General features: G+C 42.3%; 3 protein-coding genes and 1 pseudogene across 3 annotated transcripts; 2 read left to right on the forward strand and 2 right to left on the reverse strand.

The window, feature by feature from the left end:
- Window positions 1–20,069: 20,069 nt before the first annotated feature.
- LOC130706588 (NUT family member 2G-like) lies at window positions 20,070–26,395 on the reverse strand (the record flags this gene model as incomplete). Its single annotated transcript, XM_057539226.1, has 6 exons — window positions 26,311–26,395; window positions 23,641–24,355; window positions 22,559–22,687; window positions 21,383–21,512; window positions 20,590–20,835; window positions 20,070–20,192 (listed from the first exon to the last, which is right to left on the reverse strand). Coding segments are annotated over exons 2-6 (1,314 nt in total), but the record flags the coding sequence as incomplete, so codon positions are not given.
- Window positions 26,396–59,353: 32,958 nt separating this feature from the next.
- LOC130706589 (uncharacterized) lies at window positions 59,354–192,652 on the forward strand. Its single transcript, XM_057539228.1, has 8 exons — window positions 59,354–59,450; window positions 114,402–114,634; window positions 123,990–124,100; window positions 137,008–137,201; window positions 157,944–158,263; window positions 169,117–169,181; window positions 173,961–174,073; window positions 192,404–192,652. Exons 2-8 carry the CDS (start codon window positions 114,604–114,606, stop codon window positions 192,650–192,652), a joined length of 1,083 nt encoding a protein of 360 aa, XP_057395211.1. The 5' UTR covers window positions 59,354–59,450; window positions 114,402–114,603.
- Window positions 192,653–196,878: 4,226 nt separating this feature from the next.
- On the reverse strand, window positions 196,879–208,037 carry LOC130706590 (NUT family member 2G-like; the record flags this gene model as incomplete). The annotated part of the gene is made up of 8 exons (XM_057539229.1): window positions 207,714–208,037; window positions 205,257–205,291; window positions 201,075–201,851; window positions 199,993–200,121; window positions 198,826–198,946; window positions 198,025–198,357; window positions 197,517–197,633; window positions 196,879–196,995 (listed from the first exon to the last, which is right to left on the reverse strand). Coding segments are annotated over exons 1-8 (1,953 nt in total), but the record flags the coding sequence as incomplete, so codon positions are not given.
- A 2,160-nt stretch (window positions 208,038–210,197) lies between these two features.
- Window positions 210,198–211,536, forward strand: LOC130706591 (RNA transcription, translation and transport factor protein-like; annotated as a pseudogene).
- Window positions 211,537–227,653: the final 16,117 nt, after the last annotated feature.

Here is a 227,653-nt window from a genome sequence, read left to right on the forward strand (position 1 = left end):
CCCAAAACAATTAAGAAAATGGGAATAGGAACATACATATCGATAATCACCTTAAATGTAAATGGATTAAATGCTCCCACCAAAAGACACAGACTGGCTGAATGGATACAAAAACAAAACCCGTATATATGCTGTCTACAAGAGACCCACTTCAGACCTAGGGACACATACGGACTGAAAGTCAGGGGATGCAAAAAGATACTCCATGCAAATGGAAATCAGAAGAAAGCTGGAGTAGCAATACTCATATCAGACAAAATAAACGTTAAAATAAAGATTATTACAAGAGACAAAGAAGGACACTACATAATGATCAAGGGATTGATCCAAGAAGAAGATATAATAATTGTAAATATTTATGCACCCAACATAGGAGCACCTCAATACATAAGGCAAATACTAACAGCCATAAAAGGGGAAATCGACAGTAACAAAATCATAGTAGGGGACTTTAACACCCCACTTTCACCAATGGAAAGGTCATCCAAAATGAAAATAAATAAGGAAACACAAGCTTTAAATGATACATTAAACAAGATGGACTTAATTGATATTTATAGGACATTCCATCCAAAAACAACAAAATACACATTTTTCTCAAGTGCTCATGGAACATTCTCCAGGATAGATCATATCTTGGGTCACAAATCAAGCCTTGGTAAATTTAAGAAAATTGAAATCGTATCAAGTATCTTTTCTGACCACAACGCTATGAGACTAGATATCAATTACAGGAAAAGATATGTAAAAAATACAAACAAATGGAGGATAAACAATACACTACTTAATAACGAAGTGATCACTGAAGAAATCAAAAAATACCTAGAAACAAATGACAATGGAGACACGACGACCCAAAACCTATGGGATGCAGCAAAAGCAGTTCTAATGGGAAGTTGACAGCAATACAATCCTACCTTAAGAAACAGGAAACATCTCAAATGAACAACCTAACCTTGCACCTAAAGCAATTAGAGAAAGAAGAACAAAAAAAAAAACCCCAAGTTAGCAGAAGGAAAGAAATCATAAAGATCAGATCAGAAATAAATGAAAAAGAAATGAAGGAAACGATAGCAAAGATCAATAAAACAAAAAGCTGGTTCTTTGAGAAGATAAACAAAATTGATAAACCATTAGCCAGACGCATCAGAGAAAAAGGGAGAAGACTCAAATCAATAGAATTAGAAATGAAAAAGGAGAAGTAACAACTGACACTGCAAAAATACAAAGGATCATGAGAGATTACTACAAGCAACTCTATGCCAATAAAATGGACAACCTGGAAGAAATGGACAAATTCTTAGAAATGCACAACCTGCCGAGACCGAACCAGGAAGAAATAGAAAATATGAACAGACCAATCACAGGCACTGAAATTGAAACTGTGATTAAAAATCTTCCAACAAACAAAAGCCCAGGACCAGGTGGCTTCACAGGCAAATTTTATCAAACATTTAGAGAAGAGTTAACGCCTATCCTTCTCAAATTCTTCCAAAATATAGCATAGGGAGGAACACTCCCAAACTCATTCTACGAGGCCACCATCACCCTGATACCAAAACCAGACAAAGATGTCACAAAGAAAGAAAACTACAGGTCAATATCAGTGATGAACATAGATGCAAAATCCTCAGCAAAATACTAGCAAACAGAACCCAACAGCACATTAAAAGGATCATACACCATGATCAAGTGGGGTTTATTTCAGGAATGCAAGGATTCCTCAATATATGCAAATCAATCGACGTGATACACCATACTAACAAATTGAAGGAGAAAAACCATATGATCATCTCAATAGATGCAGAGAAAGCTTTTGACAAAATTCAACACCCATTTACGATAAAAACCCTGCAGAAAGTAGCCATAGAGGGAACTTTTTTCAACATAATAAAGGCCATATATGACAAACCCACAGCCAACATCGTCCTCAATGGTGAAAAACTGAAACCATTTCCACTAAGATCAGGAACAAGACAAGTTTGCCCACTCTCACCACTATTATTCAACATAGCTTTGGAAGTTTTAGCCACAGCAATCAGAGAAGAAAAAGAAATCCAAATCAGAAAAGAAGAAGTAAACCTGTCACTGATTGCAGATGACATGATACTATACAGAGAGAATCCTAAAGATGCTCCCAGAAAACTACAAGAGCTAATCAATGAATTTGGTAAAGTAGCAGGATACAAAATTAATGCACAGAAATCTGTGGCATTCTTATACACTAGTGATGAAAAATCTGAAAGTGAAATTAAGAAAACACTCCCATTTACCATTGCAACAAAAAGAATAAAGTATCTAGGAATAAACCTACCTAAGGAGACAAAAGACCTGTATGCAGAAAATTACAAGACACTGCTGAAAGAAATTAAAGATGATACAAATAGATGGAGAGATATACCATGTTCTTGGATTGGAAGAATCAACATTGTGAAAATGACTCTACTACCCAAAGCAATCTACAGATTCAATGCAATCCCTATCAAACTACCACTGGCACTTTTCACAGAACTAGAAGAAAAAATTTCACAATTTGTATGGAAACACAAAAGACCCCGAATAGCCAAAGCAATCTTGAGAACGAAAAATGGAGCTGGAGGATTCAGGCTCCCTAACTTCAGACTATACTACAAAGCTACAGTAATCAAGACAGTATGGTACTGGCACAAAAACAGAAACATAGATCAATGGAACAGGATAGAAAGCCCAGAGATAAACCCACGCACATATGGTCACCTTATCTTTGATAAAGGAGGCAAGCATATACAGTGGAGAAAAGACAGCCTCTTCAATAAGTGGTGCTGGGAAAACTGGACAGGTACATGTAAAAGTATGAAATGCCAACACTCCCTAGCACCATACACAAAAATAAACTCAAAATGGATTAAAGACCTAAATGTAAGGCCAGACACTATCAAACTCTTAGAGGAAAACATAGGCAGAACACTCTATGACATAAACGACAACAAGATCCTTTTTGACCCAGCCCCTAGAGAAGTGGAAATAAAAACACAAATAAACAAACGGGACCTAATGAAAGTTAAAAGCTTTTGCACAGCAAAGGAAACCATAAACAAGACCCAAAGACAACCCTCAGAATGGGAGAAAATATTTGCAAATGAAGCAACTGACAAAGGATTAATCTCCAAAATTTACAAGCAGCTCATGCAGCTCAATAACAAAAAAACAAACAACCCAATCCAAAAATGGGCAGAAAACCTAAATAGACATTTCTCCAAAGAAGATATACAGATTGCCAACAGACACATGAAAGAATGCTCAACATCATTAATCATTAGAGAAATGCATATCAAAACTACAATGAGATATCATTTCACACCAGTCAGAATGGCCATCATCAAAAAATCTAGAAACAATAAATGCTGGAGGGGGTGTGGAGAAAAGGGAACCCTCTTGCACTGTTGGTGGGAATATAAATTGATACAGCCACTATGGAGAACAGTATGGAGGTTCCTTAAAAAACTACAAATAGAACTACCATACGACCCAGCAATCCCACTACTGGGCATATACCTTGAGAAAACCACAATTCAAAAAGGGTCATGTACCAAAATGTTCATTGCAGCTCTATTTACAATAGCCAGGACATGGAAGCAACCTAAGTGTCCATCAACAGATGAATGGATAAAGAAGATGTGGCACATATACACAATGGAATATTACTCAGCCATAAAAAGAAACAAAATTGAGTTATTTGTGGTGAGGTGGATAGACCTAGAGTCTGTCATACAGAGTGAAGTAAGTCAGAAAGAGAAAAACAAATACTGTATGCTAACATATATATATGGAATCTAAGGGAAAAAAAAAAAAAGGTCATGAAGAACCTAGGAGTAAGACGGGAATAAAGACACAGACCTACTAGAGCATGGACATAAGGATATGGGGAGGGGGAAGGGTAAGCTGTGACAAAGTGAGAGAGTGGCATGGACATATATACACTACCAAACGTAAAATAGATAGCTAGTGGGAAGTAGCTGCATAGCACAGGGAGATCAGCTAGGTGGTTTGTGACCATCTAGAGGGGCGGGATAGGGAGGGTGGGAGGGAGGGAAATGCAAGAGGGAAGAGATATGGGAACATATGTTTATGTATAACTGATTCACTTTGTTATAAAGCAGAAACTAACACACCATTGTAAAGCAATTATACGCCGATAAAGATGTTAAAAAAAAACAAAACTAAAAATAGAACTACCATACGACTCAGCAATCCCACTGCTGGGCATATACCCTGAGAAAACCATAATTCAAAAAGATTCATGTACCACAGTGTTCACTGAAGCTCTATTTACAATAGCCAGGACATGGAAGCATCCTAAGTGTCCATCGACAGATGAATGGACAAAGAAGATGTGGCACATATATACAATGGAATATTACTCAGCCATAAAAAGAAATGAAATTGAGTTATTTATAGTGAGGTGTATGGACCTAGAGTCTGTCATACAGAGTGAAGTAAGTCAGAAGGAGAAAAACAAATACCGTATGCTAACACATATATATGGAATCTAATTTAAAAAAAATGGTTCTGAACAACCTAGGAGCAGGACAGGAATAAAGACGCAGATGTAGAGAATGGACTTGAGGACACGGGGAGTGGGAAGGGTAAGCTGGGACGAAGTGAGAGAGTGGCATGGACTTATATACACTACGAAACGTAAAATAGATAGCTAGTGGGAAGCAGCTGCATAGCACAGGGAGATCAGCTCCGTGCTTTGTGACCACATAGAGGGGTGGGATAGGAAGGGTGGGAAGGAGACACAAGAGGGAGGATATATGGGGATATATGTATAAGTATAGCTGATTCATTTTGTTATACAACAGCAACTAACACAACAGTGAAAACAATTATACTCCAATAAAGATGTTTAAAAACAAAACAAAACAAAAAAACCCAAAAGATTGGCTTAATAAGGCTATTGAGTTATTGAGATGTTAACTAGACATGGAACATAATTCAGTTCTAAGCTACTTTTGGATAGTAGACAAGAACTTTCTTTCTCAGTCTACTCATGTTGACTTCTGAATAATAGAAACAAAATGTAATAAAGAGGTAGTACACGAAAAATAATATACCTATCCCAATGCAAAAACGTTTTCTATTATAGTTCCCAGTAAGAATGTTAAATCAAAGGGTTATTGTGACTAGGAAGAGGGATTCAGGTTAAAAAGTTATTTGTAAGATTGTAGGATGAACTTCAAACATTAAATGAGACAGAAAGAGAAGATGAATCTCTCCTGAGACAAAGAGAGAAGGAAAGATATCTTTTGCTCTGGTTTTCTTCAGCATACACTTATGGTGCTTACTATGGGCTGGGCAAGGTTCTAAGTACTTTGCAAATATTACTTTGTTTAGTCTGCATTAACAATCTTTGGGGTCTAGGCATTATGTTACTCATGCTCACTTGAGGAAATAGATGCACACAGACATTAGGTATTATTTTCTGAAGTCACAGAGCTGGCCCAGGGCAGTATCAGGCTTCCAACCCAGGCTCATAGTCACTATGCTGTCCAGCCTGTTTTCCTTTCTAGAACCACATGCAATCTGCCAATGTCAAATGCATTGAACATACTTTCCCTTCAAGAAGAAACATATCCATGAAATTCTCTCCCTGTACTTGCATGGAGCACTCAGTTCTCTGCAGCCCCTGAGCCCTTCTGCCTATCTGCATATCCAGGTAGACCAAAGAAAGCCTTAGAGATAGACTACATATATAGATATATATCATATATATGTATTGTACACTAAACACACCTAAATCTCCATTTCCCTAAATCACACGTATACGCATACATTCTTGGTCTCTATGAAGGCTAAGCCATTGTGTAGTGGCTTTGGGTTGGCTACTGAACCTTCTAAGTCTGTTTCTGTACCTATAAACTAAGAATAAATGCACTATCTACCTCACTGGCTGAACAGAACTTATATTTTCCTCCTACACACTTACATCTTGGTGCTTCTCATTCCTTAGAAAATTCAGCTGTCACTAACACAGTCCCTATTCTTAACATGAAACACTTCTCCCTCTACTCCAGACACAGATGACTTGATCAGGGCACATGTATTCAGAGGAAGTGTGACCTTATTTAGGCTGAACACATTACAGACACCAAAATCAAGAACCAGAGATACCAGGACCGAGATGGTCAGAACCAGAAGGTTAGGGGACTCCTGGAGTGAAGGCTGCATTTTAGGGACTGTCCTGCTGGGGTCATGAGCAAGTAAAGGGAACACGTGGAACCAGGAGGATGTGACAGCTGCTCTGAGAAGTAGAGATGGTGCTTCAGGCAGCTCTGAAGGTACAGAGAGGGTACCTTTAGGTCTGAGACATCATTCTGCTACTCCAAGCATGGGGAGGCGATCTCTGTCACTTTGTCTCCTAGGAAACCCCTCTGCTTTTGGCTTCAGATAGTGTGCATGAGATTGTGGTCACTTGTAATCAAGTGATTTCTAAACTTGTGGGCTTATTGTAAAGATTAAATGAAATTAGACAAGGAAGCACCCCCCAAGAGAGTTGTAGGGCAACCAAAAGCACCATCCTCTGACATCTGATGCAAATTAAAACAAAAGGAGCAGAGAGCAGGCCACCCTAGGTTCCTGGAGCATGGGCCCATGTGTGGTGTGGTGAGTCCAAAGGGACAGGGGGTGGGGCCAGACCTGATGGGCAGCACAAAAGGTCTGCAGACTTCTCTAGAGATGAGCAGAGGGAGTGAGTCTGTGTTTGGGGAATGGAGAGGAATTGAAGTCATATGCTAAATTCACCAAAACTATTAAAAGATAGTTTGCTCCAGCAGAACCCAGCAGAGGTGGAACCCAGTGGAGGCAGAACCCAGCAGAAAATAATGACCTTTTAGGTTTGGAGTGTCCTTATTCACAAAAGAACCACAAAGGTGGGATCTTTGTTCACGAGCCGGGGGTCAGGCCAAAGCTCCTGCAGTGGGAGCTCTGAGTCCAAACCACTGGACTAACAGAGAAGCTCAGACCCCGTGGAATATTCATCAGAGTGCGGTCTCACAGAGGTCCTCATCTCAGCACCAAGACCCAGCTCTACCCAACAGTTTACAAACTCCAGTGTTGGAAGCCTCAGGCCAAACAATCAATAACAGAGGAACAAAATCCCACTCATTAAAAAAAAAAAAAGTGACAGCAACAAAATATGTCACAGAAGAAGGAGCAAGGTAAAAACTTACAAGACCAAATAAATGAAGAGGAAATAGGCAATCTACCTGAAAAAGAATTCAGAGTAATGATAGTAAAGATGATCCAGAATCGTGGAAATAGACTAGAGGTATGGATTGAGAAGATACAAGAAATGTTTAACAAAGATCTAGAAGAACTAAAGAACAAACAAACAGAGATGAACAACACAATAACTGAAATGAAAAATACACTAGAAGGAATCAGTAACAGAATAACTGAGGCAGAAGAACGAATAAGTGATCTGGAAGACAAAATGGTGGAAATAACTCCTGAGGAGCAGAATAAAGAAAAAAGGATGAAAAGAATTGAAGACAATCTCAGAGACATCTGGGACAACACTAAACGTACCAACATTCTAATTATACTGGTCCCAGAAGAAGAAGAGAAAAGGAAAGGGTCTGAGAAAATATTGCAGAGATTATAGTTGAAAACTTCCCTAACATGGGAAAGGAAAAGGCCCTGGGTGGGGGGGGGGGGGGGGGGGGGCGGTGTGCTGGGCCTAGGCTCAGTGCGACCAGAAGGGGCCTTGTCGTGTGGAGCATCAGGCCTGGGATCTGCAGGCTCCCCGAGGCCCACTGGGTGGGGGGAAATGCAGGCCGCATTTCCTTCTGGTCCTCCAATCCCCTGAGGGTCTCTCCCTGTCCCTGTTGTTCCCCTCGTTGTGAATGGGCCCCTCTGTGCATGGGAATCCCTCCCCTCCTCCAGCTGCCCCTCAGGGGCGCCAGTCCCATCTGGCCTCCACTTCTCCTTCCCCTTCCCTCCCCCCATGTCCTACTGGGTCACTCAGGGGTTCCTCCAGTCCTCTTAGGTGTCCGAGGTCCCCCACCAACACCTGGTAGGTGTCCTAGTTGTGAGGAGACGCCAACTCTGCATCCTCCTACTCTGCCACCTTGACTCCAGCCCCCCAGCTTTTTTTCTGATGGAGATTTCCTTGAAGTCTAGGAGCTGAAATAATAAATAAAAACATGTAAAAAGAGGGAACAGAAACCACCAATTACGGCAAATTGGCTCTGTGCTGGGGTCCTTGTTCACCACTTAGCTAGGCTTGCTCTGAGCCTAGGGATTAGCCTGAGGTGAAAGCTTGAGGTCTTCTCAGGACTTTTCTGAGCATGTCATGCCTGGCCCTGCATGTGGCTTTCTACATTCCCCTGCATACAGGCTGCTTTGAAAGTCCTAATTTCCCAAATAGTCTCACTTCCAGCTTCTACCTTGGGCTTTAAATGGTCTATTATATTTCTCCACCCAGAATCTCTTGACCCAGGCATCTGTTCATTTACAGTTGCCTTGTAGCTTTACAAGTAGCACCTGCCATTTTTCTGTGTTCTGTGTTATGCAAAACAGACAAGAGCATCTTGCTTCAGGCTTTCAGGCTTTCAGTTTTCCCCCTGACAGGTTGGAATAGTGGTACACAATAATTTGTAAATAAGGTCTACTCTGCTCCAACCAGTTGGAATTGGAGAACTGGAAACCAGGCTGCTGCTGGCTCAAGACTAAGACCACTGTTATGTTGGGAGGAGTGGAACAAGAGTAGGTAAATGGCCACAAAACTTTCCTATCTCTTTGGCGATGATTTTCTCCAATTGGGCATTTGCTTGGTTGTGGAAACCTTTGATGATTTTCCAGAGCTCTTACAGAGTTGGTTTAGAAGCTTCTGATCGGTTTTTGTTTTGAATGTTTCTGTAGGGAAACGAGAGTTTGAAACTTCCTAGACCATCATTTTGCTGCCATCTTTCTTCCTTTAACTTTTGATATAAGTTTTAGAATAAGCTTGTCTATTGTGACCAAAAAAAACCTGTTGGGAGTTGATAGGAATTGCATTTAAACCTACAGATCAATTTGGGAAGAATTAATATTTTACCATATTGAGTCTTCCAATCCATGAAAATAATATGCCTCTGTACTTTTCTTTTTACCACTTGTTTAATTGTTTTCATCAGAGTTTTGTAGGTTTCATTATACAGATCTACATTTTTTAAACATTTATATTAAACATCTCATTTTGAAGGCAGTTATTGTATACATTTATTTATTTATATTTACTTGTAGCACTTTTTATTTTTCTGAAACTGAGGTATAACTGACATACAACATTATATTAGTTTCAAGTGGACAACATAATGATTCAATATTTCTATATGTTGCAAAATTACGACCACAATAAGTCTAGTTAACATCCACCATCATATATTGTTACAATTTTTTTCTTGTGATAAGAACTTTTAAGATCTATTCTCTTAGAAACTTTCAAATATGCAGTACAGTATTTTTAACTAGAGTTGCCGTGTTTTACATTACATCCACATGATTTATAATATTTATTTTATAACTGGAAGTTTGTATGTTTTGACTACCTTCAGCCTTTTTGCCCACCTTCCTCACGCCCCACTTCCAGCAACCACCAAACTGTTCCCTGTATCTGTGAGTCTGTTTTGTTTGTTTTTCATTATTCCATATATGTGAGATCATACAGTATTTGTTTTTCTGTGTGTGACTTATTTTGCTTAGCATAACACCCTCAAGGTCTATCCATGCTGTCACAAGTGGCAAGATTTTATTCTTCTTTATGACTGAATAATATTCCATTATATATATATATATATATATATATATATATATATATATATACACACACACACACACACATATACACACACACACACACACACACACACACACATATATATATATATATATATATATATATCTCACATTTTCTTTATCCATTTATTCATCACTGGACATTTTGGTTGTTTCCATAGTTCGACTATTGTAAATAATGCTGCAATGAACATAGGGTTGCATATATCTTTTCAAGTTAGCGTTTTTATTTTCTTTGGCTAAATATCCAGAAGTGGAATTGCTGAATTATATGGTAGTTCTATTTTTAATTTTTGAGGAAACTCCATGCTGTTTTCCATAATGGCTACACAAATTTACATTCCCACAAGCAGTGCACAAAGTTTCCCTTTTCTCCCTATCCTTGCTAACACTTATTATTTCTTTGCTTTTGATAATAGCCATTCTAACAGGTATAAGGTGATACCTCATTGTGGTTTTGATTTGCAATTTCTTGATGACTAATGATGTTGAGCATCTTTTTGTGTACCTGTTAGCCAATTGTATATCGTCTCTGGACAATGTCTTTTCAGATCCTCTGCCTATTTTTTAATTGGAATTTTTTTGTTTGTTTTTGAGTTGTATGAATTCTTTACATGCTTTGGATATTAACCCCTTATTGGATAGATGATTTGCAAATATTTTCTCCTATTCACTAGGTTGCCTTTTCACTCTATTGATGGTTTCCTTTGCTGTGCAGAAGCTATTTAGTTTGATGTACTTCCACTTGTTTATTTTTGCTTTAGTTGCCTTTGCTTTTGGTGTCAAATCCCAGAAAGAAAAAAAAAAAAAATCATTGACAAGATTGATGTTAAGGAGCTTACTGCCTATGTTTTTTTTTTTTTTAATTTTTATTTATTTATGGCTGTGTTGGGTCTTCGTTTCTGTGCGAGGGCTTTCTCTAGTTGTGGCAAGCGGGGGCCACTCTTCATCACAGTGCGCAGGCCTCTCACTATTGCGGCCTCTCTTGTTGTGGAGCACAGGTTCCAGACGCGCAGGCTCAGTAATTGTGGCTCACGGGCCCAGCCGCTCTGCGGCATGTGGGATCTTCCCAGACCAGGGCTCGAACCCGTGTCCTCTGCATTGGCAGGAGGGTTCTCAACCACTGCGCCACCAGGGAAGCCCCTGCCTATGTTTTATTCTAGGAGTTTTTATGGTTTCAGGTCTTACATTCAAGTCTTTAATCCATTTTGAGTTGAATTTGTGTATGGTGTAAGATACTGGCCCAGTTTCATTTTTTGTATGAGGCTGTCCAGTTTTCCTAACACCATTTATTGAAGAGACTGTCCTTTATCTATTGTATACTCTTGGCTCCTTTGTTGTAAATTCATTGACCATATATGAATGGGTTTATTTCTGGGCTCTCTATCTTTTTCATTGATATGTGTCTCCCTTTATACCAATACTATACTGTTTTGATTACTATAGCTTTGTAATATAGTTTGAAATCAGGGGGCATGCATTTTCCAGCTTTCTTCTTCTTTCTCAAGATTTTCAGGGCCTTTTGTAGTTCCATACAAATTTAAGAATTGTTTGTTCTGTTTCTGTGAAAAATGTCACTGGAATTTTGATTGAGTTTTATTGAATCTGTAGATTGTTTGGGGAGTATGGACATTTTAATAATATCAATTCTTCCAATACATGAGCATGGGGTATCTTTGCGTCTTCTTCAATTTATTTCATCAATGTCTTATAGTTTCAGTGTACAGGTCTTTCACTTCCTTGGTTAAATTTATTCTTATTTTATTCTTTATGATACAATTGTAAATGGGATTGTTTTCTTAACTTCTCTTTTGGTTAGTTTGTTATTAGTGTGTAGAAATGTGACATACTTCTGTATAATGATTTTATATCCTGCAAATTTACTAAATTCATTTATTAGTTCTGACAGTTTTTCGATGGAGTCTTTAGGGTTTTCTATATATTGTGTCATGTCATCTGCAAATAGTAACAGTTTTACTTCTTTCTTCCCAGTTTGGATGCCTTTGATTTCTTTTCCTTGCATAATTGCCCTGGCTAGGACTTTAGTGGTCGTCTTTGTCTTGTTTCTGATCTTAGAGGAAAAGCTTTCAGCTTTTCACTGTTGAATATGATGTTATTTGTGGGCTTGTCATATATGGTCTTTATTATGTTGAGGTATGCTCCCTCTATACCCACTTCATTGAGAGTTTTTATAATAAATTGATGTTGAGTTTTCTCAAAAGTCTTTCTGCATCTATTGAGAGGAGCATATGATTTTCATTCTTCAAGTTGTTAATGTGGCATATCACATTGATTGATTTGCAGATACTGAACCATCCTTGCATCCTAGGAATAAATCTCACTGGATCATGTTATATGACCATTTTACTGTATTGTGGAATTTGTTGTTTACTCTCCACATGTTTGTGAATTTTCCAGTTTTCTTTTTGTAATCAATTTCTAGTTTCATACCATTGTAGTCAGAAAAGGAGCTTGATATAATTTAAATCTTCTTCAATTTGTTAAGATTTGGTTTTAGCTTTACATATGATCTATCCTGGAGAATGTTCCATGTGTACTTGAGAAGAATGTATATTCTGTTGCTTTTGGATGGAATGTTATATATATATGTTAAATCCATCTGATCTAACATGTCATTTAAAGCCAATCTTTCTTTATTGATTTTCTGTGTGGATGATATATCTGTTGATGTAAGTACGATACTCAAGTCCCGTACTATTATGGTATTGCTATTTTTCCTTTGAGGCCTATTCATATTTGCTTTATTTATTTAGGTGCTCCTATGTTGGATGCATAAATATTTACAAATGTTATATACTCTTATTGGATTGACCCTTTTATCCATATGTAATGTCCTTCTTTGTCTCTTGTTACAGTCTTTGTTTTAAAGTCTATTTTTTCTGATATAATTATAGATAGCTACCCCAGCTTTCTTTTGGTTTCCATTTGCATGGAATATCTTTTTCCATCCCTTCAATTTCAGTCTGTGTGTGTCTTTAGCTCTGAAGTGAGTTTCTTATAGGCCACATATAGATGGGTCTTCTTTTTGAATCCATTCAGCCACCCTATGTCTTTTGATTGAAGCCTTTAGTCCATTTACATTTAAAATAATTATTGATAAGTATGTATTTATTGCCATCTTGTTAATTGTTTCCTGGCTATTTTGTGATTTCTCTGTTCCTTTCTTCTCTTGCTCTCTTCCTTAGCGGCTTAATGACTTTCTTTAGTTGTATGTTTAGATTCCTTTCTTGTTATCTTTTGTGCATCTACTCTAGGTTTTTGCTTGGTGGTTACCATGAAGCTCACATATAACAACTTATATTTTTAACAGTCTATATTAAGTTGATAACAACTTAAGTTTGAATGCATTCTATAGGTCAAAGATTTTACTCCTCCCTCCTCACATTTTATGTTTTTGATGACATATTTTACATGTTTTTATGTTGTATATCCCTTAACTAATTATTTTAATTCTAAGGCTTTTTACGAGTTTTGTCTTTTAACCTTCATACAGCTTTATAATTCATTAATCCACTACCTTTACTATACACACTTACCTTTACTGGTGAGATTTATACTTTCATGTGTTTTCTTGTTACTAATTAGCGCCCTTTCTTTTCAGCTTAAAGAAGTTCTTTTAACAATTCTTGTAAGGCTGAGTTAGTGGTGATGAACTCCTTTAACGTTTAGTCATCTGGAAAACTCTTTTCTCTCTCCTTCAGTTCTGAATATAACTGGGTGAAGTATTTGCTGGGTGAAGTATTCTTGGTTGGAAAGATTTTTCTTTCAGCACTTTGAATATATTGTGCCACTCCCTTCTGAGTTGTAACATATCTGCTAAAAAATCTGATGATAGTCTTATGGAAGTTCTTTTGTATGTAACAAGTTGTATTTCTCTTGGTGATTTTAAGATTCCCTTGTTATCATTAACTTTGACATTTTAATTTTAATATTTCTTGGTATGGATCTCTTTAGGTTGATCTGCTTTGGAGCTCTCTGGGCTTCCTGTATCTGGATGTCTGTTTCTTTCCCCAGGTTAGGAAAAGTTTTCAGATATTATTTCTACCAATGTTTTCTGCCCCTTTTTCTCGTCTCCTTCTGGAGTTCCTATAAGGCGCATGTTATTCCATTGGATGTGCCATCAATCCCTGAAGCTATATTAATTATTTTCATTCTTTTTTCTTCCTTATTCTCTGATTGGATGAGTTCCTCTGACCTGTCTTTGAGTTCACCTATTCTTTCTTGTGCTTCATCTACTGTATTTCTAAGTTCAATTATTGCGTTCTCCAGTTCTGTGACTTCTATTGGGAACTTTCTTATATCTTCTATTTCTTTGTTGAAGTTCTCACTGTTTTCATCCATTTTCCTTCTGAGTTCAGTGAGCACTTTTATGACCATAACTTTGAACTCTTTATCAAGTAAATTACTTATGTTCATTTCATTAAGATTTTTTCCTGAGGTTTTATCTTGTTCTTTTTTTGGAGTATAGTCCTCTCTTTCTTCATTTTGCTTGACTCTCTGTGTTGGTTTCTACGCATTAAGTGAAATAGTCACATCTCCCAGTCTTGAAGAGCTGTATGACAGATGAACCTTGTCATTTAACGCCGTCTACTCTTGGTTGCCTCTCAAACCTTTGTGATTGTCTAAGCAGTTTATTTTTAATAGACTTGGCACACCCTCCCAGCAGTTGAGGGTGTGCCAAGACCAGTGAGCATCCCAAACTGGAGGATCTCAGTCAGCACCTAGATTCAGGTTGATAGGAAGCCAGACAATTTGGTAACAGCTTTTAAAGAATGCAAATATATTCAGTCCTGTGAGATTGCAAGTGTAAGCCTTGCTGGGCCCCAGAAGCAAGCAATCTGAAGATATTCCCTGGGGAGCAGTCACAAGAAAACAGGGCTTCAGATAAGTGTACAAGCTCCATTCTGGGAGATACCAGTGAACTGTAGTACGGCAGAGTGAGGGTGGAAAGATGGTACCCCCAGCCTACCTTCCTTGAGAGCACATCCGTAGCCTCTAGATGTGTGCTGAACCTGAAGCCTGCTCTTAAGTCTTGTCCCTACTAGCAAATAGGCCTTTTTCATGTAAAGGCTGGGACTGTGTCTCAGTCTGATGTGTAGTGGTACATCCTGGGGGTGGTATCCTGCCAAGAACTGTCTCTCCAATTGTTACAGTTCCATGGGATGCAGAAAAGAGATCCCTCCTGGCCTCCAGAGCCAGGTGATCAAGGAGCATCCCCTGAGTGGAGGCCACAAAAGTGGGATCTCCCGTCTTGGAGATTCTGGCTCTCTGGAGCACATCAGAAGGAAAGTGTGAAGATGATGCTTACTGGCTGGAGTGAGGCGGTGGGAAGAGTGCAAAGATGACACCATCTGAATAAAGGGGAAAAGGGAAAAGAAAAAAAGAAAAAGAAGAAGAAGAAAAAAAATATATATATATATATATAGCAAGACAGAGGAAGAGCAGGGAAGAAGGAGCCAGCTGGCTGGAGCACAAAGTTGTCACCTGCAGGAAAGGAAAAAGGGGGGGAAAGATGGCACCTTTCAGCTTTATCAAGGCAGAGAGAGAGCACCCGCCAGCCTCTGTCCCTGGGGAGTATTGCAGCAGGCCCCTGTTCCTCAGATTAATGCTTTAAAATTGGGAAGTGAGTCTCTTTCACAAAAAGTCAGAGTGCTTTTCAAAGGGCTGCTTCTGCACTTGGCCCTGGGGCAGGTGAGTCTGTGCACAGGCCCTTTAAGAGCTGTTCCTCAGTCCACCACAGCCCTGTGGGTCTCATGGGATGTGCCTTGTTGGTCTTCAAAGTCAGATGTTCTGGGGGTCTATCTCTCAGGTGCCAGCCTTGAAAGTTGGAGTGCCCAAAGTGGGGTCCAAACCCTTCACCTCTCAGGGAGAAGCTCCAGGTTTTGAGCTCCTTCCTGATTGTGTGTCTCCACACCAGGGATGGGATTTATGGAAAAATTGTGTCTCAGCCTTTCCTACCTGTTTTGATGTGGTTTCCCTCTGGTTTTCCTGATGTGAAGGGGTTGCTCCACCATCTTTTAGTTTTTTTCAGAGGAAAGTTTTCCATATGTAGCTGTAGATTTGGTGCGTTTGTGGGAGGAGGTGGGTTCAGGATCTTCCTATGTTGCCACCTTGAACTGGAACCTATTTACTATGTTTTAAATTTTGGTTTTCAATTGTTCAGTTTGTTACTAGTATATGGAAATATGATCAATGTTGTGTATTAATGTTTACGTATAGATCTTATATTCTGAGATCCTGCTACAGCAATTTATGATAATTTATTATGAGTTTTCTTATACATTCCTTGGAATTTTCTATGTAGACAATTATGTCATCTGTAAATAATGACAATTATATTTCTTCTTTTCTAATATGTATGCCTCTTTTTTCCTTTTCTTGCTGTACTACACTAACTAGAATCTAAAGTACTACATTGAAAACTAAGAGATGAGAGTGGACATTCTAATCTTGTTTTTGAACTCAGGGAAAAACATTCATTCTTTCACCATTTCATGTGATGTTAGAAGTAGGTTTTTTGTAGATGTTCTTTATTAGGTTGAGGTAGTGACCTTCTATTCCTAGTTTTCTGAGCATTTTTAATATGAATGGGTGTTGAATTTCGTTAAATGCCTTTTCTGTATTAATTGGTGTGACAGTATGTGTTCCTTTAGACTCAATATGGTAGATTACATTGATGGTTTTTACCATTGAACCAGGCTTGCATCCCTGGAATAAATTCCACTTGGTCATAGTCTGTTATTCATGTGGATTCTGATGGTAAGTATTCTTGTGGATTTCTTCTAATAGGGTAAATTACGGTTCCCCAAAAAGGTCCGTGTTTAACCCCTCCTATGACAATATGTGAATGTCACCTTGTATGGAAAAAAGGACTTTGCAGCTGTGACCAAGTAAAAAATCTTGAGATGAAGAGATTATCATAAATGTTCTGGGTGGGCTATATATAAACACAAAGATTTGTATAGGAGGGACACAGGAAGAGTCAGAGTTGGAGAGACCATGTGATGAGGGAAGCAGAGATTAAAGTGATGCACTTTGAAGATGGAAGAAAGGACTAATTCCAAGGAATGCAGGCAGACTCTAGAAGACAGAAAGGGAAAGGAAACAGATTCTCCTGTAGGGCTTCAAAAGGAACAAGCCCGGAGACACCTTGACTAATAGACTACTGAGCTGCAAAAACTTTCTTTTACAAAGGGTCAAGGAGGGCTGGGAGCACATATGTGCTGCCCACCTGGACAGAGGAGGACCTGTGAGGCTGACCTACAGATTAGTGGAGGTGGAGAGACATGAGCCCCTTTCTTCTCCAAGCTCTTTGCAGGGTCCAGCAGAGAGCCATGCCACCTGCGGAAGCCTGCGGCCCCAGTTTTGCATGCTGATGGTGTAGGGGTCATGTTCAGGGAGTCCCTGTTGTCCTAACCCCTGCCTGGGTCCTGGGGAAGGAATCAGAACTCAGAACCGGGAGAAGAGCCTTTGGCCAGCAGGGAAGGGGGGGTGAGGCCCAGGACAGGTCTACAAAAGATCAGAGCATCTGAGTGCTTTAGGAGGAAGGGGCTTCAGAGGTGGGCCAGCACAGGCTGTGACGGAAGCTAAGCAGACTGGGAGGGGGGGCAGTTCGGGGAGATAGCAGGGGTCTGCTCCCTACCCTCATTGGTTGCTCGTCTCACCCTTATGAGCGGGTCATTTCCCCTGCTCTGATGATTCGAAGTCTCTGCCGGCACCCACAGGACGGTGACTGAGGCCTCTACACTCCTCAGCATGGATCCCAGCTCCCACCCAGATCTGGGGCCGCAGACACCTCTCCCCCACCCCTGCTGCCCCTGTGAGTAAGCTGTTCTTGTGAAACACGGTCATCGTTTGTCAGGATGAACTGTTTTCTATGGGAATACAAATCAGTGTTGATACCAATACACACACATGTCCAGCCATGGGTGGAAAGGGAAGGGACAGTAGTTCTGGGGTGTCTTTGCACACCCCTAGGCCCCTAAGGCCAGTCCCCACAGCCACAGCCAGATGGGTCCTCCTCCCTCAGTTGAAAGAGATGCTGCTGCACAGAAATCCCACAAGTTCCACAAAGGGGCCCAACTGTCGTTTCCCTTAGACACACCTGTAACAGGTGCCCCATGAATTTCCCCGCGCCCATTCCCCTTGTTGCATCCTCACTGGGATTAAGAGGTAGCTGCCTCAACCACTCTCCACATTGCAATAATCCCAGTGGGACTAGAGAACGCTCCCGCTATGACGAGGCAGACAGTCCTGTCCCCATGGCCAAGACTTTTCCTGTCTGGTCAGGCCACCCACACAGGAAACCCTGGATGAGCGGAGGGTCACCCCAGCGCCATCGCCTGGCCACTTCAGGGAAGCAGAGAGAAGCTCCATAAAGACAAGGGCCGTCTCCAGGCTCCGTCCTAGAAACTGGTTAGTGTCCAGAGGGCTGAGAGGCACAAAAGCAGCTCTCCCTCCCCAGACGGTTCAGGGATGCAGAAGATGCTACAGATGCCCCAGAAGGCCCCTAGCCAAGCAGGCTTTAGAGAAGGGGATGATGAGGGGGTCCCTGGGGAAAGTGAGAGCTGTGCGTTCCCAGGGGCAGCCTGAGGAGTCCTTGTCTATGTGGAGGAAAGGTTTGGCCACCTGTAGATCCATAGCTCCTGTGACCTCCCTCACCCTTCCTTCCTCTCAGGATCGCTCTCTGTGGAGCAGCTCCACACGAAGAAGATGACAGTGGCCTGAGAGCATTTCCCACCAAAACTATCTTTATTCACAATTTTCATACATCACTCCAAAGGTCCTGCCCACACCCACCTCCCCCACCTCCCTAATCCCCCACAATCCCAGGATCAGCTCTGGGGTGAGGAGGAGCCCCTAGGCTCCCCTGGGGGCCGCCCTGGGGGGCTCGCCCTGGAGGGCCGGCCCGGCTGTTCCCTACTGGCTGCAGTGCTTCCTCTGCTTCTTCCTCCTCTTCCCTGTGACAAACGGGTCACGCTTTCTCTTTCTCGGCTGTGAGGGGCGAACCAGCCCCAGAGCAAAGGCTGGCCTCGCAGAGACCCCGTGGCCAGCCCCGGGGATGGGCAGCTTCTCAGCAGCGGCTGGGCGCCCACACAGAGCCCGCTTCCTCGACTTGGGAGCGGCTGGTGGAGCTGGGCTGGGGCCTCTTCTCTGAGGGGAGGGGGCCTGGGGAGCACTCCTGGCCCCCCAACCTCCAGGGGAGGCCAGGCCTGAGGCAGGGGCAGGACTCTGGGACAGCCGGCAAGGCGGCAGGCTCTGCGGAGAGGCCAAGAGGGAGGCCAGGCTGTGGAGCGCCTCCTCGTGCTCACTGGACGCGTCCCTGGGCCCTCGGGCCTCCGGAACAGGAGACGCCTCTCTGAGAAGAGACGCATCCCTGGGTCCCAGTAGAGGGCCAGTGCGCCTTTGACCCTGGGGAGGGGAGGGCCGTCCGGCCCGGAATGGAGAGACCTCCTGACGTCCTCGAGAGGGAACAAAGACTTTGGGCCCGAATGGGCCAGTGTCTGCTCGGATGGGCCTATGAAGAGCCTCAAAATCAATCTCTGGTGGGCAGGCTTCATCACTGACCCCTCGATGGCGGTCTTGGTCGTGCCTCTGGGCACCTTGGCCGGCGTGGGACTCAGATGGACTTGAGCCCATTCCGCGTGCACTGTGGCTCGGGGCTGCCGGCCCACCTTCCTCCTCTTTCAAGTCCAGGAGTTGTTTCTGCACCAGCTGGTAGGAGGGAGGAGGACAGTGACGGCTCCACGCGCACGTGTGAGAGGAGGAGCACTGGGCAGTGGGACAATGGCCCTGGGGGGGAGGAGGGGACGGGTGACCCCAGGACTAGACTCCAAATACAGACACGGTGGCATTCCTGCCATCCTCCTGCACCTTATTCCCAGCTGTGTGTCCTTCCCTCCGCTCCCGGCTCCCCATCCTCTCCTTCCTATCACCCTGCGCTGCACCCACCCCAGAGAGGGCCCTTCCCCATGCCAGGCCTCCGAGGCAGGGAAGGGACGGACAGAGCCATGTGGGCCTCCTGCTCTGGGGCCCTACCTCTCCCCTGCTCACTGGGGTCCCTCCGTGCCCTGGTCTTCCTGGGTGTCCCTTGTCTCCCTTGTTCTACCTGCGATCCCTCCCTCCTCTGGCTCCCCGGGGCCACCTGGTTTCCCCTGTCCCCTGGATCACCTGGGGTCCCCCCTCCCCTGGAGTCCCCTGGCTCCCTAAGTGTCCCTCTCCCTCCCCTGGCTCACTTCTTCAGGGGTGAGTCCTTCCTCCTGCTTCAGCTCCTCAGCAAGGGCCAAGACATCCAGCTGTGGGTCTGGGGAAAACAATTCTGCCAGGAATCGAGGGTGAATGACTGCCTCCACCTCGGACAGAAAGAAGAGGCTGTGAGCATCCTTGGCCAGGAGTGGCCTGTGACACAAGAAGACCAGGAGGGAAAGTGAAAAGCAGAGACCCACCCCCACTCTCCTCCACAAGGCGGGGATGGTCAGCACACACACACACACACACACACACAAACATGCACATACACAGTCACACACAAAAGAGCACATATACAGATGCACATACACAGACACACAAAGGCATACACACAGACACAGACATATACACACATACACCTGCGTAAACCTCCCCTAACACCAGGCTCAGGAACAAGGAGCTGAGCTTAAATCCCATCGGCCTGAGCAGAACCCAGATCTTGGGTGCTGAGAGTTCCATGCCCTGGCATCTTGTAGACCCCAGGCTCCAGGCCCAGCCTACCTTGGTGACAGAGTGTTCCCGGGAACGCAGCTCGTCAGTGTAGCTCAAGAGACACGGGTCCAAGTAGGTGTCGTCCTCTTCCTGCTTCAGCTCATTTCCGTCCTTTCCACATTCTGCATGTGACTTGCCGCTGGCTGAGTGGACGGGTCCCACCAGCGCCTCCATCCTCTCCACATCCTCCCTCACAGCCTCAGGGGGAATCTCCTTCGGCGCCTTGGGCTCCGGGTTCCCCTGGGATCTGTGTGGCTTCGGGTGCGAGGGCTGGGCCCTGGGGCCGGACATCCTGGGAGCACAGGCTGAGGCAGAGCAGGAGGAAGGGAAGGAAGGTGAGGGACTCCCGGTCCACCTCCTGACCACCGAGCGCACGTTGGTGAGAGCATTGTTTGGGGGACGTTGATGTGGGTGTGGGAGGGGTCAGGACCATCTGAAGCCTCATGCACAGTTGGAGAGGGGAGGTTAGGGGGTCATCTAAGAGAGTCACAAGTAAGGAAGTGGGGAACCTCCAATTTTCTAGGGGTCTCCCCATCAAGCCCACTTCTCAGGCAGACTTCGTGTGGGGTCCTTTGACAGGGAGGTGTGAGAGGAGTTACAAAACTGACCAAGTCAATACCCCGTAGTGACAAAGGGCAGCTGAGACCCCACCCCCCCCACCCCCCGCCTCGGTGGCTCTTTTCGTTGAAAGACCAATGCCCCTGTTTTGAAAGAAAAGGATCCACATGGGGACGTTGGCCAACCCAAGGCCCCTGTTACCTGTGCCTTCAGCTCCAGTGGGAACCTGGGTGCCTGGCTGAAGGCCCACTTTCGGGGTTGGGGGCCCCCGAGGATCCAGCTTCGGTGGGGCTGGAGGAGGCAGATCCTGCGCGCACTGCATCCACTGCAAATGCTGAATGTGCATCTCCTCCTCGGCCGCAAATTCCATGAACCTGGGGGGTGACGGAGGCACAGGCCACCCTGAGAAAAAGGCCTGGGTTCTGGAGCCCAACAAAGGCAGCCAAGACTGAGGCAGTGGGAGAGGACGTGCCTTGGGGCCGTCAAGGCCCTGTGAGGTGCTGTCCGCAGCAGAGAGCTGCTCCTGGAAGCGATAACAAGATCTGGGACCCTTCCTGCCTCACCAGCACTGGAGGGCATTCAACAGCACAGACCCAGGTCGCTGAATTGAACCAGGTCAACGGGACACATGGCTGACCCAGGGGGCACCCTCCTCATGCCCCCGTCTCCATCCAGAACCACATGAAGGGCTGACAGCCAGAGGCTGGAACAGGCATGTGTTCCCCACAGGGGTCCTTGCCCGAATCCAGGACCCTGGGCTAGGACTGAGACTCCTGGAACATAGACCTGGAGACAGGGCCCAGGAGAGGCTGGACGATGTGGATGCTGAGCTTAGAGGAGAGGCCTTCCCTTCCTCTGAGAGGCGCTCGTTTGTTTGCTTTTGTTTCTTAAACCAAGGGGATTACCATGGAGCAAACACTGGAAGGGCCGGAGACCCTTGGGCCGACGACAGCTGGCTTCCCCAGCCTCTTCAGGGATGCCAGGGTACCCACTCAGGGCACTTTTCATGAGAAGAGGTGGTCCTAAATCTATGTTAGTGGCCGCCAGCCACCCACCACTAAGGAAGCAGCAGGCTGGCGGGTGGAGCTCTTTCCCCGGCCCAGCCCATATGGCCGGAGTTGGACCCCTACTGGACTCACAGCTTCACCCTGCCCCGTCCTGAGACCTTCATGTCAAGGCAAGGGTAGGTCAAAATCAGGGGAGGGCAGAGCTCCTGGTGGAGGAAGGACAGAAGTCTCAAACTCTCAAGGTGAGGGATGGGTTTCTGGGGGAGAGTAGGGCCCCTGGGCTGCGGGGACCCTGTGCTGGGTGACAGCCCTTCTCCTCTGTCCTCTCTGATGAGCACCCCCACGGCCAGACCCTGCCCTCACCCACTGGCCTCACCCTCCACGCAGCCCCTGGGCCCAGGACGCTGACTCACTTTTCCGCCCTCTCGTAGTAGATCATCCGGTCAAGGTTGCTCAAGCGCCGCCATTCCTGCACGGCCCTCCACAGTCCCTCCTCCAGCGGCATGTTGGGATTCAGGCGGGCCAGGGATCGAAGCACTGGGCTGTAAGCCCTCGGGGTCAGTCTCCGGGCCCAGCCCAGCCCCCACCTGCCTGACCCCACCCGCCCATGTGGACCACACATCACTCAACCCAGAATGACTGAGCAACAGGAGGGTGAGAGGCGGGCGTCTGGGAGGGCAAAGACAAGCCTTCCCGGCCACTGCTGTCACCGCCTCACACTCACTCAAGGATGACCATCCACTCCCAGGCTAGAGCTGGGACATTGTGCCTTGGGGAGCTCTTTTCCTCCTCAAGGCTGCATTTTCATAATAAAAATCACCATCATCAATGAGGCGTGGCATGTGCAAAGCAATCTGGTAACACTTCATAGATTAGCCCAAGGCGTCTTCTGCACAGTTCTCTGAGTGAAGTGTAATTGTCCCCTTTTTACGAGGGACCGGAGGTTTAGGATGGAAATGCCTGCCAGGCTCACAACTCTAGTGGGAGAGAGCCCACGGCCTTAGGAGAGCTCTCCCATCACCCTGTTCCTAGTGGAATTCTCCACAACGAAGTGGAGGCATGCATAAAGCGCTCTCCTGGGCCCCGCGCTCCTCCCCCTCCTCTGAAGTGGCCTCCCCTGGCCATGTGCGCTCACGTCCTGTATGAAGGACACGGCACCACAGGAGAGGGCGGCCTCCACTCCTTGGCTCCTCACCTTACACCACGACCCTCTCTGACTGCAAGTCTGCAGTCCGTATTACCATGAGAATCATGGAAGAGCAAGCTGGCCAGGCTCACAGGGTGGTGGGGCCAGTTGAGATGGGGCACATTTCAGTCCTGATGTCACGGACTGGCAGGCCCACCCATGTGACCGACAATGTGCCTTCTCATAGCATGGACATCGCCCTCACACCTTCCTTCCAGTAGCCCTAGAAACCTAACGTGCGAGTCCATCCCCAGTTCCTCTTTATCTAAAAGCTCCCATAAGCTCAGGACCCGCTGAGCGTTCACTCACATGAGAAAGCAGGAAAAAGCTTCTGCATCAGGACTCAGGTGAAAGTGTCTCCGGGCCAGGGGCTTGATGTGCTGCCAACGTCGGAAGTTACTGTACTCTCTCTGGGGGTTAGAGGAGCCATCCTGCGAGGCGTTGGACTGGTTGGTGGCCAGGCGGCCCTCCCTGGAAGTGTCATGTGGCCATGGCCCAGAGTTCACTGGGCGAATGATAGGGGCCAGCTGGGCAGCTGGTGGTGGAGCTTGAGGAGGAAAGCCTGGGGTCCAGCCTCCCTTGCCAGCCTGCCTAACTCCAACAGCTGAAGCAGTCACAACGGTCCCCATCACAGGGGTTGCTATGAATTCGGGTGCAGGACATGCAGCACTCCTGCTGAGGGCCCCTGGAGCGCTCCAGTTGAGGGGGGCCTGAGTAACGACAGAGGTCTGAGTCTGGGGGGCCTCCACTGTCCTCCCTTGTGACCTGACTTGGACAGTGAGGTTGCAAGCCCCAGGGGCACTGGGGCCAAGGCCACCATTAGCCACCATAGGCGTCCTGGGGAAAGCTGGCAGCAGCAGGCTGCTGCCAGGAGGGAATGCTGGGGTGATGGGACGTGGCAGGTGCTGCTGCCAGGGTGGCCGGTGCTGGGCGCCAGGAATGGGTGGAGGGAAGGGCACTGCCGTGAAAGTAGACAAGGAGGCACCAGGGTTCATGGTCACATCCGTTCCCAGCACTGGACATGCTGTTGAGGCAAAGGAAAGGAGTGAATGGAGGAGGAGAATGGGCAAGTGGGACTGAGGCTTTCTGTGGCATCAGAGTGTAAATCTCCACAGGTGAGGGACACTTGGACAAGGGAAACTGTGCAGCGTGCAAATGTCTTCAAGTGATTTTCATGCCCTGACCTCCACTTGAGAATTATTCCACTGGTGACCCCGCACCCATCCACCAAGGTCCCTGACCCCTGTCTGCCGAGAAGAAATCGCCTCAGCAAGCACTGACTTGGAGAGCCTCCCTAAGGCACCCCCTGGCACCTAAGCCTCACAGGCTGTCTCCCAAGATCTGGAACTGTGTGGACATCCGCTCTGTGAGAAATGCCCCTCAGCCGGCGTACTAGCAGCTAGGGACCTTCTCCAAGGTAAGTTCTAGGCACCCAAAAGCCCTTTGTGGACAGGTATTGTGTAAAATATTAGGGCCCCACCTCCTCCTCAGTCCTCCTTTTCCTGATGCTCAGTAGAAATCCCCTCTTTCTTTCCTAGCCTCACAAAACGAAACAAAATGCTGGAAAATATCTCTCTAATGGAATCCTGATACAAACCCATAACACTGGCCCAGAATGCACCTGCATCTCAGAACAACCCACAGCAGACACGTAACATGGGCCAGGTCCTGCCACCCCCTCCCCAGTGCCCAGAGTCGCTGTCATCACTCAGGAGTTCTGTTCCTAGGAGGCGGGGGTGGGGGGAGTGGTGTGTGAGAAGTAGGCGCGTGTCCCTTAGATTCTGTCATTTCACAGCCAGTGATGGCTGCAGAGGATTAAACAAGGGCCAGGGAATTGTCATGTTACATTGGTCATGGGAGTACAGACCGCCTGTGGTCCTTCCCCCTCCAGCTCCCAATAACGGAAAGTCAATCTGAGAAGCATGCAGAAGCCAGTTGCCATGGCGATCAAGTTGTCTGGATCACATCCCTGTTCAGGAGAACAAGGTACACACCACGGTGCACCTAATTAACCAGAACAGGTGTCATAGGACGTTTAATAATAACACAGAAGATCGTCTTCCTGCCCCTGGGCTACACTCCTTCCCCCTTTAAAAGAGGAAGCAGCCTTCACTGACATTCCACCCGAAACAACCCCACTCCACATCTGTCTCCTGTCCATGAAGGAGTGACAGGAAATATGAACAAACTCTTCCTCTCAAGGCAGCCTGAGGGTCCGCCATGAGATACTGGACGAGATGAAGTAGGTCTGAAGTACTGCGATTCCACAAAAGGAAGAACAATTCAGAGCAACTCAGGAACCTGAGCCCTCTCTTGGCTGAAGTTACACGGTTGCCCATCCCCTGTTGAATCCAAAGCAACAGTTGCCTGAACTGAGAAGTGAGCTCTGGGCTGGGAGGAGTGGACGGGGTGTGGGCTGCGGCAGTTAGAGTAACCTCCTGCCTAGCTCTCGGAGAGGACACTTCACTGCAGGTGTGGCCACACACAGCCCCACTGAATAGTTTTCTCACCAAGACCATCTCTCCCCACGGCCCCCTTAGATACAGTATGCTCCTGTTCCAATCCCTTAGAAAGATATGGTGAGGCAAGCTTCAGGTGCCTCAGGAACACAAGACACGTCTAGGCTTTCCTCATGACCCTCCCTGTGTCACCACCAGGACATCACACACATCCTTACACACACGTTTCAAAGTGGCTTGTCTCCCTTCTAGAAAGAATCAACCTGCCTGCTGCCATCCTTTCTCCATAGCCAGGGCAATTCCTCTTGATCCACCTCTAATGACCCCTCCTCCCCAGTGCAGTCTCAGGTTTCTTCAGGCTCCCCAGTCTCCCCAGGTGAAATGTCCTCGTGTGTCCAGTGCTCTCTTCTCCCTCTACTTCAGTCCAACTGTGTGCCCACCGTGAAGTGTCACGTGTGAACCCGAAGGATGTGAGGGATGGCAGGGTCTCTGAGAACACACCCCCAGCCTATAGGCTTACCTCCTTCTGAAGCCGTCCTGCAGGCTTGGGCACGGACTACTGCTGCCTGGTAGCCTCAATGAGAAAAGTCAAGACCAGGACCCAGAGAGTGACCTGCTTCAACAGACGCTCAGGGTCCAACTGAAGGAGGGGCCGGTTTGAGTCATAACAGTAGAATGTGGCTGAAACGTTCTGCAGTGCGGGAGGGGCAGAGGGCACGTGGGTCTGGGTAGGGTGGGGGTGGGGAGACATTCCACGAGGGCTCTGGCAGGTAGGCAAGAACCGGAAGTTCCTTCCACCTCACACAGTGGCAACACAATTGGCGTGTGCCTCTTTACGCAGTTTATAGACTGTTTTTTTGATTCACGGCACCGAGGTTGGACTTGACGGTCCCTTCCTTTCACTTCTTTTTCCATCAACCTAGTTTTGTGTCCCTCAACACACTCTGCTTCCTACCTGGCTCTTGACTTACTTCAACAGAGACTAGACTTTCTGAACAAAATTCAGAACGGTTAGTCTGATAAACACTTGGGTATTTATGGCCACATGGAACTGAGTATTTGAAATTAGGATTGTCTCAGCAGATCCAGTGTCTTTGACTGCTGTATGTACATCACTCCTAAGGGAGTGGTCCTTGTGCTCCAACCAACATCCAGCAGGACCAGCCTTACTAATGATCCTTTGTGCTGGAAAGCCCCCGTCCATCAAAAAACCGTCATGCAGCCCCCATGTCCAAGACCAGAATTCACTAAATGTCTTTCTCATAGTATTCCATGGTTGTAAAAGATTTAGTTTTTTACCTTTTAAATGATTTTAGTATAATATTTTAAGCGAGCAACACCTTCTCATGGTTCAAAATTAAATTGTGCAAAATGGAATATGCAGTGGCGAGTCCTCCTCCCACCTCTTTCCCCTGTCAACCCAATCCTCTTTCCCGGAGGAAACCAGTGTTATCTCTTTCACTAAAATCTTCCCAGAGATACGTCATGCAACTAAAAACGAAGGCAATCTGTTTTCAGTTTTTAAAATGCCTTCATTTTTTTTCTAGATGACAATTCATATATGTTCCAATATATCTGAGGAGATTTTCAATGATTGTCTTTGTACGGGTATCGTGGCTCCTCTGTTTCTGCACTAGATTCCTAGAACAACAATTTCTAGTCTCTTAAATTTCAAAGCACCTGAAAGAATAGGGTGGCTCGATCTAGTAAAGAAAAGTAATAAATGCCTAACTGAATTTGACTTTTGAATTTCACATAAACGAGGAATTCATTTTTAGTACAACTTTGTCCCATGCAACATTTTGGACATAGTTTTACTGCAAATTCTTTCCCTGTTTATCTGAAATTTACATTTAACTTGAAATCTGTATTTTATCTTGCAACACTACCAAAAAATCAGAACATAGTAAGCTATTATCAGTTACTCATCCTTATGAGAAAGAGACCTTGGAGTGACGAGACTCAAGTGTGCACCTTGGCTCCAACAGAAAACACAACTGTAAACATACACAAAATCTGCAGGCTCTTTGGATGAAATGGATTTGGAAGAGCCATCATATAGCACTGAACATCTTGGCTTAGTAGGGGTAAGGACAGAAGTAAGGAAGAAGAAGGCAGAAAATCTTCTTCTCTTTCCTTATGTTAAAGGGACTAAACATCCTAGAGCCCTGGTTTTTCTAGGTGTTAAAAGTCCACTACCCATGAGATGGATGTGCACCTTAACACAATGCCAAGAATTTATCCACCAGTGTCCAATCCCCATTCAGACAAGCCCACTTCCATCTAAATCCTAGCCTGCAAGCCCTGCTTACAAGTTTGTTAATTTCCTGTCTGCATTACATACACTTGCTCTTTACAATCTAGGCTCATCGTTGCATATGGCCCCATCTGCATGGGAATCATGGTAGCATTCCTTTTACAAAACTTGTTTGATTATTATTTTCATATTGAGAATCCATGTCAGTCAGTTAACCACTATCAAAATGATATGAAAGAGTATTCGTGTTTTGTGTTGTGAGAAGAGAGGACTGTTAGGAAACTTGTCAAGGGAGATGAAGGCTGAAAACCTCAGAGGATGGCAACCAAATCTCTTGCGAGACGAGATTCTCTCACTGCTGTAGCTGCAGTAGAACTCCAACTGATTGTGGGGTGTTGGGGAAGGAAACAGAGGTTTAGAAGGACTGTTCCACAGTGTGAAAAAGACTCCTGTTGGTGCTTAAGAAGTTCCTTGCCTCTTGTCAGGAAAAACTGACTCAGAAGAAGATGAGAAGATAAGGTGAGAATATTTCAAGCAACAGCATGGTGAAACTTTATGTCTAAAGAAACTTTAGACATAAAGTTTCTAAATGAACTTTATATCTAAAGAAACTCCTGTCGGGGACTGAAAAAAATAAACAGTTTGGGAATATCGCTCAGTACTGGAGCTTTTACAATGAAGGAAAACTCATATGATTTTCAACCAATAACTTCATACTAGAGGGATGGTGAGGCAAAATATTGTACCCAGGCACTCGAGAAAGGCAGGCTTCCTTGTTGCTTCCTCCCTTTGTTCAGTCATTCAACCAGTTATTTACAAGATTCTCACTCATAATTCTGATACAGTATTTGAAGGACTCTTCTCAAGGCCACTGATACAAAAATTGCAATGTGCAAAAATTAGCCAGTCCTAATTCTGCAATCACTTTTGTAATACTTCAAAATCCTACACCCCAGGGACAGAGATAATCAAATTAGCCCAAGTGTAATTTGGGAAGACCAGTCACAGAAGGGAGTATCTAAAAGTCCTTTGGATCATGATCTCTGACTATTCCTGCACAGAGGCTGCGGGCAGGCATTGACTACTGAGAAAAAACAACTCTGGACATGCATCACAAGCCTCAGAAGACAGTTCATCTTCCACTCAATCACGAAACGTTAAGGAAACGAAGAGATACCATGTTTGTGTCTTGTGGAGTTTTCAAGTCTGTGCACTTGGAGGCGCTTAGTGCTGTTAGACGTGAGGGGTCTTCAGAGGCATCCTGTTGAGTGAGAAATGCTCTAATCTTGCAATTGACCAGAAAGAGGATCTGATGATTGAAGTTTCTTTGGGAAGTATTACAAAGTCAGGTCAGTAAGTTGATCCCGCTACTATTTTTGTTGTTGTTGTTATTTTTAATGCCAACTGAAAGTCTGCAAGATATTACAAAAAAGGAGGGAGGGAAAGTAAAATTGTTCCCATACTACCTGCTGTGTTGAAATTGGCCCAGATTGGCCACTCTCTCTCAAAGTTATTTAAAAAAAAAAAAAAAAAAAAACGTACAAAGGAAACACCTGTGAATCAACATTTATTGAAAAACCTCCATGTATTAAATACACTGAGAAAAAATATTCTAGTAGAGTAAATGCGTTTGGGAAAACTCTAGGAACGGAGTCAGGAGACAGTATCTTAAGAGTGTTTCCCAGGTCTGAATTCTTTGCTAGAATTGTTCTTTAGCGGAAACTTCAGGCTTGCTAGGAAAAAGGACCTACTGTTTTTTGAAAGGCATAAACAAGAACCAAGGAACTGCAGTCCAAAGGGCATGAAAGCACTTGCCCCAATTTGAGGCTACTGTGCTTAGAGCGGAGCTCTCCAGAACTCTTTGTAGCTAAGTGCATGGGTTTCACGTGTGCAATAGAAAAATCACGAGTGCACATCTCACAAGAGCTGGTTTTAAGAAGAGACCAGCACAAAAGTTCCCGGCGAGGAGCGTCGCCAGAGACGCTCCGCAGCGTGCCCGACACTCCACCTCTCTCCTCTCTGACAGAGAGCTGCAGGACCAGATGCCCGCGTGCCCCGCGCCTGCACGCCTGCGCACGCCCACTGGGGCGGGGCTCTCAGGCACGCGGACCGCCATCCTCCCACGGCTCCTGGCGTCTGTTGGGGCAGTTGGTTCGGCTCCGGAGGACAGGAGCGCATGCGCGAGCGCGGAGGTTGGGGCCCCAACGGCTGTCCGGCGGGGGCGGGGCCTGTCATGGCGGCCTCGAGAGTCAATTCCAGGAACCCTGAGGTAAGGGGTACGGGGACTTTTCACCCCTCAGGTGTCACCGCTCTGCGCTGTTGTTCACCCTGTGGGTTGTTTGTGCCCTTGTCCGTGTAAGGAGACTCCCCACAATGTGGATTCACGCCCCCATAGAGCTCGATTCCCTTGAGGGGTTTACCCCAGGGTTATTGGCACCACTGGGGAGCCGGCTGCATGAAGGGTTCAGTGATTGCGGGGCCTACAGTGGGGGGTAAATAGTGTGTGTGAGCTATTAAACAGGTGCCCAGGTGCCGTTCTAGGCTGCGCGTTCTGAAGAGTACAGAAGCTAGAGGGACGTTCTTGCGAGTTGAAAACCCTCATCTGGTTCCAAAGGTGTAGCTCAGGTGATTGGAAAATGAGTGAAGATCGAAGGAACACACTCATGGTTTCACTAGTGTCTTCCTTCTTATCATAAAAACATCAATCAGCACTTATGTTCAAACTGCATTCTTTTGTCAGTGATGGGAGCAACTTTGCTGAATGTGGTAATAAACATGTATTTGTAGTCTGATGTCAAATCATGATTGATTTGCAAGCATAGATGGGGTCTGTACATATTTAATTTGTTGGTGGGAATCTGATATGTAGTCAAATGTGTGGGTTGGTTTTGTCTGTGGATGTTTGTGTCTGAAGGGAGGTCAGCCTGTGTTTTTGTGAGAGTGTGTAAGAGTGAGTGTTGTACTTGGAGGGTGTTGAGATGTGACGCAGGCATACTCAAGGAGTTGGTGGTTAGGTGTTTGTAATTAGGTGTTTGGGGAATATGTTTACATGTGTTTTTTTCACCCATGAATTTGGGGATTTATGTGTGTCTAATGGTGGATTTGGAAGGATTATCTGCATATGCATAAGGGCAATGTCAGGAAAAGTAGTGGTGTATATTACTTTGGGTGTCCAGTCTGTTTATTTTGTATATTTGGGGAATGTAGGATGATCAGTTGTGTATTCAGGGCATGTTGTATGGTTATGGGGTGTTTGTGTGTGTGCATTTTCAGGAGCTGTCTATGTATATTTGGCTGTGTAGAGGGCAAGTCTGTGACTATTTTATGGGACTGGTGGATGTTGTATATGTAGGTATGTTGTGTTTGTATGATTCTGTATTCTGCAAGATGGCAGAGTTAATTCTGTGTGAGAGGTTGGGAATGTGGGGTTATGTATATGCCAGTAGTGTGGTACTGTATGTGTATTTGGAACAAAGGGCATATAGGATGATATTATTGCATATTTGTAGTGTTCTGGGTAATTGTGGTTGCATTTGGGACTTGTGGAGAGTTATGTGTTAAATGAGTTTGTGTGTGTATTCAAGGGGCATGGCCACTTGGAAGAATATTTGCTGAGGCTGTGCATTTGTAATTTTCAGTAGGAGCCTCTGAAGCTTATGTATTTTGGGAAGTGAGTATATGTGTATCTGATAAAGAGGTGGGGTTCTATGTTTCTACAGGGAAGTTGGACAATTGCATTTCTATGTATTAGAAATACGTGATATGGGTATTTGTTAGTACTTGCATATGTGTGAGCTGGCTCCTAATAGCTAAGGATAATTTGATATATGGAAGTTGTTTCATAAATGGTTTGCTGGAGACACTTCCATGTGTCTTACTTGTGTATTCTAATCTGTGTGTGTGTCCATCATCAGGTTCATGCATTATCAAAGTTTGTTCATAAGGTATGGAGTTGTTAGGAGTATTCAAAGTGTATTTCTTTGGAGAATGCTAGGGTGTTTATACATGTGTTTGGTAGGAGTAAGAGGTGGTCTGTCTATATATTCAGGGCGAGGGTAGAAATATATATATATATATATAAACACCCCCCCACACATATACAGTTTATATGTTGGGGTAGTGATGGGGAGCTTGTATTCTGGAGAGGTAGCATAATGTATAGTGTTTGGGAGGGGATCTGTATGTTCAGGGCTTGGGAATATTTGCACGTGTGTGTCCATAGGTGTGTGAGAATTGTGTATGTATATTAGTAAGACTGCAGAGGTTGTTGGTGTTTTTCTGTTTTGAGTGTGTCTGAGCATTTGGGGTGTATACTCATGAGTAGTTTGTGGGTGTGTGTATTTGTGATTTGTGAGTATATCAGGAGGCTTAGAGTCCTCTATGTGTCTATTTCCAAATGTAATGCCTGAAGAATTTAGCGGTGTTGCTTGTATGTGTGTTCTCAGTATTAGTGAGGTGGACTTATATGTACAGTTGACCCTTGAACAACACACGTTTGAACCACACGGGTCCACTTCTAGTGGATTTTTTTTCCAGTAAATACTACAGGACTACTACACGATCCATGGATGCAGAACCACTGCATGGAGGGTTGGCGCCCTAACCCCCAAGTTGTTCAAGGGTCAGCTGTATTTGATAAGAATAGGTTATTTGTGGCTGTGTGTGTTTTTGAGTTCCTGGGGCTTCTGGGGTATGTATTCTGGGGGATGTGAGAGTTTAGTTTGTGTGTTTGGAAACCAGTAGACGGTGTAGGTTATGTGTGTGTGCAGGAATCCTGGATTATATGTATTTTAGGGCTGTGGGATTGCATATGGGTCTTTTTTGGGTTGCCCATGAGACAGTTGTGTACTTGGTGAGCCTGTGTGTTTAGGTACTCAGTGTGTACATCTGGATGGCATATTGGTTGCACGTGTTTGTTTTCAGGCCCATGTTGTGTGTGTATATATAGTTGTGAGAGTGGAATGTGAATATTCAGGGTGAGTAAGGTTTTGTCTGTAAAAATTTAGGTAGTAAGAGGTAGTCTGTTTGTGTATTTATTCAGGGTGAGGGTAGAAATGTACGTGTGTGTTCAGGATATATATATATATATATATATATATATATATATATATATATGTATATGTACAAACACATATGTGTATGTGGTATCCTTTTGGTTATATATCTGTGATGGGAGTTGAAGGTTCTACTTGGGGTGTAAGTGGATTGTGTGCACAAATTCATAGGAAAAGGTATGGGATGTGCTGGAACTGGTTCATACTATCCTGGGATAGTCAATGGTGCATATCTCTTCCCAGCTCTGTGTTCAGTGATGTCAGGTGGGTAGCTTGAAATTGGTCATGCTGGGAATATTTGTACCACGTAGATAGCATAGGTGAAGTCTTTCCCACCTTTCTCGGAGAGTTTTTTAGCACTTACCAGCACACCACTGATGTGCGTGTTTGGATGTATGTATGTATGAAGCAAGAATATTTGGGCATCGGTGGGTACGTATGGGACACCCATGTGAATTGTGAGTGGGGCATCTGGGGCTATGGGCCCCTGTATATGTGCATTGACCCTGGTAATTGTGAATCATTGCATTGCTCCTATCAGGTTGGTCTGTTCTTTAGGGCCAAAGAATCCCCATAAATGTTGTTGATTCCCAGTAGAAATCATGCAGATGGATACAGGGGTGTCTGTACCTTAGGCAGGTGGACACTCCTTCAGCATTTGTGTGGTCCTAGCATCTGGGTCCCTAGAAGGGGGGGCCTGGTGGACAGATGGCCATGCAGAGCAGAACCTTCACAGGTGTGTTGTTGGCGTGACAGGTAGCAGTCAGAAAGTCACGGGGCTTCCTGGATAGGCGGTCAGATGACCAAGGGCTCTCCCAGGAAAATACCCTGAGAATCAGTTGGACAGCTACAGGCGTTACTGGCTCTTCTGGGGCACAGCTGACGTGCAAGGACACCCTCCACATGGGGTCCAGAGCCACGTGTCCCTGAGCCCAACTGCCCCAGGGTGGTGGGAACTGTTGCATATCAGGCTGGTCAACTGTATCACTAGGTCTCAACCAACCTGTCTCCATGGAAACCTAAGTCCTCAGGGATAGGCAGGACCTCTAGGGATCAGTGAGCTCACAAGGACAGAGGCGAGGAGGCTTTGTCCCTGAGGGAGAGTTGGGGACTGAGACCTGGAGAGCCTGGGGAGTCCCACTCTGAGGAGATATGGCTCTGATGTTCCCAAACCCTTTAGACATGTTCTCTGTTCTTTTCTGAAGGCTCATGATGCTTCTAGCAGTGGGAAGCTTATCTCAGTTTCATGTTTCTCTGATAGGATGAACTGACCCTTTTATTCACTATTCCACATCGAGCTGCAAACCCATCAGATGGAACCATGTGATCATTGTGGCCAGCAGCTGACCCCACAGCCACCTTGTGCCTCCCTTGGACCCACCCAGGAATTTCTGAGCCTTCTTTATGGTGAGTCTTGTGGCCTTTTCTCCCTCATTGTGAATCCTCCTGCCAATAAAACATGCTGTGAATGTTAATAAAAGGAAACCTCAACTAGAATTGGAGTCTGGAAGGCCCGTAGAGGGAGCTCTCATGCCGTGTCACTCATCATCAATTACCCCAAGAGGAAGAGGTCATTCACTGACCCCAAACAGGAAGTGCAACCACTTTACTACCCCAGCTGGAGGAGTGAAGACTTCCTTCCTGGCCAGCAACAAGAAATAGAAAATAGAAATAGCTAATAGAAAATTCCGCAGTTTAGCCAATGAGAAGCCATTGTCACCTGAAGTTTCACTTTCCTCCAGTGAACTTTCATTTTTTCCCTTGATGATGACTTTCTTTCCTTGTCCCAGCCTCTTTACTTTAAAAGCCTTCTGGGACTTTCCTGGTGGTCCAGGGGCTAAGACTCTGCTCTTCCAATGCACGGGGCATGGGTTCGATCCCTGGTCGGGGAACTAAGATTTCCACATGCCATGTGGCGTGGCCAAAAAACAAAAAGCCTTCCATGTTGTGTAACCCGTTGGAGTATCTCCCTTTCTATCAGATGAGATGCTGCCTGATTCATGAATCGTTTAATAAAGACAATTTATTCAAACTTCAAAGTAAATCTTCAAATTTACTCAGTTAAATTTTGTTTTTTAATACATTGGTGGCATTCAGAGGTGGCCACTAACAGTTGAATATGTATCCCTCCAGAAATGTTCTGTATAAAAATATGTATGTGCACTTTTCTAAGATCCACTCTTATGATTCCTCTTGCTAACAGGATGATTTTATGATTAAATGCTTATCTTTTTAAAAAGAAAAAGATAAATATATTGGTGGCAGTGATGGGATCTGAAGCAAATTTCTGATAACATTTGGGACAAGGAGAAACAGGTGTGGTGCCCACAACTGCTTTGAGTTCACTGTCTTTCTTGCCATTCCTGAAGGTTGTTGGTAAGCTCCTCTTGGTTTGAGCTCCATTCTCTTTGATTGAGTTTGTGCTGGCAATCTAATTGGCTTTCCTTTACAGGGCAGGTCAGTTTGGCTGGTAGAGGATTCTCCCTGAGGCCAAACCCCTAGCCTTTCAGATGGAAATTCCCAGGACACAGTAACATCTCTTGGTTATTGCCAGTATATTTTTGAGTGGTAAACCCTAGCCCCTAATTTTGGTCCCTGGATTCCACATTGGGCACTGCTGACAGTGTAGTCTGCACTTCCCCATCTGTTTGGCATCAGCCCTCAGTTTCCATGCTTGGAACTGTTGGTGGCGGCTATAGTTCTCCATTTGGTTAGGCATCAGTTTGCAGTCTCCATTCCTTGGGATTTGCTGGTTGGATCTTTTTCCTCAGTCCAAGGATCCCTGGGAATTGGTGGTGGTGCATACCAGGCCTTCTTTTGGCCAGGACATAGTAACATCTCTTTGTTACTGCTGATATATTAAGGCGCAGTTCTTTTGTGTGTTCTTTTGGGTTGACAAAGGCTAGCTAAGGAAATGAGATCCTTTATCACCAAAGAGTTGAGAATGCCAGCTTCTGGCACACCTGCTTATTTTATATTTGAGAACTATGGTCCTGGAGGCTGTAGATATTTAGAAAGATGGCAAAATTATACTAATATTGATCTAGAATTACAATGGTCATTGTGGGGAATGTTCCAGTTAGACAAGATTGTTCATTTGAGGAAAACACTGGAGAGCAAGGGTTCCCAAATTGGACAGGGAGAATGAGATGCCTGCTTTAATTGGTATGTAAAAGTTTACAGAAGGTTTCAAGATTCCAACATAGCTTCGTTTAGAGACTTAGAACAGAAAGCTAATGAAAAATTAAAGAGACAAAAGGTACCTGAAACAAAAGACCATAGGACGGATGTGACTGCAGATTTAACTCCTACTGTCCCCCCCTTTCCTTTTTCACCTGAGTACTCTTGTTTTACTCATTTTCTGTCTGAAATACTTTTCTATTCCCAAGAGAATATTTAACAATTGCCATTTAAAGTAAAACTAGCTGAGGTTGCAGGTGTGCCCCCTCAGGTGTCCTTTACCTCTTGGTCAAAGACTGAACTGAGAGCTATAGTCAAAGAATTCTCTAAACCTAGGGAGGAACTCCCAACATTTTTTGAAGAATTTAGAGTCACTGTCACGGCCTATGTCCCCAAACTGCTAGATCTTTATCCGCTTGTACACATGTTGGTAGGACTGGGGGAAGCCCCAGAATGGACGCGGGAAGCAAAATGACATAATCCCTAGGATGATATTCAAGATCCTCAACCTAAAAAGGCTTGCAGAATAACAACTAACCTTTTATAAGCTATTCCTAAAATCTTCCCTGCTCACACTTGGTCTATTATTAATTGACCTAATAATGATTGGCCTGTTATTCACTCATACAAACAAAAGAGGGGTGAATCTGTGGAAGACTTTAGAGCCAGTTTGTAGGCTCTCTTTTTACAGCATTTGGGGTTGCAAGCAATAAAAAGGCCACTCAGCCTACTTTAACTGCCCTCTTTGTAAATGGATTATCTTCTGAGATTAGTGGATTGATAAAAGGGCAGAAAATAGGCTGGGAGGCTGTAGGCCTGACTGAACTCCTGACTGTAGCTGAGCATTTTGAAAGGACCTTGGAGCAAGATCACAAACAGAAATCCACCAAGCTCATAGCCTTACAGTTACAACAGCTCTAAGGCAAGAGACACAAAATAACACCTAGGCCTCCCCCCATTACAACCTCCTAGGGGTCCATGATCAATTCGATGACCCAAAGTTGATGTTTCATTTGTAATTAGTGAGGACACTAGAAAAAAAGGTGTCCTCAAAGGTCCTATGCAAACTCTTCACAAATGCTCTCATATCTGTCTTAAAGGGAGGGCCCCCCCCATGACCCTCTCCCCTAGTTGGCAGAACTCCAGAGGTTCTCTGGTAAACTATTACCAGCAATTACCTTAAACAGCCCAGAGGAAAATAGAAAGAAAATTGATGAAAAACTGCCAAATTTTAGTTGATACTGGAGCTATGCTTTCTACTTTAAACCCCACTCTCATATTTTACTTTGAAATCTGCATTAAACCCTAACCCTAACTGTAAACATAATTTTCTAACCCTTTAACACCCTATCCCTAGCCTGAACCAGAGCTGTGCTTTCTACTCTAAATCCCACCCTCAAAGAACAACAGGTCCCTCTGAGTCAAGAGGATGTTTCCATAGTGGGAGTACCTAATAAAGTTCAGAGAGAATTTTTGTCTCAACCAAGATTCCTTTTTGCTATGCAATATAGCCCCAGTTAATCTATTCGGTAGAGATCTCTTTTCTAACTTAAAAGGGCCAGTACATTTTGCCTCCAGTGGAGGTCTCACCTTAAAATTTCCTGATCAACCTGAACCTGATTATTTATGTTCCTTACAATCTGTCCTGGACATAAAAGAGGAAGTTCAGCAAAAGTTCTCTAATTTGGTGGAGATGCCTGCAAATTTGGGGGCTACTTCTGACAGTGTTAACATCAGAAGAATAAAAAAAATGCAAACCTATAAAGATTCAGATAGATGTAGCTAAACCTCTCCCTAGGTTTCCTCAACAACTATTAAAACCTGCGGTCATACAAGGTGTCACACCTATTGTAGAAAACTTAATTTCCCGGGAGGTAGTCATTCCTGTACTCGTCCCTGCAGCATGCCAATCTTGCCTGGTTGGAAACCTGGCAGGATGGCGATTTGTCCAGGACTTGGGAGCTGTTAATAAAAAGTTATTCCCTGTTTTCCTGTTGTTCCAAACCTAGCCACCCTTCTGTCACAAGTTTCAACTGACTTGGAATGGTGTACTGTTGGAGACCTTTGTTCACCTTTCTTCAGCATCCCGGAGACCCAACAGCCAATATCTATATGCCTTTACTTGGAACAATCAACAATATACCTGCACTTTTATGCCTCAAGGGTCCACTGGGACCCCTTCTTTTATCTCCCAAGTACCTCACCAAGATTTAAGTACCCTCTAGTTCCCTGAGAAATCAACCTTTTTACCATATGGAGATAACCTCCTGCTGTACTCAGCTACTGTAAAGATTCCATAAGGCATGCATAAAAGATTCCATTGATTTGCTGCAACAGTTAGCTGAGAAAGAACACAAAGGAAAAATTACAATTATCTCTAGACACTGTTCATTACCTAGGACATAATCTAAGCACTGAAGGAATTCAGCTATCTCCAGAGAGAATTAGGCTGATACAGGAACTTCCTAGACTCACAACTAAGTGCTAGCATTGTGGATTTCTAGGTTTAGCTGGTTATTGCAAGCTCTGGGTTCCAAATTTTTCTCTGTTACCTCTTCCACTCTATGAACTTATTAAAGATTTAGTTCCTGAATCCTTTGCTTGGGAAAATAAACATAAGCAGGCTTTTACAAGGCTAAAACAAGCACTGCAAGAGCTGCCTGCCTTAGGGTTACCCAAATGATCAGGTTCAGGTTGATCCGGAAACTTTAAGGTGAGATCTCCACTGGAGGCAAAATATATTAGCCCTTTTAAGTTAGCAAAGAGATCTCTACCTAATAGATTAACTTTAGGTTATTCAAAACCTTTTACTTGATTTGTGCATGAATGGCATAATCAGGCCCCGCGGAACTATGTGAGCATGGTAGTAAACATAGGCCTTTTGCCTCTTATAGCATGCAACTTGAGTCAGTTGCTTATGCCTATCTCAGTTGTCTTAAGGTTATAGCCACAACTGCAAATTTAGTGGAAGCCTTGGCAGATTTGACTCTAGAAAATGAAGTTTATTTGCAAACTCCACACATTGTCCACAGTCTTCTTAACTCTGAATTGACAACGTTTCACTGCAAGTGTCACTAGATTCACTTCCTGTGAAATCCTGCTTTCACCACCTAATCTTTATCTTAAACTTTACAACGTTCTCAATCCTGCTACACTACTACCTCTGTCTCACAAAGGTGAGGACCATGACTGCAAGGTAACAGTGTCCCATGGGAATTCCCTGGTAAGCCATTGCTTAGGACTCTGAGCTTCCACTGCAGGGAGTGCGGGTTCGATCTCTGGTCGAGGAACTAAGATCCCACAAGCCACGTGGTGCAGCCCAAAACAAAAACAAACACAAAACACAAAAACAAAACAAACAAACAGAAAACAATGTCCCATTTTGTGACACCGTGTCCTGAGTAAAGATGTTACCAAGTCCAAGCTTGCTATGCTTGCCGCACGACAGGCCAATAAGTCGGAGATGAGGTGTTGAGGCAAGGAATATGACTTTATTCGGAAAGCCAGCAGACCGAGAAGATGGCGGACTAAAGTCTCAAAATAACCATCTTATCGGGGTTTGGATGCCAGTTTGTTTTATAGCACAGAGATGGGGAGGAGATGAGGAGGTAAAGTAAAAGGGCCATAAGTTTTGCGAATATCCCCTGGAATGGCCAGCCTCAGGGAGGGGATGTGTTAATTTCTTCTTAATTGCAGCCATCCACAGGTGGACAGAGTCCGTATGTTTCCCTGAACAAAGGCACTTTGGTTTAACATTCAGGCAGAGGAACAGGGTTCCCCGAGGCAGGCCATTATGTACAGACAGTATCCTTTTAGTGAACAAAAGCAGCAGAAGGCAAAGGTTAAAGTCAAAGAAACAGATCCAACGTGTAGTCAGATTTGGCTCCTCCCTGTTCCAATTCCCTACTGTCAATGTCCATTCCACAGTCTTGTGGAAAAAGGGGTGACGGCCCTTCTAATTGCTTCGTCAGATGGAACTTTCCGGGAGTGTCCACCATCGGTGCCAGTGTTCCAAACGTTGTTTTTTTGTTGTTGTTGTTGTTCCTCTCTGGAAAGTGTCTCCTTTACACCTGTAGCCTTAAAAAAATATTCTCAGCCTAAAAGTTGAGAGTTATGATCTATTTGACGGGAATTTTGAGAGCTCCAAGCCTGGGAAGCAGCATCTCAAGTTAAGGAATTTGGCAGTTTTCTATGTATGGGAAGATGCAAGAGTCTGGGCTCACTGAAATCATTCATTGGATATGTACCTCAGCTACCCGGGGCCTGTATCCTATATTCTCATATCCTGAGTTTCGTCAGGGCTCACCGGCTCACGTTGGAGGGCTGCAATCGCTAATGACTGATGTGTCAGGCAATATTCCATTTCTCAGATCCTCTCCTCTTGGTCAGGATTTTGACCAATATTTGGGAGACATTTCAGGATCAAATTTTGTCCCACGGTGCTGGGAGGCTTATCCCAGGTCAGGGGAGAATTCTTGATATGCCACTCCAGGTGCTAGTTTTTGGACTAGGCCCTATTGATAATTAAAGATCCTCTGGATCCTCTATCTAATTATGACCCAGGAGACATTTTCCCTTGTTGCTTCCTCCCATACCTAGAATCACACTATTACAATTATTTTATGTTATAAATGTGATCCATTTCCTCAAGATGTTTAGCCATAGAAGTATTGTTGGATGCCTGGTTACATACTGGGTACTGTAAGAGACACCAATCTTATAAAATAGACAGGATATAAGTAATGCAGCTAGTAACGTTAACAAAGACACAGTGCAGCAGGGAGACACAAAGAGCAAACAATCTGGAAACAAAGAACAATGATCAGTATAACTACTTGTAATCCAATTGCAATAGCGAGCGACCAGAGGTACCATAACTGAGTTAGTGAGTCATCCGCTGTTTCAGTGTACCAGCAGTGCATACTTAGACATGCACGGCTTAATCGTTGAGACAGGCATACGCTACTGGCAGGATCAACCAGGTGGAGAGAAAAAGATAAATGTTTCAATTCTGCTTACAAGGGTATAATTTAACAAATTACTGTAAGTCATAATTAGTTTAAGGGGAGACTTTTGCTTACACCTGGAAAACACAGATTTAAAACAGCCATTTTTCAGATAGAAACCATACAAATTATAACCATAGTCACCAGTTTACCCAGTTATGTGCAACTAATCGTTTTTGTTAACAGCTTTATGAAGCCATCAGTTTTCCCATTAGAATTCTTCAAGATCTTACCCAGTTCACCTTTATGGTCTGAAAACCAGAAACTTGTATTTATCCGAAGGTCCCTTCTATAAATCTTCTTGAAGAGGAAGCATTTTTGCAAAGGCATCAGAGTGAAACCATAACTGTGTACAATGACGAAAGACTTAAGGAGGCACTTTTTTTTGGGGGGGGGTGTAATTCAGATTTTATTGCGTATTATGTCATTCCATACAACTTTAGGTAAACACGTTGAGAAAATATACTGGGAGTATTAAACAGATGATGGCAATATTGATGAAAATGTTCAAGTGTTTTACATAAGGTAGTTAAGCGGCACCGCTGCCACCATCATCCCCCCCCCGAAATTTGTACATTTCGTATAAAAAGAGTAAAAATAGTTCATTGGCATTTAACTAGCATTATTCCTTGTAATCTATGAACCACGATATGCCTGAATAATTTCAGAATCTTCAGAGCAAAACAAAGCATTTTCTTCCACTAGCAGACATAGCAGTTTCAGTTTCTTTAAAAAAACAAGCAAACAAATCAGCACAACAAAATCTATACACACAACCCCAAAACAAAAAAGTTGGCATATTCCAGTGGTCCGGAATTTTGACGTTTCTATCGCATTAATTCAAGAAATAAAATGTGATTCAGCATTTAAAAATGAGACAAGCTTCTTCACCATAGTTATACTTACTTTATAATTGAAACGATTTAACTGAAGCCAATGTTAACCCAGCAAAAACCATGGCTATAACTCAAACTGCTCTTTTGATAAAGAAACTTCTTTAAAAGTTAACTATTCTTTAAAAACTCAGACCCGAGCTGCACAGGTGTAATTGAGGAACCAACAACTGACTCTTCCAGAAACCACAGCAGCAGTTCGAAGTGTTTTTGAAGCTGGGGAGTATATACAGAATCACTGTAAACGGCACAGACACATCAGTAACTTCCTGCTAAAACAGCATTTGAAAGACTTCTATGTCTATTTTTACAAAGATGAGTGGGCTGAGACATACATTTGGCTACTTGAAAAGAAACAAAGAGAAGGCACGTTTAAATCTGATTACGATGCAATTGACAAAGTAACGTGGTTACTGCGGTGACATGCAACACTTTCCGATAATAAAGAGAATTCTGACTGGTAACATTTTACCAGGACATACCAAATTTTAGGAACTCCATATAATCTGTAGAATACCTGTATCATTTGGCATACAATGTAACCTAAGAAGATTTATTGCTTATTTGACAACACTTCCCGTGTAATTCAACATACCAAGTCAACCGAATTAGTTAATATCTCTCTTTGGGATGTTTCAGGGGCCCTTTGAAGCACCCCAAAGTTAGCTAGGGCTCAAAGGAACTTCATTATAATTTGATTTGGGAAGTTTTGTCCGAAAAATAAGAAAAGGGTTTAAAACAGTCAGATAGGATCACATGTCACTGTGAAACAATAGTTATTCAGTTAGCCAAAGTAACAATAAAGGATTTCAAAGGCAAGTACAGAACAGATCTCTTAAAAGGTAGAAAAACTTAAAATCTGGTATCAAAGGCAGTCCAAAATCTTAAGAAACCTTGTCTTCTTAACAGAGAGAAAAGTGAAATTCAAGTTTTGCACCAGCTTACTTTTAAAATTTATTTACTCAATTAAACTTATTTTAAACTTAGTCAATCCTGACCACGTACAGAACTCTTTTTTTCAGGGTCCACGTTCCATAAACCTTCTGTCACTTATTTTAGCACAATTCTGACTTTCAAGTGGTCAAATATCTGGAGAGACTAATTTTAGATAGACCTTCCTAAAAGATAAGTATTTTAAAAAGTTCACCTAAAGCTCTTATTTCATTTGCATTTTCTTTCCTTAAAAGTTTCTTCACATCAGGTTATTTCCTTGTTGACAAATTTGCAATAGATATAACAAGATTTTATTTAGCTTATATTAAACCTAGGCACAATAAAAGTATTATACTTAATGTTGATGACTCGGACAGCATGTCTATATTAATTAGATCAACAAACGAACGTTAGTACCAGGTCTAATTAATACTGACTATTTCCCAGTTCACATGAACCTGAAGCTCATTTAGCTCAATTTCTCTTGTATTTAGAATAGTTTGGTTTGTAAGTGCTCACTTTTCTTTAAGCCAATTAAATAGAGCTCATCCACAAATCAACCTCAGCAATGTTATCCAAAGACAAAGACACATACGAGGACACAAACATACAGAGACGTCATAGTTGTCATTTCCAAATTTCAGCAGGGAGTCAGGTACAGCCACGTGAAACCCCTCAGTTTACAAAAAGAGGTTGGATTCAAATTAGGTTTCTGACAGATGGAAAAAATCAAACTCACTTGTCTAGATGGCTGAATTTTTACAGAAAAGACACTTAGGTTTTTTATTTATCCTTGATAAGTCAATTTCTAAATTACTTTACCCTCTTTTAAAATGATGCATTTTAAAAAGATGGCAGAGATGAGGGTTCCGGAGAAGACCAGAAAGGACGTTTGCATCTCAAAGATACAGGCAAGTTTTTCCTAGGATGACTTTGTTTCCCCTTTGTTTAATATTTACAAGCCTCTTAAGATAAACAGGGAGGGTTTGAGGAGTGGTATCTATCGGAGAGTCAATCAACTCGTTCCCCACTGTCAAAGTTCCCTGGGGCTCCTGTGGGGAAATTAGAATCGACGCCTCAAGTCCAAGGGCGCCGCCTGGCCTCTTATAGGTTGTCAGCACAAGGGAAATTGCCCTGCTGTGGAAGGGGCTCCCGGTCCAAATTGGGTGGCCTGTGGAGTCTTAGATGGTGATACTAAATCCGGCTCCTGTGCTCTGGGGGTTAACACAGAAACTTCTATTTGATCCCCGTGGGTAGGGGAAACAGGAGGTGGTGAATATGATGGCGGCATGGGGGGAGGGTGGGCAGTTGGAACAACTGCCGGTGCAGCTTGCTGTTTTGCAAAACACTTGTAACTGCGAGATCCTATAAAAGTTGAGTGAGCCATTCAGGGGCTACCGCCCTTCTGATCCTATATTTTGGGTCCGCACCCTATTACAATAGTATATCATGTGTTTCTTAGTCATAGGCTCAGGGCTATGTTTCACCCATTTATCTAATATAGGCCCCAAAGGGCTCTCCTTCAGGGTAGATGGAGTATTTCCCATTGTGTACACCAAAACGCAAAAGACGCAAGCAAACTCTGGCATCAGTGCACACCAAACCAAGACCAAAACCAACGAACCAGTTCCCAAATCGGTTCTGAGGGGGTGTAGTGGTGTAGAGAGCAGCCGTCTGGTCCAGAAGCCCACAGGCAGCTAGGAGGAGCTGTGTTAGTGCAAAGGCTCCGGGACACATAGTCCACTCTCAGCCCAGAAGGAGCAGCCAGGGGGAACCAGTGGGACTAACTGACCTTTGTGCCTGCTATAAAGCTTATTGTTTAGCTCTTCGCCAGTAAAATATGGAGGGTTTGTACGTGGCTGCATAAATGGGTCTACGAATGATGGACAAGTGTGGTATTTGTTGCCTCCGGAGTGTGAAGAGACCTAAGTAAGACGAGTTGGGCTTGCTATAGTGTGTTGGGGGGCTGAATAGTTAACAGCTGAGGTTTAGCTGCAAGAGGAATTTCCTGGCTTTTAGAGGATCAGTTAATGCCCAGAAATGTAATAGTTGTGGAGAGCCCTTGAATTTTCTGTGGGGCAGTAGCCCACCTGGATGTTATAGATGGGTCACCAACCATGTTAGGGCCTCGTGCACCAATCTCCTGAGGGGCTCTGGATTAGAACATCAGTATAGTGCCAGACGGTGCAAGGGGACACCAGGTCTTGCCAGCAAAGACTGTGGGCAATAGCTGGGCTGTTAAGATAGCCAGTAGGCCGACAGGTTAGAACATACTGGGTGCCTTCTGCAGTAAAAGTAGGCTGCAGCTGGGACTCCTCAATAACTGGTACTGAATAGAACATAATAGCTAGATTGTCACAGCAAAGTAACTCCCTGGAGCCCTTTGGATATCCTTAATTAACTGGACAGTGTTGGAAATGGGAGCCTTAATAGTGGGGATCAGCATTGATATTTCCGTAGTTGCTTATAAGGCGCCACTCATTAATAGCAGGCTTTAATAGCAGCCAAATGGGGGAATTGAAAAGGAGAAATGGTGTGTTTAATGACTTCTTCTTGTCATAAATTTTGAATTTTGGGCTGCAATCCCACAGCCCCCTGTCATACATGTTATTGGGGGATATTTGCTGTCTTAGGTGGCAGTCTTATGGGCTCCCAATATTCAGCTTCCACCAGGAAGACCAGGGATTTGGGTTTGTTCCAAATGGCGTTGCGGTACATCAAGGCATCCATAGCTGTAACGGGAAAGGGTAGGGCCAAAGGGGCTACCACCACTACAAGATTTTTAATAAAGATTGTTTCAGTAGTGACATTCAATGGAAGCTGAATGCTTTCCACTCCCCTGACTATTATGCGTTGTAATCTAACGTGTGGCCCTTGCTTATAATTGAAGGGTTTCCCAGGAAGCACTGTAATTTGAGCTCCAGTTGTCAATGAGAGCCATAAGAAAAGTTGTTTATGTGTGTCCCAAGGATAATTAGAGAAGTATATGGGCAGTTGTCCCAGAGGAGGGCCACGCTCCAGGGATCTGCCAGGTCCCTAAGGCAGAGGCCTTGGCAGAGGTCAGGGTACAGGATTCGGAGAGGTGACAGCTGCCCATCACTCCAGTCTGCTGAAGAGTCTGTAACGCCTGAGCAAAAATTTCTACCTTGTGCTTGGGCTGTCCCAAGGTTACGTCATTAGGGACCCCGATCTCCAGAGCTGCCAATACAGGGAGGTCTGTTAGTCATCCCATGAAGGATGGAGCTGTGTGAAGCACCACCCCTTGGTGGAGACCAGTAAGGGTCCCAGAAATCCCTCTCTCCCTTAAGGGTCCTCTGTTGGGTTCCTGGCCGATGGGGCAGCGGGGCCCATGTGCCTTTACTGGCAAGCGAGATTTGGGGCTTCAGAAAAATTATCTTTCTCATATCTAGCTACAACATGGATGCAGTCCAATGCCTGTTGTACTGTATCTGACGTTTCTTTGAATTGTAACAGCATGGCTTTATAATTAGGGGGAACACAGTTCTCCCCCTTCCCTTGGAGAAATTTTTTCTGGAAAAATTTGCATTTCTATCATGGTATAGTTACATGTCTCTGTTTCTTGTTCATGCTGGTCATCCGATGTTTTGGTGCAGTGGATGGTGACAGGGAATACCTGGAAGGGAGTTTTCCTCTTCCCTGACTCATATGCTGCCACTTCCCGTTTAGGGTGTCCCAGTCAGCCTCGGTGGGGTCAAGGGATGATTTGCAACAGCAGCAAGAATTGCAGCAACATAGGAGGCACTTACCTCAGCGGCATTTGCCCGCTCGGGGTGCCATGATGCCCCTGGTAGAGCTGCCTCTGTCATGGGTTAGGGCTGTGTGGGGAACTCATGGATGTATGTTTGGGGTATAGGACGGTTTGGGGTAATAGTAAAGCTGTGTAGAGACTGTGTATGTGTGATCTGGGGAGAGATGAGGGGCCTGAGTGCCTTTATGAGTGTACGGTTGGTGTAGCACGGTGCGGCTGGGTGGTGGGGCTGGTTCTGGGTGTTTTGAGGCTCTGTGTGCAGGCATTTGAGAAGAGGTAAGGGTATGCTTTTTAATGTTTTGTGTGTTGGATCTGTGTGTATTCAGAGTATAGGGGTTATACATATGCTCATCCTGTAGGGTAAGAGTTTAGGGAGTGTATTTTTGGTGTGGAGGAATTTGCAGAGACTGGGGTTGTCAGTGTAAATTGGGGTTGCTAGCTGTGTGTGTATAATCAGGGGATGTGACAGAGGCTGTTTATAGTATCTCAAGAGGGAGATGGGTGTATGTTTGTATTGGGGGTGTGAGTTCATCATGTGTTGTGGGGGGAGTATTTAGGAGAAGGTTGGAAACATTGTGTCTCTCTGATGGTATTTTGTGTTTGTCTCAGCTTCTGAGGCATTTGTACATACGTGGATGTTCACAGCTGTGGGGGGACTGTATGTGTTATATTTGGATTTTGAGGGTTGTGTCTTATATTAAGAAGTATGTGAGTTTGGTTTGAATGTATTTGGCTATTGTTGAAGGGTTTGTGTGTTTGCATTGGGGGGTTATATGGGGTTGGGTGGATTTTTGTGGGATATGAGGATTTAGGTGTTTGATTATCGGGGGCCGTTGGGGGTGTGTTTTTGTATTCAAGACTGTGGCTGTGATTGTATTGGGGTTTGTAGTGCATGTATACTGGAGCAGGAGGGTTCTGGGCACACAGGCATCTGCTTATAGGTAGGGAGTGTGTGTGTTTGAGGATGTTTGGAGCTCTGTGGGGCTGTGTGATGGTGGCACAGGCGACTGTGGGCAGGTGGAGTGTGTGTTGGGCTGGAAGGGAAACCCGAGGGCATGTTGGTGACTGTGAGGCGCCCATGTGAACTCCCACGTGGACTGACCTTTGTTCCTTCTGATCTTCTATGGCTTGTACCCATCCTGATCTTCTGTGGCAGCTACTCCCCTGGAATGGTCAGCAATACTCTGCTCATTCTTAGCCAGATGAGTCAGGAAATGTCACTTCCTCTGGCAGCTGGATGTGTCTCTTGCAAGTGAGTGGTCCTGGAGTCCAGGGTGCAGGACTGGTGGACAGATGCAGAGTGAGGCTGATTCCCATTCCCCCATGAGCCCTCTCCTCAGTGAGGTGGCCAGGAGGTCAGGGCTGTATCTCCAGAGGGTCAGACATGACCAGTCCTCTCTAGAATGTGCTGGAGGGGCCAACTCATTGAACGGACCCTGCCAAGAGATAAACAGACCCCGAGGACAATTCCTAAGGGAGAAGTCTATACCTACCCATCTTCCACTTTCTCCTTTGGATGGCCTCTACCACAAGGTAAAAGCTAAGCCCCCTCACACGGCCCTTCTTGGCCTGGTCTTACTGACCGGCCAGTCTCTCCCCACATCCTGGCTCACTCTGGGCCCTCTGGTGATACCAGCATGAGACCCCCTGCATGTCAGTTCTCACCTCCTTGCCTTGGCCCATGCTGCCCTTGCTGTTTTTCCTGCTCTTCCTCCCCCAAGGCCGTGAGTCACCTTCTCCACGTGGGAAGGATCCACTGAAAATGCAAATTTGGGTAATTACTGCATCACCTGAGTCTCTAGCACGTGCCAGGCACTATGATGCTTGCCAAATCCATAAAAACCCCACAAAGCGGATGTGCTATTAGTTGCACTTTGCAGGTGATGAAGCTGAGGTTCAGAGGTGAGCAACCATGACCAAGTACCCTGTATGTACCAGAATATCAATCAGACTGGTCAACGTATCCAATAAAGCCAAACATTAGTCTGATCAGGACGCCTAGATGCCAGGCTGTAAAGGCGCAAAATATGTCCCAGCAAGAGAAGGAGCAGTGCCAAGTACCCCAGCAAAGAAGCAGAGTTCATATCCTGCTTTCTTAATCAAAATAGCTGCAGATCAACCCACAGTTTCCTACTCTGTTAATAGGAGGAAAATACCAATGTGTGTTGTCCTATAAAACTACCTTAAAATAATATGTATGATCCCGAGTGCTTTGGTAATGACCCCAAATCATCATCATGAAGTTGGGATACTTCTTAAAACACTGCAAGTCTTACACACTGGCATATAGAATCTGTAAAGTCAGTTCTTTGGGTAATGATGGTAGATAGAAGTGGCCCAGAAGGACAGAAGACAGAAAAGAGAGCAGAAACTATTTGTCCAGAGGTGACAATGGGTCATAGCCAAGGTTCAAGCATTACTAGGGAGGTGGTGAAAATAGTAATGGGCATAGAGTGTAATAAGTCAAGGATATCTAATGTAGTTTCCAATGAAAGTTTGTGAAAGACATATAACTAAAAAGATAATAGGCTGGGAGGTGAAATAGTACAAAACATTTGATATATTTTTTACAAGGATAAAAGAAGATAGAAATGAACATTAAAGAAGTAGGTCAAATAGAAAAACTGTAAGATGGTAATAACCTCACAATATGATGAGGCAACTTCGATTTATTTTGTTTAAATAAATTGGTAGCCTATATTTAGAGTAGTTTTAAGTTTAAAGAGAATTTGAGCAGAGTATAGAGTTCCCATACACCCCCTCACATCTATTCCCCAAACCAAAGTTTCCCCTATTATTAACGTCTTGCAATAGTGTGGGGCATTTTTTACAAGTGATGAGCCAAAGTTCATACATTCCTATTAACTAATATCCATAGTTTACATTACAGTTTACTCTGTTGCATATCCTATGGGTTTTGACGAATGTATGACAAGCATTGACCATTACAGTATCATACAGAATAGTTTAAGTGCCCTACCTTTTCCAGGATGTCATATAGCTGAAATCATACAGTATGTTTCCATTTCAGTTTGGCCTCTTTCATTTAGCAATATGTGTTTAGGGTTCCTCCATGTCTCTTCCATTTAGTACTCTTATAGCTCAAGCTGCCATAACATAATACTATAGGCTTGGTGACTTTAACAACTCACAGTTCTAGAGGCTTGGAAGTCTAAGATCACGGTGCTGGCCAATTCAGTGCCTGGTGAGGGCTCTCTTCCTGGCTTGCAGACAACTGTCTGTTCACTGTGTCCTCACATGGTGGAGAGAGACAGAAAAAACTCTCTGGTTTCCTCTTACAGGGGCACTAATAGAGCCTAATCCTCATGACATCATTTAATCTAATTACCTGCCCAAGGCCTCATCTCCAAATACCATCACTTTGTTAGAGCTTGAATATATGAATTTTGGGGGGACAGAATTCAGTTGATAGCCTCATTCTTCTAACAGTATAAAATATGACGAATAAAGAAAGCTCATCATTAAATTATCTCTTTTCTAGAGTTTCTGTCCCCATGTAGTTATCAACTCCTGGGTAAGATAGCCTAGGAAAGCAAAATTTTAAAAAACACATGAACAAGTTTTTTTGAATCTCAAAATGATTTGAAGGCAAGAAACAGTGTTTGAGAGAAAATTGGGGAACCTTACTTGCATAAGAAAAGGTGAGATTCCTGTTCAGAGTTGAATGCCATTTTGGAGCCAGTCAAGCCAGGCTGAGGAAGCACATTCTAAGCGGAAGCAATAAAAATTGTGTGCAAAGAGCCAGGCTTGTTCTAGAAGTTAAACAAGCCCCACTGTGAATGTGGAAGAGTGAATGAAGGGGTGAGAAGCAGGATAGGTGAATGGGTACTAGGTTACAGAGGCCTATGAGTACAGATGGGCATATGCATGTAAGAACACTACTCATGGTAGGGAAAGAACCACCTGGATGTATCAGAAGGAACAAGTTCTTAACACTCACAAAGGGAAAAAAAAAAAAAAGAAAGCCTGGTCTTCCCAGCTAGAATGGAAAACTGTTTAATACATGAGTATTCAGAATAGTTTTCAATCCTGAAATGTGGGGAAAAACTTAACATGGTCTAAACATTACTTGGGTTCCACCTAAAAAGCTTAAAAGCAAGACTCAGAAGGATAAAATTATTTTTAAGTAATTTAACTGCATCCCAGAACAAAGTTCAAGAATATGTACAGAGGGCTTCCCTGGTGGCGCAGTGGTTGAGAATCTGCCTGCCAATGCAGGGGACACGGGTTCGAGCCCTGGTCTGGGAAGATCCCACATGCCGCGGAGCAACTGGGCCCGTGAGCCACAATTACTGAGCCTGCGCGTCTGGAGCCTGTGCTCCGCAACAAGAGAGGCCGCGATAGTGAGAGTCCCGCGCACCGCGATGAAGAGTGGCCCCCGCTTGCCGCAACTGGAGAAAGCCCTCGCACAGAAACGAAGACCCAACACAGCCATAAATAAATAAAAATAAATAAATTTAAAAAAAAAAACAAAACAAAACACAGAGGCCCCCCATCACTGCTCATGAAACCATTGTTTAAAAAAAAAAAAAAAAAGAATATGTACAGAAACACTAAAATATTTAGCACCAGAAAAGGAAAATCTACAGTGACTGTCATCCAATAAAAAAATTACCAGATATATCAAGAAGCAGGAATATAGAACCACAATGAAGGGAAAAAAAAACCTAATTAAAACTGACCCAGAAAGAGAAAAATTAAAGCATTAGTAGACAACAAAACTAAAGTAGATATTATAATTATATTTCATATTTTCAAGAAGCTACAGGAGGGATTGGACATGTAAAGGAAGGTATTTTTAAAAAAGCAAATCAAAATTTTAGAGATTAAAACTAAAATAGCTGAGATTAAAAGTACATTGGATAGAATTAACAGTAGATTAGACATTGCAGAAAAGAATTGGTTAACTGAACAAAAAGCAATATACATTATTCAAAATAAACACACAAAGAAAAGAAAAAAAACTTTAAAAAGATATGAATATCAAGAGAATGGGAAGTCAAGTCATAGATGGGGAGAAAAAATTTGTAAAAGACAAATCAGATAAAGGATTGGTATGAAGATATACAAAGAACACTTACTGCTTACCACTAAAAAAAGAGGACAACCTGATTAAAAGTGGACAAAAAATCTAAACTGACACCTCAGTAAAGAAGATATAAAATATCAAATAGGCATATGAAAAGATGCTCAACACCTTATGTGTTTGGAGAACTGCAAATTAAAACAACAATGAGAAACCACTATGCAGCTATGAAGAGGACAAAAATTCAGAACACTGACAACACCAAATGCTGGTGAGGATGCAGAGCAATAGGAACTCTCATGATTGCTGTAGGGAATGCAAAATGGTACAGACTCTTTGGAAGACAGTTTGGCAGTTTAATAAGAGAGTAAATATACATTTACCATAAAATGCAGCAATCAAGCTCTTTGGTATATACCCCAAAGAGCTGAAAATTTACGTCCATACAAAAGCCTGCACATGAATGATTGTGGCAGCTTTGTTCATAATTGCCAAAAATTAGAGGCAACCAAGGTGCCCTTCCATAGATGGATGGATTAAAAACAAACAAACAAACAAACAAAAACCTGTTCCACATTCATACAATGGAATATTATTCAGCAATAAAAGGAAATAAACTACCCATGAAAAGACATGGAGGAACTTAAATGCATATTACTAGGTGAAATAAACCAATCTGAAAGGGCTACATACTGTATAATTCTTAACTATATGATATTTTAGAAGGCAAAGCTATGGAGACCGTAAAAAGATCAGTGGTTGTTGGGGGTTTGGGAGGAGGAAGGGAAGAGTAGGTTGAATAGGTGGAACACAGGGGATTCTTAGGTCAGTAAAAGTATTCTGTGTGATATTACAGTGGTGGATACATGTTGTATTAGTCAGAATTCTCCAAAGAAGCAGAACCTATGGAATACATGCATGTGTTTGTAACAGGGAATTAGCTCTTATGATAATGGAAGCTGAGAAATCCCACAGTCTGCCATCTGTAAGCTGGAGACCCCAGAAAGCTAGTGATATAATTCAATCCTAGTCCAATGGCCTGAGAACCAGGGGAGGTGGTGATATAAATTCCAGTCTGAGGTCAGGAGAAGATGAAATATCTCACCTCACACCATGAGGCAGGAAAAAGGGGCAAATTCTTCCTTCCCCCAGCTCTTGTTCTATTCAAGCCCTCAACAGACTGGATGATGTCCACCCACATTGGGGGGGGGGGCAATCAACTTTACTGAGTCCACCAATTTCAATGCTAATTTCACCTGGAAATTCCCTCACAAAATATACCCAGAAATAATTGTTAATCTGGGTCCCCCATAGCCAGTTAAGTTGACACATGAAACTAATCATCACAAGTCGACCCTGTGTCAACATGACACCCATCTGCATCTCCTCAAATCTTACTTAATCCCCAAATAAGACAATAACAAGGTCTTAATTCCACTTAATATGATACAACAATTCTGAGTCCAATCAAAATACACTAACCCTATCCCCAGAAGAGGAGGTAAATCCTTGTGATATAACTTAAAGTACTATAATGTAAAATTAAGAGTACTTACATATTATGATATAAAATCAATACAACTCATGTTACATAATAAGGGAATATGAGAGAGAAAAAACAAATACACACTTAACACAAATATATTCATAGCAAAAAAAAATGGTGTACTCATGACAATTACAGTCCTCGTTTCTGTAAGTGGTCAGTTATAGCTGGTCTTTGTAACTACTTTCTTCTACCCATTCTGTATTCTTTCTATCTTCAGCAAGCACCTCAGCAGATCGTGGTTCTTCCCTGGTGGGTGACCAAATCCTTCCTTCTTGAATAGTCTGGGTCATTAGTAGCCCTGCCTAGACTGGGTGGTTGTAGTTTTCCACTGAGCTTAATCAAAGAACATGGTAATACTAAGGGATGCCTTAAGCGATCTACTATATCCAGATACACGTTTCCTTACTTCCGTGGGGAAGAGTAGTCCGCAAGTAGTATCCTTGTATCAACAAACACTTTACTTTCCTTCTTTGTCTGTTGATTCAGAGGCATGAGGAGCCCAAGGTAGCTGGGTGTTAGTCTTAACTCCCAGTTCTTTGGAATCATTGCTGTGTCTCCTGGTAGAAGCATTTTCCCCTTTGGAACTAAGACCAGCAGAGCATAAGGTCACAGGAACAAAAAGCAAAAATTTGATAGTGGGTCACTAGGGATAATACTGAAGAGTTGAAAATAACTATTCTCATTTTTGTCCCTTCAAATTCCTGGACCCGAGAATCCTGGCTATGGAAGAAAGAGGACCATATATTGGACTCCAATTCAGAGCATCTACAACCCTCTGGAGAACCTTGCCCTGGGACAAGCAGAGGTATTGTCACATAGCCAGCCCTGTAACTGAGTCTTCAGAAGGCCATTCCACCATTCTATCAAGCCTGCTGCTTCAGGTAAGACTAGTGAATTCCAAGGGCCCATTGCCTCACTTCATCTGCTGTGAAATGTATTCCTTGATCTTGAGCAATGCTTGTAGAATCCCATGACAATGATAAGTCATTCTGTAAGATCATGGATGGTAGTTACGCAGAAGTGACGTATGCAGGAAAGGCAAATCTGTACCCAGAGCAAATGTCTATTCCAATAAGAACAAAATACTGCCCCTTGCACAATGAAAGCTGTCCAGTGTCATCAGTCTGCCACTGACTAGCTGGCTGATCACCCGGGGAATAACACCATATTGAGGGCCCACTGTTGGTCTCTGCTGCTGGTTGATTCTTTTTGATTGGGAATTCAGTAGTGGCTGTAGCCAGGTCAGCCTTGATGAGTGGAAGTCGATATTGCTGAGCCCATGCGTAACCTGCGTCCCTGTCACCATGGCCACTTTGTTGATGAGCCCATTGGGCAATGACAGGGGTGGCTGGGGAAAGAGGCTGACTGGTCTCCACGGAACAGGTCATCCTATCTACTTGAGAATTAAAATCCTCCTCTGCTGAGATCACCCTTTGATGATGAGCATTCACATGAGACACAAATATCTTCATGTTTTTCAACTACTCAGAGAAATCTGTTCACATACCTCTTCCCCAATTTTCTTTATGACCAACTTTCCAGTCATGCTTTTTTCAATTCCTGACCACCCAGCGTGTCTGACCATTTCTCCTTCCAAGTGTTTCTCCCTCAGCCAAGTGCATGGCCTCAAGTTCTGCCCACTGGGAGGATTTCTCTTCACCACTGTCCTTCAGAGATGTCTCAGAGAGGGGCTGAGGGCAGTAGCTATCCACTTTTGGGTAGTGCCTGCATATTGTGCAGAACCATTTGTAAACCAGGCCTGCCTGAGTCTCCCTCCGTCAATTAATAGTAGGGAAGTCCCCTTGACGTCATAGGTGCAGGCTGGGAGAGAAAAGGTAGTGTAGCAGAAGTGAGGACTGTGGGCCTTTGAGCTACTTCTTCATGAAACTTACTTGTGCCTTCAAGACCTGCTCTGGCCTGATCACATATATACCATATCCATTTGACGATGCAGTGCTGCTGTGCATGTCCTCTGTTATGGCTTGGTGGTTAAGATACCACTTAGTTCATGATGGGCAGCTCAGGTCACATGGTAACTTGATGGCCCAAGGTTAAGTGTTCAGTCTCTACAAAGTTCAGTAGCAGACCTCTTGTTTCTCAAAAGGAGACTAGTTACCAAAATGATGGAAGGGCCTTGCTCCACAGTTCTTAAGGCCTGTGCTTTGACTCACCTATGAGGGCCTTCAAAAGGCTCCAGACAGCATCCTAATTTGCCACAGACATGTCAACACCATTGTGTCTTCTGGATCTTATGGCCCAAGTGGCAAAGCAGCTTGCACTGCAGCCTGGACCTGTTACACAGCCTTCTCTTGTTCTGGGTTCCATCCTAAACTAGCAGCTTTTGGAGTCACTTCATTAAAAAGTCTGGAGTAACACATCCAGATGAGGAATATGTTGCCTCCAAAACCCAAAGAAATCACTAAGAGCTGTGCCTGTGCTTTGGTTGTAGGAGGTGTCAGAGACGACAACTTATCCTTCACCTTAGAAGGGTTATCTTGACATGGCTCATACCACTGGGCCCCTAGAAATCTCACTGATGTAGGAGGCCATGGCATTTTGTCTTATCTATTTTCTGTCCTCTGACACATAAATACCTTACCAACAAATCTAGAGTAGTTGCTACTGCTTGTTCACTAGATCCAACCAGCATAGTGTCAGCAGTGTAATAGACCAGTGTGATATCTTATGGAAGGGAGAGTCAGGTGTATTTTCTAGCAAACTAAATAATGGCATCAGGCTGGAAAGTTGATATACTCATGAGGTAGGACAGTGAAGGTGTATTACTGGCCTTGCCAGCTGAAAGCAATCTGCTTCTGGTGGGCCTAATGGACAGGGATGGATAAAAAGGCATTTTCCAGGCCAAATCCATATACGTACATACCATTTACCAGGGTGAGTGTTAACTTTCTCAAGCAATGAAACCACATCTGCAACAACAGCTACAATTGGAGTCACCACCTGGTTAAGATTATGATAATCTACCGTCATTCTCAAGATCCATCTCTCTTCTGCACAGGCCAGGTAGGATGTTGTAGGAATCACCACCCCTGCCTCCTTCAAGTCCTTGATGCTGGCCGTAAACTCTGCAGTCCCTCCATGAATGTGGTATTAAATTTTATTTATTGTTTTCCTAGGTAGAGGCAGTTCTCCTGGCTTTTACTTCGTCTTTCCCATCATAATAACCCTCCCTCCACAGGTCAGGGAACAAATGTGGAGAATCTGCCAGCTGCTAAATATGTCTATACCAAGTATACATTCCAGAACTGGAGAAATAACCACATGATTGGTTTGGAGAACCATTGGGCCCATGGTGAGACAGAACTGAGCTAAAACTCCATTAGTCGCTTGACTTCCATAAGCTCTATGCTGACTTTTGGGCCCCTGCAATGTTTTAGGTCTCTTGGAATTAGTATCATTTCAAAGCCAGAGTCCGTTGTTCCCCAAAAGGTCTAATAATTTCCTTTTCCCCAATGCACAGTTACTCTGGTAAAATGCCAAACATCATTCTGGGGAAGGCTGGGGCAAGAATTGACAGTATAAACTTTCAGAGTGCACTGGGGTCCTTCCTCAATGGGGCCCAGCCTCTCCTTCATTCCAGGGGTTCGGGATCCATAAACTGGCTCATGTCTAGGAATGTATTGAAGGGATGTGACTCTCTGTTTTTATGATTTAGGTTCGACTTTTATTCACTTGACCTAGAACTTTTCTGCTTATACAGATAAGTACAAATTTAGTAGGCTTCCTATCTATTTCACTTCTAGGAACACCATGATCAATTAATCAACACCATAAGTCAGCATGAGTCAGACTATTCTGATTGCTGCTTTGACTCTGCTGTACATTAAGGTAACCATGTCCACTTTGCCTTCAGTGGTTGAATATTGTCACTTGGCCCCTACCACCTCAGGATTCAATTACCCTCTTTGCATTTAGGTTTCCCAATGCAGTGACTGCATTTCCCACTGTGAGGTCTGATCTACAGAGAAAGCAACCACAGAGTATTCAAGGTGTCAACTGAAAAAAAATGCGCAACTTAAAAGTTGAAAATTATGTTGCATTTGGAACATAACTGAGGACTTAAGCCTGGGATACAGCCTCTCAGATAGCTCTGGGGACAGTTCCAAAGAGAAACAGAATATATAGGAGTTTTGCCAAAAAAACCCCAAGTAATCAAACATCAAAACTTTCCTGCTAATTAAAGGAAAACCAGACATCTCAAGTTAACGATTTTAACACTTTTCTATGTATGGGAAGATGTAAGAATCTGGGCTTAATAAAATTATTCCTTTGATATGCACCTAAACTATCTAGGGCCAGTATCCTGTTTTTCTACATCTTAAATCCCCTCAGGGTGCACTATCAGGGGTGGCTGCAGTGGCTGGTGGCTTGGTGGCTGCAAGATCCTTTGTTTACTGGTATGGCAGGTGACATTCTTTGTCCACAAAGGATATTGGGGATCCTCTCATAGATTTATTCCTCACAGTATTGATGGAAGGTAAAACTTCTGGAACCCCCCAGTCAGGTGAGCAGGTTTTAAGTGACAAATCTACTCTAACATTCCTCTATCCCTAAGCCTCTGAAGTTCTTCTCTAGCTTAAACTGAGGCAAGTCCAGCATTTCCAGGGTACTCATGGGGGGCCACCTTTTGGCCTATGTTTCAGCCAACCAACCAACAAAACTGCTAGAGCCCTTTCTAATTCCTCAAGCTGCAACAGTAAATGCAGAAGCCCTATTTAGTGAGCCCATACATTCAGCCTCATTCAACCTTATAAGGAATTCCTTCTTCCATTTTCCCACCCCTTTAGTACTTATTCCCACACATTTCCCAAGATTTTGTCTGTGTAACTTAGAAAATGGAAGTCATTATTTTGGAATGTAATGCACTTCCTCATGAGTCACAGATTGTATCCCACCTTTAGGGACCTGCTGAGCTTGAGTCTAGTTAAAGGTCCAGAAGTAAGGTGGGGTGGTAGGGGTGGGTCCTGAGGAGACTAATAATTATGTTACATGACAATTGCGTCAGGGGAGGCTATGAGCCTTTCCTCAGGCAATGCAGGGTTAATCCTCTCAGAAGGAGATGGAAAGGCTGATACCCTGTATGTAGAGAGGCCGCTTCCACTGGGGTTGAGGAAGCCATCTCTGCTGGGGCTGGGGAGGCCAATACCACTGGTGATAAAGGATTCATCACAGTTTAGGGGCTCAATATCCCCAGCTTCATCAGGATCTTCCCACGGGTCCCCATCCCAACTTATAAGATCCAGTTCTTTCCCAATCAATGCCCTCACATTGATTCAACAGTAGATGCCCTTCAAAACTGGGAGTTCAACTTGCATTGTAATTCAACCAGTTGCACGATGAGGTTCTGTGCTTGATTTCCAGCCCTGTAGCTACAGGAGACAGTGGTCTCCTTCAGGGCACATGGTCATTTATGTGGCACTTGAGCTGGGAGTTCAAATCACCAAGTTCATCCTTTTCTTTCAGTGACATAAGAAGCAACAGAACAACATAATTATATACACTGGTTTTCCAAAAATGTTCAAAAGTATCATATACGTTCATCCCAGAGAAATTAAATTTTATGTCCATGCAAATATCTCTACATGATTGTTTCTAGCAGCTTTGTTTGTAATAGTCCCAAACTAGAAACAATAAAAATGTTCTAGGTCCCGGCTCGGGGAAGCGATCGCGGCCGCCGCCGCCGCCGCCGCCGCCGCCGGACCGGCCGGAGTCGGGCCGGAGCCGCGTCCCCGCGGAGCAGGCCGGTGGGAGTGGGCGGCCGGCCTCGGCGGCGCCCCCGCGGCCTGCCCCGCGCTCGCCTCCGGGCCGCCGCGCCGCCGCTGCGATGGGGGCCGCCCGGGGCCGCGCCCCCGCCCAGTCCCGCCTGCCGCGTCGCCGCTGAGCGCATGGGCCGCACCGCGCCGCGCCGCTCTGGGAGCCGGTCCCGGGGCCCCGCCGCCGCCGCCGCCGCTCGGGTGAGTAGTGCGGCCGGGCGCGCATTCCTGAGGGGCGCGGGCCTGTGCGGCGCCCATTGTAGGCCGCGTAGGCCGGGCCAGGCGCGGGACCCGGAAGAGGGGCTTGGAGGGTGTGCGGGCTCCGAGGCTGTGCGGGCTTGGAGCGTGTGAGGAAGGTGTGTGGGTCCACTCTTGGGAGGTCGGGTGTGTCTAGGAAGGGATGCTAGCAGGTGATGCAGAAGGCAAGGTCTGTTGACTCTGGAGCCTATGGATGGGGAAGAGTGGGATTTGGTTCAGAAGGGGCAGCCACTTGCTGTAGGTGAGCTGAAGGGGGTGAGGAATACTCAGGATTCTGAGAAGGAATGGGGGCTCCTCCTGGAAGAGACCGGGGTGTGCAGCTGATGTGTTTGATTGGATGGCGCCGGGTGCAGTGCTGTGGTCTGTGGGCCTGGGGCATGTTCGGCCAGAGTGGGTGGGGTGCAGAGGGATCCTGGAGATAAGCAGGACAGTGGAGTGTCCCTTCCCCTCCCCCAACAAAAAGTAGAAATGAGTGCGTATGAAACCCAGGGAGGGCACCCTCTGAGGCAGAGGTGCCTGAGTCTGGGTCTCTGCTGTGGTTTGGCTTGCTTGAGGGGCTTTACTCTTTCAGGTTGATGCCTCGCCCCCAAAACTCTCTCTTGGGTGTGTATCTTAGAATCTATCTCTGGCCTACATTTTGGAATTCAGTCGCTCATGAAACCAGAGCTGTATAGTCAGGACAGTGAAACTTCTAGCTCAGCCTCGAGGACAGAAGAGAAAAATACATTAGTACTCTGGGGATTTTTCTCAGCCCATCTCTAAGATAATTAATAAAGAGTTATTGTGCATCTCAGCCCCTCCTTTTTGCTTGTGCTTACGTTCTCTGCTGCTTCAGGAAGAATCTCAGATGTACTTGGACCAGGCCCTGTTTTGGAGAACATACACAGTCTAAACCTGACCTCCCAAGATAGCAGTATCTGGGTTTCAGTTTTAGGAACTTCTATTCAGGGACAAGGATGGGAAAGCATGCAAAATACAATGTTTCTGTTTGATTTTTCAGCAGGTATTGATGTTTCTTGGATTTATAGTTTCAGAAAAGCTAAGTGGATTTTTTGGGTTACATTAGTCATTGAGGATTTAGGTGGTGGGGGAACAGATTACATGTAAAACAGTAGTCCCAACCCTTCAAGACTTTAATTAATGGACAATTGGGAATGTGTCAGAATCACGCTCTATTGTTTCCACACTCCACATAAATCAAAAATTCAAAAGTTCTATTTGAGTAAAATAAATAAATATACACACACCTCTAGCACTGAGCTGGCTGCCATGGTACCCAGGGGGTGCGCCTAGGCAGTGACTGAAGGCGATTTTAAATGAGGTATCAGAGTTGTGCATTCTTTTTATGGAATCCCTTTATTGATGGTGGTTACAGGCTGTTGGCCAGATTCCGTGTTTGTGGGCGTTTGACTCTAACCTGAATTAATATAACTGCTTTATCTGTGGTATGTATGTGTGTGTACACTGAATGCTTGCTGTACTTCTCCGTGGGAACCCAGATATTTTGGTAATTGGAGCACATTTCAATAACAGCAGTAATTTGGAGAGATGTTTGTGTGCTTCCAGGGACACCAAAGGTCTTCTGTCATTTGACAGCCAAAAATAGATGTGAAGTTTAAGAAATGTTTCTTCTGGGCTATGAAAAAATCGTTTAAATGATTAGGGGGACGTGTTCACACACAAATGAAAAGTTAGTCTACCAAGACAGCACATTTTTATAATAAACGGCTAGATCTTGAATTTGCTGCTATTTCAGCACCTGTGAAGAGCTGACATTTGGCGTCTATGACAAGTGTTGTTTTCCTTAATGTTTATGAATTAGGTGTTTATTGGTGCCCATTAGTTGCAAGACCTTGTGTTAGATGCTGTGGGCCCTGCAGAAAATGTTTAAATCAGCCTGCTACAAATCATTTACATGGAAGAGATAAGCACTTTAAGAGATAAGTGACAGTGACTTGTCATTAGCCTCCTGTTAGAACGCAGTGACTTGGTTTTTTCTCAAGGCTAGTGAACTAGAATATCTCCATCCGTAAGGCTCAGAGCACCAGGTAAAGCAAAAGAATGAAAAAAAAAAAATGTTCTAGAATAAGTAAATGGTTAAACAAACCGTGGTACATTAATACTATGAAACACTACTTAACAGTAAAAAGGATTAACTACTGATACACGCAAGTACTTGGATGGATCTCAAAAAACATGCTGGGTGAAAAAAGCCAACATTTGAGGTTGGTGTTTGAAGGCCACATATTATATGAATACATTTATAGAGCATTCTCAAGATGACAAAGAAGGAGACAGACAAGTGGTTGCCAAGTTTTAGGGATGGTGCATGGGGGCCAGGGTGGGAGGAAGGTAAGTGTGACTATATATCAGGGTAACAGGAGGGAGGTCTTTGTGGTGATGGAACAGTTATGTATCTTGATCTTGGTGGTGGCAACACATGTGATAATGTGGCACACATATACCTTGTAGCAATGTCAATTTCCCAGCTTTGATAGTATCCTATTGTTACATAAAATGTAAGCAATTAGGAAAACCGGATGAAGATTACTTGGGGCTTTACTGTCCTATTTTTGCAACTTCCTGTCAGTTTATAATTATTTCAGAAGAAATCATTAAAAAAAGTAATATGTTCAAATAAGAAAAAGTCTATATAGAAGTGTTTTTTTGAGGGTGCTAAACTCTTCAAGACAACTTCAATTTTCAGGCAGTCATTTTATCATTTGTAACATAATAAGAGAAGCAAAAATTGTATTAGGGACTATATCTTGGGGAAAATTTAATGTAATTTTTGACACACTGTATTAGAAACATTCGTTTCTGCTGAATAATATTTGCTAACTTTTGAGATAGGTTAACCACAGGTAGATAAGTCTAGTAACCAATGAATAACATTAACAGAAAGGCAGTCTCTTAAGATACGTGATATCATGCTCTATGGAATTTTTCATTAATTTAGACAATTTTGTAGAGCTCCGATGTCAAGGTAAGTGACAAGTCCAAAGCTGCTGAAACCTAATGAGAATTACAAGAGGTTACATGGTAAATTGTGGCAAACCGATTCCAGCGGTCCCCAACTTTTTGGCACCAGGGACCAGTTTCGTGGAAGACAGTTTTTTCCACAGAAGCAGGGGGGATGGTTTAGGCAGTAATGTGAGCTACAGTGGCGGGCGTGATGGTAATGCAAGCAGTGTGGAGCAACGGATGAAGCTTCTCTCTCTCTCTCTCACCCACTGTTCACCTCCTGCTGTGCCCCCTGGTTCCTAACAGGCCTCGCACAGTGGGTTGGGGACCCCTGGATTAAGCGATGAAAATAAAGAATTACAGAGCTGGTATAGAATTGAAAGACTTCACAGTTTCATATTGTTTGAGAGACTCTAAAGTGATTTCGTGGTGTTTCCAAGTTTGCTGGGGACTGGGGACCAGGCCCAACCCAGACTATTTGGCCCCTGTACCGTGATCTTCCCTGAGAGCCAGGCTCTGTTGCTTTCCTGCACACTCCCTGCTCTTTCCTCACAAGTTGTCTTCGTAGCACTGTGCAGCTTTAGCCAGATTTCAGGGCACAGAGAGCCTGCCTTGAACTGAGAGCATCTCTCCCACACATGCGCTTGAGGGCAGCCTGGGCTCTGCTCAGCTCTGAAGAGTCAGTCTTCAATGAACCCTATTACAGTTAAGGAGCTTCTCTGTAGCTTAAAATACTTGAGAAAGAGGAAAGAAAACGATTTTAGAAAGTATCTAATTGGAGCTATCCCAATCATATTTTTCATCAATGACTTTTGTGATTCCAGGCTTTTATAAGCGCAATGATTCTGACACATTTTTAGGGAGAAAAGAGAGTGTTCTTTCCTACTTTAGTTATACTCTTTCAGTCACTGTAGTTTCATATTATTGAATGTACAAGACCAAAAACATCCACATATTCATATTCGCATTTGGAAAGATGTGCTTTAAAAATGTTTTTTAAATGCATTCTCACTATCAAAGTCACAAGAATACCTTCTGCAATAGGGAGGAAAAGGTGACTGTTATTTCTCTGTAAAATCAAATATGATACAGACCAAGTGGTAGGCATTCAATGAACGTGGCCCCCGAGACCATGTGTGGTGGTGATAAAGCCCTGGGATAGGAATGCTGGCCAGGTCCTTGGTCTCTGGGTGAGTTCTCTTCATCTGTTCCATTAGAGCACTGGTCCAGAGTCCTTTCAGCTTACGCATTCAATGATTCTGTCCCACTAGTTCTTAGGCAAAATAAAACAGAACAAAACAAAACAAAATCAATAAAAACCACTTAAAAAGTAAATGAGAAAACTCTGCCTGACCTAATGTGAAGGAGTCACTTACTGTTCCCTATTTTGAATGGTATCCTTGTAATACCTATAAGTGCTTATCTATCTGGGTATTAAAATGTTTTCATAAGGACCTGCTGTACAGCACAGGGAAAACACTCAATATTTTGTAATAACTTATATGGGAAAAAATCTGCAAAAGAACATATATATGTATATGTGCATATATATATATATGTATGTATAACTGAATCACTTTGCTGTACACCTAAAACTAACACAACATTGTAAATCAACTATACTTCAATAAAATAAATAAATAAATTTTAAAAATTGTGTTTTCATGAGTAGATGCTCCATGAGCGAGCTGCTGGCAGGGGAAAATGCAATGTGCTGCATCCGTATGCTTTTTCTGTGCCAAGTATTATTTGAGGAAGGAAAAACACCTGCAACAATTCTGCTTTTGCAACATGACTTGAATCACCAGAATGTCTAGAATTCCTGTGTTCTCAAGGTGCTATCTTTCAGTTAGCATGGAATTAAGGAGATGAGGGGAATGGAAGTCTAAAATTCAATCCTTAACTGTGAAATGCTTATTAATGGAGGTACATAAAGCTTAATATATTGGAAAGTGTGTGGACTCGGTCATTTAGTAAAAAATATTTGGGGCTTACTATGTGACAGGCACCGTGTGACTTGCGGTGGATGTGTAAGGCTTGGATGGTGTTCCCAGGAAGCTCAATATTTAGTGTGGCATCTTCACTCTAGTTCTGCCAAGAATTAACCATGTGAGCACTTTGGAGGCTGTTTCATCAACACTAAAAAGGAAAATGAGAGCACAGGGCCTGAGTCTCTCAGGGGTCCCTGTTTGCTTCTATGAACCTGCTGAGAGTAAGGAATGTATTCATGTGTCAATTGGAGGATAAACTGTTACGTTCTCTTCTTCTTTTGATGTATGTACATATGTATGTATGTGTTTATTATTTATTTATTTAACTGAAGCTTAGGATTCTTTTTTTAATTTGGTTCTTCAATTATACTCTAAATAGAGTTTGTTTACAATAGGCTGTTCCTTGACAGCTTTCCCAGAAGGGAAGACATGAAAATACAACAATTAGGTGTATCAACTCATTCAGAATGACAATGAATGAAGGGAGCAGATTCCCCTTCTTGGTGTCCCTGGCAGCCAGTGTGAGGGCCTGAACCTTGGGCTCGGCCACTGGGATCCTGCAACCCAAGACTGAGAGTCAGGAACAAGTGGGGAAAAGATTAAGAAGCAATCGGATTTTATTGTTGTGATTGCAGTTGTGGAGTTCTTGGGGGAGGGGGGCACCACAGCAGGCAGAAGCAAGGGCCTGTCCAGCTATATGGATGGGTCCAGGGCAGCTGAGCTAGAGCTCTTCAGTGGCAGAAGCAGTACTCTGGGTCACATCTTTCTTTTTTCTTTTTTTTGATTGGTATCATTTATTTTTGTTAATTAATTTTTATTGGAGTATAATTGATTTACAACGTTCTGTTACTTTCTGCTGTACAGCAAAGTGAATCAGTCATACATATACATGTATTCACTCTTTTTTAGATTCTATTCCCATACAGGTTATTACAGAGTATTGAGTAGAGTTCCCTGTGCTATACTGTAAGTTCTTATTGGTTATCTATTTTATATGTAGTAGTGTGTATATATACATCTTGACCATTTCTATGACACGTTGTTTTATAGGACCTGACTATTCTTCTGAACTAGTGACCACTTCCACTTTCACTTGTGAACCATTTAATGACCTGCTTACAAACCCTTTTCTTCCTGTCACTAAGTGGCGACTCAGATTACTTAGAGATGGTCTGACCCATAGGAGGGATGCGTCCACCAGCTGGCACAACAGTGGCTCCCTGAATTAAAGCTGATGCTGCCCCTGGCATCCTGGGCTCTGCTGATCACTAGGCAAGCTGGGAAAAAAGTGTTACGAGATGGGTGGGAGAAATCCTTTCTGATGATCAAAGGGATCTTGTGTCCTGCCTCCCTACATCTATATCTTATGAAAATTCAAGAGGCAACAACACCACATTGGCTGGGCTGTGAAGGTCTCAGTTCCTTCAGAAATGAAGGTCTGGATCATGTCACCAAGTGAAGACACCAATGAGCCTAGTGCTGGCTGAGAACAAGGTGACCATGGAGCAGAGTGGCTGAGGGACGTCACAGTATCACGAATGATGCAGAAGCACATGCCTACACATGTTTCCTTCCATGCTCCATAACTCATTTTCCTCCCCCATCCCTTTCCCTTGTCAGACCATTTTATATAGACCACTATAGTGATGGTTACATTCACCATTACTCTGTGGGTTTCTGATGATGTAGATGTGCCTGTGACCATCTGAGAGGAGGATTAGACAACATCCAGAGACCCTAGGATTGGGGCTGGATGCAGAGACTTGAGGTTTTCTGCCTTTGGTGAGTGGGTGGTACCCTTCCTTATCTGAAAGAGAATTGTGTTCAGCAAGACTTACAATTTCTGGAATTTGAAGTGTGTATGTTACTGACCAGGGTCCTTGGCCTCCTTAATCAATAGAAATTGATCAGAGACCAGACAAGTAATTCAGGCAAAGCTTTATTGGGACCCCTGCTGCAGCAGGGGGAGCGAGAACAAGCAACAGGTTCCCTTGCTCGCTTCCTGGGTGTGGGGGTGGGGGCAGCTGGTTCCTTATATGGGGGGAGGTAGTGGTGTGTCCCAGGGTTGGGCCGGAGGGGTGACTTAGGTGGTCTGCCCACCCCTTTGGTGGTGCTGAGTGCAGGGGGCATGCGCAGAACCCAGCCTTTGCTCCCGACCCCCGTTTTTGCTTCTAGCTCTTCAGAAGTGGCAGTTGGGCTTTTTTGGTCTTTCTGTATCTTTTGTCCAGAATTTGCCCCAACTGTGCATGCACGCAGTTATTTTTAGTCCCTTATAGTTTCTTTGCATTTTGTTGCTCTAAGAGACATTTGTCCAGGTGCAAGCACTGCAGCACTGCAGCAAAGGCTCCCAGGTCCCAGCCTGTTTCATGTACATGAATAGATGTAAATTTGGGAAACTGTGCTTGTTATTTTTCGACTGTCCAGCACCCACCCGCCCCTGACTCTGCGGAATTAACCCAGATGTGATTTCCTATTGAGAGGCAGTGTGTTTCCTGCTACTGTGGAAACCACTTCACCTGCAGATGAGAGTGGGGCTGTGACCTGCACTCTTGTGTTAAGCAGGTTGTTGTTCTTTTCTTCCACCCTTTTTCTTCTCCTTCTTCTTCTTATTATTTTGGGATAAGAACACAACGTAAGATCTATCCCCTTAGCAAAATTTTTTTTTTTTCCCTTAGCAAATTTTTAAGAGCACGTACAGTGTTACTAACCAGAGGCACTATTCTGTACAGAAGATCTCTAGGACTTATTCATCTTGCATAACTGGAACTTTGTTCCCTTTAACTAACACCTTCTCTTTTCCCCCTCCCCTCAGCCCCTGCCAACCACCATTCTACTCTGTGCTTCTGTGATTTGACGATTTTAGATTCCTCACGTAAGTGGTATCATGTAGTATTTGTCCTTCTGTGTCTGACTTATTTCACTTAGCATAATTTTTCCACATTCATTCATGTTGTCACAAATGGCAGGATTTCCTTCTTTTTTAACACTGAATAATAGTCCATTATATATATCTCACATATCTTTTATCCATTCGTCTGTTGATGGACATTTAGGTTGCTTCCACATCTTGGCTATTGTGAATAATATTGTTGCAGTGAATGTAGGAGTGCAGAAATCTTAATGAGATCCTGATTTCAATTCCATTAACTATATACCCAGAAGTAGGGGAGGTTCCTCAAAAAAAACTAAAAATAAGAGGATTGTTAGCTCTTGGTTGGTCCTGAACAGGCAAAAATAAAGGGGGCAGCAGGGTCCAACCGAAAGGCAAATATGGTCCTGCCCCCTCACCCACTCCCACCCTTGATCCAGGGGTATTTGGTTTCTACTTATTTCCCAAGCCCAGTCCTTCAGCCTCTTATTGATTCTGTGAGCCCATAAGATGCTTTAATCAATTCTCCGTTTCTTAAGAAAAATTGTCCAATAATGTTGCTCCCAACAAAGAATTATGCTACTCCTTACTGTCAAAAGGAATTTTAGCATTTATAATTCAGAGTTTACTGAATTGCAGTATAGTGCAGGCCTTGTAGTTTCATTACGAAGGAAATCCTGGTTTACTCCATTAAAAATCTGTGACCTAAAATAGAAGTTGAGTCAGATTTTTATTGACTCAAGCAACAACGAAGAGTTCTGTTCTTGTGGAGTTTTGATAAATGCCTTAAGAAACTTAAGGATATCAAAGTGATTTAGAGAATTTCAGTAACCTTCCCAAAACATGTTCGTACATGCTATCCTTATTCTAAATTGAGAAATGTGTAATGCAGTTGTATTATTTTGTGTGTTGATATTAATAATACATAGAGGTTTTTCTTTACTTTCTGATCATGAAACTCCACCCCTAGGGAATTCTGGCCTTTCCATGGAAACAAAATTCTCCATAAAAAGCTGTGGGATGGGGCCCTGGGGTCCCACTCCAGCAGATGCCTTTATTTGATTTGATTACTTGTGTTGTTCTTCATCCCATTAGTTCCTTGCAATAAAAATTTCAAATGTTGCTTGTGAGACTGAAATGCCAATTAGTTGAATCAGATGAGAATCTGGGTCGATGATAATGAGTCCTTATACCCTTCCCACCTCCTAGGGTGTGAAATAGGCTGTTATGCCACATGGTATTTCCATATAAACTCTATCAAAACATAAGCTTATAAGTAATGACAAAAACTGAGACAATGACTTACCTCTATAAAATATATTTTAAGATAGAAAGATATATGTGTAAGTCCAGATGTAAATTCAGGCTCAATTCTGAAAGATGATTATTATTCAGACCCTGAAAGAGTTTTTTGTTTTAATTTATTTTCTTGAAATATAGTTGACTTTACAATGTTGTGTTAATTTCTGCTATACAGCACAGTAATCCAGTTATATATATATATATATATATATATATATATATATATATACACACACACATATATATGTGTGTATATATATATATACACATATATATGCGTATATGTATATATATATACACACATATATATATATATATATATATATATATATATATATGCATTCTTTCTCATATTCTTTTCCATTACAATTTATCACAGGATACTGAATATAGTTAGTTCCCTGTGCTATATGGTAGCACTTTGTTGTTTATCCATCCTATATATACTAGTTTGCATCTGCTAATCCCAAACTCCCAGTACTTCCCCCCACCCCCCCACATGGCAACCACAAGTCTGTTCTCTACAGACCTTGAAAGTGTTTTGAATATTTTGGATTAGATAAACAGGAAAACAAACATTCCATATTCTATCAAGAAGGATGAGAAAAAGGAATCAGGTAGATGTGTTCCAAATTTTGAAATTTTAACTTCAACTAAATATGAATGCATATCCTGTGCTTCCCCTCAAACAGATTTACATTTAATTGAGAGTAGGAGGAAAAATTCTGTTCTGAAAGAGACAGAGACTGTTTATGGGAATCGAGACGATTACTTCTGAGGGTGGGAACAGTAATAATAATAGTTGAATCTATAAAGATCCTGCTATGGCCAGGCATTGTACCAAGTCTTTCACATGCGTTAATTCATTTAATCCTCACAGCACCTCTGTGAATCTGACATATTATTATGCCCATTTTACAGATGAGGAAACTGAAGCACAGACAGGTAAATGACTTGCCCAAGTTCCACAGCTTCTGTGAAAAGCTAATTTTCAAAGTAAACATTTTAGTGCTATTTGATTTTTTAAACTATGTGCCTCTATTAATTTTGTGACTAAAATTTAAAAATTCCAATTGAATAGAGATTTTTTGCTTCCATTATATTTTTTTCTGGAAAAAATATTATTAAGTTTGCCCCCAAATACCACTGAATTATAAAGTTGCTTTTTACAGTTATACATCCAGAACTTAATGCAAAATTGAGATCTAAAGATAATAGGCAATATTTTACATTGGTGTTTGTAATATCAGGGCACAAACTTTTAGAAGTGACTTTGTTAGCCAGCCCTCCTGTAACTAAATCTATTTGGAAATCTCAGCCTATTATCTTAAGGTGTCTTTAAAATGAATTATCAGAGTGGCTGGGTACATCTGTACTGAAAACACTATTTGTCTAATTGCTTCTACTTAAGTAAACATTACATATTACTAGAGATTTCAAATTGATTTTAAATTAAATAAGATCTAGTAAAACAAAGAGCAACATAAACTGTTTTAACTTGCCCCTTGCTTTTGTTGTTTTGTTTTGTTTTTTTCTTCTTTTCAAAGAGTTTCTTACTGATTTCTTCAAAGGAAATCAGGAAACTCTACATGTTTAGATAAAGTTCTATCTATATCATAAGACCCAGGACTTCAGATGAAAAAGGTTTTATAGATAATCCTCCTCCTCTTGAAATATTTATAATAATCCAGGACATACCTTCTGGTCAATCATATCATCTAGATAAATACTATTTTTAGTTTTTATTACTTATTCAGTACCTATGGAGTATTACATAATGCAGTGTAGTCCAATTTATATATGAAATACAAATTTAAATAACAGAATTTGGTGTATAGTGCACCTTTATTTCTTTTAAACATAGACATATTTTAAGAGGTGAACTTTGTCAACTTTACATGGACATATCTTTTTGGAAGTGGAGTATTAAGTTTGAATAGAATAAAGGTTTACAAATGGATATTGGCTAATATATGCATTTATATATATACATATGTTATAAAAATAATTTTGTTTTATTCTCTAAAACATCACATACATGTTTTCACCCTGGGAATCATTCCTATGTAAGTCAGTGCCTTAAAATATATATGCTAATAAACAATATTCAATGTGCTACAAAAATAATTTAGTTAAATTTTTAAATGAACTTACCTTCTAGTTACCTCATTTCAATATTTATAGATTATAGGAATGAAGTACAGGAAACTGAATTTTACCTTATAGGGAACTTGCATTCAGGAGCACCATCAATTTTAGCCTGCAATGATTGTGCAAATATGTCTAAGAAAAGAAGCATGCACTTAGATGCAGAAGTTCTTCCATCTTACAGCTTACAGTGTTTAAGAAGTTGATCTATATGCATATATAATAAGAAAGCTTTTAAAAATATGCCTTTGAAATTCAGTTGTTTATACAAATATTTTTAGGACAATAAGTTTGAAGAATATGACAAGAATTTAGAGCACCAAAGTGTTTGTTTTTTTTTTTTAATTGCCAGGTGGTTAAACATCTTTGTCATAAAGCTACAGTAAAGGCACTCATGTGAAATGTACATGTGTGAGGTGTAAGAAGGGATCTCCTCTCTTGGTTACACTATTGCCAATAGCTATTTCAGTCTCGTGAATTCAAACATAATTGGTGGATGCTCCAAGCTTAGAGTCCAAAATCATCCACGTGTTTTTGATTGAAATCTCCCAAGATCTTAGATAATACTAAAACAAGGGTGGGAAGATGTTATATGGAGAACAAATGGAGCACAAGTACAATGAAATGTGATTTTTCACTTGATGAAACAGAGGTGAATTAGAAACTATAGAAGAGAGTGTACAAAATACCCCAAATAACAGCGATCTAAAGTCCCTATTAAAAGCTAGCTTTTCATAGGATATTTTAAAAGAATCAAAAGAAATCATTTTTTTTGGTTTTAGTTCTTCAGCTTTTTTTTTTTTTTTTTTTTATTTGTTCCTCTGTATGTGTTGTGTCTTTTATTTTCTGGATATTTTAAAGATTTTCTCCTTATCTTTACTCATCAGTAATCTGAGTATGATGTGCCCAGGCTTGGTTTTCTTTGTATTGATATTTATCATGTTTGGGGTTTTCTTTTTTTTTTTTAATTAATTAATTAATTAATTAATTTTTGGCTGTGTTGGTTCTTCGTTTCTGTGCGAGGGCTTACTCGAGTTGCGGCGAGCCGGGGCCACTCTTCATCGCGGTGCGCGGGCCTCTCACCATCGCGGCCTCTCTTGTTGCGGAGCACAGGCTCCAGACGCGCAGGCTCAGTAATTGTGGCTCACGGGCCTAGTTGCTCCGCGGCATGTGGGATCTTCCCAGACCAGGGCTCGAACCCATGTTCCCTGCATTAGCAGGCAGAGTGTCAACCACTGTGCCAGCAGGGAAGCCCCCGAGTTCTTCAGCTTTTTTATGATAGCCTCAATTTAAAATAATTACACTAATTAGTTTCACTCAGTAAGAGAATGCGATTCTGTGCAATCAGTTTGTCAGACATATATCACAAAATAAAACAACCGAATAAAATAATTGAGCATCCCTTCTCCAAACCGTCTTCCTCTCTGTTGCGCTCATGTTCCCTCTTTCTAACACCTAATTTCTATTCGTGGCAAGCCCTCCACCTCGGGTGACGCTTACTGTGTGAGTCCCCATAAACCAGACGTCCATCTGTTCTTTCTTTCGATTACTTCCGATGATAAAGCCACTCCTCTGTTACTGAGGTGGTGGCAACAATGGAAATTTGTAGTGCGCTCCATCTTTTGTATGCCCTTCATTGAAGGCTGCTGAGTTGGTAGCTTCACGAAGGAGGATGCACTCTTCGGCATTTGTATGTGTGTGTTTGGGGAAGAGGGTTTTGTAATCGTTTTCATTCAAAAATAAATGCTGACAGCTTCACTCCAAATTAATAGTGTATACTTTTCCATGTCATCAATATTGACATTTGGAAATCTTATTCATTAGTCTGTGATCTGGAAGGAAACTATTTTAATGGTTCTTGGCCCTTGCATCTGTGATTCTCTTGTCATTGAAATCTGTAAAACATTGATATTAACTCTGAAATTTTATACTTTTAAACATTATTGACTTCCTGGGAAGAAGTCATATGTTAGAACCTTACAGCATACACTTCAGCTAACTATTAAGTGCTGTTTATTTAATTTAATAACACAGATCTAGGCCATTTAATTTTTTAGCCAGATTTATTAAGATATAATTCACATATGATTATAACTCATCCATTTAGAGTGTAAAATTCAGTCGTTTTTAGTATACTCACAGATATGTGCAGTGATCACGACGGTTAATTTTAAAACATTTTTGTCACCTCAAGAAGAAATCCCAGGGGCTTCCCTGGTGGCGCAGTGGTTGAGAATCTGCCTGCCAATGCAGGGCACGCGGGTTCGAGCCCTGGTCTGGGAAGATCCCACATGCCGCGGAGCAACTCGGCCCGTGAGCCACAACTACTGAGCCTGCGCGTCTGGAGCCTGTGCTCCGCAACAAGAGAGGCCGCGATAGTGAGAGGCCCGCGCACCGCGATGAAGAGTGGCCCCCGCTTGCCACAACTAAAGAAAGCCCTCGCACAGAAACCAAAAAAAAAAAGCCATACATACATACATACATACATACATAAAAAGAATGTAAGCAGACAAGAATAAAAAAAAAAAAAAAAAAAAAAAAAAAAGAAGAAATCCCATACCTATCACCCTACTATCCCCACAAGCCTCCTAGCCCTAAGCAATCACTTACTGCATTTTTGTTAAATCTCTAAAACCTTCATGAATCAGCACTTTGCTACAAAGCTACAACTCTCTCTGCCAGTATTTCTTTAATTAGAAACTTTTTTTTGAGCAGTGTTAGGTTTACAGAAATATTAAGCAGATATAGAGATTCCATTTATTCTATTCTCCTGCCAACGCCCCATTCCCTTTTCCCCAATTATTAACATCTTGCATTAGTGGTACAGTTTTACAATTGATGAACCAATACTGATATATTGTTGTTAATTAAGTTTTACATTAGAGTTCACTATTTGTGTTGTACGTTCTATAGGTTTGGATAAATGTATAATGACATGTATTGACCATTACAATCTCATACATAATAGTTTCACTGCCCTAAAAATTCTTGTAATCTACCTGTTCATCATTCCTCTCTTGTCCCGAATTCCTGGCAACCCCTAATCTTTTTAGTGTCTCCATAATTTTGCCTTTTCCAGAGTGCTGTAGAGTTGGAAGATTTTCTTCCATGCTATCTTCCAGAAGTTTTATAGCTTTGTGTTTTATATTTAGGTCTGTGCTCTATTTTCACTTAATGTTCGTGAAAGGTGTAAGGTTTGTTTCTAAATTCACTTTTTTTTTTTTTTTTTGCATGTGGATGTCTAGTTATTCCAACATTGTTTGTTGAAAAGACTATCTTTGTTCATAATATTGCCTCTGTTCTTTTCTCAAAATCAGTTGACTGTATTTGTCTTGGTCTATTTCTGGGCTTTCTATTCAGTTCCATTGATCTATTTGTCTATTCTTTTGCCCATACCACACTGTCTTGATTACTGTTAACTTTATAGTAAGTCTTGATTTTGGGTAATGTTAATCCTCCAACTTTGTTCTCTCCCTTCAATACTGTGTCAGCCATTCTGGGTTTTTACAAACTTTAGAATCAGTTTGTCAGTATCCACAAGATCACTTGGGATTTTGATTGGGATTAATTAAATCTGTAGATCAAGTTGGGAAGAACTGACATCTTAACAATTTTGATCATCCTATACATGAACATGTAGTATCTCTCCATTTATTTAAATTATTGGATTTCTTTCATCACAGGTTTGTAGTTTTTCCTCATATAGATATTACACATATTTTCTTCGACTTATACCTAAGTATTTCATTTTTGGGTGTTAATGTAAATGATATTGTGTTTTTTAATTTCAAAACCCAGTTGTACATTGCTGGTGTACAGGGAAGCAATTAATTTGTATATGTGAAAAATGTATCCTGCAACCTTGCTATAATTGCTTATTAGTTCTCAAAGTTTTTTGTTGATTCTGTGAGATTTCCTACATAGATGATCATGTCATCTCCAAAAACAGTTTTATTTCTTCCTTTCCAATTTATATACTTTTAATTTCCTTTTTTTGTCTAATTATATTAGCTGTGAATTCTAGGACAATGTTGAAAAAATGTGTTGAGGCGATATCCTTGCCTTGTTCTTTTTTATTTATTTATTTATTTATTTTTGGCTGTGTTGGGTCTTCGTTTCTGTGAGGGCTTTCTCTAGTTGCGGCAAGCGGGGGCCACTCTTCATCGCGGTGCGTGGGCCCCTCACTATCTTTGCCTCTCTTGTTGCGGAGCACAGGCTCCAGGCGCGCAGGCTCAGTAGTTGTGGCTCACGGGCCTAGCTGGTCCGTGGCATGTGGGATCTTCCCAGACCAGGGCTCGAACCCGTATCCCCTGCATTAGCAGGCAGATTCTCAACCACTGCGCCACCAGGGAAGCCCCCTTGCCTTGTTCTTAATCTTAGTGAGAAAGCATCTAGTTTCTCACTAATAAATATTATATTAGCTGTAGGTGTTTTGTAAATTCTCATTCTTAAGTTGCAATAGTTCCCTTCTATTTCTAGTTTACTGAACGTTTTTGTCATGAATGAATGCTGGATTTGTCAAATGCTTTTTCTGTATCTATTAATAGGACCATATAGTTTTTCTTCTTTAACCTGTTTATATGATGAATTACACTAGTTGGTTTTCTTATGTTGAACCAGCCTTGTATACCTGGAAGAAATCCCACTTGCCCATGGTGTATAATTCTGTTCGTACATAGTTGGATTTGATTGACTAATATTTTGTTCAGGATTTTTGCAACTATATTCATTTGTCTGAATTTTTCCTTTTTTTTGTAATGCTTTGTATGCTTTTGGTGTTAGGATAATGCTGGTTTCATAGAATGAGTTAGAAAGTACTCATTCTAGTTCTATTTTTAGAGAATAAGCATACATTTTTCCTAAAATATTTGTTAAAATTCACCAGTGAACCAATCTGGCCCTAGTGCTTTCTTTTTGGCAGGTTATTAATTATAGTTTCAAATCCTTTAATAGATATAGGCCTATTGAGATTGTCTGTTTCTCCGTGTGTAATTTTGGTGCTGGAACAACTGGACAGCTACATGCAAAAAAAAAAATGAATCTAGACAAAGACCTTACACTTTTCATATACATTAAATGGATCATAGAACTCAATATAAAATGCAACAGGACTTCATTAAAATAAAATAATAATAAAATAAAATGTAATGCCCCCGGTAAGCCTTTTTAGATTCTGAAATCCTGTTTCTCCCTAATTATGCCTTAATTTCACCTGGTTTATACCTCTGCAATATTTATAAAAGAAATCTTGCATGTTATATGTACATGCCTATCAACTCCATTGGACTGTGACCTCGTTGAGGGCTGGTAGGATGTGTCATTCATCTTTGGTGCCAGTTCAACATTTGTTCTGGTACAAAATAGTAAGTAGAACATATCCTTTGAATTGAACAATGCAGAGTTTTTGTTAATTTAAAATTCAGTTTCACAGGCCTACAATTACTAAATGGTATAGGGACACAAAACTCTTTATAACTAAAACATTCACGAGTCCATTTATGAAATCAGTGTCCTCTCAGCTCTCCTTTGCTCATCATAGTGGAATTGATCCCCACCCACCAGGTCAGGTGTTTGATTAGTTCTTTTTGATAGGGGAATGGTGCCAATAACCACTAATCAAAACAATTGCAGTGAAGTTGATTGCAAGGGAAATAGTCCCATCAAAGGAGTATGATTAGACTTGGTAAAAGAGGGGCAAAGGGAAGGGAGAAGGAAAAGCAGAAGTGTACAAGCAATCTCCCCAAGTAAGGGGGAAGACCAAAAAGAAGGAAGAGTGGGGCAGTGGTGGAGGTTCTCCCCAGGGTTCTCTCCAGGCAGACAGCGGGAACAAGCAGGGCAGGGAGGTGGTGGTGAGTAAGGACACCTCAGTGTTGTAGGTGTAAGGACACCTACAGTATGGAGCTGCAGGCTTAAACTTTCCAGAATAAATCTCAGCTTTGGATAGGAGCCTGTTATCAGACCCACCCTCAAATCACTAGGCACTAACTATCCTATGGAAAAGGGCAGAGTCCAAAATTTTGATTAAAAATAATATATGAGCTTAAAACAAATATAAGCCTACATATTTTTAACAGAGAAACTTAACATATCTACTAGATATTGGGAAATCTGAGCTCTTATGAACCCAAATAAAAGCAGGGAAAAGAGAGCAGAGATACTGTTTGAAAGTGACCGGTTTTTTGGTGTGTATGTCCATGCAGGTAGCCCTTACTTTGTGTGCCCATGGTTTGTTGACTGGTGCACATTGTGCTACTCACAATTGCTCCTTGTCAAAGTATCATTTTCATAAATTAAACTCATGACTCTCATGCAAATGTAAAATGAGTATATGGCACAGATTTAATGAACCCATTAATAAGAGAACTGGCATGATGGTAGTGCTGATTCAAAAGAACTAAATGGGGGCTTCCCTGGTGGCGCAGTGGTTGAGAATCTGCCTGCTAATGCAGGAGACACGGGTTCGAGCCCTGGTCTGGGAAGATCCCACATGCCACGGAGCAGCTGGGCCCGTGAGCCACAGCTGCTGAGCCTGCGCGTCTGGAGCCTGTGCCCCGCAACGGGAGGGGCCGCGATAGTGAAAGGCCCGCGCACCGCGATGAAGAGTGGCCCCCACTTGCCGCAACTAGAGAAAGCCCTCACACGAACCGAAGACCCAGCACAGCCAAAAATAAATAAATGAATAAATAAATAAATAAATAAATAAAATTTAAAAAAAAAAAAAAAAAAAAAAGAACTAAATGGGGTAGAAGCTTTTATAGTAGCTGGAAGAATTCTTAAATAGGATTACTGATTTTAGATAAAAAATAGCTAATGTTCTGTAGGGAAAATCAGCTAACATTCTGAATTTTGGAAATTGTATTTTCCATCAGAAAGGAATCATTTGCATCCCTACTGAACAGACGTTATTTGTATTGCTATCTGACAGAAATCAAGGTACCAATTAACATCAACCCCTTCAGAATTACACCATACCTTTACCAATAGTAAATAACAAGTTAAACAAAGATGCAAAGGTACATGCCTAGAGATTCAGATAATCCGCAGGCAGGCCTGATAATCAAACCCTAGCATAACTAAGAAAGAACAGGCAAAAGTCCCTTTAGTTTTTTTCAGGCTTTTGGATCCTTTTCCTTAGCACCATTTTACAAAGGTTTTTCTCTTCCGTATCTTACTGATGTCAAGGAGACTAGAATTACTGGGAAGGGTATTCTCAGATATATTATCAAGTTATCCCATTGTAAAAAATACCAAAAACCAAAAAACTAATCTCGAAGCTATCCACATGATTAAAGAAAAACTATACAATTTTGAGTGAGAGCAGAAACTGCTCTTAGAAAGCATAGTATTAGTGAGTTCTTACAGGCTCCCAGGTAGCTATATCATCAGAGAGAAGGAAGCACCAGAAGAGGTATTTTACCCATGTTTGGTCAATACGAGGGAGTGCAGAATTGCTTTTGACACAGTCTAGAGGCTGACATTGATACCATGCCAGAGACCCGTAAGCATGTTGTGCTTTCTCAAAGGTCTTCTCTGTGAGCTGAGCTGCCTTCGAACTTAGAACATGAATTGTATGGTTTTACCCTGAACAAGATTCTGGAAATAGTTTATAAAATAATATCTGCATATAGGCCTCACCTTGGAGAGAGCTCATTACATTCCTGGGCACTGCAGTGCTACCAGATATCATGAGAAATAGAGGCAGGACAAGAATGCCAAGGGAGGGTTGCTCAGCATATATGACTGATGTGACCATTGTGATGATTTGACCAACTCCAAAGTTCATTCCCATGTCACCACTAAAACATTTTTTCCCCTTCATTGCTAATGTCTGAGAGGAAATTTCTTTCCTCTACCCTCTTAGGTTTATTCGTAGGGGCCTGCAAAGTAAACTGACAAACGACAGAATAATGGAAGAAAAAACATCAATTATTTTAATGAATATTTTCTGTGTGAAAGAGTCCAACAGGAAGGAAGTGAAACTCAAAGAAGTAGTTAGACTTGGGGGCTTATATTCCATTTTTAAGAAAGGAAAGGGGGTTTGGAGGAAAGTGAGTAGGAAATGAATGGGGAAACTGATGGGAGATAAGCGCTATTTTCATAAGGTTTGTTTATGTAGACTCACCTCAGTGCCCATTCTCCACCTTTGGTGACAAGAGTCACTCTCTTCTTCCTGGTTCGGGAGAGGGGGCCCCGGTCTCAGGGAAAATTCATGCCCTGCTTTTAGGGAGAAAAGGGGAGGGAAGATTTCTTCCTGCATCTGCTGATTTTCAATTGCTTTCAGCTCAAAACCATATTTATGCCAAAGTGGCATTTTTTGAGGTGGCATTTTTTTTTTTTAATTTATTGATTTTTGGCTGTGTTGGGTCTTCGTTTCTGTGCGAGGGCTTTCTCCAGTTGCGGCAAGTGGGGGCCACTCTTCATCGCGGTGCGCAGGCCTCTTATTATCGTGGCCTCTCTTGTTGCGGAGCACAGGCTCCAGACGCGCAGGCTCAGTAGTTGTGGCTCACGGGCCCAGTTGCTCCGCGGCATGTGGGATCTTCCCAGACCAGGGCTCGAACCCATGTTCCCTGCATTGGCAGGCAGATTCTCAACCACTGCACCACCAGGGAAGCCTTCCCCAAAGATTTTTATTGTTCCTTTATAAACTTGCCCTCCCACCCCTCTTTGCTCTTCCCATCAACTGACCATTAGACATGATGCCATTAGACATCAGGTTAATTTGCATAGAGAATTTTATATAGAGTCGTACAGTATATATTGTCTTTTACCTGGTTTCTTCCACTGCATAATTATCATGTAATTAATCCACATTCTTGCACTTATCTATAATGTATTTATTTTTATTATCCACTATTCTACTATATGGATTTATCACAGTTTGTTTATCCTTTCCCTTACTGATAAATATTTGTGTTGTTTCCAGGTTAGGCATTATAAATAAAACATTTGCTGTCATTAATCTTTTTAATTTTAGCCATCTAATAGGTGTGTAGAAGAATACCATTGTGACTTTTGTTTGCATTTCCCTAATGACTATCCTATAGAATAGCTTTTTATGTGCTAAATTGTGTTACATATATCTTTGGTAAAGTGTCTATTCAAAATTTTTGGCCACTTTTTCAAAAGGTGGGTTTTTAAATTTGTATTATTATTTTAAAAAATTAAAGTATAATGACACACAACATTATATTAGTCTCAGGTGTACACCTAATGATTCAAAATTTGTATATATTGCAAAATGATCATTGCAATAATTCTAGTTAACACCCGTCACCATACATAGTTACAAAATTGTTTTTTCTTGTATTGACAACTTTTAAGATTTACACTCTTAGCAACTTTCAAATATGCTATACAGTATTAACTATAGTCTCAGTGCTGTAGTTTACATTCTAATGACTTATTTATTTTATAACTGCAAGTTTGTACCTTTTGATCCCCTTTACCTATTTCATGCATACCACCATCCCCCACCTCTGGCAACCACGAATTTGTTCTCTAAATCTATAACATTGTTTTGTTTATTTGTTTGTTTCTGTTTTCCTTAGATTCCACATATAGGTAAGATCATATGGTATTTGTCTTTCTCTATCTGACATATTTTTCTTAACATAATGCCCTCAAGGTCCATCCATGTTATCTCAAATGTCAAGATTTCTTTCTTTTTTTATGACTGAATAATATTTCATTGTGTATATATACTTTTTTTATATACATTCATTCATCAGTGGACACTTTGTTTCCATATCTTGGCTATAGTAAATAATGCTGCAATGAACATGGGGGTGCATATATCTTTTCAAGTTATTGTTTTTATTTTCTTTGTCTAAAAACCCAGAAGTGGAATTGCTGGATCCCATGAGAGTTCCAGTTTTAATTTTTTGAGTAACCTCATACTGCTTTTCACAATGGCTATACCAATTTACTTTCCCACCAAGAGTGCAGAGGGTTTCCCTTTATTCCACGTTCTTGCCAATGCTTATCTCTTCTGTTTTTGGTGATAGCCATACTAACAGGTGTAAAGTGATATCTCCTTGTGGTTTTGATTCCCATTTCCTAGTAATTAGTGATATTGAGCATCTTTTATGTGCTACCTGTTGGCCATTTGAATACCTTCTTTGGAAAAATGTCTTTTCAGATTCTTTGTTCATTTTTTAATTGGATTATTTGACTTTTCTGCTATTCAGTTGCATGAGTTCCTTACAAATTTTGGATATTAACTCCTAATCAAATATGTGGTTCACAAATAGTTTTTCCCATTCCATAGGTTGCCTTTTCATTTTGTTTATTATTTCCTTTGGTGCTCAGAAGCTTTTTAATTTGATATAGACTCACTTGTTTGTTTTTTATTTTGTTGCTTGTGCTTTAGGTGTCATATCCAAAAAAATCATTGCCAAGATCCTTGTGAAGGAGGATTTTTTTTATGTTTTCATCTGGGAGTTTTATGTAAACCTGGTTTCAGGGCTTCCATTCAAGTCTTTCATCTATTTTGTGTTAATTTCTGTGTATGGCGGAAGACACTGGTCTTGTTTTATTCTTTTACGTGTAGTTGTCCAGTTTCCCCAGCACCATTTATTAAAAAGACTGTCCTTTCCCCATTGTATATTCTTGGCTCCTTTGTTACAAATTAATTTACCATATACATGTGGGTTTATTCCTGGTCTCTCTATTTTGTTCCATTAATCAATGTATCTTTTTTTTATACCAATGTATATCATAGTTTTGATTACTATAGCTTTATAATATAATTTGAAATCAAGGAGCATGATGCCTCCAGCTTTGTTCGTCTATCTCAAGACTGGTTTGGCTATTTGGGGTCTTTTGTGATTCCATACAAATTTTAGAATGTTTTGTTCATTTTGTTAATGCAGTGTGTCACATTGATTGATTTGTGGATATTGAACAATCCTTGCATCCCTAGAATAAATCCCAGTTGCTCAGGTATGTGATTCTATTAATTACTGTAGAATCTTGTTTGCTAATGTCTTGTTGAGGATTTTTGCATCTATATTTACTGTTCATCAGGGATTAAATCTTTGGGAAAGAAATAGGTGATCCAAAATGATTAGGTTATAAAACATGTTCTTATTAGATTCTTGTATTTATTTTTATTAGTCATTCTATGAGCCATTTATTGATTTTATTTTTTTGGCGTCCTTTTCTGGTTTTGGTATCAGGGTAATGCTGGCCTCCTCAACTGAGTTTCAAAGTGTTTCCACTTCATTTTTTGGAAAATTTTGAAAAGGATTGGTATTAATTCTTCTTTGAATGTTTGGTAGAATTTACCAGTGAAGTCATCTGGTTCTGGACTCTTTTGTTGGGATATTTTTGATCACTAATTCAATCTCTTCTTGGTTTGTTCAAATCTTATTATTGGGTTTTAAGAGTTCTTTATATGTTCTTTATAGATACAAGTTCTTTATCAAATATGTTACTTACAAGTATTTTCTCCAGTCCATGGCTCCTATTTCGATTTTCTTCACTGTGAATGCTTTTTTCAAAGAGCAGACATTTTTATCATGATGAAGTCCAGTTGATTGAGTTTTTTCTTTTATGTATTGTGATTTTAGTGTCATATCAAAGAAATATTTGCCTAACCCAAGGTCACAAAGATTTTCTCCTATGTTTTCTTGTAAAAGTTGTATAATTTTAGGTTTTACAATTAGGTCTACAATCCATTTTGAGCTAACTTTTGTATAAAGTGTGAGATATGAATGAAAATTGATTTTTTGTTTACACAAGGATCAAATTGCTCCAGGACTATTTGTTGCACAGACGATCTTTTCTCTACTGAGTTGCCTTTGTAGCACAAAAGCAAAACTATTATGTCATGAGTTTTGCTCAAACCCAGTCAGATTCCCATCTTGAAAATCCACCTTAAACCATTGGAGTTCAGACCCCTAATCTTGTCAATATGTTCCCACAACTCCTGCTTCTGATAACTGCTAAGATTCTGCCAAGGTGGTGTTCTCACTCGCTGATGGAGGTTTAAAAAACTTAGCGGTGCTTCATGGAGAGAGAACCAACTGACAAATTCCAACCCAATCTGATAATTTCTTTATTTTAAATTGAAATCATTATTTAAGAATGTGTTTAGATAGGAGATATTATACTTTATTAGGGTTCATTTTGTCAGGTGTGATTTCACAAGGAATTTTTTGATCATAACTTAAGACTTACTGTTGTGAAAAATATTTGACAGTAGTTTTGAAAAGCACAATTAGTCAAATTTGCACTTAAAATTATAATTCTTTTATTTTTAAATTAGAACTGTTTATCCTTTAATATTTAATAAGGGCTTCATAGGAATGCTTCTCACTTTTATTTGTTTATTCATACAAAAATTACTTTTGGGAAACATTAGTTTGTAACACTGCAACAAGAAACTACAGGAACTATAGGACTAAAAACAGTAACATTTGGTCACAGCAACTCGTGGCAAATATAATATAAACTACGGCTTAGAGACCACGATGGTATAGATTAAATCTTTGGGATAGAAATGAGTGATCCAAAATGCATTAGGTTATAAAACATATTCTTATTAGATTCTTGTATTTATTTCTGTTAGTAATTATAAATATAAGCCATTTATTGAAGTCTCATGATATTTCTAGCCGTGACCATTTTCTAGGAAGTGTTTTTATAAAATACACGTGATTTTATTCTCATATTAAAACTGTGGATACTGAGGGCTTCCCTGGTGGCGCAGTGGTTAAGAATCCGCTTGCCAATGCAGGGGACACGGGTTCGAGCCCTGGTCTGGGAAGATCTCACATGCTGCGGAGCAGCTAAGCCTGCAAGCTACAACTACTGAAGGCCCCGCCTAGATCCCGTGCTCTGCAACAAGAGAAGCCACCGCAATGAGAAGCCTGCGCACCGCAAGAAAGGGTAGCTCCCGCTTGCCGCAGCTAGAGAAAGCCCACGAGCCCAAGGCAACCAAAAATAAAACAAATAAACATAAATAAATTTTTTTTAAAATGTGGATACTGAGATTTAGAGAGCTCTGGTGAGGAGCAGAGCTCCAACGCCTTCCTTGTCTCCTATCCTGTTGGGGCTCTGTACCCTCTCCTTCCCTAGGTCCACAGAGCCTCAAGTCTATTGAAACTGATTTGGTCCTCTCTCCTCAATGTCAACCTGCCTGTTTTCTTTGTTACTTCTTTGCTCTAATACACTACCCAGATCGTGGCTTGGAGGATTTGTATGCAGGGTTATTTACCATACACAATTAGGAAACCCCTCCCCGTGTGTTCTTCGGTCTCTGGCCATGGCGTTGGCAGTAGTCTGGGCTCACTCTCACTTATCACTGAGCCTCTGATTGGAGTCCTGGCGGCCGAGGCACTGTCACTCATGACAGCACAGCCTTTCTCCTTCGATACTTTCATAATCTGAAAATGAAATGCACATCTTTCACTGGTAGATTAGTAATAGAATTTTCTTCTCTACTTTTCGTTTGCAGACTAGGTTTTAAAGCCTCAAGTGACTGTGTGAACTTGTATCTTGTCTCTGCCAGCTGTCTGCATCAGCAGCATGGGGTGACTTTGGTTGCCAGACCTTTCTCATGCTATCCACCCATCAAATGGCTTCCACCCAGGGTCCCAGGAGTGTGTTGGTTTCCTGAGGAACAAAATCCTATCTTCCAGTAGAACGCTTACTTCCAGCTACTCACTGGCACATACAGAGTCATACAGAGTTTGTAAACCTAGCTTTTCTTCTTACCACTTGGAGGTTAATCCTATAATGCCCTCATTCTTCCAGAACAATAGTTCTCCACCTGAGAATTAAACAATTGCTTCTTTAAGCCACATTGAGCCACATCTGGCAGGAAATGTTGTACTGAAAATTGGAAGATCTAACTGGTGGCTGGATTTGACATCGCTGAGTCTTTTGTAATATTCTCCGCTTCATTTTGCTGAGAAATGAAAGTTTGCATTAGGTGGTCTGGAGTTGTGAAACACAAATGTGGACATATGGAAAAAATTCTCAAAGCTCTTTTTATTTTTCTTGAAGTGACAATATTGCCTTATGTTTAAATCCATTGAGTAGAATAATATTACTTATTTAAAAGCCTACATATTTTCAGCTTTATAATATCAGGCATGCCTATGGAAAGAAGCCTTTCCTCAGAGAGGGGAAATAGTGAGTATTTAGAATGACAATTGTAATTTTAGCAGTTTAACTGGGACTTTTTGTTTTTTATTATTTGGTTAAAGGGCCAGATCGTAAATATTTAGGCTCTGTGGGCCTGGAACTACTGAACGCTGCCACTGCAGAGTGAAAGCAGCCCTGGACTGTACTTAATGAATGGGTGTGGCAGTGTTTCAATGAAACATTGTTTAGACAGGAACAAAGCAGATTTGGACCTCATGCCAATTTGTTGACCCTTACCCTAGAAAAAACTCTGAGTTTCACATTCTTTTCTTATATCCCCATGACCCTCCTTTTTAAAATCATCTGCCATCTATCTATACGGTGCAGTGCAATGTTAGGTTGCCAGATTTATGTTTGTTGATTGTATGTCTCCCAAACTATATATTTATATGAAATTCAAATTTATCTGGGCATGGTGTATTTTACCTGGCAACCCTATCCCAGTGACCTTTTTCCCACATAGTCCACCTTAATTTGGAGCTTGATGTCCTTCCCTAGATCAAAATCTTCTTTGGAAAATGTCTGAAGTTCTTAAAGATCCGCTGAGGGGGAATTTAGGGCCACACTGCCTTTCCTACGATTGCCTTTGTTGCATGTTAGGAACAATAATGAAGGAAAAGGAACAAAGTTTTTGTCTCAGGCTAAATACAAGCACATCTGTACTTGTGCAAGAGAGGTTTGGTGGAGCCGTAATTTCCTTTCCATTCCCTGAACATCTGCCCTGGTCACAGGTTACCTATTGTTTCTAGGTAAGTGAATCCTGATGGAGTCAACATGGAGGACGATATTCAGAGAGGAGGGGTCTTAAAGGGATATGATACAGAAGAGAACCTACCTAGTACAGAGTAAATGCTTCAGTGCATACATGTTCATTATCATTCCCTAGTCCTTTAACATCCCAATTATTTCAATTCATTCAATATAAAATATTCAAAGAATAATTCTGCCCATATACTCTGTACTTGCTTAATAAATAAGCATCATTAAAGTTAAAATTTAGAAGAATGAGACTATACAAGTCACAAGATCAAGGTATGATTTCAGTCATTCTAAATGATGTTGGTATTTGAGTTCAAATTACATTGCACGCTGGCTCTGAAAGGGGCAGAATTATTTTTCAGAAAATGTTGGCAAAGATCTGCTAGGCTGTGAGAAGTTGGTTCTCATGTACTCTGGGCTGTGAGAGAACACTGTGTCTTTTCCCATAAACAGGAGGGAAGGTGAACGGGCTCTGGGGACTTCTGATGGGGAAGATAATGAAAGGTGCCTTCATACCTCAGCTGTTCAGCACCATTAACCTTCCCAGTAATTGAAACACACAAAAGGGGGTGGTAAGTGAGAGGCCTCCCTCTCGTCAATTACCTGGCAGGTACAATTACTTAAGCCTTCAAACAAAGAAACGACTTTAGGTTCCTTTTAAACCATTCTTTACAAACAAATCAACCAAAGCTTTTTGTTTTTTAACTCTAATGGTATAATCATTTCTTTCTTTTGATTTGTGCCTGTGGATTAAAGCATACCCAGCTCAATAAGGTGGGCATTTGTTATTTAATTAATGTAACTAATAAAGTCCACCATGTAGAAAAGGTTACAGCAACAAAAAAAAGAGGTCTTAAAGGTTTACCATGGGAGACCAATTTACGATTCAAAGTGGTTTTAGACTGACAGGCAAAAAAAAGATTTCATTTTCCACATGGAAATGAAAAATACAAATGCAAAATTTTAATCTAGTTCCAGCTGAGGAATAACATCATATTGCAATGACAATACAAGGAAAATGAACCTAATCCTATCAATGTGTGTATGGACATGAAGGAAACTAGTTTTCATCAGTTATGTCAATGACATAACAATAGAGCAATGGAAGTGTGTGTGTGTGGGTGGGTTCAGGTTCATTTGCAAGTGCAGATGCTTGCAGCGGGTGGGGGTGGGGGTGGGGGTGTGGCTGCAGGTTGGGGCTCCCGCCCCGCCGGCTGCGCGGGTTCGCCGAGCCCGGAGGAGGGAGCGCTAGCTACCCCGAGCGGGAGGGAGCTTGCAGACTCCGGCTCAGAGCAGCTGTCTGGACACCTTGGGTTTTGGGGTGGGGAGCGCCGGCGACTGTGAACACGGACTCCGCCGCGGGAGCCTGTCTCAGGATGCTCTTTCTTTTGTCTGCCCAGCCCTGGAGTACATTAGCAGCAGGGAATACTTGTGAGTACAGCAAATCTTTTAAAACTTATACTGTCAACTGAGAATTCGTGTTTTTGAAAAAAACTAATTGAATTTTACAAATGGAATCACTGGTCTGCTTCTGAAAATGAGGCATTTAAAAACCATCGCAAAGTCCCCACGCTTGGATAGGATGGTTTACAATGGTTTTTCCACTTGTCAAGTCTGTAATACACAAAGCCTGTTTTGACTTGTCTGTGAGCTGAATTTTGTCTGTGTGCTGTTGTTTTGAATATTCATTGAGAAAGCTCAAGTTCTAGTAAAACCTAAAATTAGCATGAGAATATTGAGGCGGAGAGAGACCAGAGATAGAGGATAGCAGGAGATGAGGAGAGAAGAGCATGCCAATATGTCATTTCTTTCTTTTTACTATGACTACATTTTGGAGGATTTATGTCAGAAAGGAAATCGTTGGCCGACCTGGCCGGGTCCTGCATTAGCGTAGATGTTTGCAGCTGGCGCCCTGCGGAATCGGGTACCAAGAACTCGGGCGCTGCAGCGGCGGGCAGGCTCCGCAGCAGAGCCCAGGCGGCAAACCTGGTTAGTCCCCAGAATTACGAGAAGGATAGACCCCTCAGAATTAGAAGGCTTTTGCTTAAAGGGAAAACATAACCTGCCATTCAGGTTCATTTGCAAGTGCACATGCTTGTATACTGTGATGTGCTGTGTTTCTCATTTTGTTGGTTCAGTGAAGATGTATTAACCTCTCAGTTCTGGACTGGCAATGCGAGTCTGATCTAAAGATGCTAGCCAAATTGATTCAGCCGACCTCAAGGCATTTTAATCTGGAAATCGGAAAAAGTTTTCAAAGTGTTATTCAGATTGAAATCTCCATCATAGGGCTTTTCTTTCCTTGAGGGATTGGAAGAAAGCCCCCTTAGTCCTACATCCACACCCCATCCCCCTCAAGAATTTTTTTAAAATCAGGTGGTAGGGAGTAAGGCAAGCTATTATGCATTTCAAGAAAGTGCTAGTAGGCATGTTAGAAACCGACCTTGCTGCTGGGTATCCAGTTTTATCTGGGGGTGCGGTGGGCTGGGGAACTCCGCCCTTACCAGGAAGTTTGTGCTAAAGTGAAAAGCATTTTGTACAAATAGTTACCCTTCCAGCATTCATCCATATATGCCCCGAGGCTGTGATAAGTTTGTGTTGTCATCATTTAGTATCAGCTCATTTAATGCCATATTATATGAGCCACTCCTGAAAACGAGCCTTAGTCTCCTTTAAGAAAATACTGCCCCGTGTTTCAGACAGAATTTTAATTTAGCTTTGGGCACAATTTCCATGAATTAATGACAATGGGGGCATTTACATGAAATCCTTAGGTCGTGCAGTAAAGCATTTATCACTTTGCTAAGAAATTAAAAATGTAGTACTAAATGATTTGCTAGTATACAAGAATTGTAGAATAATTTAACATAGTACACTGAGGTGCAATTAAAAAGTCACCAGAGGTCACTCTTACTTAAAGGAAACATGGCTTCAAAAATCCTTCCCTTAGAAGAGAAGCAGAGTGCTGTGCTGCCTTTCTTGTCTCCTTAGTTGTGATTACAGGATATTGCAAGATCAGTTATTTTGATATTTCTTTATTTTCTGTTTGTATTTTATTCCCTGAAATCCCCAGAGGTATCATGTTCTTCATACTGAGCATCTTTATTAAGAGTCACATGCTCTGAGGTGCTCCATGTCTGAATATCCAGGCAGATAGCCCTTTCTGAATTGAATATATCTCTAAGCTCAGTTCGTCTGGGTCTCTGGCTGACTCTTCAAATGTCAATGCTAGTTTTCACTTTTCAGCCTCTGTTTTATTTAGATGTGTTTAGTACTCTGATTAAAAGTTCAGTAAGTTAAGAGTACCTATGTAAATTTGCATGGCTAAGAACACTTTAGATACTATAGAGTCCTTGATCACCGCAAAGATGGCTACTATAGTTGTTCAAGTGTCAAGTATGTATTTAAAGGTCTTTGCAGACTTAAAGATTCATAGAGGGTACACAAACTGTGTTTGATAATTGCTTGCTAATCTCATTTGACAGTATCCTTTGGAGCAGTAGAAGTAATGGTGAATGAATCTTATTATAGTCTAGATTAGGTAATTTGACCAATTGGATTTTTCCTTAACTCTCGAATATTTGGGAGGTGTTTGTTTGTATGTGTAGATGTATATACAAGGAAGGTATTTCAAACCCATATTTGAAATTTGTTACTACATAAATCAAGGTAGAGGGTTCTTTTCGTCCTGTCCCATCATTTGAGAAATTCTAAAGAGGAGTTTGCCAGCAGGATGGGATTTAGGCTACCAACAAGAAATCACGAACACCAGCATTTGCTCAAGTCTTTTGATCGCTAACCTTTTATTCCTAAGAAGTGTTTTAAGAACTCAAGTAATCTTTTCAGACAAGACTTTAAAACTAACAAAAATGAAATATTCTTAAGCCCTGATAAAATAATGAGAACTGTATGTAAATTTTTAAAAAGGTAAAGATCTTCTCCCCAAAAGGATACAGTGACATTTTTCCTCTATTTACAACTGGTTCTCAGTAGTAAATTAGTCAGACCGCGGTGGGGGTGGGGGGTCAACCTGGGTGAGGTTCTGGCATAAGACATACTCTCATACAGGACTTGGTTGAAACATTTGACATCTCAGAAATTATCCATGTTTTGACATGAATCTTTATAATTAATGGGAAATTTTAAGTCAGGAGGAGTCTACACAGGGCGAGAGTAATGTTTCTAAATAGCCAAAAACATGGGCTTTTTTTTTTTTTTTCTCTCTTATTCTCTGTCTTTTTGCAGATAAAACAACTTGAATGGACAGCATCCTCTAGGACCTGATATTTAAAAATTGTGCATCTCTACTTGGTCTGCCTTCTAGAACTCTTTGTATTTAGTCAAGATGAAAGTGTTATTCTAATGGAGTTATCCTCTTAAATGGAATGCAAGAGGAAAGTTAGAATATAGATTCCAAGTTAGAGCCCTGTTTTCCAGAAGTTGCTGTGCAGACAGTGGTTGGTTTGCTCACTTCCTACCATGAGCCGCAAGTGGAAGAGGGCAGTAGCTCTCTGTTTTAGGATTATCCCTGTGCATCTACTATTTGTTTATGAACTTTCAGATCTTTGGGGGGGCGGGGAGGAAGAAGAGATATAATCTGAATAAGAAAATGTCAGTATTTTGATTGCATATTTAGTATTGTAAATCTGTCTCCTGGATCGCATGTCACTTTGAGGAGTAATGTTCACTCTTTCCCGACTAAGGAACAACACAATTGGAAGTTAATTTACAGCTGAATTATTTTCCCCATATAAGTAAAGTACCAGCTATAGCTAGTAGCTGCTGTCCTCCCTAACTCTACTCCCCAGTGAAAAGAAAAAGGACTGAAGTCTCTGAAAAGGACTGAAGCCAGTGTTAGACATTTCAGCCGCTGTTGATGGTGATTATTTGACGTAAATGATGATATTTGTAGACCCAGGGGTTCAATTTAGTGAGTGTTACACACTCATCCGCACCTTGTTAAATCTCAGTACTTGTAATTTTCTCTAGAAGTCTTCTTTTGTTTCCTTCCCCTGTCAAAAGTGCCCTTCTTGTTGTGAGAATGAAAGATGTATTTCTGGCCCACTACAGGTGGGGCACACAACTTGAATCACTGTTCTAGGCGTGGTAATCAGGATTTGTTCTTATCCAACAATGTCTCCTCCCTGTTATGTCCTGCATATGTATGAGAGGTCTCTGCCCTTGGTTGGGGGAGCAGATCAAGCCCATTTTGTTGGCCAGCATGGGAGACAAACATGTGCTCTTCATGTAATAATACCTAGTGCTTGATCTAGGCAAATATATTAGCACCTCAATTTGAAGATTTGTATCAGATTTGAATCCTTTCTTCACTGGAGCAGTGGCTCCTTATGTGCTAAAGTGTTACTGTATCATCTTTCATGAAAGTTTATTAATATGATCCTCTAATAGATATTATCACACAATATTATTCTTTTAAAAGAAAAATAACATAACACAGTATAATAGTGAGACACTTGTATAAATTATCCTAACCCAATAACATGATTAACCTTAAGAATTTGGTATAAAAATACATGAATTGCAGACTGGAGGAACTGAAGATAATGCTACAACTGCTAAGAAGTATAAAATCGTGAGAATTGATTTAAGTGAATGTCTAATAGTGTGTTTATCAAATGTCTCTTCTCAAGGGTATTGTTTGTCAGAACTCCTGTCATTTCAGTGGGCACAGATTCTTTGTAATTATTTGCTAAGTGTCATCAACATATTCTATTGCTATGTGAGCACAGTCAGTCTCAAGTAATGCCATGTGTGCTAAGACAATACAGTCCATAAAGAAGTTTTCACCTTGGGTAATATGGACTAAAATCCTGCTACTGTTTTAATTGGTGCAGGCTTCTTTTTGTCTCAATAGTGTGCTTAGTGGTTTTCTAGAGTGAGTCGAATCCCCCAAGTTAATCAGGATTATCCCTGTGAATCTACTGTTTCTTTATGAATTTTCAGATCTTTGGGGAGGAAGAAGAGAGATAATCTGAATAAGAAAATGTCAGTATTTTGGTTGATATTTAGATTGAATTACTTACGTCTACCTATTTCTGAAAGGCATGAGACCATATGTACTATGTTCCTTGGTGTAGGGAGGGAGCCTATCAGGAGATGTGCCCCGGGAGCAGGTGAGTGGGGAATCCATTCGTGAGTCGGTGAAACATGTTGGGGAAAATGAGCATAGACTGTGGAGGGAGGTATTTAGTCAGCACTGGAGCTTGGACTTGTTGGAAAGAGTCTTCAACAAACTGGTAAACGGACCGTTTTTTTTTTTTTTAAATCATATTTGAATAAACTTCCCAGAAATACTGAGGTCAGAATATTTTTGAAAACTTCGGGAAAACAACAACATTTTTTTCTCCAAAAAAACTTACAAAGTCCATGTGACTATCAACACAGAGTGACAGGCAAAGCTAGAGCTGTGAGGGTCCTGAAGCTTATGCAACTGGGGGAGACTCTTTAAGCAAACAAACAAACAAAACGACCCTAAAGACACATTATCAGTGACCCTCCCATGCCTGAAAGCCTGTTCTGGGGAGAAGACTGGAGCTCAAGAATGTCTGCTCCTTTGAGTTGATTTGGAAAAAAAACCCCAAATCATTCAAGAGTACTAAATAAAGGACATATTCACTGACAAAAATCTCAATTAACTGAGCAAATTTGAATTTGAATTTTTCCCTTTAAATCAAAATCAGAATTTGAATATAAAAGTATACTTATAAAAGTATAAAAGAGTTCAAACAATTTGGAATGACTAGATCCAGGGTTTACCTGCAATTCTAATTCTAATCCTGAAAAACAAATAGGAAATTAACCTCTGGATCTTCTCCCCACTTAACTTTTCAGAGCCTTTAAAGGCTTGGCTTCAACATACAAAGTTCTTCAGAGAAACTTCCAAAGTGTCCCCACTCAATCTGCCTACCTGGGGCCCGTTGCGGTGCTGATTGCTAGAGGCTCTGTTGCATCATATTGAATAACTTTAAAAAACTGAATTATTTATGTCTACCTATTTCTGAGAGGCAGGAAACCATATGTAATACGTTCCTTCAAAATATCATACTTGTTTTGTCCAGTTTGAGTTCTATGGCATAAGGTTAAAATCTGTGTGCTAGTTAAAGTTATACACAACTTGTAAATACTGTAAAAACTAACACAACATTGTAAATCAACTAGACTCCAATGTAAAATAAAAAGTTAAAAAAAGAGAGGGTATGATAGAGTGACCTTTTGACATTATGCAGGAACATTGTTTAATAGGCCCACATGATTGTTTAATTACCTAGAAGAATGCACCCACGTCTGACTTGGTCATTTACCATTTGACTGGCGTTTAGACGCTGAAATTGATGATTTCTTTTTTTCTTTTTTTTTTTCAGGTACATATGGTAACTACAAAGGTTGTATTGCCCTGTAGGACACTGATCAGTTTTTTTGTAACCTAGCAATCTCATTCTAATGTTCTTCTGTAAATGCCTGTAAATTCCTAGTTTCTCAAAATGCTCTTTTACTGGATTAGTCATTAATGAGTTTATGATTCTTTGGCATGCATTTGTTCTGTATTTGTACGTGTTGTGTTTTTAACTTTTTGAAAATAATGCTTTGACATAGAGATTGCACATGTCTGGTAGGTGTACACATAACCTTGTGTGATAATACATGTGCTTAGTTTGAGTGTTGCTTTACAATAAATTTCCTTTCTGGTTCATTAGAAACTTTACTTTTCAGTAATAATATAGGGAGTCTGGCTCGCCATAAAAAATAAAAATATTCTCCTTAGTTTCCAGGTAATGGGTATTTTCAGTGTACTGATTTGAAATAGAATTGAAACATAAAGTACTTGAAATTTTGAGTAGCTTAAAGTTGGAAACTGTATAGTTTTTATTTAAATATATGCCCGTTTAATGGACCAGTTTAAAAAAAACCCTCCCTCCAAGGCTGTTAATCACAAATGAAAAAATGATATATTTTATCTAGGCTATGGCTTTTATTAAGTTTTTACTCGGTAGTACATCAGGAAAAGATACTCATGGAGGATGTGCTAGTTATAGCTAACTCATGGAGAGAAACTTGAAAAAAGTTTGTTTTTTAAACTGGCAAATATGATCCTTTCGGATGAGTCATTTTAGGGCTATGGTAAATGGTGTATCAGATATTTAAATTGATGTGTTCCTAAGTTGTATCACCTGTGGTTCCACCTCTGGCCTTAGTGGCTGTCACCTGTGGAGAAGGAATTTGTATGCCACGTGTTCCCTGGACCACTGTGGGAGGAAGGGGCTGGTGAACCTTGTTTGGAATCAGTGGCAGTTTCGATAACCTCAGAAGCCACTTAACGCTGTGGCGTAGACCTAGGGTCCCCACATGCTCGTTTCAGTAGCATCTCATTACTTGGGGTGTTCGAGACCCAACAGAGGGTTTCTCTGGAGCTTAGGAGCAAGCAGTGACATTGCTGCTTGGATGATGCAGGAGCGACCTGCTGCCTTGAGACATAAGACCAGGTGCCACCTGCAGTTGTCAAGGTTGTAATTAGTTTTTATTTTAACATTTATAAATCCTCAGGCAGCCAAAGAGCTTGCTAAAGTGAAGCTAAATACACTCTTCCTCGGAGTGGTGAATTGGTGGGAGAAGTGGCAGAATGAACCATGTGTGTGTACGTATGTTTGTGTGTCTTAAGGGAGGCTGGTTGGGTAGAGAGACCTGCCGAAGGAATTAAAAACCACTGTCAATAGTTGTAAGAGAGGCACAGATTGGATTAGGTGACGATCCAGTTACGTGGGATTGAGCTATTTCTTACTTGTTACCATGCAGAACGGATATTCTCCACTTTGGATTTCTGAGCATGTGAGCAATCAGGAAATACAAAGCCATCTGCCCTGACCCAGTTGAACCCCAGTTGAACCCCAGTTGAAACGATTGCCTTCACGGGTCGGAGGTGTTTTGTGTTCTAGGATATTGCTGTGCAGCCACCGTTAGAACCAGCAGCACTTCACCTGCCTCTGAGGCCTTGCCAGGTCCTGGTTCCTGTTAATACAGTTCTAAGGAATGGCTGGTAGGATTTTGATTTAAAGGCGAGTAGAGATAATAAAGGGAATCTGATTAGCATGCGAAAATAATTCAGTAATTTGATTCAGGTCAAAGAAAGTAATTTTAATATAAACTTCTATTATGGAAGAAAATATTTTAAGAACTGTTAAGTATTTTAATGTCTCAGATTTGGCTGATGTAAGAACAATAATATGTTTCTATAGACATCTGTTCAAATGTTTGGAGATGATCAAAATTAAGGATTTGTCATATAGCTTTACGTTTGCTGTGTCTTTGATGATTAGAAACTTGAGAATAAGGACATTGCTATACACTAAAAGTATAATAATACAACATAAAAAAAAAGAAAAATATGGCTGTGTAATGTCATCAAGCTGGCTAGCTGCTGTGTGTCTGGGATTCTTAGGCTTCTCTGCAACGTTGTGTTAACTCATGGAAGTTTTCTTTTTTTAATTAATTAATTTTTGGCTGTGTTGGGTCTTCATTGCGGCACTGAGGCTACGGGCTTTCTCTAGTTGCGACCAGCGTGGGTTACTCTTTGTTGTGGTGCGCGGACTTCTCATTGAGGTGCCTTCTCTTGTTTCGGAGCATGGGCTCTAGGCGCAAGGGCTTCAGTAGCTGCGGTGCGTGGGCTTAGTTGCTCCGCGGCATGTGGGATCTTCCTGGACTAGGGATCGAACCCGTGTTCCCTGTATTGGCAGGCGGACTCTTAACCACAACTCCACCAGGGAAGTCTCGATTCACGGAAGTTCTGATAAGAAAACCTGTGAGCCTTGACATTTCAGAGCACATCCTTTTCTATGGTGTGAACCATGCTGTCATTGCGAGGGGTTAAAAAAATTGGGGGACTGAAAGAGGATATGTTGACTAGAGTTTAGTTAAGGTATGTATAAGAGAGTTTAAGGGAGCAAACGCCAAATTACTCTTTGCTTTCTTAAAGTGACAAGGAACATTTCTGAAAAATATTTTTTCTGGCGTAGAACACAGTAGAATTGACAGATCTCAGAGTCAATTACCTATTAGAGGTAAGTCAAATGACCTATTTTGAACTATGGTACAAGGTTAACAAACATAATATTGATTTTCCAGTTTAGAAGAATAAATTTTGGATCATAATTATTTACTATTCTTTTGTCATGATGAACTACTGATCTATTTTAAGAAACCTGACAACCTGATCTTTGGGAGACTTGCATCGCTGTGGACTGATTTCACTTGTTCTTCTTCTAAGTGATAGGATTCATTTGTTGGAAGATAGGCTGCATGTTTGCCTAGGGAAAGTTCCTTTTCCTCATGAATATTGCTGCAAGGTGAAGCAGGAGTGGGGAGATACATCCTGCAGGCTATTGCGCATTTGAGCATGAAAAGGACATATGCTGTATCTTAATCACCATCCCAATTCCCTAGGGATGAGACTGGCTTCCCCAGCCTCCCAAGGCCTCCTTCCCAACCCCCAGCATCAGCATGCCCAGAGCCTTCATGAGCATCTTCTTCCATTTTCTTAGATGGAGGTGATGCCGAATGACTTCCTGGGTTGACTTGCGTGGATTTGGCCAGCCAAAGAGGTGTCCTTCCTCCTTCACTACTTCCTGTGGGATCCATCCCCCTGAGGTCTTCCACTGTTATTCCATTTCCCAGGTGTAAGAGGGACTGAAGTGGGAGGATGGCAGTGAGAATGAAAAAGTGACACTGCACACAAAGAACACTTTCAGGACTCAATGGTTGTTTGATTCTATGTGGAGTAATAAGAAATGGGAGTGTGAAGGACTGGGGTATTGGCAAGTGACTTCAACACAACGGGGAATTCTTGGTTCACATCATTGCATTTCAGGCGAGGTTAGATCCAGATGAGGCTGTGCCATCAGGATCAGCCTCTCTTCATGTTTCCGCTCTGTCTTCCCAGTGTCAGCCTGATGCTCAGGCAGGAATCTGCTTGGTAGCTCCATGTCCAAGGTCGACCTTCCTAATCACAGTGGTAGAGAGAATGCTTTCCTCTATTTGGACTTTGGTCCTTATTACCCTGAAGCACTAAGCATGTATTTATTTGTTTATTCCCTCAACTCAAGCTCCAAGAAAGCAGAGACTTCCTCTTTCTTTTTTGTTGTTATTCCTACTTCCTAATCCCCAGAGCCCAGGGATGGTCCTGGAAGACAGTGGGTTCTCAATACATATTTGTTGGATAAGTAAAAAGGTGAATGATTCTCTTTCCCCAAACCACCAGCAAGATCCCCAGATCTGACTTCCACTGTTTTGTCTGTGTTGTGACTGCTCTTATCCAGCTACTGTGACAGGAAAAGGTTGGCCCTCATGACCAGTGGTGGAGCCAGGAAGTGATTGCAACTTGATCCTTGACCAGGTGCTTTGACTGCATCACTTTGACAAGAAAGCAAAATGCACAATCCACATTTAGGTAATTAGTTTAACATCTATTATGAAAAGCACTAGCTTTCAGGCTCTTACTGGCTTCATAGAACAGATGCTTGGTTACACGTCTCCCTCCTTCATCAGATTTTAAACTTCCTGAAAACAGAATCACGCTTCTTTGTTCCTGCAGTGCTTTGCTGATGGTACTCAGTAAGTACCAAAGAAATGGAGAAATGAATATATTTTAAATATGCTACCTTGAAAGTATATAGACTATCTGCAGAATCCCCCTGTGTATTTTATCATCATTTTTTAGGTGGCCTAATGAAAATGAATTTTTATGTGACTATCCCTGAGCTCTCTACTAGCCAACTGATTTGTTCATGGAAGGATCCATTGGCTGATTTTGAGTGTTTTGTTTTCTTCCAGTAGGAAAATGCCTGACATAACTTCTGACCCAAGGCTTTGATAAAAAGCATGGTGCCTGTTCTAAAAGTTGCTGGGAAGCCCTGAGGGAGAGCTTGAAAAGGCCAGGTGTCAGGGGAACTACCAAAGACCAACAAGCAGCAAAGAGGAGGCCTTCTGGCAGGTATTATTAGGCAAGATGACTGTTATCTAGGGAGATCTTGATCAAGTCTGATCTCAGCAAGGCTCCATATTCAGGAGGAGCCTGAAACAGAGGTGCCTGGGGGCAGTGTGTAATTGGCCTTCTCCACAAGCCTGCTTCACAGTGTCTACCTGATACTGGAAGCAGCATCTAATCCAGGTGGGAAAGGCTCACTGCACATCAGGGCAGAGGGCCTGCAGGTGCACAGGTGGCCATTGCACTTCAGTGTAGGTGCCCAGGTGTCTCCTTGACACCCATGAGGCTAAATTCATTTGGGTCACAGCTGCCTCTGGGAGTGAGAACCATGGACTCTGTGTCCAGTAACCTGCAACATCAAGTGCACCTGCTCCCATTGTGCTTGCAGACTTGACCCCCTGGTCTAGGGTGAGGAATTTCTGAGTCTGTTTATGGCTGGCCATTATTGTCAACAAAACCTGTTACTATCTTTGAGAAGTTTTATGACTAGCTAGCTCAAAGGCATGACAAAATGCACATGCTATCACTTCAAGACTACCTCTATTTTCAAACAAAGATCGTTCGTATTTTCAGAATTACATAGAAGGGCCCAGTGGAGGTGTAGAAATGAAGATGATTCCAGCAGCACTCCTTCAAACAGCATAAAACTATAAAATTCAACAAGATGTACTAACCTAATGAGTCACACTTTCAGATAGGCAGTGGAGTGGAGTGGTTATGAAAGGAATGTTTGGATTAGGCTTCTGCTTCCACTGATGAATGCCAGCTGTGTGACCCTGGGTCATTTGCTTATCCTTTCTGTGTCTCAGCTTCCTTGTCTCCAAAAATAGAAGTAATAATTATAACCCATCTCATAGACTTGTTATGAAGATTAAATTAATTAATATATATAAAGAATGCCTGGAACATAGTAAGTCCTCAGTGAATTTTAGCCATTACTATTGCTCCTGTTGATCTCAAGTGTAAAATCAGAAATGTGACTTTGGTCCATGACTTTGGGTAGAATAATCAGATAAGGAATTTTAGGGAAAGGCATTTATACTGGGTATTTCCATTATTCAAAGTATTATCACTAATACTGCAAGATTAAGACAATATTAACAAAAGAAGAATATTTAAAAATAAGTTTATGTCATAGAATTAGAAACTCTAACAGTACATTGATATGTTTCAGCTTTCCGTAATATTATATCTCTCTAAGCAATAAAGCTTTTCAGATTAAGCTATTTGGATTAAATTGTCACTAGCAACTTTGACTTCTTTCGGTTTTATATATTTTTCCACTAGCTGAAAAGGACTCCCCAGATCAAGACAATATGCTCCTGAAACATACACTGCTTGTTATCTGGCTGTTTTTTATGAAGTCTTCTAAGACATATAGTATCTGACCATCAGTATGGGTTGTTTGACATTTATGATAGTGAAATGAGTGTTAGTGTCCAAGTCAAACATGTTTTGTATGCTTTGGAATGTCATCTCACTTAGAATGGGTATGAAAACTTTGGTGTGGATCCTTGGAAAGAGAGCATTACTGTTTGACTGTGAAAGGTTAGGTTTAGCCCCATCTCTTGAATTTTCTCATGTCCCCTTTTCTTCAGTCATCCCATCACTGACTTATTCAAACCCTCTAAATCTCTGGCATTTACTATTGTTGTCTTCATGATTTTCCTGTCTCTACCTCACCTCCTTCTGATCCATTTGCTATCCTGCTGCCAGAATAATCTTTCTAAAGACCACTTACCTGATGATCTTGCTTTTCTGGGTAAAGATTTTCGAATCTTCCCTCACATCACACACACACACACACACACACACGCATACATTTATTCCTTGAAAGGTCCCTTCCCTTCACTTACTGTTCCTAGTCCCTCCTTTAACTGACCCTAAACTACAACCACCACCTAGCTACGCTGGCATTCTTCCATCAGGACTTTCAGTTACCCCTCCCTCTACTTCTGGCACTTTCTCTACGTGTCTTGTCTTCCTGTTGAATATAGTCATCTAGGCTCTTACAGATCCATTTCCAGGAAACATATGCTCACAATAAAAATAAAAACATAAAATGCAAGAGGAAGAATCATCAGAAATAATAAACTACAGAATTAGACCAAAATAAATGTATATATTGAAAGAGATTTAGGATATAAAATTTGTTTTATATGTATAAAGAAATAAAAGAGTAGAAGAATGGAAAGAATAAGAGACTATCAAAATGATCAAGTAGAATTGAAAAAGAGTAGTATTGAGAAATGAAAAATGTAATCACTGAAATAAAGAATTTAGTGAATGCTGAAACAGCAGATTAGACACAGGTGAAGAGAGGCTCAACAAATTAGAAGACACATTTGAAATAAATAAGCAGCATGCACCACAGAGAGATGAAGATATGGAAAATATGAAAGCCAGGTTAGGGGACAGGGTAAAGCGATTGATTTTTGTATCTGATCTGAGTTCTAGAAGGAAGAGCATGTGGGAAAAAGAAATACTTAAGAGATAATCTATGGGAATTGCCCAGAATTGAAGAGAGTCACCAATATTTAGATTCATGAAACCTCTCAAATCCCTAGTGATACAAAGGAAAATAAATTCCCACCCAAAACAACACTTTATATTGGAACTGTAGAACACCGGAATCAAGAGGTGTTAAAAGCAGATAAAAGATAAGTATAACAAATAAACAAACAAAATCAGAGACAAGAACTGTTAAAGTTCTGAGAGGGAATAAGTACCAACCAAGAATTGTAGACTCATTGACTTTTTCTTTCTCTTTGAAGAATGAAGGTAAGATAAAACCATTCACAGATATATAAAATCAAAGAGCATTTAAGGCCAATTAACCTTCACTAAAGAAGTGTTAATGGATATATTTAGCAAGAAAGAAAATTATTACAGAGGGCAGTTATGAGTACTTATAATCTAGTAGCTAGAAACAAATGGCAGGTCCTCAGGTAGAATCACATATTTGAACAGTAATAAAGCTGTTTGTACAACAACATCTTTATGAAGCTGATGGAATTCAAAGGAAGAAGACAAGATAAATCTAAGTGAACAATTGAAAATATAGTTGGAAAAGGCTTACCAGACTTAAAGCATTCTAAGGTCCCTGCATTATTTTGTTTAATTTTAGGCTTTGTTAAATTGTTAAGCACAATGCAGTGTAAAATTTTAAGGATGACCACTTAAAGAAGAGTAATAAGACATATACATTTCAAACCAGTAGGAAAAATGGAATGGGATGGGGGTAGATTTCAGTCTGTTCAACAGAAAGCAAGAAGAGAGGGGAGGAGAAAGTAACTGAGAAAAAGAGACAAATAAGCATAAAATAGAATAAAATGAAGTGATAAGGATATAGAGATTTGAATAAATTATTTCCAACTTTGATTTTAAGGATATATATATAACAGTTAGAAAATATTATGCAGGCTTTTCAATTACATGTGGAATATTTACATTTTTACTTAACCATAAAACCAGTTTCAATACATTTAAAAGAATTAGTAACATAAAAATAAAATTTCTTAAAACTGAAAAGCAATAATGTATCTCACTTATAAAAGCTCATATTGTGCTGAGTTAGATGAATGGAAAACAATAATTAAAAAAAAATACCTAGAAACATGGTCACATTTTAAACCACCAAAAATAATGATATAAACTTATTTGCTATAATGGAATGAGAGCTAGTTTAACTTCAGCAGAGCTGTAATACAAGAAGCAAAAAGAAATATAGAAACAAGTATAAGTTCTGAAGGAAAGTAACTTTTTTACTAGAAACTATTATTTAAACCATCGTAAAACATGAGTGGAGAGGATGAAGAGGGAGACTAAAATCTTGCTAATGTTCTTTGAGACATAAGTAGAATTTAACCATGGACATTGTTTAAAAATTGAGATAAAGTATTGCGTTATAAATAGAAGGATAATCAGTAGAAAATAAATTAAATGTGATATTTTGTGTGCTTTTCAAAATCATGAAACTGATTTTCCTCCTCAGAAAAAGTCCTGTTTTCTGTTTCATGTTTTAATATGATTGCATGTTTTTTCATTCATTGTTCTTTCATCTGATAGTGAGAATATTCTTGGTTAAACAGTGAAAGTTTGTTTGTACTTTAGAATAGGTGTATGAGGCTGTTTAAGCATGTGGATTTTTTTACCCAATCTATTTTTTTTATAGACTACTGTTGGCTTGCGGAAGCAGCCCTGTGAAAACTGTTAAGCATGATGAGTAGCAGCACTAGGTGGATTTGGGTGACACAATATAATTCATGTCCTTAACATCTTACTATTATTATACATAGAAACTTTCACCAATTATTGTTGCTGATAAATAACTGAAACATTTTCCTGTAAGTGATTAAAATATTTGTCGATTTCTCAGATTTTTAAATAGAATGAAATTGGATCTTATCATGAATTTTCTATAAAAATCTGGAGTTCCTTTTAGGTTAACAGATTTGTATCTTTTCTAAACTAATTTTAAGTTCTATAATCTTATATAATGCTTATATGTAGTCTTATGTATAATATACATATAGTCAGGTTTACGAAAGAGAAGGCCATTTCCATACCTGGTATAATTCAACAAATTCTGTGAATTTTTAATTTCCACTTGCTGCGGAATTAAAATGTTTCACCTTCTATTTGACATGAGTGCTGTACACCAGCACAGTTTGGAAGTTTTGTACAGAAAGAGAAAAAAACACCCTCTTCAGAAAAATTTTTAAAGAAATGTTTAGTTGTACCTTGTGAAAATAATACCAAATAGCTATTTTATCTTTTTTTTTTTTTTTTGCAAATATGGACATTTTTTTAATCATCTTTTTTGGAGTATAATTGCTTTACAATGGTGTCTTACCTTCTGCTTTATAACAAAGTGAATCAGCTATACGTATACATATATCCCCATATCCCCCATATCTCTTCCCTCTTGCGTCTCCCTCCCTCCCACCCTCCCTATCCTACTCCTCTAGGTGGTCACAAAGCACTGAGCTGATCTCCCTGTGCTATGCGGCTGCTTCCCACCAGCTATCGGTTTTACATTTGGTAGTGTATATATGTCCACACCACTCTCTCACATTGTCCCAGCTTACCCTTCCCCCTCTCCGTATCCTCAAGTCCATTCTCTAGTAGGTCTGCGTCTTTTTTCCCATCTTGCCCCTAGGTTCTTCATGACCATTCTTTTTTTTTTTTTTTAGATTCCATATAAATGTGTTAGCAAACGGTATTTGTTTTTCTTTTTCTGACTTACTTCACTCTGTATGACAGATTCTAGGTCCATCCACCTCACTACAAATACCTCAATTTCATTTCTTTTTTAGGCTGAATAATATTCCATTGTATATATGTGCCACATCTTCTTTATCCATTCATCTGTCGATGGACACTTTGGTTGCTTCCATGTCCTGGCTATTGTAAATAGAGCTGCAATGAACATTGTGGTACATGACTCTTTTTGAATTATGGTTTTCTCAGGGTATATGTCCAGTAGTGGGATTGCTGGGTCATATGGTAGATCTGTTTTTCGTTTTTTTTTTTTTTAATTTATTTATTTATTTATTTATTTATTTATGGCTGTGTTGGGTCTTAGTTTCTGTGTGAGGGCTTTCTCTGGTTGCGGCAAGTGGGGGCCACTCTTCATCGCGGTGCGCGGGCCTCTCACTATCGTGGCCTCTCCCGTTGCGGAGCACAGGCTCCAGACGCGCAGGCTCAGCAATTGTGGCTCACGGGCTTAGTCGCTCCGCAGCATGTGGGCTCTTCCCAGACCAGGGCTCGAACCCGTGTCCCCTGCATTGGCAGGCAGATTCTCAACCACTGCGCCACCAGGGAAGCCCTGTTTTTCGTTTTTTAAGGAACCTCCATACTGTTCTCCATAGTGGCTGTATCAATTTACATTGCAAGAGTGTTCCCTTTTCTCCACACCCTCTCCAGAATTTGTTTGTAGATTTTTTTATGATGGCCATTCTGACTGGTGTGAGATGATATCTCATTGTAGTTTTGATTTGCATTTCTCTAATGATTAATGATGTTGAGCATTCTTTCATGTGTTTGTTGGCCATCTGTATATCTTCTTTGGAGAAATGTCTGTTTAGGTCTTCTGCCGATTTTTGGATTGGGTTGTTTGTTTTTTTGATATTGAGCTGCATGAGCTGCTTGTAAATTGTGGAGATTAATCCTTTGTCAGTTGCTTCATTTGCAAATACTTTCTCCGATTCTGAGGGTTGTCTTTTCGTCTTGCTTATGGTTTCCTTTGCTGTGCAAAAACTTTTATGTTTCATTAGGTCCCACTTGTTTATTTTTGTTTTATTTCCATTTTTCTAGGAGGTGGGTCAAAAAGGATCTTGCTGTGATTTATGTCATAGAGTGTTTTGCCTATGTTTTCCTCTAAGAGTTTGAAAGTGTCTGGCCTTACATTTAGGTCTTTAATCCATTTTGAGTTTATTTTTGTGTATGGTGTTAGGGAGTGTTCTAATTTCATTCTTTTCCACGTAGCTGTCCAGTTTTCCCGGCACCACTTATTGAAGAGGCTGTCTTTTCTCCATTGTATATTCTTGCCACCTTTATCAAAAATAAGGTGACCGTATGTGCTTGGGTTTATCTCTAGGCTTTCTATCCTGTTCCATTGATCTATATTTCTGTTTTTGTGCCAGTACCATACTGTCTTGATTACTGTAGCTTTGTAGTACAGTCTGAAGTCAGGGAGCCTGATTCCTCCACCTCCGTTTTTCTTTCTCAAGATTGCTTTGGCTATTTGGGGTCTTTTGTGTTTCCATACAAATTGTGAAATTTTTTGTTCTACATCTGTGAAAAATGCCAGTGGTAGTTTGATAGGGATTGCATTGAATCTGTAGACTGCTTTGGGTAGTATAGTCATTTTCACAATGTTGATTCTTCCAATCCAAGAACATAGTATATCTCTTCAACTATTTGTATCATCTTTAATTTCTTTCAACAGTGTCTTATAGTTTTCTGCATATAGGTCTTTTGTCTCCCTAGGTAGGTTTATTGCTATGTATTTTATTCTTTTTGTTGCAATGGTAAATGGGAGTGTTTCCTTAATTTCTCTTTCACATTTTTCCTCATTAGTGTATAGGAATGCCAGAGATTTCTGTGCATTAATTTTGTATTGTGCTACTTTACCAAATTCATTGAATAGCTCTAGTAGTTTTCTGGGAGCATCTTTAGGATCCTCTACGTATAGTATCATGTGACCTGCAAACAGGGACAGCTTTACTTATTCTTTTCCGATTCGGATTCGTTTTATTTCTTTTTCTTCTCTGATTGCTGTGGCTATAACTTCCAAAGCTATGTTGAATAATAGTGGTGAGAGTGGGCACCCTTGTCTTGTTCCTTATCTTAGAGGGAATGGTTTCAGTTTTTCATCATTGAGAAAGATGTTGGCTGTGGGTTTGTCATATATGACCTTTATTATGTTGAGGTAGGTTCCCTCTATGCCTACTTTCTGGAGGGTTTTTATCATAAATGGGTGTTGAATTTTGTTGAAAGCTTTTTCTGCATCTATTGAGATGATTATACGGTTTTTATCCTTCAATTTGTTAGTATGGTGTATCACATTGTTTGATTTGCGTATATTGAAGAATCCTTTCATTCCTGGGATTAACTCCACTTGATCGTGGTTTATGATCCTTTTAATGTGCTGTTGGATTCTGTTTGCTAGTATTTTGTTGAGGATTTTTGCATCTATGTTCATCAGTGATATTGGCCTGTAGTTTTCTTTCTTTATGACATCTTTGTCTGGTTTTGGTATCAGGATGATGGTGGCCTCGTAGAATGAGTTTGGGAGTGTTCCTCCCTCTGCTATATTTTGGAAGAGTTTTAGAAGGATAGGTGTTAGCTCTTCTCTAAATGTTTGATGGAATTCCCCTGTGAAGCCATCTGGTCCTGGGCTTTTGTTTGTTGGAAGATTTTTAATCACAGTGTCAATTTCAATGCTTGTGTTTGGTTTGTTTATATTTTCTATTTCTTCCTGGTTCAGCCTTGGAAGGTTGTGCTTTAATAAGAGTTTGTCCATTTCTTCCAGGTTGTCCATTTTATTGGCATAGAGTTGCTTGCAGTAATCTCTCATGATCCTTTGTATTTCTGCCTTGTCAGTTGTTACTTCTCCTTTTTCATTTCTAATTCTGTTGGTTTGAGTCTTCTCCCTTTTTTTCTTGATGAGTCTGTCTAATGGTTTATCAATTTTGTTTATCTTCTCAAAGAGCCAGCTTTTAGTTTTATTGATCTTTGCTATTGTTTCCTTCCTTTCTTTTTCATTTATTTCTGATCTGATCTTTATGATTTCTTTCCTTCTGCTAACTTTGGGGTTTTTTTTGTTTTTCTTTCTGTAATTGCTTTAGGTGTAAGGTTAGGTTTTTTATTTGAGATGTTTCTTGTTTCTTGAGGTAGCATTGTATTTGCTATAAACTTCCCTCTAGGACTGCTTTTGCTGCATCCCATAGGTTTTTGGTGATCGTGTTTTCATTGTCATTTGTTTCTAGGTATTTGTTGATTTCTTCCTTGATTTCTTCAGTGATCTCTTGGTTATTAAGTAGTGTATTGTTTAGCTTCCATGTGTTTGTATTTCTTACAGATTTTTTCCTGTAATTGATATCTAGTCTCATAGCGTTGTGGTTGGAAAAGATACTTGATATGATTTCAATTTTCTCTAAATTTACCGAGGCTTGATTTGTGACCCAAGATATGATCTATCCTGGAGAATGTTCCATGAGCACTTGAGAAGAAAGTGTATTTTGTTGTTTTTGGATGGAATGTCCTATAAATATCAATTAAGTCCATCTTGTTTAGTGTATCATTTAAAGCTTGTGTTTCCTTATTTATTTTCATTTTGGATGGTCTGTCCGTTGGTGAAAGAGGGGTGTTAAAGTCCCCTACTATGATTGTGTTACTGTTGATTTTCCCTTTTATGGCTGTTAACATTTGCCTTATGTATTGAGGTGCTCCTATGTTGGGTGCATAAATATTTACAATTTTTATATCTTCTTCTTGGATTGATTCCTTGATCATTATGTAGTGTCCTTCTTTGTCTCTTGTAATAGTCTTTGTTTTCACGTCCAAATAGTTATTTTATCTTTATATATGTATCTAATGAGATACCTGAGAATGCACTGCTTTATTCAATAGTAATCTAATTTTTTATTTACTTGTTAAATATGTGCGTGCATGCATGCATGTGCATGCGCACACACACACACACACACACACACACTTCCTAAAATGATTGGGTTTTCTACTCTTGTAACAGCAGTGGCCTGTATTTTTGAATAAACATGAACAATTAAACATAATGATTGTTTTATGGAAACTTTTTGATCAGAGACCCAAGTTTTCAGTGAACTGTTGCTATTAATAATTAAATAATTTTTAGGTAAACATTACATTAAACAGCAATGCTATATTATAATAGTGTACCTCAGTAGATTAAACCTGAAAATATTTACCAGGAATTAATTGTTTTAAAACTTTAGCTGTCATTTGGATCCAAATTCTAAAATATAAAATTTTCCTTTTTCCCCTATATATTTTGTGTATATTCTTGGAACTCTACAAAGAAGTTACTGTCTTGTTTTTTTTCCCCTCCGGCAAAATGAGAAAAGCGGTATTTTATGGAGGGATCATTAACAGGTACTTGTGCTTTGAATGGATTGATTGTACTTGCTGCCTTTAGCTATGAACATCTTTTTGACAACTGTCCCCTGTTGAATATCTTGGAGAAAAGAAGGAAGAGAGGAAAGGAGGAAGACAAGGAAGAAGGAGAGGGTGGGAGGAGGAGAGATGGATGGACAAAAGGAAAGTATTTCCAAATTGCAAGACAGCGTATGAATGGAGTTTTATCCTAGTTAAAGCACCAAATACACATTTCTTTGCAATGATGTGTATTCTCTTTTCTCATTCTACCACAAAGCAGTGAATCTTTATCTTTGGAATATGTTGGTTATTTTATTTTAAATGTTTTCCAATGAAAATGCCCAAATCACCAAACATAGTGTAAAAATTTCTTGTGTAACTTAAATCTTGTCCTAAAATTTTAACAATTGTTATAGTATTTATGGATCAAATATTATAGTATAGGTGTTATTTTTTGTTAAATTTTGTAAGTTTTTAAAGTTACCTGGACTTTTAGAAGAAGCACTCCTGTAAATATAAAGGAACATCTAACCCTTTCATGTTCATCACAGGTTTTTAAAAAATTTGTGCAGCAGTTTTTAACTCTTCTACAATCATATAATACAGAAAGAAATACATAATTTTGTCTCCAATTTTCAGTGGAGAAAATTGAGTAATTGAAGGATAAAAAAAACTCTAAAGTTTCAAAATAAATTATTCACTCAAAAAATATTTATTAGGGGGCTTCCCTGGTGGCGCAGTGGTTGAGAATCTGCCTGCCAATGCAGGGGACACGGGTTCGAGCCCTGTTCTGGGAGGATCCCACATGCCGCGGAGCAACAAAGCCCGTCAGCCACAACTACTGAGTCTGCGCGTCTGGAGCCTGTGCTCCGCAACAAGAGAGGCCGCGATAGTGAGAGGCCCGTGCACCACGATGAAGAGTGGCCCCCGCTTGCTGCAACTAGAGAAAGCCCTCGCACAGAAACGAAGACCCAACACAGCCAAAAATAAATAAATAAATAAAATAGAAATTAAAAAAAAATTTATTAGGTCCTTGCTCCATGAAGCAACTTATATAGCAGCAACATTTGTAGAAGGAAATTATGTGATTTTGGCAATTACAGTAATTTGGTAATTCACATGAACAATGTATGAACAGAAAAATATAAAATTGCACACTTTTTTATTGAGTAAATTTGACTTGTAACATTGCATATGTTTAAGGTATACAGTATGTTACTTTGATACATTTATATATTGTTAATGTGATTGCTGAAGTAATATCACATTATATAATTATAATACACATGATCACATTATATAATTATAGTACAGTATTACTGTCTATTTATTATACTGTTCATTAGATCTTCATGGCTCATTTACCAATTCTTACAAGTTTGTACCCTTAAAGACCATCCCTCTTGTCCCTGTCCCTGGTAACCACCATTTTATTCTGTTTTTCACAGGTTTAACTTTTAGATTTCACATGTAAGTGACATAATACAGTACTTGTCTTTCTCTATCTGACTTACTCTCTTAGCATAATGTTGTAGCAAATGGGAGGATCTCTTCCTTTCTCATGGCTGAATAACATTCCACGGTGTATGTATACCACATATTTTTTTACCCATTCATCCACTGATGGTCTTTTGGGTTGTTTCCGTATCTTGGCTATTGTGAGTAATGCTGTGATAAACATGGGAGTGCGTATATCTTGTCAAAATCCTATTTTCATTTTCTTTGGTTGTATACCCAGAAGTGGAATACCTGGAGTATATGATAGATCTACTTTTAATTTTTTGAGGAGCTTCCATCTTGCTTTCTATAGTTGTTAGACTAATTTACATTCCCACATCCTCACCAGCATCTGTTGGTCCTTGTCTTCTTGATGATAACCATTCTCACAGGTGTGAGGTAATGTTTCACTGTGATTTTGATTTGCAGTCCCCTTATGATTAGTGATGTTGAGCATCTTTTCATGTGTCTCTTGGCCATTTTGATGTCCTTTTCAGAGAAATGACTATTTACTTCTTCTTCCCATCTTTTAACCAGATTGTTTGTTTTCTGTTATTGAGTTGACTGAGTTCCTTGTATATTTTGGATATTAATCACTTATTCGATAAATGGTTTGCAAAATTTTTCTCCCATTCTGTAGGGTGTCTTTTCATTTTGTTAATTAATTTATTCTTTTGATGTGCAGAAGCTCTTGAGTTTGATGTAGTCCCATGTTTTGATTATTTTCTTTTATTGTTTGTTATTTTGGCATCACGCCCACCAAATTATTGCCAAGACCAATATCAATAAACGTCTCCCCTAACATTTTCTTTTAGGATTCTTATGGCATCAGGTCTTATGTTTAAGTCTTTGACCCATTTTGAGTTAATTATTGTGAGTGGTGTGAGATAGGGGTCTACTTTCAGTGTTCTGCATATGTTTCTCCAATTTTTCCAGCACCATTTGTTGAAGAGGCTATCCTTTCTCCACCGGGTATTCTTGGCTTCCTTGTTGAATACTAGTTGACCGTATATGCCAGGGTTTAATTCTGGGCTCTCTATTCTGTTCCGTTGGTCAATTTGTCTTTTTCCCCCCCAAGTACAATACTGTTTTTCCACTATGGTTTTGTGGTATAGCTTGAAATCCAGAAGTGTGGTATCTCTGGCTTTGCTCTTTTCTCTCCAGATTGCTTTGGCTGTTTGAGGTCTTTTGTGGTTCCACACACATTTTAGGATTGTTTCTTCTATTTCTGTGAAGAATGCCTTTGGTATTTTGGTGAGGACTATGTTCAGTTTGTTGCTGGCTTTAGAACTATTGATATTTTAACAATATTAACTCTTTGGATCCATGAACATTTGTTTGTGTCTTCAATTTCTTTGATTTTGTTTGTGTCTTTCCATTTGTTGGTGTCCTTGATTTCTTTCAGCAGTTTTGCAGTTCTAATTGTACAGATCTTCCACTTCCTTGGTTAAATTTATTCCTAAGTATTTTATTGTTTTTGATGCTATTGTGAAAGGGATGGTTTTCTTTATTTCTTTCTCAGATGCTTTATCATTAGTGTAGAGGAATGAAACTGAGTTCTGTACGTTGACTTTGTATCCTGCCAATTTACTGAAATTGTTGATTAATTTCAATAGTTTTTTGGCTGATTCTTTGGGATTTTCTATATATTCAATCATATCATCAGCAAATAATGACAGTTTTACTTTTTCATTTCTGATTTGGATATATTTTATTTCTTTGTCTTGCATAATTGCTCTAGCTAGGACTTCCAGTACTCTATTGAATAAGAATAGTGAGACTGGGCATCCTTGCCTTGTTCCTGGTCTCAGAGGAAACACTTCCCATTTCTCTCCATCAGGTATAATGTTACCCTGGTGTTTGTTATACATGGCCTTTATGTTGAAGTATGTTCCTTCTATACCCAGTCTGTTAAGGGTTTTTATTATGAAAGGATGTTGTTTTATGTCAAATGCTTTTTCTTTCTCTATTGAAAAGATCATGTGATTTTTATTTTTTCTTTTATTGATGTGATGTGTTGGATTTATTGATTTGCATATGTTGACCCATCCTTTCATCCTAGGCATAAATTCCGCTTGGTCATCGTATATACTTCTATTAATGTGTTCTTGAATTTGGTTTGCTAATATTTTGTTGAGAAATTTTGCACCTATGTTCATCAGGGATATTGGTCTATAGTTTGCTTTTCTTGTGGTATCTTTATCTGGCTTTGGTACCAAGGTAATGCTGGCCTCATAGAACAAGTTTGGAAGTGTTTTCTCCCCCTCAATATTTTGAAAGAGTTTGAGGAGGATTGGTATTACTTCTTTCAATGTTTGATAGAATTATCCAGGGGAGTTTTCTGGTCCTGGAGTTTTCTGTGTTGGGAATTTTTAAATTACTGATACAGTGTCTTTACTCATTATTGGTCTGTTCCTACTTTCTATTTCTTCCTGATTCAGTCATGGTAGGTTGTGTGTTTCTAGAAATGTATCCATTTCTTTTAGGTTGTATAATCCATTGGCATATAATTGTTCAGAGTAGTCTCTTATGATTCTATGTATTTCTGTAGTATCAGTTGTAATGTCTTCTCTTTTCATTTCTAATTTTATTTATTTGACTCTTCTTTTTTTTCCTGAGTCTAACTAAAGGTTTGTCAATGTTGTTTATCTTTTTGAAGAAACATTTTGTAGTTTCCTTGATCCTTTCTATTGTTTTTCTGGTTTCTATTTCATTTATTTGCATTCTGATACTTACTATTTCCTTAGTTCTGCTAACTTTGGGCTTAATTTTTTCTTCTTTTTCTAGTTCCTTGAGGTATAAAGTTAGGTTGTTTACTTGAGATTTTTCTAACATCTTAATGTATTTATTGCTATAAACTTTCCACCCAGATCTGCTTTTGCTGCATGCCATGATATTTGATATGTTGTGTTTTCATTTTCATTTGTTTTGAGATATTTTTTATTTCCTTTTTGATTTCTTCTTTGACACAATGGTTGTTTAGACGTGGGTTTACTTTCCACATGTTTGTAGATCTTCTCATCTTCCTCTTGTTGTGGACTTCTAGTTTCATACCAATTGTGGTCACAGAAGATAGCTGATATGATTTCAGTCTTCTTAAGTTTGCTAAGATTTGTTTTGTGACCTATATCATATGATCCAGCCTGAATGTTCTATGTGCACTTGAGAAGAATGTGTGTTCTGCTACTGTTGGATGGAATATTCTATATGTGTCTATTAAATCCATTTGTTCTAAGGTGTGGTTCAAGTCCAACGTTTCTTTGTTGATTTTCTGTCAAGACAATCTATCCATTGCTGATAGTGGGGTATTGAAATTCCTGCAATTACTGCATTGTTGTCTATTTGTTCCTTAATATCTATTATTACATACTTGTATATTTCAGTGATCAGGTTTTGGGAACGTACATATTTATTATTGTTATATCTTCTTGATGTAGTGACCCCTTTACTGACCTTCTTTGTCTCTTCTTACCTTTTTTGGCTTGAAGTGTGTTTTGTCTGATACAAGGATGGCTATACCCACCTTCTTTTCATTTCTATTTGCTTGGAATATCATCTTCCATCCTTTCACTTTGAGCCTATGTGCCTTTAGAGCTGAAATGAGTCTTCTGTAGAGAGCATAGAGTTGGACCTTGTTTTTTCAGCCATCCACCCACTATGTGCCTTTTGATCGGTGAGTTCAATCTGCTTACATTTAGGGGTGATTATTGATATGTAAGAATTTACTATTGCCATTTTATCTTTTGCCTTCTGCTTATTTTGTCTCTCTGTTGTTCCTTTTTTCTTCTCTTTCTGTCTGCCCTTATAAGTTGGTGGTTTTCCATGGTGATTTGCTCACTCTCCCCTTTTTTATGTTTATGTTTCTGCTCTAGATTTTTGCTTGTGGTTACCATGAAGTTTACATGAAACATCCTACAGGTAAAATAGCCCCTTTCCTGCTGATGCCAGTTTATCTTCATTCACCTATAAAGGTTTCATCTGCTTACTCTTCCCCTTTTATATTTTTAATGTTAGCAATGATCTCTATGCTGTGATTTCATTACCAAGTTGTAGTATCTATAGCTATTTTTAATGCTCTTTTCCTTTAACCATTATATTATAGTTAAGAATTTAATATACTGTTCTAGAAAAGATTTACAGTATTCTAATTATGAGTATTTATCATCTTAATCAGAGTTTTGTGTACTTTTGTCTTTTTGTTTCAGCTTGAAGAGCTCCTTTCAACATTTCTCATAAGGCAGGTCTAGTGGTGGTAAACTCCCTCAGCTTTAGTTTGTCTGGGAAAGGCTTTAATTCTCCTTTATATCTGAAGGATAACTGCCACATATTCTTAGATGGAAATTTTTATCTTTCAATATTTTGAATATGTCATTCCACTATCTATCTCCTGACCTTCAAAGTTTCTGCTGAGAAATCTACTGTAGCCTAATGCGGGTACCTCTGTAGGTTGCTGTCTTTTTTTTTTTTTTTTCCCCCTGGCTGCCTTTAAAATTGCTTCTTTATGATTGAATTTTGACAGCTTCATTAAAATGTGTTTTGGAGGTCTTTCTGTGATGAGATAACAAGATATTCTGTTAGCTTCGTGGATCTGTATATTCATCCCTTCCCCAGATTTGGGAATTTCTCAGCTATTATTTCTTTAAATAAACTCTGTCCCCTTCCCACTCTCTTCTCCTTCTGGGATGCCCATTATTCTTACGTTTCCCTTTCCAATAGAATCAGATATTTCTCATAGGCTTCACTTTTTAAAAATCTTAGCTCTCTCTTTTCTTCCACCTGAATTATTTCTATATTTCTATCCTTGAGCTTGCTAATTCCTCTTCTACCTGATTTGCTCTATTTCCAGTGCATTGTAATGCATTCTTTATCTCATTTATTGAGTTCTTCGGCTCCAGAAATCTGTCTGATTCTTTTTTAGAATTTTAATCTCTTTGGTAAAGTATTCCTTCTGCTTGTTATTTTCATTCCTAATATCATTGCATTGCCTTCATGAGTTTTCTATTGAATTTCTTCATAACAGCTATTTAAAACTCTTTATCAGTTAGATCACAATATTCCATACCTTTGGGTTTGGCTACTGGAAAATTGTCTTGCTTTTTTTTGCGATACCCTATTACCATGATTCTCTAAATAAAAAATGGAACACCATTTTTATTTAGGTAAGACTTTGTTTACTTTGCTCCTAAGAATGCAACAGGTTGGTAGTTAGGAGCCTTCCTTTCCAGAAGGTGGCGCTATGGCACAAGTTTTTGGTTTCTCTTACCAGCGTTAACTAGCGGCTTCTAAGATTGGGAACCCACACAGTTAAAACAAAACAAAACAAAACAACAACAACAAAAACAATGCGTGGTGGCAGAATGTGGGCGCAGGGGGGAGGTGTGTGTACTTAGCACTTGGGGCTTTGTGGGTGTCCATGGCCTGGTAGAGGTATCCTCAAGTTGGGATGGGGGCGGTGTCCCAGGGGTCCTTGGGTGGTCGGTCCCCTTGCCTCCAGGGGCAGACAGCAGGAGACATTTTACTTCAGTTCTCTTTGTCTGTCTACTTACCTTTCCTTTCCCTCTGCCCATTCACTGCAGTCTCTCCTCAGAGAGAGCAACTGGTCCCGCCAGCTGTAACACACGTGGCTGGGCAGACTTCCAGTCACTGCCTTCATCCTCCAGCTCCTCTGCCAGAAAGGTGGTGCTGGCTCGCTGCCAGAACAGCAGCCGCCTTCTGTGCTGTCACAGCCTCCTGCCACCAGCTCTGCAGCCACTTACCTCAATCCCTGCTACCTACTCCATGGTCCAATCCACCCACTTTGGATGCACAGGTGGGTGGATCTCTTGGATGTCGTTGTATGCTGTGGATAGGTGCTTTTTTTTTTCTTTCTGGTTATGGACGTCCTAATAGTTGTAAATCAAAGGAGAGAGAGAAAAAAGGAACGATTCACACTATCATGATACTGACGTCACCCCAAAACTGCATATTTCATTGCTCTGTGACTATTTCAACAATTTGAGTAAGTTGTGTGGAATATTAGACTTTGCCCCTTAAATGGATATTTCAGATTTATATACAAGCAAGGAAGTTTTTCAGTTAATGAGCTATGGATAGTGAAAGTCTTTTTAAACTAAATATCTAAAGTAATATCAATACTAATATGAGTCAACAGCTGAGTTTCCCAAGTGCATCTTTCTGGGCACTAGCGTGATAGGGCTTCAGATTTTTGAAAGTATGTCTTTTACACTGCCCAACTCTCCAATTCTGGTTTAATAACCACAGAACATAATACAGATACCAGGGCTACTCATATGAAAACTGCAATTTAGTGCACACTCCTGGTGGCCACGTTGAGGGTCTCTCCTGGCACAGTTGAGGTTTTCATCCACTGCAGAGATCTCTCAGCTCCTGTCCCGAGTGTTGTACATTTCCTTCTCTGAAGAACAGAATGTGTCTGCCTTAAGTACACAAATAAATCCTCTCACTAAATCAGAATTTCAGGGGCGGGGATGGGGAATTGCCCCTTGGGTATCAGTGTCTGAAAAACTGCTGTGTCTATTTCTCCCCTGAATTTCATTGCACAAAATTATACAATCTTGATAAATCTAGAGATGTTACTTCTAACACAGACATGTTCTCATCTTTCCATTTGTGAATTATTTTTGAAAAATATCTGAGTGTGTTGGATTGCTGAATTTTACTGACATGCCCTGTTTAAGCAGGAATGAGAATGCCTTCTGAAATGAATACTTCATTGGCAGTCCCTTCCTATTAGTGAGAACCCCTCTTCTCTATCTATATTTTCCTGGGTCCCACTATCACATACCTACCCCACACCCAGCCTGGAAATTAAGACCGCATGATTTTTCTGTTAGGATGAACTTGGCTGTTTCAATGTTTTAAGCTCAATATATGTCAGGGTTGAAATACAACTTAGATATGGAGATTTAAGAAAGTTGCTCTCGGACTTGTGATCAATTTAATTCAGCAAACATTTATCAAATGCTTACCATGTGCCAGGCACTGTGATAGAAGCTGAAGAAATAAAGATAAATAGTGGTTCTTTAAAAAAAAAAAAAAGTGCTGTTTCTGTATGAGAAGCAGTATGATTCATTAAACTGGCACAAGTTATAATTTTAGAAACACTCCCACCACTGGGAATCTGTTCCTTTTGTCGAATATAATTTTTCAGCAGTCATGAGTGAATACTAATTGGGATAATTAAAACTGACCTTTAAAACAGATCTAATCCTTGTCTGCTTAGGGTGCTGAAGCAGGGCAATCCATGAAAAACTACAACCATTCTCCCTCCAGATATTTGATTCCTCTGAAGGCTGGTAGAGTCACACACCCTTGCACAATTTTAAAACCATGAAGGGATAGAACTAAGTTTTATAAATGGGCTCCAGGATGTATAACTGGAGAAAAAAAAAACCCCTGAAACTTTCTCTTCTTTCTCAGTAAGTTATTTAAATCATAGCACTTCTTTTTAAGTGAATACTCAGGGTAGTTGATAAAGAGAAAGCCCCCCTACCCTTTTTTAAAAATAAACTTTATTTTTTGAGCAGTTTTAGGTTTATGTAAAATTGAGCAGAAAGTACAGAGATTTCCCATATACCCCCTTCCCTCACACATGCTTAGCCTCTGCCATTACCAGCATCCTTCTGCAGAGTGGTGTTGATACTTTTTTTAGTTTACAATTAGTGAATCTGTGCTGACACATGATAGTCACCCCAAGTCCATAGTTGATGTTTCACTCTCGGTGTTGTACATTCTGTGGGTTTGGACAAATGTATAATGACATGTATCCAGCATTATATTATTGTACAGAATAGTTTCACTGCTCTTAAAATCCCTGTGTTCCTCTTATTCATTCCTCTCTCCCATCTAAACACTGGCAACCACTGATCATTTTACTGGCTTCACACTTCTGTTTTTTCCAGAATATCATATAGCTAGAATCGTATGGTATGTAGCCTTTAAAGACTGGCTTCTTTCACTTAGTAATATGCATTTGGGTTTCTTCTGTGTCTTTTCATGGCTTGATGGATCATTTCTTTTTATTACTAATGTTCCACTATATGGATGTACCACAGTTTGTTTATCCATTCCCTACTAAAGGTGTCTTGGTTGCTTCCAAGTGTTGGAGTTTAATGACTAAAGCTGCTATAAACATTTTTGTGCCTGTTTTTGTGTAGACATAAGTTTTCAACCCCTTTGGGTAAATACCAAGGAACAGATTTTGGATTGCATGTAGGAATGTGTTTAGTTTTGTAAGAACCGGCCAAACAGTCTTCCAAAAAGCCTGCACCATTTTGCATTCCCACCACCAATGAGAGTTCCTGTTGCTCTACATCCTTGCCAGCATTTGGTGTCATTAGTGTTCCAGATTTTGACCATTTTCATAGGAGTGTAGTGGTATCTCATTGTTGTTTTAATGTGCATTTCTCTAAAGACAGATGATGTGGAGCATCTTTTCATATGCTTTTTTCTCATCTGTATATCTTCTTCGGTGAAGTGTCTGTTAAAGTCAGCTTAGGACCATTTTTTAATTGGAGTTGTTTGTTTTCTTATTGGTAAGTTTGAGTTCTTTGCATATTTTGGATAAAAGTCATTTGTTCGATGTGTATTTTGCAAATATTTTCTCCCATCCTGTGGCTTGTGTTTTCATTCTCTTGACTGTCTTTTGCAGGGCAGAAATTTTTAATTTTAATAAAGTCCATCTTATCAGTTCTTTTCTTCATGGATCGTGGCTTTGTATCTACAAAGTCTTTGCAGAACACAAGTTCATCTAGATTTTCTCCTATGTTATCTTCGAGGAGTTTTATAGTTTTGTGCTTTACAGTTAGATCTGTGAACCATTTTGAATTAATTTTTGTGAAGGGTAAAAAGTCTGTGTCTAGATTCATGTTTTTGCTTATGGAAGTCCAGTTGTTCCATTACCACTTACTGAAAAGACTATCTTTGCTCTATTGTATTGCCTTTGCTACTTTGTCAAAGGTCAATTGATTATATTTGTGTAGGTCTACTTCAGGGCTCTCTGTTCTGTTTCACTGATCTATTTGTCAGTTCTTTTGCCAATACACTGTCTTAATTACTGTACCTTTATGGTAAGTCTTGAAATCAGGTAGTGTCATTCCTACCACTCTGTTCTTCTTCAATATTGTTTTGGCTATTCTGGGTCTTTTGCTTCACCGCACAAACTTTAGAATCAGTTTGTTGATATCCACAAAATAACTTGCTTGAATTTTGATTGAGATTGCCTTGAATCTATACATCAAATTGGGAAAAACTGAAATCTTGACAATATTGAGTATTGTCCATGAACATGGAGTATCTCTCCATTTATTTAGTTCTTCCTCGATTAATTGCTCAGAGTTTTGTAGTTTTCCTCATATAGATCTCATGCATATTTTGTTAGATTTATACCTAAGTATTTTATATTTTTTAGGTGCTAATGTAAATAGCATAGTGTTTCAGATTCCTAATTCCACTTGATCATTGCTGGTATATAGAGAAACAATTGACTTTTGTATTTTAACCTTGTATCCTGTGACCTTGCTATAACCACTTATTAGTTCCAGGAGTTTTTGCATAGATGATCTTGTCATCCATAACAAAGACATTTCTTTCCTAATCTGTATCCCTTCTATTTCCTTTTCTTGTCTAATTGCATTAACTAAGACTTCTAGTAGGATGTGGAAAAGGAGTGGTGAGAGGGAAAATCTTTGCCTAGTCTTGATCTTAGTGGGGAAAGTTTCCAGTTTCTCACCATTAAGTGTGGTGTTAGCTGTAAGTTTTCGGTAGATATTCTTTATCAATTTGTGAAAGTTCAACTCTATTCCTAGTTTACCAGGAGTTTTTACCATGGATGGGTGTTGGATTTTGTCAGATGCTTTTCTTCATCTATCGATAGCACCATGTGATTTTTCTTTGTTAGCCTGTGGATGTGATGGATTACGTAAACTGATTTTTGAATGTTGAACCAGCCCTGAATACCTGGGACAAATTCTACTTGTTTCAGTATGTAATTCTTCTTCTATTTTTTAAAAATCTGTTAAAATTTTTATTTTATTTTATTTTTATTTTATTTTATTTTACTTTATTATTTTGTTTTTGGCCACACCGTGTGGCTTGTGGGATCCTAGTTCCCTCACCAGGGATTGAACCCGGGCCCCCTGCAGTGGAAGCATGGAGTCCTAACCACTGGACTGCCAGGGAATTCCCTGTAATTCTTCTTATACATTGTTGGATTTGATTGCTGATATATTGTTGAGGATTTTGCATCTGTGTTCGTGAGAAATATTGGTCTGTAGGTTTCTTTTCTTGTAATATCTGTGATTGGTTTTGGTATTATGGTACTATTAGCCTCATAGAATAAGTTAAAAAGTATTCCTCTGTTTCTATCTTCTAAAAGGGATTATGGAGACATGGCATGATTTCTTCCTTAAATGTTTGGCAGAATTCACCAGGGAAGCCCTCTGGACTTTGTGCTTTCTGTTTTGGAAGGTTATGATTATATTATTAAAATAATTATTTGAATTATTGTTTCAAATTTTTTAATAGATATTTGTCTTTCTCTGTATGACTTATTTCACTTAGTATGATAATCTCCAGGTCCATCCATGTTGCTGCAAATGGCATTATTTCATTCTTTTTAATGGCTGAGTAATATCCCATTGTATATATGTAGCACATCTTCTTTATCCATTCATCTGTCCTCAACAAAATACTAGCAATCCAAATCCAACAATACATTAAAAGGATCATACACTGTGATCAAGTGGGATTTATCCTAGGGATGCAAGGATTTTTCAGTATCTGCAAATCAATGGCTGTGATACACCACCACAAGTTAAAGAATAAAAACCATATGATCATCTCAATAGATGCAGAAAAGGCTTTTGACAAAATTCAACACCTATTTATGATTAAAGGCTCTCCAGAAAGGGTCCTAGAGGGAACATATTTCAAAATAATATAGACCATATACAACTAACCTACAGCTAACATCATACTCAACAGTGAAAATCTAAAAGCATGTCTTCTAAGATCAGGAGCAAGACAAGGATGTCCACTCTCACCACTTTTATTCAACATAGTTTTGGAAGTCCTAGCTGTGGCAAACAGAGAAGAAAAAGAAAAGGAATCTAAATTGGAAAAGAAAGAAGTAAAACTGTCACTGTTTGCAGATGATATGATATTAGACATAGAAAATCCTAAAGGTGCTACCAGATAACTACTAGAGCTCATCAATGAATTCAGTAAAGTGACATTTTCTTTGCTGAGGAATTTTTAGTCTACTTTAGAACATAATGCATATTGAAAAGATGCCATTTATATACAGTTGTGTATAAACTGGATTTGAAAGTTCTGAAGAAACTAAGAGCATGCATCACCAAGGAGCTGTAGTAATCCAGAGGTTTGTCTGGGACTGTTTTTTATTTATGGAGGGGGTAGATTTAAGTAGTTTTAGGAGGAGGTCAAGGGTCTGGAAAACACTCAGATAGTGTCACTTAGATTGAGAGGATTAAGGCACTTATGTTTTCCCCAGCTATGGGAAGTTCCAAATTTCTAAGATTTTACCTGGAGAAAAGAATATATATAATTTTTAAAAACAGAAGCTGAATTATTGTTTAATAATTTCAGTATAAAGCTGTTCTGTTGGCAGGACAAACAATAGGCTATTGATTAAAATGATGTTACAATAGGTACAACTACTGAGACAATGTTTGCTCATTTAATACATAAGAACTTATTATAGAAGCATGCACACAAGGATGTTCCGAGCACTCTGATCTGAATCATACATAAATCATGAACAATTACGGTGTGTTTGTATTTTCTATAAGACACGTTACAATGGATCATCAGTTTCCCTTTAGAGTTCCTAAGCTTTTCTGAGAACATTTGAGCTTCTGAGAACATTTGAGCTTCTGAGTACATTTGAACTTTTGAAGGAATAAGTGTATTTCAAAACTGAGATTATTTCATAGAATAATTTCTTATTAATATGAGTGTTATTATGAAGAGAAATAAACTTGCTTTAGCCTATTTAACTGTAATATTATCTGTCTATTTTCATTTGTTAATTCTTACAAGATTATTACTTGTACTCACCTCATTTTCCCCCTAAGTGGTAAATAGTTGTACTTTTCAGTTGTTTTGCCATCTCGTTTGTTAAAAACAATTATTTATGAATAATTGTTGTAGCTTTGAAGCATTTCAGGATTCATCTTTTTTTTTTTTTTTGGATAGAAATAGTATGTATCAGACTATTGATAAGAATAATATTCAGTGGAAATCAAATATTTTTTAATGATTCCAGAAAAAGAAAATTAAATTGTGTCTTAACAATTTTGGCTCCAGGAATCGTAGTATAAAATATAGACATTTCAGATTGAAAACAATGGTTAAGGAGATTTTTGGGTGGCATCTGAGACTTCACCTTACTTGAATGTAATTTAATTAAAAACACAGTGAATGTACAGAAAACACTGTCCAAACACAGAGCTGCTCTTTTCCAAGTACCTTATTGGACATGGTCACATTTTTTGATCACGTGCATTCTCAAATTTGACTGTGTGGAAGTGAATTGGAGCAACCAATTAGGGTTGTAAAGAAAATGATCACTTTTAAAATTGTTTCTCAAAGGCAAAGATGACTTCATAAGAGCGAGTACATCTTACTCTTTTTTTTTTTTTTTAAAGACTAAGATTCATATGCCTTCTTTTTTTTTTTTTTTTTTCTTTTCCATATGCCTTCTTTTGAGGACAGAATAAAAAAATGAGAATATGGCTTGGAACGTTGAATGCTGCCTTCTATATCTCTCTATAGGGAAAACGTCCTTATAGAATATTTTGAAGAAGCTTATGTGATGACTTGTCTTACCATACTGAAAATAATAAAAGCAAACACTATTAATCCTCATAGAAATCCTATGAATTGTGTGATTCCCCTTTGTCCAGTTGTGTGATTCAGTTGTGTGACATCCGCATTGTACAGATGAGGTAACTGAGGCTTAGGGAGGGCCAGTGACTTCCCAAGAGTAGGCAGCTTGGTAAATGTCATGCCCACACCCTGTCTGGCTCCAGAATCTACACTTGGTCCTCACTGTTTCCAACCCAGAAAGGAGAGACCCCAATACGGTGAGATGAGAAAGATGTGAGCAGAGGGGACTGAGTGGGGAGCGTCTGGGGAGACTCAGAAAGGAAGCCGTGCTGTGGGGGGTGGGGGAGGCTGGGAAAGGAGCAGGCTTCCCAAGCTAAACAGTTGATGGAGATAATCTTCACTTACCCTCAACCAGCTCTGTGACTTTGAGCAGGTTACTTAGATCCCTGGGACCCCTTTACCTAAAGGGGGAATGATGCAGGCCTGGTCTGCTCAACAGGCAGAGAAATTGTCCCCTGAGAAATTGTCACGTTAACATTCGAGTTAGCACAGCTGACTGTGGATTGTGGATAATCCCAATCTTCTGGAATTTTCTGAATGGCTAATAATGCCCCAGTAATGTCTCAACAGCTTTGTACTTGCAGTGCACACACTCACAACGGGAGCTTCTTTGCTCTTCCTTGTGCCAAGGACCCTTCGGGCACTTTGCTGAAGCCTGACCCCTTCTCACAGCAATGCTTGTAAATGCATGAAATGTATACATAGGGTTACAAAGTAAATAGTTATATTGAAATGCTGATATCAATGTACTAGGAATTGTAACATAGTGTCTTCTTAGTTATTAGCGCATTCAAAAACAAGATCTAGTGGTGACTTTAATAAATACTGTTATTTTGAAGTAAAGGGGACCATAAACAATATTTCTAGATGTCTGTGACAACGATTGCTATTAAAATATCTGTAACTTCTGTTGGTAACATATGCACGGGCACTGGTGAATATAGTCTGGTTTGTCTACATTTGTGACTGAAGAATATGCTAAATTTTAGCTAGAGGTTAGTGAAAATAAAGATGTAATTTTTTTCTATTCATCTCAACAGACCCCCTATATCATATTTGTACCACATGTTAAGAACCCCTGAGCTTTGTGGTTCACTGCTTCAAGTTCCGTGAAAAACCCTCCTGAGCTTTGATTGAACTTCTAATGAATCTTTAGATCAAGCTAGGGAAAACCAGTACCTTAAAAGTAGTCTTCCTATTTGCAATCATTGTAGTCTGAATTTATGTAGTTTTTCTTTAATGTCTTTCAATACAATTTTTATAATAATCTCCATAAATGTCCTGCAAATTCTGTAAGATTCATTCTTAGATACTTTATATGTTTTGTTAGTATTTGCTATTCTATTTAATTTAATTTCTAACTATGGATAAGTTTAGAAATACTATCAGCTTTTGTATAATGAATTGTTAAGCTAGCCAATGACTTTCAGAATTTCTACCTCCATATCATATCATCTGGAAACGATAACGGTTGCTCTTTTTTATCCAATTTTGTGCTTTTAATTTTTAAATTTTCTCTTACGTGCTGATAGGACTTTCAGTGCAATGTTCAATAGAAACAGTGGTGTCTGTGAAAGTGTTCTTTCTGATTTTCCAGGAAATACTTTTAATATTTTCCCATTTAGGAGTGACGTGCTGGAACCAATTTTTAGCAGCTAGCAAGAGCCAATCATTAACTTTTCATGAATTTTGCATGAAAATACAATCATTATTAAAAATTAAATTATATAAACATAATTAATTAAATCATATTAAAACAAAAGTAATACATTCTGAAAACGCACCACTTGCTACTTTATTTTATGTCATCTTGCTGTTATCAGTGCTCTTGAGGTTATTTACATACCTTGTGTCTGCGTGGTGAAAATACTATATAATGATTATTTTTCCAACTTCCTGGTCAGTGACATCACGCTGCTAGCTTTGAATTGGCCATGGTACGAGTATTTACACCATGGAAAGTGGCAAATGCTACCAATCAGGGTTTTTAATTTTCCTTAAGAGCCTGTTGTTCAACGTTTACTAACACACCTCTGATCAAGACTGATGTTTGCGACAGGCTCTAGCATTTTCCTAGCCTGTTAACTAAAAAGAAAGGAAATTAAGGAAGAAGAGAAGGGAGGGTGGCAGGGAAATAGGAAAGAAAGGAAAGTAAAAGGGAAGGAAGAAGAGAGGAAGAGAGGACAGGAAAGCTTTAATCAGTGTACTAACCCGCACGTGGTGTTTCCCCCCAGATAGCTGTGAAGCTCCTCTGGCGTCTGCCCTGCCCCGGGCTTCCTTCAGCAGCTCCTCAGAGCGGTCCAGCAGCCACGGCCCTGGCTTTGCAAGCCTTAATCGCAGAGACGGTGAGTCTGCAGCTGTCTTCTTGTCAATCCACCCTGATTCTTTCCCAGAGAGAATTATTTTCATTTTTAGTTCATATTCCTTCTTATAGGTCGAAACTTAATTATATTGAGTTTAATGAAACTGAAGAAAGCAGCAGGTTTATCATATCTGCTAGTATTCCTCTGCTAGCTTTCTTCTTGCTTATGATCCATTTTTTGGTTTGTTTTGATATCTTCCTTCCCTATTGATGGCCAGCAAATGATCATCAATAAGATTTATGAGAAGGGAATTATTGGAGTCTAGATTTTTTCCAGGGTTATCATCCCTTTTTAGTTTTAGGACCGGCGACAGAAGGGTGACTAGTCAAGTGCTCTGGTCATGAATAACTACAACAACACAAGAAGGAGCCAGTGCTGCAGCCACTGGGGAAGCCTGATGTTTGCAAGATGTGAAGCTGCCAAAGGATGTCATGGGAAAATGACTCCATTCCCAGGACTTGGCCTGGGAGGAGACCGGGTGAAGGCTGCTACTGAAAATAAAGATTCCCTTCCTATTAGTGGGAAGGGAGTTAATGACTTACTTTTTGGAAAGGTCCATTTTTGCTACTTGAATGTTGTCGAGTGAATTACCTCTTCTATTGCACAAATACTAATTCAGTGGATTAAATAAGTGAATACATACACTTCAAATTCAAATGCTTTGCTATTTTTTTTGATTAACTTTTATTGGAGTATGGTTGCTTGACAATGTTGTGTTAGCCTCCACTGCACAACAAAATGAATCAGCCATACCCATACAGATATCCCCTCCCTTTTGGACTTCCCTCCCACTTAGGTCACCACAGTGCATTAGGTAGAGCTTCCTGTGCTATACAGTATGTTCCCATCAGTTGTCTATTTTATACATAGTATCAATAATGTATATATGTCAATCCCAGTCTCCTAATTCCTCCCACCCCACCCCTTTCCCCCTTGGTATCCATACATTTGTTCTCTACGTCTGTGTCTCTATTTCTGCTTTTGTTTTGCTACTGTTTTAAGGGATAGATTTTTTAAATGAAAGATGAATTCAGAAAGTAAAAGTTAAAATTAACTGTGTCCCATGTAAACGCACTGCTGTAAATTCTGGAGATACTACTAAGGAATTGAGTGTTCTCCTCCCTTTCTTTGACATTTGTAAGATCAGAGTTAAAGTCTAGCTTGAACTTTACTGTGTCCTTAAGGATCAAATTTGGGAACCTAGTAAGTGATCAAATAGATTGGCAGGGAAGAGTAAGAACACAGGTGAAGAAATTCAATGAGCTCAGGATGGGAAGGCATGTCCATTAATTGTCTACCTTCATGGTCTTTTCCCAGGAAAAAGCATTTTGTGGCCAGATATTTACTCCTCAAAGCATCATTCATAATCATTTTTAGCACCCCAGTAAAAATATATTCTCATTGAAACCAGATTTCAATGAGATCAGTTATCAAATTACCCATTCTTGGTCTGGTGGTTATTCTAATATCAGCTTAACATCTAAACTTTCCAGTGGTTTCCCTAACATTGTAAAAACTAAATAAGCCATATTTAATTAGTTTAAAGAGGCCAGAGGGGCTTGTGTGTTGTGTTTCTAATTTGCATGTGTAGAGTATCTTTATGATTCAGGCCTCCAGTGCTATCAATATGGTGGCACTGGGAAGTTTATAAACATTAGAAGAGAAAATCCTGAAGCTTAAGATGAACTTATTTCCATTATATTTAATTAAAAAACTAATAACTCAGAATATTATAAGCCATCATTATAAAATGGTAAGTACAAAGCTTATCTTTTATATTTAAACTATTCTCTTTGCAAATTTAAATTAATTATTTTAAGAGTGGCAATCAACTGATGAGGGTTTCTTTTTAATGGTTGTTGCTACTCTGATTGCATATAGTGTACATTTCACTAAATATCCCTAGATATTACCACCTGATTTCAGACCCATTTCTAAAGCATGCTTTAGACAGCACAATTTATCAATATTCCTTCTGAAGGATTATCTATATGTGTTTTCTGTTAAAAGCCAGCATCCCAGAGTCTTTATTGACATTTCCTTTGCCTTGGTAAATGCTGGAGAACATATTAGTTCACTTTAGTTTAGATGATTATGATGTAAAATGTGGATAGTATGAAATGTGGATGAATATAATGAGGGCGATGATTCTTCATATATAGTAGTTTTAGCTTTTTGGAATATTTTGTGTAGGATCTAGTGAGGAAAATCATGTTAGACTCCCTGATTGTATGGTTAAAATTTCCTTGGTCTGTGTTGTGGTATTTGGAAGTTTTAAAGAGGGTGGTCTGTCTTACACCCCTAGTTTCTTATTTTGCCCATAAGTCATTGCGCTTCTAGAATGTTCATTAAGAATTAGAAATGTCTCAAATATCACAGCTTCCACCAAGAACTTTATACACAGCAGCTGATCAATTCATCTACCTGATACATAAAGGTAGTAAGAGAATAGTCTATACATAATTTTTGATTGTATGTGTGTGCATATATATAAATTTGACCCACTGTATAACCCCCCAAAGCCAAATAATTCAAACTTTAAGGCATTTTATGATTTTAAAGTACTTCACTGATTCAACACATAACAAATGTTAATTAATTGACTAGAACTTATTGCACATTTCATGTTTTCTCTTTTACATATTTTTTACTTATGCAGTTTATGTATTTATTTTGTTTTCTATTAATTTATGAAAAGTAGTAAAATATTTCTTAGAAAAGACTTTGCAATAAATAGAAGAAAGAAGTCTATGAAGGATATGAAGAGGAATGAGCAGAGAAGTTAGGAGGGATCCAGGCGTTTCTAGGGACAGGTGGGCCAAAGCAGAGAGATGCAGACCTTGCATCTTTGAAAACCATGATTCCTGAGCATGTTACCACCTGTTTGCCAGTGTTTTCTGTGAGCTCCCTAATGGAAGTGTTGGTTATTGTAGAGATAGTAATGGGCTAGTATCATCACTCAACATTGGACTAAGTGCTCCTGGAGTTTACTTTTGAAATTTCTAGTCTGGTTCCTGTAGCATTCCCATTTTGAAGTCTGGGATTGGGTTCCAGATAATACATTTAACAAAGTATCCCCTCTGAGGTCATACACCTTACCTTTTTATACAGAGAAACACAAATGACTGGAAATGCCTGAATGTATAATTTTTCAGAACTGATGGATTTTTTTTAAGGGGTAAACCACAGACACGTACATGTATTCATATACCTATTCAAGAAAATTGATGCCATTAGATAAAAATGTAAAGTTCTTGAAGCTTTACATCTTTACAGTCAAATTGGGTTTGACTATTCATATTAGCTGAATTTGTTTCCATCAATATTAAATTGATATTTCCTAGAATTACAAGTGACCTAATATTTCTCATATAAAATCAAGATTGCTGAAATCTGTGTATTCTAAATAAGAACATGCTATAATATTGACTTCATTTTTTTCTTCTCAAAAATCTCCTAAAGGAACTTTATGCAGTTTATCCAAGTTTATTCAAAACAAAAGTTAAAAAACCAAAACCAAAAGTAAAAAAACTACCTTAGAGTAAACCACGCTGGACTTTCATTCTAGATCTTGCATGTGAAAATAACCTTTTGTTTTTACAATTATTGTTACTGTAGGTGACCCTTCATGAAACTGGCTTTAGCATTTCAGATGCTGCTTTCCAACTCCGGATAACATGTTCTTTTTAGCCACGTGACGTGTCCTCTTTAGTCACCGCAGGCCTGGTGGTGAGATGAGTGGTCTGGCCAGAGCTGATTGAGATTGATTAGGAGGAAGTGTACACACATTTTGTTCTCCTTTTTTGTTCCCCCAAAGTGCTTGCATAAACAATCATCCCCAGAAAGAGGGACAACTCCATTCATGGCCCAGATGCTGAAAATCACGCCCTCTAATGCGGCAAGCCACTCATCACTGACAGCGCAAATGAGACTGCTTTAAATTTAACTTGATCAAAAATGGCATATCAGATTACTATATTGTGTATTGCAAACAGAAAGTAGATGGAGACAAGCTGAACTGACTGGATGTTTTCTTTTCTCTTTGTAATTCTTCACCTTTCCCGTACCGAGACATTGATCATATTTCCTCACAACAGACTTATGTGTTGGTGGAGCCAGGAAAGATTTTGTCTAATGCTCCCAATACAATTGATGGCTGAGCATATTAGCAACAATTCTCAGCGTTAAGATATTTATTTCTCACTTTAGGAAGTACATTTACTAGTACAAGTTAATACTCCAGGTTTTAGCAGGAAATAAATACACATGATTCGATTAGCAGAAAATGCTTAGGCCTGGGCATCAGACACTAAATATTTTCTTATAACCTGGAACGTCTGATTATTTGGGCTCTGCAATATCCCAAATAAGCTGTGATGTAAAATTCACTGTTTTTTACAAAGAAATGTTAGAAAATGGAAAGAGTGAATAATAATTTAAAATATCTAGACGTATATCAACTCCTGATATACATCAGAATATTACTGAATACATCAAAAATGTTTGATGCAAATCTTATAATAATAAACTTGTCCCTCATATTTTTTTCATAAAATCGTAGTTCTCCAGTATTTCTATCTTTTATTCACAGGCTAGGTGCCTGGTAGAACTGGTCAGTATTCCCAAATACTAGTCTGAGCAATTCAGATGGCAATAAAAGGGCTTGCAAACCAGATTTTTATAAAGGCATATGAATGTACTGGGGACTTTTTGCCTCTGGATGTCAGATTTTTCATTCTGTTTATCTGTGCTTCCTAAAAGTTTTTAGACCTATTAGGGCCAAGACACATTCTTTTTCCGATTTTTCTTAACAAATGATCCTGCAGATGCAACTGTGGGTATTGAGTGCAGTGGACAGGCCAAATGTAATAGCATCCATGTAAAATACACCCATGTACTACAGCACAGAGCACTGTCTTGGTGACGATGCAACTTTATTAAATCACGGCATGATGGTAGCATGTGAGAGGAGAAGCCCCCAAATCCCAGGGTTCGTGCAGACCCTGCCGTACAGTTGTCACACAGAACTCATCTGCTCAGGTTTTCCCATGGTCCTTTTCAAGGTCTGGAGTCTCCAGGTTACCTCCATAGAACCTAAGATGCTAGATGAGACAAACCAGAACAAACCAAACGTGTTTTTCAGCGTTGTCAACAACCTTCAGGGAGGCAATGTTGTCATTTCTCTCTACCAAGTAGCCCAAATTATAGCACTACCCCCAGAATAAGGCAATCCTCAGTCTCTTTTGAATTCAGTGGACTCCTTTGAATGGGTGAGCATCTTCCAGGGATGCTCAGATTTCTTTGTTCCTGCTTCTTTCCAAGACAGTGTTTGGGTTTACAGAAGGGCTGGTGCCCTCATGGAGCTGGATGGTGGGGCTTCTCACGTTGGGACTCAGCTCCTTGCTGTCTGCTGAAGGGAGTTTGTCTGCTTTTAACGCTGAGGGTTACTTGGCACCTGCTCCTGAAGCCTGTGGCGGATTTACCTCTTGGTAAGACCGTGTTCCCAGGGAACAGGTCATTGTTCCTTCCGGGATCTTTGCGATGTCACTTCTTGCCTCCCTGAAGCCTGACCATGAGTCTCATTTGGTTTCCAGCCTGAGCAGCCTTGGTTACAGGTTTAATTTGCCTTTGCCAAGTTGACCTTCTGTTCAGATCCAGTCAGACTCTCATCTCATTTCTGTGCCCCCTTTTGATGGCCTGTGGGCAGTCTGGTTCACCATGCCAAGGGGAAAAAGTTCGTCAAATGGTTTTGTCCTGGCAGTTTAGTCCAGAAGTAACCTATCAATTCCACTCAGAGCTTGTTGGCCAGAGCTGGTCACATAGCCCCACCCAACCACCAGGGGGCGTGGAAATCGCAATCCTCCAAGTGCCTGGAAGGTAGAAGAAGGGAAATAGTTGGCAACCATTAGTGATGACTGCACAGCCCCCTACAAGGTGATCTCCCAAAATTCCAAATGGAAGCCAAGACAAAGCCCTTCCACAGCTTGCTTATTCCTCTCACTTTTCTGATCCCCCTGGGACTTCGTTCCTGAGCAAGGTGTCTGAATCACCCTCCCACCACCTTTTACCCTTCCTCCATTTCCTCTCTTTCCCACGATCGTCTGGGTTCCCATCTCTTCTTCCTGCCAAAGAGGGAGACATCACACGTCCTGTTTCCTATTTTCTTAGTTGGTCTTTGCCCTCCCTGGCTTCTCTAGGGCTTCATGGGATAATGATCACTGGCTAACAGGATTTACCGGAGAGGAATGAAAAACACAACAGTTTATCCTTGCAAAATTATGTCTGTGTTTATAATCTGCCCAGTAAGTATCTTATGGTGGCCACAATTTTGCCATAGTATTTTTCCAAGAGTAAGTACTGCCTATGACGTACTTGGCAACTTCCCAAAAGGTATGTGGAAGCCCTTCTAAGCACTATCCAAATTCAAAAATAGTTGTCTAGCAAATTCTACTCTGTTCTTTTCCAAAGTAATTCACTTTTATATCATGTATAATATACAGAAATGTTCATGAAAGTTATTTATTTAACAGTATGTATCCTTGACATACACCATGATGTCTTTGTTTACTCCACTTTTAACAAATATTATTGGCATCCCTATGGAGATATATTTTGTCCCATCACATATTGCTTTACTCATCCAATGCAATTGCATTACCTCTTGTAGGGATATTCCCTTTTTTTTGTTTGGAGTCACTGATGAAAGATGTACCAAGTGAGGTGACCTTCAATCCTGCCAAAGGGGTGAGGTTCAATTAGCAACCTTTCATGAGGCATCTGGGATCACTGATGATACATGGATCCTATGTTAAATCAAAGCACACAGGAGTCTTGAAATTCTGGTTTAACTTGTGGCACAGAGACTGGTCCAGGAAGACCACAGCCAGTGACAAAGGCTAATGGAATATCTCAGGGGACCCTGTGGTCAGCTACTCCCACCTTTGCTCTGAACATTAATGAGGAGCTTCTGGACTAGGGGCTGACTGGAAGATGGTATTTCAGGGGTTCCCTGTTCTCTCTGTCCTGTGATCCTTGCAGTAGACTCTTCCCTTGTTGCCACGTTTCCTCCAAGGAAATCCAGTGGAGCAGGCTTTTCTCCGACACAAAATAATGCCATACTTTGCTGGGGATGAATGCCTACACCCCAAAAAAATGCACCTTTGTCAGTAGTATTTACATTTTGTGATGCTTAGACCTCATCCTTTTTGCATTCTCATTTTACTACTCTATTTTGTATAGCAGCTCGTCTGTACATATCTCTTTTTATCCAAGGCTTCCACAGTGTGCTTACAAATTGTAATGAATTCAGCTACATAACATCACTAAAGAAAATGTAAGTTTTACCATCAATGGACTTTTTTTCCAAAGGCTTCTGGCTAACTGAGCAGTCAAGTATGGATGGATAGTTTAGTACTCATGGTTTTATTTCTAAGCATCTCACCCTTGCATTTCCTGACATGATCCTACACTGAATTTAATTAAAAAGAAAAAGGAGCTCTTGCCTTAAGAAGAGTAACGGTGTGTCCCTAGGAAGTGGTGGGGGCCTTGGAGCAGAACGCCTGGCCTCCTGCCCTTCTGGGCATCCTGGATTCCCCACTGTTCTCTACATATCAGAGGGAGATGCAGCTATTCTGAGTGGCCTCAAGAATGATCTGGAATCATATCTGTTCTGAATAACTCAGGGGGCCTCTGAAAGATGCACAATGATGCTTTTATAGAATTAGACCAGATCTCAGAGCTGCATCTCTCATAAACATGAAGATTTCACGGGAGATGCATGAATAAACTTGGTCATACATTTTATTCAGTCATGCATGAGGTATTTAGTGCATGTTCGGATGGTTTATAGGCTTGCTGGGCAATTCGTATTTTATTTCTAAGGTGAGAAATTAGCAAAATCATCTTATAATCTTGTCAATACAGAACTTCAAACACATAAGAACTGCAAAGCCTGAGGTCAGTTCAGATCTGAATGCCTCTCTACTGTGTGTTTCTTTAATACTTGGTCAGGAGTGTCTATGAGAGAAGCAAAACAAAACACACAGTAGCAATGGATTTTTGTTTATTTTATGCAGAAAGAGCTGCAGTGATGAATGTTAATTGCCAAGGGCATTGAAAGTTGTCCCTCGGGACACTGCACACAGAACTTAAGGGAGTCACATGTGAACAGTCACACTGTGCTTTTTTTCTTTAATATCACTGGCATTTAATTTGAATCACAAATTAACAAGTATACACTTATTTTTTATTTAATTTTAAATTGTCTGTTTACAAAACCATTATAGGGTATGTCTGCATTTAGTACAGGAATCTGTTTTACAATTAGGCAGCTCTGTGTGATTTTTTTCATTATGGATGCACTTTTTGGAAAACTACCTGTTGTCTCCTGCTCAGGCTGCTAGCAGACTGCAGGAAGCACAGCAGAAAAGGAATCAGAGGTTACCTAGACAGGTCCAGAGGGAGGATTTCTGCATTTTTTTACATCCTGATAGCCAGAAATGGTATATGTAGATAGTTGGAATTGCTCCTTAAGAAATCAGAGCTGGAGCAAATGCTTAAATTTCCCTCAGCAATGTAGGCAGGGTTGTGACAAAAACACCAATATATAAATCCCAGAGATCTCTGAGTGGGATGGTCAGGGAGCATCCCCAGGGCCTGCCGCCCTATGGCCCCTTTTTCCTGGGAACATCTGTTACTCCTGCTTATCTCACCCTCTCCCCACTCACCCAGCCCCGCCTGGAATCTGGAATGAGTTTTCTGTGAATTAAGATGCATTTAAGTGAGGAAAGAAATACACAGAGCTTGATGAGCTCCCATTTGAGACAATGTAATGAAGATCTTGGAGGGAAACTTCCCTTGGTTACAATTTCAATTTAGCCATTTACTTGCTTGACATTTAGATGCCCTGGAGATAGGTTAGTCTGTTCACTTCAGATGATCCCACTTGACTTTGCTCCCTTCGGTATCTTTCTGCTCTGGACCTTGTTCCAACTTGAAGAAGGCATGAGCTATTCTCCTTTTCACCTCTGGGTAATTTCCCCCTCTGCACAAAGCTGACACTCATTATGACAGTGCATGCCCCGTGGCCACCAGGGGCAGGGGTCATTTTCATCTTGATCAGTGACCAGAATAAATAAGGCCCTCGCTGAGAGTTTCCTGTTCAGCCTTTCCTCTCCCCAAAGACACAAGTCACTGCCTGTGTCTGAGCCAACGAAAGGTGGGGGAAACAATCACACAGGGATAACTAGAGACAGAAACCTTCCAATATATCTGCCAGTATATCAATATAAAAGACAAGTCTGGTATTGATAAGCAAACAATACTGAATAACTGACAAATCACAGGGATATGTTCTTAGAAGGGGTAGAGAATGAAAAGGGAGCTAAGCTTTAATAAAATACCCTCACCCGAACCTAAAATGATTGTTTTTTGCTTGTCTGCAAAGCAGAGACTGTAACACCCGTCCCACTTGCCGGGTGCATGGAGGAGTTGTGAGGTAGCACTTAGAGCATCTGGGAGGGTCCTGAACACATCACATGCTTGTGACAAGTTTTGGCTTTCCTCATTTTCTCTCCTTTATCTAGTATAAAGTGGCAGGTAACGGGCCATTCAGTAATGAAAAGACTGCAATGCCCCACACTCTGGATGTCACCCCTCTTTCACCATGACTGTCTCCCGTCTTGCGATCGTGTATGGGAGAGAAAGTATTGTGCTAGATGCTCTAACACAGCTTCTTGTTGAATTCTCATTGCAGCCCTAAAGCATACCTATCACACTTTGCTGGGAGGGATGTTTTGTGTTCAGTGTCCTAAGCTGTGGAACCTTGTTCTGTGCAAGTCAGACCCTCTGGACATGTTTTCCTTTGTATGAATTGTGACACTTTATTCAACTAAGGGGCTGAGGCAGGAGACAGGACGGTGACAATGGAAAAAGACAGTCTGTGGTGTGGTCAGGGGAAGAGCTGGGTGGGAGGGCAAGTGCCTTTCTTGTGGGTTCAGCACTGGTGACTCCAAAACAGTAATTGCAAATCCCTGGGCTCTGTTTCAGGGGGTGTTGGTTCCCAGGGGGAATTTACTGAAGATTTGCAACATTGAATAATGCAGGCTGATCAGTTTCAGAACCACCGCTCTGCAGCTAAGAGCTGGTGGGGCGGCTGTGCTCAAGCGTACCCACTTTAATGTTGTTTCAGTGTATTTTGTTTTGTTTTCCATTACAGAACAGTATCTCCCTTACCCGTCAGTAAAACTGTTCGGGGCTCCCTAACAGTCCTCAGGTTACATTTGTGCATTTCCCACTTTTTCCAGTCATTAGAAAAAAGGGCATCTACCCCAGTGGACTGCGTGCATGGGCGAATGCACAGTAATTCAGCATCATCACCCTACAGGGGTCTGGGGATTACACCGTGGCTGTGTTACCCAGCTGAAATGAATTGCTTTGCAGCACAGGGAATTCTGCAGTTTCATTACTTTATCAGAGTACCTACTTAATCAGATAGCTTAATTTGCATACCAGTAGCACCTTCTCACCACAGGTAAGGAATGTGAAATGTTCAAGGTTGATTACCTGCAGATGGTGAAGAGTGGTTGACAGAGACGTGGCTGCATCTGTGGGAGAGGCTGGTCCCAGGGCAGATGCTGGAAGCATGCTGACGCTTTTTACTCTGTTGCATTTCTGTACATGTGGTACCCGTGTTGATGATACTTCCCGCTTCAAGAGAGATTAAAGATGACAGAGAAAGATTGTGAAATGCAAAAAGAAGAAGTATCTTCAGTACATTCTTTACAACCTTGATACTAAGAATACAGGACATGTAGCAGTTTCTCAGAGATTGAAACTGATTCATATAAAACTTCAAATGTAGAACCTTTAAGTTAAAGTGTTCAGCTAAATGCCAACACCTAATTTCTGACTTCTTTTGGCAATTATTATAAAATTACAGGCAGTTGCAGAGTAATGTTACTTGGGACTGTTAGTTAACCCTCAGCTAGAACCCAGAAGGACTTATCATTCATCAAACGTTAGATGGGACCTTTGCACAAATCAGTAGAAGTAGCAGGTAGGTGTTGGGTGGTGATCAATCTTGTTATTAAAGACAAACAAAGACTGAAAACTATCACAGGTTGGAAGACACTAAGGAGACAAGGTGACTAAATGCAATGTGGGGTTCTGGAACAGAAAAAGGGAGTTAGTTAGTGGAAAAACTAGAGACATCAAAATAAAGTTTGTCGTTTTGTTGCCATTGTACCAGTGTGAATAGCTTAGTTTTGATCAAAATACTATGGTGATGTCAGATATTAACATTAGGACACATTGAGTAAAAAGTAGACAGGAACTCCCTATCCCATCTTTGCAACTCGTTTGTAAATCTGAAATTATTTCAAAATAAAAAGTTTAATAATGCATTACAGAACAGCCAGAGTTGTGGCATGTTTAAGATGTGGATCAAAGGAAAAGACATTGTGCTTGTGGTTGAGAGGACATTTTGGAATTTTGGAATAAAGATTGCAGGAAATGAGGAAATCTTAGAAAGAATTTGAGTTTTAAAGAATTTGTAAGCTTTAAATTTTGCTAAGGGTTATACACGTAGTGCCGTTAGCGGAGGACATAGTGAAGCAACAGATGTGCTCACTTGCTAGTTTCACCTCCACACCCTGAGGTAAGCGCTCCACTTCCATTTTCCTTTGAGCTCTCTTGTAACCATGTCACACACCTCCTGACGTGTACTTGGTCGTAACAGCTTTTGTAAACAGGACATGGATGTTAATAATAGCCCCTAATAAAAAAGATAATAAATGTTGTCTAAAGTGTCAGACCTTATTATGAGAGCCTCAAATTAGATGTCAGGACGATGGGGAAAATTTTTTTTAAAGCTAGTTTTTTTGTGTTAAGGACTGTTTACATGACACTGTGTTTTCTAGACATGGATAATTAGCAAAATATCAGTTCCAGAATGCATTTCAAACCTGTTTCCCAATTTTTATATTGCATAATAATTTAAATTCAGAAAATTTAATATGACATCTAAATCCAAATTCAAAACTCATGTTTCTGTTAAACTAGAAGAACAAAATATATCAATAATACTTTCACAGGTATCCCTAATTCTTCGGTGTCTCACAGGCACTGGAGAAAACAAAGCACAGTAATTTCCACTCTGCGTCTATTGTCTTGAATACCTGAGAAACTCCTCCCCATTCACTTCCTCTGGGTTCTCGCTCACCCTCCTTGCTGCCTTTTTAGAACTCTCCCTCCCTGCACAGAAATCACTTTCACCTCCACCCCTCCCATATTGCATTTCAAATTGTTCTTTGAAATGTCTGCTTCTCCTATGAGTCTGTAAGCACCATGAATGTAGGGCTATGCCATAGCCATCTTTGTTATCCCAACATTCAACATTGTACTTCCTCATGCTGGGAATCCACAATTAAGGTTTTCTAGCTTTATTTTCCAACAAAGGAAAGTTTGTTATTTTCCAACAAAGGAAAGTTTGCCCTTTGTTTATGTCCAACAAAGGGCAAGTCATGCATTGAAGCCAATAAAGACACTAGTTCCAAGCACTGATGTAATGGCATGGTGTTTAGTTGTCCACCTATTACATTAAGCAATTTCACTTAGCGGGACACCCCAATACCAGAGAGTCAGGGGTTATGAACTAAGAAACGAAACAATTAATATAGGCTTCATCCATTTACATTTAACTTGTATTTTTATTTTGTGTTTGTGTGTGTGTATGTGAGTGTGTTTGTATAATTCTGAGGCATTACATAATGCAGAATTTGAAACTATGATTTTCATAAATCTTATTTGTGACCCCATTCTTACAGGTTAATATAGATTTCAAAGATTTCTCTGTCTTTACTGATTTTCTTCTTTTTATTCCCACAAAAAGGAGCTGGTGGCTGGTCTCCCCTTGTGTCAAATAAATACCAGTGGCTGCAGATTGACCTTGGAGAAAGAATGGAGGTCACAGCTGTGGCCACCCAGGGAGGATACGGGAGCTCCGACTGGGTGACCAGCTACCTCCTGATGTTCAGCGATGGCGGAAGGAACTGGAAGCAATATCGACGAGAGGAAAGCATCTGGGTATGTGCTTTATTGAAAAGCAGTCTGTCGGAGTATGAATTATGCCAGTTACTGCATGTTGCTGCCCATCTGTCAGATCAAGTATAGAAACAGAGCCTCCTAAGTTACTTGAAAATGTTTCCACTGAATGTAAGCCACATGTGACGTTCCAGAATACACCGTCCATGGCTAATTTATGAAATAAGTAAAACAATTTTATAATGTAGGGAAATATTGAAAATGTCTTCCCATTATTCCTTTAAATAGTGTGAAGTCTAAGGAATAAATAAGTCACATACAACTGATTTTATTTTTGTTTTATAACAAACACAATAGTTTATATTGCCTCAGCATTTTTAAATAAAGCGAATTCATTTTCTCTGTGCCCTCTGATAAACTGAAATTTCTGAAAGACCCTGAACATGTAAAAATAGATGTAATGGAGAGTCTCTCTGTGGAGGACTTGTTGAGGGATATGTTGAGTTCCTGCTCCAACAGGAACTTGGGCACCATGTGGCCCCTTGTAATTTATGGACAATAGATCCCTAGGATTCTTTGGAATCATAACTATTTTACATTAGTGACATAGTTCCTACTTCTGATTACATATCCATGCTTCTTTTAGAAGAATTAAATTTTGTTTGCTTAACTTTTTGAATATTAAAATTTATGTAATTTATTCTTTATTTAGCATTTCATATCTTTAAATCACAGTCTGCTCTGAATGAGAAGCTCTAAAAGTAGAGTGTTGTAAAGGTCTGCAGCAGGTTTGCAATTGGCTGATGGGGTGTGGCCTGAAGATTCATCAGGTGGAGAAGAAATTACTTTTTTCTTCTTATTAAAAATATAATTTAGATGGTTGCCAAGAGCCAGGGGAAGGGAGTAATGGACTGTAAGTGTTTTAATGGAGACAAAGTTTCAGTTTGAGAAGATGAAAAAGTTCTTGAGATGGAAGGTGGTGGTGTTTGCACAACAATGTGAATGTTAATGTCCAGAACTGTACACTTAAAAGTGGCTAAAATGCTAAACTTTTTGTTATGTATATCTTACCACAATAAAAAATACACAGTGTATCTTCCATTTAATTTAGGCTAAGAATGTTGTATAACTTAAAAAATTTTTTTTCTTAATTGTCAGAGTAAGAAGAAAATGGTCAGCTAAAAAGCCGTTATGTCTTAGCACATAGCTTATCTATAAAAGTAACAGGCAACAAAATGATACTATTCGTTGTGTAACAAACTGCCCTCATTTAATTTTCCTTAGAACTCTGTAACTTATTATAACTTAATAGATTGTGGTCTACTTAATTTCTTATCCCTGGAGCTTTTATTAGTTAGTCAATAAATGTTGATGCAAATTGAATCAAGAAAAACTAGTTAGTTGTCTAATACTAGATAAAAGAACAAAGTGGGAAGGGCTATGTGAGTGTTTTTAGGGCTGGCTGACCTAAGGTTTCCAAACAAGTAATTGCCATGTGTATGATCCGAAGCAGATATTAATGTTGTGCTTATTCTAAGAACACCAAGTCCAAAGCAGGGTTAAGGTCAATATTGCTTAAGTAAGTTAAAGCTTAATGAAACATCTACTTACATAGAGAACTTTTGTTCAAACTTAAATATTATTTTTCAAAATTAGTTAACTAATAGTTAATGCCTACTTATTCTTCATTGTATTAATTAAGGTTCATATTTTCGCCCCGCTCCAATCCCATTTGATTGAGCAACTCTAACAATTCTTGTTTTTAGTTAAGCAGGTTGGAGAGGAATCATATGTAAGCATCACCCTCTGCTGATTTCTTTAAAGGTCAGGCACCCTTGGGGAAGTAGGGTCAAGAATATAGTGGCATTATTAATCCTAGATCATGCAGGTGAGGACAGAAGTGGACCCCTCAATCCTATCCATCCTATCACACAATAAACATGGGTAAAGTGGCCTGCCTTACACTCCTGCTGAGCTTGCATCCCTCCCTGTGTCCCCAGCACTTCATGGTGCCTGGGGCCGAGCACGTTGGTAAATGTTTGCTGAATTAAAACGAATGAGTGGAATCTACGTTCTGGCAGGATGCCTTCCTTAGCTCCCTGCTCTGTGCTTCTCTGTAGCCCTTGGTCTCAACTTAGTGATCCTTGAAGCTCCAGTGGAGGTGTTTCTCCTCTCTTACATTTTGAGCTCCTTTAGGAAAAGGGCTCATCCTCACATCTTCTGCGTGCACCACCGTGGGTTAAGTGAATTCATCTCCTAATCTGGGCCCAACTATACACAACTGGCATTGACAGCAGTAAATCACACTAGTTGATGATTCTGACATTATACTCACAGTTTCTTTAAAAAGATTGGGCTGGTTTGGCTGCTTTCCAGACCCCTCACAAAATGTCAGCTGCTCTTAAAAATCAACCATACACCTTACCAGAGGTTCTACCCCTTCTTCACGTGGTTGTTTTAGATATGAATTGCTGATGTTAACTTGAGAATGAATTTAAGATTTTAAAAAATGTCCTTGAGATATTATACTCTTCATTAGTGACAGTAATATGTTTATTCGTGGTGCCATTTACTTAGTTTCCTATCGCTGCTGTAACACATTTTCATGGATTTAGTGACCTAATACAAGGCAGAGTTATTATGTCATAGTTCTGTAGGTCTAAAGTACAGTAGACCTGGCTGGGTTCTCTGCTTAAGGCATTTTTCCTGGAGGCTCTGGGGAAGACTTGTCCTTCAAGGTGTCTGGAGATTCCCAGAACCTTCCCCAGGTTCCATGATTTGCTGGGAGGATTCACAGGACCAGTGTGTAGTCATACAGCTATGATTTAGCACAGTGAAAGGACACAGAGCAAAATGAGCAAAGGAAGAGGGTGCTTGGGGTGAAGCCCAGAGGAAATCAGGCCCAGGTTTCTACAGTCCTCTCCCAGGGAAGTCATACGGGACTAGCTTAATCCCCCAGCAGTGAGTTATAGAAACCCACATGGAATATTACCAACCAGCTGAGCTCATGTACTGGGGGCTGGTCATATAGGCACCCTCTGCCTTGCATGTAACAAAATCCCAGACTCCCAGAAGGAAGGCAGGTATTGAGTATGAACCACAGTGTCTGAACAAACATTAGGCACAGTAAGCCACCTTTATCATTAGAGTCTTGGGAATGGGCCAGCCTTGCAAGCAGGCCTTTCCGAGGGCAGCAGTCAGGACTGCCCTCCTGATGCTTCTGCATACACACTCACGCACTTCCTTGTGGGTGTAGGACTGAGACACTGATCTCCTGTAGGTTGCCAGCTGGGGGCTGGTCTTTGCTCCTAGAGGTTTCCCACATCCCTTATGCTTTCTGTGTGGCCTGTTCTTGCAGCAGCGGGTCAAGTCCCTTTCATCTTTAAATTGCTCTTTGTTCTTGTTCTCCTTCTGCTTCACCTCTCTGATTTCCTCTTCTTCTAGCTGGAGAAAGTCCTCTACTTTAAGGGCACATGTGGTTAGACTGGATCGACTTGGGTAATCCAGGACAGTCTTCCTAACCATAATCCCATCTGCAGAGTCCCTTTTGCCATGCAAAGTAACATATTCACAGTTCCTTTCTTTAGGGCCTGGACATCTTTGAGGCCTTTCTGCCCACCCCACTGTATTTATACATCTCTGATTTTTTTTTCTTTCTGCATTTGGTATCCTTTCCTAGCAAACACATTTCTCATTGGATCTGAAGATGTTTTCCAGAGTCATATGAAGTCATGTTGCAGGGGTATCTGAGCACCTGCTCGCAGTTGGTGTGTCACAGGTGTCCCCCCTGAGAGGCTGCTGCCCCGCCATCACTAGTGTAGCTCTCACCCACAGCAGTGTCCCCAGCTTATGGTCTCGCTGATGCAACCTTGACCCCCAGCAAGAAAGACTGTGTATTGGCTTTCTTCTCAGGAAGCCTCCTTCTACTTTTATAAGAAAGTCCAAATCAAGCACTCCTTCTCTGGCCTTAAAAGTTTTGTGGATGTTCTCCCTGTCATAATTATTTTAAGTGACTTTTCTTGTTCTTCTGGGTCTATCTGCTGTCTGTGCTAACTTTGTCCACTAATACATGTTAAGTCTTTCCAAATTCCAAAAACTCTGAGAAAAAGGTCTATCCTAACTCCTTACTGAAAATGGACATGAGATGAGAATAAGACAAAAAGTCTTTACTTATGTTACTTTGGGCAAGTTGTCCATATGCTTTGCCACATGTCTGCCATGGAATATTAATTAATATGTGAAATGCAATGTATACCTCTCTAAATTCTCAAAATTATAAAATTGAGACATGGCTGGCCACAAAGTCTTTGACTAAAGGATTTGAGGACTGCAGGTCCAGTTACTGAAGGCTAGTTATCCAAATTGACTTTCTTAAAAAAAGAAATTATGTTCTTCACTGGTGATATGTTCCACTTTAATATTTTTTCTTAAGGAGTGACTGCTTCCATGGCTGAACTGGATTTCTATGTGAAAATAACCAAAAAAATTAAACAAATACTCAGATCTGTGAAATACATTCCAAAAGGGTTTTATTTAAATGGAAATATAGGCATGTGTCTTACATGACAGCAAAGGCATCACCAAGGGATGCAGTACATCTCAGGACATACAAACTCTTTTGATGTGCAGAGTAAATGTCCTCACTTGAAATGTAGTGGAAGAAGTATCACTGTTTGAACAAGTTTAGAAGGGGTGCATTTCCTATACGATGTGAACAATCATGGTTTATATCGGTCATTTAGTAAACCAGGTGGCTTGACCAAGCTTGGTGCTAAACGTCCATAGGACTTAGAAGATGAGTTTGCAACTTCAGCCCAACTAAATCAGGAAGTGGCCAGAGTCTTAGGACGCTGAGGATCATAGAACAGCATTGCAGTGAGCAGTGCAGCAGATCAGTGATCACTGACAGAGCTCACTAATGTTTATTTTCTACTGTTTCCCTGAGAATATGTCAGCCAGCACTTACATCAATCTACTGTGACTCTTAGATTCATTACAAGAATTTTGTGGGGCAGCCCTTGCGAACCAGGATTCTTACCTGCAAGCTAATGTGAGCTCTGAGCTCCCTGGGGGCCTCTGGACCAGGCTGGGGAGAGGTGTGGGCGCCAACCACTGTCCTGCTCTGAGTCTGGGTCTGTGAGCATCCCTGGTGGGCAGGAGAGGTCTGTGAGTGGGCAGCCTAGAGCGCTGGCAGTATTCTAGAGGGGTGTTGGGGCAGCTCCATCACCACCCTCCTGGGCACCTATTTGGTCTTCTTGGGACCCTCTAGCAAGCCTTGTCCTTCCCAGACCACCTGCCTGCCCTGGCTCTGTCTCTTCTCCCTCCCCGTTCCAGTTGTTTGGGAACAATGGGCTGACTCAATGAGAGCCAGGCCAATACCCACCTCTCCTCTCGGGAGACCGTGCCTAATGGTGTCCACTGCAATGGTGTCCTCTGTTGAGGCTTATCTGGCCCAGGGACCACTGGGTCCCTATTGGCCATGGGGACCTTTCCTCCTGCAATTCCTGGGTGTTTTTTCTTCTATTTTATCAATACTTTGTCTTCATTCTCATCTCCTTACTATTTCTCCCTCTTCTCCTCTATCCTTCTATTCTTTCCTTATGTATTTTTTCACCTTTCATTAAATACTTTTCTCCTTATTTCTCTCTTCTCTCTCCATTTTCCCCTATATCCCTCTTCTATCTGTATTGTTACAAATTCTAGAAAATCAACTTGAATCAGTCTAGGTAATTTGGGAAGCCGACCACACGGAGAAGGGGAGGATTTAGCTGGGTCTCTGGAATGGCTGTAACTAAGAGGCAGCCCTGCCCTGTGCCTTCTGTGGATTAGCTTCTGGCATTCATTTTCCTATATTGGTTCAAAAATCTGAGGAAATGCTCGGACTTACTTGGCTCTGGCTGAGGGGAGTCTCAGATCTCACCACCTGTGAAGAGCTGATCTGATCAGGACGGCTCCCAGGCCACCCTACACTTAGCACCGAAGCCCCTGGATTGGGGGGTGGGGCCAGGTAAAGACTTGATGTCCACCCTAATGGGGGCACTTAGAAAGGAGGGATGCTGGGAGGGCCATATTATCAAATTTCCTGTTCTTTGTCTCTCTCTCTCTCTCTCTTTCACTCTCTCTCCATGACCTTTTGCTTTCTTTTCTATTTCTCTGCTTTCCTCTTCTTATACATCTTATCTTTCTACTCCTCGCCTTCCTTTTTTCTCTATGAATTAAAGGACCTAGATTGCTTTGAGTCCTGCTACTCAACATGTAACCTACGGGCCAGCAGCATCACCCGGGATCTTGATACAAATATGGAATCTCAGCCCCCACCCCAACCTATTGAACAGAATCTGCATTTTAACAAGATGAGCAGGGGATTCCAGTACAAGCTAGATTGTGAGAAGCACTGACTGGGATGAACCAAGTCCCATCTGTGGGGGAAATTGTTTTGCCCCTTAACTATCCTCCAGCTGCCTGGATCAGAGGAGACTGTGCCGCCTGCTCTAGGATGCAGCTTATCCCACGCACGTGTTAGCCTGAACAGGTGATGCTCTCTGTAACAGGGCCTCAGGAAGCTTGCTCCAGTGCCCTCTGACTGCAAGACACCCTCTTTCTCCCTGATAGTCACCAACCTAGGGGGGCGGAGCCCAGGTATTAACAATCAAGTGGTTAAAGTTAGTCCTATCTTTGAGAACTATAATATTTCCTGAATCGCTATACTCTGCATTCATTAGGAGTTTATTCTTCATATTAAAAACTCATCAGAACTCTAATTCAGAAGTTATATCCTTTATGAATTTAAGATGGAAATTGTTATTCAAAATGCATTGAATTAAACTTAGAATTTAAGTGCATTTTTCTTCCTATGCAGGCCCTTTGTGTGAAAAAGGCATTCTTCTAGGAAAGGACTGGCAAAATATATTTGAGAAAAATAAGAAAAGAAATTACTTGAAATAAACATAAGTTCTAGTATAAATAATTCTATTTAATAGATTTCTTTCGCCTTGAAAAAATAGGTAGCAGTAGGTCCTTAAATGAATATAAAATAGACATAGCAAATCGTTTGAAGCTTTGTTCTTCTCTAGATCATTTCCAACCTAGAACACCAAGTAGACTAATTAATAAGGCTAATTAATATTGTATTGAAAGATTCACAACAATCTCACAGTGCTCTAAGAGAGCAACAAGGGTGACCCCAAATTTGCAGGGCAGAAAAAAGACACGGAAATACTGGAAGCATGGGGGTTGGGAAGGGGACTGTTTGTTATACCTGCACCACTTCATTTATTTAAGAGAAAGAGCTGATGCACATATGGCAAAATATTTACCTTGTTAAAATAAATCTAGATTATCAGTACATGCATATCTGTTTTGGGGGGATGTTTGAAATATTGCATAATCAAATTAATAAAGAATATTGGATTCAGGTTTAAAAGAATTACGTTTACTCGGTATAAATAGAAAGATCATATGACTGTGTAGTTTCAGAATAAAGAGGGATAAGAACAGTGTCAAATCATAATAAGAAAAACTGGACTCAGAGATAAGGAGGGTTTGTATGTAAGGAAGCAGACACTCTGCTAAGTGTGAAGCTCTATTGGTAGAAGGAGCAGAAATTCTCTTGACAGAGATTCCTGCTAATTCAGTCATTTAAATATATGTTGGTTTATTTCAGGTCTAGGTTAATACATTTATTGCTAATGAGTTGATGACTCAACAGAGCCAAGCCCCACATCAGGGAGGAGGTTGCAAAGAAGGGTCCATCCTACCACATCAGGTAAGAGGTTGCAAAGAAGGGTCTGCAGAGTGTGCCTTGGCTGTCTGAGGCTTGTGCCAGCTCCAGGCTTGCCGATTTCAAGTTTGGCTCTGAGACTGGGTGGTTTTGGGCAGAATAGGAGCAGCATTTCAATGATTCTGTATCGATCTCTTCCATGTACTTGGCCTTGTCAGGGACACGGCCCTCTCCTTCCTAACCATTCACCTCATTACGTCAAGCGCATTGATCCCCGAGGCAGTGACTGTGTACCATGGACAGTCTTGTTGATTGCACTTACCATTGTGGACCACAGTTGAATTTTCTGTACATGTCTCCCCCTCCTGGGCTCTGACAGCCATTAGGTCAGGGGTTAATCTCCTCAGAGGGCCAGGCCTATTACAGATTCTCAATAAGGAGTTGTTAGATTGAGTTAAGGAAAAGTTGCTGTTCTCAAACAGACCTCAACCCAGATGGTTAGTTAAGTTAAAACTTAGCCAACTGTGTGATGCTGCTTGTGTGATGGGAGGCTTTCGGTGCCAAGCCTGAGTGTAACAAGAGGCTTCACACTTCTTCCCCACAAAGTTGTACAAGGACGATGCCCTACTGGACCTGAGAGAGAGGTGGTTGCATTTGCCCTTCATCGCAGGTCTCAGTGACAATAGAGATAAAAGCTGGATTTGGTCTGTCGACAACTCTCAGAGCAGCTGAAAAGGTTGAGGCAGAGAAGTGAATGAGACACCTGAGCTGCTACCACAAAGTAGCCGATGGGTCCCTGGAAACCCAGGATCCAGTAACAACTGCCTCTTGCCAGGGCCAGCTGCATTCGGTGGGTGTGGAGCGCCCTTCCTTCCATTTGTCGATTACAATCCTTCCCAACTTGAAAACCTTCACTCAAATCCCTTTTACTCTGTACTAAAATTGTGTAGACACGCCCTTCTTTTTCTACTCCTAGGATTTTTCATTTTTATTTCTCAAGTATTACTTTTCTTTTGCCATATTTATTCACCTCGTGCTTATTTCACATCAATTCTGGCATCAGGGACTCCAGCTTGTTTATCCCGATATCCTTTGTACCTACTTTATTGCTTTGCAAAAGTAACGATTTTGCTCATTTGAATTGCCAGGTGTTATCAGGTTGGGAGGGAGGGGTGTGGTGGTGAGTAGAATTTTAAATATGCAGCAGGATAAATAGCAACTCCTGAGACATCTTACAAATGACAGTTTTACTTTTCCTGGAATGAAGTAGTTCCAGAAGTGGTGTTATTAGAGATATATGGAAATTAGGATATATTTTATGAAAAAGGTAAATCTTAAACAGTAATATGAACAGAGTATGGCAGAGTTGTGGGGGAAATAGCTTTAGAAGTAGACTTTTTTATTCATTTGGGAGATGGCAAAAGTATTGTTTTTGATCAAGAAAAGTAAATGATGGAAAAAGTGAATTTTTACCAAAAAAGGTGCTCCGGCAGCAGACTCATTGAAAGGAAGTGCTGCAGAGCCAAGTTTTGGGAAGGTGGAAGGCAGGACAGCCCAGGGAGCATCTCGCCAGGGTTTCATGGAAATTCTTCCTCGTGACTGCAGTTCTGGCAGCTTAGCTTCATAGGATGTTGTACTAATAGTGGGTCTCATAGGGAACGACAGGCAAAGTCTACAAATTCTACAATTTGCACACATAATGTCAATGTACAGAAGGCACAGATATGGTATGTACTTCAGGCTATTCATGGGTGATTTCCTGGGTCTGTTGTTTTGACATAAAAGACTCAAGTGGTTTGGTACCAAACTAATTGGGATCTTGAGAAAATGGCCCACAGCAGAGGTGGAGTGTTTAGAGCACTGCTGTGTTCACAGCCCTTGATAACTCCTATGGTTTCTGCACTCTGCAGTCCTATGCCACTTAACAGTTAGAACACTTTTCTGCCTTTGTTGCAGACCACATTTTATATATTTGTATAGACAAAAGCAATGATGAAATTTTAAAATTTTGCAAAACAGGAAGACAGGCTTTGAGTACTTCTTTTAATATTAATATCACAGTCTCAAAACTCTGAGATGTTGAGAATTTCTGATCAGCAAACCTCAAACTTTCAGAGTGGCTAAGATTAGGGCAGCAGTTGAGAAGCTGGATGCTGTTCAAGCATGTTTAAGGGTCTCAGACAGAGAGAAATATTGGTTTAGACCAGGGGCCAGCCAACTTTCTCTATAAAGGGACAGATAATAAATATTTTTGGTTTTGTAGACCATGCAGTCTCTGTTGTGACTGCTCAACTCTGCTGTTGTGTGAAAGTAGCCAGAAGCAATATGTAAATGAACGAGTGTGGCAGTGTTCCAATAAAACTTTATTTAAAAAGCCACACAGCCAGCTGGTTCTGGGTTTAGGTTGCTTACCCCTGGTCTAGTCCACTTTGTATCTATTTAAGGTATGATGTACGGATTCAGTATGAAGAAATGAAAATTACAACATCAGTGTGACACAATGTAACCTCTCCCACTTGAACTCCACAAAACCTTTGCTAATACTCTTGCTTAGGACAGTCCTTTTCAAACTGTGTCCTAGAAAAACTTTCTTTTCATTTTAAATGTATGCATGTAATTTGATGTCTTTCAGAATAAGATATCGATAGTATACATCTGATCTATGATATTATTACATAGCATTTAGCATAAAACTAAGGTTAAAAAGAGAATCAATTTAAAGAAAACTATTAAACCAATAAGAAGTGTTATACTGAGTACTTAGTGAGTGCCTGACACTGCTTCATGCGCTTTACACATATTTATTAAACACATCCTCACAACAGCCCTCTTATGCCCAGTTTACAGAAAAGGACACTGAGGCATGAAAAGTTCAAGTTCACTATCCTCAAATCACAGAACTAGTTAGTGATGGAACAAGGATTTGAACCCTAGCTGTCTGGCTGCAGGGCCCACACTCAAACCACCTTACCACAGTACAGAGGATTCATGTTGGAGGTGAATAAAGTGATGATACAGGATGGGGATCCTCTTCCTCAGGGCATGGGAAACAAGCACTCTCAGACAGTGCTGGTAGGAGCATAAAATGGCATAAGATGGGGATATGCCCAAAGCATATACCCAAAGCGGGATCTTGAAGAGATGTTTGTACACCCATGTTCATCACAGCATTATGCACGTCCTTGGAGGACAATTTCTATCAACTTAAGTGTTCAAAAGCACCCGCTATTTAGAGCGCTGAAGATGACAGCCCAAAAGGAGTAATGCTTTTAAGTCCTGTCAATATATCGTCTACACCAAGTAACAATTCCACTTCTAGGAGTTAGTCCAACAGGAACACTCAGAGGTGCACAGAAAGTGCCTGTAAGAAAACTAAGTGCATTGTTTACAGTCAAGATCCAGTTTTCTGTCAATAGGTGAACACAAAGAAATTACGATACTCCATTTTATGGAATAATATAGTATTATATGGAATTCATTCCTTTGAAAACAATGAGGTTATTTAATTAATTGATCTGTTTATTTATTCGAGGTAACGTTGGTTTAAAACATTATATAAGTTTCATGTGTACAAGATTATCAAATGCATTTATTCATAATGAGATTTAAGAAACATTTTTTTTTTTACAGCTAGGAAAAGGGATGTATTTATTGTGCTTCCATTAGAAATTTCCAAGATGAACATATACGTATATGGGCATGTAAATATATATAGACTATTTCTGGAAGCATACAAGATAAATTATTAATAGCATTTCTCATTCTGGGTAAAGATATGCCATGAGTACGCGATGAATGGTATTTTTAAACTACATGCGTATATTGCTGTTCAATTCAATACCAGGTTTTGAAAGGATTAGAGGAAAAAAAGCAAAGGAAATACAAAATAGTTTTTTAATTGTGGTAAAAAAACCCATAACATTAAATTTACCATCCTTACCATTTTTAAGTGTACGGTTCAGTGGTGTTAAGTATATTCACATTGTTGTGGAATAGATCTCTAGATCTTTCTCATCTTGTAAAGCAAACTTAAACCCACTAAACACAAATTTCCCTCCCCATCCCCTCAGCCCTTGGCAAGCATCTCTCTACTATCTGTTTCAATGATTTTGACTACCTTAGATACTTCATATTAGTGAAATCATACAGTATTTGTCCTTTCGTGATGGTTTATTTCAAGTAGCATAATGTCCTTGAGTATCCATATTATAGCACAGGACAGAATTTCCTTCTTTTTAGGGCTGCATAATATTCTATTGTATGTATATCCCAGATTTTGTTTATCAGTTGCTATGGTCTGAATGTTTGTATCCCACCAGAATTCATACGTTGAAATCCTAACCCCTTAAGGTGATAGTATTAGTAGGTAGGGGGTTTTGGGAAGTGACTAAGTCTTCCACTAAGAAAGGGCTTAGTGACTCATAAAGAGGCTCCAGAGAGATCCCTACCTGATTCCAACATGAGAGAATGCAACAAAAGTGTGAGACCCAGGGCTTCCCTGGTGGCGCAGTGGATGAGAGTCTGCCTGCCAATGCAGGAGACACGGATTCGAGCCCTGGTCTGGGAAGATCCCACATGCCGCGGAGCGACTAGGCTCGTGAGCCACACTTGCTGAGCCTGCGCGTCTGGAGCCTGTGCTCCACAACAAGAGAGGCCGCGATAGTGAGAGGCCCGCGCACCGTGATGAAGAGTGGCCCCAATTGCCGCAACTAGAGAAAGCCCTCGCACAAAAACGAAGACCCAACACGGCCATAAATAAATAAATAAACAAAATAAAGTTTAAAAAAAAAAAAGTCTGAGACCCAGAAGAGGGCCCTCACCCAAACTTACTGGCACCCTGACCTCAGACTGTCAGCCTCTAGAACTGTGAGCAATAAATTTCTATTGTTTGTAAACCACCCAGTCTGTGGTATTTTGTTATATCAACTTGAATGGACTAAGAGATCTATTCATCCATTTACGGGCAATTGGGTTGTTTGCACCTGTTGGCTATTGCGAATAATGCTGTGATAAACATGGGTATACAAATATCCCTTCAAGATCCAGATTTCAGTTGTTTTGGACATATACCCGGCAGAGGAATTGCTGGAGCTTATTATGCTAATTCTATTTTTACTTTTTTTGAGGAACCTTCATATTGTTTTTTATAGTGGCTGCACCATTTTGCATTTCCACAAGGGTTCCAATTTCTCTGCATCCTCCCCTAAATAGTGTTTTTATTTGGTTCCCTTACCCACTGAAATAGCCTCAAGATATGTGGGGAGGTGCAATCCACATGGACCCTGAGTGCTTGTGTGCTCTTTCTAGATAGGCTAAGAGTGAAGGCTCTAGCTGCATTTTATCCAGGCCATTCTCAGGGTGTGCTAGAGAAACAGCAGTCCTGAGAGATGAGAGGCCAGCCTCCCCCAGGCAAGGAGCAGGTCTGCATCTTCTCATTACAAGAGCAGTGAATCCCCCGAGCGTGGTGCTTGATCCTCTAAGGCAGCCCACTGCCTGCAGCATCATCCGTCCTGGACCCTTTGCATTACCTGTAGCGCATAGGGAGGTTCATGGGAAACCCAGGCAGTGTTCACTAAGCCGTGTCTCTGCCACGTGAACAGCTTCCAAAATGGTGCCATTTCTCAGGTGTCTTTCTGGATGACCATGAACTCTACGACGCTCAGTCTCTCTGTGCTGGTGTTTGGAATGCTTTCAGTTATCGTCTTTTCTCTTTCATGGTGCTTTTGTGCTGATCTTGTTTCCCAGATTATACACTCGACCTAAATTATGTCAAATATAAGATCTGTGTACTAACTGTTAGAAGTCAAACCATTTATATGGCCTTTTTATTAAACATAAAAAATATAAAAATATGCTCATTACTTACTTGAGATTTTCAGCTCACATTGGGATTTAGACTTAAGTTTCCTTCATGTAAGTAGATTCTAAGTCATTTCCACAGTGAATATATTCCTAATACAGGCTTTTAGATGATATAGATAAGAGTAAGTACTATTTCAACTTAAGAAAAACCTTTTTGGGTGACTTTCTTCTTTTTTAAAAATTAATTTTATTGAAATAGAGTTGATTTACAATGTTGTGTTCATTTCTGCCATGCAGCAAAGTGATTCAGTTATGTATATATACACATTCTTTTTCATATTCTTTTCCATTATGTTTTATCACAGGATATTGAATATAGTTCCCTGTGCTATACAGTAGGACCTTGTTGTCTATCCATTCTATATATAACAGTTTGCATCTGCTAATCCCAAACTCCCAATCCATCTCTCCCCCAGCCCTCCTCACTCTTGGCAACTTCAAGTCTGTTCTCTATGTCTGTGAGTCTGTTTCTGTTTCCTAGATAAATTCATTTGTGTTGTATTTTAGACTCCACATAGAAGTGATAGCATCTGATATTTCTTTTTCTCTATCTGACTTACTTCACTTAATATGATAATCTCTAGGTCCATCTGTGTTGCTGCAAATGGCATTATTTCATGCTTTTTATGGCTGAGTAGTATTCCATTGCATATGTGTACCACGTCTTCTTTATCCATTCATCTGTCGATAGACATTTAGGTTGTTTCCATGTCTTGACTATTGTAAATAGTGCTGTAATGAAATTGGGGTGCATGTATCTTTTCTAATTATAGTTTTCTCTTGACATATGCCCAGGAGGGGGATTGCAGGATCATATGGCAACTCTATTTTTAGTTTTTTGAGGAACCTCCATACTGTTTTCCAGAGTGGCTGCACCAGTTTACATTCCCAGCAACAGCGTAGGAGGGTTCCCTGTTCTCCATACCCTCTCCAGAATTTGTTATTTGTCGACTTTTTAATGATGGCCATTCTGACTGGTGTGAGGTGGTACCTCATTGTAGTTTTGATTTGCATTTCTCTAACAATTAGCAGTGTTGAACATCTTTTCATGTGCATGTTGGCCATTTGTTTGTCTTCTTTGGAGAAATGTCTATTTAGGTTTTCTGCCCATTTTTCAATTGGGTTTTGTTGTTGTTGTTGTTATTGAGTTGTATGAGCTGTTTGTATATTTTGGAAATCAAGCCCTTGTTGGTGGCATCATTTGCAAATATTTTGTCCCAGTCCGTATGTTGTCTTTTCATTTTGTTTACAGTTTCCTTTACTGTACAAAAGCTTGTGTGTTTGATTAGGTCCCATTTGTTTATTTTTGCTTTTATTTCTATTGCCTTGGGACACTGACCTAAGAAAACATTGGTACTATTTACGTCAGAGAAAGTTTTGCCTATGTTCTCTTCTAAGAGTTTTATGGTGAGGTGGCTTTCTTCTGGCATATATAAGTGTAAGCTAGGGCTTCCCTGGTGGCGCAGTGGTTGAGAATCTGCCTGCCAATGCAGGGGACACGGGTTCGAGCCCTGGTCTGGGAGGATCCCACATGCTGCGGAGCAACTGGGCCCGTGAGCCACAACTACTGAGCCTGTGCGTCTGGAGCCTGTGCTCCGCGATGGTGAGAGGCCCACGCACCGCGATGAAGAGTGGCCCCAGCTCACTGCAACTGGAGAGAGCCCTCGCATAGAAACGAAGACCCAACACAGCCAAAAATAAATAAATAAATTTATTTTTTAAAAAAAGGATAAAATCAATCAGTTCAATTTAAAAAAAATAAAAAAATAATAAAAGGATAAGCTGTCTCTGAGATTATATTACATTGGTTTGGATGCATGGACAGGAGTGCATCTGTCTGCCATGCACCCTAAATACCTATAGGGTGAGCTCCGGACCTGAAGCACATGACTCATCTTCCAGTCATTTTCCCAATTACCCTGTGGTATGCTTGAAAACCTCTGCTTATTTTATTGGCATACTCTACCTTTCACTTTGTCCTTGAGGAGGGATCAGTTAAGAGCTAAGGAAGAGCAGTTTTGAAGAAGAGTCGAAGGTCAGGGCATTTTTCTAGAAGGAGCTGTGCATAAGAAAGAAGAAGGGCAGGTGGTGGAAATACCAGAACTTAGCCTCACACTACAGCTATGGCCAAGGGAGAGAAGTTCAAAATAAATAATGTTTGATGTGCATTAGACAAATAAAGTTTATTTGGATTTGAACTCCTGTCTTCTCTTTTGTGTTTTTTAATGTTCTTAATCATTCAACCTGAATGGCTTATCTTCCTCTCAGAGCTTTGAACATTTTAATGATTCAGTATCCTTCTTTTTTAGAAGAGAGAGAAGAGAAAAATCACTTGAGCAGTGGAAAGAGATCCCTGGGGAGCTCTTGTGTATGCTGCAGCAAATGCTTTATTAGCTAAAGTTCCCACTGATGGAAAATTCAGACATAGGAAAAGCTCCTACATATTGGAAGAAAATTTGAGAGTTACCAAAAAATATCGTCAGAATGGAATGCAAAATGACTGTGGCAACACTTTTTCATCCATATATACCCAAGTAATAATAAGTGAAATGGTCAGTGAATTACATCGCCAATAAGTTTTCTATCCTTAGATTAAATAAATAATAAATACATGAGTCACTTATTACAGGAACCTGACTGTGATATCCAGGGTCTTTTGAAAACCCTCCCCTGTCAAACAGTACAGGGCACCTTTAAACTGAAAGGAATTAAATCTCTCCCTGTATTAGTTTCCTAGGGCTGCTGTAACAAAGTACTGGAAATTGAGGGGCTTAAAACAACAGAAATTTATTCTCTCATAATTCTGGAGGCTGGAAGTCCAAAATCAGTGTCTTGGCAGGGCATGGGCAGGGCAAGGGTCTCGGGAGAATCTCTTCCAGGTCATTCTCTTAGTTTATGATGTTGTCAGTAATTCTTGGAGTTCTTTGGCTTGTAGATCATCACTCCAATCTCTGCCTCCACTGTCATGGGGTGTTCTCCCTCTGTGTCTTTATTTCATCTTCCCTCTGTGCATGTCTCTTCTCTTCTTGTAAGGACCCAGGTCATATTGGATTAGGGTCCACTGTCATGACCTCATCTTAACTTGATGACTTCTGCAAAGACCAGATTTCCAAATAAGTTCACATTCACAGGTTCCGGAGTAAGAACTCCAATATATCTCAACGTGAACATGACAGTGGCCTGGAAGGACAGAGGTGGCTATAGTCAAACGATGCTTATCGTAAAGGAAAAGAGGCACTTTCTCATTTTGTTTGTTGTGCCCACTTTTTGTAAGGGAAGAAGAAGATTAATGTGGAATTGATGAGAAATTGATAAGAAATGCTCTGGACACCATGGCAAATGGAATGTGAGAAAATGAGCAAACAACACCCCTGAGTACTACAAGGAGTGGCATCTAGAAAGGGAGGCTGGAGTTTGTGTCAAGATGAAGAACCGTGGTTGGTGTCTGACATTTACTGAGTGTTTATTGTGAGCCAGGCATGGTTTTAAGCATTTCAGGTGCATCATATCATTTAATCTTTCTCCATGAGTGTCTTCATTTTACAGACGAAGAAACTGAGGCTCAGAGTTACACAATGGTCAATTTCTGTGTTACTCTGGAATATTCTATGGTATGATTGAAGTAGCCCTTTATTTTCCTGTTTATTATTATTATTATTAATTACGTGCAGTGAGATAGATTCCCAGAGCACACAGAAGAAAGAGAGGATGAGAGGGAGGAAGACTTTACAACGCAATCGTGTTCTTGGTGGGGCAGAGGCAAGTCTGGGTCACCTTAGGGCTGGGTTTAGGAGGTGAGGGTGCACCCAAGGGCAGTGGTCAGAAAAGACCTGGAGAACTGCTGACCTCAGGATCCTGAATGGACACCTATGTGCTGTGGTTTTGCTGTTGTCCCAGCCCAGGCTGTGGCTCTGTTCTTAGGGATCTGCCATCTTTGCTCAAGGTTCCACATAGAAACAAAGATGCTGGATTGTTTGGTGCCTTTGTGAATTCTGTCTCCCTACTGGGAGTGAGATGTAGAATAGACACAGATGTTCCTGCCAGGTTTGGAAGCCAGCGATGAGGAGTTCAGCGTTGGACAAAACGCATTCCCTGCTTCATAAAGGGGTGTGGACTTGCTCAGCTCAGGACCTGGGGCGTCTTGGTTCAGGGAAATGAGAGGCAGAGCAGTTCCAGGCCAGGCTTTGCTTTTCTGCCCTCTTATCTGGACACAACCTCTCTGAGCATCAGTTTTTCCTGAGTCTTTGTCCTTTACTGGTCCTTTCCTCAGTCATAGGAAGCCCTCAAGATGCATCAAGATGTATATTATTCCCTAAATCGATCTGAACCCAATGCCTGGTCCTCAAGAACTACCTTAGGCCAAGAATCAACCAGGGAAGGGGAGAAAGGATGAAAGGAGGATGCAGGGGAGAGGTGCACAGGTAAGGGTCCTAGCTCAGCTGTCACCTGCAGAACAGAAGCAAGTGGCCTTGATTGTTCACACCTCACTTTACCTGCCTCCAGGTTGGAGCCTGAAGAGCTTGACTGGATTCACTTCTCTCTATTAGAAAGTTGTTAGGTCATTTTCAAATTTCATTTTAATGTGTTTTCTCATTTACACTTACTTTGGTTTTGCTTTCTGCTTTTTTCTCCTGATTTTGGCTTTATTACTTTCAAGTAACACTTTTCTTTCAATCACCATTTTCTTCTTCTTAATGCCAGTTTACGTTATTTGCTAAGGGCTGATTTTGTCACCTTCACTCCTGTTTTGTCTATTTGACAGCCCCCTGAGATGATCTGTTTACTGCACTGTGTTCCCCAAGAAACAGTGGGGAAGCTGCCTAACAGACAATCTCCTGGGAGACTTTCCGCTACCCGTTTTCAGTGGGAAGCAGTTTCAGTCAGAACTGGCTCGCTCATCATAGCTGGGTAATATAAGCATCCAAATCACAGGGGGTGGGAGCACGTGGCCTCTCGGCGTTTATCTTGATTGAATCATGGGTGTGTAACTTTCCGTCGTTCAGCTCTAGATTTGTATTAATGATTCAGAGTTCATTACCTTAAGATAAGAAAGGTGTTCCCGCTGGCAAGAGCTAGATAAGATTGTGGGCAATTTGAGACTCTCACTGTGTGAAGTTGATGATGACTATATTCCCTGGTAAGAACTGAGAAATTCTGTCCTGTCCTGCCACCGCGTGACACCAAACAAGGTACAGTCGCAATGGGCTTTGTGTCACTGACATGAAATTGAGGGTGGGCGTGGTGGCACCCACCCAGAGTGCCCAGGAAATCTGCAGCAGTGGCTGGGACGAGTAGAGTTTCCCATTACCACAGGGAGTTCATAGGCAGGAAACTTTCTGTTTCTCATTGTATCAGTCTGGGTCTCATTGCTAACATTTCACCTAAATGAAAATGCACTTTTACTTTGTTTAAATTTTTCTTGTGGTAAAATATGCATAACATATAATTTACCCGTTTAAGTATTTTAAGTGGCATTAAGTACACTCACATTGTTGTGTCACTATCACCCCACTATTCATCTTCAGAATTTTTCTGAGAGGTAAAACAACTAATATTTACTGTGTATATTTTTTATACAATTGTTAAAGGTTACACTCCATTTTCAGTGATTACAAAATATTGGCTATATTCTTCGTGTCGTACAATGCATCCTTGCAGCCTCTCTTACACCCAATAGCTTGTACCTCCCACTCCCCCCCCCCCTTTTTTTGCCCCCCTCCCCCCGGTAACCACTAGTTTGTTCTCTATATCTGTGAGTCTGCTTCTTTTTTGTTATATTCACTAGTTTGTTATAGGTTTTCGATTCCACGTGTAAGTAATATCATACAGTGTTTGTCTTTCTCTGTCTGACTTCTTTCATTCAGCACAATGCCCTCCAAGTGCATCCATCAGAACTTCTTTCATCGTCCCAAACTGAAACTTGCTACCCATTAAAAACTAACTCCCCATTTCCTTTCTTTCTCCAGGCGCTGGCAATCACCATTTTACTGGCTTTATAAATTTGAATAGATACCTCATATAAGTGGAATCATATAATTTTTGTTCTTTTGTAACTAGCTTATTTCACTTAATGTTTTCAAGGGTCATCCATTCTGTGGCATGTGTCAGAATTTCCTTCATTTTAAGGCTGAATAATATTCCACTGTATGTATATCCCAGATTTTTTTAATCCATTCATCTGTTGGTAGATATTTGGATTGTTTCCACCTTTTGGCTATGGTGGATAATGTTGCTGTGAACATGAGTGTACAGATATCTCCTTGAGACCCTTCTTTCAACTTTTTTTTTTTTTTTTTAATGGTCTCTTTTTTTTATTTTTTATTTTTTTAATTTTTTTTTTTAGAAATTCACGGTCTTTTATTTATTTATTTATGACTGTGTTGAGTCTTCGTTTCTATGCGAGGGCTTTCTCTAGTTGCGGCAAGTGGGGACCACTCTTCATCGCGGTGCGTGGGCCTCTCACCATCGCAGCCTCTCTTGTTGCGGAGCACAGGCTCCAGACGCGCAGGCTCAGCAATTGTGGCTCACGGGCCCAGTTGCTCCGTGGCATGTGGGATCTTCCCAGACCAGGGCTCGAACCCGTGTCCCCTGCATTGGCAGGCAGATTCTCAACCACTGCGCCACCAGGGAAGCCCCCTTCTTTCAACTTTTTTGGATATATACCCAGAAGTGAAATTGCTGGATCATATGGTAATTCTATTTTTAATTTTTTGAAGACCTGCCATAACGGTCTTGCAAGTGGCTGCACTGTTTTACATTCCTACCAGCAGTGCACGAAGTTTCCTATATATCCTTGCCGACACATCTTATTTTCCATTAAAAAAAAAAAATAGCCAATCTAAAGGGAGTGAAGTAGTATCTTACTATGGTTTTGATTTGTATTTCCCTAACAAACATCTTTTTCTGTGCTTATTGGGCATTTGTGTATCTTCTTTAGATAAATGTTTATTGCAGTACTTTGTGCATTTTAAAATCAGATTGATTTTTTTGTTGTTGAGATGTACAAAGTTCTTTATATATTCTGGATATGAACCCCTTATCATATATATGATTTGCAAATATTTTCTGTTGTTCCATTGGTTGCCTTTTTCACTCTGTTGATAATGTTCTTTGATGTATCCAAGTTTTAAATTCTGTTGTTATGTTTTGATATTTCTTCTTTTTTTTTTTTTTTTTAATTTTTTTTTTTTTTTTTTTTATAGCTACTTTATTTATTTATTTTTGGCTGTGTTGGGTCCCCGGTTCGTGCGAGGGCCTTCTCCAGCTGCGGCAAGCGGGGGCCACTCTTCATCGCGGTGCGGGGACCGCTCTTCATCGCGGTGCGCGGGCCTCTCACTATCGCGGCCCCTCCCGCCGCGGGGCACAGGCTCCAGACGCGCAGGCTCAGCAGCCGTGGCTCACGGGCCCAGCCGCTCCGCGGCATGCGGGATCCCCCCAGACCAGGGCTCAAACCCGCGTCCCCTGCATCAGCAGGCAGACTCTCAACCACTGCGCCACCAGGGAAGCCCTCTTCTTTTTCAATGTAAGCATTTATAGCTATATGTTATGTTGTTATCTATTTTGGCTTATGTTGTCTGTACTTTTGGTTTCATATCCAAGAAATCATTGCCAAATCCAATGTGATGAAATTTTTTTTTTTAATGTAACAATTTAGCTTAATCTTTTATTTATTTATTTTTGGCTGTGTTGGGTCTTCGTTTCTGTGCGAGGGCTTTTGTTTCTGTGCGAGGGCTTTCTCCAGTTGTGGCAAGCGGGGGCCACTCCCCATCGCGGTGCGCGGGCCTCTCACTATCGCGGCCTCTCTTGTTGCAGAGCACAGGCTCCAGATGCGCAGGCTCAGTAGTTGTGGCTCACGGGCCCAGTTGCTCCGCAGCATGTGGGATCTTCCCAGACCAGGGCTCGAACCCGTGTCCGCTGCATTGGCAGGCGGATTCTCAACCACTAGCGCCACCAGGGAAGCCCTCGTGATGAAATTTTTATACTATGTTTTCTTCTAAGTGTTTTATAGTTTTAGGTCTTATGTTTAGGACTTTGATCCATTTTGAGTTCATTTTTGTATATGGTGTAAGGTAAGGGTCCAATTTTATTCCTTTACATGTGAATATCCAATTTTCCCAGCACCAATTGTTGAAAAGACTGTCCTTTCTGAATACATGGTACCCTTGTTGAAAATGATTTGTAGATCACTTTGTGAAACATTGACATCTTAAAAATATTAAGTTTTCTAATCCATGAACACAGAATGGTTTTCCATTTATTTGTGTCTTTAATTTCTTTTAGCAATGTTTTGTAGTTTTCAGAGTACAAGTCTTTTGCCTCCTTGACTAAGCTTATTCCAAAGTATTTTATTCTTTTTGATAATGTTGTAAATGGAATTGCTTTCTTAATTTTATTTTTGGATTGTTCCTTACTAGTGTATTGAATTGCAACTGATTTTTGTGTATTGATTTTGTATCCCGAAACATTGTTCCCTGATTAGTTCTAACAATTTTGGGGGGGGGGTGGATCTTTAGGGTTTTCTACATATAAAATCATGTTGTCTGCAGAGATAATTTTACTTCTTACTTTACAATTTGTATGTCTTTCATGCCTAATTTCTCTGGCTAGGACTTCCAGTATTATGTTGAACAGAAGTGACAAAATCTAGCATCCTTGTCTTGTTCCTGATCTTAGAGGAAAAGCTTTCAACCTTCACCAAAAATTATCATGTTCAGCGTGGGTTTTTCATATATGGCTTTTTATTATGTGGAGGTAGTTTCTTCTATTCTTAGTCTCTTGAGTGCTTTTATCATGTAAGTGTGCTGACTTTTGTCAAGTGCTCTTTCTGTATCAGTTGAGATGATCCTGTGCTTTTCCTCTTCATTTCATGAATACTGTATATGACATGGCTGGTTTTCTATATATTGAACCACCCTTGCATTCCAGAAATAAATCCCACTTGGTCATGGTGCATAATCCTTTTAATATGCTGCTAAATTTGATTTACCAGTATTTTGTTGAGGATTTTTGCATCATTGTTTATAAGGCATGTTGGTCTACAGTTGTCTTTTCTTGTAGTGTCTATGTGGCTTTGGTATCAGAGAAATGCTGGCCTCAGAATGAGTTAGAGAGTGTTCCTTCTCCTTTAAGTTTTGTAAGAGTTTGAGAGGATTGGTGTTGGTTCTTCTTAGTTCTTCTAAATATTTGGTAGAATTCATCCATGAAGTCATCTGGTCCAAGGCTTTTCTTTGCCAGGAAACTTTTGGTTACCAATTAAACCTCCTTACTAGGTCTATTCAGATTTTCTGTTTCTTTTTTATTTAGTTTTGGTAAGTTATGTGTTTCTAGGAATTCATCCATTTCACCTGGATTATCCAGTTTTTTAGTGTACAGTTCATAGTAATCTCTTATAATCCTTTTATTTCTGTTAAATATGTAGCCATGTCTTTGTCTTTATTTCTGATTTCAATTATTTGGGTCTTCTTTTTTTTATTTTCCTTAGTCAATCTAGCTAAAGATTTGTCAATTTTGTTGATTTTCAGAGAACCGACTCTTGGTTTCATGGATTTTTTCTATTGTTTTTCTAGTCTCTCTTTGTTTATCTCTGCTCTAATCTTTATTATTTCCTTCCTTCTTTGAGCTTTCAATTTAATTTGTTCTTCTTTTTCTAGTCCCTTAAGGTGTAAGGGTAGGTGGCTGATGGTGATATGTTTCTTCTTTTTCAATGTAAGCTTTTACATTACATTTTCCTCTAAGTACTGCTTTCCCTGCATCCCATGAGTTTTGGTAAGTTGTGCTTTCATTTTCATTTTCATTTCATTGTTTTCTTGATTTCCTTTAGTTCTTTGTTGGTGTATTCCTTTAACGTTTTGAGCATACATGAGATAGTTGTTCTAAAATCTTTTTCCAGTAAGTCCAAAACCTGTTTCTTGAGGTATGGTGTCTGGATATTTATTTTGTTCCTTTGAATGAGCCTAGTTTTACTGTTTCTTTGTATGCCTGGTGATCTTTTGTTGAAAACTGGGCATTTTAAAAAACAGCCACCTCTCCCAGTCTTCTTATACTTGCTCTACACAGGGGAAGACCTTTGTAATCAGCCTAATGTGATGTCTTAGGGTCTTTTCAGACCTGTGTTGTCTCTGGACCAGTGCGTGTGTTTTTTTCCCCCAGTTCTCCTATTTATACATCTGCTTTTAAATGTCTTGCTTTTCTAAGAGTCTCACTCTTGCTTACTCTTGGGGCCTTAGCTGTCCTATTGTACTCCTCAATCAGTAATCTCTTGTCCTTGGTGTCTGTGGGTCTATAGTTACCTTTGCAACCGTTTTTACAAATCATACCCGCTGCTTCCCATGGCTCCCTTATTCTGAGATCTGAGCCATTTTTGTTTGTCTGAACTCTGAGTTAGGTGTCAAAAGACCAATCCTTAGGCAGCCCACAGACAGGTTAGAACATTGCAGATCAGTCTGCTCTCTCTCAGGTTTGCAAAAGGGGGCTGGGGATCTGGCTGCCACTTTCCTCAAGCTGCACTAAAAAGTGACTAAAAAATGCCACAGGTTTCCTACCCTTTTAAATGTGACATTTTTTTGATGGTGCGTTTGCTTGGTTGTTGTAGATCTTTGACTCATTTCTATAGTTTCTATAATGCCTTTTTAGTCTGTTTCTGGTTATGTACTTAAATCAAAACAGGAACATATTCTCGTCACTGCTGGAAGAAAAGAGTCTTTACTCTGCCAACCTGTCACGTGTGATGGATAAAAGGGCCCTTAGGACTGCACGTGGACACTGTCACTTTTTACAGAGAACCAATTGACCTTGTATAACTGGAGATGCTTCCCCTCAAACACAGCTCTGCTCCCTCTGCTGAGGGTGGTGTCAGTCTCTCCCAATGCTGCTGGAAATGGAACACTGCATGCCTGGACACCCCACAAAAATAAAGGGTACTGACGTGCTCCCAGGCCAATACTTGTTCAGGAAGTGAGAGAAGTACTGTAGATATAAAAACATGCCACTTTCTAAGGCAGCCTTCACTCCACATAGGAAGTACATGGCCAGGATTTGATTTGATAAAAAATTAGTATCACAGTTAGAAACCAGACCTGACCCTGAGCTCCTTTAATGACTTCATCTAATGTCTCCCTGTTGACCCACCCAGGCCTTATCTTATCCTGTGTCTGGCTATCATTGGCTCTGCCATCCCCTAAGCCCTTCCCTGCCCCAGGATCTCCTCTCTCTAGGTGCATTTCAGGTGACCTACACTTACCAATTTCTATCAGATGTTTCCTGAGGGCCATCTGGATGTGATCCTAACAACCCGGGCTGAGTGATGCCACTTTGTGGATTCACTAAATGACACATTTCTGTGGGTCACGTCCTCCCAGCCCAGCGGCCCTAACAAGCAGCAGCACGGAAGCTGCTGGCAAACGCTGGGAGGAGCCCTTAGTACTGCAGGGAGCTGCCGGGGGCAGCCTCTCAGGGCCCCACACCCAGGGCTCATCCCAGGAGACACTCCTGAGGAGGGGAAGGCAGGGCTGTGCCCTTGAGGAAGGAGGGACCGCTCACCTCTCTGACCTCGGGCTGGAGAAGGACGAGGGCTCGGGACCGCGGAAGACGGCAGGGAGCTCGCCCTCCTCCCTGAGAGCTCGGTGAGCTGCATCCAGGCGAGGAGGTGAGACCCTGCTCACTGCCCCTCCCTCCGGAATGCAGTCACTGCTACTGAGAACTCTACCCCAGCCCTGATTTCATTGCGGCTGGTTAGAAAAAAGGGAAAACAAACAAAACTAAAACCAAAACCTGACTCTGCACCAGAAGATAAATGAACTTCCATGTGTATGTAGCACCTTTTAAGGATTTGTCTAATTCCAAATGAAATGATCTCTATTTTAACTCCTTACTGATTCCTAATTTTCTTCATTTCAGATACAGTCTATAACAATAGATTCCCGTCTGTGTTCTGAAGCAAATCCCCCAGCCTCGCCTCCCACCCCTGTGGGGCCTGGGGAGGAGGGAGGCATCTTCCCCCAGAGAAGGTGGGCATATTCCCCCCTCTCCCCCGTGCCTCCCTGGGCACCCCCTTGCCTGGGGACTGCGGTCTCCCTTCCTTACTCTCACACTCAGGGCCCCTCACAGAATGGCCCTGACCTGACTCCCCAGACTCTTCTCACCATCCTGTTTCCTAAACTTCAGCCAAGTTCCGCCCAGCATCCTGCTTGTCCGGAGAGTGTACCGCCTTCTTCCAAGTCCAGGCCTCTGCATGGAGGTTTGCTCTACCAGAAATGCCCCTCCTCTTGTGGCAACAGTTTAAATTCCTCGTTATTAAATTACAAATCTGCAGCCTCCTCCTCCTTGAGCGTTGCCTGATTTCCCAGCAAACGTATCTGCTGCAATTCCCTGCAGAATCACGTCAGGTCAGGGGCCACTTGGTGCTAGTTTCGGTTCCTGCATGCCAGCCCGTGCATCCCTGAGCGCACAGCTCCGTCTCATTTGTCTCTGCCTTGGGTGTTTCCTCATCAGTTAGTCTCTGTAAACGTTGTGAGTGAAGTATTTTCTACATTTCCAGGTATAAGCAGCTGCCATCTCATAAGATAACTTTCTTAAAAGAAGTGATTCACGGTGTATAGAGCATATTGTAGTTTAACCAGTGGTGGGGGGCAGGGTTGATACAAGTTTCTTCTCATTATTCCTAATACCAGCTCACCAGAGTGATGCTTAAAGGCAAGGACAGTTATGCTAATTTTTGCAGAATAATTTTTAATTCACAAAAACCATTAATTCTAAGACTGAAAAGTTGTATGTGAGATAAGCGTATGGTTACTACATCCACAAGCAAATTTTTACAGCCCTGGGACATTATGATGCCCTTAAATCCTCTTGGAACAGGGTGAAAGTTAAGCTGCATTGAGGATTTCTGAATTGCTGATACTCTGATATACCATAGTTCTTTTTTTTTTTTTAATTTTATTATTTATTTATTTATTTATTTATTTATTTATTTATGGCTGTGTTGGGTTTTCATTTCTGTGCAAGGGCTTTCTCTAGTTGCGGCAAGCGGGGGCCACTCTTCATCACGGTGCATGGGCCTTTCACTATCACGGCCTCTCTTGTTGCGGAGCACAGGCTCCATACGCGCAGGCTCAGTAGTTGTGGCTCACGGGCCCAGTTGCTCCACGGCATGTGGGATCTTCCCGGACCAGGGCTCGAACCCGTGTCCCCTGCATTGGCAGGCAGATTCTCAACCACTGCGCCACCAGGGAAGCCCCCATAGTTCTATAGTTCATCTAAATTAATAAAATGAGATTTAAAAATCACATTCAAAATTGAGCAAAAGCCAAACTAACTCTTTTCGTATTAATTAAATGATAATAATGAGAAGTATGATTGTCCCTTTCATAAAACATACCAAAATTATATGTTAGATTACATTCACTTAGCACAAAATGTCTTTCAAAAATAAATTGTAAGCACTAAACAATCTGAGGGCTACACCTGCACAGTTTTAGTTGCATATCTGCGTGTACATGACTGACATCCCTGACAGCTTGTAATTCATGTTTTAAAAAATGATTCAGTATTTTAAAAGAATATAGCAGAAGGATAGCTTCTTATGCCTAAATCACCTGTTGTGCAAGGTCCTCACTCTAGTGCATTTTACACAATAGGGTTTTATTAGTCATAAACCATGGCTGACACTCATAAGCGCCAGTGTAAATGGGGAGAATGAAAATAAAGATGGGGCCTGAGAAACTGAGCTATTGTGAGCCAAGGTCCAGGAAGCAGACTCTCTAATAGCTTATTGGGTGTCTAGGAGCCAACAGAACCTTCTAGATAGTCTGTATAGGAAATCATCTAGCTTTCCCAAACTACATACATTTGGAATTAAAATTCCATTTGCTGCCAGTATCATTGTAAATGGGGGAGTAAGTCCCCCTTGTAGGGTCTTTAAGGGCCACTGCAATATTTCTGCAGAAGAACTTACAGGGTTTATTATACTCACAGGTCCTAGAGGAGAAGACAGGGCGCACCTCACCATTCAGCAGCCACCTAGCAGGTGGGGAGTCGAGAGAGAGTGAGGACCTTGGGCAAGTCTGGGTGGAGCAGAAACAAGGCTTGAGGAGATTTCATTGTTTCTTGGAATGTCTAAGTCACAGTCGGGGAGGGCAAAAAGGGAATGTTGCGGCAGGAACCAGCCTGGGCACACCCACGCACCTGGTCCCCTGGGTGTTGAGGCAGCAGGAAAATAGGAAATTTAAAAAAAACTTTACAATCCAATCATCTTCACTCTTTATTCTCATTTTCAACCTTATTTTCCAAAATATACAATCCTTAGTTCTCCGAAAGTTAGGGAGAGGAAACTGGCTTCCTATTAGTTAACGGTGATGCAACACTGAAACACTGGACATCCTGCTGAGGTTTCCATGGTGTCCGCTGGGCTCTGCAGCACCCAGCTCCTGGAACTTTTCAGACTCCTCAGTGAATTCATTATTGTTTAAAAGAAAAGAACACCCCGTCTTTCTGTTTTTGTTCCTTCTGTCACTGTTTTTATTCTGCCTTGCCTCATTCTACAAACCATCGGCCATGGAACTCCTGTATAGTTTTTCATTGTACGTAAAACACCAATACATCTTCCATCGTGGAGGTAGTCAGGGCAATCACTGTTACCTCTCTTTTGCACAGAAAAATGGAGGTTCATGGAGATTAAGAGATGTATACAAAGTTGGAATCACAACAGGTCAGGAACTCTAATTTAGTTCTTTGGACTTAAAAAAGTATTGTTTTCTCCACAAATTCATCACTGCCTCACTAAGTTTATATGTGCAGCAAACATGGACAGAAGGCTCTTAGGTCTGGGCATTCATCACTACCTCCAGGGAGGGAGCCCAGGGGCAGCGGTGCTGAGAGCTCTCACTGCCCTCAATCTCCCCCTTTGCTGCCCTGAGCTCAGGTAGGACCCTGCGGGCAACTCATGTGGTCCCCCAGGGCTCTCCTAATGGGTCCAACATTGAAGCCAGGACACAGACCCCATAGGGCCTGTAAACTGCCTGCCCATCTGCACGAGGATGACAGGCAGACTCAGTGATGGGACAGGCAGAGCCCACACAGAAACAGTAAGGAAGTCACCTGCTCCTCTGTGCTTCATTGAACCTTTGAGAGACAGGCACGGAACCGAAAATGCCATCCTTGTATCAGGACACCTACCACACTTATGTCACTTTCAAACACAAAGTCAAAGAGACTTTATGTCACTCAAAAACACAAAGCAAAAGCTTCTTCAAGACAGGAGGTGAACAGGAGAATTCTATCTTTGAATATTCCTACAATATTTGTAGTGAGTATTTAACATGAAAAAAGTAGTCAAAGTATTTTTCTTAAAATCACCTCCTATGCAGCTATAAAATTCTTTAAGAAAAATAGTCCAGGATAGAAATATAATAGAGACTGCACACATTCATGAATTTATCTGCCTCCTAACAAGTCCAACTTGTGAAGTGTAGAGCATTTTATATGCTAGAGGCATAATTATAAATCGCTAAAATACCCGCTTGATCACACTGCAGTACATTTTCATTGCTTTACTTGAATGCTCACCTAAGATTTTTCTCTGAAATGTACTCAGAGCAGAGACAGTTATACAATGAAAGTGAGAAATTGTAAGAGCATAACAGTGTCTTAGAAATAGTCCATGTAGAAACCACTTACCCCAGCACTATCTTGCCACATGTTTTATGTTCTGTCCACAGAGCCAGCCCATGGCAGCTCATAGCAAGGCGGTCAAAGAGAGTGTTCTGTCCTTTCTCTCTTACCTACTCAGATATCAACATTTTCTCCTGCTCTTTCTGTGTCAGCTGCTCTCAGGTGAGAATAAAGGAGGTGAAAATGTGAGCTTTCCTAGGAAAGCTCTGCCTCTGTCTCCCATCCTCTTCAGAGCCTTACAGGGCGCCTGCTGGCAATTGTGGTTCAAGTAATATTGTTGGATGAATAAACGGATGAGAGACCCTGACTTAAAAGAGTCACTTTGTTGTACAACAGAAACTAACACAGTATTGTGAAGCAATTATACTCCAATAAAGATCTATTTTAAAAAATAATTAACTAATTAATTTTTTAAAAAAAAGAATGCCACAAAGGGTAGTTCCATTTCAGAAAGACACTTCTTAAGATTGAAAAGTGTTTGAGATTCACAGTAAATCAATATTTCAATGCCATTGTGGCCCCTTAGACACTATGGGGAAGACTAGAAGGGATATTTTGAAAGACACTGACCATTTCTAGTGTATTTCAAATCGTACCTCATGGTTTGCCCAGTGATTATAAATTTGATGCTGTTCATCATATAGTCCTTCTTTATAGTGAGGCGAGCGGGGGCTACTGTTCGTTGCAGTGCGCGGGCTTCTCATTGCGGTGGCTTTCTCATGTTGCAGAGCTCGCGGGCTCTAGAGCACAGGCTCAGTAGTTGTGGCGCACGGGCTTAGTTGCTCTGCAGCACATGGGATCTTCGTGGATCAGGGCTCAAACCCGTGTCCCCTGCATTGGCAGGCGGACTCCTAACCACTGCCCCACCAGGGAAGTCCCTATAGTTTGTCTTCTATAGACCTTTATTCATCTGTACTAGCCTGTAGTAGTCAGGTGTTAAGTTTAAAGCATTAATTCTGCTATCTTGCTTTTTTAGCATTTTTGTGAATGAGATAAATCTTTGCTTTTACTTATTTATAAAGAGTATATTATATTATATTATATATTTGCATTTCTGAAATTTTTATAGCTAAGACATGATAAAAACATGGGAAGATCTGCTAAACTAAAATGGGGAATTTTCTTCTGAAACTTCGATCTAATGTCTGTGAAATAATCCAGAAGAGAAGTAATAACAAGCAGTTTTCTTTATAAACCAGGGAACATCAGTGAACTCTTCCTTGCATTTCAACCAGTCAGACTGATTGAATTCATATTTAGGTGAGAGTGATTACGCTGTCGAGACAATTAAGTGAGGTGATCTAAGCCAAGTGCTTGGCTCAGGGCGTCATTTATGGGAAGCTCTCCACAAACACACAACATCATTATCATTATTATTTCATGAATAATTTGATAATATATTTGCTCCTGGCTTGGATTCTTCTCTCTTGGATACTTTTGCTAGCACAAATTTTTTTTTCAATTATTGTAAATTTCACTAAATTTTGGAAACTGATGATCTTTTGTTGCCTAATGGTAAAATACCATCGGATTCTGATTTGAAATGGTACATAGAAAAACTCCTCTCTCATGCAGTTAAGAAGTGATTAGTTAGCAGTGTGCAAAACATTCAGGTAGAAATAGTGCCTCCAGGAGTCTCTATTTCAGAATTCCCCAGATAAGGGTCAACTCCCTACTCCCTCATGTAAACCGACATGTTCATGTTACTGTAGCATGGTTTGTCATCCCGTTGGTTTGGAAGGAAACTAGGATGGTAGAAAGAAATATGCAGAAAGATGCAGTCCAACTTAAGTAGAACCTGTTTTTAAAAAGTGACCCTGTGATACTAGCCCATTAAAAGCTCCCTTAGAAACCTCTGACATCCCCAGGGTCAAACGTGCCTCATTCAGTGGCTGTTTCATTATCTCAGTCCAGTGGGTGTCATCCTAGGCACAAGCTCCACCATCACCTTTATTTTTGTTCTTCACTCTGCCCAGATCAGAAGCTGCAAGTTGTTAGGGAACCAAAAGTGCAGCCCCACTAGAAATGGGTAAAAAAAAAACCCAAATGTTTGTTTAGATGATACTATCTATCAGAGCTGGAGAGACACGAAGCCGATCATGAGAGAAGAGTCTCTGCTGTATATTAATGTGAACTTTTCTGGAACAACATGCTCTCTTTAGCTTTTCCACATGTCTAATCACTAAGAGCTTGTCTAGCTACATGAGAATAACAAAACCAAAAGCCCCACAACTGCCTAGAAGCTTATCAGTATCAGAAGGGTACATCATTTTAAGTCCATTCAGTATAACACCATGCAGCTGTTAAAAAAGAATGAGCAACACTGAGATGTTCTGACATGGAAAGATCTATAAGACTTGAGTGGTTTAAATGGAAACAGGAGGTTGGAGAATAATTTGCAAAATATGATTCCATTTCTGTTAAAATGCATGAAGACAGCTCATGAGTGCACAGATTAAAAATATGTATGACTATGATGGTAAAGGACTAGAAACACATCCACTGATGGTGACCCCTGGGAAGACGGTGGGCAGGTGGGTAAGAGATGATTTACATGTTTTACTCTGTACACTTAGTCTTGGAATATTTTATAAGAATGTGTTGATGTCTATAAAGTAAATAATAAGAGCAGATACTTAGCACTTACTATGTGCCTGGCACTGTTCCTCAAAGCATGCTTCTGAAGTGAATACTGTAATCATTTTACAGATGGAAAAACCGGGACACAAATGGGCTGAGAAAATTGTCCAAGACCCTCCATTTAGTGATTGACGGTGAGGTAAACAAATTTATGCAATAGCATAAAGAGGGTTGGATCACATGAGCTCTAAGATCTCTCTTATTTTTTTTAAACGTTTGTTGTTGTTGTTCTATTTTATTTTTGGCTGTGTTGGGTCTTTGTTGCCACTCATGGGCTTTCTTTAGTTGCACCCAGCGGGGACTACTCCTCGTTGCAATGCACGGGCTTCTCATTGCAGTGGCTTCTCTTGTTGCGGAGCACGGGCTCTAGGCATGTGGGCTTCAGTAGTTGTGGCCCACAGGCTCAGTAGCTGTGGCCCACGGGCTTAGTTGCTCTGCGGCATGTGGGATCTTCCCGGACCAGGGCTCGAACCCGTGTCCCCTGCCTTGACAGGTGGATTCTTAACCACTGCACCACCAGGGAAGCCCTCTAAGATCTCTTGAGTGATCATGTCTCAAAGGGCTAAGAGGCTGGGCTATGGATTCAGATGTCCCTTGTTATAATCCAGCTCTGAAACTGGCTAGTTGTTCACCGGGGGCAGGTAACTGAGTCCTTCTGAGCCAGTTTCCTTATCTGTAAAAGGTAGAGTAGGCACTGCCTCACAGCATTACAGGTGAGGACATATAGGGAGGAATGCCTAGAGACCTAGTTGGACCCTCAGAGTTGGTTTGGAGATTATTTTAAGCTCAAAACATTTGGGAATCAACAGATGCAGAAAGAGCTTTCCTTATTTGGCTAAAAGCAGACATTTCTGAGAAATGAGGCTTCTATGATTCCCTCTTCAAGACAGGTCTACTCCCAGGAGAGAAATCAAGAGTAAACCTACCACAAATCCCCTCTCTGGGGAGATTCGCATAGAAGAAGGAAAGACCCCTTGAACGTGCAGACACAAAATAATCACAAAATTACTTATCTTTCATTTATTCTTCTAAAAGAATCGAAGTCCTTTCTTCCACTTTCCTTTTCTCTGCTAAGTTAGATATATAAACCTCTAACTTTAAACATTTAGTGAGATAGTTACTTCTCTTGTTAGCTCCCATATATATGAATAAACTTCTTCTCCTGTTAAACTATCTTTTGTCATTTTAATTTGCAGGCCCCTAATTACTAAACCTAATAGGGCAGAAGAAAAGTCTGCTTCCTGACACTAGCAATTGGTTGGTGAATGATACCATCATTGCCTGTGACTCTGAAATCACAAGATCATAGATTAATCTGCATATCTAAAGAGTCCAACCTGTACTCTGAGGTTAAAAATGAGATCATCAAAGCATACTGAAGTATGGATATAAACATTTCGAAATGATAAAGATCTGGCTGTACACATAACATGTTTCTTCAATTCTGTAAAATTTTATGTAGGTGGAAATTTTACTGCAGAAACAAACTCAAAGACTGAAATTACATGAATAGAATATGGTGTAGCAAAATTTAGAGCTGAGCAAATGTGACATATAGTTAACGAGATGCATGCTTTTTATTATGTCACATTTTAATTAAAAATGAATGGTAATCAGTTCACAATAGTGACTTCAGTTGATCCTGCTTCTAAATGGTTAAAGCAAAAATAAGCTCCTGATCTGCTCTTCAGAAGATGAACTATGGCCATGGTAGATCTTTTTCTCTTTCCCTTTTGGAAGAGAAAAGGGGAGGGTGTCCCCAGGTGACAGGGACTGGAGTCTTGTGGGCCCAGCACACTTCCCTGTTGGGAAGAGGAAGGAGGAAGTATTTGCTTACATTTCCCCCAGTGCCTGGAACCTAAGCTGCAGCTTCCCTAGAACATTGTTAATGATGAGAAGGATCTCATGGCAGAGGGATGGTGGCCGCCATGCCTAAACCAGGAACCTGATGCCTTCCCTGTCTTAGATTGTGGAGTTTCCTACCAGAAAATCTGAAAAGAAAGGATTTATGGGAAGCAGTAAATGCAGAAGTAAAAGACAATTTTTTTTTAAGCAGATATTCATTTTTAATTAATTAATTATTTATTTATTTTTGGCTGTGTTGGGTCTTCGTTTCTGTGCGAGGGCTTTCTCCAGTTGCGGCGAGCTGGGGCCACTCTTCATCGCGGTGCGCGGGCCTCTCACTATCGCGGCCTCTCTTGTTGCGGAGCACAGGCTCCAGACGCTCAGGCTCAGTAGTTGTGGCTCACAGGCCTAGTTGCTCCGCGGCATGTGGGATCTTCCCAGACCAGGGCTGGAACCCGTGTCCCTTGCATCGGCAGGCAGACTCTCAACCACTGCGCCACCAGGGAAGCCCAGACAATTTTAATAAACCATAAAAATGGTTAAGTTGGTGCTGGGGGAAAGAGTGGCTTCTGTGTTCTTTAAAGTTTTCTGTACTATTTGAATTTTCTAGCCAAGTGTGCCTATGTCTATTATTTATTTTTTATGTCACCAGGGATTTTCTGACTAGTGAGACCACAGACTACATTTTTTTTATTGTTATTTTCTATCAAAAAACAATGCAATACATACCATTTTTAAAAAGGAAACAAAGAAGAATTTCTAATCATGCATCAGTAAAAAACAAAAGAGCACAAACATACATATATATTTTAACATATTGAGCAGATCAATATGTTAAAATATATAAATATTTGCATAGTGACCTGAAATAAATAGATTATTTAGTCATAGACCTTTTCATATGCATTCTATAATAAGTCTTCTGAGAGATGAACTGTAATCTTTCCATGCAGAACTTTGGAGTATCTGAGATTTTGCCCTATTTGCAACAAGTTAAGCTGCCGTTTTCCATGGATGCAGGTAGAAGACAGAAGACTTATGGGTCAGAAACAAAGGACTCTATTACTTACTTGGTTACTCATAAACCACTGCAGCCAGCATGGGCATCCGAATATTTGCCTTGGTTCTCCTTGACCCTGAGTCACACAGGGGCTGTGTGGACAGGCCCAGATGGATGCCTGCACGCACAGTGGGTTATAAGACAAGAGTTCAGGGAACCAGAATCTTTTGGGAGGTAAGCATGCTTGCCCTTACCTCTGGAAGAAGACATTATCTTACAAGGCTGTTTTCTATCTAAACATCCTTGGCAAGATAGCTGAGAATAAAGGGCTGTCGGTGCTTCTGTTTGTAAGATGTGCAGAAATGTGAGAAACCCATGGAGAATTGTCTTACCTCTGCTCTGACTAACACACAGCCTTTTACTTTTCTTAGGAAATGGCAATTATATGTTGCAAAGGACTTATTTCACATTTACTTAAACTTAGTTTTCAAGTATATATTTCTTTGTCCTATTCTAAGATTAACCTCTCTTGTGTAAGAGTTAATTTTGAAATTACAGTGTGAACCGTATGACCCTAATCATTTTGGTTTAACAGTATTGCTAACTCAAATTTAAAATGCTGAGAAAAAAGCATCTCTATTTTGTCACTAAAACTACCAAAACAGCTTTAAATACACAATTAGTTTAAAAACAGCTGTTTGATCTTGACATATTTTTTTTAAAGAGCTTTTTGATGTGGACCATTTTTAAAGTCTTTATTGAACTTGTTACAATATTGCTTCTGTTTTATGTTTTGCTTTTCTGTCCCTGAGGCATGTGGGATCTTAGCTCCCTGACCAGGGATTGAACCTGCACCCCCTTTTGGAAGGCAAAGTCTTAATCACTGGACCACCGGGGAAGTCCCGATCTTGACATATTTTTAAACATATTTGGCTAAATCCTATTTAAGTTAACACTTCCTCTGAACTCGGAATTGTGACAAACACTGTAAGAGAGCTACTATTTTTTGCATAAATGAGAGCAAAATCTTGTGGTAGTAAGTATGTTTCCCTTACAAACATAGTGTAGGATAAATCTAAATATTGTGATTTGAGAAGAAAATTTTGAATGGAGGAATTTTTCATTCCACTGTTGCAGGATTGTCTACTTTTCCCTAATATTAAAATGGACAGTTAGCCTCTTGAAAGAGGTTAAAAATCCATACGGAATGTCTCAGAAGGGTTTAGTTGTTCAGTGGCTTTCACTCTTCCTCACAAATTATTTAAAAATGGAATTTTTGTTCAAGATGTCTACCATTAGCGTGAAATTTATTTTCCAGTTTTATTGAGACGTAATTGACACATGACATTGTGTAAGTTTAAAGTGTACAACATAATGATCTGATGTATGTATCTATTGTGAAAGGATTACCACAATAAGTTTAGTTAACAAACATCACATTGTTACACATTCTTTTTCTTGTGATGACAAGTGTGAAGTTTGATGCTTACCTGGTTCTCTTCTTTTGGACTTTGGCAAATCTAAGAATTAATCCTACCACACATAGCCTATACTAGTCTACCCAAATCTAACAGTTAGTAAAGACATTAACACATTTATCTGTTTGTATGTTTTATTGAGCACAAGATAATAATCTCATTCTCAGAAGCAATGAAATCACCGAAAGAGCCAAATCTTGAGAAAGCCTCGTAGAGTTGCCCTGTTACTAGATAAAGCGCTTGGAATAGATAAGTATGTTGTGTCACGCGTCTTCCTGTGACCTGTGATTGTTACTTGAAAGTGTGGAAATGCAGAACAGATCTGCTGTTATTATGAAAGGCCCATCTGTGACAGGTGGAAAGGAGGACGCTATGTTAAGAGCTTGTTCTGTGCAGTTCTCATGGAGGTGACTTGTGTCCTATGGGGAATGTCTCCAGGCTGCATTCCACTCTGGGTTCTTTGCCTCTGGCAGTTCTCCGTGATCACTCCTGTATTGGGGTCCCCCACGCCACTCCCAGGCTCCATGATTCACTGGAAGGACTCATAGGAATCAGCCTAGGGTTATATTCACAGCTGTGATTTCTTACAGCAGCAGGACACAAAGTACAGTCAACAAAGGAAAAGGCAAGTGGACCAAAGTCTGGAGGGAACCAGAGGCAAGCTCCCTCGAGTCCTGTGCCAGTGGAACCACACAGGACACGCGTAAGTCCTCCAGCCATGAGGACAACATGTGTGAAATGTTGCCAACCAGGGGAGCTTAGCCTCAGCCTAGGAGCCCAGGCTTTTATGGGGGATGGTCATGTAGGCACCCTCTCCCTGGTACATATCAAAATCCCAGATTCCAGAAGGAAAGCAAGTGTTCAGCACCAACCACATTGTTTGCATAAACATCTTAGGCAGCAGTGAGCCACTCTTCTCAGTTCTGGGAGTGGTGAAAGCCCTCCCAAAATTCAGGTGCCTAGACACCAGCAAGCCTTTCTCAGGATGGTGACTCAGGCCTGCGATGTTATCACTGTTATCTCTTTTGGTTCTGATTTTTTTTCTTCCTTTCCTTCAGTCTTTCTTACCTTCCATCTTATATTCTATTATTTTAATAAGATGATCTGATTTAACACCCTTAGTTTCTTACATGAAAATACCAGCATGGTCCTGCGCTAAGGTGGACAGAACACACCAAGTCCTTCTGAAGCTCTGGAGGCTCTGCTCCTGAGGAGGGCACGACCAAGGCCCTTCATTCATTACCTAAGAAATGGTCATTCCCTAGTAAGGCGCTTAATCTGTCACATTTCAAAAATAAGTGATGCCACATTTCAAAAATAAGGACTCAGGGTAATTTCCCTGAGTCCTTAAGAGAGAGTGATGACTCATAGAGGACGCCTCTGAACTGGCCCTCTCTATAGGAGAAAACAAGGAGCCTGCACTAGAAAGAATGGAAAGGCCTAGAAATGACCAATTGGCCCTGAAAATTGAGTCAGTGAACAAGTGTCTGTTAGGCACGGACGGTGTGGAATGTGGTTAAGGATGGTCTGAGTTAGCCAGGAGGTACCATCGTGGTCCTTCTCAGACACATAGTCTTCCGGGAATTCAACTGGCAGACACAATTAAACTTGAAAACTTCCTGAATTTCAACAATGCCACCGAGTGCCTTCTGCTTGCCAGAAGTAGACTGGTCAGTGATGGTCTGAGGAGAAACTTAAACTACTTTGGAAATAAGGCAGACTTAGAGAGTGGTAGCGAACACGGCACCCACCCAGCATACAAACCTTGTGAGACCCTGAGGGTCATGAGTATAACGGATTGTGGCTGAGCCGTAAGGGACTCACCGATCCAAGTCACTCAGCAAGGCCACCACAGGCCAATCCAGAAGCTAAGAGTATTATTTTCCTCGGGCTGCAGTAACAAAGTGCCACATTCAGATGGTTAAACAACAGAAATTTATTTTCTCACAGTTCTGGTAGCTAGAAGTCCCAGATCGAGGTGTTGGCAGGGTTGGTTTCTTCTGAGGCCTCTCTCCCTGGCTGACAAATGACTGTCTTCTTGCTGTGTCCTCACATGGTCTTTCCTCCGTGTGCACACTTCCCTGGTGCTTCTCTGTGTCCAGATGTCCTCTTCTAGTAAGGACACCAGTCAGATTGGATTAGGACCCACCCTAATGGCCTCCTTTTACCTTAATCACTTCTTTAAAGACCCTTTCTCCAAATACAGTCACATTCTGAGGTACTGGGGGTTAGGGCTTCAACATAACAGTAGGTTAAAGGAATTCCCTACCATTTGAAGTAGTTTAATGTTGAACTAAACACATATTGGTATCACTTTAAGTCAATGGAACTTCTTAATGAGAAATCTTCCTAAATTTTGTACAAATGACCCAATTTGCATATTACTATTTTCAACATATACAGGAGGCCACTGGGTTAGTGCTATTCTCCCAGTAGTCCTAAAACAGTCTAGACTCACAGTTAAATACTTTAATTCCTTTAATTTCATTACTTTATTTAATTCCTTGAAGCTGCTAATAGAATATGCCCACTACCCAGCACTCCTTTGAGGCATTCCTTAATAACATTAACCATACTTCATTTTCTTCTTTTGTGTTACTCTTGAAGTTTAGAAGCCAATTCATTTGTCAGAACTTTTATTTGCAGTGTTCTAGTATTGTTTTCAACAGCCATATATTGATTTTGAGACAGGCTGGGACCTGGGACCCTTTGCTGGGACCTGGGGCCCTTTGCTGCAGTGTTGCAGTGCTTGCACCTCGACACACCTCTCCTCGAGCAACAAAATAACAAACTGTATGGGACTAAAAATAACGACGTGCACGCCCAGTTGGGGCAAATTCTGGACAAAAGATACAAAGAGACCAAAAAACCCAACTGCCACTTTTGAAGATCCCAGAGCAAAAGCAGGGTACTGCACGTGCCCCCTGCACACAACACCACCTAAGCGGTGGGCAAACCACCTAAGCCACCCTTCTGGCCCGACCCCTGGACACACCCCTGCCCTCACGCCATATAACAGGGGTCCCCAACCCCCAGGCCGCAGCCTGGTAGGAATCAGGCTGCACAGCAGGAGGTGAGTGGCAGGGGAGCGAGTAAAGCTTCATCTCCTGCTCCCCATCGCTCACATTACTGCCTGAAACATCCCCCCACCCCACCCCCTGCCGGTCCGTGGAAAAATGGTCTTCCATGAAACCGGTCCCTGGTGCCAAAAAGGTTTGGGGACCACTGCCATATAAGCAGCAAGCTCGCCCCCGCTTAGGGAGCACGCAAGCAAAGGAGCCTGTTGTTTGTTCTCGCTCCCCCTTGCTGCAGCAGGGGCCCCAATAAAGCCTTGCCTGAATTTCTTGTCTGGCCTTTGATCAATTTTTATTGTTTAAGGACGCCAAGAACCCTGGTCGGTAACAATTTCAAAATACGGTCTTGATGTCATTGGAAGTAATTTTTTTCTGACTTTTTCTCTGTTTTCAACATCTTTGCCAGCAAAAGACATGTTCCCAGATGTCTTCTAAAATGTTTTCTTCCTGATCTTTTAGAAAGATTGGGAAAGAAAGAGTATTGAGAAACTTGAGCTGTACCTTTGCTGCACAGGAAGGGTGAGCTGTGTTCCATCCTAGATTAATATTTCAAGCAGGAGGGAAAAAAAAAAGTAAAAGCCTATAACTTTAGCAATGTGTTTGAAAAATACTTGATTTCAATAATGTTTCTATCATGCTTACGTTGCAGCTGTCTAAACAATACAGATAACAAAAGCATGTCAATTAAAAGCAGCATTTAGGACCCAGTTTCACAGATCTGCATTGGCCCTGGGTTTCGGTTTATTTCAGGGCCAGGCGCTGTGAGTTCCTGTGTGGTGTAGTTGTGCTCAGCCATGGGGCAGGTGGGTTCCCTCTTGCTGTAGGAGAAGGTGGTGGGACACACGGAGATGGTTATCTCTTTCTGCTTTTGACTCTCCTGACTTGCTTCCACCAAGAGGCCATAAACCCAAACTGGAAATACTGATTAAGTGCATACTTTTTCCAACACATTGACCACAACTTGAGATTTTCATGGCGGAATATATTACATAAATGTCTGGAAAGCCAATATTTTAAGTGCACTTTAGGTAGATGTTTGCTTACTTTAATCAAGCAGAAGAATAGATTATTCTTTTACCTTCAGGAACGTGTTGAGGTAAATTTATCTACAGAAGGGAAAACTTTAGAGTTCACCTGGTACAAAGCACCCGCATCCGGATAAACTAAGGTTGTTACCGAGTCCAAGCTTGCTGTGCTTGCTGCACGACAGGCCAATAAATCAGAGATGACGCATTGAGGGAAAGAATACGACTTTATTCGGAAAGCCAGCAGACCGAGAAGATGGCAGACTAAAGTCTCAAAATAACCATCTTATCGGGGTTTGGATGCCAGTTTCTTTTATAGCACAGAGATGGGGAGGAGATGAGGAGATAAAGTAAAAGGGCCATTAGTTTTGCGAATATCCCCTGGAATGGCCAGCCTCAGGGAGGGGATGTGTTAATTTCTTTTTAATTGCAGCCATCCACAGGTGGACAGAGTCCGTATGTTTCCCTGAACAAAGGCACTTTGGTTTAACATTCAGGCAGAGGAACAGGGTTCCCCCGAGGCAGGCCATTATGTACAGACAGTATCCTTTTAGTGAACAAAAGCAGCGGAAGGCAAAGGTTAAAGTAAAAGAAACAGATCCAACGTGTAGTCAGATTTGGTTCTTCCCTGTAACAAGGTCTCAAAGAGTGACTCCCTCCAGGTCACATATAATAATAATATATATAATAATAAAAATTATTCTGGTAGAGAAAAGAATGCAGAACTCTAGCCACTCTAACTCCTTAGTTAAAAAATGAGATTTATTTGCAGGATAAGAATGATGCTGCTATTAAAAATAATAATAGCAATAGCAAGTTTGAAAACTTTCACGTGGACCTATTCAGGTGCTTCATTGGCATTTAAGGCCTTCTAAGTATCTGTGCTAGCCTCCTTCAGGTCAGCCTGTGTTGCTGGGAAACTGCTTTTCTCACTACTCTCTGGACAAAACTCTGGGTCTAGTTTCCATTATTCCGTGGAGTGTTTTTAGATCCCACCCGTTGTTAAACACACACACACACACACGCACGCACGCAGGCGCCCAACGTCTTGCCTGCGGGCTTTCTCCCTTTTCTCTGATTCCCAGGGGTACTTACTGTCTAGACCCTCATTTCCACATTTGGTCACATCCAGTCCTGGGAGACCTGACTGCTTTGTGTTTCTTTTTTATACTTCATGCTCACAGTGCTAGACCCATAACAATAAATTTTGAATAACGCTGATAAGTTGGAAGTACTTGGCCTTTATTCATCTAATCTCAATTTTTTGTAAGGTCCTTACGAAAACCGCACTGTCTATGAGACTTTGGACATTGGCTGGCAACTGCTCCGAATCTTCCCCAAAGAAATGCTGAAGAGAATCCCTTAGAGCACCTTGAGCGAATTCTACCCTCGAGACTCTGCAAAGCATTAGCTGCTACTTATCGCTGGCTCGATGCTCTTGTGAAATACTGGTTCTGTTTTCTTTATTCCTTTTGCACTCCCCCATCCCCACCTTTGTGTTGGAGTTTACTGTGTCACCCTGTAATTAAAAACAAAGAATAGGTAACATATTGTGCCAGTGTTGCAATGTTTTAAACTGCTAACAGACTTTAAAATATCCCCTGTTCCGAAAACCTGGAACTACAGTGCTTTGTTTAAAGTAGCTGAGGGTTGGAGGTGAAGTTTTCTTACTGATGTGTGTATTCGTACGTAGTGGTGTAGTTAGCTGCCTAGTGTCCTCATTATTTGGGTCTCTCAGACCTTCCCTGTCCACCCCCTCCAGAGTATCACTATCTGAAGTTACAATGCTTTGATCTCCAAACTAGGGACAAGATAGGGTCTGAAAGACGCTTCCTCTCCGAGCCGAGACGCTTTCCTGAGCGCTTGTTTTTAGATTTTGGTGTGCCTCTGGGTCTGCTCTAAGCAGATGGCTTTTCCTGTCCACCTGCTGTTTCCTATTGAATGAATAGGTTAGAAAAGGAGTTTCCTTTTCCTCTTTGGTGCGGATCAGTTTCAACTCCTGTGTCTTACTGTTCTCCCTCCCTCTGAGTAACACAGAATCATGCAGCTTTTGCCCAACTGGCATTGATCTGATAGTAGTGAGATGCCCTGTCTTGATGATCCCTTACTGGGTTTCCATGCAGAGGAATCATAATGAAAATAATTAATAGAATTGTTGGTTGGCAAGAGTTGGGATACAATTTTTGAAGAAAGAAAAAACCTATATCGGTTCTACATTCGGACATGCTAACAGTGGTTTTAAGTTTCTAAAGTGTTGACCGGATGCTAAAGGCAAGGTGGGGAAGAGAAAGCTCTTCTGTGTATGGAATCTTTTATATATATATAAATCTATGGATATTTTAAACTCTGTTAGATAGCAGCCTTTGGAAAATCCCCTATTTGGTCCTGCTTTCTGACCTATCTGCCTTTTCAGGGTAATCTTGTGGCACAAGTGATAGCATTTAAAAGCTTTAGTCTTTTAATTCCTCCTCCTTCCTGCTGCGAGCCCTGAGCTGTCTTCTGTGCAGTTCTGACATGTCTACTGTTTGGTCTCTCTGTGTTCTTTGTTACTTGGGTGCAGTAGCAACTTCTCTGTGCATTCCATCTTTCTTTCAAGTTGTGTAAAGTTCTTCACTTTTTTTCTCTGAGGGTATAGGGAGTGGGGGGAGTCAGCATGATTATATTTTAATGTAGAAAATGTGACCTGGATATAAAATGAAAATAAATATTAAATTAAATGGAAGTTACCTAAAGTGACTCAAGCAATAGCAACAAGCAAATATATAATAATGCACCTCTCTTTGAGTGACAGTTTTGAACATCATAACCAGTATTGTGAACCAGCCCCTTGATTCACAATATTATGAACCATGTCCCCTTTACAGGGCCATGGCCCATGTTCTGTACCCTCTGCCTTTTAGGCTGCCCTTTCAAGCTCTTTTCAGTAATACCTCTTCCAACATATTGTAGTTTGATCCAAGGTTGAGAGTTGCTAGGGTGTGGGGTTGTTTGTTTGTTTATTTGTTTGTTTTGCGGATCGTTAGTGGCTGTAAGTTCTCTGAAACTTGAAGTTTTGATTCAGGGTCCACTTAGCATTTTCGAGAGTTACTAAGGTGTTTTATAGCATTCTTTGTTTCAGACATTCTCAGGACCTCTAGAGCCTGTCTGCCATGAATGAAAGAGGGTAATAAATAGAAAATGAAATACATACTGAAGCAAGCCAAAACTTGCTTCAAATAAAATCTGAACTAGATGGTCCAGTATATAAAGGAAACATACTGGTTAAAGCACAGGGATGTGGCATCACGGTGGCCTCCCATTTCTTTCCCCTCTTCAACTCAGAGTGACATTTAGGAGATGGAGAGGAAGAGGCTCAGTCATAGCAAGAGTAGGTAGACCTGTGTTCTGATTCTGCTGCTGCCACTAACTGTATGGTCTTGCTTAGTCATTTAAGAGATTTGTGTTCCTTTTCGGGTTATTATAAGGACTAGAGATTTTGCTTTTTATATCGCTTTTTAACTTATGTAAAAAAAAACAGTTTGTTGTATTGGCATGTGTCTATTTCTGTATTCTCTATCCTATTCATTGAACTATGTATCTATCCTTCCACCAATACCACACTGTCTTACTTATAGCTTTACAGTAGGTCTTAATATCCTCTAACTATATTCTGCTTTCTCAAAATTGTTTTACTTATTCTGGTTCCTTTGCCTTTACCTTTTGTTCATACATTTTATTTTTTTTTATTTTTTATTTTTTTAAACATCTTTATTGAAGTATAATTGCCTTACAATGGTGTGTTAGCTTCTGCTTTATAACAAAGTGAATCAGTTATACATATACAGTATGTTCCCATTTCTCTTCCCTCTTGCATCTTCCTCCCTCCCACCCTCCCCATCCCACCCCTCTAGGTGGTCACAAAGCACCGAGCTGATCTACCTGTGCTATGCGGCTGCTTCCCACTAGTTATCTATTTTACATTTGGTAGTGTATATATGTCCATGACACTCTCTTACCCTGTCACATCTCACCCCACCCCCTCCACATATCCTCAAGTCCATTCTCTAGTAGGTCTGTGTCTTTATTCCCGTCTTGCCACTAGGTTCTTCATTGCCTTTTTTTTTTTTTTTCCCTTAGATTCCGTATATATGTGTTAGCATACTGTATTGTTTTTCTCTTTCTGACTTACTTCACTCTGTATGACAGACTCTAACTCCATCCACCTCATTACAAATACCTCCATTTCATTTCTTTTTATGGCTAAGTAATATTCCATTGTATATATGTGCCACATCTTCTTTATCCATTCATCTGTCGATGGACATTTAGGTTGCTTCCATGTCCTGGCTATTGTAAATAGAGCTGCAATGAACATTTTGGTACATGACTCTTTTTGACCTATGGTTTTCTCAGGGTATATGCCCAGTAGTGGGATTGCTGGGTCGTATGATAGTTCTATTTGTAGTTTTTTAAGGAACCTCCATACTGTTCTCCATAGTGGCTGTATCAATTTACATTCCCACCAACAGTGCGAGAGTGTTCCCTTTCCTCCACACCCTCTCCAGCATTTATTGTTTCTAGATTTTTTGATGATGGCCATTCTGACCGGTGTGAGATGATATCTCATTGTAGTTTTGATTTGCATTTCTCTAATGATTAATGATGTTGAGCATTCTTTCATGTGTCTGTAGGCCATCTGTACATCTTCTTTGGAGAAATGTCTATTTAGATCTTCTGCCCATTTTTGGATTGGGTTGTTCGTTTTTTTGTTATTGAGCTGCATGAGCTGCTTGTAAATCTTGGAGATTAATCCTTTGTCAGTTGCTTCATTTGCAAATATTTTCTCCCATTCTGAGGGTTGTCTTTTGGTCTTGTTTATGGTTTCCTTTGCTGTGCAAAAGCTTTTAAGTTTCATTAGGTCCCATTTGTTTATTTGTGTTCTTATTTCCATTTCTCTGGGAGCTGGGTCAAAAAGAATCTTGCTGTGATGTATGTCATAGAGTGTTGTGCCTATGTTTTCCTCTAAGAGTTTGATAGTGTCTGCCCTTACACTTAGGTCTTTAATCCATTTTGAGTTTATTTTTGTGCATGGTGTCAGGGAGTGTTCTAATTTCATACTTTTACATGTTCCTGTCCAATTTTCCCAGCACCACTTATTGAAGAGGCTGTCTTTTCTCCACTGTATATGCTTGCCTCCTTTATCAAAGATAAGTTGACCATATGTGTGTGGGTTTATCTCTGGGCTTTCTATCCTGTTCCATTGATCTATATTTCTGTTTTTGTGCCAGTACCAAACTGTCTTGATTACTGAAGCTTTGTAATATAGTCTGAAGTCAGGGAGCCTGATTCCCCCAGCTCCATTTTTCGTTCTCAAGATTGCTTTGGCTATTCGGGGTCTTTTGTGTTTCCATACAAATTGTGAAATTTTTTGTTCTAGTTCTGTGAAAAATGCCAGTGGTAGTTTGATAGGGATTGCATTGAATCTGTAGATTGCTTTGGGTAGTAGAGTCATTTTCACAATGTTGATTCTTCCAATCCAGGAACATGGTATATCTCTCCATCTATTTGTATCATCTTTAATTTCTTTCATCAGTGTCTTATAATTTTCTGCATACAGGTCTTTTGTCTCCTTAGGTAGGTTTATTCCTAGATATTTTATTCTTTTTGTTGCAATGGTAAATGGGAGTGTTTTCTTAATTTCACTTTCAGATTTTTCGTCATTAGTGTATAGAAATGCAAGAGATTTCTGTGCATTAATTTTGTATCCTGCTACTTTACCAAATTCATTGATTAGCTCTAGGAGTTTTCTGGTAGCATCTTTAGGATTCTCTATGTATAGTATCATGTCATCTGCAAATAGTGACAGCTTTACTTCTTCTTTTCCGATTTGTATTCCTTTTATTTCTTTGTCTTCTCTGATTGCTGTGGCTAACACTTCCAAAACTATGTTGAATAATAGTGGTGAGAGTGGGCAACCTTGTCTTGTTCCTGATCTTAGTGGAAATGGTTTCAGTTTTTCACCATTGAGGACAATGTTGGCTGTGGGTTTGTCATATATGGCCTTTATTATGTTGAGGAAAGTTCCCTCTATGCCTACTTTCTGCAGGGCTTTTATCATAAATGGGTGTTGAATTTTGTCGAAAGCTTTCTCTGCATCTATTGAGATGATCATATGATTTTTCTCCTTCAATTTGTTAATATGGTGTATCACATTGATTGATTTGCGTATATTGAAGAATCCTTGCATTCCTGGGATAAACCCCACTTGATCATGGTGTATGATCCTTTTAATGTGCTGTTGGATTCTGTTTGCTAGTATTTTGTTGAGGATTTTTGCATCTATGTTCATCAGTGATATTGGCCTGTAGTTTTCTTTCTTTGTGACATCTTTGTCTGGTTTTGGTATCAGGGTGATGGTGGCCTCGTAGAATGAGTTTGGGAGTGTTCCTCCCTCTGCAATATTTTGGAAGAGTTTGAGAAGGATAGGTGTTAGCTCTTCTCTAAATGTTTGATAGAATTCCCCTGTGAAGCCATCTGGTCCTGGGCTTTTGTTTGTTGGAAGGTTTTTAATCACAGTTTCAATTTCAGTGCTTGTGATTGGTCTGTTCATATTTTCTATTTCTTCCTGGTTCAGTCTCGGCAGTTTGTGCATTTCTAAGAATCTGTCCATTTCTTCCAGGTTGTCCATTTTATTGGCATAGAGTTGCTTGTAGTAATCTCTCATGATCTTTTGTATTTCTGCAGTGTCAGTGGTTACTTCTCCTTTTTCATTTCTAATTCTATTGATCTGAGTCTTCTCTCTTTTTCTCTTGATGAGTCTGGCTAATGGTTTATCAATTTTGTTTATCTTCTCAAAGAACCAGCTTTTAGTTTCATTGATTTTTGCTATTGTTTCCTTCATTTCTTTTTCATTTATTTCTGACCTGATCTTTATAATTTCTTTCCTTCTGCTGGCTTTGGGGTTTTTTTGTTCTTCTTTCTCTAATTGCTTTAGGTGCAAGGTTAGGTTGTTTATTCGAGATGTTTCCTGTTTCTTGAGGTAGGCTTGTATTGCTATAAACTTCCCACTTAGCACTGCTTTTGCTGCGTCCCATAGGTTTTGGGTCGTCGTGTCTCCATTGTCATTTGTTTCTAGGTATTTTTTGATTTCCCCTTTGATTTCTTCAGTAATCACTTCGTTATTAAGTAATGTATTGTGTAGCCTCCATGTGTTTGTATTTTTTACAGATCTTTTCCTGTAATTGATATCTAGTCTCATAGCGTTGTGGTCGGAAAAGATACTTGATATGATTTCAATTTTCTTAAATTTACCAAGGCTTGATTTGTGACCCAAGATATGATCTATCCTGGAGAATGTTCCATGAGCACTTGAGAAAAATGTGTATTCTGTTGTTTTGGGGTGGAATGTCCTATAAATATCAATTAAGTCCATCTTGTTTAATGTATCATTTAAAGCTTGTGTTTCCTTATTTATTTTCATTTTGGATGATCTGTCCATTGGTGAAAGTGGGGTGTTAAAGTCCCCTACTATGGGAAAGGATGCTGTGTGGAGTTTGTAGCAAGCCCTAGCAAGGAAATCACAAAGGAGGGCCCCTGGGGTTCTAGAGCAAGGCCATGCTGAGGCAGGAGATAGATGGGCCCCAGGCTGGGCAGCTGGAGTTTTTCCAATGTGGACAGATACTCCAAGATGAAGATAATAGCAGGAGAATAATAGGAGGGGCTGAGCCCTCCCCAGATAAAAGATAAAGAGACTACATATTCCTAATTCTCGAAGTCAAGGAGACCTCCCTGACTACTCATGCACAGAAAGGTTCCTTGGAGGTCAAAAAGGGAGGGGGCACCACCCCATAGTAAGCAATGTCAACTTACCCATAGGCCTCTTTGCTAGAATCCATCTTGGCTAAGAGATGAGCACGCACACAGGGGAGGACACTGAGATATACCAAAAAAAGACTCACAGTCAGGCAAAGCAAGATGATTGGCCAAAGGAAATCTGGAAGAAATGCCCCATATAAGTGATTTAAACTACCACGAGCGCGACTCTCTCGCTGAGCCTGCCCTTGTGAGTCTATTCACACGTACTCTTTTTCCTCCTATTAAACACTTTACCTGTTTCACCATTAAAAAAAAAAAAAAAAAAAAAAAAAAAAGTCCCCTACTATGATTGTGTTGCTGTCGATTTCCCCTTTTCATACATTTTAGAATAAGCTTGTCCATGTTGACAAAAAAATTCTGTTGGAAGTTGACCTTTTATTATGTTGAGTCTTCCAATCCATGAATGCGATATGTCTCTCCATTGATTTAGGTCTTGTTTGGTTGTATCATACAGATCCTCTATTAAAATATTTATAATCAAATATTTCATGTTTTGGAAGCATTGTGTATGGCATTGTGTTGTTGTTGTTTTTTTAATTTTTCTTTTTTTCTTTTTGTCTGTGTTGGGTCTTCGTTTCTGTGTGAGGGCTTTCTCTAGTTGTGGCGAGTGGGGGCCACTCTTCATCGCGGTGCGCGGGCCTCTCACTGTCGCGGCCTCTCTTGTTGCAGAGCACAGGCTCCAGACGCACAGGCTCAGTAGTTGTGGCTCACGGGCCTAGTCGCTCCACGGCATGTGGGATCTTCCCAGACCAGGGCTCAAACCCGTGTCCCCTGCATTGGCAGGCAGATTCTCAACCACTGTCCCACCAGGGAAGCCCCGGCATTGTGTTTTTAGTTTTGGTTTCCAGTTGTTCATTGTTAATATTTGGAAATATGACTAATGTTTTTGTGTTGATCTTGTATCCTGAGACTTTGTTAAAGTAATTGCCACTTATTAATTGCTTCTTAGAAGTTTCTTGGGATTTTCTATGCAGACAGTCATGCTATCCATGAGTATGGACAGTAATATTTCTTCCTTTCTAATCTGTGTGTCTTTCTTTCTTTTTCTTGCCATGCTGCACTGGCTAGTACCTACAGTACTAAGTTGAAAAGGAGAGATGAAAGAGGACATTCTGGCCTTCTTTTGAATTTAGGAGGAAAACATTCATTCTCTCACCATTAAGTATGATGTTCACTGTCGGTTTTTTGTAGATATTCTTTACTGGGTTGAAGTAGAGCCCTTCTATTCCTGAGAGTTTCTGACATGAATGTGTGTTGAAGTTCATCAAATGCTTTTTCTTCATTAATTGATGTGGCCATGTAGAGTTTCTTCTTCAATCTATTAATATGGCAAATTACGCTGATGATTTTTGAATAGTAAACCAAGCTTGTGTTCCGAGAATAGACTCCAGTTGATCAGAGTGTATTGTTATTTGCTTCCTTCTTCATGTGTTGATTTTATTGTGCAATTTTTTTCCCGTTTCCGTGTGTGAAAGCTTAGATTATTGATCTGAGACCTTCCCTCTTTTCTATTAAAAGCATTTAGTGCCATTCGTTTCCCTCTTAATAATGTTTTATCTGGACCCTTCCACATTTTATGTGTTGTATTTTCATTTTCACTCAGTTCTATTTATCTTAAAAATTTTCCTTGAAATTCCTCTTTAACCATGGATTATTCAGAAGTGTGCATCTTAATTTCCAAATGTTTGGAGGCATTCTACTTCTCGTTCTCATTTTTATACAATTTAAAGCTTAGACTTTGGACACAGTGGAATAAAATGCGATTATGTTTGTTTCGTTATTTTATAGAGGTTCTTCAAATATCACTGGAGGGAAGTTTTCAAATATTAGTTTTACATAGTAGTTCTCAGTCTTTTGCACTTGTAACCATAAGAGAGTTCCCTAAAAATATGTAACCCTGGCTGCTGGAGCCATGTTTATCAGGGGCAGTTCACAGTCACAGGAATAGTGGGGAGTTTGTGGGTCCCCACTGCACACTTTGTTCTGGGCCAGCACACAGGGATCCAGTAGGGATCCAGGGTCCAGGAGAGGGACCCAAACTTTGGGCTCTGGTGTTTATATTGCAGAATCAGGGAAGCCCAGGTCCCGTGTGGGCAGGAACTAGGACCAGCACTGGGACACACAGGACCCAGGTCCAGTCCCTCTCCATGGAACGAGCAGTCAGGCTGAGGGAGGCCCAGCCTCTCTCCTGCTGGTCAGGGCTGAGCCAAGCTGCGGTTGCAGCTGTATTGCTCAGTAGGCCCATGGCTGAGTCACCAGCTATGACAGCCGTAAGCCCTGGCTATGGGTAGTGTCCATGAAGTCTTGAGGAAGGCCGGCCTTCCTCCTGCAGGGAGGCAGTCTTGAACAAGTTAGCCCTGCCCTGTCACTACTTCAACAACCAAAATTTTCATTACTCCCTCTTGCTCCCCAACCCCACTCAGATAAAAGCATAGCTTCTCATGGGGTGGCCAACCTTTTATTTTTCAAACATTATCAACATCATTTCATACAAGAAAGGACATTCGAACCCCAATTAACTAAGAAGCACATATTGCAGAATAAGCTCGTTTGCCCTAAAACAAGACCCTTAGCTATTTCCATGGACCATCCTTGATTTCTCCATTATGCTGCTGAGTAGTGCAAAGTTGGTGCTCAAGAACTCCTCGGATGATGGTGTGCTATCAACAGCTGCTGTGAACGCAAGCAGCTGGCACCCTCGGTGGCTATATGGGCAGAGGAGTTGCGGAGACAGTAGGTGATGGCTCTGTGCTGTCAGTGAGGGCTGTCCTCTGCCCGCACCCCTTTTAATCCCTTTGTATCCCTACCACCTGAGGAATGAAGGCAGTGATGAGTTATTGGCAGAATTGCCCTGTCTGATAAGAGGGTCACCTGCAAGCCAGAGGGCCCAAATCCTCCCTGGAACACATCACTCCCTACCCACCACTTAACAATTCCCTTCAAACAAAGGTGCAGATTTGTAATAGCTGTACCGTTAAGATATGCAGTCTGTGATACGGACAATTGTGACTCCTTGCCCTGTTCTTGGAGGAACATGACATTTTGTAGGGAGAACCCAGGCCAGGTGGCCAAAGTCTCTGTCAAGTCTGTTTCTTCAGCCAATACTTTGATTCAAGTTGAGGGTGGTGGAGATGAGTGGGCCTTCACCATGATAGCCTTTCCCTGGTATCACTGGCCAAGGTTCCCTTTGGTGAACATTACATACAAAAGCTTGCCCAGCACATGCCTCGCTCTCAGCCGAGCCGTGGCCATGCTGCTCCTGGGATCAGGCACCTCCTTTGCACACCCTGTGGATGGTGCTCAGTTCCTTGATTCTGTGAATGGGTCATTTGTTAAACTATTATTTCTTGAGGCCTGTAAACTATTATTTCTTGATGTCTGTGCAAGTTTCAATTCTGCAATTTCTATTTCCTTCTTCTTACGGATTGAAAAACACTAGTGAAATTCCTCATCTTACAATCTATGCTCCTTAACATTAACCGTAGTCTTCTTAAAGTCCTTGGTCTTGCTCTCTCAGAGGCTCCCTGGGGCTTGATTCCAGTGGGCTGGTGAGGTGGACACCACTGAGCTTGACAACATGCCATACTCCACCCAAGCCTGGAGATCTCCGGTGTCTGGGGGAAAAGGCAGGGGCCGTGAGACAGGAGACAAGAATGGAGGTAAATTCAGGGGTAAAGCCCAGGGAAGAGTCCATATGTCAATTGCAGGTCAGCTATGTGCCCTGTGTCCGAGAAGACGCCCCTCAGTGTGGGATGAGCAGCTGCTCTCAGAGAGAGCGAGGCTCCTGGGCCCGGCTTCTCATGTGATACTGGGGCAGATCCTCTGCACAGAGGCTGTGGCCTGCAGGGGGCGTGTATCAGCACCTCTGCAGGGTCGAGGGGCCAAAGGGGGCCATGGGCAGCCTCTCCCAGGAGAAGTCACCTGCCCTGGGGCTGGGGCATCAGTCCCTCAGCCCCACACCATCTACCTTTCTACCTGGGTTCCAAGCCCAGCAAGGCACAATCCTGACTTCCCCAGTGTAGGATTTCCCCAGTGTGTGACAAGCCAGGCTGTGGCCACCTACCCCGAGGGTATAGTTCAGCGGGGCAAAGCCCGTCACTGCCCCCTGGTGAGGCAACTACAACAGAAAGGTGAGCTTTTGAGAGCAAGGGTCAGGAGTCAGGGAGGAGAGGCAGAAACCCAAGAAAGGACCCATCGCCTGAGCCCACGTCCTTGTCCACCTCTGTGGGGTCAGTCAGCCTCCAGTGTCTGCTCTGAGATCACAAGACCCCACAGTACTGGCCATCACAACCACCTGCCTGAGAACAAAACAAGAGGGCACAAGAGCAGGAGGCCCATATGATAAGTGTGGTCCGTTGAGGAGGTGCTCCCTGGGCCACGTGACAAGACGTGGCTTCTCAGGGCACAGCTGCCCCCAGACTCAGCATAAATGTCTGGGCTGTGAGCCCATTGATTCTGGGAAGGGCACCAGCACAAGGTGAGCAGATGCTCCACACTTTGCGTCAGGCAAGCCAGGAGCCAAGCACTGACAAGCAGCCTGCGTTACACCCTCGTGTTTCACAGGGCAGGAGCCTCGGGGTGGGCGGATGGGGCCTGCCCTGAGGTCACAGCAGAGAAGGTTTGCTGCTGGAGGGCCACACACAGGACAGCTGTATAGAATGTGATCAAAGGCTCTCTGGTGCTTCATGCCATTCAAAACCAGCGGCTCTTAAACAGCTCGAGGGTAAGATACCGCCAAATCCTTGCTGAAATTTCTGAGCCCACCCTCAGATCCCAAATTTTGCCCAGATTGCCAAAAGTTTCATGGACTTCTGGTCAAGGACCCGATTCATCTGGACTGCTCAGTGCACAGCAAGATTGCCAGGACGGGGCCTAGGGATCTTGCCCACACAACCGTCCCTGACATTTGCTCCTGGAGAACCACCTGCCCAGCTACCGACATCTCCTCCTTCCCTCTCATCAGGCTAAATGCACCTGGGAGAAAGGCAACACAAAAGGAGGCAAATGTGGAAACATAAACCCGACAGTGCTGTCTCCCCCAGCCAAGACTAAGAGTCCATGAGTCTACCCACTGCACTCACCTGAAAGCCCCCACATATCACCAGGAGCACAGAGAGCACACAGGCCATCAGATACACCTGACCTCAATTTCCTCCTGAGAGAGCACTCAGGGGCCTCCCTGGGATTTGGAGGTGTCAACAATTCACTGCATTGTGGCTTATGCCACAGAGCAATTTTGAACAAGGATTATAGTACCGGTAAACTTTAAGCACTGCTTTAAGTCCAATCACTTTATGTTTAAAGAGAGAGGAATTGGGACTTCCCTGGTGGCGCAGTGGTTGGGAATCCGCCTGCCAATGCAGGGGACATGGGTTTGATCCCTGGTCTGGGAAGATCCCACATGCCGCCGAGCAACTAAGCCCGTGCTCCACAATTACTGAGCCTGCGCTCTAGAGCCCACGAACTACGACTACTGAGCCCGTGTGCCACGACTACTGACGCCCGCGCGCCTAGAGCCCGTGCTCCGCAACAAGAGAAGCCACCGCAATGAGAAGCCTGCTCACCACGACTAGAGAAAGCCTGCGCACAGCAACGAAGACCCAACGCAGCTAAAAACAAATAAATCAATTAATGAATTTGAAAAAAGAGAGAGAGGAATGGAATATTTTAAACAGAGACATAGGAGCCCTTTAAAGGGCAAAAACATGTTGCTTACAGCTTTTCACATGGAAAAGGAAACAAAAAGTGACTGGGTTTGCCGTTTTCCTTGAATTTGTCTAGTACTAGCACTAGATAATATTGACGATCTTCACGCTTGATCACAAACAACATGATGCTGTAATATTCAAACTGTTGGTGAAACTTTTTTAAGCTCATGATTTACTCTGGAACAATTGTGTTGACATAGGTACTGATGGTGCAAAAGCAAAGGTGGCAGAAGTGCTGGCACCTTAACCCAAATCAAGGAGTAGCACCAAACTGTACTAGTTGGGCTTGTATTCACTATCATACACTTGTATTAACAGTGCCAGTTCCAGTTAAGAATGTTCTGTCTTCAACAGTAAAAATGATTTATGTTAGTAAATCTTGACCATTGAAATTGAATATTTTATAGTGGATGATGAAATTCAACATACAAACATCACACATCTGTATATCAAAGGAAGTGGGAAAAAGTTAGATCAGATACTGATAAAGAGGAAGTGGATGACATGGATGATAGATGTGAAAAATTAGCTAAAATGTAGCACAGCAAAGAAACGGTCAGCAATTATGAATGAGAAATTTAGGGACCTAGAGTCTGCTGGTGGCTTGATTTTGGACTTTGCAGCCTCCAGAACTGTGAGAAATATACGTCTTTTGTTTAAGTCACCCAGTCTGTGGTAGTTTGTTATAGCCCTTTGAGCTAAGATATATTTTAGTACCAAGAAGTAGCAAATACCTAAATATGTGGAAGTGGCCTTGGAATTGGATAGTAGGTAAAGGCTGAAAGAGATTTGAAGTGCATGCTAAAAAAGAGCTGAAATCGCCATAAAGTCCTTTCAGCCTATACCTATTAAAAGTGATTCTGGTGATGGCTCAGAAAGCAAAGAGGCACACTGGAGAGAAAGTCTCCATCTTTGTAGAGAATACAGAAATAATCATGAACAGATAGAAATATGGACGTTAGATGCTATTCTGGTGAGGTCTCCAACAGAAATGAGGAGCACATTATTAGAAATTGGAGGAGAGGCAATTCTTATTATAAAGTGGCAAAGAACTTGACTGAACTGTGTTCTAGCGTTTTTAGGAAGGTAGACCTTGTAAGTGATGAAATTGAATATTCATCTGAGGAGATCTCTGGACAAAGTTTGGAAGAAGTAGCTTGGTTCCTCATCACCGCTCCTAGTAAAACACATCAGGAGAAAGATAAATTGAAGACCAAATTGTTAAGCAAAAAGAAATCAGAACTTAGAGATTTGGAAACTTCTCAGCCTATCCATATTTGAAAGTCAGAAAGCTTGTTCTGAAGAAACTCTAAGGGTGCAGCTGAGCAACCCTTTGAAGAAGAGATCATAGGTGTGATATTAATTTAATTAGTCATCTCAGCAGAGGCCAGGAGTAGAGAAGGGACACTGCCAGTTTGAACTAAAGGGGACAGAGAAAGCCAGGCAGAATGAGGAAGGCTGTCAGAATTCTTGGATTCTACAGAATGGGAGACTAGAGCAATTTGGCTGTGAATGTGTACTCCTCTTGACGAAAGGGAAGAAGGACCCCAAAGGTGATTCCGAGGTCATCGTGTCTGTCAATCCCATCACAGGCCCAGGGGGCCTCAGTTTCAAAGTGTGAGATTGTCGCCCTCACAGAGAGTCATGGTGTAGGTGGAGGCCCTACAGAGAGCTGCAGTGTGGGTGGCACCCCACCAAGCTGAAGGAGTGGGGCTGCCCCACCGAGCTGTGGGGATGATGTTGCCACCCCAGCGGGCCTGGAGGGCAAAGCATCAAACTAAAGAGGGTGATTCTCGTACCTTAAGATCTAATGGGATTGGCCTTGCTAGGCTTTGGACTAGCTTGGAAACTGTCACCCCTTCCTTCTTTCCTATTTCTTCCTTTTGGAGTAGGGATGTCTATTCTATGCCAGTCCCAAGATCGTATTTGGAAACACTTAACTTGTTTGGGTCACAGATTTACATCTACAGAGGAATTTTGCCTCAGGATGAATAGTACCTCCAGTCTCACCCATTATGTGATTTAGATGGTGTTTAGATCAGAGTTTGGACTTTAAATTTTACAGTTGATGTTGGAATGAGTTAAGGCTTTTGAGGCTGTTGGGATAGAATGAATGTATTTTGCATACAATAAGGACACGAATTTTGGGTACCAGGGGCAGAATGCTATGGACGTATATCCCCCCCACCAATTCTTATGTTGAAGCCCTACCCTTCAATGTATTTGGGGATAGGGCCTTTGGGAGGTAATTAGGGCATGGGAATGGAGCTTTCATAATGGGTTTAGTGCCCTTAAAAGAAAAGACACAAGAGAGATCCCTCTTTCTCTCTGCCACGTGAGGACGCGGTAAGAAGACAACCGTCTGAAAAGTAGGAAGAGAGCTCTCACCAGGAACTGAATATGGCACCTTGATCTTGGACTTCCAACCTTCAGAACTGTTAAGAAATTACCGTCTGTTTTTCAAGCCACCAGGTCTATGGCATTTTGTTATAGCCGTCCAAGCTGATGAAGACACAGAGAATATATAAGATGGTCTAATATACATATATCCAGGGTTCTAGAAGTAGAGACAGGAGAGAATGACTAGAAGTAACATATGAAAAAGATAATATTATGTTCTAGATGAGATGAAGAATGTGTATTATCAGTGAATGAAGCAAAATAGATCACATGGAGGATACATTTTTTTAACCTGAAACTAATCACACGTCAAGAAACTGGAGAACACAAAAGACAACAGACAGTTTTCCAAAAAACAATTAGCAAGGAAACTGATCACCCACCATGAAAGGGTGTATTGATGGCATAATTTGAAAAAAACAGTAACAAAAGCCATATTCGATGGAATAAATACTCAAAGTTCTGAAAGGAAAAAGTTTTCCTCTGGAACTGATTACCCTGTCACATTATAATTTATAAAAGTTCACCAACAAGGGAACTGATAAATTATTTTTAATGTATGCATACAATGCAAAATTATAAATAATTAAAAAATTAAAGAACATCTAATATATCCATTTTTCTTAAAGTAAGAATGTTGAAAGAAGAAGCCAAAGGCAATATGATTTACATGACACCATATATAACAAAAATATTGTTATTATACATAATTTTGATTAGCTACAGCTCTGCTAAAAGCATAAACATTTTTATAAGATGGACATATACCAAGTTCTTGATGGTGGCTATCTTTCTCATTGTTGGTGAGAGGTGTAAAATGGGACAACCCTTACGGAAAACAATATGAAGTTTCCTCAAAAAATTAAAAATATAACTACCATGTGATCCAGCAGTCCCACTTCTGGCTATGTATCCAAAAGAATTCAAAGTAGGATCTCAAAGAGATATTTGCACAACCACATTCGTCGTAGCATTATCCAAAATACCCAAGACGTGAAGAAACCCAAATGTCCATCAACAGATGAAGGGATAATGGGGTCTATAAACACAAGGAAATATTTCCTTCCTTGAAATAAAAGGAAACCATGTCTCATGCTACAACATGGATAAACCTCTAAGACATTATGCTAAGTGAAATAAGCCACTCATCAAAGGACATATCATAGCCACTCACATGAAGTATCTACAGTAGTTAAAATCATAGAAACATACAAAGGTGATTGTCAAGATCTCAGGGAGGAGGAGGGAGAATTAGGGAGTCTCTGCTGTCCCAACCCCCGCCTGGGTCCTGGGGAAGGAATCAGAACTCAGAACCGGGAGAAGAGGCTTTGGCCATCAGGGAAGGGGTGGTGAGGCCCAGGGCGGGTCCACAAAGGATCAGAGCATCTGAGTGCATTAGGAGGAAGGGGCTTCAGAGGTGGGCCAGCACAGGCCATGACGGGGGCTAAGCAGGCTGCGAGGGAGGGCAGTTCAGGGAGACAGCAGGCGTCTGCTCCCTGCCCCTCATTGTTTGCTCGTCTCACCCTTATGAGCGGGTCATTTCCCCTGCTCTGATGATTCAAAGTCTCTGCTGGCACCCACAGGACGGTGACTGAGGCCTCTACACTCCTCAGCATGGATCCCAGCTCCCACCCAGATCTGGGGCCGCAGACACCTCTCCCCCACCCCTGCTGCCCCTGTGAGCAAGCTGTTCTTGTGAAACACGGTCATAGTTTGTCAGGAGGAACTGTTTTCTATGGGAATACAAATCAGTGTTGATACCAATACACACACATGTCCAGCCATGGGTGGAAAGGGAAGGGACAGTAGTTCTGGGGTGTCTTTGCACACCCCTAGGCCCCTAAGGCCAGTCCCCACAGCCACAGCCAGATGGGTCCTCCTCCCTCAGTTGAAACAGATGCTGCTGCACAGAAATCCCACAAGTTCCACAAAGGGGCCCAACTGTCGTTTCCCTTAGACACACCTGTAACAGGTGCCCCATGAATTTCCCCGCGCCCATTCCCCTTGTTGCATCCTCACTGGGATTAAGAGGTAGCTGCCTCAACCACTCTCCACATTGCAATAATCCCAGTGGGACTAGAGAACGCTCCCGCTATGACGAGGCAGACAGTCCTGTCCCCATGGCCAAGACTTTTCCTGTCTGGTCAGGCCACCCACACAGGAAACCCTGGATGAGCGGAGGGTCACCCCAGCGCCATCGCCTGGCCACTTCAGGGAAGCAGAGAGCAGCTCCATAAAGACAAGGGCCGTCTCCAGGCTCCGTCCTAGAAACTGGTTAGTGTCCAGAGGGCTGAGAGGCACAAAAGCAGCTCTCCCTCCCCAGACGGTTCAGGGATGCAGAAGATGCTACAGATGCCCCAGAAGGCCCCTAGCCAAGCAGGCTTTAGAGAAGGGGATGATGAGGGGGTCCCTGGGGAAAGTGAGAGCTGTGCGTTCCCAGGGGCAGCCTGAGGAGTCCTTGTCTATGTGGAGGAAAGGTTTGGCCACCTGTAGATCCATAGCTCCTGTGACCTCCCTCACCCTTCCTTCCTCTCAGGATCGCTCTCTGTGGAGCAGCTCCACACGAAGAAGATGACAGTGGCCTGAGAGCATTTCCCACCAAAACTATCTTTATTCACAATTTTCATACATCACTCCAAAGGTCCTGCCCACACCCACCTCCCTAACCCCCCACAATCCCAGGATCAGCACTGGGGTGAGGAGGAGACCCTAGGCTCCCCTGGGGGCCGCCCTGGGGGGCTCGCCCTGGAGGGCCGGCCCGGCTGTTCCCTACTGGCTACAGTGCTTCCTCTGCTTCTTCCTCCTCTTCCCTGTGACAAACGGGTCACGCTTTCTCTTTCCCGGCTGTGAGGGGCGAGCCAGCCCCAGAGCCAAGGCTGGCCTCGCAGAGACCCTGTGGCCAGCCCCGGGGATGGGCAGCTTCTCAGCAGCGGCTGGGCGCCCACACAGAGCCCGCTTCCTTGACTTGGGAGCGGCTGGTGGAGCTGGGCTGGGGCCTCTTCTCTGAGGGGAGGGGGCCTGGGGAGCACTCTGAGACCCCCAACCTCCAGGGGAGGCCAGACCTGAGGCAGGGGCAGGACTCTGGGACAGCCAGCAAGGCGGCAGGCTCTGCGGAGAGGCCAAGAGGGGGGCCAGGCTGGGGAGCTCCTCCTCGTCCTCACTGGACGCGTCCCTGGGCCCTCGGGCCTCCGGAACAGGAGACGCCTCCCTGAGAACAGACGCATCCCTGGGTCCCAGTAGAGGGCCAGTGCGCCTTTGACCCTGGGGAGGGGAGGGCCGTCCGGCCCGGAATGGAGAGACCTCCTGACGTCCTCGAGAGGGAACAAAGACTTTGGGCCCGAACGGGCCAGTGTCTGCTCGGATGGGCCTATGAAGAGCCTCAAAATCAATCGCTGGTGGGCAGGCTTCATCACTGACCCCTCGATGGCGGTCTTGGTCGTGCCTCTGGGCACCTTGGCCGGCGTGGGACTCAGATGGACTTGAGCCCATTCCGGGTGCACTGTGGCTCGGGGCTGCAGGCCCACCTTCCTCCTCTTTCAAGGCCAGGACTCGTTTCTGCACCAGCTGGTAGGAGGGAGGAGGACAGTGACGGCTCCACGCGCACGTGTGAGAGGAGGAGCACTGGGCAGTGGGACAATGGCCCTGGGGGGGAGGAGGGGACGGGTGACCCCAGGACTAGACTCCAAATACAGACACGGTGGCATTCCTGCCATCCTCCTGCACCTTATTCCCAGCTGTGTGTCCTTCCCTCCGCTCCCGGCTCCCCATCCTCTCCTTCCTATCACCCTGCGCTGCACCCACCCCAGAGAGGGCCCTTCCCCATGCCAGGCCTCCGAGGCAGGGAAGGGACGGACAGAGCCATGTGGGCCTCCTGTTCTGGGGCCCTACCTCTCCCCTGTTCACTGGGGTCCCTCCGTGCCCTGGTCTTCCTGGGTGTCCCTTGTCGCCCCTGTTCTACCTGCGATCCCTCCCTCCTCTGGCTCCCCTGGGCCACCTGGTTTCCCCTGTCCCCTGGGTCACCTGGGGTCCCCCCTCCCCTGGAGTCCCCTGGCTCCCTAAGTGTCCCTCTCCCTCCCCTGGCTCACTTCTTCAGGGGTGAGTCCTTCCTCCTGCTTCAGCTCCTCAGCAAGGGCCAAGACATCCAGCTGTGGGTCTGGGGAAAACAATTCTGCCAGGAATCGAGGGTGAATGACTGCCTCCACCTCGGACAGAAAGAAGAGGCTGTGAGCATCCTTGGCCAGGAGTGGCCTGTGACACAAGAAGACCAGGAGGGAAAGTGAAAAGCAGAGACCCACCCCCACTCTCCTCCACAAGGCGGGGATGGTCAGCGCACACACACACACACACACACATGCACATACACAGTCACACACAAAAGAGCACATATACAGATGCACATACACAGACACACAAAGGCATACACACAGACACAAACATATACACACATACATCTGCGTAAACCTCCCCTAACACCAGGCTCAGGAACAAGGAGCTGAGCTTAAGTCCCATCGGCCTGAGCAGAACCCAGATCTTGGGTGCTGAGAATTCCACGCCCTGGCATCTTGTAGACCCCAGGCTCCAGGCCCAGCCTACCTTGGTGACAGAGTCTTCCCGGGAACGCAGCTCGTCAATGCAGCTCAAGAGACACGGGTCCAAGTAGGTGTCGTCCTCTTCCTGGTTCAGCTCATTTCCGTCCTTTCCACATTCTGCAGGTGACTTGCCTGTGGCTGAGTGGACGTGCCCCGCCAGCGCCTCCATCCTGTCCACATACTCCCTCACAGTCTCAGGGGGAATCACCTTGGGCGCCTTGGGCTCCGGGTTCCGCTGGGATCTGTGTGGCTTCGGGTGCGAGGGCTGGGCCCTGGGGCCGGACATCCTGGGAGCACAGGCTGAGGCAGAGCAGGAGGAAGGGAAGGAAGGTGAGGGACTCCCGGTCCACCTCCTGACCACCAAGCGCACGTTGGTGAGGGCATTGTTTGGGGGACGTTGATGTGGGTGTGGGAAGGGTCAGGACCATCTGAAGCCTCATGCACAGTTGGAGAGGGGAGGTTAGGGGGTCATCTAAGAGAGTCACAAGTAAGGAAGTGGGGAACCTCCAATTTTCTAGGGGTCTCCCCATCAAGCCCACTTCTCAGGCAGACTTCGTGTGGGGTCCTTTGACAGGGAGGTGTGAGAGGAGTTACAAAACTGACCAAGTCAATACCCCGTAGTGACAAAGGGCAGCTGAGACCCCACCTCCCCACCCCCCGCCTCGGTGGCTCTTTTGGTTGAAAGACCAATGCCCCTGTCTTGAAAGAAAAGGATCCACATGGGGACGGTGGCCAACCCTAGGCCCCTGTTACCTGTGCCTTCAGCTCCAGTGGGAAGCTGGGTGCCTGGCTGAAGGCCCACTTTCGGGGCTGGGGGCCCCCGAGGATCCAGCTTCGGTGGGGCTGGAGGAGGCAGGTCCTGCGCGCACTGCATGCACTGCAAATTCTGAATGTGCATCTCCTCCTCGGCTGCAAATTCCATGAACCTGGGGGGTGACGGAGGCACAGGCCACCCTGAGAAAAAGGCCTGGGTTCTGGAGCCCAACAAAGGCAGCCAAGACTGAGGCAGTGGGAGAGGACGTGCCTTGGGGCCGTCAAGGCCCTGTGAGGTGCTGTCCGCAGCAGAGAGCTGCTCCTGGAAGTGATAACAAGATCTGGGACCCTCCCTGCCTCACCAGCACTGGAGGGCATTCAACAGCATAGACCCAGGTCGCTGAATTGAACCAGGTCAACGGGACACATGGCTGACCCAGGGGGCACCCTCCTCATGCCCCCGTCCCCATCCAGAACCACATGAAGGGCTGACAGCCAGAGGCTGGAGCAGGCATGTGTTCCCCACAGGGGTCCTTGCCCGAATCCAGGACCCTGGGCTAGGACTGAGAGTCCTGGAACATAGACCTGGAGACAGGGCCCAGGAGAGGCTGGACGATGTGGATGCTGAGCTTAGAGGAGAGGCCTTCCCTTCCTCTGAGAGGCGCTCGTTTGTTTGCTTTTGTTTCTTAAACCAAGGGGATTACCATGGAGCAAACACTGGAAGGGCCGGAGACCCTTGGGCCGACGACAGCTGGCTTCCCCAGCCTCTTCAGGGATGCCAGGGTACCCACTCAGGGCACTTTTCATGAGGAGAGGTGGTCCCAAATCTATGTTAGTGGCCGCCAGCCACCCACCACTAAGGAAGCAGCAGGCTGGCGGGTGGAGCTCTTTCCCCGGCCCAGCCCATATGGCTGGAGTTGGACCCCTACTGGACTCACAGCTTCACCCTGCCCCGTCCTGAGACCTTCATGTCAAGGCAAGGGTAGGTCAAAATCAGGGGAGGGCAGAGCTCCTGGTGGAGGAAGGACAGAAGTCTCAAACTCTCAAGGTGAGGGAGGGGTTTCTGGGGGACAGTAGGGCCCCTGGGCTGCGGGGACCCTGTGCTGGGTGACAGCCCTTCTCCTCTGTCCTCTCTGATGAGCACCCCCACGGCCAGACCCTGCCCTCACCCACTGGCCTCACCCTCCACGCAGCCCCTGGGCCCAGGACGCTGACTCACTTTTCCGCCCTCTCGTAGTAGATCATCCGGTCAAGGTTGCTCAAGCGCCGCCATTCCTGCACGGCCCTCCACAGTCCCTCCTCCAGCGGCATGTTGGGATTCAGGCGGGCCACGGATCGAAGCACTGGGCTGTAAGCCCTCGGGGTCAGTCTCCGGGCCCAGCCCAGCCCCCACCTGCCTGACCCCACCCGCCCATGTGGACCACACATCACTCAACCCAGAATGACTGAGCAACAGGAGGGTGAGAGGCGGGCGTCTGGGAGGGCAAAGACAAGCCTTCCCGGCCACTGCTGTCACCGCCTCACACTCACTCAAGGATGACCATCCACTCCCAGGCTAAAGCTGGGACATTGTGCCGTGGGGAGCTCTTTTCCTCCTCAAGGCTGCATTTTCATAATAAAAATCACCATCATCAATGAGGCGTGGCATGTGTCAAGCAATCTGGTAACATTTCATAGATTAGCCCAAGGCGTCTTCTGCACAGTTCTCTGAGTGAAGTGTAACTGTCCCCTTTTTACGAGGGACCAGAGGTTTAGGATGGAAATGCCTGCCAGGCTCACAACTCTAGTGGGAGAGAGCCCACGGCCTTAGGAGAGCTCTCCCATCACCCTGTTCCTAGTGGAATTCTCCACAACGAAGTGGAGGCATGCATAAAGCGCTCTCCTGGGCCCCGCGCTCCTCCCCCTCCTCTGAAGTGGCCTCCCCTGGCCATGTGCGCTCACGTCCTGTATGAAGGACACGGCACCACAGGAGAGGGCGGCCTCCACTCCTTGGCTCCTCACCTTACACCACGACCCTCTCTGACTGCAAGTCTTCAGTCCGTATTACCATGAGAATCATGGAAGAGCAAGCTGGCCAGACTCACAGGGTGGTGGGGCCAGTTGAGATGGGGCACATTTCAGTCCTGATGTCACGGACTGGCAGGCCCACCCATGTGACCGACAGTGTGCCTTCTCATAGCATGGACATCGCCCTCACACCTTCCTTCCAGTAGCCCTAGAAACCTAACGTGCGAGTCCATCCCCAGTTCCTCTTTATCTAAAAGCTCCCATAAGCTCAGGACCCGCTGAGCGTTCACTCACATGAGAAAGCAGGAAAAAGCTTCTGCATCAGGACTCAGGTGAAAGTGTCTCCGGGCCAGGGGCTTGATGTGCTGCCAACGTCGGAAGTTACTGTACTCTCTCTGGGGGTTAGAGGAGCCATCCTGCGAGGCGTTGGACTGGTTGGTGGCCAGGCGGCCCTCCCTGGAAGTGTCATGGGGCCATGGCCCAGAGTTCACTGGGCGAATGATAGGGGCCAGCTGGGCAGCTGGTGGTGGAGCTTGAGGAGGAAAGCCTGGGGTCCAGCCTCCCTTGCCAGCCTGCCTAACTCCAACAGCTGAAGCAGTCACAACGGTCCCCATCACAGGGGTTGCTATGAATTCGGGTGCAGGACATGCAGCACTCCTGCTGAGGGCCCCTGGAGCGCTCCAGTTGAGGGGGGCCTGAGTAACGACAAAGGTCTGAGTCTGGGGGGCCTCCACTGTCCTCCCTTGTGACCTGACTTGGACAGTGAGGTTGCAAGCCCCAGGGGCACTGGGGCCACGGCCACCATTAGCCACCATAGGCGTCTTGGGGAAAGCTGGCAGCAGCAGGCTGCTGCCAGGAGGGAATGCTGGGGTGATGGGACGTGGCAGGTGCTGCTGCCAGGGTGGCCGGTGCTGGGCGCCAGGAATGGGTGGAGGGAAGGGCACTGCCGTGAAAGTAGACAAGGAGGCACCAGGGTTCATGGTCACATCCGTTCCCAGCACTGGACATGCTGTTGAGGCAAAGGAAAGGAGTGAATGGAGGAGGAGAATGGGCAAGTGGGACTGAGGCTTTCTGTGGCATCAGAGTGTAAATCTCCACAGGTGAGGGACACTTGGACAAGGGAAACTGTGCAGCGTGCAAATGTCTTCAAGTGATTTTCATGCCCTGACCTCCACTTGAGAATTATTCCACTGGTGACCCCGCGCCCATCCACCAAGGTCCCTGACCCCTGTCTGCCGAGAAGAAATCGCCTCAGCAAGCACTGACTTGGAGAGCCTCCCTAAGGCACCCCCTGGCACCTAAGCCTCACAGGCTGTCTCCCAAGATCTGGAACTGTGTGGACATCCGCTCTGTGAGAAATGCCCCTCAGCCGGCGTACTAGCAGCTAGGGACCTTCTCCAAGGTAAGTTCTAGGCACCCAAAAGCCCTTTGTGGACAGGTATTGTGTAAAATATTAGGGCCCCACCTCCTCCTCAGTCCTCCTTTTCCTGATGCTCAGTAGAAATCCCCTCTTTCTTTCCTAGCCTCACAAAACGAAACAAAATGCTGGAAAATATCTCTCTAATGGAATCCTGATACAAACCCATAACACTGGCCCAGAATGCACCTGCATCTCAGAACAACCCACAGCAGACACGTAACATGGGCCAGGTCCTGCCACCCCCTCCCCAGTGCCCAGAGTCGCTGTCATCACTCAGGAGTTCTGTTCCTAGGAGGCGGGGGTGGGGGGAGTGGTGTGTGAGAAGTAGGCGCGTGTCCCTTAGATTCTGTCATTTCACAGCCAGTGATGGCTGCAGAGGATTAAACAAGGGCCAGGGAATTGTCATGTTACATTGGTCATGGGAGTACAGACCGCCTGTGGTCCTTCCCCCTCCAGCTCCCAATAACGGAAAGTCAATCTGAGAAGCAGGCAGAAGCCAGTTGCCATGGCGATCAAGTTGTCTGGATCACATCCCTGTTCAGGAGAACAAGGTACACACCACGGTGCACCTAATTAACCAGAACAGGTGTCATAGGACGTTTAATAATAACACAGAAGATCGTCTTCCTGCCCCTGGGCTACACTCCTTCCCCCTTTAAAAGAGGAAGCAGCCTTCACTGACATTCCACCCGAAACAACCCCACTCCACATCTGTCTCCTGTCCATGAAGGAGTGACAGGAAATATGAACAAACTCTTCCTCTCAAGGCAGCCTGAGGGTCCGCCATGAGATACTGGACGAGATGAAGTAGGTCTGAAGTACTGCGATTCCACAAAAGGAAGAACAATTCAGAGCAACTCAGGAACCTGAGCCCTCTCTTGGCTGAAGTTACACGGTTGCCCATCCCCTGTTGAATCCAAAGCAACAGTTGCCTGAACTGAGAAGTGAGCTCTGGGCTGGGAGGAGTGGACGAGGTGTGGGCTGCGGCAGTTAGAGTAACCTCCTGCCTAGCTCTCGGAGAGGACACTTCACTGCAGGTGTGGCCACACACAGCCCCACTGAATAGTTTTCTCACCAAGACCATCTCTCCCCACGGCCCCCTTAGATACAGTATGCTCCTGTTCCAATCCCTTAGAAAGATATGGTGAGGCAAGCTTCAGGTGCCTCAGGAACACAAGACACGTCTAGGTTTTCCTCATGACCCTCCCTGTGTCACCACCAGGACATCACACACATCCTTACCCACACGTTTCAAAGTGGCTTGTCTCCCTTCTAGAAAGAATCAACCTGCCTGCTGCCATCCTTTCTCCATAGCCAGGGCAATTCCTCTTGATCCACCTCCAATGACCCCTCCTCCCCAGTGCAGTCTCAGGTTTCTTCAGGCTCCCCAGTCTCCCCAGGTGAAATGTCCTCGTGTGTCCAGTGCTCTCTTCTCCCTCTACTTCAGTCCAACTGTGTGCCCACCGTGAAGTGTCACGTGTGAACCCGAAGGATGTGAGGGATGGCAGGGTCTCTGAGAACACACCCCCAGCCTATAGGCTTACCTCCTTCTGAAGCCGTCCTGCAGGCTTGGGCACGGACTACTGCTGCCTGGTAGCCTCAATGAGAAAAGTCAAGACCAGGACCCAGAGAGTGACCTGCTTCAACAGACGCTCAGGGTCCAACTGAAGGAGGGGCCGGTTTGAGTCATAACAGTAGAATGTGGCTGAAACATTCTGCAGTGCGGGAGGGGCAGAGGGCACGTGGGTCTGGGTAGGGTGGGGGTGGGGAGACATTCCACGAGGGCTCTGGCAGGTAGGCAAGAACCGGAAGTTCCTTCCACCTCACACAGTGGCAACACAATTGGCGTGTGCCTCTTTACGCAGTTTATAGACTGTTTTTTTGATTCACGGCACCGAGGTTGGACTTGACGGTCCCTTCCTTTCACTTCTTTTTCCATCAACCTAGTTTTGTGTCCCTCAACACACTCTGCTTCCTACCTGGCTCTTGACTTACTTCAACAGAGACTAGACTTTCTGAACAAAATTCAGAACGGTTAGTCTGATAAACACTTGGGTATTTATGGCCACATGGAACTGAGTATTTGAAATTAGGATTGTCTCAGCAGATCCAGTGTCTTTGACTGCTGTATGTACATCACTCCTAAGGGAGTGGTCCTTGTGCTCCAACCAACATCCAGCAGGACCAGCCTTACTAATGATCCTTTGTGCTGGAAAGCCCCCGTCCATCAAAAAACCGTCATGCAGCCCCCATGTCCAAGACCAGAATTCACTAAATGTCTTTCTCATAGTATTCCATGGTTGTAAAAGATTTAGTTTTTTACCTTTTTTAAATGATTTTAGTATAATATTTTAAGCGAGCAACACCTTCTCATGGTTCAAAATTAAATTGTGCAGGGCTTCCCTGGTGGCGCAGTGGTTGAGAGTCTGCCTGCTAATGCAGGGGACACGGGTTCGAGCCCTGGTCTGGGAGGATCCCACATGCCACGGAGCAGCTGGGCCCGTGAGCCACAGTTGCTGAGCCTGCGCGTCTGGAGCCTGTGCCCCGCAATGGGAGGGGCCGCGATAGAGAAAGGCCCGCGCACCGCGATGAAGAGCGGTCCCCGCACCGCGGTGAAGAGTGGCCCCCGCTTGCCGCAACTGGAGAAAGCCCTCGCACGAACCGAAGACCCAATACAGACAAAAATAATAAAATAAATAAATAAATAAATAAATAAGAAAATCCTTTAAAAAAAAAAAAAAAAAATTAAATTGTGCAAAATGGAATATGCAGTGGCGAGTCCTCCTCCCACCTCTTTCCCCTGTCAACCCAATCCTCTTTCCCGGAGGAAACCAGTGTTATCTCTTTCACTAAAGTCTTCCCAGAGATACGTCATGCAACTAAAAACGAAGGCAATCTGTTTTCAGTTTTTAAAATGCCTTCATTTTTTTTCTAGATGAAAATTCATATATGTTCCAATATATCTGAGGAGATTTTCAATGATTGTCTTTGTACGGGTATCGTGGCTCCTCTGTTTCTGCACTAGATTCCTAGAACACGACTTTCTAGTCTCTTACATTTCAAAGCACCTGAAAGAATAGGGTGGCTCGATCTAGTAAAGAAAAGTAACAAATGCCTAAATGAATTTGACTTTTGAATTTCACATAAACAATGAATTCATTTTTAGTACAACTTTGTCCCATGCAACATTTTGGACATAGTTTTACTGCAAATTCTTTCCCTGTTTATCTGAAATTTATGTTTAACTCAAAATCTGTATTTTATCTGGCAACACTACCAAAAAATTAGAACATACTAAGCTATTATCAGTTACTCATCCTTATGAGAAAGAGAACTTGGAGTGACGAGACTCAAGTGTGCATCTTGGCTCCAACAGAAAACACAACTGTAAACATACAGAAAATCTGCAGGCTCTTTGGATGAAATGGATTTGGAAGAGCAATCATATAGCACTGAACATCTTGGCTTAGTAGGGGTAAGGACAGAAGTAAGGAACAAGAAGGCAGAAAATCTTCTTCTCTTTCCTTATGTTAAAGGGACTAAACATCCTAGAGCCCTGGTTTTTCTAGGTGTTAAAAGTCCACTACCCATGAGATGGATGTGCACCTTGACACAATGCCAAGAGTTTATCCACCAGTGTCCAATCCCCATTCAGACAAGCCCACTTCCATCTAAATCCTAGCCTGCAGCCCTGCTTACAAGTTTGTTAATTTCCTGTCTGCATTACATACACTTGCTCTTTACAATCTAGGCTCATCGTTGCATATGGCCCCATCTGCATGGGAATGATGGTAGCATTCCTTTTACAAAACTTGTCTGATTATTATTTTCATATTGAGAATCCATGTCAGTCAGTTTACCACTATCAAAAGGATATGAAAGAGTATTCGTGTTTTGTGTTGTGAGAAGAGAGGACTGTTAGGAAACTTGTCAAGGGAGATGAAGGCTGAAAACCTCAGAGGATGGCAACCAAATCTCTTGCGAGACGAGATTCTCTCACTGCTGTAGCTGCAGTAGAACTCCACCTGATTGTGGGGTGTTGGGGAAGGAAACAGAGGTTTAGAAGGACTGTTCCACAGTGTGAAAAAGACTCCTGTTGGTGCTTAAGAAGTTCCTTGCCTCTTGTCAGGAAAAACTGACTCAGAAGAAGATGAGAAGATAAGGTGAGAATATTTCAAGCAACAGCATGGTGAACTTTATATCTAAAGAAACTCCTGTCGGGGACTGAAAAAAATAAACAGTTTGGGAATATCGCTCAGTACTGGAGCTTTTACAATGAGGGAAAACTCATATGATTTTCAACCAATAACTTCATACTAGAGGGACGGTGAGGCAAAATATTGTACCCAGGCACTCGAGAAAGGCAGGCTTCCTTGTTGCTTCCTCCCTTTGTTCAGTCATTCAACCAATTATTTACAAGATTCTCACTCATAATTCTGATACAGTATTTGAAGGACTCTTCTCAAGGCCACTGATACAAAAATTGCACTGTGCAAAAATTAGCCAGTCCCAATTCTGCAATCACTTTTGTAATACTTCAAAATCCTACACCCCAGAGACAGAGATAATCAAATTAGCCCAAATGTAATTTGGGAAGACCAGTCACAGAAGGGAGTATCTAAAAGTCCTTTGGATCATGATCTCTGACTATTCCTGCACAGAGGCTGCGGGCAGGCATTGACTACTGAGAAAAAATAATTCTGGACATGCATCACAAGCCTCAGAAGACATTTCATCTTCCACTCAATCACGAAACGTTAAGGAAACGAAGAGATACCATGTTTGTGTCTTGTGGAGTTTTCAAGTCTGTGCACTTGGAGGCGCTTAGTGCTGTTAGACGTGAGGGGTCTTCAGAGGCATCCTGTTGAGTGAGAAATGCTCTAATCTTGCAATTGACCAGAAAGAGGATCTGATGATTGAAGTTTCTTTGGGAAGTATTACAAAGTCAGGTCAGTAAGTTGATCCTGCTACTATTTTTGTTGTTGTTGTTGTTTTTAATGCCAACTGAAAGTCTGCAAGATATTACAAAAAAGGAGGGAGGGAAAGGAAAATTGTTCCCATACTACCTGCTGTGTTGAAATTGGCCCAGATTGTCCACTCTCTTTCAAAGTTATTAAAAAAAAAAAAACCATACAAAGGAAACACCTGTGAAGCAACATTTATTGAAAAACCTCCATGTATTAAATACACTGAGAAAAAATATTCTAGTAGAGTAAATGCGTTTGGAAAGACTCTAGGAACGGAGTCAGGAGACAGTATCTTAAGAGTGTTTCCCAGGTCTGAATTCTTTGCTAGAATTGTTCTTTAGCGGAAACTTCAGGCTTGCTAGGAAAAAGGACCTACTGTTTTTTGAAAGGCATAAACAAGAACCAAGGAATTGCAGTCCAAAGGGCATGAAAGCACTTGCCCCAATTTGAGGCTACTGTGCTTAGAGCGGAGCTCTCCAGAACTCTTTGTAGCTAAGTGCATGGGTTTCACGTGTGCAATAGAAAAATCACGAGTGCACATCTCACAAGAGCTGGTTTTAAGAAGACACTGTCACGAAGGTTCCCGGCGAGGAGCGTCGCCAGAGATGCTGCGTAGCGTGCCCGACCCTGCATTTCTCTCCTCTCCTGCAGAGACCTCCTGGAACAGATCCCCGCGTGCCCCGCGCCTGCACGCCTGCGCACGCCTGCGCACGCCCACTGGGGCGGGGCTCTCAGGCACGCGGACCGCCGTCCTCCAACAGCTCCTGGCGTCTGTTGGGGCAGTTGGCTTGGCTCCGGAAGACAGGAGCGCATGCGCAAGCGCGGAGGTTGGGGCCCCAACGGCCGTCCGGCGGGGGTGGGGCCTGTCATGGCGGCCTCGAGAGTCAATTCCAGGAACCCTGAGGTAAGGGGTACGGGGACTTTTCACCCTTCCGGTGTCACCGCTCTGCGCTGTTGTTCACCCTGTGGGTTGTTTGTGCCCTTGTCCGTGTAAGGAGACTCCCCACAATGTGGATTCACGCCCCCATAGAGCTCGAGTCCCGTGAGGGGTTTACCCCAGGGTTATTGGCACCACTGGGGAGCCGGCTGCATGAAGGGTTCAGTGATTGCGGGGCCTGCAGTGGGGGGGGGAATAGTGTGTGTGAGCTATTAAACAGGTGCCCAGGTGCCGTTCTAGGCTGCGCGTTCTGAAGAGTACAAAAGCTAGAGGGACGTTCTTGCTAGTTGAAAACCCTCATCTGGTTCCAAAGGTGTAGCTCAGGTGATTGGAAAATGAGTGAAGATCTAGCGAACATCCTCATAGCTTCACTAGTAACTTTTTAACATAAAAATATCAAACAACATTTATGTTCAAACGGTACTCTTTTGTCAATGAGAGGAGTAAGTTTGCTGAATCTAACAATAAACATTTATTCGTAGTCTGATACTCTCCAATCATGACGGAATTGCAAGCATAGTTTGGCTGGTGATGCAAGAGTTCAGCAAAAATCAACGAAAGGATTAGGTAAGAATCAATTCGGTATATAGAATTTACAGTGAAGAATAGTGTACATTTTCAGTTATTTGTAAATTATGTGCACACATCCATTATATCTTTAAAATTAATTATATGGTATATATCTCCACACTTCTTTAGGGAGTGCTGATTCAGGTTATTAAGGCTTTGCTTGATGACACACCACTGCAGGTGCGTATGGGGCTTAAGGTAGTTTATGTTTGTATTCTGGGGTTGTGAAAGTACTGTGTGGGTGTGTTTGTAGTGTGAATTACATATATGTGCGTTTGTGGCTTGTTGGAGTTCAGTGTCTGTATTTAAGGATATTAAGAAGTTACATCCTTGTTTTTGGCAATTGGGGAGTTGTGGGTGTTTATGTGTATCTGGAAGTGTCATGTTGTATATGCGTATTTGTAGATCTTCCAGGGATTGTAGGACCTCATGGGCAGTGGGTGGTTTTATGTATATCATTATTTGGGAGTCTATTGGGAATGTGTTTCCATGAATTCCTGGCGTGAGGTTTATTTGTGTATTTATGGAGTTGGTGAGAATCTGAGTAGTGTATTTGTATTTGTGGGTTGGTGATGTCTGTGTGGATATTTGGGGTTAAGTGGAAGACATGAGTGTGTTGTTGTGAGAGTGGATGTATTTGAGTTTATGTAGAGGGTCTGAGATGTAATTCAGATGTAGTCAAGTTGTTTGGGTTATGTATTTGTAGTGTAAGACTTTGGGAATGTGCGTTTATTTGTGTGTTTTCTCCCAGCATGTTAGAAATGCGTGTCTGATGGTGGGTCCCTGCAGCCACAGGTGGAGGCAGCCAGGAGGCTCAGTGGTCTTGAGCGGGTGGTGGCACCCCTCTCCAGCCTCGGTTTCCCCGCTTGCAAGGTGAGGACAGGCAGATGAGTGAATGAATGTGGTAGTCTCTGCTCAAAGGATTAGAGGATGGAAAGAAGGGGAGGAGGGAGGGAGGGAGGGACACACAGAAGGAGGGAAGGGAGAAGGTGGAAGGAAGGAGGGAGGGAAGGGAGGAAAGATGAATAGGCAAAAAGACAGGATCACAATCTGTTAAGGCTAAACTAGGAAGTTGCCCCCGTATGGTCAGCTGTGAAACCCTGGACAGGTTCACTGACCTCTCGCAAACTTACTCCTCTCTCTGAGCTCTCCTTGTTGACCTGCAGGATGGAAACTATAATAATAGAGGGGAAGATAGCTTGTCCTGGATTCCCAACACCTGGAGCTCCCAGACCCGGCACTGTTCTGGCACTTTTCTTGGCTGTGCACTTTAAGAAGCACACCGTGGTGCTCAGTGCCCAGTCATGGTCAGCTCGTGATATACACCCCGCTGTGCTGGGCTCCTCAGGGTGGGGAGGTGCTGCCTCTATCTGACTTCACCCTAACCTCACTGCGGATCAGCAGTTCAGTCGCAGGGCCAATTATAAAACAGTGTTTATTTGTTATTTAGTTGAATAAATTAATCTACTCTGAGGTACTGTGGGTACCTCTGGAGATATTTTTTGAATGCATGCATGTTGTGCATGACAGAGAAAATCAACATCATCTGGTCCAGCCCCCAGCTGATACAGGAAGCCCCTCCCCAGGACCTGAGGGGTGACAGCCAGCCCTGCTGGCATCTCTCCAGGATGGGAGCACACGGCCTTCAAGATGCCCAGACTTACTGCACACCTGATGTTCCTGTGCTGTAACTGCCCTGGGACAGCCAAGCAGGGTCCCAGAAATAGTGAATATCCCCACCCCACCTACATAGCCGGGCCCCCGGCTGTGCTCCTGTCTGCCACATTGCAGTTTTCCATCACATCCCCCCACCTAGCCCCAGAGAAAGAATCACAGTGCGAAATGAATGAGGACATGAATCTGACAGAAAGCTGAAAATATGTGGAAACTGGGCAGAAATGTTTAAGAATGCCCTGGGTTGGGGGGCCAGAGTTGCAAGGACATGACCAACCCTCAGCCACCACATATCACACTGAGCAAGAAAGTCTTTTTTTAATTGAGACATCACTTGCATACCATAAAATTCCCCTTTTAAAGTGTACAATTCAGTGGTTGTTAGCACATCCACGGACTTATGCAACCATCACCACTAATCCAGAATGTTCTCATCACCCCCAAAGAATACCCCGCCCTCCCGACTGAAGCAGGGAGCACGATGGCCTTCAACTACTACCACCTACCTCTTCTACTGAAGAGATGAAACAAAATTTAGAAACGATGTTTGCATTGAAGACCAGAAAAGTAGACACTACAAGACTGAAGACAGAGGTAATCTAAGAAACATCCACAGCAGTGACCAGCCCAAGTTCTTTGAAAAGTATCTCAGAGATGTCAACTGTTCTTTCAAGATTCAAGATGGACAAGAAGCAATTGACTGGCTTCTTGGTTTAGCTGTTAGTCTTGAATATGGAGATAATGCTGAAAACTACAAGGATTTGGTACCCGATAATGCAAAAAATGCTGACAATGCAACTAAAAATGCAGAGCCCATGATCAATTTGGATGTAAATAATCCTAATTTTAGGGCTGGTGTCATGGTCCAGGCTAACTTTCAGAGTCAGCTCATGGTGGTTACCTGGCAGTACTTCAGGCAATTAGCATTTTGGTCCAGGAGCTCTGACACAGGATGCAGTTGCTAGCACAAACCCAGCAGAAGAGGGCTTGCCTGTTGGTTTAGACAAGTATATTCTTGGTTTTGACACAAGAGATGTGGTTCTTAATGAAGCTGCTCAAATTCTGCACTTGCTGCATATAGAAGAGCTCAGAGAGCTGCAGACAAAAATTCACGCAGCCAGAGTGGCTGTTCAGGTGATTACTGCTGATCCAAAGACAGACCACAGACTGGAGAAAGTTGGAAGATGAACATTTTAGAATTTTAGCTTCCCCCTTACCTAGTACTCTCTGGCATATATTTGGAAATCAAATATCACATTTTCAATGGAAGAATCCCAGAAATTTGACTATGTTCTAGAGAGCTACCATCATTGCCTTTTCTTTAATAAAGTTTGGGAAAGTGGAAAACAAAAAATAGATCCTGTACCCATCAGGCAATCACTCACCACTCAGGGCCCCTCAGACCTTGACAACCATGAATCTACTTTCTGTCTCTGGATCTGCCTATTCAGGACACTTTATATAAATAGAATCATACCATACATGACCTTCTGTGCCTGGCTTCCTGCACTCAGCATGTTTTCCAGATTCATCCACATGGTAGCATGTACTGGCACTTCACCCCTTTTATGGCTGATTAATATTCCATTGTTTGGATATACCACATTTTGTTTAATCCATCATCCAATGGTGTACGTTTGGGTTGTTTCTGTTTTTTGGCTATTATGAACATTCGTGTACACGTTTTTGTATATATCTAAGTGGAGTTGCTAGGTCATAAGGTAATTCTGTGTTAACTCTTTGAGGAACCACCAAACTGTTCTCCACAGTGGCTGCACCATTTTACTTTCCCACCAGCAGTGTATGAGAGCTCCAATTTCTCCACATCCTCACCAACACTTATTTTCCATTTTTTCTATTCTAACCATCCCAATGGGTGTGAGGTGGTATCTCACTGTGGTTTTGATTAACATTTGTGATGTTGAGCATACGTTCATGTGCTTACTGACCATTTGCATATCTTCTTGGGAGAAATGTCTATTCAAGTCCTTTGCCCGTTTTTGAATCGGGTTGTTTGTCTTTTTGTGGTTGAGTTTTAGGAGGTCTCTACATATTCTGGACACTAGACCCTTGTCAGATCTGTGAATTGCCAATATTTTCTCCCATTCTGTGGGTGGTCTTTTCACTCCCTTAATAGTGTCCTTTGATTCCAAAAGTGTTTAATTTTGATGAAGTGTATCTGTTTTTCCCTTGGTTGCCTGTGCCCAACAAAACCTTTGACTAAATTCTCCACACTCCTCAGACAAAGTCCTGTGCCCTCTCCCTGCTCAGTCTCCTGGACAGCAGGTCCATTCTCAGACCCTGGTGCGCTGCGCCCCCTGGTGGCGCCTGGCCATTCAGGACACGTGGGCGATCCAAGCAGCAAAGCACAATCAGGCTCTGAGGGCATCAATGTTAGATGTGACAAAGCAACATCTGTGCTCAAGGCTACTTTCTTCCTCTGGGAAGAGAGAAAGAGGAAAACATTGCCGCTTCCCAGTCCCAGGCACAGCTGACCACTGGCCATCTCTCTTTGTATCCTGCCCACTATACTGTGAGGTGAAGATTCCAGTCCCCACTCTACAGAGGAGGAAGCTGAGGTTTGGGAAAGTGCAGTAAGTACCCAAGGTCCAGAGTTACTGATGGAGCTTCAGGGACGAGCTGACTCTTTCATTTATTCTTTCAACAAATATTTGTGAGGATGCATCCCCACAAAGACCCCAGCTGAGCCCTGGCCAACTCAGTCAGGGACAGACTTAACAGTATTAATGCCATAGGGAACTTCAGGCCAGGACCCCGAGGATCCTGGCCCAGGGTCTGGGGTCAGTGTTTGGTGGGGAGCGTGGGAGAAGGGATGTCATTGTTCCCAGGCTGGTAGCCCAGAGCTGAATGCTGACTGAAGAAACCCTGAGAGGGAGATGTCAGAGGCCTCATTGGTCCTGCTCCTGCTGTGAGTGGAACCTATTGCCCACGGAGCTCCTGAGTCCCCTGAGAGCCGGCCAGGTGGGCCTCATCACCCGACAGAAAAGTCAAGAAAAAGTGCAAAGTGCAGGATGGTGAGAATGCGGCCCTGCCCTCATCTGTGTGTATGGACAAAGAACCTTGGTCTGTGTCTGCTTCACTCCTTCCCAACAAGAGATTCCAGAAGGAAACCCAAGGCAGTGGTTTCCTGGATGTGGGGACCCTGAGCAGGTGGGGGCAGGCATGAGGGGAGGCCTTCTTAAAATGCCTGAGTCACTTGAATATGACTTTTCAAAAAATAAACTAAAAATAAAAAAGAATGATCAAAGTGGCCTAGAATTGATTGAGGTGGTGGATACACAATTCTGAATATACTAAAACCACTTTAAGTGGGTAAAATGTATGGGGTGTGGATTCTTTCTCAAGCAAGCTGTTAAAAAAGGGGAAATTTTCTGTGGTCCGGAATGTTCTTCGTGAAATGGTGGGAAGGACAGCGCGAGTAGTGGGCTTCCACTGGCACAGACGGGCTGGGGCACCTCCACGCATAGATGTATTTGCAGGCTCAGGACCCCCAAGGGGTGGCTGAAGCACAGATTCCTGGCTCTCTCCCAGACCATCCAACTCAGCAAGTCTGGAACAGGGGCCTAAGAATCTGCATTTCTGAAGTTTCCTGATGATGCTGGGCTGGTCCTGGGACCCACTTTGAGAATTGTTGGCCCAGACAACCTCTGGTAGCTCTGGGTACCTCTGGGGGCAGGTGTGAGAGGGAGAGGTTTCACCACACACCGTTTTGAATTTCATACTGCGGGATCAGGCTACTTAACAAAAAATACATAGGGGCTTCTCTGGTGGCGCTGTGGTTGAGAATCTGCCTGCCAGTGCGGGGGACACGGGTTCGAGCCCTGGTCTGGGAAGATCCCACATGCCGCGGAGCAACTACGCCCGTGAGCCACAATTACTGAGCCTGCACATCTGGAGCCTGTGCTCCGCAACAAGAGAGGCCGCGATAGTGAGAGGCCCGCGCACCGCGATGAAGAGTGGCCCACGCTTGCCACAACTAGAGAAAGCCCTCCCTCAGAAACGAAGACCCAACACAGCCATAAATAAATAAATAAATAAATAAATAAATAAAATTTCAGAAAAAAATACATAAATAAGATTTAAACTTAAACAATGGTTAGAACTTATCAGAATTAGGTGTGTGTTGGGCTTCTCTGGTGGTGCAGTGTTTGAATCCACCTGTCAGTCCTGGGGACACAGGTTCGAGCCCTGGTCCAGGAAGATCCCACATGTCGCAGAGCAACTAAGCCCATGTGCCACAACTACTGAGCCTGCGCTCTAGGGCCCACGAGCCACAACTACTGAGCCTGCGTGCCACAACTGTGAAGCCCCTGCGCCTTGAGCCCGTACTCCGAAACAAAGAGAAGCCACCGCAATGAGAAGCCCGCGCACCGCAACGAAGAGTAGCCCCTGCTCACCACAGCTAGAGAAAGCCCGTGGGCAGCAACAAAAACCCAACACAGCCAAAAATAAAATAAATAAATTTATCAAAAAAAAAAAATAACATTCTAACTTAAAAAAAAAAAAAGAATTAGGTGTGTGTAGCAGAGATAGCTAAGTGCACTCCACTATCCTTTCTCTTCTTCTATCATAGAAACTTTAGTTGGGAACATGGATGGATACCTGGAACAGAAAGTACATCTCCCTGATTCCCTTCCATCTAGGTATAGCCACGTGGCTAAGTTCTGACCATAGATGTGAGTGGAAGTATCCAGAAACTTCTAAGAAGTGTCTTAGAGAGTTCCCTGGTGGTCCAGTGGTTAGGCCTCGGCATTTTCACTGCCATGGCCCTGGGTTCAGTCCCTGGTCAGGGAACTAAGATCCTGCAAGACGCACAGCGTGGCCAAAAAAAAAAAAAGGAAGTGTCTTATAGTGTAGGATGCACACTTCTTTCTCTCTTCCTCCTTCCTGCTGGATAGATGCAAGCATGATGGCTGGAATTCAAGCAGCTATTTGGGCCACAAGGCGGAGACTACATATTGAGAACAGCAGAACAGGAAGTTAGGAGGAACCTGGGTTTCTGACAGCATGGAACTGCCACACCAGGCTCATCCTGCTTGCCGTGGGACATCCTCTACATAAGAAAGATCATCTTTCTTGCTTAAGCAGCTGGTATGTTGGGGTTTGTGTTACTCATAGTCACACTTGCCCCGAGTGGCACAGCATGTAAAGCAACTGGCACAGCGTCTGGCCCATCACAAGAATCCCAGCTGAGGATCCTGCCCAGTCACACATGTATGACGGGAGCGGAGTAGAAATGAACCCAGGCCTGTGAGCCTGGGAGGGAAGCTGCCACAAAGACCGTGAAATTCCACTGCCCCACCCCAGCCCTGGCCCAGCTATTGGTCATTGGTCCTTGGTCTCTGAAGGCCAACACCTAACAAAATGACATGTGTTAAGCCACACATTTTTCTGACTGTATGTTTTGCCAATTCAATTAGATTTTCCTCTGGTTGATATTGGAGTGAGTCTTCATTTCCTGACCATCTGCTGTTTGGGTGGCAGGAAAGTCCTCTGAGTGCTAGAGGAGAAGCCCAGATTGAACGTGCTCCACGGACGCCCCAGGAGCAGAGGGACTGATGGCGGTGTTCCCGGGGAGCTCCCGACAGCTGCGCCACACACAGGGAAGCTCAGGGGCTGCCAGCCCCCGGTCTGAGCCTGCGTCCAGAGTTCTTCCCGCTCCAGACGCTCGTAATATTATTCAGTTTAAAAAGGAAGGAAATTCTGATACATGATGCAGCATGGTTGAACCTTGAGGACATTATGCTAAGTGAAATAAGCCAGTCATAAAAAGGACAGATACTGTACAATTCCATGTGTATGAAGCATCTACAGTCATCAAATTATAAAATCAAAAAGTAGAATGGGGGGTGCCAGGGGCTGGGGGAAAGGGAATGGAGAGTTAGTGTTTAATGGGGAAAGTTTCTGTTTGGAATGATGAAAAAGCTCTAGAGATCTTTTGTACAGCAATGTGAATACACTTAACACTACTGAACTGCACACTTAGAAATGATTAAGTGGTAAAAAAAAAAGATTACCTACCTATATCTATATTGATAGATCTCTTGTATCTCATTGGTCACAGACCTTCTTGGAGAGTATCTCTGTGACTGTGTCAATCTGTGTCCAGTCAGAGGGTAGGGACCACACAGTGACCCGAACAGGATGTCTAATAGGCCCAGTTAGTAAGCACTGATGAGACATAAAAGAAAGCTCCAGAGAACCCAGGGCTGAGGGAGGGCACTCGCGGAGGTCAGCTTGGAAGGAGCTAGGCCTCAATGGAGAAGGCATGCCTGAGCCCACTAGATGTCAGGGAAATCTGCTGGTTTGTGTGGGCCAGGCTGGTCTGCAGCCACCATGGCGCAGGCGCTGTGCCTGGTGGCCAGGTACCTAGCAAGCTCAGGGCATCAGGATGCAGGTGGGGGCTGAGAGCGGGAAAGCGGAATCTAGAGGCCTTGGAAAGGTAATCACCAGGGTGGGGCTGCGAGGTCACAAGGGAATGTCATTTGGGGTGCATGGCTGGGCACCAAATGTCCTGACCCCCACACCTCAGACCCCCAGGCATCAGAGCCTCCTCCCCCTTCCACCCCTCCAGTGCCCTGAACTGGGGGAGCCTGATATTTTGCTCACCAGGAAGGAGAAACGTCCAAGGGTATTTGGAGCTCAGAGGCAATGAACTGGTACACTGACCTTGGGAGAATAAGAGGCCTCCAGTACAGGATGCCAAAAAAAATAACTGGTAAAATAATATAAAATTATTATTTTATCTGAATTTATCTGAATAAAATCTAATAAACTGGACTACATAAAATGGAAAACTTCTGCTTATCGAGGAATGGGCTGCTGATACACAAATAGCACTGGTGAACCTCAGAAATATTTTGTGAGTGAAAGAAGCCAGACATATAATAAATGAATCCGTTTATTTGTGGTTCCAGAACAGGCAAAGTGAATTAGAACAGTGGTGGCTTCTGCAGTGGGGGGAGAGGGCTTGACTGCACAGGGGCCAGAGGAAACTTTCTTGGGGACAGCAATGTTCTAAGACTTGATATTCGTGATGGTCCATCTAAACAGTTCTCAAAACACATCAGTCTGGACCTCCAAGATGAGTGCTTTTTCGGTGTATGTGAGTTATAATTCACTGCTAACATCTAAAGCATATCTCACCCTGTCTAGCCCTGGCTGGAGAGGTAGCTCGAACACGGGCTCTCCCTGCAAAGTTCAGAGAAGTAAGACCAAGGCCTGAGGCTGCACGGCCAGAGGGCAGAGGCCAGCCTTGGGACGAGAGTGTCCCTCGGGTTCCCTCTGCCCTCCCCAGTCCACACCCTGGTGACTAACTTCTGCATCCAGGAGCCACCCGCACACCTCTGGCCACCCCAGCTGACACAGGGCGTTCCCTAAGGAGTGTGTGATGGACAGTGCACTCAGTGGGTGGTGGGCTGGGAGCAGAGGCCACCTTTGGTGGGGGGCGGGGGGGTCCCTCGGTATCACTGGGGGGCTATGGGCATCATGGAGGTCATGAACATCACAGGGGCCATGAGCATCACTGGGGACATGTACATCACAGGGGGTCACGGGCATAATGGGGACCATGGGCACCATGGGGCCTGTGGGGGTCATGGATATCATAGGAGCCATAGGCATTTGGGACAATGGGCATCATGTGGGCCATAGATATTATGGGAGCTATGGGCACCAAGGGGGCCAAGGACATCATGGGGTGTCATGGACATAATGGGAGGACATGGGCATCACAGGGGCTGTGGGCATCATGGAGGACACGGACATCATAGGGGAATATGAGCATCATGGGGGCCATCAGCCTCTGGGGCCAGTGAGGTGGGAGATGTCCCCAGCCTTAGGCTGGGCTCTCGCTTTGGCCTGAGTGGGTGGTGCCCAGGAGCCCAGGGTTATCCCCACCCCATCTCTGGGGATGCAGAACCAGGACCCTGGTACTCTCTGAAGCATCCCTGATCCTACCTGGCCTGTGCCTTCTCCTGCATCCACTCCTGGGGAAGCTTAGGGAATGCTGGGAAGCTGTCACCTGAGAGGGGACAGTGAAGCCAATAGACGTGCCTTTGACTAGGGATCAAAAAGACCAGCAATACTTTTTAAGTTGTTTCTTTTAACTCTTTTGTCTGGTTATAAAATAATGTAGGAAGTATACACACAGAACTGTAACTGACAGAGGCAAGTCCTCTAAAAAAAAAGGCATTTTTGTCATGCCATTTTTGTTATGGATGAAGAAAGAAGCCAGCGGGCTTACAAGGTGTCACATGCCCACTGGAGAAAGCTTGGTAAGTCAGCAAAGGTGATTAGGAGGAAGACCTCATCCCACCACCCAGGGAAAACCATGGTTAACATTTCAGTGGGTTTTTTCTAAGGAAGTGTGTTTGTATCATTGAAATCACTTAATTTTGCAACCTCTCCCCATAACAGTGTAGTGTCAGCCATAACAAGCTGCACTGTAAGCATCTCTTGTAATGGTCACATGATATTCTATCACGGAGGGGCCACAAATCATCCTTTCCCTGGCATGCATTTAAGTTGCCTACAATTTTTCATTACTTCATATAATGCTATGGTGAATTATTCATAATGCTTTTATCATATTAAACAATGTCTCTTTAGAATAGATTCCCAGCAGCAAAATTATTTGGGTCAGAGGATATAAATATTCTAAAGGCCCTTGATATATATTGCCAAATTGTTGTGTGGAAGAGTCAGTCACTGTGTTTGCAGATGCTTCTCATGTAGCAACTGTGGAAATTTGTGTACATTCAGGGTTTGTTGTTCATTGTGAATCATGGTTTCAACATATAGGTCTTTAGCTCTGAGGCTATTTTTTAAAATATGTGGTAGCCATTTATATTTCTTTTGATTCACTGGCAGAGACAATGCTCAGAGTTTGTCAAATTATTTTCTTCGTCCCATACATCTGGGTGTGATCACATGACTAATTCTCATGTGTGAGAGGAAGTGACCTGCTACTAGATTGAAATATGCTGGGTCCCTGGGCACCACTTGGTTGAAAAGCAGGAGAGCCCCCTTACCCACATCAGGTGTGTGAGAGTGAGAAATAAACCACTCTGTATTAGCCACCAAAATGCTGGGGTTTATCTGATACCACAGCAGAGTTTGGCCTCTCGACCAAAATACTCACACTATTAGTCATCTATCACTTTAAAACAAATAAGTGGCTTTAAAAAATAATCATTTAGTGTCTCTAATAGTTTCTGTGGGTCAAAAATTCAGAAGTGTCTCTGCACAGTGGCTCTGGCTCAGGGCCTCTTATGAGGCTGCAGTCAGATGTCAGCTGGGGCTATAGTCTCACCTGAAGATTTGAGTGGAGCTGGGGATGTACTTCCAAGGTGATTCACTCCCTCATGGCCAGCTGGTACAGGTGGCCATTGCTTGGAGGCTTCAGCTCCTCCCCACACTGGGCTCTCCTCAGTGCTGCTTGAGCATCGTCACAATATGGCAGCTGGCTCCCGCAGAGAGAGTGATCCAGGAGAGGAAGACAGAAGCCACAGTGCCTTCTATGACCAAGCCATAGAAGTCACACACCATCACCTCTGCTGTAATTTATTGGCCATATACACTAGCTCTGATTTACTGTAAGAAGAGACTACAGAAGGGTGTGAAAATGAAAGCAAGGATTATTGTGGCCATCTTTTTTTTTTTTTAATTTTTGGCTGCATTGGGTCTTCATTTTTGCACACTGGCTTTCTCTTGTTGCGGGGAGAGGGGGCTACTCTTCGTTGCGGTGCACGGGCTTCTCGTTGTGGGGGCTTCTCTTATTGTGGAGCACAGGCTCTAGGAGCGTGGGCTTCAGTAGTTGTGGCTCGTAAGCTCTAGAGCGCAGGCTCAGTAGTTGTGACACACGGGCTTAGTTGCTCTGCAGCATGTGGGATCTTCCTGGACCAGGGCTCGAACACATGCCCCTTGCATTGGCAGGCAGATTCTTAACCACTGTGCTACCAGAGGAGTCCCTTGTGCGCATCTTGAGGCCAGCTATCTCACTCCCTAAATCAGCTTTAGAAATTTATTCTTTAAAAAACTCATGGGTATGTGCAAAGATTTAGGTACCAGGAGAGGATGATCATTGCAGTATTGATTTTAGAAGCAGAAGAAAAAGGTGGGGGGGACATAAATTCCATAAAGTTGAATAAGGTGTAATATGACATTAAAATAGAATTGTATGCAGTCATATGTCGCAGAAGAATTTTTATGACACAGAAAGTTGTGTTTGTAACATAATTAAGCAACAAAATAACATAAGTAGAATGATTCTGTTGTGTAAAGAACATGTCTTTATAAAAAAGCATAGAAAAGGTATGAAAGGCTATACGTCTGGGGTAATTTGGATTATAAATGGGCATGTATCCACACACCTCCCCTTCAAATGTGAGTGGAGGACACTTTCCCACCATGTTGATCTTGGGCTTGGCCAAATGGCTTGCTCTGGCAGCAGCATCAGTAGCCGATTCCAATCCTAAACCTTCAGAGGACTTCCATGCTCTTCTTGCCAATCTGGGAGCTCCGGACTCCCAACAGGAGAGGAGCATGCCGAGAAGCATGTCCCAGGAGAATGGGAGACATGCGGAGCACACCTGGACCACACCTGAAGCTGAGGCTGAGCCCCATCCAACCCACAGGTGCAAAAGCAAGACGTACACCCTCACCCTCCTGCACCTCCTAGTATTCACGATGGCTGTGACTGATGATACAACATCAAACTAGGAAAAGCTGTTATTCCTGCATGATAGAATCATTTTCCTTTTTTTCTCTTACCTTCATTGTCTAAATTTTCTGAAATGGACATAATATTATATTAACTAATTATATATTTTATTCAATATATTCATTATTTATATAATATATTATATTTTATTATTTAATTATATTATATTATTTATATAAATTTTTATTGTTTATTTAAATGTTTTTATTATTTTATATAAAGAATGTGTGCATGTGTGTGTATGTGTAAAACAAGGTTTTGGGAAGTTTAAAAAGAAAACCTTGCCCTTAAGGCCACCCTGTCTCTCTGTTCCCTGCCTCCTGCAAATGCACCGTAACTAGTGATAATCACAATGCACATTTTGATATCCTGTCTTTTCTCTGAAGTTACATTGTAAACACTCTTTTTGTTACTATATGTCCTTCACGAGTAACATTTACAGTGATGACAGAATATCCCACCAAGTGAATATAACAGCATTCTCATGTGTTTTACCTGCTGGAAATTTAAGTTACAGGCATAACTTGTTTTACAGTGCTTTGCTTTATTGCACTTTGTAGATACTGCATTTTTCACAAATTGAAGGTTTGTGGCAACCCTGCATCAGATGATAGTTAGCATTTTTTAGCAATAAAGTATTTTAAAATTAAGGTATGCACATTGTTTTTTTAGACATAATGTTATTGCACACTTAATAGACTACAGTATAGTATAAACATAGCTTTAATTTGCTCTGGGGAACCAAAAAATTTGTGTGACTCACTCATTGAGTTGTTCATTTTATTGCAGTGGTCTGGAACCAAAGCTGCAATATCTCCAAGGAGGTCTGTATTTCGGAATTGTCGTTTAGTGAATGTGTGACCATGAATATATTCATGTATGTGCATTGTGTTTTTCCCTTTGCTTCCCAAAGATAAAATCACAGACTTGAGACCCACAGGAGGGGATGAATATTTTACTCCCTCTTGATATGTATTTAAAAGTTTGCCTTCCAGAAGGAATCAGCCAATGTACCTCTCCACCAGCTGTACTTACAGGTGTGCCGGCCTGTAGAAGACACCACAGATTACCCACTGCATGTCCCTCAGGAAATGAGACCTGATTTGATTCTGGAGTGTGGGGGGCAATTTGCCCATCCCACCCTGTATCTATGGGTAGCTAATGAGATGTAAGCAGAATTACTGAGTGAGTCATCTGGAAAGCTCCTTAAGAGGGGATAACTGGAAATGAGCCCTTTTTGCCCCCATGCCTGCTTTCTGTTGTGATGGTTGGATCTCCAGCAGCCATCTTGGGCCATGAGGCTATTTTGAGGATGGAAGCTCCACACTATGCAAGGCAGAAAAGAAAGATCCCCCCCACTCCCTCCTGCTGAGCTGACATTGCCCTGTTGCATACCCCAGCTGCTCTGTGGGTTTTGTGAAACTGTGTGTGAAGTCTCTATCTCATTGTATTATATGCAGGCAAGACTGAACTCTCCTACAGATGTCTGGAGTAAGCTATGGTGTAGTGTTTTTTTTGGCACATAATAAGCACGTTACAGCAGAAAATAATAATAATAATAATAATACTGTGGAGGAGCCATGCCAGCCTTAGATTTCCTGTCTCCAGGCTTGTTTCAATGTGAGAGTAAAATAAATCCAGTATTAGTTAAGTCTTTGAATTTTAGACCTCTATTACTAGTAACTGAGCTACTTCTTAACCTCTCCAGAACATTACTAGCATTGGCTTTAGCACATTACATTTTTTAAAATTATGTATAGGTGTCAAATAAGACTTAATTGTTGCTTAATTGTACATTTTTGGAGGAACATTACAGGCAGAAGGAGTAGCACAAGCAAAGCTGTGCAAGTTGGGAATGACAGCCATTTTCAAAATCACAACAGTCACTTCCTGGGGCATAACACCGTCTGATATCATCTTACTGAGAGGGTGTCAGGTAAGACATAAATGCACGTCACTCCCATCATGGAGAACCATTGAGGCAGAGCATCCCTATGGAAACTCAACCTGTGTTTTCATGTCTCTAGTCTCTCTCTCTCCTCGCTTGCTCCCTCTCCCCCTTTTTCCCTCTCTCTCTAACAGTTTTAGCAGGAGAGGGATCAGCGAGTCCCCTGCCCAGGACAGGGTGAGTAACTCACATAAAAAGGGACAGGTTGCACAGCTTGGAGAAAGAGCTGGAAAACTGACACCCTCAGAGCAGGAGAGCCCAGCCCTGCTGGCACTCTGTGAAAGGCTACTTCTCTCCTCCCTGCATTCAGATGGAGACACACCATCCAGCCCAATAAATGCCCCTTTGTGCTGGATGGGTTTCCATCAACTTATGAGATGTCTTTAATGAGAGCTGGTTGTACTCTGCCCAGCCTCTGCCCAGCAACAGGCCTGCCAGCCTGGACACCTTAAGAGCCAGCAACAGGAGATGGACGTTTTGGGGAGACTCCCCGGAGTTTTTAGCATCTGCACAGTGCAGACAACATCCACGGGCTGGACAGGCAGCTGGCCCCATGGAGAGGCCAGTGGGTCACATGCAGGGCCTGGCTCTTGGACCTGCCTTGAATATGCAGCTGGAGGCCCCAGTGGTCTGGTGGTTCGGCCCCCAAGCAGTTGTGGCCCCAGAACCAGGCCCTAGGGTCAGCCAGCTCCCATCCCACTCCATGTCAGACCAGGAGGACACACCTGCTTCCTACCTGCTCCTAAAGGGACAAGGGTCCTTTCCTTGGGCAGGCCAATTCACCCCTCAAACCTCCACACCCTCTCCCTTAGATGGGAGGTAGCAGTTGTGGAATTGAAATGGAATATCTCAGCTTCCAAATTCTTCTGATCAGCCTTAGCTGAAAGCAAGGAAAGAACCAGGGGTTAGCCAACCAAACAGGATTCAAGAGAAACTTGAAAGAAGAGGCTGTGGGGACCAACATTTTCAGACCGAGAAGCACAGCCCAGGCATTACAGCAGGCGAGCAGCGGCCAGAGGGCAAAAGGCAAGTTAAAATATAACCATCTTGCTCCCTCACCTCGTTGCCCTACAGTTGTTCTTAGCAAACAAGGTCCTCTGGGAACTCCTGCTTTTGGATGACATAGGCTTTACCAGGATGAAGGTGGCCTTGCTATCTGTTGGACCAAATCTGCTCATCAACTGTGAGAAATGACCGATGACAGGACATCACCTGGTCATCGGGAACCCAGCCAGCATGGAAACTGTGTCGGCTGACCCTGGAACCTATACAGGATCCCTCTTTAGGACTCTTTTCTTCACGGACTTATGCAAGTAAAATAACTAAAAATGGTGCCTTTGCAGTGTAGTCATTTCTAACATGCTACCCTGAGCAGTCAATTTTTCCACAGCAGAAGACACATGCCCTGTGCTGAGGGGCAATTAGTGAGCGCATCTGTGCAGAGGTGCCATGGCAGGTGCTGAGAAGTGGGGTCTCTTCCCCTCTGCACCCCTCAGTCAAATCCACTTGACTCAAATTCCCACCTTGGGGCTCAGAGTGGGGTCCCCAAAGCAGCCACACCAGCCTCCCTGGGACCTGGGTAGAAATGCAGGGGGTGGGCAGCAAGGAACGTCTCTCAGCAGTTCTGATGCTGGCCTAAGCAGGATCAGAACAAGGACACCCCTTTGGATGGCACTGCCTGACGTCCGGCAGGCACAGGGGCCGACCACTGTCCCCTCCCCACCTCAGAGCAGGAGAGATCTACGCCCGTGCTCGAAGCCCCCGCCCCTGCTGTGGCTCCTAGGGCATTCGCAGGGGTCTCCCTAAGGAAAGCGAAGCCATGGGTCAGCCTGCGATCTGAGGTGGGCCACGCTTCTCCAGGGTAGAGAGGAAAGGGCCTGAGATGGCTGAGTGCTCCTGCGGGACTCACCCCAGCCTCGCGGTAGCTCCCAACACCCATCTGGGGTAGGTGGGGTGGACTCAGGGGACCTGGGTTAAAATCTCAGCTCTTAGAGCCTCAGTTTCCCCACATGCAGAATGGGTTCATAGTGAGATAGTGCACACCAAAGCCCCAGACCAGGGTCCCTTAGCAACGCCTGCTAGTTCTATCCTTGGCTTCTCAGTGGCAGTGTCTCCACTTGTCCACAACCTGTGGGAAGCTGTGGGTGCTAAAGGAGACAGCCCCCAGCCTGAGCCTCCAGAGCCTCAGTGGGGCTGGGGGTCGTGAAAGGTGGTGGGAAAGACCTGGGGATGCAGAAAGCATGTCCTCAGGGGCATCTGGAGGTTTCCTGGAGGAGGCAGTCCCCAGACTTGGATAATGAGGAGACTGACCCTGGGCCAGGAAAGGCAGGAAGGCGGGGGGCTTCAGGCTGGGTATGTGCGGGCCCCACCAGTCCCTCAGCAACTTTCCTCTGAACACCTGTGTGGAGCTTTCAGACCCAGTTTACTATGGAGGAGCCATCGCCTGTCCACAGGACCTCCTCATGGCCTGAGTTTGGGCCTTCTGCCCAGCTGGCTCCCTGGACAGGCCAAGGCTAGCAATCAACCTTCGGGACAGGAAGGGGGGTACTTAGACTAGACCTGACCTGCCAGCAGACACCTCTTTGCCAAACCACAAGCCACCTACCCCAGCAGAGCTCCAGACACCTGTCCTCACTCCCACGTTCACCTGTGGCCCAGTGGTTTCGTGGTCTGAGTCAGCGGTCAATGTCAGAGCCAAGAACATGGCGCTCCATCATTAGTGGTTTGCAAAGCATGGGCTTGGCCGAGCCGGCTAGGCTGAGGAACTCCTGGAGACTGGACAAAGCCCACACGGCCAGGGCATGCCCCGGGCAGCCACCAGGTGTGGACTGAGGGTCAGCAGTACCTGGGGTTTTGCGTCTGTGGTTGCGAGGGAGGGGGCAGTCAACACACAAACAGCAAGCATGGTGCTTTCAGGAGCTGGCCCAGTGCACGGGGTAAGGGAGGCCAGGGGCTACTGCAGACAGGTGGTCTACAATCAGAGGTTATGAAGAAGCAGGCCACATGGAGACCTGGGGGTAGGATCTTCAGGTAGGGAATATGGGGAGTGCAAAAGCCCTGAAGTAGAGATGAGTCCAAGGAACAAACAGAAGGGCAATGGGGAGGGTGAGGAGAGGGGAGGATGTAGGGGCTTCAGTTGTACAGGTTCCAGGAGTGAGGATTTTCATCAGAAGACTTCAGAGGGACTTAAGCTGGTCAGTGATATAATCTGATTTACTTTTTCAAAATAGGATTGTGGGGGAGGGATGAGTGTTTTAATCTGTTATATGTCCTGTGTTTAAAGAAAAAAAAACCTATTTATCAATGAAAAATATAACATATAAAAACTAGGACTGAGATCAGATGTATCAGGAAAAAAACAAAATTACAGTACCCTAAAACAAGACAGTGTTGGTTTTTTTTTTCACATTTAAGAAGTATTGAGGTGGGCAGCCTAGGGAAGGCCTGTGATCCAAGCACTGGGGACACAGGCTCCTTCTGTCTTTGGTTCTGCTGTGTGAGACTCCCATGCCCAAAGTCTCATGTTCCAATATAGCTGCTGGAGCTCCAGCCATTACAGCCACATTCCAGCCAATGAGAAGGCAGAAGTAATAAAGAATGGCATACGTCCTCTGTTTAAGGTCTCTTCCCTAATGTTGCACAACCCTTCCATTGCCAGAATGTAGCCACACGGCCACACTTCGATGCAGGAGAGGCTAAGAAATGCAGGAGAGACCCCTATTCTGGGAAGCCATTTGCTGAGCTAAAAATCAGGAGCCTGTGACTAAGAGAGAAGGGAAGAACCAATAGTAGGGATGACCACTGTTCCTGCCACCTTTGCCCTGCTCCTGGGGACAAGGACTTTGCTGGGCATAGATACCCATAGACGGCAAGTGGAGTCAGCCCCTCGGGGACTGGGGAGAGACCAATGCACAGACAGGCAGGACGGATGGGTGGATCAGGGCTCCACAGAGGAAGCTGCATCTCACTGTTCTCTCTCCACAGTACTGGGTGGGCACCTCCAAGCCAGCTGACCTGCCTCTCACTAGCTCTGTCGATAGCTACATGACAGTCCAGAACATGATGAGCATAACTCAGCGACAACCTCATGGGGGGAACTCACTTTGTTTTGGGGTTGAGGGCCTTACTGTGTGACCTTGGGCATGTCACGTCTCACTAGAGGATCAAGTGAGGTGGTGCATATGCCTGCCTGGGTGCCCATCTCATGCTACCTAGTCCATTACCATGCTTGACCCAGGCATGTCTGCATGACCTTGGCCAGTGCCTCCCCACCCCCGTCTTTAAAATGGGGGTGATGACACAGAACCTCCTCACAGGCCTGGCCTCCTTCCTCTGTCCTTCTGGAAATGGGGTGGCAGCCCTGCCCTGCCTCCCGGCTCTGTGCCCTGAACTAGTGGGAGCAGTGGTGCCTGGAAGTGCCTGACAGGAATGCAGAATCCTAGGCCCACCCCACTGCCATGAGATGGTTCCCCTCAGGTGGGTGGCGGGCAGGCGGGCCACCAGCTCCCAGGGAGTGCCCATTGCCCCAGGCTGGCCTCCTCCTCCCGCACTCCCTGCTGGTGGGCATGTGTAGGCCAGCCTGGCCCTGGCAGAGGCAGGAGCTGTAGCTGCAA

This window comes from Balaenoptera acutorostrata (genome assembly GCF_949987535.1).
Source record: "Balaenoptera acutorostrata chromosome 6 unlocalized genomic scaffold, mBalAcu1.1 SUPER_6_unloc_1, whole genome shotgun sequence".
In the NCBI taxonomy this organism is placed as follows: Eukaryota; Metazoa; Chordata; class Mammalia; order Artiodactyla; family Balaenopteridae; genus Balaenoptera; species Balaenoptera acutorostrata.

Bases quoted from the DNA above. Each gene is read 5' to 3' on its own strand.
- LOC130706589 (XM_057539228.1), top strand. From the start codon at position 114,604: ATGGTCCAATCCACCCACTTTGGATGCACAG. The intron at 114,635-123,989 runs GTGGGTGGATCT...GTTTCCCCCCAG, and splicing joins CACCCACTTTGGATGCACAG to ATAGCTGTGAAGCTCCTCTG. The intron at 158,264-169,116 runs GTAAGCATTTAT...ATCATTTTACAG, and splicing joins AAGCCCTCTTCTTTTTCAAT to ATGGAAAAACCGGGACACAA.